The sequence below is a fragment of the Orbicella franksi genome, chromosome 5 (genome assembly GCF_964199315.1).
Source record: "Orbicella franksi chromosome 5, jaOrbFran1.1, whole genome shotgun sequence".
NCBI classification, from domain to species: Eukaryota; Metazoa; Cnidaria; class Anthozoa; order Scleractinia; family Merulinidae; genus Orbicella; species Orbicella franksi.
The window spans coordinates 5,651,489-5,933,375 of record NC_138149.1 but is presented as its reverse complement, the minus strand read 5'-3'; the positions used below and the strand labels follow the sequence as shown (position 1 = coordinate 5,933,375).

The window sequence follows — 281,887 nt, the reverse complement described above, 5'->3', positions numbered from 1 at the left end:
TCACAGGATTTTAACAGATTTTTTCAAGAGCCAAAATTGACATTTGTGTGGCAAGAAACCTAAAACGTGCGGTCCATTTTTTTTTTATGAACAATTGCTGTATTAGAGCACTGAAACTGTTAACAAGAGTCTTTGGCTGCGGATGGCTAGAATGCAAACGGAGTGCAGGTTTGAGAAAGAAATTAAGGCTGGACTTTTCAGGTTGTTTCCCCGCGTCTTCAAAAACATCAATATTCATCGAGGAAGTTTGATTTCAATCCGCAAATCGAAGTTAAGCCTTCCTTAAGCCGTTCAAAGAGAATGTTTGTGATGAATTGATTTGCCTAGCACTAATTTCAGAACAGCTTATTGCAAAAATCGGAGAAGTCGCGGAGAAGTTGTCACCTTGAATCTGTTTGCGACAAAACATGCGAGCAACAGAAAAGTTCAATTGAAGACATAACAGTAAAAGTGAAGTACTCACAAAGAATGCGTTCCTCGGCTTTGCTGTAGGTACTGGTTGCGACCTGTTGGCCATGTCTCTCCAACGCATGAGGCCGGGTGAAAAATGACCTCGCCTCCTTGAGAAATTGCGTGAGTTGACCTGGGAGATCTTGCATTCGAAGCGTGTAAGACTTCCTGGAGGGAGCGGGGACAGGCTGGACTTCTTCCTCTTCAGAGGAGCTGGCAATGCTCACGACTTGGACTGCTGTTGGCTTCGTTTCTGGCTCGCTTTCCGGCTCGCTCGGGCCTGGCAAGGCATGGCAGGTGAGGTCAAACAGACTTGGTCTTTTGCTGGCTGGCTGATGTTGCTTTGACTTGACGCATCACTGGTGTCTTCCTCATAGCTCTCGGGACATATTGCTGGCAGCTTAGTCGCGGAACAGTAAATGTAGCTCTGATCTGGCTGAAGTTCGTCCTCGCTGGAAGTTAGATCGTATTCAGCGATAGTAGCGCGCCTCTGCTAGTCGCCCTCCAAGGTTTGCGGGTATTCCATTGCTAGAGTCTGAGCAAGCCGCGTCTGATGCGAATCTGAAATGATGCCACGCGAAGCCGGGAAGCCGCTCAAAGGTACTTCCGACGAGGTGTGACCTGTTGCAAACAATGGCGCATCCCTTGGGAACTACAGTGGAAGCTAGACTTGCAGGTAGCTACCTAGGACAGTCTTTTTACTTATTTACTTTTTCATTTATTTAGTTATTCATTGATTTTTTTTTTGTCCCGGCGAAAGGGCTATATCTTTTCCCATAATGAAACTCCGTTAATAGGGCTAAGCGGCCACGTTCTGAAATGCCAACCTGTATAATCCTTCATAATTCTACCGCATTGTTACGGCCACATGAACAAATTACCATCAATAGTAAGAAATGTTGAAACAATAACTCCGAGTCCCAATTGAAATTATTTTTTTCAACTTACTATTAACTTGCAATATAAATGTACCTATTCAAAATTTATTTGAGCAAAAAGATCTTGCACTACATGTACATTTAATTCAAATTTTTACTAATGACTACTGACTATGATTTTCTGTGAATCGTCAAAAATACGTAAATAGGTGTCAATGGCTTTGTGGCAGTTGCATCACAGAAGTTCCTTCTGGGTAGAGGAGGTGGGAGAAACCGAAATCTTAAATCTCTGTAGTAATAATAGTTGAATATTTACCCAGGATAACCCTTAAGTACAAAGTACTGTTATCAATGGGGTCCAGCTGACTAAGAATTAAAAACTAATAAATAGGAATTATTAAGATGTACATGTATAGAATAAGATACATATTAACTAAAGGCAAAAATACACCAAGTTAACAACTGCATCGCAAAATGGAGGCTGGGTGCCTGTGATATCCAGGAGTTTCCACTATTGGCAGCCAGCTCCTACATGGAGACTGCTCCCATGGCTGGCAAATCCTGGCAAGCCAGCCATGAGCCCCCACGCAGAAGGGAGAGCAGGCACCCGTCACACTGTGTGAACAGTGGAAAAGAGGGAGGGAAATGGGGGGGAGGGAGGAAGCCTTGAAGATGAGGTCCCATGAACTGCCACGCAAATAACACGCTAGTGCCTGTAACGCTAAACACACTTCAGTCAAAGAGCACATGGGATCTGGCGCATGCCCATGTATGAAACGCCGCTGACTCCAGACAACACTGGCGCTCTTTGTTGTTAACTCCGTTAAATTGCATTTAACTGCATTTAACAACTGCATCGCAAAATGGAGGCTGGGTGCCTGTGATATCCAGGAGCTTCCACTATTGGCAGCCAGCTCCTAGATGGAGAGTGCTCCCATGGCTGGCAAATCCTGGCAAGCCAGCCATGAGCCCCCACGCCAAGCCAGAGGACCTCCGAGCAGCGCGCTAGCCAGCTCGGAGAAGAGAGGGGCTCATGGATGGGGAGGCCAGAGGCCCGAGAAAAATGCCCAAATCCGTAGGCACCCAGTAACTGGCAAATTAGTGACAAAAACCATACCTGTTAGGCAAGTTGTTCAGCTACTGAAAGGATGGTTTCCACAGGTGTGCGCACATATAACAAGTAAGCATCACTCGACCAGCGACCCATTGTCTTAATGAGATGATCAGGAACACCTCTCTGGGCAGCAGTTGTAGCGGCTCCAATTCTAAAACTATGACCCGAGAACTTTCCAGGAATACCTGCTGCCTGTAGAGTGGTTTGAAGAAACGAGGAAAGCCGAGATCTAGAAAGAGGAGAGCCATCTTGGTGAATAAAGAGAGATCCGGTGCCTGGCCCACGAAGATGAAGGTAGTTTGTTAATGCAGTCACAGGACAGAGAGGAAGGGAACCACGGCCAAGATAGATGAAACAACCCTGCCTGAAAGGATCAGTCTTTGCACACTTGATTAACACTCGAAAGCTTTGGGGATTGGTGGAGGAATCTACTTGAAGATCTGCCGCGGTCAAATGAACAGATGGATCAAAGGTACCATTTGCTGTAAATTCACCAGCTCTAAGAAACCCAAAGAAGCCAAGACAGCAGGCTGCCCATAGCATGACACTGTCAGGGTTGATAAAATCTAAAGACTTGTGCAAAACAGACATAAGGTCGGCTGTCACTGGTTGGCGCTGAGGGAGATTTGGGCCCTGATGACGTTTGATCCCTCGTAAGAGACGCTGAAGTTGAAGACGGTTGACAATTGGGTCTGGGAAGCCATAGTCAATGTGTAAAGAACGGACTGCAGACAAATATACTTTAATGGAAGAATGGTGAAGACGATCTGCTAAATGGGTACAGAAGCGCATCAGAGTTTGTTCACTGGCTGGTAAAAGAGGCTGACTTGGCTCGAAGGGAGTATCCTGACTACAAAAATCTAAGAACTGACGTTGAGCCGAAGCATAAACTTGGCGAGTAGAAGGTGCAAGGCCATTGGTCAAATAGAACTGGCATTTATCTGCCAAATTACGGGCAGCTGAGCCAGCAGCGTTAACGGAATTGGAGTCGCCCCAGGAGCTGCATTAGGAGCAAGATGATGGAAACGCTGAAAATCAAAACGAGATGAGGCATCAGCAATCGAGTTGTCTTTACCCGGCGTATGAGAGGCAGTAAAGGCAAAGGAATGTCGGGCTGCCACAAGTGACAAGTGACGGAGAAGAACCATCATGTTCGGATCCTTCGTGGTGCCCGAACGCAAAACACTAACAACTGCCATGTTGTCAGAGCAGAACTCAACTCGTTTAGAAGCCCATCGGTGGCCCCATAGGGAAGCTGCAATAACCACCGGAAACAACTCTTTGTAGGCAATTGCCAAGGGATGCTGAACAGCTGACCATTCACCCACAAACCATTCATGATCACAAATTGCACCATAACCCTGAGCACCAGCAGCATCTGAGGAAACGTAAAATTCAGGCAAGGTCGCCCACTGTGGGGAAAGCAGGAAACTGAGACCACCCCAAGAATGGAAAAATTCTCGCCACCAACGGAGGTCTAAGCGAAAGTCTTGGTTAATCCTAATTGGGTGGCTATCACGTCGAAAGGCTGACAATAAATTGATCATGCGTCTCAAGAAGGTACGCCCCTGAGGAACTACTTTACATGCGTGTTGGAGATTGCCAATGAGAGATTCCAGCTCCTTCCGTGTGCAATGTTGTTTGAGGGACCAGGCTTCCAGAAGAACAGCAATACGATCAAACTTATCCTGCGGCAGACGGGCCTGAAGTGAGAGAGAATCGAGCTCAATACCGAGCACAGTTAAACAAGTGGATGGCCCCTCCAATTTGTTCGGGTGAAGAGGAATACCCCACTTTTTAAATAGCTTAACACAAGTATCAATATTGTTCTGGCAAACAGGTGAGTTAGGAGGGCCCAATGTATGGAAGTCATCCAGGTAGTGTAAAAGAAAATTCACATTATAATTGTGTTTGAGGATCCACTCGAGCATATCTGCAATGGACGAGAAGATGAAAGGAGCAGAGCGTAGTCCAAATGGAAGCGCCATATCAATAAAATATTTCCCACGCCACTTCATACCAAGTAGGTAACGATCATCAGAATGGACAGGGACATTACGGTAAGCACTTTCCACATCGAACTTTGCCAACAGCGTTCCTCTGCCGTGAAGCATGATCCCATCGATGATATCATCAACCTTCATGTACTGCACTGAAAAGGGTTCTTTTGGAATGCCATCATTGACACTATGGCCTAAAGGACTGGACAGATCCAAGATAAGCTGCCATTTTCCAGGCTGGTATTTCTTCGAGATAATTCCAAAGCGACTCACATGGAGGTTTGGGATAGGGGCTATAGCAAAGGGGCCAGCTACACGGCCTTTGTTGAGTTCCGTGAGGAGATACTGGTCGATGACTGAAGGCTGAAGGGATGCTGAAGGCATATTTTTATTCTCCGATTTTAAAGATACCGCCCGAGGGTCAAAACCCAGCTGAAAACCATTTGTGAGACCTGAAATCACGTACTCCACTTGCGTTTGGTTGGGGTAAGAACACAGTTCATGCCGAAGTTCCTCCGCGTCTATGGGGGTTACTCTGGATGGGGGGACCAGGTCTTGCTGCGGGGCGCCCAAAATGGACAAAGAACAAGAGGGCAAAGCATGGTGTGCCACTTCGGAGGGCATGTCATCACCAAAAGCATCTTGTGGTGCAGGAACAACAACATTAACAGGAACAGGAATCAAAAAATTTGAAAAGGAAACTGAACAAGATGAATGTACGCTATTTACATATGGTTTGGATCCCACTTCAACGCCGCAGACGTTTGCTTTGGGATGGGGGAGTTGACTGGGAGCGCCGGTAGGAAGAGGTTGAGGCCCGAAATGGACAGTTGACACGGGGATGATCACCTTAACATTTCTCACAGCGATGGAGGTACCGGCATTGACCAAACGTCCAGCGACAGGTGCCATCATTCCAAGATCGGCAAAAGGTGGATGAACCGGCTATCGAAATTGAAGCTGAAGACGAAGTGGTTGGCTGCTGGCTTGACTGGGGAAGAGGTGACGAAAGAGTATGGAAGTTATACAAATCATGGTTCATGTGAGACCAGTCCACCAAACCTGCAGCAGCTGCGTCCTTGTGGAATGCAACATCGTAATGGAGCCAAGCCTTCCCAGGGAACTGGCGCGACGTCTTGAGAATTAGCAGCTTGTATTGTGTCATGTCCTGCCATCTGGAAGAATGAGCACAGCAGAAGATCCACGAGTACACAGTGAATGCTTCAACCCATGTCACGATATCAGTGATCTCTTGCACCCTTTTCTTGGAAGAACTCACGAGAAGTTTGCCATCAAGGTAGGTTTGGGGCTCTGTCTCCTGGGCTTTCAAGTTCTCTGCTAGCAAGTCAGCAAGATCCACAAATTGGCCAGACCTAATTTTTGTCACCAGCTTCTCCGGGATAGGGGAATAACCGGGGCCAACAACAAACGGCCTATTCAGGGATGTTGAGGTAGAGGCGATGGAGGAATTAGAACCAAAGGAGACCAATGGCGTGAAAGACTGGTTGGAAGATGGCAATCCATTTGTAGCACCACGAGAACCAAACAACGATGGCGAAGATAAAGAAGAATTGCCTAACGTGCAGTATGTTGAAATAAAGGGAGGAACGACCAAATTACCTGAGGACTGGCCTGCAGAAGAAGGCAGTGGTTGGTTAATGACAACAGAACCGGATGACGTCGTGCCCCACCGCGTTTCCCGCTGTCGAAGAACTCGATGAGTGACTTTGCAAAGCCGCCAAAATGCAAGGTAACGTATCCCCCAAGGCTTGTGAAAACGCTTGACTGAGGTCCTGTTGAGAGAGGACGAAGGAGGGCGGAGTGGACACCAGAGTCGAAGAAATGGGAGGACGTACGACCGAAGAGGGAGAATCGGCTGAAGAAGAAGGCTGACTTGAATCCAACATGGCGGCCACACTGTTGTTTGTTGCACGACGATGTGCCATACCAAACGAAAGAAACAACGGCAAGATTCGAAAAACGATGAACGAAGAACAAATAATGCACACGCTACTCAGGGAGGAAGCCTTGAAGATGAGGTCCCATGAACTGCCACGCAAATAACACGCTAGCGCCTGTAACGCTAAACACACTTCAGTCAAAGAGCACATGGGATCTGGCGCATGCCCATGTATGAAACGCCGCTGACTCCAGACAACACTGGCGCTCTTTGTTGTTAACTCCGTTAAATTGCATTTAACTGCATTTAAAAACCCTTAAAAATACAATGAAAATTACAAGTAATAATCGTCCAAGGCTTTCCTAAATAAAACTCTAGAAGTAATGATTCTCTGTGACTTTGTCTGGAGCAAACCTGCTGAAGAAATCTTCCCAATCAATGTATGGAAAGTCAGTTTACTTTTAATGCTGTGGAAGAATCAGAAATTGTTCAAGAGTTAAAAAATCTAAAGCGGACAAAAGTGTCTGGACTGGATAATTTCTCTCTGGGACTGCTCAAAGGCGTTGCTTTTGTTTTAACTAAGCCTTTGACATTTATCATCAATTTATCTCTTGTAACTGGAGTTGTGCCTAGTGAGTGGAAAGTGGCAAAGGTGATCCCCCTCTCTGGCGGAGATCGACAATTACAGGCCTATTTCAATTCTCCCTACTTTGTCAAAGATCTTGGAGAAATTAGTCTACAAGCAGCTGATGGGTCATTCGGGGTGTCAGTCTACTATTTGAGTACCAGTTTGGTTTCCATCTGAACCAAATCTTACCAGGCTTCTCAGTGTTTAGGGGAAGCTTGCCCTGGACTCCCCTAACACCTGTATCCTTCTAGCTCTCTCCTCCGCAGAGGCTCTGACAGGTTTTAGGTGGGGAGAGTCCGCTGTACGTAGTGAGTGCAGGCATAATAAAATGGCGAGAGCGGCCGCGAGAGCCTCTGCCAGATGTCACGTCCAATATGGCCGCCATCTGGGGGAGGTAACTTTTCATCAGTATTCATCACCGGGGTATGCCGCACATGTTTGTCGGTCAGCAAAATGGCGGCCAGATTGGAATGTCCTGTTCTGCGGTTACGTGATGTTCAAGTACAAAAAACGTATTTGGATGTGTGGAAAGCTGGAAAACTTTGTTGTTCTCATAAAGACTGTTTGTCTGAAAGTATTTTGCTATGTAGCGATGGCTTAAAGCATCACTTCAGAATTCGACATTCGCGAGACCAGCCATGTGGCGATCAAGAAATTAAAGAAGGAAAGAATATGTTAAGGAAACGTTTGGCAGATGAAACTCTGAACAACTTATTGATTCTGTCTCGAAAGAGAAGAGAACAAGTAAGGTTTCTTTGAAGTGTTGTTAAATTCATTGATTATCGAGTACGAAATTTCCTTGCAGTGCTGCTAAACTTAAGCTTATTAGTTATATTTTTCCTCGACCAAATAAATGCTTTTCATGTGTATTTTGAAATGTACTCAATCAAATCGCTGATATATTTCCTGTAAGAAAAATATTGCTGTAAAAAGGAGCTTTCTGTTCAGCAGTATAATCAAATTCGATAAATTTAAGCTTCAGTTGAAAGACTTTTCGTTAATAAACAACCATCCGTACCAAAATATTCTTTTAAAAGCAGCACAAAAATACCACATGTAAGATATGTATTAAATTTCCTGTTTTCTTGTTTTAAATAAAGCTCAGGAATGGTTGATTCGTTGATGTGTCAGTCTTGTAAATAGTCTTTATTTGCTGGAAATCCCCTTGAAAACTTATAAATTATTCCATTTATTATTTTATTGCACAAACACCAAAAATACTTAACAGTCAAAATAACTTCAACTAAATACATACAGTTGCAGTTAATTTTCATCTTTAACGTTGCATAATTATTTATTAAACTCGCTGATCACCTGTCTTCTATAACAATCCAGAATTCAGCTCATTATGAATCATTCACCATTGAATTCAATGATGAATGTTTTGCCTTAGTGGCAACACACGAGAAAGAGGCAGCAAAGCTGTTTGGCCTTTACCTTTGGCATAAAGGAGTATTGAACTGGCTGGAGGCTGGAAATAAACCTGTAACAGTTGCCGTGAAGAACAAGTGGTTGGAGTCAACATTTGCCTTGTGGCGAAATAAGGAAAAAATCTATGCAGAAGCCACGTTTCATAAAAAGGTAGCTAGAAAGATAAATGGGGTAATTGTCTTTGTCCCACTCCAAATTTAATTGTGGATGAAAATATGAAAGACATACCATAGAATAAAACAATGCATTCTGTTTGTTGTTGGATGTTTTAAATTTTTATTCTTTCATTTTAACTTTTAACTAAATTAACATACACAGAGTAGAATTTTGAGACTTTCAGAACTGCACCTAAAACATACAATTTTTACCCATAAAGACAAGATTATTTTCTGACTCCTCTGGGTGAGTGCTGTAAAATTCTATCCTAACACTAGTATTTAAAATTAAGTACTTTTAAAGAAATTAAAAAACACCATTTCACAAATTATCCTTACTGGTCTCAAACATTTTCATGAGTACTAGTTGGGAGAACTTGTATACACATCAAGACATAAGTAAATATTCATCATTGGAGATCATTTCTTTAATTCTCATTACCTATGTGTTACAATTCACTGATAACAGGAGAACATTGACCAGCAAATTAATTAAAATTAACCTCTGTTTGCCCAGATATATTCTATTCTTTTTGGCCAATTTTCTTGTTGAAATCAGCCACTGCCATGCCCCCCCCCCCCTAAAAATACCTTCACCATCTTCAAAAGAACTGCTTCATGTGGCAAACATAATCTTTTGTCTGCTATTTAAATTGTAGTTTCAGGCAAGTCCACTACCTACTCCTGCACCTGAAACCCAGCCAGTTCATGCTGGAATTATGCAAGGGGTTCCAGATGCCGTGTCTAAAGAAGATGAACCTCTCCATGTCATGAAGACAGTTTTCGGATATGATTCCTTCCGTGAGGGACAACAACAGGCCATCCAAGCCATAGTTGAGGGCAAAGACTGTGTAATATTGATGCCCACTGGGGGAGGCAAAAGCTTAATTTTTACTATTGCTTCCATAATTAAGCAAGGTCTAACTGTCATTATTGGACCTCTAAAATTTTTAATGGAAGAGCAGGTTGCTGCTCTGAGGGAAAAAGGTGTGTCTGCCTTTTACTTTAACTCTCCACTCACAGACACAGAGATGGATTTTGTAGTTCACAGTCTTACTCGGTTTAGGTCCCAATATGTTATGCTTTTTACTAGTCCAGAATGTATTTTTAATGTAAGACTTCAAAATGTCTTATCTAACTGGAAAGGCAATAGCGGGCTGGCCTTCATTGCCATTGATGAAGTTCATTGCATCGATTCCTGGGGAGTTGGCTTCAGACCAGATTTCACAAGACTAGGAGAACTAAAAAAGTTTGGAACTGCAATGGCAGCTTTTACTGGAACAGTAACACCCCATACTTTGCAGGTAGTTATTGACAGCTTAAAACTCCAGCAGTGTACTGTAATCAAGACATCTTTTATGAGAGAGAACCTGTTTATTGAAGTGCAAGAGAAGAAAGACAATGCAAAGAAACAAGTGGCCACAATACTACAGGAGAAATTTCAGAATAGTTGTGGAATTGTTTACTGTGCAAGGCGTCAGGATGCAATGGACATGGCTCAAGAGCTAAAGAAACACAACATAAGTGTCACATATGTCCATGGCACCCTAAGTGATACTGACAGAAAGAAACATGAAGAACTGTGGAGCAATGGCAATGCCAAAGTTATGTGTGCAACAAAGTGCTTTGGAATGGGAATCAATAAAGAAGATGTACGATTTGTCGTTCACCTAACATTCCCAGAATGCCTTGAAGACTATTACCAGGAAATTGGAAGGGCTGGGAGAGACAGAAATCCTGCAACATGCATTGCTTTGTTCAAATTTGAAAACCGGTCTTTTCATCTGCATAACATCAGTAAAATTCAAGATGAAGGTAACAGAAATGAAAGGTACAATAAACTCAATCAATCCAGCTATTTCTTTTACAACTCTAATGTGTGTAGGCATGTGGGTCTACTATCATATTTTGGGGAAGATGATTCAATCCCTTGTGAGGAAACATGTGATGTGTGCACAAGAGGACCTGTAGCAGAGGAAATACAAAGTGACAAGACAGAACTTGCCAAAATTGTCATCCACTGTCTGATAGAAATGCAGCCACTTGGCCATGGAAAAGTGACTGTTACTTTGCTTTCTCAAGTTTTAATGGGATCTGCATCAGCTGAGATCTTAACTAATCGTTTGGATAAACTTACCAGTTATTGCAAGGCTAAGGAATTTTTACCAGGAAGAAATGGAAGAAAGCTGTTGGTAAAATTCATATACTGCCTTATTCTTAAAGGTTTCCTCAAAGAGAAAATTGATGGAGCATCTTCCAACATTCTCTTAACTGTTGGTGATGTAAATGGCATACTATCAGGATCAGACATGTTGACCTGAACTAAAACATAATTAGCCTCAGTAAGAGCTTAACCCTTTAAACCCCATAATCAACATACAAATTCTCCTTGATCTCTGCACTTTTAATTTGCTGTTTCTGCAGTTATGAGAAATTTTTGTTTCAGTTTGAAGGTAAATTCTCTTTGGTGATTGACTTAATATTGATATTGCAAGGAGAAATTTGAAGTTGATCACACTAGGGCCTTAAAGGGTTAATGCAGCACAAAAAATCCTGAACTTGTATCCATGACTGTTTTAATGATCCCCCTGGGGTCATGCAAACAGTTGACAATAATTTCATGTAAATACTCAAAAGACCAAAAAAGTACATCCTGAGTGATTAACTGGGTTTGCTGTTGTCAGCTTTAAATAACTAAGTTTTCTTTGGTCCAAGGTTATTGACTACTGGTACACAATTCTTCTTTATTTGCACCTTCCCAACAATCTGACTATCATTAGAGCACCTAGGAATAGCTTCTACATGTAAAATGATAGAATTAACCTTCAAAAAATTTGAGGGAAACTTAAGAAATAATTATTATAAATTGTGTGACTTCCTGACTTGCAATTGGCTCTATTTATTGTGTTGTTCCAGAAAACATCCATACCCCTCCTGCAGGAGGTTTTTTATCCCCTCAAATTTGTAATGACCTTCTGTGAGGTGGGTATATGAATATTTTCTTGAACTGCACATTTTCTGTCTGTAAAAGACACTTGGCAATTAAGTACTTCATGTTACACTTTGTTAGCCTTTTAAGCAGTGGATAAATACTTTCATAATTGTAAAACTTCACACTGCAAATTTCAAACTTAATTTGTCAAAAGGTCAAAGTGTAGGTCAGGAAAGGATTCATACAGCTTATCCTTGAATTTCTCTGCAACCTTTTTGGTGCCCTTCTCATTGACATCCAAATGACATTTTTGAACTTTACCACTTGGTTTGCCACTGCCTTCAAGAGTATACACATCAGGGGGGTCATCCGATTGAACTCCATTGAAGAATCCATTTTTAAAGCAAAACCACGTGCCTTTAAGCTGGTCTAGGAAAGAGTTTGGAACAGAATGTCTTTGGGTGGTGTGCTCATCAAAACCTTGTTTGGAGGAATATGCTTTCCTGACAGCTTTAAACAGATCAATACTAGACATTATCCTTTCACACATCTTCACTGAGGTATGTCCTAGAACGGAAAATTACAGACATATTACATAAGTGAGGGTTTTTTTTCATATTTATAATAATTTCTATATTATGACAATGTTCTGACAACTACTTAAAGACTAGACATTTTAAGTGATAGAATTTTTTTTTTTGATATTTCATGTTCAATAGGTGTCCACAACATTAAAAGAGAGAGTGCCTTGCTTGGCCATCTTTACACAAAAATAAAGTTTGATCAAATGAATTCATTTTTGTAAGGTATTTGATTGGTGATGATAACGATAGTTATTTATAACATAGCTAGCAGAGGCTTGCAATCAAATACCTCCATTGTGCTCACTAAAGCATGAACCAGTTGTTAACTGGCAAATATATATGATTATTTAATTCATTCACAACTTATCTTTAGACCTGTGAGCTATATGAAATTTACAAAAGTTGACATGACAAAAATTGTTACAAAGCTGAAATTTTCCCCCAAGAACACATGCTCTTAAGTTCGCATGACATGTATCAATAAAACTGTTTCCTGCTATACATTGTAGTCTGGGCAACATTACAAAATCCATGACGTCAGAGGGTAACAGTACACCTTTGCCTGCAAATGTTGAGGGCCATCCTTATGTATTAATTATGAATTACAACAAATCACTTACTCCCTTAGGAAATCAATTAGTTAACTTTGTTTTCCTTGAACAAAATTAACTGTTTTCCCTCAGGACCAGTCATTTAGTATCAAGTGTATTCAACTGAGTGTCAAATTTGAATTAATTTCATCACTCAGACAATTTTCCCATATGATTAGGGCACTATTGTGCTGGTTGGTCAGGACCACCTGTCATATCATTACAACTGAACTGCTCTTACCTGACACTTAGATCTTGAGTGGCTGAACTATTTCAGCTTCCACAAATGCATCCAATTCCATGGCTCCCCCTTTCTTTCCAGAAAGGTTAACTGCGCAATTCTTTTGAAGCAATTTGCGGAATGCCAAAGGCCATTTTCCAAGAAAATTGACAACATGAGCAAATGTTTCTGTGAAATAGTTCTTGAAATTCAAATGAGCATAAGTGGGCAACTACAGAATATAGCAAACCTCTCTTGCTTGGCCTAAAACATGTGATGTGGAGATGTCAAACAGTTCAAGGAGAGGCCCATAGTACAGGAACATTCTTGAATAGTACCTGAAAGCAACATTCCTTTCACTTGATTGCTCTATCCATTTAATGAATGCATCATATAGCACATCATTGTGGTTCCCTGACTTTCTGAGGCTAGCTGACCTATCTCTCGGACCTGGATAACAGTCACTTTTAGCAAATTCAATTACAGCAGCTATTCCATATGACCTAGCACAGTCTTGTACTGCTTCTTTTATTTGATCTTGATTTCCTGTCTCAAACTTTTTCTTCTTGAAAACATCAGAAATGAGCTTTGGTCTCTTCATTACCTTGTTGGCAATGTAGTGGAATCCACCAGGTCCTTGTTCTTTAAAACAGGCTTCACAAAGGTATCCTTTTGTATGCAGATCACCTGGTATTATCCCTGCCCACTCGTAAGCTGAAGCTCTCCCCATCACTCCCCTGATAGTTTTGCAGGTGCCTTGATCTCCTACTAAGCCTGTAACAAATCCTTCCGAGTTACGATCCACCTGTGATACTGGTTCATCAGATCCATCCCTGATCAAAATATCTGTTCTCTTGAAGGAGTCATCATAACCTGATATGTCATCATCCTCATTATCTGACGTTTGTGGGTTCAGTACTTCATATATTTCAGCTAGTTGCATTTGTTCTGCAATTTTAAGTGGGCATGGAATATTTGTGAACAAAGGCCCTCTCACACAAGCTCTGTGATTAACCAGAAGTTCACAGACCTGTTTGTTTTTCTTTATCACTGCTATTACAAGAGGTGTTGCACCACACATTTCTTTTGCATTTGGGTTGCAGCCAGCTTGCATAAGACAACAAGCAAGGCCATAGTTTCCTTGTTCCACAGCCATATGTAACAAGGTACGGCCAAGATGGTCTCTAACATCCTGCAGGTTAATGTTGCTCAGGTCTTGAATAACACGTTCCACTGAATCACTTTGTTTAGATTCCCACACCTTATCTGCAATGTTATTATACAGCTCAGTGAAAACTTGATCACACTTTGCAAAGCGACTCTTAGCTTGCTGAATAGTTGTTCTATTTTCATCATCAGAATCACCTGCAAGCTCATCATCACCATCATCATTTGTGGTTAACTCTTGAGAACTGTCAAACTCTTTTTCTGTTGCCTCCAAGGTTTTTAATAAGTCAGCCATTTCATCTCTGTGTTCATACAACATGATTAAAAACTCAACATGTTCCCTGGCTTTTTTAAGGCTGAAATTCCTGTTCCTTTTGTCAAATGGCAATGTTTCCAGTTTGTCCACTTTATTGCAAAGGCCAAATTCCTCAGCAAACTGATCTAGAATCACACTTGTTCCTGTAAGGGTTGCATTATTTTCTAATGACAGAGGTAATATGTGAACATCAGTCTTCACTGTGGACATACTTGTGTCAAAAATGTTTTCAATGCTGGGAATGCTCAGTTTCACATTCTGTTGGGTACAACCATCAGCATTTGACAACCACTGGTTACATTGTTTTTCATTCATTTCACAAATGGGTTTTTCATGTGGTGGAATCTTGTTCAATCCATCATAAAGCAACTGGAGAATGTAACTTTTACTGAACTTCTGCCAAATTAAAAAATGTTCATTACAGTTTTCCAATTGTATATTGTTAGCATTCCACCCTACCACATTGTCCTGGCTCTGCAGTGAAGTGTCAGGTGTACTCAACAAATCTTCAATGCCAGTGATGTCTGGGTTTAGTAATCCTCTAACAGTGAAGTTCCACATGTTCACCTTTGGCACCTTAAACAACCTATGGTGTCTTTGATATCCCCTATGAATGTTCACATTGTCCAATAGCAAAAACAAGGGTTTCTCTGCTGGTATATTAGAGTGCAGTTTGTCAAACTTTTTCCTGTTGTACCTGTCCAGGAATGACATAAGAGTGTCCCAGTGAAGAGTTAATCCAACTTTATTCAGCATATTGACCATTCATGTACCAGCTCCATAAGCAACCAGAAGAATTGTAAAAACTAATGTTACATCATTTTGGCACTGATTGTTTCTCAGGCTCATTAATAGGCTTAGAGAGTGAACTGCTCCTTTCTCCTTTCTCCTGTCGTCACTTGGAAAGAGAGTCTTAACAATGTCAAAGAGAAAGGGAAACTTCTCTGCAACATTGTTTACAAGATCTGTAAAAATCTCCTCATTGATAAAGACTTCCTCACCACTTCTCAATCCAAAACTTAATGTTTTTGATAACAAGTCTACCTCCTCTGTAAGTTTTGTTTTCTCTGACTGAGAAAGTGTGGATGACTGATCAGTTCTCATTAAAAATTGAATTTCACGCTCATAGATCTTGTCAAGTAATTCTGATTTAGCAGTTAACAATTCAGTTTCCGTTTTGTAAGCCAACAAAAGTGCTTGCAAGGCATTAGTCTCTCCAGCAGTTACCTTGGCAATAATATCCTCCAGAAGATCATTTCCTCTTTTTCTTGACTCAGCAATAAGGGCTTGTACATTAGCTATTTCACTATCCACAGTAACTGTTCCTGATTTATCATCTTCACAGTTAAAAGAAACTGCTTTTCTGATGTTAGTATAAACCCCTTTTCTTTTATTTAATTTGGAAGAGGGGAATGTTTCTGTTACAGCACGTGTGGCCAGCCCTTTCTCTTCTTTGTTTAACTGTAAAGCACTGAGAATGGATTCTTGTGTGGCTTGTTTCCCTGGACTTTCCACAAACCTTTCTTGGAGAACAGAAGAAAACGTTTCTTTCCTGTCCTTGTAAAATCGTCCACTTAAATTCTGTCGAGACCGTTTACTGGTGGGCTCAACCTTCGATGGTGTTAACTGTCTTTTCTGTGGGTCATCTAAAAAACCAAAGGAGGTTGTGAGGTTTTCGTTTAAAGGATTTACACATGGCAAAATGGCCACCAAAAGCACATAAAGCACTTAAAATAGAGCATTTCAATAACACAGCATATATATACAAAAGGAGATACGGCCGGATGTAGAAAAAAATTAAATAAGATTGAAACGGATTGCGATACCGATTTTTTGAAAAACTAGTAGACGGAACAGTTTTCAAAGTTTAAATCGTTTGTTTGTAACTTTTTATATGCTTAATTGTTACTTCCGAGAGACAGATTTGTTTGTAACGAAGCTATGGCTTTGTAAAGTTAGTGAACTAAAGGCCGAAATTTAATAAACGAAATGCAGCTAGTAGGGATAAAAGACAAAAAGAAGACATAGAAGAGGAATATTTACCTTCAAGAGACATCTCTTGGAAGGAAATGTCAAGCGCTTCCTCTCTTGCTTCCGCCATTTTGACATTTGACCTCCAAAAAACAACGTACTTGTCACTACTCCCCATAGTTTCAGCCAGGTTCCAGGGGGGGCTTCGGAGAACAATATTTTTGCTGTTTTTTGCGAAAATATGTAACGTTGTCTGGAAAATAACGATTGCTAATTGTAGTAGCATACCTAGCGCTGATTTTTGCCAAGTTTCAAGCTCGCAAAGTCCGCGAGGGCTGAGAAATTGATCAATGTACCAGAAAACGACAAGGATGTACCAGAAAACGACAAGCTTCTGGCAGAGGTTCCCCGCTCAGTGGATCCCGTTCTTTTGCGCCTGCACCCACCTTGCCCAGCGGATTTTTACAACGAAAGCCCCATTGGGAACCTCTGCGGAGGAGAGAGTCCTTCTAGTTCATGGAGCCTGAATATATGGCGTAGCAGTTGCACTGCAAAGTCCCTCTATGACGTTGACTGCAATCGTAGATGGAGTATGGTGTCATCATCAGGAGACTGAGGAGAAAATGGCTACTCTAGGGGAGATGCAGTTGGAGGATCTGGTACAGAAGACAACAACGGTACTGGTGGAATTGGAGGAACTGATATAGAGGAAGTAGGGAGGACTGGTGTTGGGGACAATTTGCAGAGAGCTTTTTTGGCGCATAGTTGTAGAACACAATGCTTTAATCCAGGTCATCTTGTGATTGTATACAACTTTCAAATGACAGACATTTCCACCATTATTTTTGTAGTCTTGAATTGATCTATGCCTAGGGTAAAAACTGAACAAAGAAAACCTAAATTGACAACACTTTGGGGTAAAAGGAAATTGCAAACCTCATACTTACATATTCTGTGCGATAAACGGTGGGAAAAGTACGAAAACTGTAACAAACGAACATAGCAATCGCAGTCCCTGTCACGAAACTACTTTTAAGACAAAAAACCATGTGCTACTGAGCACCGTGACCTAATCAATATCAGTTTGTTCATTCGGCTGCTAGTCGGTCGCAACAACTGGCACATGGTTGAATGGTTCGGGGTACCCGCAAAGGATTGCGATTAAGGGGTCCAGACCTTGTTGTGTCTGCTGCTGCTGTTCGGCAAGCTGTTTCTGCTGTTCGGCCAGCTGTTTGCTGCTTGCATATCTGTTTCAAATATCCCAGGACATCTGGTTGTTTGTCTGGTTATGTGCCGTGGAACAAACTGTGTTGCAGTGGTCTGACAGGGGACACTAAGTCTAGTCGCTGCAAAGGACTTTGTGCCAGAGTCTTAGGACGTGGAGTTGGTCTAACTGTGGGCTGCTGAGAAGCCGGGTGAACCAGCACCTTTGGAGGTGAATCTTGTTCGACAGCTATCAGCTGTGGCAGATTATCCGGGGGTGGTTTGTAAAGGGAAACAACAGTGGTCTGTAAATGCAATAGAAGAAAAATGTCATTCTCAGGCCCCTTGTCATTGTGGCTCAATCGATGACTCGTTCCAGCTTCCATGAACATCCAAACAGTCTGGATTAACTTAATCCCACAGTGGGCTAGTTTGAAGGAACGCTTCCTGAAATAAAATCATAAGACAAAGTGATATCTGGGTGGCAAGGGTTTGTCATGGTTTCGAAAAAAAGGGGCCTAACTCCAACAAATTTCCAGCCAAGCAAAGTTTAAAATAAGTCTGTTCATCCAGTAATATTTCTCTTCCCAGTCATTGCACTTATATTGGAGTACTTGAAATAAAACCCTCCACTGAATAGTAAATGAGGTCAACAGTCCAAGGGGATCAAAATTTGGCCGAAATCTTCAGCCATGATTGCGTTGTGGTTGGAAGCAACTTTGCTTGCTTGTAGGATTTCATTTGATACAAGGACCAAGTAATGGTGAAGAAGTGGCTCCTGTTGGTTTGGTATGCCTGTTGCAGAGTGGAAAGGGCTTAGTTATGGTTGTGGCTCATTCAATGAAGACAGCTGTTAAAACTTGCAAACATAGCTTTATTCTGTCCTGAGCCTTTTTCTGCCTTTGATTGGGGTCTAAACCCAGTGCACACCTTGACTCTTTCATGGCCAGGAAAAAATGGAGCCCATCCTCCACTGTACAGTGTACTAAAAATGAAGGGGGTTTCATGTAATTGATCCACCAAGTAATATATTTTTTTGCTTACTGCTCGTAAGAGGCTGTCTGCCTCAAGGTGCCTTTCCTAAGGTGATTCTTGTTTGAAGATATATTGGATATGTTAAGCTTGGAAACAAATTAAAAAGGAAACAAATTAAGCAAACAATGCCTCCACATCTAAAAGATGTCATTACAATGCAATACAACACAAATTTTTATTGTCAACTCCCCATGGCGGCTTTTCAGAGACAATGATAAGGATAATTAAAAAAAACACTCAAAGATTATCAATAAACAATCATTGAAAAACTATTTACATATAAAATTTGACATTGAAAATTGATTTAAGAGGAAGGCTTTCATTAAAATATAATATGTCATAAGTTTACAGGTAAAGATAATAAAGGGGCAATGAAGGTCATGAAAAGTAACAGTTATGTGGAAAATATACTAATGAAACATGGGAACATAAAGGAAAGTTTCGGTATAAATTAGTTCTTGTCTAAAGCTGTCATATAGAAGCATCAATTACACTGGCAGTGTTGGAGTGAAACAAGTCCAAATTCAGCAGAATGTATGTATCATTTAAAGGTTCAAAAGATGCTACTGCCTACTGCTGCCTGTAGGACCTCTTACTGCCGTCTGTTTGGATTTCATTAATGTAAATTAAAATGATATTAATAAAAAAAAGCAAATACAACAACAACAATGACTACTGAAATTTTTAAATGCTACAAAAACGCGGGCAAAACAGACCCAAGGCCAAAAAACTGAAGCGCACGTGATAATTTCAACGTCCAGCGGTACACTGAAAAACTGAAGCCTCGATATCATGACGAAGCAACATGGCGTCTAGAAAACGCAAGCGGAACGCAAGAAATTGTTTGCTTATTTTTATGATAAGTTCAGTGCTAATTTTTTATCGTGATTATCTTATTTTTTAATACGAGTTTAGAGTAATTTTTAACTAGGTATACAATCATACACTGACACACTAAGGTGGCTTATATTAAGGAATCTTGTATTCTGTTTTAAGCTGTCTTCAAATTCATTGGATTGACTGGTTCAATGTAATGTAATTTGGAATTTTTATTAAAGATTAAAGATTAAAGCAACGATACGACGGACATTAATATTAACGCGTTTAAGCGGTTTTTCAAGGACTCTGGGACAAACTCTCACGGGAACCAGTCTTCATCAACCATTTCTTTGGACTGATTACCTGCCTAAGTGGATATCAAGTGTCACTGAGAGATATCTGCCTTGAAAGGTGTTCAAAATGCGCACCTCTTTGCATCAAAAAATTAATAGTTTGTCGAAAAAAAATCCTGCTTTGTGGTCCATAAAAATTCCCATCAACAGCACGCTTTTTGATGCCCAGAACGCTGGAAATCGCATTTCTGAGTGAGCTTCTAGATTTCAAATTTTTCTCGGGGAGGCTGTCCCCAGACCCCCCCTCCCCCCCCTAGGGGATAGGGGCCTTACGGCCCCTTTAGTGGTCACAGCCGCCTATTACACCTTCAGTGGCTGCTTCTAACTAATGTTATTGAAACCCCTGCTGAGATGTCATCTGTGAGATAAAAGAAAAACGATGGTGAATCTTAAATGGAAGTTAGTCGCTTGGATCTAATTCTACAGGCCAATACTGTTAAACTGAAGTTTTATGCACGAAAAGCAAATCGAAGTGTTTATGTATGCGAGATATTGCCACATATGCGCGTCCCTTTGGGACTTTTTCACAATCTAGCCAGAGAATGATTTTTCTCATGTTTTGACCTCGACCTTTGGAGAGGGAAAGGTTGTTCAAATTGATGAGAGTAAATTTAGAAAACGCAAGTATCATCGTGGACATCATGTTGAAGGGCAGTGAATCATATGCAATAAAACATGGCGATAAAATATTATTTCATGATCTCATTTTTGTGGATACAATGTTTAAAAAAAGTCACGCATGATTTCCGAGAATTGACACTGTTGCTAAAGGTATAATTATGAAGGACAGCTCATTTTACAACGGAGGTCTAACGCAGCCCGGTTATTTGGATACTGTAGTAACGCAACACGCATCACCGATCAAAATAACGACTACTTAAGAGACTAACTGTACTGTAGGTCTACTGTTATGAAAGGTTTAATGGGTCAAGGATGAAGTATCCGTATCCTTTGTAAATAGTTAATGGAGGCTCGTGGATTATAGAACGAGGTATATTCATGCCTAGCGCACTTGTTTTGGCTCATGGATTAGAGAACGAAGTAGATACATGAGTAGTGCGGTAGTAGAATACCTTGGGTGTTTGAAAAAGTGTTTGCAATCATATGATTCACAAAAGTAGGATATCCGGCACGACAGATTAAAGAGAGGGTACAAGTAGTGCATTTTGTTTTTTTGTTGTTGTCGTTGTAACAAACGAGGCATCGATGCGCTTGATATAGCAACCGAGTTGTTATTCATTTTGGCGACTGCGGGACTGGGGAAGCAGCATTGCAACTTGACTGATTATCATTACAACGACTGATGACTATGGGGCTGCAGGACTGCGGGCGCAGCATTACAACACGACTGTGGCACTGCGGGAGCAGTTTTTTAAGTTAGATGTTTTGTAAGCCGGGTATTCTGCAAGCTAGCCACAAGTTGCCAGTTTATCTGTGGTCTCTCTGTAGGATTGACTGGATATTTGAACAACCCATGTATGGTGTCAGCGGAAAATGTGTCTTCTGTGAATTTCCCATGGTAGGTTGAAGCTAGAAATCCAGTAGGAGCAGCAACACTGACGTACTCTTTTTGTAATGCGGCACTTATTGCTTTGCAAAATTAATAGTGTGTGTTGCCTGTATATTCCCAGTTTTCCATTGATCAAGGTAAACTTCTTCCAGTCTTCTCCTTGGGATCCGATGCGTTGCTTCCTTGTTGTTGTGCATCTTCGTCTAGTATTTCATCGCATGTCTCTGAGTCCTGAGAATCTTCTTCTTGTCTTTCAGGAACATTTTCGTAGTACTGTTTGCGATCTTTCATTGCTTGCCTTGTCATTGCCCCAGTAACAAAGAAAAGCATTTTGTAACTCAAAATCGTTGTGACGTGAAAGAATACTTTGTACCTTCTTTACCATGGCATGGCAATGAAGGCCTCCAACGAGTTCCAGTTTCGCTCCTTTTTATAATGGCTTTATCATTTGTCACGTCTTCTTTGGTTACATTGGCTATTGCCAACCATGGCTCTCCATTATGAATTATGGCAGGGTTTGATGCCACGCTTCAACTGATGTCTTCCACTTTCTTCCCGTCAAGGTCCCTGTCTAGCCACTTTGCAGGGCATTTGTGCAAAGTATCCAGTTTGATATTTAACTTACATATGATATGACAAAAAAATTTAATCATTCCCTGACCTTCAACGGATTTATGACTATTATTGCAGATGAGTAACATAATCACCCCTCCCATTTGTGTAACACAGGGTCAAAAATCAAAATCATCAAGAAATTGGTCTTTACTGCCTTTTTCCAATGTATTTGTCTTGGATGACAATATCAATTTATATTTTCAATTAATTGTAATTCGAGAAGCTATAAAATGCAAATTTCAACTACCCATAATGCCTTGTGGGCGTGGCAGATTACACAAATTTACAGGTTTTTGACAAAACCCATGATTTTTTTTACCCATGATCAACAAATATACACAAAATTTTCATTGATCCAATGATTTCTTCATGCTGCTGCATGGAAAGCTTATAGATGGGGTTATTTCAATATTTTTTCTTCACAGAAAGATCTGTGCATACAGCTCGTACTGTCCCTGCGTAAACTGCAGCTAAAAGTTTGGTGTCGAGAGTTTATGTCATGAAGATTTTCTCTTAAAAAGAAGTGGCCTTTGAGGACAGCACTGCCACTAGGGTAATGGCAGGAATAGTCATCAGTCAGTGGCTCCTCTACCTCTTCCACACCATCTGAAGTGACTTTTAAAAGGTGGAAATCATAGACGGGATCCTCAAAAGCTGCTATGTGAGAGAGGTATCATTGTCCAGAGCTGAGTTGGGAGTATGCACAGGTTAGGAAAGACGACCTGAGTATGTTGATTGACACCTGACGGCCAGTCAGTCGCTCAAAGAGTCTCTGGATACGCTTTGTAAAGGAAGCACTGGAGTACGGCTCGCCATTTGTATTCTGAAATAACAGACTCAAGATCAGCGTTTGCTTCAAATTATTTCTCTCATGGTTGTAGTCGTTTTCTAGAGAAGTACTTAATTTGGCATGCAGATTTCATGTAAGGAATAGGCTGAGTGCTCTTAGATAATCATGATAATCAACTTTATTTATTGAGGTAGCACACAACAGTAATCAGTGAAAAACCAGTGGCCCTCGTAGAAATATTTGCAGAAAAAAAAAGACGACGTGTTCAAAACGAAAAATGTAGAAATGCGACCATCTTTTTTTTTGTTTGTTTTTCTTTCCCCTTCAGGAAATGAATTGAGAACCTAAATGGTTGTTGATTTTGTGCTAATTACCGTCGATGCGAAAACCTGGCCGGGCTAATGTTTACTTGCAGGTTTTCACTGGATACGCTTGTGTTTTACTAGGTTGCTTTTAACTCAGATACCCACCACAAACAGGTATTCATTGTTCTGTCCAGGGCAAAGATCTGCTCTGAAAACTGCGACAAACTGCTTGAAAAGCCTGTGGAGTTCGCTGTCCGCCTGCAGGGAGGGAGAGAGAGGCCATCATTAACCACTTGAAGGAAAATACTCTGTCTTCATCTTGACAACTTTCCCAAACATTGACTTAATGTTGAGGTTTTTCTCCGAGTTTGTCTGTCCCCGGTCACTGATCATATGAAGGGTCCGAAAGAAAGGGGGAGGGAAGGGGGAGAAAGGAATGGTGACAGTTTGGACTTCCCCGCTGCAGGGAAGGTGGTTAGTTATTCTATAACGAGTGCCGGGAAGTACCGACGTACCTCTACTACGATGGTGTCCTTCCAGCGCTCTGGTAGGTCTTGTATTTTTTGCACGTGTATAGTAAGCCCGCCATCTTTCTGCAAGAGAGCAATATTTCTATTGTGGAATCGGGCTACCGTGAAGGGCTCTGGAAGTTCTCCATCGTGGACGACCTCCAGCGTCCTTAATTCCAGACCCCGGCCCAGCGGAATATGGCAATAGAGCAATAGTAAGAGAAGATCGCATGCTTTTCGCGCCCTCTCTCTTTTGCCTCTGGCCATCTCAAACCGGGACCTCTGTAGAGACCTTGCCTCGAGTACTTCGTCCCTTAAAAGGAAGAAGGCAAAGGAAAAATATGTGTAAACGAATGAGTAGATCGGTAACACGTGCATACCCGCATAAACTACAAGAGTAGCTATGATACAAGCAAATTTTTCCCAGAGAAAAATAACAAGAGAAACCAACATATACAGCAACATACAAACTACAATTCTGTACAATATTTACCATGAAGGGCTAAAATGAAGTAAATCTGTAGACTGAATATTTTAAAATACTATATTAAGAAGAAATTTCCTTTCATTTCACCTCCAAAATGTCCCAAATTTAGACTAGGTTAAGGCTAGCTAATACTGTTTTAAAGTCATTGAGGTTCAAAGTTGGAACATTAACGACATGATAAGAAAATTAGCGAAGGCCATATAAGTAGTAGTTTTAGGTACAGGTAGTGTCGGAATGTGCTCCTCGAACATATTCCTTACGTGGATGGGATACTTTAAAATGTCATTAAAGAAGCTAACGAAAACTCGGGATCTCTGTTTTGTTGTTGTTTTAAAACGTTTGTATCCTTGTCACCTGGTATGACGGTAAAATAATGTTGCAGAGCATGGTGATTTGGTTTAGTTTTGCTTCCCGCCTTAAGTCCGGACCCGTCTACATGCATTAATCGGGATGAATTGGAAAAACGCACCCATTTCAGGGCCTTAATCTGCAACCAGTATACTCACCAATCCAGCCATTTATTTAGAGCCCGCAGGTCTTCTCGCATAGAGGTCCTCTCCAAGTCCCCTTGTTTTTGAAGGACTGTAGCCATCTTCCGCAGTTGCGATATTATGGGCACCTCTGCAAACCTGGGAGCATTATCCCGATGGTAGTATTTGAGAGCGTAGAAAAGGCTGCTTGCGTGATTGCTTATTGTAGCCGCACTAAGCCATCTGTCCTCCTGAAATAGAGTGGATGGACCAAAAAATTACACGAAGAGGTCGTCAAATAATGGCCTTTTACCGAACTTCATTCATTTAAACTGGTTGGTAATTCGGAGTTCCACCTGTTTTAACTGGTTCGTAATTGATAATAATAATAGTAATAGTAATAGTAATAATAATAATAATAATAATAATAATAATAATAATAATACGTTTTCATAGCGCATTCAAACGGGCTTGACATATCATGATAAAAGTAGAAACATTTACATTGCAATTCAAACATAAAATATGCTATCACGAGGCCAAAGAAGAAAAAAAAAACAGGTGAAATTTCAAAATAGACACCGAACGTTCAATTTCGCTTCAGGATCAAGCGCAACACGACACGTTTGTACCAAAAGAAAGGCGTGAGAGGGATTCACACTTTGCGCCTGTCAGAATGAATATTAAAAGCAAGTCCACCCCCGCTCGGAATTGCGGTGCATGTGCTTTTGGACAAACTAAAAGTAACGAACCTACCTTGAGAAAGTCCAGATAAGCTTCTATGAGGTGTGAGCTGTTGAAGACTTCTGGTGACAGTGGCTTTTCGGCACGAACGCGTCTTACGTGACCCAGGAAACCTAAGGAGTCAGAGAGGTCTTTCATGAAAAGGTTTTGTTTGTTTGGGCGGTGCCACACTTTAATCCGGATAAATTGTCCAGCGAAAACCGAGCTTTTCTAAAACGCTCTTCAAAGTTCTGAATTGATTTGAAAGCGCCAGGTTAACGCTGAAAGTGTTTGCATGGAAAACGGAACTTTTGGAAAACGCCCTTGTAAGCGGGTATCCGTTTTGAACCAAAATACGCGCGTTTTCAAACTTATGCGGGCTGGTGTGGACGGAAAATATTTTATGCGGCGTTTTAAAATCTCTGCGTTTTTCGAAGTTATCCATTTTCGTTCGTTCCTCGTTGACGGTAAACTTCAAAAACCTTGTCACAGGATTTTAACAGATTTTTTCAAGAGCCAAAATTGACATTTGTGTGGCAAGAAACCTAAAACGTGCGGTCCACTTTTTTTTATGAACAATTGCTGTATTAGAGCACTGAAACTGTTAACAAGAGTCTTTGGCTGCGGATGGCTAGAATGCAAACGGAGTGCAGGTTTGAGAAAGAAATCAAGGCTGGACTTTTCAGGTTGTTTCACCGTGTCTTCAAAAACATCAATATTCATTGAGGAAGTTTGATTTCAATCCGCAAATCGAGGTTAAGCCTTCCTTGAGCCGTTCAAAGAGAATGTTTGTCATGAATTGAGTTGCCTAGCACTAATTTCAGAACAGCTTAATGCAAAAATCGGAGAAGTCGCGGAGAAGTTGTCACCTGGAATCTGTTTGCGACAAAACATGTGAGCAACAGAACAGTTTAATTGAAGACAAAAGTAAAAGTGAAGTACTCACAAAGAATGCGTTCCTCGGCTTCAGCTTTGCTGTAGGTACTGGTTGCGACCTGTTGGCCATGTCTCTCCAGCGCATGAGGCCGGATGAAAAATGACCTCGCTTCCTTGAGAAATTGCGTGAGTTGACCCGGGAGATGTTGCATTCGAAGCGCGTAAGACTTCCTGGAGGGAGCGGGGACAGGCTGAACTTCTTCCTCTTAAGAGGAGCTGGCAATGCTCACGACTTGGACTGCTGCGGGCTTCGTTTCTGGCTCGCTTTCCGGCTCGCTCGGGCCTGGCGAGGCATGGCAGGTGAGGTCAAACAGACTTGGTCTTTTGCTGGCTGGCTGATGTTCATCGTCACTGCTTTGACTTGACGCATCGCTGGTGTCTTCCTCATAGCCCAAGGGACATAGCGCTGGCAGCTTAGTCGCGGAACAGTAAATGTAGCTCTGATCTGGCTGAAGTTCGTCCTCGCTGGAAGTTAGATCGTATTCAGCGATAGTAGCGCGCCTCTGCTAGTCGCCCTCCAAGGTTTGCGGGTATTCCATTGCTAGAGTCTGAGCAAGCCGCGTCTGATGCGAATCTGAAATAACGCCACGCGAAGCCGGGAAGCCGCTCAAAGTGACTTCCGACGAGGTGTGACCTGTTGGAAACAATGGCGCATCCCTTGGGAACTACAGTGGAAGCTAGACCTGCAGCTAGCTGCTTAGGACAGTCTTTTTACGTATTTACTTTTTCATTTATTTAGTTATTCACTGATATTTTTTTGTCCCGGCGAAAGGGCTATATCTTTTCCCATAATGAAACTCCGTTAATAGGGCTAAACGGGCCACGTTCTGCAATGCCAACCTGTATAATCCTTCATAATTCTACCGCATTGTTACGGCCACATGAACAAATTACCATCAATAGTTGACCAATCAAAACAACTCGGACAGCACTTGAGAAACAATGTTGAATGATCCATTGTCGTTAGCGTGGGTATCCGCTGAGCTGAATTAAAAGGCGATTAAGACGAAATCCACAAGAAGTTCGAGTAACAAGTGGACAAAAACCTAGAACCAAGATTATTGACATCGTATTGCAAGCTTCTGTGCGACTGTTTGAAACATCTCAAAAAAATAAAAAAATAATTTCTAGCCACACCAAACGTGGAAAACGAATGTTGAACTTCGTACGAAACACTTGAAAGTTTTGCCTGTGTTTGCACAAGTTCTCTTAACTTTTAAATTTAGTTTCTCTCGTTTTCGTGGGAAATTGTTTTCGGTTTTATTTCAGGCTATCATTTATGTATTTAGCTTTAAGAAAATGTAAAAATGACTGTAAAATATACTTAGAATTATTTTGGTACCAGATTTTTGTCCACTAAAACCTGAACATGCTCGATTTTCTATCGGATTTCGTCTTATATTGTTGTGCGCGCTTAGCAAAAAAAGGCAATGATTAGCAAAGTTTTCAACACGGCTTGCTTTTTTTTCTTGGCGCTTGCTGCGGTCTATAATCCTGACTTTTTTTTTTTGCCTGGCTCACAAGAGCTCTCGGAAGTTAAGAAAGGCCAGGTTGGCTGCTAAGTTTGATAAGATGATATTTAAGCTTTTGGCCGAACGCATAGCCGACTTCCTCTGTTGTGGGTTAAATTTATCTTTGGTTTAGAAATTTTCAAACCACTTGGATGTTTTATAGTTGCTTTTAACTTCAAGAAATGTTGAAGTCAATTTAGCCGTTTTAGATTTTTTTTTTTTCTTCCCGCCATTTTATTCTTTTATTCTTTGTATTTTTTTTACTTATTTCTTTTTTTGTCTCCTTAGTATTCATGTTATATTTGCCATTAAATTGTAATAAATAAATTGTTACAATGAATAAATGACCAAAGAAAAAGCAAAATCAAACCGGTTTGCAAAATTTGAAATCAGACACATTTAAGCCGTAACATCTACATAACGCTGATAAGCTGCGCATGGTACAGGGAAACCGGCCTCTCAAACCCTCAAACATTCTTCCATGACCCACCCGCGCGTCGGCTGCTTACGGTTAGCTATAGTCTGTTGTGCGGGTCAGCGACTATTATATTAATTTCGTAAATGTAAACAAAGTGAAATAAAATTCTTGCTTACCTGTCGCGTCTCTCCGCGTTATTTTCCCCTTGATTTCCTTCCTCAACTTCCGTCCCATGCGATGAAGCTGTGTATTTTGTTTTTTTCCTCCATGAAGTGGCGATCGGATCACGAACAGCGCATACAATGGTACGAGGAACAATTTACCCATCTTTGCGTACTTCACATAAGTCGGCGATATGGTTGATAATGTTGCCAAAAGGATCATCTCCATAGTGCTTACGCCACATCCATTCCTGCAGGTAGCTTTCGAAGAGATCTTTAGATGTTCCTGTATGAGGCATACTTTGTTTGACTCCCCACCATGTATTTTCAATGCACTGGGTGTGCGCACCTGTGTCTGGGTCTACGAAGTTTAGGCTGTGGTTAACTGTGATATGTCTATAGTCCTCGTCTTTTAGGCAATCGTAAGCTTTCCACATGTCGCTCATCACGCGTGTCCCCGGCAATATGTGAGCAGTAATGGACGCTTATATGAGCGGTAACCAATCAGGAGCCGAGAAAGACAATAGGCTATTGTTTGGAGAACAATGGATGCTATTGTTCTCCAAATCTAAGATGGCGCTATTTTTAGCCAATCCGGAGCCGAATTAAGAATTCAAGATGGCGGCGCCCACAATAGTCGGCCATGTTGGAAAACAGCCCACCAGCCTCGAAGGAGGACTGGGATCGGTCTCACGGATTTCCATGGCGACACAAACTACGTCAGGGTCACGCCAAAAAATGTCATGCAACTTCAAAATCGATACTTACAGTGTCGTGTGGTCCTAAACGACAGAGGTCCGTCTGGCAAGCGGCCAGAATGAGAGACTTGGGTCCGAGTCTAGGCTATATAGGGTGGTGCAAAGCATCATAGGACGATGACATCATCGGGAACCAATCAGAATCTAAAATAGCTTACTCTACGAATTTTGCGTGTTTTTTACAATTGGAACGTTCTCAAAGGAAGACGATAACCATCTTGAATGACCCACAACATAAATTTTGGGGCCCCTATATATAGAAAATTACCAGAAATTCATATTTTGCGAAGACTACCGTTAACTTACAAAATAACTGGGCCGGTTGGAACTTCAAGCTACTTCAGGGACTTCATGCTAAAAATTCTTTGTATTACCTCAATAATTCGGAGTCGTTACCACCAACACTTCGATGCGCTATCATTGAATCCTTCTGCTCCGGGCTTAGTAGTCTTGACGCTGCTAGAATGCTGGACTGTGGGGTGAAAGCTTTCAGGCTAGCTCTGCGGGAGTTTTTGGACCAGTGTCCTGAAGCAATGATTGTCGCCTGCAGCATATTCTGGATGGCCTGTAAACAAAAATGAAATTACATACACACACACACAGACACACACACAAAAAGATACACACGATCTTAAACTTGGAAGACGTGTTTCGGATACTCCGTTTTCATCACCAGTTTAGGATACGAACAAGTGAGAAACACTAGATATATAGGCAAAATTACTCAATACAATAAAGTTGCTAATTACAAACAAATATGTGAAATAGATTACATAATACCTAAGGGAAATGACACATACATAATTTTAGACTAAAGACAAAAAAAAGAAGAGAGAAAAAAATTAAAGTTGTAAATTAACGTAAAAGCGTTAAATCACATGCTTAAGCTGTTGATTGAGCGAGGGTTAATGAGGTTACGAAAATGGAAAATGAGGTTACGAAAGTGCCCTACGTCGTGATAAGCGTGTTTTTAAAAGCTTTCCACTTCTTTTCTTGGTTAGGTTGTAGCTATTGTCTTGTTATTTATACGTCTCTTGATTCTCTCGATTACCAAGGTCTTTTAAATTGGAGATATTGCGCCTCAGAAAAATCTGCCTTTAACCTATATGACTTTTCAGTAAAAGAATCACGAATCGAAAAACGCCCTTTTTGCATCGTGAATTTGAAAAGACAATTGCACCAATAGGAATCAATCAAACTTCACAGCATTTTGCCAGGTGTTAAAACAATCCTTTTGCAATCTAACAAAAAAATCGAGGAGTGAATTGGATGTTTAAAAAATATTTAGTGCCGATTTAAAGTTACCAATGTCTCAGAATCGCCTACGTTACGAAAGTTCCCGGTTTGCTTCCGCATGATTTCTTGAGAGATACAAACTTCAAAACAATCAAATGAAGCATTGCAGCAATAAGTGACCAAAAATTGAAGTTTGTCCTTAAATAGAAAGACGAATTAGAAAGGGGAAAAGATGTTAAGGAAAGTATTAAACCAAACATCACACAATGTCAAATGTCACGAACTTTAATATCAAAACTTTTGCGCTAACATTACAAGATATGACGTCATTGCATTGTTGATCGAGTAAAAAGACCAGTTTCTATCGTCATCACACAATTTTTCAAATGAACTTTAATGTCCAAATTGTTAGTGCTAAAATTACAGAAAGCTGGTCATTGTGTCTCAAATAAGATAACACTATTAAAAAATGGAACAGAAATAATTTTATCTAGCGTAAATGCAATCCTTGACGAGTAACGAATAATAAGCGAAAACAAAAATATATAGGGTAAAAGGTGAGAAGAAAAATAAGATACAATTGAAATACTTCAAGTGGAAATGAATTGCTAATGGCAGTTTGCAATAAAATCTAAACTCCTTGATCTCGACTGTTCCCTTGAGAAAAGCATCATTCAAATCCATACACTATTTACAAACAAGGTGTATGCGTGTTGACGAAGGGGAGAGAGTGTGTCATGTTAGATGAATGTTATTTTCTCAGTATAAAATAATGTTATCATTGATCGTTGCTTTTAGGACATGTGGTGGCTCCTAAAGGAGCCGTTTTTCTTTCGATGTTTTACTTACTGCTCCAGAAGTAAGTCTAACGCATTCATGAGGAGTGCGATTGTCTCTTCCTGTTCCGCAACTCTTTTACGAAGAAGCAACTCCTTAGAGTGCCTGATATGTTTAGGAGCCACCACATGTCCTAAAAGCAATGATCAATGATAACAATTTTTTATTCTAAGACCGTAACAAATCTGGTGTATGGTCGGTGGATTCTTTTCCGACTCTTTAAATTCCCTGGCTATTGGCAGTCACATTGATGTCAGTAAAGAATATCCTCCTCCTCCACATTTCCCAAAATTTTTACAGGGTTTATTTTACTGCCTTCGAGAACATCAAAGTGCTCTAGATTTTGAAGCTTGGTTCTATTTTACCTAAACGTTTAATAGATGCTTTTTTAGCTTTAAAGCTGAACTTGTTGGTTTATTTTTCACAAATTTTAAGTTTTTTCGGCTGTTCCGATATTTGTAAAGGAACGTTCCTCTGGGATCGAGTGTTCCTCATTTTTGTGTTCCTATTAACCTTAAGAGGACCAGCTTTTTACAGAGTAGGAACATAGCGTTCACTGTAAGGTAAGACAAGAACATTTTGTTCCGAGTTGTCAACTGCAAGTGGAACAAATTGTTCCCAAATGAGTGATTTAGGACTGTTTTGTTCCGAGTTCCTTTTTGTACATGGAACACATTGTTCCTAACTTGATAAATTGGGTCTGTTTTGTTCCGAGTTCCTATTTGTGCATGGAACACATTGTTCCTAACTTGATAAATTAGGACTGTTTTGTTCCGAGTTCCTATTTGTGCATGGAACACATTGTTCCTAACTTGATAAATTGGGTCTGTTTTGTTCCGAGTTCCTATTTGTGCATGAAACACATTGTTCCTAACTTGATAAATTGGGTCTGTATTGTTCCGAGTTCCTATTTGTGCATGGAACACATTGTTCCTAACTTGATAAATTAGGTCTGTTTTGTTCCGAGTTCCTATTTGTGCGTGGAACACATTGTTCCGAAATTAATAAAGAAAGACTGTGTTATTCCGATTTTGCTATCTGTGAATGGAATATATTGTTCCGAAATTGGTCATTAGGAACAAGTTTTGGACTTTATTGTTCCGATTTATCGATCCGTTAACTATGTATTGTGTCACTAAATAGGCGTGTACAGACCTGCCTGGGCAAGTTTGGGTTGTATCTCACTGTCATGAATTTTACACAATAGTAATGAGTGTGGGCAAGCAAGGGCATGTTTTGGCAAGTTGAAACGTCCTTTTGTTTCGGCTAAGATTTAAAGGCGATTGTGCTAGCCACATGTTGTTTAAAGGGAAAAAATGAGCAAGAAGTGCAAAGTCAATTGGTCAGATGTCCAAGGAGCATCACCCAAACCAAAGCGGCTTCACTTGGAAAAGGATGAAGCAGACAGCTTTTACCATTGCCCGATACAAGAGTGTGAACATGATGGATTTCAAAGTCAGAGAGGCTGTAGAAAACACGTTAGCACTAAACACAGTTGGTTCTTTTATTTTGACGAAAGGCCCGATTCTAAACAAGTAACAAAGTCGCTGACGATTGGAAGAAATGAAGATGAGACAAGCGAGACCACAAAGCACAACGTGAAGTTACTTTCTTCATTTCCATTATCATGTAACATTGGCGAAGTATTCACGAAATGGTTGACAGGAAGTGCTGGCGGTTGTAAGAAAGATCGTGCCGCTCAACAGATAGTGACAAGGTGCTTCAAGTTTCTTAGATTTTGCTGTGAAGATGAAGAGGAGTTAACGTTTGAAGTGGTCGACTTTAGTTTGTGTTCTCCAAATCTGTTGTTTAAATTTATCGACTACTTACAAGATGAATGTAAGCTCGGTCATGGTGGGCGTTTGGGCTACATAGATGCTATTTCTGAATTGATCGACTTCAGAAAACTTCATGGCGCATCAGAAGCAGTTCTAAGAAAGTTCTCTACGACAGAGTTGTACCTCAAGAGAGCCCGAAAAACAGTTGCAAAGATGATGAGATTGCAGTGGACACAAGATTTAGACATCGAGACTCTGGAAGCAAGAGGGCACTGGGCAACAATGGAGGAGTTATTGGAGGTGGTGAAATTTCATCTGCCGCGTTACGAAAATACCGTGAAAATGTGCAAAACCAGTCCAGCCCAAGTGCACCCCTCAGACCTAACATTTGCCACAAAATTTGTAGCCATGTATCTGTTCATCAAGGTGAAGGGATCGCGGCCCATGACGTACCAATATTTGACGGTGGACATGATTGCCACAGCTAAGGAAAACGGTGGATTTATCGATCAGAAAACGTTCAAGACGGCTGGAAAATATGGCTTCGATTCTTTGATTCTGACCGACGCAAACATGCACGTTCTTAACGGCTACATCTCGAACGTTAGACCGTTGCTTAAGCCCCAGTGTGATTTCGTTCTCGTCACCAGAAATGGAGGTCAGCATGGCAAACTGGGCGAAACTATGAGCAAACTGGTTTTTGATGCAATTGGAAAATACATTCATCCCACACGTTATCGCCAAATCGTCGAAACGCAAAGCCTCAATCAGCTCACTAGCGAAGAGCAAAGGTTTTTGTCTGAGGACCAGAAACACAGTTCTGCGGTTGCTAAAGTTCACTATCAAAAGCAGCGATCGCGAGAAGTTGCCCTGAAGGGTCACGAGTGTCTTCAAAAACTTCAAGGTACCCAGGGTTCCGAGGTAGACGATGACGTACACGCAAGACTTGGCGGTTCAACGTCCAGCTCCGGGCCTTCAGTTGAGACAGCTCAGAATAAAAACAGCTCGACCCCCATAAAGGATACCCTGCCTAAGAGAAACTTGCACCTTCAGAGGAAAACTCGTCATGTTTTAAAATTCACGAAAGAAGAGGATGATTTTCTGAAGGACGGGATAACTAAGCACGGGTTTGGACAGTGGACAGCTATTTTGAGAGATTCCGATTTCGCATTTCAAGACGGAAGAACGGCGGACTCTCTAAAGAAAAGGGCCGGAATGAAAATGTCGCTAGTTTGATAAAGAGACTGGAAAAGTGTGGACACTGACTTTCAATGCAAAGCTGATGGGTGTAAGCAGAGTTTGTTGTACACAAAACAGACAAAAATCAATTGCTTTATTGTAAATGCATCTTCCTGTCTCCAGATGACAGCAAACTCAACAAACATGTTATATTCTTTTGGAACTGGCCTATCGCCACTGTCAATATCACTGTAGCATAACGACTGTCTAGTTCACAGTGCTTTCAAGAACTATAATCTCTTAATGTAACTAATAGCCATAATATTTTTCCTTTAATTCACATCGTGTGCAAAATAGTCAAACGTAGCATAAGCGCAACGTGGTATTCCTTAACAATGCACACACTAATACATGTGCAAATATGAACATAGAAAGAATAAGTCGCACGCAAGCTGTCTTATTACAAGCCCATGAAACTACCAATCTACGGTTGCGTACTAGTCTGCATAAAACGAGTCAGGGTCATTTGCTTCTTGGATGGATGCGCCTGGCTTTGAAAGTGTGGCCTCTTCACTGACGTAGCTGCTACAGGGTTGTGAGCTCGAGCAATGCCTGGGGACGGTGGACAGATAGCTTCCACGTCGTCATTCGGAATGTACATTGGTGTCTTTGGTGCCGCCGACCAACATTCTTCGTCGTCTTCGTCTGAGCTCCTGCTTCTGGCAGGCAGATTTGCTGGACGCTGGCTGGGTGGGAAGACTCTCACTGGCAGCGGAGAGAACAGGTCTCGTATGAAATTCACGCAAGAACGGTCTACCAGCTCGTTGCTAAGGCAGAGCCTCTTGCGTTCTGCCAGGGCAGCCGGTAGTTTCAGCGTTCCATGACGCTCGTGATAACAGCGCAGTTTTTCGCAATTGATTTCCAGGAGACTTTGCATCACTCTTCGTTCTTCTTCGTCTCTTGGATCTTCCATTCTTTCGCTTTGCTCAGCCATTTCCTTCTCCATAGCTAAAAGTCACGGCTTCCCAAATGCTGTTCTGATCCTTTCCTGTTCCTGATCTTCTTGAAAGGCAGCGAGGTCCCTTCGAATCGGTGTGGGCAGCGGCTCGTTATGGTCGTGCGGGAGCAACGACACGTGCTCCACCGACACTCCCCTCGTTTGTAAGAAGTGTTGCCTCTTCTTATAGCACCTTTCTTCAACCCTTTTCAGCCTTTCCTTTTCAGCGAGATGACTTTCTAACATGTGGCTCAGTTGGCGGTGACGTAGAGAGCCAGGTGAGCATTGTGCCAGCCTAGCTTTCAAGGTCGTCAGGGTCTCGTCTTCATCGGAATCGCCGACATCTTCAATGGCGTCCTCTTCAGAGCTTTCTTCTCGGGATTGCGGTTCTGTCAGAAGGCCGCAACTCTGTTCTCGTCTACAATCGCCCTGGGCGGTTTCGTCGACTTCTTCGTCTATTAAAGAAACGCTCAAAATGTTGCGCAACTCCTCCTCAGGCATACCACTTTCGTGCACAGTGGGCATTGTACTGGCCTGACTGCTCGGGCTGTCTCCTACGATATTGTGCGCCCACACAATGCAATCCATAGCATGTTTCCTCAGCCACTTGTTTGCTTCAGGTTCGACACGAGGAAGACTCTTGAAGTGGTACTTGCGCAGGCGTTTGTCCATAGCTTGATTGTGAGCTGCACCAAAATCCATTTCCACCTGGCAAGTTATGTACATGGTCGAAGTGCAATGGAAACCTTGAGCCTTTTTCCACTTCGCGTCGTGCGACGTGAAGCCCCCTTGACATATGATTTTCCAGTCATCTATGTCGAGCAGGGTGGCATATGCCTCGTCTAGGAAGATAACCTCTGTCAGGTTGTCGATCATAGCCTTGTTGAAACTCTTTTGTTTCGTGACGCGAGCAATTCGGCTTAGGGGAATGATCTGAAAAACAGGTGAGAAGAGGCTGGTCTTTCCGCTGTCAGCTGAGCCAATAGCACACAGCACAGGCTGTTTGTGTTCTTTGGGACGGAACAACGCCAGGAAATCTGCACAAAACTGCCGAATTTCATCTTCTGTTAGGCTGTTCCTTAGGATTGCCTCAAAATATCTTGGCTCCGGGTCCTTGAGTCGGTCGTAGTCCACAAACGCGCGTGGAGTTGTGAGACCCTTCTGTTGAAAAGAGCCAAAACAAAAGCACATCAGACAGTGCTACAGATCGTAAAGATTGGGTTTGAAAATTTGATTGTATCTTCTTATTTAAATGTTAAAACAGTCCAGTGTATTCTTCTCACCTGAGATTCTGAGATAATCCCTTGGACGAACGACCCAGAGGAAAAGCTCCAAAACCACCCGTCTTGTACTTCGATCAGGTCTCTGTCAATCTTAATTTGGCGTATGAAAGGGCTTTCTGGCTCGCTTAGTATGGGCAGAACACGTTGAATATGCTGGACCAGACGGTCTTTGAACGCTTCGTTTCCCATTAGGCTGTGGAGGAACGTTTTCATGGTACACAGATACTGGAACGTGAACTGCGATTTGGCCGCCAGTTTGTACACCTCGCCGCGATACACAGCATACTGCAGCTTTTTCATCACAATTTGTATATCGTTGCACAGGACTGTTACTGGACAGGATAGGGGTTTGTGCGGCGGATCTGGTAGTGCTGTCTGCGATGTACTTTGCAGGTTGTTATCAAATCCAAAGGTGTCTAACACGAGACCAGCTCGGCGTAATTCCGAAACGGATGCTGCCATCATCGCTTGAAAACTCTCAAGAACGACACGAAGGCGAACGACATTTTCCGTCGGCGCTGACTCTTGGGATTCTTCGTGGAAGTCACCATGAAGCTCCTCTTGCAGAGCCCTGCCAATCAAAACAAAAGGTTTTGCTTACGTAAGGCAATGCAATATCTCCCTGGTATTACTTTGTGAAAGTGAACTGCTGAAATCAAACTCGCGATGTTTTGAAAATGAGAAGATAAAAATTGATCAATTATCGATAATCGAATAACAGTCTCTTTTCACCGGGCAATGAAGCATGATTACTTTGATTTTTCAATGATGAATAGCATTTTTTACCTTTCTGACTATTTATGTTTGTTTATTATATATTTACTTTCATTAGCGTGCAATTTAACAGAAATTCAAAGAATATAAATTGGTCAAATTAATCTACTCACCCGAGGCAATGCTGGTACGATGACTCCACTAGTTGCATTAAGCAGAGGTTTTTGTGGTCCTTAAACACTTGACACAGCTGATTCAGGTTATGACAGCAGTTTTTCTTTCGTGACGCCCTTGATGCATAATATTCCAAACCGCAACTTGCGACAGCTCTTTGGATTCTAAGTGCATTAATGACCGAGCCATTGTTTGTTTGGCAAGCCACCCAGTAAGATATGGCTGGGAATGTTTGCTTTCCCGGCGATGAAAGCTGGGACGCATTGACGGGCGATTCGTCATTCGATTCGTCACTCTCTCTGGTCTCCTGCAATTGTGGCCTTTTTCGCTTCTTGCTGTCCAATGTTGACGTACTTATCGCCGAAAAAAAGAAGCAAATTTCCGCCAATTTTGACAAGGTTAAATCGCATTCGTCGCGTTTCTCGCATATCCAGTTCCATGCTCTTTCTATTTCGGCGTCGCTAACCCGCCAAACGCACTTAAAAGCAACAACCGAACACAGCTTTTCAACCCTCGCAACTATCTCGCACTCCGCCTTATCTCTTATTGCCTTGCTATTTAACTGAGAGCAAGGTTTGCTCATCTTGCCACATGAACATGAGCATGAACTGAGCCGTTTGAAGTTCTGACTACCCTTAAATACTGTTCCGTCACAAACATGAACAAATTTTCATTCTCAAACCCGCCGGAGAGAATAGCAGAGCAAATCACAGGTGAAAGATTGAGAACTCCATTTGATCACCACCAATAGCTTTGCAATATTCTTTTTCTCTAAATTCTTTCGTTGAGCTCAAAAACAAATAATGGCTTTCACCTAAACACTCCACAATACAAATCTCCAAAACAAGTTAATGCTTTAATACATTTGATGAAGAAAAGATTACATAAGCGTTATGTAACCTATCAATAACTTTGATATTTCTGACAAATTTCTTGTGGTTAGTTCCTTTTGAAAATAATAACGGAAAAAAGCTGATAAAGTTAAACAAATGTATTCATGCGTATGTGATGTGATGAACAATAATAAGTTGATGAGGTGAATCTACTACTACTACTACTACTACTACTACTACTACTACTAATAAATAAAATTAATTATTATTATTATTATTAGTAGTAGTAGTAGTTGATGTTAATTAATTCATCTCATATACGCTTTATACGCTAAACCCGATAAACACGCCATGTACAGAGTGAAATGTGCCTACTGCATGCTAATGAGTTGTTGCAATGATCTTTCATTGTTGTTGGCGTATATACCGGTTTAAGCGTATATAGCGGGTTTGAGTAAATTTGTTAATCAACTCTGGCCATATCCGTAGTATACGCCATACTCAGTATACACGCCAACAACAGAGTAAGATTCACTTCATCAACTTACCTTTCATTTTTACTGTAAGTATTTTGATACTTACAGATCAAAACGTGATAGGGAACAGAAATTTTGGGAAACGATCCTTTACATTTCCCAAAAATTTATCATGGCGTGTTTCGCTGCCTTTGAGCGAAACAAACTTCACCAGTTTTTAAAGATTGTTTCCTTTTCACCTAAGCGCTCGATTTACGCTTTTTTGAGTTTTTCTTTAGTCTTTGCCTCGTTTTTTCGCTGATTTTAAGTTTTGTTGGCTGTTCCCATATTCCAAAAGGAACGTTCCTCAAGTATCGACTGTTCCTCGTTTTTGTGTTCCTATTGACTATAAGAGGACCAGATTTTTTGCATGGTAGGAACAAAACGTTCACTCTAGTGTAAAAGAGGAACATTTCGTTCCGAGTTCCCAACTGTAAATGGAACATATTGTTCTCAAACTGATAAATTAAGACTGTTTTGTTCCGAGTTCCTTTCTGTGCATGGAACACATTGTTCCGAAATTGATAAACTAGGACTGTTTTGTTCCGAGGTCCCCTCTGTAAATGGAACACATTATTCCCAAATTGGTCATTTAGGACTGTTTTGTTCCGAGTTGCTATCAGTTGATGGAACACATTGTTCCCAAATTGGTCATTTAGGACTGTTTTGTTCCGAGTTCCTATCTGTAAATGGAACACATTGTTCCCAAATCGGTCATTTAGGACTGTTTTGTTCCGCGTTCCTATCTGTTAATGGAACACATTGTTCCCAAATTGGTCATTTAGGACTGTTTTGTTCCGAGTTCCTATCTGTAAATGGAACACATTGTTCCCAAATCGGTCATTTAGGACTGTTTTGTTCCGAGTTTCTATCTGTAAATGGAACACATTGTTCCCAAATCGGTCATTTAGGACTGTTTTGTTCCGCGTTCCTATCTGTAAATGGAACACATTGTTCCCAAATCGGTCATTTAGGACTGTTTTGTTCCGAATTCTCATCTGCCAATGGAACATACCGTTCCCAAATTGATATTTTTGTTCCGAATTCCCATCTGTGAATGGAACAGTTCGTTCCCAAATTGGCCACTTATTACGAAATATAGCACTGTTTTGTTCCGAGTTCCTATCTGTAAATGGAACATATTGTTCCCAAATTGATAATTTAGGACCTTTTCTTCCGAGTTCCTCTCTGTGAATGGAACACATTGTTCCCAAATTGGTCATTTGGGACCAGATTTCGGACCATTTCTCTGCGCATTCCTATTTTGTTCCCAAATGGAGGTGTACTTTGTAAGGCAAACAATAGGGCGCGCTCAGACCTGCTTGGGCAAGTTTGGTTGCATGTCACTGTCATGAATTTTGCACAATAGTAATGAGGGCGGGCAAGTAAGGGCATGACTTGGCAAATACAAACATATATGCAGTTCCTTTGCTTGTCATCGGCTCCTTGGTTATGGGTCAGATTTAAAGGAGATCGTGTTGGCCAAATGCTCTTCAAAAGGCAAAAATGAGCAAGAAGTGCAAGGTCAATTGGTCGGATATCGATGGAGCATCACCCAAACCAAAACGGCTTCACTTGGAAAAGGATGAAACCGACAGCTTGTATCACTGCCCAATACAAGAGTGTGACCATGGTGGATTTCAAAGTCAAAGAGGGTGCAGAAAACACGTTAATACCAAGCACAGTTGGTTCTTTTATTTCGATGAAAAGCCCAATTCGAAAGAAATCACAGATTCGCTAAAGGTAGCAAGAAATGTTCCAATGGTGAACACAATTCAAGATCAAACAAGTGAGACTACAAAACATGCCAGAAAGTTACTTCCCTCATTTTCATTGTCGTGTGACATTGGCGAAGTATTCACGAGATGGTTGACTGGAAGTGGTGGCGGTTGCAAGAAAGATCGCGCAGCTCAACAAATAGTGACAAGATGCTTTAAGTTTCTTAGATTTTGTTGTGAAGACGAGGAAGAGTTGACTTTTGACGTGGTGGACTTTAGTCTGTGTTCTCCAAATTTGTTGTTCAAGTTTATCGACTACTTACAAGACGAATGCAAGCTTGGACATGGTGGACGTTTAGGCTACATAGATGCCATTTCTGAAATGATCGACTTCAGAAAGCTGCATGGCGCATCAGAGGCAGTCTTTCGAAAGTTCTCTGCAACAGAGCTGTACCTCAAAAGAGCGCGAAAGACGGTTGCTAAGATGATGAGATTGCAGTGAACACAAGATTTAGACATCGAAACACTAGAAGCGAGAGGCCATTGGGCAACAATGGAGGAGTTGTTGGAGGTGGTGAAATTCCATCTGCCGCGCTACGAGAATACCGTGAAGATTTGCAAATCGAGTCCAACTCAAGTTAACCCTTCAGACTTGACATTTGCCACGAAATTCGTTGCCATGTATCTGTTCATCAAAGTGAAGGGGTCGCGTCCCATGACTTATCAATATTTGACGGTGGACATGATTGCTACAGCTAAGGAAAAGGGTGGATTCATTGATCAGAAAACGTTCAAGACTGCTGGAAAGTATGGATTTGATTCTTTGATTCTGACCGATGCAAACATGCAAGTTCTCAATGGCTACATCTCGAACGTCAGACCTTTGCTTAAACCCCAGTGCGATTTCGTTCTCGTCAACAGAAATGGGGGCCAACATGGTAAATTGGGGGAGATCATGAGCAAACTGGTGTTCGATGCAATTGGAAAGTACATCCATCCCACGCGTTATCGCCAAATTGTTGAAACGCAGAGCCTCAATGAGCTCACTAGCGAGGAGCAGAGGATTTTGTCGGAAGACCAAAAACACAGCTCTGCTGTTGCCAAAGTTCACTATCAAAAGCAACGATCCCGTGAAGTTGCTTTGAAGGGTCACGAGTGCCTGCAAAAACTTCAAGGTGCCAAGGGTTCAGAGGTGGACGAGGACGTCCACGCAAGACTCGGAGATTCAACTTCCGACGCCGGGCCTTCAGTTGGAAGAGTGCAAAATATCAACTCCTCCCCCAATAGGGACGCCCTGCCTAAAAGAATCTTGCGCTCTCAGAGGAACATTCGTCGTGTTTTGAAATTCACAAAAGAAGAGGACGATTTTCTAAAGGAAGGGATAACTAAGCACGGGTTTGGACAGTGGACTGCTATTTTGAGAGATGACGATTTCCAATTTCAAGACGGAAGAACAGCGGACTCTCTAAAGAAAAGGGCTGGAATGAAGATGCCACTCGGTTAGCAATTCAACTAGCAAAAAACAACAAATGCACACCAACTAAAATGCAGAGGAAACTGGACCATTTAATTATCGCAATTCGACAAACAGCTAGCCTGTTAACACATCTACGGAACGCGTTTTATAAATGATAAAGTGTAATAAACTCTATTTTCTTGGACACAAAAGTCTATTCTTGTAACGAGTTATCGTAGGTACATGTAGCGTTCTGAGTGCCTAATTCTATCCTATCTATTATTAATTCTAATTCTATCCTAATTATCAAACTACTGAAAAAGACCACCCTACGGCCTATCTTACGAGGAAAAAAACACCGCTTTTACTTTTGACTAGTAAAGTATCGAGTTAGAACGTTCTGGGATTTTTTGACTGCTCGTTGACTGCTGGATTGCCTCTTTCGCTTCTTTTTGTTAGAAGTACTAGCTCGAAGTAGTTCAGCAGAGACTGCACAGTCGTCGAAGCTTGAATGAGGCACAGACGCACCACTTGTGCTCGGAAGAGGAGTGATGAAAATACTCTGTACCTCTTCCGTCTCATCCACTCCATTACACTGCTGCGTGATGAAAATACTCTGCTCGTCATCCGTCTCATGTGCATGTTGCTGTACTCCCTCGGTTTCTGAACTGAGGACAGGCAACACAGGCAGCCTTTCAGCAACGCTTGTGACTAGGTGGTGCTGCTCTTTTCTCAGCAGTCCAAGAGCGGTGCACACTTTGATTCGTTCTTGGACAGCCTCGGCAGTGTTGAAAGTGCCCAAGGACTCGTGATACATTTTTAACTTGTCGCACAGGACCTTCATCCAATCTTTGACGTTCAAGCGAACCGTGGGATCGCTACTGCGTTGATATTCGTCGCAGCAGGTCTTTAGCTCGACCTCAGTGGTTCTTATCCAGGTGCCTTCGAACGCTCGACGGGCTTTCTCGCGTCTTTCTTGCTCTTGGTGCGCTTCTTGTTCGTCGCAGTGCTCCTGCAGTTGTCTTTGAATTTGACTTGGCATCGCTTCGTCGGGGTCTTCTGGCAACAGTTCGGCAATCTCGCTGCTGACACCCCTCTTTCTCAGGAAAGATCTTCTTGCTTCATGTAGTTCATGTTTCCGCCGATTCTCTTCTTCCTTCTCTCTGACGCGCGTGTGCAAGATGCTGGCAATTTGTCTATGTCTCAGGGAGCCTGTGGAAGATAGAGCAAGTGCTGTCCTCAAGTTACGAATGGGCTGGTCGTCATCCGAGTCCACTTTATCGTCACTGGCAGCGTCAGCTGTTGTGGCTGGCTCGCCCGTCTCTTCAAGAGCGTCAGTCCAGACGTCTGCGAGAGGCAACGCTCGTAAAGCGTCCTTCTCCTCGTCTTTAAGAACGCCGTCACCGATTTGCTCTTCTTCCAAGCTGCTGTCGGAGCTTTCTTCTTGGTCTGTCGTCGGACGCGCTTTCGTCGAGGCCCACACAACACAATCCATGGAGTGCTTTCTGAGCCACTCTGCAGCTTTCTTCCTTGGGTTAGGCAGACTCTTGAAGACATAGTTCCTTAGCCTACGGTCCATTGCTGGTTGATCTTCTGGTCCGAATTCAAGTTTCTGTTGTGCTGTTAAAAGCATCGGGCAACGGTTAATGAATGACTTAGCTGTTTGATACTTGATGTCACAGGCCGTGTAGCCTCCCTGCGTTAGGATTTTCCAGTCATCTATATCTAGTGTGGAAGGATTCGCTTCGTCCACGAAGATTACTTCTGTGAAGTGATTGATCATGGCCTTATTGAAGACGCGCTGTTTAGTGATAGTCGCTATGTTGCCATGATGTACCAGGCCTAGAATTGGTTGAAATAAACTCGTCTTTCCACTATTAGCAGCGCCAATTAGGCAAGGAACTTTGTCTTTGTGTCTCTTTTGATTGTGATTCAAGAGCCTCAAGAAATCTTCGCAAAATTCTTCAATTTCAGCTTCTGTGAGGCTGTTTTCCAAAATTTCTTTGAAATACTTCGGTTCTGGCTCTCTTGTTGGATCGTACGGGGAAAACGCTCGCGGTGTAACATGATCAATGTCCTTGTCCGCGATCACATTCTCCAGGAAGCGACGCTCCTTGATTGACCAGCACTTGCCATCGTTAACCTCAATCAAATTATAATCTACGCGAAGTGGTCGAATGACCTCGCAGTGCGGGTTGGCTAGGATATCGATGACTTTCTTCATGTCCTTTAGAAGTCGCGCCTTGAAGGATTCGTTAGCCGCCAAACTATTAACGAACACCTCCACCTCGCACTTGTAGGAATAGGTGTACTTTGCCTTGTCGCATTTCTTGTACACTTTTCCACCGTACAAAGCGTAGCCCAGCCTCTTCATGGCGATACCGATGTCATTGACAAGCACTGTGAGTTTATCGGACAATCTTGCCTGTTCGTAGACGATCTCATTCTCTCTTGGAACAGCCGAGCCGTCTAATTGGAAGCCGAACTGGTCGATGACCAGTTTTACATCTTGAAGTTTCCTCAAAGCCCACGAAAGACTGGAATAAAACGAGGGATCGACGAGACAAATTCGGACTACGTTCTCCGTGCCGCATTCGTCGAGATCCACTGAATCAGCGTCCCCCACGAAACTTTCAAATTCATCCCGAAAGCAATACTGGTAAGACGAATTCACCAAATCCTCCATAAACGGGTTCTTGTGGTCTTTAAGGACTTTAAACAGCTCTTTCATCGCTCCGGTTTCTTTACCCTCGTGACAGGGGACCTAAGATTGAGAAATACTTAAGAGGTTGATTCCGGTTCTTTCATAATAACCAGCATTCGCCTGGTCAACAAGTGATCAGTGATTTTCAGTACCGAGGAAATTCATCGTTAGTGTACTTTGAAATTCCAGGCTAAATAAAAGTTGTTGAATCTAACCGTTGGAATTATCTTGGGCACTTATACGTTTGATGTAAAGCCTGACTTTCGCTATTTTTTATTTATTAATATTATTTTTTTTTTTCATGCCTTGTAATAAGCCGGTAAAAGAGTTGTTACACTTTATCACTGATTAGTGTTACTTATGTCAATTTTACGATTGGAATAAAGTTGTTACCTGAGTTGCGAAGACATCCACGCTGCACTCCAGGAGGGCACGGTGGATAACAAGAGGACTACACGGCGCACCATTTGGCGTGGTCAGAGCGATCCAGTAACTCACACATGGGCACAACTTCTGATTTATGATTGTGGAGTGACTTGCAACCCATTCTTGGCTTGTTGAATTTCCCAATTGACTCGAATCTGGAAATTCGTCTGCATCATCGCTCCCCTCTTCCTCGACATGTGCTTTTTTCCTGCTTTGTTCTTTCTTTAGACTTTGCGTGCTAATGGCGCTGAAAAAGAATGCGACATTCTTTATGCCTGCAAAATAGACGAAACAAGATATTATTCACTGAATCTGCATCAATTTATTCCACCAAAACAACGACAGAAAAGCTCGACATTTCAAACAACACACATATAAACAAACCTTGCAGAGCTTTATCACAGGCATCTCTAGTGCGACACACGCCATTCCACGCATTTTCAAAACCTTCCTCCTGAACTTTGCAAGCACATTTTGCACTGATAAGACTACATTTTCCCAGAACTACCGGGCTCAAGTAGCACAACGCAGCGCTTTTTATCGTCCTGCTGTTTAGTTGACGGCATGGATAACGAGCCCTCTGCATCTTGAACGACGATGTAAGCCTTGAAACGTGTTTCGCTTTTATAGAGAGAAGACTTGTGAATTTCCCGGGCATAATTATACCACACAAATGCAATCAACAGAAGACGTAATTATTTGTTTTAAATGGCCAATTGTGACACGCTATCAGTTCGCAGATGCTTTCCAGTGAGTTTTCTAGACGACTTTTCTCGCCACTTAATTTTCATGTCGATGCCATTTTTTGTCGCACTGGTCAGCAATCAACAGTTATTTTACACCAAACAATAAACTCGATTAACAAGCCACAGTGACGGTAAATTCGTGTGAGAGGAATTTAGGAAATGATGTCTACTCATGGTCCCAGTAGGGGCTATCAACAACATCAACCAGAACTAATGAGGCAAGCGAAAAGAGTTGAGAAAACATTATCTACAGCGGCGTGTTTTCACCGTGTATCACACAATTATTACGACTCATGTTAAAAACACGAACAAGAATAAATAAACTGAGACAGTTCTCATCTTGATGTTGGGGAAGGTAGGAAAGCGACGTATCAGTGTCACTGGCTTTTGAAGAAAGATGTAACATTTTCTATGTCACCGCAAATGTGGGATGTGGTTCAATAAAAACAGTTGAAACAGAATATAGAAACCAGAGATAAGTAAAATCTTGTATTTTAAAGGCCAAAGGATAAAAGCGCAAAATGTTATGCTTTAGTTTTACAAAGAGATATTAAAACAAATCTGAACATTTTCGCAAAATCCGTGAAATCCGTCCTTTCCGCCGTGATTACAAGAAAGTTTCATCCAACTGCCTCCCAGTACTGGAAGTTTCCACCGAGGGTTTTTCCTATTAATGGCGGAAAGGACGGATTTTACGGATTTTGCGGATTTTTTAATTTAATTTAAATCTTCTCTTTAAAACTGTAAGTATAATATAAATAATATATTATAATATATCATTAATAATATTTTACTTACAGTTTTAAAGAGAAGAATTAAATAAAACCAATTAAAAAATCCGCGAAATCCGTGAAATCCGTCCTTTCCGCCGTGGTTACAAGAAAGTTTCATCCAACTGCCTCCCAGTACTGGAAGTTTCCACCGAAGGTTTTTCCTATTAATGGCGGAAAGGACGGATTTTACGGATTTTGCGGATTTTTTAATTTAATTTAAATCTTCTCTTTAAAACTGTAAGTATAATATAAATAATATATTATAATATATCATTAATAATATTTTACTTACAGTTTTAAAGAGAAGAATTAAATAAAACCAATTAAAAAATCCGCGAAATCCGTGAAATCCGTCCTTTCCGCCGTGGTTACAAGAAAGTTTCATCCAACTGCCTCCCAGTACTGGAAGTTTCCACCGAAGGTTTTTCCTATTAATGGCGGAAAGGACGGATTTTACGGATTTTGCGGATTTTTTAATTTAATTTAAATCTTCTCTTTAAAACTGTAAGTATAATATAAATAATATATTATAATATATCGTTAATAATATTTTACTTACAGTTTTAAAGAGAAGAATTAAATAAAATCAATTGAAAAAATCCGCGAAATCCGCGAAATCCGTCCTTTCCGCCATTAATAGGAAAAACCTTCGGTGGAAACTTCCAGTACTGGGAGGCAGTTAAGTGAAACTTTTTACTAAACACGGCGGAAAAGACGGATTTCACGGATTTTGAAACATTGATAGATTTAACTTAGTCATTCCCTTCCATGTCTCAGTCAAGTGTCTCCTTGTGAGAGAACAGTTTGGACCGTTTACCTTTAATTTTTCAACTTTGTTTCAAAATCCAACAACGTTGCTGTTTTTCAATTTTATATTGACTGGGAAATTGCAGTTCAACTTCTAAATGCTTTTACGCCATGGAGCGACAATGAAATGATATAATATCTCAGACTTAACAGATTTAACGAAAAGTAGCAAAAGGAACGAGGACATTTGGGAAACGATCCTCCACCTCCACCTCCACTTCTTCCACTTCCTCCTCCTTCTCTTCCTCCTCCTCCACCTCCTCCCCTCCTCCTCCTCCACCAACTCCTCCTTCTCCTCCTCCACCTCCTCTTCCTCCTCCTTCTCCTCCTCTTCACCTCCTCCTCCTCCACCACCAACTCCTCCTTCTCTCCCACCTCCTCCTCCTCTTCCTACTTCTCCTCTTCTTCCTCCACCTCCTCCTCCTCGTTCTTTTCCTCCTCACCTCCTCCTCTTCCTCCTCCTCCCCCTCCTGCTCCTCCTTCTTCTCCTCCTCCTCCACCTCCTGCTTCTCCACCTCCTCCTGCTCCTCTTCCACCTCTTCCTCTTCCTTCTCCTCCTCCTTTTCTTCCTCCACCTCCTCCTCTTTCACGTCTTCCTCTTCCTCCTCCACCTCCACCTCCTCCTCCTTTTCCTCCTTCACCTCCTCCTCCTCCCCCCACCTCCTGCTTCTCTCGGACTTGAGTAATAAACTTGATCACAAACTACAGCCGGTGTTCAGAAGCCGTAAAATTGGCGATGATCTCAAAGTACAAGAGCCAAAACCACCTTTGATCAATCAACAGTGCGTTGTTTATAACTATATATGTGATCTGTGTGATGCAGAATACGTCGGTTACACTAGCCGTCATCTTTACAAGCGCATTGAGGAACACCGATTTACCGCCATCGGAAAACACCTTCAAAATGAACACCGAGTTGATACAGTTGGTGACCTGACTAACAACTTTAAGATCCTAAAGAAATGTCAGGGAAAGTTCGATTGCTTGATCCACGAAATGTTGTGGATTCGCAAGAAGAAACCGAGCCTTAACACACAGTCAGACTCCATTCGCGCAAAAGTATTTGTTTAGGCTTTGAACAGACACTGAACTCATTACCAGTGTTTGACACCTCATTGGAATGAACATGAACATTGAACAGCTATCTTAATCTTAATTTATTCAATTTCGCACCTCTACCATTGGTATAAATTAGTTTACTTTTCGCACAAATATTTTTTAACTTGAAAATGGTGCCAGGATGACACCGAAACGTCGTTGCTCAGTTTTTTCGCTAATCTTTATTGTTAACTATATTTATATAAACCATTGATATCAAACCTCAACTAAAAATACTCATATCGCGTGTTGCGTGAGATTCGTAACGAATGTTCGAACGTAAGTTCTTCTTTATTTATCTGATCTTCGCCAATAAATCATTTATATATATGTGCGAATGTTCAGTTGAAACTAATTGCGATAACGTACCTTCCTCCACACGGCTTGCGTCCGGTGGAAAACGCATCCCTGAGTGGACACAGCTGGCAGGATCGTTCTTAATGCCGCCCACAGCGCCTTTTCAAAGTATTGGGTAACTTGTTTGACGGTTGGCTAGCATGTAAGCAGTTCGATGATCATCTTTAGTTCTGGGAAAATAATGTGACAAGACGCTGAGTTACATGAAACTTCATAATAATGCTCAATTTTTCCCTAAAATTCTTTCTTCCCAGGAGTCGCACAAATGCTGGGATATTGATTAGTATACAAACACTTTGCGCGTAATCAAACAAAGATATTTCGACTCAATGGCTCTTTAACTTCGCAAATGACTAATAACAAGATTTTACAGGCGGTTTATACTCTACTCTAATCTGGATGGGTTATAAAGTTTTCAAGCACGGTCGGCCTACGATCGATCAATGGTTTTTGTTGTTGTTGTTTTGTTTTGTTTTGTTTTGGTTTTTTTATTTTTTATTTTTATAATTATATTACATTCATTTCATTACATTTAAAAAACAGGAACTTTTACACACGCACTGTAAAGTACTTACTTACATTACATACTACTTGACTCTACACCTACATTGTATATTACACTACTACACACTACTACACTACTTAGTAAGTTACTTAATTACTTTACACACCACCTGACTCTACTTTACATCCACATTGTATACACACCACTACACACTAATACACTACTTATATTTAACACCCGAAAAGGAAATAAATAAATAAATAAATAAGGTTTACAAGGCTTACAATACTACTTACGTTTTCTAATAATACAGAAAAATAATACAATAAAAAATACACAAATAAGTGTCTCTAATTAATGAGAGGCTTCCACTTTCCGTCGTGGATTTTAAGTCGCTTGTTCGTCATGGCTATAGATCTTTCAATTGATTCTATGTGATCTAATTCTATTATGAGATAACGCAATGATGGTAAAATTATTCTTCAGACGTCTGTGGTAGATGACTAGTTTTCCAGCGAGGATAATATGATTTAATTAAAAGCAACCAATGAGACCTTTTTTGCGTGCCCTCAAAATTTTCCCATGCATTAACCCGTGTAAAGAACATTAACTTAATTTGTCCATCGCCTTTCCTTAAGTCAATCACAATTGACAGCGAAGTACCGGATCTTTGACCGCGTACAAATCGTGTCTCAACCAAGACAACGGGTATATTAACAAGTTCTGCATCATTAATATGCAATGTAATAAAGATAGCGGATAATCTTTCTAATCTTTCATATTTTTGAGAAATGGTCCAGAAACTAAACAAGTGAATTAGCCATTAACCATAATATATAGATTTAGGCCAGCCTAAAAGCGTAGCTCCTGGGCTGGGTTGTTCAGAGCCTAATTAAGCTAACCCAGGGAAAGGTAGAATTTTGATTTGAGTTTTGTGACTTTGCAGTGAGGTTTTCCGTATATTGTTAATCCTGAGTTAGCGTTAACCGGTTTCGGAACAATCCTGCCCTGTTTTCAACAAGTTAACCTGACATAAGCCCGCGATTCAATCGAAAACCAGCACTCGGTCAGCGGTCAACCTCAAAAAATCACGTGACCTCGATTAGCCGTAAACTTGAGCCCGCGATACGGTCACTTGATACTGGTCAGCAGATACCTTGTTTTGACAGGTGTCAATTGATCGTTACATGGATGTCCAATATCAAAGAAGTACACGGTAAACCAAGGCTGCATGTCTCTTGTAGGCTTTGGTAGATTGTGCCCGAAAAGAAATTTATGTTATTTGGCGGCTGGGAGGTCCGTACGGTGAAAAACTGTGACCTCGGTCACAGTTTTTCACCATACAGACCGACCGTAAGCCGGCCAATAACATGTTTATTTTTTTTTTCCTGCAGTAAATTGGTTTTACAGATTACAAATGGGTTTGTTTACGCAACTCTTGTCATTGAATCGGTTTGCGCGCCGTCTACTAACGATTTGTAAAAAATCTCGGCAACGAGCGAGTAACTCAGATAGTAGGCAAAGAAAGATGTATTAAAAAACAGATTTTTTTCGAACTACGTTGTGTTAGTTGCATTTATTTCACCAGTTAAGTTCTCCAAAATTGTTTTTGCGGTGTGAAATTTCGTGCGAAGTTTGAAGTTTTACTACAAAAACAATTTCTGTCAGTGGTTGCTTTTAAAATCACTTCGTCACTTTTCTACCGTAAATTGAATAGCAGAAAGCGAGGAAATTCGTTAAGTGTATTACACAGAAATTCTTCTAAATACAGCAACGATCAGAGAGGTAAACTCGACTGAAATTGACTCAAATTTTACGGCGAGAGAAACACAGGATTACGCGCCATTACAGCGCCAAGCTACAAACTCTCACAACTTCTAAACACTCAATTGAATTTACTTACAGTGACTTTCCTTGCCATTTTAAAGTGAGCAGAGATAAACTTGCGTTGACTAATCGTCGATGGATGTGTAAAAAAGGCAAAAGATTGACGATTACCGCTAACTTTTAGGAGCGAAATTTAGGCAGTGGGAAAAAAATCCGGCCCGTGGGCCGTATCGTAAAAAGCTGGACCGGTCACGTGCGTATGATTAGCCAATCAAATTCGAGGATTTAGGATTCCGGCCCGCTCAGATGCTTGAGAAAAAAATAAAGCATATTATGCTTTTAGCAGTGCTCATATTTTTTAGAAATTATGCCAAAATTATGCTACTTTCTGAAAATTATGCTCTCTGTCACCGAAATTATGCTACTTAGATTTTAAGGAAAATAAAGATCACCAGTAGCTTAACAGCCTGCAGCCTCTTTTTAGAGCTCAGTATCTCCTTACACCCATTGCAAAACAGTATTCCACCTCGAAGACACAAATTTTCCCCTAGAAATTCTTCTATTCGATCACGAGGACTCATGTTCTTTGGATCTGAGTTACCTCTTTCCTTGTACTTTCCGGTAATGCTTTTAGGAACACGTTCTCTAGAGATTGAAGCTCTCGGTACGGCACTGGAAGTGCTGAAAGGGCTGGAAATGCTGGAAGTGGATGTACTCGAGGACGACGCCATCTTTGATCTGAGGCCTGAGGGGCCGAGCCGCCGAGCCATAAGCGTGGTGGCCTGAGGAAAGTCTCAGTCTCTCAGATATGCACAGGGTTACCTGGAGTCTGCCGGACCATATTTGACCATGGGCCTTAGCACAGACCTCAATATTTTCCAAAAACAATACAGAAATAAAATACAAAGTGAATTATTCGAGAACTATGATGGGTGTTTTTTTTTGTTGTTTTGTTTTGTTTTGTTTTTTCAACGCATAAAAGCTCGGATTATGTTAGCAGTGCTAAACTGAAATAAAAGCTTAAAATAATGCTCGTTTTGCTAAATTATTCTTAAAATTATGCTAGCACAATCTACCAAAGCTTAGTCTCTTGCCGTGTTTTCACGAGAGAGGTTTACTACGGTTACCGTGCTTACCGAGGTTTTGTAACTAATACTTGAGGAGCTGTTTACACGAAACTAATTAAGTAAAGTAGGCCGCATACAACGGACGATTTGAGGTTTTCTCGGAAAGCAAGTGCTGCAATGTTCCTATTGGAAAATTATAAAATTTGACTTTACTCCAATGCCAAAGGCAGATCGTTGTCAATTTGCTTTCTGTGATGTCGAGCCAAACTCTCCTTAAATGTAAAGCTTTGTAGATGAATAGTGGAAAGGAAATTTTGATATTTCGCTGAGCCTCTTCCCGCAAAAAACCTGAGACGGCATCTGCCACGAAGCCCGGGCTACGTAAATGTTTACCGGTACTTCTTCTTAATTTCGGGGCAGCTTTAAATTCAAACATTTGCTTTTCTTCTCCATTGACCTCAATTATGATTTTTTTTTCTCTCTCTATTTCTGGTAGGTCTTCTTCTAGTTGCGCCTGCCTGTACACTCTTACTGAGCTACATGTACTGAGCTTCTAACAGTAAGGAAACGCTTACGGCACTTGACGATGAACGGGAAACAGCAGTCCGGGATTCCTTTGCCTAAACATGAGTTTATTTAGCTTTTTTGCCCGTTGACTTGAAACCTACTTACATTAGGAGGAATCTTCGTGCATTTTTCCCTTCTTTACGCGCGCTGCACGCGTAAACACTTCTTGCCAAGATATCGCGACAACGTCTGCTTTTCCTCGGTTACCGTCGGTTACTGAGCTAAACCATGCCTGATGAGGCGTTCAACTGTCGACAAACCTAGGTTGGCTTACTTTTGATTCTGCCGCCATTAACCGAGGTTTGCTGCTGTGTTTACACGATTAAAAATTTCACTTCAGTAAAGTTAAAACAAAACAAAGGTAAACATCTCTCGTGAAAACACGGGCTCTGTCAACCTATTATTTGGAGTATGGCTGCCATGTTGCGCGACTCCGTCGTCGTCGCCGTCGTGCGTACGCGCCCACGAGCAATACCAATTAATTTCCTAATATCGATTTCACTGATCCTTTCCGGCGTTCAAATATACTGCACCTGGCTAACCACATCAAATAGTATATTTGTCAAATAAAGCATGACGTTATGGTTATTTGACCGGTATCCACAACAACTAATTATCACAAGACGACGAGAGTTACTTTGTAATTAGCTGAAAGGCTTTTCCGTAGCTTTCATAACTTTTTCTCGGCGATAGGATCTTCTGTGTAGACCGTTACCCAATCATTTTGAGTTTCCTCGACTATCATTTGAAAAAAAAACCTTTTACTTCCGTGCTTTTTTAAGCTATTACAGGTGGGAAAAACACACAGCAAACGGATCCTAAAGGGCCTACATTTTCCAAGTCATGAAATGAGAAAAAGTAAATTTGTTGCGGTTGTGTTTAACTATGGGAAATTTCGGTGCAGATCAGACATTTTAAATCGAGGATGCAAGATTACTTAAATATTTCAGGGAATCTTGGCATCTCTAAAGTTTGTTAACGTAGTATTTTAAATAGGTATAAATTCCTCTGATATTTTATTTTTTGTGTCCACGTTTAGTGGTTTCCGTACTGCTTATTTCAGTTTGTCATTTAAATGGATGACAATTTTCAACGTTGATTTCTCATTTCATATGAAAAATTGCTATGTTGCTATGGCAATTAGTGTTGGGTTGATAATTTACGGTTCCACGGTTATCATCGCCTGGGGTTGGTAATGAGGATAAGCTCTCATACATTGAGCAAGTCAAAAATCCACGTTTGTGAGCTTAACTTTGTGACCATGGTATTAAACTGGTTACAGGCTCGGACAATTATATATTAGAATTTTGAGAGAACGCGCGTGAAGTTATTTCTCGATTTCACTCGTCACCATTTCATTACCCATACATATTTCAGACAACTTTTTAGACGTTGTGGAGCTGATTTCAGAGATGGGGCCACACAGCTCCGCCAAGTATGCAGTCTCACCCCCCCCCCCCCCCCCCGCCCCCCTCTCCCTCAACCCGCCACACAGACAAACGAGCTTTGCCTCAAGAGTCTCTTGGTTTTTATTTTGACAAATCATTTCACCATACACTGGGTCTACATCTGCAACAATATAAGTCACGGTAAAGTTTAGAGTCCCATACATTTAACTTAAGTTTATAGGAAGTACGACTTGGCGGGCTTGAAACCTAAATACAAACTTTCTCATTTCCTTCTGTCGCCAGCAGTAGATCAGTGGGTTAAGAAGCGAATTGAGTATGCCAAAGGTACGAATCCACGGAGTGTAGGCATAAAATAATTTTAATTTCGTGGGGTTTACACCTGGCGGAAGCGAAACTATCCATAAAGGATAAAACGCCATTGGGAGAAGGCAAAACACGACGGCGCCGACTATATACACAGTAGTCTTGAGCGCTTTGCTCTCTTTAGCGAATCTTTCCACCTCTTCTTGCGGCAGCTGTTGGGTTTTGATTTTCTTACGCTGGCGAAGCGTTTCACGATACAAAATCACATAAGAACATGTCATAAAAAGGACACATGAAATCAGAATGATAGCTAATGGAAAGTTCATATAAAATATAGTTCCTTTACTGTAGACTTGTGCCAACATCTCAGTTGTCCCCCAAATGACAGCTAAGATCCAAAGCACGGTTACAGCATGCTTTATGTTCTGCTTCGTAACAACATAAGGATAACGCGTGAAGAACTTGATAGCTATTAGCCTCTCGCCCGTAACCAGCATCAGATGAAGCGAGGAAAACGCGAAGGCGGTGCGTAGACATGAATTGTGAAAACGGGTTGCGTCCGTGGTTTCCTGGCTCGTCTTCCCAAGTAACTGGAGGATTTTCCACAAAATGAACGATGGCTGGACCAGAAGACCTGTTAACACCGCGTCAGTCGCCGCTAAACAGCCCAGCAAGATATTGGTGTTAGTCTGGAGTCTTGGTCTTCTCTTGACGGCCAATATCACCAGCACATTGAGCAAAACTGTCAAGGGACAAGAGATTCCGTTAATGATAACAGTACTAATCAAGCTAACTAGCACTGGAACATTTTGTGTGTCGCCTTCCGTAGCCATTTCTATAGCGCTTGCAAAATTTGATCCGGAGAAGTTGATTGATATCAAGTCGAAAGCGTAATGGAACTGAAGTGCTCCAGGTTGTTATTTTCTTGTCCTAGTTGCTCTGATATACCGCCACTGTAGTGTTTCCACTCCAAATTTTCTCATGCATTAACCTAATTATATATCTTAACCTAAAAAGAAGATGAACTTAATTTCTTCGTTACCTTCCCTTACGTGAATTACGAGTTGAGTGTGAAACGATTTTTGAGGTGTTCCATTATCCTGGAAGTTTTTGATGTGCCGATAAATTTACGTGAAGTATATTTCATGTACAAATCATGTGTCTCGGGGAGGCAATGTAATTATCCAACTTGACTTAAGGCCGGCAGCGGAAACCTTAAAAAGAGAGGCCATTAGTCAGAAAATTGTGTTGGCAACTTACCAACTGTTCATGACATATCTCTCCCATGTTTCAATTATTTTTATTTGTAACACTTGGCTGATTCAATTTGCCGCTTATTTTGAAGACCGTGGTACAGGTGTATAATTTCTCTTCAGTGAATATCAACCGTACCACTTTCCCCTTCCACCTCGAGAAATAATTTCTATTGATTATTAATTGAAAATCTCTTTCTTACAGGCAGACGGCAAAACTTTTAAAACCAATGTAGCTCAATGTTGAACTAACTGCTTACAAAAATTTTTGCCGATGATAATTTTGAAATGGCTCTGGAGAGGACAACGCAGATTGACAGTCAAAGTAGGCTAGACGAATAATTTTATAACGATGGATCAAACGCATAAAAAAGGAAGAATGAAATTGAAACCCGGCAATGCAACAAACTTGGATAACCGGAGCACATGATTTTTAGAAATGCGCCGCTCAGCCGAGCGATCTGCAACAGGACGAATTTTGTCCTGAATCTGGATACTTTTTTTGAATTATTTTTTCCAAGAAATAACAAATGGCATACCTCAGTTTGAAATGGCAACTTACTGGAATATTTTGATGGTAAAAACTAAATAGATCATTAGATTGCCAAGTGAACCCCCAAACAATTTTCAAGATCTAGAGGAAGTGAGTGTATAACAATGTCCTGATGTATTTTGTTTCTTTAATTTCCACGTCAATGTCTCGTTCGAACTGAGAGAAAAGTACTACGACCCGGGTACTATTGTTACACACTGATGTATCTTTCCGTTGGTTAATTAAAGCTATTTAATTATTCAGTAATTTTCAAGCTGTATTTAAACTTTATGTTTCCAAGATTTACTCGAGCAGGAAATTATCAGATGGGGAAATACATGTCTATGAGTATCACAAGGTACACGGAAATTTCCATTTACCTTTTGTTATGTGCCGCAATAAACGTACATGGAAATTTCAATGTACTTTTTCTTATGTTTGGCCATAAGGTACATGGAAATTTCCATGTACTTTGTCTTATGTGTAACCATTAGGTACATGGAAATTTCCATGTCCTTTTTCTTATGTGTAACCATTGGGTACATGGAAATTTCCATGTCCTTTTTCTTATGTGTAACCATTAGGTACATGAAAATTTCCATGTGCTTTTTCTTATGTGTGTAGCCATAAGGTACATGGACAATTCGTGTACCTTTATTGGGTGTGTGGACGAGTTACTCTGAAATTGTCATGTACTTTTGTAACCGTGAGAATTTTTGGAAACATTTCTTGTGATGACCACTAACTTTGCCAGTTCTTTCCTAACTTCGCAAAGAAAAGAACATTTTCGGTGTTTAGGTACCATTAAAAGAGATAAGAAACATTTTTTTGGCAAATAATCAACTCTAATCATGAGTTCTTGCCAGTTTTGATTACCCCATAGCAGAAAGCTGGGTTATCGCACTAATTCTTACCAGTAGGTTTTGGTAAATATATTGACAATTTAGTAAATTTGTGTCATAACTTTTCTTAAAGCTTCGCTTCTGGCAAATTTCTTAGGGATTCGCTGTATTTTTACCAGTTGACGTTTTCCCCTAGTTTGGCCATATTTATGCCTTTAAGGCTAACTTGCGCCAAACTTTTTACCAGCCTGGCAAAATAATGGTCCAAAACATCCTTTTCTGGCAGATAAGTCATTTTTTTTATGGCAAAATTAACGCCCAATAGCCAAATTCTTGCAAGAAATTGTATTTTAGAATATCCCATTTTTTTTAGAACGTGTTAATGTTCTTATTTGATTTTGTATCGTGAAACGCTTCGCCAACGTAAGAAGATCAAAACTCAAAAGCTAGAAGAGGTGAAAAGATTCGCGTAAAAGAGCAAAGCGCTCAATACTACTGTGTACACAGTCGGTGCTGGTGCGTTTTGCCTTCTACCAGGCGCGTTTTTTCTTTTATGGGTAGTTTCGCTTCCGCCGGGTGTAAAACTCACGAAGCTAAAATTTATTTATGCCTTTTCACCATGAATTTTCACCTTTGGCATATTCAACTCGCTTCTTAATCATAATCCACTGATCTACTGCTGGCGGCGGAAAGAAATGAGAAGTTAGCATTTAGATTTCAAGCCTGCCAAGCCGTACTTGCCGTAAAGTTAAATATATGCGACACTAAAGTTTACTGTGATTTATATCGTTGCAGGTGTAGACCCAGAGTATGACAAAATGATTTGTGAAAAATTAAAATTGGGAAACTAATCAAGACATTGCTAATTTTCATAAATTGTATCAAATTTGGAAATCGAAAATGGTAAATTTTAAGCTTAGTCCTCGACACTAGCGACATAACGACATGAACATAACAACATAAGACGGACGTGATGCCGTTATGTTTTCAGTGTGAACATTCTGACATAATGACATAATAGCAACATAACAGTTTGAACATAACGACATAAGGGAAAATAGCCTGGTTCACACTAGCGACAAAGCGACATAAGGAAAAGATCAGTTTTATCTTTATTTCGTTATGTTCATGATGTTATGTCGTTAATATGTCATTATGTCTACATGTTCACACTACAAACATAATGTCTTTTTTAGGTCGAGATAATGTCCTTTTTATGTCGTTCGTGACGATATCGTTATGTCGCTAGTGTGAACCAGGCTTTAACTGATTTTTCTTCATGTCTTTATGTCGATGTTGATATTACCAACATAAGCGATAATGTCGTTCTGTTATTTTTGTGGTTCTGTCGTAACCAAACATTACAGAGCTCATCTTGAAACAAAGGTCGTGATGTATTTGCGTGGCGGGCGAGGGAGGAGAGGGTGGGGCGAGATACTTTCCGGAACTTTAGTGAGAATCCAATTATATTCTTAACATCCTATTACCCAATCTCTAAAATCGGCCGATTCTAAAAAGCACTGGAGAATTTTTCGCGTCGCTTTCTGTTGCCTTTTCTGTAGCGTTTAATTAGTAAACTTTATGAAGACATGATTGAGGGTGAACTTTGGTACGAATAAGTTAGTTGGTATCGAGTCTAGAGCGTAATGGGGCTGTAGTACTGATGTTATTTCCTTGTCCTAGTTGTTCTGATGTACCGCCACTTTCGTGTGCAATATGTTTGCCCTCCAAATTTTCCCATGCATTAACCTATAAAGACTTACTTAATTTCTTTATGGCCTTTCCTTACGTCAATCAATATTGACAGCGAAGTGACGGATCTTTGACCGCGTGCTAATCACGTGTCTCAACGAAGACAACGAGTAAAATAACAAGTACTGCACCATTGATAAGCAATTTAATAAAGATAGCGGATAATCTTTCCAATCTTCCATTATGAGAAATGGTCCAGAAACTCTAAATAAAGGCAAGTGAATAAGCCATAAACCATATTTAATTGCCTGTATTTGTTGTCCTACTTGACATCAAACCAATTAATTTCCTAATATTTTACTGGTCCTTTCCGACGTTCTAATATATTTCACCCTGGCTAACCAGATAGTAAATTGGTCAATGGTTATTTGACCTTCATCCACTACAACTGATCACAAGACGACGAAAGTTACTTTGTAATTACCTAAGAGGCTTTCCTGAGTATAGTTTTCATAACTTATTCTCGGAGTAGGAATTCGTTGCTATAATGTTATGTGTACATTTTGCGTTTTGTCGATTATCACTTGAAAAAATATACACCTTTGGCTCCCGTGCCTTTAAAACTTTTCCCAAGATTTAAAACGAGACAAACAAGTTTGTTGCGGTTGTGTTAAACTGGTTTAACTATGGGAAATTTCGGTGCAAATCAAACATATTAAAACGAGGATGCAAGATTACTCAAATATTTCAGGGAATCTTAGGAGCTAGAAAGGTTGTTGGCGTAGTAGTTTTAGTTAGGTTTAAATTCCTCTCATATTTTATTTTTTGTCTCCGTTTAGTAGTTCCCGCACTGCCTATTTCAGCTTGACATTTAAATGGATGACAAATTTCAACGTTGATTTCTAATTTCATGTCAAAAATTACAATATTGTTATGGCAATCAGTGTTGGGTCGATAGAATAATTTATGGTTCCACGGTTGTCATCGCCTGGGGTTGGTAATGAGGATAAGCTCCCATTCAATAATGGCAAGTCAAAAATCCACGTTTGTGAACTTAACTTTGTGACCATGGTATTAAACTGGTAGAAGGCTCGGACAATTATATATTAGAATTTTGACAGAAAGCAGGTGAAATTATTTCTTGATTTCACTCGTCACCATTTCATTACCCATACATATTTCAGATACCTTTTTAGACGTTATGGAGCTGATTTCAGGGAAGGGACCACAAAGTTCCGTCAAGGATACAGTCTCACCCCCTTCTCCCTCAACCCGCCACACAGACACACGAGCTTTGCCTCAAGTGAGTCTCTTGATTTTTAATTTGACAAATCATTTCACCATACACTGGGTCTACATCTGCAACAAGATAAATCGCTGTAAAGTTTAGAGTCCCATACCCCATACTTTTAATTTAAGTTTACAGGAAGTACGACTTGGCGGGCTTGAAATCTAAATACAAACTTTCTCATTTCTTTCTGCCGCCAGCAGTAGATCAGTGGATTAAGAAGCGAGTTGAGCATGCCAAAGGTGCGAATCCACGGTGTAACGGCATAAAAGAACTTTAATTTCGTGGGGTTTACACCCGGCGGAAGCGAAACTACCCACAAAAGAAAAAACGCTGCCGGTAGAAGGCAAAACACAACTGCACCGACTATATACACGGTAGTCTTAAGGGCTTTGTTCTCTTTAACGAATCTTTCCACCGCTTCTTGCGGTAGCTGTTGGGTTTTGATTTTCTTACGCTGGCGAAACGTTTCACGATACAAAGACACATAAGAACATGTAATGAAGAGAACACACGAAATCAAAATGATAGCTAATGCAAAATTCAAGTAAGATAAAAGACTGTCACTATAAATTTGTGCCAACATGTCAGTTATCCCCCAAGTGATAGCTAAGATCCAAAACACGATCACTGCGTGCTTTATGTTCTGCTTTGTGACAACATAAGGGTAACGCGTGAAGAACTTGATAGCTATAAGCCTCTCGCCCGTAACCAGCATCAGATGAAGCGAGGAACACATGAAGGCGGTGCGTAGAGAAGAATTGTGAAAACGGGTTGCGTCCGTGGTTTCCTGGCTCGTCTTCCCAAGTAACTGGAGGATTTTCCACAAAATGAACGATGGCTGGACCAGAAGACCTGTTAACACCGCGTCAGTCGCCGCTAGACAGGCCAGCAGGATATTGGTGTTAGTCTGGAGTCTTGGTCTTCTTTTCACGGCCATTATCACCAGCACGTTGAGCAGAACTGTTAAGGGACCAGAGATTCCGTTAATGATAACAGTACTAATTAAAGTAACTAGCACTGGAACATTTTGTGTGTCGCCTTCCGTGGCCATTTCTATAGCGCTTGCAAAATTTGATCCGGAGAAGTTGAGTTGATATCAAGTCGAAAGCGTAATGGAACTGAAGGGCTCCAGGTTGTTATTTTCTCGTCCTGGTTGCTCTAATGTACTGCCTCTGAAGTGTTTGCACTCCAAATTTTCCCATCCATTAACCTAATTGACCTAACAAGAGGATTAACTTAATTCCTTCGTTGCCTCCCCTTGCGTCAATTCAACGAGTTGAGAGTGAAAAGAGTTTCGAGGTATTCCATTATCCTGCAAGTTTTTGGTCTGCCGATAAATTATGAGAAATATATTTCATGTACAAATCAGGTATCCGCAACTTGACTTAACGCCGGCAAAACAGCGGAAACCTTAAAAAGTAAGGCCATTGGTCAGAGAATTGTATTTGGGCAACCGACCAGCTGTTCATGACTTATCTCTCCCATGTTTCAATTGTTTCTATTTAATACTGACTTGCCGGGCTAAGTGAATTTGCTGTTATTATTGAAGACCGCAGTACAGGTGTATAATTACTCCGTTATTTTCTGTTCAGTGAATTTCAACCGCTTTCCCCTACCACCTCGAGAAACGATTTTCATTGATTATTAATTGAAAATTTAATTTTTTTTTAATTTGTCGATGATAACTGTGAAATGGAGAGGACAATGCAGATTCAACATTCAAAGTAATACACGAAAATGGGATCATTTTGATTCTTGAGCTTCCTGATATAATTAAAAAATGTTATCTGAAATATTTTTCCATGTTCCGTTTTTCCCGTCCCGAACAGCGGCTACTAATCGACCCTCGTTGCTTTCTGTCCTAATTAGAATCTAAATGTTTTTCTGATCTTTCCCTTCGTTTCTTCATACGTCTCACCTGTTCAACTAGATCAATCAACAGCATTAACCTTATGTACCTGACAACTCGGTTATTTAACAGGCATTCATGACAACAAATTAAGGAACGGAAAACATTTTTCGTCTTTTTTGTGGAGTCACAGAAACGAGAGTGGAAATTTTTGACAACGAGAAATGCTGTTGGAATTCAAGCCACAGGCGAGTGTTTCCACAACTTTTTCGAGTTCTCCAAAAATTTTACTGGGGTATCTATAACTCGATCGAAACAGACAAAATGTTTTTTTTATTTCTTTTAGAAGACACGGCGAGAAAACGACTTAGGAGGAAATCACTTGTCGATCACCAAAACGTAAATTCTCTTCATAACCGCCATCACTACGTCAACAGCTCGACCCAGTTCTCTCCAGCTCATGCCAGTTATGTGTTTCTTTCGGGTTACATAGAAGTATTGTCTCAAGTATGTATCTGTTATAGTTATTTTGTGTAAAAGTTTCTGATTTACCGCTACGATAAGTGGCAACATGTTTCCACTGGATTTTTCCCATACATTAACACAGATAACAGGTCAACTTGATTTCATTATAATAGTTTTTTGCTGTGCTTCTTTTTCCTCGAGTCAGTAAGCAGTTGACAGTGAAGTTGCTTTTGAGGTGATCCATGGTAACTCTCAATTTTTGGTTTTGCTGATAAATTTTTGTGAACTATTTTAAGAAAACCATGCGGTACCACATAACAAATCATGAGTCTCAGGAAGGTAATTATGCAACTTAACTTGACGCCGCCCAAACAGTGGAAACCTTAAGTGGAGTGAAGCCATTAGTCAGAGAATTGTATATGTAACTGGCCAACTGTTTGGCGTCGATATGTCTCATGTTCCACTTCTTCATATCATTATTTACACTTAATTAATGGTTCTAATTTGAAACTCTGTTTTCTCGCGGGCATATCCTGCCTGATTCATGCGTTTTACCGATTGCTGTTTATGTAGTTGTTTAAATTTTTTCAATGAGTAATTTTGGAAACGATGGATCCAATGCAACAAACTTGGATAACCGAAAAACATGATTCCTAGAAATGCGACGCTTAGACGAGGGAACTGCAAGAGGACGAATTTTGTTCTGCAGCTAGATACTCTTCTGAAATATTTTTTTTACCAAGAAACTACAAATGCAGATTATGGTCAACAAAAAACCAGAAAATATCAAAATATTGAGGTCCTCTAAGAATAAAGTTGTTGTTTTGTCTTCATGATCGCATACACAAGCCAGTAACGTAATTCTTGCATTCAAGACTCAAAACGCTCCGTCGAACTGATTTGAAAGGTATTTTTTGCAAATAACAATTTCTCGAAGCTCTCTCTCATCAGTGTTCTGTTCGTGGCTGGCTAAACGGCCTGCGAACAAGGAAATCTCAACACCCGACTTCACTACATTTTCTACACAGCCAGTCGCCACTGCGCTTCCCCCAGCTTTGCAAAAGTCTCTCGCGCTCAAAGATAAGGTTGCACAGGTCTAATTCTAGCGCAAGTTGAAGGCTTGTTTTCTGAGGTTTGACCTGGCGAATAAAACTATCCGAGTACAAAAGCATCCTCGAGCCTAAGGCGGATGGGATGAAGCAGTTTGAGAAGACTTTGAGCCACTTAACTGAGCCAGTTATAGAAACATGAGAAAACATCAGCACAAAACATATGCACTCTGTGGTTGGTAGAAGTCTATAGTTTAGATTTCGACAATGTTCACATGACAGTAGCATTGTTCTCAATTTCTAACAAAGTTACAGAAACGAAACAGCTCCTTCCGTCAAAGCGTAAAACCAATTTTTCCGCAAATTGCTTTTAAGGAATGATTCGGTGCATCACTGAGTGATATTCTTGCGCTTCTGATGTATCTGCAGACAAAACCATGAACAAAATTGAAAGGCAGCAAGAAAAATCAGTTTACAACTAACTTCCAAAAAACCTGGCCTAATTGATCGAAAAATAGCCGATTTACAAAGTCGGAAACAATTAACCCGCGGATAAATTATCGGAAAACACTTGCAATCGAAAGTAACGGCACAACGAGACCGCAAATAAGAAGATTACCGAAGAAGTTCACTTGATTACGCTTTCGTCTCGACAAGGCAAACCTCTCCCGCGTTACAAAGATAATATGACCATGCAAGGCGACACACGAAATGCTCTGCCTGATGTTAGTTACGTCATCACTAGCATCATTAACGGAATCTCTTGTCCCTTGACAGTTCTGCTCAACGTGCTGGTGATAATGGCCATGAAGAAAAGACCAAGACTCCAGACTAACACCAACATCTTGCTGGCTTGTTTATCGGCGACTGATGTCTTAACTGGTCTCCTAGTGCAGCCGTCGTTTGTCTTGTGGAAAACGTTCCAGTTACTTGGTGCGGACTACACTGACACGATTTTTGAATTGCACGATTCGTCTCTTTGCACAGTGATAATATCTTCAGCTCTTCATCTGATCTTTGTAACTTTCGAAAGACTTGTAGCCATAAAATTTACTATGCACTATCCTTCCATTCTCGAAAAGAGAAACATCAAGGTAGCGGTTATAGCGTTTTGGATTACTGCTTCTATTTGTGGGCTATTTAGACTGACACTAACGAATTTAAAAGTTTTGTACACTTTTGTGGCTCTCGTTCTGATGTCGTGTATCCTTTTTATTGCATGTTCTTATGTTATTTTGTATCTTGAAACGCTTCGCCACCAAAAGATGATCAAAACCCAGCAGACGCCCCAAGAAGAAGTAGAAAGATTCGCCAAGGAGAGACAACCGTGTTTGTAGTCGGCGCTGTTATATTTTCATTTCTACCGTCGGCATTCTTTCTCGTCGTGACAGCTTCAGGGTTGCAAACATGGTCACCAAGTGCATTTCTTGCATTTACATCGTGGCTTACCAACTTTAGCATGTTAAACTCGCTTCTTAAGCCGCTGATTTATTGCTGGCGACAGAAGGACATGAGAAAGGCGGTATTTAGATTTTCGCATGAACATGTGCATCCCGCAAATGCTAACTAAAAGAGTTGACAAGGTAACTGTGTAAATAAAGTTTGGCAAAGTGTGGCCTACTATTTACTTTCGATAGATTGCGTAGCCTGTCCACTTAGCGTCCATTTTTCCTCTGCCGTCTGCTTCGCGATCACTGTCGCACTCCGCGCTCACTGTCGCGCGCGATTCGATTGTGCAGTCGCCAGAAAAAAATGTGGACAGACTAAATTACTTTAAATACTGCAAGTAGAGTCTTAATAACTGGGTTTGCGGAAATACACGGATTTGACCAAAAAATTCGTGGTCCGATGCCTTGCCTTAAAGTGACCATTTTGACTTCCGAATTTGGAGCTTCTTCATAACAGCGCATTCATAACAGCGCATGCCTGTCTAGTTGTATGTTGAGTTCAGGCTTTTTTTTTTTTTTTTTTCACCCACCTAATTTGAATTCGGAGAGAGAAATGATTTGTGGATTTGGACTTAACAAAAATTGTTCGCAGATAAACTGATTCGGCCACATTCAATTTGGCTGAGAGAAGCGGCTTGGAGCATTGACATCACAAGTGCAGTACACAGTACTAAGTGTTCAGTTTGACCGAAATGAAATCGTCATAATAGCCGTACTTACACCGGGCTTTTTGGGAAAGAAGCCAGCGCTAGTAGACCGTTCTTGAAAGAGCGGCGGAATTGAGCCTAAAAACAGAAATGAGAGCGTTTTTTTATTATTGTTTATTCGAGCGCACCCTAAACGATACCCTGACAGCTTAAATTAGTGGCTTTTCGTCCTGAACACCCAAAGTGAGACCAGAATTCTTGATTTATACCCCTAAGCGAGACGACGAGGACCCCCAACCTTTTCATATGGATCCGGAGTCCCCCTTCTCCCTTTCCTGGGCTTCAGCCCCACTACATTTTGCACACTAAAGTGGCGGTACATCAGTGCAGCGGCAAGCACAAGAGTATAACAGAGTATAACATACAGAAGCGCTTCAGTTCCATCGCGTTTTTGACTCGATATAAGCTGACTTATTCAGATCAAAGTTTACAAATTAAACGTTACAGAAATGGCCTTAGAAGGTGACGGCAAAAATGTTCCAGTGCTAGTTAGAATTGAGCCGATTTCAGAGATTGGGTAACTGGGTGTTAAGAAATGAGGCTACAGGAATGAGGCCGGCAAGTTCTCTCTAAGGCCTCGTCTAAACGAAGCGGGAGAAATTTAAAAACGCTGCTATATTCCTTCGGTGAGGCCTACCGTCCACACTAATCAGTCACGAAAACGGAGCTTTTTGAAAACGCTCTTCAAGCCGGAGGAATTTGAAAACGCTGACTTTGCGTTTTTAAGGTGCGCACGAAAAATGGGTTTTTGAAAACAGAGTTAATTTTGCGTGACGATGACGTTACAATAATCGTGTAATTTTCCTGCCCTAGTTTTCCTCAAACACAAATCCAACAATAATCGGTGATTGTCGCGTTTTCTAATTTCTCCAGCGTAGTGTAGACGGGACCGAAAGTTCCGAAAAGTATCTTGCCCCACCCTCTCCTCCCCCGACAGCCACGCAAATACGTGTACGACCTCGCAAGATGATTCCAAAAGTGTTAAAACTATGTTCTATCTCAGCAATTTCAAACGTAAGTTTCCACAATTCTCCTAGCTCTTTCCTTTAGTAATCCGACCTTCTACTCCCATGTTTTTTTTTACGTTCACTCAAACGAGATGGAGGCTACCTCGATAACCTCGCGGTTCTATTTGCCTCCATGCACAAACTATATGCCATTGTCACCTTTAATTGGCGGTTGTATATGTATCTTTTTTTCTTTTTTGATGCTAATATTGTAATTTCAAAATGTAAGTGCAAAATAAAGTGAAGTTGAAGTTGAAGTTGAGCGCTTTAAGATACATTGACATTTGCCACATTTTCGATTTCCTAATTTGTTACAACTTATGCAAACTAAACAATGTCTCGATGAGTCTCTCAATTTTAATTTTTTGTCGTACTCTGAGTCTACATCTGCAGAGACATAAGTCAAAGTAAAGTTTAGAGTCTCGACAGTTAAGTTTACAGGAAGTACGACTTGGCGGGCTTGAAATCTAAACACAAACTTTCTCATTTCTTTCTGTCGCCAGTAGTAGATCAGTGGATTAAGAAGCGAGTTGAGCATGCCGAAAGTGAAAATCCAGGGTGTAAAGGCATAAAAGAATTTCGAATCCGTGGGATTTACAACCGGCGGAAGCGAAACTACCCATAAAAGTGAAAACGCTACCGGTAGAAGGCAAAATACAACAGCACCGACTATATACACAGTCGTCTTAGGGACTTTGTTCTCCTTCGCGAATCTTTCCACCGCTTCTTGCGGTAGTTGTTGGGTTTTTATTTTCTTACGCTGGCGAAGCGTTTCACGGTACAAAATCACATAAGAACATGTAATGAAAAGAACACACGAAATCAGAATGATAGCTAATACAAAATTCAAGTAAAATAAAAGGCTGTCGGTATAGATTTGCGCCAAAATGTCAGTTATCCCCCAAATGACAGCTAAGATTCAAAACACGATCACTGCGTGCTTTATGTTCTGCTTTGTGACAACATAAGGGTAACGCGTGAAGAACTTGATAGCTATAAGCCTCTCGCCCGTGACCAGCATCAGATGAAGCGAGGAACACATGAAGGCGGTGCGTAGAGACGAATTGTAAAAACGGGCTTCGTCCGTGGCTTCTTGGCTCATCTTTCCAAGTAACTTAAGCGTTGCTCACAGAATGAACGATGGCTGGACAAGAACACCTGCTAACACCGCGTCAGTCGCCGCTAAATAGGCCAGCAAGATGTGGGTGTTAGTCTGGAGTCTTGGTCTACTCTTGACGGCCATTATCACTAGCACATTGAGCAAAACTGTCAAGGGACAAGAGAGTCCGTTAATGATAACAGTACTAATCAAACTAACTAGCACTGGAACATTTTGTGTGTCGCCTTCCGTGGCCATTTCTATAACGTTTGCAAAATTTGATCCGGAGAAGTTAGTTGATATCAAGTCAAAAGCACGATGGAACTGAAGCGCTCCATTGCACTGATGAACCGCCACTATAGTGTGCGAAATGTTTTCACGCAAAAATTTTCCTACGCATTAACCTATAAAGAGGATTAACTTGATTTGCTAATAGCTTTCCCTTGCGCCCATGACGACTGAAAGTCGAGAGCCTGATTTTTGAGGTAATTTATCATCCCTCAAGTTTTTGTTCTGCTGATAAATTTATGTGAATGTATTTTAAAAGAAAACCATGCGCTACTGCGTACAAGTCAGGTGTCCCCGGGAGGTAATTCACCAGAGACCAACGCATATTTTGTAAAGTTCTGTACCATTAAAATCAATGTAATAATGATAGCGGATAATTAACAATTATTGAACGAGGTTTAGCAAAACAACGTCCTTCGGCATCGGCAAATAATTGATCTTTAAGACACTGACAAATCACGATATTTTTTGATAACCGAGTTCAATAATCGTTTTGCCATTCGATCACCACGTTTGTTTTCATATTTAGATCATTCTCTGACAGCTCACTACCTTTTTTCACCCAAGTGCGTGGTTACAATTACGCATGAGCAAAATATCATTTGCAGCCAAGCTCAATAAAAAAGACGGTATTACTCATGAGAGAACCATTATTTAAAAGCAGTTATTTGTAGGTCACGTAGTGGGCTCTCGGCCAATGAAAAGGGAGAAAAAATACATCGAATGATACACGTAACATATCTAATCCTTCATTTTATTAAATAATCCATTAATCACATCAACTTAACAGTACATTTTTTTTATCCTTCTTGACATCAAACCAATTTAACATTTACTCATATTTATGTGAAATTGCTAACTCAGGCCGTGAACTAAAACTTCGGGCTGATAATATAATATGTACGCATTGCTGGCCTACGTTTATTAATCGAGCCCGCGATACGCCCCTCAGGACATGCGCCCTCTCGTCAAAACAAAATGGTGGACGTAAAGGAACTTTGTGATGATGGCTACAGATTAGCGATACAAGCAGTAGATTTAGACAAGATTGGCAGCGGAAATGCAGCTGCTTTTTTCTACATCGAGGCTGCAGAAGCTCTGATAAAAGCGCTGTCGTACGATCCCACTCTAGACGTGAAGGATAAAGCTTCGCAGTACATCAGGAGAGCGGAAGAGCTTCGTGCACAAGAGCAAGGTAGCGTTTTCTTCCTCATTGGATCCATGACGGTTCTGATGGAGTGACATGACACTGTAGATTGTTTCATGCAATTGATGATGTTGCAACAGATCAGCTGTTCAATATTAAGCTTACTGTAATATATTGAGCTTACATTTACACGTAAGTATCAAACATCTATCAGCTGATAAGCTTATACATGTAGTATAGGAATTAGCATTAACTGCTTAAACTTTTGAGCTTTGATTTTTTTCCAGGTTCAACAAGACCACCCTCTTCTTTTAAGTCTTCACAGCAGGTAATCCAGCTATTTCCATAAATAAGAATTTATCAAATTACTCATTCGACTTATCAGTCCTTTAATATTAGAATGTTGTCTTTTCAATGACAACTTGTGCTTTTTTGCTGTTGCAGAATGGCGTAGAAAGAGCAGAATTTCTTCTGAAGCAAGCACTTTATGAAGATGAAAGGGGCAGACCTAATGATGCACTGCCACTGTATACTGATGCAGCAGCACTCTGCATCAAAACAGTGAGTTGTTTGCATTTATGTCCTGGGCTTAATTGAATGGGGCACCATTATTATTATTGCTCAAACTTTGCTTGTACCCTGGGCAAGTCATAGTTTACCTTTTTTTTTAATTTAGTTGGCAGGCAGTTTGCCTGAGCCTTGCCCAGTGGGTAAATGAGAAATATGAATTTTCTTACCTGCCAGGAAAATCTAATTATCCCAGAAGACCAGATGGTATTTTCTTCAAACCCTGGATTTCCACATTTTATTACCAAATGAGACCAAAGAAATAAATATATTGAATGAAAAGATTCTGCAGAGAAGAATGGTGTTTCTTTCCTTTCTCGTGCAAGATCTAAAAACAGGTTCAGTTAATAACAAGCTTCTGGTCCTTTAGTTTATAATTTCTTTCCTGTTATAGAGCAGTGGCCTATCAGATGATGATGACTTAAAGAAAAAACTTCATCATCTAGCTAAACAGGCAATAGAAAGGTACATGCAACTGTTACATGTGGATGTTAAAGAAAACAGCCAGACTGTACCGGTTTAATACAGATTACCAAGCTACATAAATGCATGGCTCCACTAGCTCAGTGGTTTGAGCATCTGACTAATGTGTGGAAGGTCATTGTTTACATAGAGGATGTTACCTGGCAGCACGAAGATATCAATTGTATTTCTGAGTGGTAAAATATTGTTTTTAACACGAGAAAATAAAATTCACTTCTTCATATCTTTTTACATACAAACTGACTGTTTGCACAAACAACTGTGAAAAAGCAGGAAACGGCATCATCAATATCTTCACTAGTGAGGATATGGCAAAATACACCACTCAAGTCCCAGATGTAGTTTCATATGAATTTTACAAGTGTGGCATTTTCCAGTAAAACACTCTATATCTTTCTAATGTTTCTGAAGTGTTTTTTGTTTTTTGTTTTTTTGTACAATTTTATATTGTAATGTGGGGTAATGCTACATTCTCTCTTGTCATGCACCTAAATGGTCCTTACATCTACTTGCACATTCTTCCTGGCTGCTCTTTTGGAATTGGGTGGCTTTACATTTTGAATGTCAAAGTTCTTAAAGAACACTTAATAATATTATACACAAATTATGCAAATTATGAATCAATGTGCTGCGTGTACATTTGTAAGTAGAGAAACATTTGAAGAAATGATAGCATGACTGTTACAATCATTTCTTCTCAGAGCTGAAGCAATAAAAGGAATTTTGAACAAACCTGGAACCTCAACATCAGGGTCAGCATCAGTAACCAAAGGTGTCAAAGACCTCTCTTTGAGGTCCTCTGGAGAGTCCACCCCTGGGGGTAGTACTGGGGACAAAAGACCTCATCTTACTGCGAAGGAGCTGGATGTCTTAAAGTAAGAACCTACAATGTCTATACAGAACTTTATAAAATAATTGAGCTACATTACCGCGCGCACTCTCGTTGGTTGATAGGTGTGTTTGGATAAGAGTATGTTAACACGGTTGTGATGTTTTAGATTTGCGCGTATTTCTGACAATTACTTTATAAGAGCAATAGTTAAGAGCACTTTTTCCATGTTTACGTGGCCTCATCGTAACACTTGGGGGCTGGGAGAATTCTCGAAAGTTAGGCAAACCCTCGACTATATCCTTGGGTTTGTATAACTTCTTGAATTCTCCCAACTCTCCTCGTGTTTAAATAAGGCTATGTACAGTAAACATGGAAAAAGTGCTCTATTGCTTAAGTAGTGTAAGCTTTTCTAATTTTACCATGAGTTTCCTAGATGATCCAAACAAAACGAAAGATTTCAAAGGATCCTCCAAAGATTTCTAAAGACATTTCAGGCATTTGCAAAGACATTCAGAAGATTTCCAAAGATGTTTCAGACATTTCCCAGTTTCAGTTTCAAGATGAGTTTCTCCAAAACCAATGCTGTTAATTGCAAGTACTTTAATTGGAGAATTAAAGCTTATCATCATTTACAAGAATTTTTCTTTTCTTTCACTGGTGCAAATTTGAGTTTCTAAGTATACACATGTATGGTGTAATGCTGAAGACTAGAGGAATGTTTTCCTGTTTTTACAGTTTCCTTGTTTTGATACAGTGCACCATGATTTTGTTTTTTTCATTATTATTATTTAAACATATCTGTCAGATTGCTTTCCCCAAAAGCACCTATGTCAATCAAACTTGACAGTTCAACTGAATAATGCATTAATACATGCACCTGTCATCCATTTGATATAATATTTTCAATAAAGTTATTAATTTTTTCAGTTATTTTTTAATTTACAATGCAAACATTCAAAAATACATATCCCCCTGACAGGGGTTGTTATGTTGTATTCTTGTGCAAGAGAAGTTACTCTCACAGTGCCTCCAATCATGTGTCAAAATGCTGCTTGGTTATTTGCGATATTGGACTAACATCCCATCCAGCTGAGGAGGAGTTGTAGCTGCAATGCTTCTAAAAGTTGGAGTTACGTATTTGTCAGATTGTCAATAGGCAACATTGATTTTTTTACGTGTTACTAATTTTCAGGAAAACATCCTACATAAATGGCAAGCTGTTCCCCCCATGGCTGGATATTGATCTGAAGGAAAGATTTGCTTATCCCGATTATTACAGGTAACAATTAGACCTATCCAAATTTTATTGCTTTGAGACTAGTAAGAGCAGAGTTTTTTTATCATTTCTTTTTCCATGAAAATTTAGCGGGTTTCAAAAACAACAATGATGAATGATTGATCTCATTATTTTAGTGACAAAGATGGACAGCTTGCTCTTTCACAAAAGCAAAAAGCTCGTTTTTCCAAGTGGTTAAGGTGAGCTATTATTGTCCTATGTGTCAGTGAGTTTTAATACAGTCAATCCTCCATTAACTGCCACCTCTCCTCAATGGCCACTATTTTTGGTCCCAGCAGATGGTCCATATATTCACTCCTATTTTAACTTCTCTACAACAGCCACCTCCCCACAATGGCAATGGCCACTGAAACATGTCCCGACGGCCAAAATAACTTCTTGACAACAGCCAGTTAATCAGTGACTGTTAAACGGTGTATAGAAAAGAACATTGTTTTTATTGTAAAAGGTCACCAAACTTGATCTGTCTGTGCATAGTTGGTCTCTGTTTCTGTTTAGTTTCTGTTTTATTGTTTTATTTTGATTGTGTTGTGTACAGTATATATGCTAAAATAAGCTTTTGTTAAAAAAAAAAAAAAGAAGAAATGTTGCAGCCCCGAAAAAAAGGTGTTGAGTTAAAATCCTACCTCCCCATAATCGCCACCTCTCTACAACAACCACTTTCCTCTGTCCCTGAGGTGGCTGTTGTAGAGAGGTTTGACTGTATCATGTGCCAGAATGTAGGAGTTGCAAAAAGTAAGTTAAAATATGTCAAGTAATGATTTTTAACTCTCGACTAGACCAACAGAACTATGTGAAAACCCAGAGATGATTTATGCCATATCCAGCTTCAGCATCAAACAGGTATAAATACAGTCACACTAAGTCTTTTAATTAGTATACTGACAGCAGCATTCAGTGACATGGGGACTCTCCTAAATTACCAGTTGGATTTTTCTCTGCTGTTCATCAAGTAACAGTTATTGACTTCAGTGGGTTTAGAAGTTTATTTGCCATTGCGATTATGATTGGCCAGCAAAAACGCAATAATTAATTGTTTGTTAGGTTTTGAACGTCAGAGTTTGTGTGTTATTGAAAGGCACACTGACAGCAGAATTTAATCACATCAACTAAACTACATTTCTGTTGGATAAAGTATTCTAAACTTGTGGAATGCTTTCTTTTCTTTTTGTCACTTGGCAGACTATTGTTTCAGATTGCTCCTTTCTAGCTTCACTAGCCATCAGTGCTGCATATGAGAGAAACTTTAAAAAGAGTCTTATCACAAGGTAAATTTATTTTGAAGGTAGATGTTCTACAGTAAAATTAATAATTAACAATTAATAATGGTTATAGGACTGAGTGGAGTCCAAATCGGTCTGTAATCAGACGAGTGATTAACAAAATCGGACGACCACGAAGCGGGAGTCCGATTTGTTAATCGGACTCAAATTGGGCTGCTGATAGCCAATCATGTTCGAGAATTTTGTTATAGTTTTGATTAGACCTGTAATAGCCCATGAGGCGAAGCTGAATACACTGTTAACTCAATTAACACCCAACTAGTCGGACAGAAAAGGCAATAATAAATTTAGCAAATGCAAGTTGAAGAAGTATTTATTTAGGAATCGAATGAAAGAAAGCATCACGCTCGATTGTGCCAATTTCGCTACTCGAGGACTATTACTGGTAGTCCTCTAGTAGCATAGCCAATTAAAATGTAGGATTTAAATTAGTCCACTGGTTGGGTCATACTAATTGATAATAATTCTACAAGCTTGTGTTGGGTATGAGATGATAGATGACCCACAAGGCACATAGCCTGTTCCCATACCAGGTACATACCCTAAATAATTGTGTAATGTGTATTTAGAATACAATGATAGTGATTCATTGCGAATCTAGCATTAAGGATGAAACATTGCTTAGTAACGGTCTTAAAGATAATTGTGAGTCGTAAATCGACTGATCGTGAAGCACTTCTTGCCCAAACAGCATAATCTATCCACAAAATCGTGCAGGGAAACCAGTCATCAACCCATCTGGAAAGTACATGATCAAACTGCGGGTTAATGGAGTGTCTAGAAAGGTATGTACAACCCCAGAAATGCACACTCTACATGTATAAACATCTTATTCTAGCTCATTTTCACAGAATTTGCGCATAAAAAAAAAATTCACGAGCCAGGACATAACTACTCACAGTGATTATTTTTAGAGTTACCCTGAATTTAGATTTAGTTTTGGTCTTATCTTTTTGTAGTTTTGTACATGTATGCCCTTCATTGCCCTTCACTGCCCTTCATTTCCCTCCTCTAGCTGTTCTTTTGTTAATTGAGTTAACAGTGTATAAATGTTGTTGTTATGATGTCCTTACAGGTGATTATTGATGATACATTACCAGTGGGAAGAGATGGAGAACTGTTATGTTCCTACTCAAACAATCGCAATGAAATGTGGGTCAGCTTAATTGAAAAGGCTTATCTGAAGGTACGAACGTTTTGCTGGCGGCAGGTCATGCTATCATTTTAGTTTCTAGGCATGATTTTCTTTTCTTTTTTTTTTTTTCCTTTTTCTTTCTTTTTTCTCCCAGACCCGGTTGTTTTTCCTTCACTGGTCCGCTCATTTTGATCCTCCCACTGACCAAGATCCTATAACAGGCTGTCTAGTGTCATAAAACCAAAACCACACAAAGGATCAGAGCAGTTTTGAAATGAGTGTCATAAAACCAAAACCAAATCAATTACCTACCAATTAGACGACTACTCAGCCAATCTCAAACCGAAGTGAAACCGAAACCAAAGTAACAAAGTAACTGCCTGATTACTTTCGACACTCAATTGAAAACAGCTCTAACAACAAGAGAACCAAAGAAGACTCAAAACAAACGCCAGTTTTTTCAATCAATCAATCAAATAATCAATCAATCAGTCAGTCAGTCAGTCAGTCAATCAATCAATCAATCAGTCAATCAATCAGTCAGTCAGTCAATCAATCAATCAATCAAGGAGTGTAGCAAAGCAAAAGCAGAGCTACATGTATTCTGGATTGGTTTGGACACTTGTTGAAAATCGGTCTAGAGTGGGTTTTTTTACATGCGTTTTCCCGCGCTTAATACCAGCGCTATGTATTTGCATCGAGCTTTGATTGGTCCTCTGGAGTTTCTGTACTCCATGTGATTGGCCAGATTGATTACTTTGGTTTTGGTTTTACAAAATTCAGTTGATAATCGCTCTAATCCAGTCTTGTGAGAAGCCAAACTAATGGTTGTCGTTTATCATTGCTTCATAGGTGATGGGAGGGTATGATTTTCCTGGTTCAAATTCTGTAAGTAGACCAACAATGTGTTAATTTTATTTTACTAGTTTTCGAAAGCCGGCAAAGTACATATAATAAACTACTGACTAGCCTTAATAGCTTGCTCAAGCAGTACTGGGGAACATCGGCCCTCGGTCGTTCTTCTACGGACTGCGCTGCGCTCGGTCGTACGTGCTCCAGCGACCTCCAACCGATGTTTCTCAACACAGCCCCGGCGCTCGGTTGGTAAGAGGTTATTCTTGCTCGGTGACCCACAATTTCGCGCAGTATTGAATTTTCCGTGTTTGTTTTTGTATATTAATTATTTCCTGTTCCCATTTCAGAGTATTGATCTTCACGCTCTCACTGGCTGGATTCCAGAGCGGACGTCCATCAAGCGAAACAGTCCAGCATTCAATGAGAGTATGCATTTTGATCGGCTCTTGAACGGAGTCAGAAAAGGTAACAAGCTTCGTAATATTTCCCACAGACATAAAGATCTAGTTCTTCCTGTATCAAAACCCATGTCTGGTCTCTTGTAGGTTCTCTTTTCTCTTGTGACGCTAAGGTCCCGTCCACATTAGGCCAGAGGAATTTGAAAACGAAGGTTTCACTCTGAAAATGCATCAAATGTTTTCCGTCCACACTACGCTGGGGAAATTTGAAATCGAAGGTTTCACTCTGAAAATGCATCCAATGTTTTCCGTCTACACTACGCAGGAGGAATTTAAAAACTAACAATTACCGGTCATTTTGGATTTGTGTCTGAGGAAACCTCGGTCAGGGAAATCACAGGATTGTCGTGACCCCATCGTTTTCGGAAAGCTCCGTTTTCAAAATGTTTTCCGTCCCCACGAAAAAGAAAATCCGGCGTTTTAAAATTCCTCCGTATGGAACAGCGTTTTCCAAAAGCCCCGTTTTCGTGACGGCGGATTAGCGTAGACGGTAGGCCAAACCGTAGAAATAAAGCTACGTTTTCAAATTTCCCCGGCGTAGTGTGAACGCTGCCTAATACATGTACGTTCTTCTCGTTTTGGTTTCTTGTACTGTCTTTTCCCATGGCGGAAATGCTTTGTCCCCCCTTGTGAGCACCAACTCCACCCACAACCCGCGTATTCGCACCAATTCACCACGGCAGTAAACTTCTTTTAGCCGCGCAGTGGAAACTAATCTTCTTATTTATTTGTTTCAACTGATGAAAGGCGACTGCCTCATCACCGTAGCAACAGGTCCAATGAGTGAAAGTGATGCTGACCGAGCAGGGCTGGTACCTACTCACGCTTACGCCTTGTTGGATATCAGAAAAGTCCTGGTAAGTCTTGTGGGCAGTTGTAGCTTTATGCGGAGTTTTCGTTGCTTCTCTGTGTTGGATGTACTTCTTAAGCAGCTCGCAGTGAAAAATGATACGGAGTTGCTGTACTCAAGGGACTAAAAAGTTTTCTACACTAATGAAATTACATAAGGTATCAACAATAATCATTTTGTAACAGGCCTGATTTTTTACCTCAGCTTGCTATAAACGTTTTTCATTAAGACATTGTTGACGTGTATTTCAACATGTTTTCCTTGTTTCTTCAGGGACATCGTCTACTTCAACTCAAAAACCCTTGGAGTCATTTAAGATGGAAGGTATGCAGTCGATTTGTCCCTTTTTCTGTATTTATAGTTCCCAGCTTTTGATTTGTGATTTTGTTCAGCCCCGTCCGTGGGTATGTAATTAGGTAACGGGTAGCTTATATTTCAGCAAAAATTGTACAACATCTGTAATTCTACGAAAGTTCGAGACTTTAAAACACTTTCATTATCACACTGAAGTTCTTTCCAACCGTTCCCCAAGAACAAAAGAAAAACCGAACCATTAATTTGACAGGTGTAGGAAGAACATGCCACATGCATCTGCTTAGACGTGATTTGCTGAGAGAACAACGTCTTAACTCTGGCGCGTTAAAACAAATTTTAGAGCTCAAAAGGCGCGGAAAACGTTTCAGTGAAAACCATACGTTAATAGAACCTCTTTGTTTGCTTACGACAGGGAAAATTCTCCGAAATGGACTCTGTTAGCTGGACACCTGAACTTCAAAGAGCACTCAACTACGACAGAAAGAGTGCTCTTCAAATTGACAACGGTAAAACTCCAGAATGATTTCTAACTTACTTTATTTACTGATTTTGGTTTCTCGGTTTGTCGGGTTTGTTGCGTTCCCTGTGGCCTTGGTGTACGTTTAAATTGATGCAAAAAGTCCTTTATTATTGGATTTCTAAGCAGCGGATTGTTTCGACTTCTGTTGAATTTAAAACTAAATTATTTTCTTCTTTGGCAGGAGTTTTTTGGATCAGCTGGGAATGTGTCATGCAATTTTTCGACGTGATTTACATGAACTGGAATCCAAAACTCTTCAAATACCGTTACGCTCTTCACTCGTGAGTATTTTCTTCTGCTCGAATTTGTCTTCACTTTGTCTTACCATGATGACTCTAGCCTGCAAATAATTTCCTCCGCTCTAAGCTGGTCATTTGTCGGGGAAGATACGGTGTTGACGGAGCAAGAATCAGTCTGATCCGTCACATAGATTTTCCCCCGTACTTTATGTTGTCTTGAGAAGGATTTCAAATCACATTTACATGTATGTAACTGGCTAGAGATCATCCCTGGTCAATAGCCCATTTCTGAGTTGTCTCAAGCCTCTCTATCAAAGCGAGGCCTGGTGCACAATCATTTATATGAAAATTAGTTTAATTTGCATGTGAATGAAATACATTTTCATATGAAAGAACAGGCGCCAAGACTTGCTTTGAGAGAGAGGCTAAAGGTAATGGCCTATTTGCCAGGCTGCCGGTCAAAATGGCAAATTTATTAGACGGGCGGCCATATTCGTATTCTTGAGACTGAATTGGACCTAGCTTGCAATGGAAAGCATTGAGAGGGAATATTGTTTTTTAAAGACAACTTCTTCTCATACCTTTATAGGAGAATCTTTGTTTACAATATTTGCCTCATTACCATAAGCGATACAGTTTCTGATGGAGCTACAAAGAGATTAATACTGAATATTGAAAGGGCACAGCACGATTAACTGTCCCAAGGAATTTGAGCGCGATGTATTGAATACTTTTTGTGCGACGTGGGTTTAAAATCTCAAAATTTTACAAAGAATGTATGAACTCATTAGCGCTTCTGCCACACAGAGATTTTGATGCTTTTGAAAGCCAATTTCTCCTCGAATATTACACCCAAGGAGCCAAAACTTTCACCACTTACTAAGTTTCACAAGCTCTTTAAGTTTTTCTAGTAAAATTGTGTCTAGCATAACGCCTTCTATGCGCAAAGTCGTATGTTAATGAGGAAAAATGTAAACAATGACGTCAGCAAAGATTCGCCTATATGCCCCCACATCAGTCTCCTTTGCAAGCTTATTCCCATTTAATCCTGAGAAGACGAAAATGGCCTATTATCTCATGACAAACTGTTTATGCAGGATTGACAACTCGTTTTCGGCATAAAGTAACTTAAGGACTGGACCAGTGGACTCTTGGATCATTGGACTGTTGGACTATAAAAAATAACAAGTAAAAAAATAGTCCTGCAGTCCAATGGTCCACAAGGCCACTGGCACCAATGCACAAATTACCCTATTCCTATTTCTTTTAGACAGATTGATTTTCATTGCACGACGACTCATGCACTCTAAAGTAGTTCAGTTTATAATATTCCATTATTCAGAATATTTCGTCGGTGATAATTCAGAATGACTTAAATATATTAAATTGTTTGATAGGACTTGGACAGCTGCTGAAGGTCCGAAAAAAGACGTTTATAATATTGGTAAGTTGTTCTGTGTTTTCAAGGCTTATGTTGTATCGCACTTTGATTTGGATCACTTTAGAGGTCAACGATCGGTCGTTTTTTTTAGTATTTTCTCTAATTTAATTGCGCTGTGTTTGGTGAGCAATAAAATGCGCATTTATAGCGAGTTAGAAAAAGAAAACCTACGTTATGCGAAACAAAATCACCAAATTTTGCGTATTACTCAAAACGTGAGACAAGACATCAAGGCGCCGGATTTTTCCTTTTTGTCTGTAAGATTTGCGACTCGAACAACGTGCTGTAAATATGATATTATAGTCGTCTTCTCAGTATACATGTATGCCCGGCCGTATAAGCATAGTTGTTGTTGATAGTCAAGTGCGGTCGTGATCTTCATTGCTATATCCAGTGTTTACACTTGTGCCGGATTTCCATTGCCAAATGAGTGTCGCCAAGTGTATTTAGAGAAGTATGTGTATTGGTCAAATCGAACATTTGGAAACTCTATCAAGGGTCATCATGTTGTGTATTTGATTTCATGTTAGAACCGAACGTAAACAAACATTGTGATAGACAGAGCAGTGGCTTTGAACATGCTTTACATTGTATTTCTCAAACTCATCAATAATTCATCAAGTTTAAACAAAGGAAATCATGACCGCGACGGTGTTTGGATATCTGATCTTAATTAGCATAGATTTTTACGATTTTACTTCTCCATTTTCTCCTTAGTTTTGGTTTCGATTGAGAAGATATATCAAACACTCAAGACAGTGTTTGACGATATTTCCAAACACCTCGAAGTTCGTCAAAAATACTCCGCTGCGCGTCGTATTTCCAACTGTCGTCTCGGTGTTTGGAAATGTGGTCAAAGTCGGTCTTTCGTGTTTGATATATTATATACCTTGGCACATTTTATTGTTGTCTTTCGCGAAACATCAACGTGAATTGATGATAAACGTCTGTATTTTATGCAAAACGCGAACCCTGGCGGTGAATTTCCTTTTGGAATTAAACGGTATCCCTGTTTAGTTATTGCACAGTTGTTCAGACCTTAGTGAGTACAAATTCACCAAAAACCGTTTGATATTCAAGGTAAACTTGTCTTGGTTTTACCTAAGACGGTACACAGACAGCGTCCTATATAACTACTGTTTCTATGAGACAATACATGTCGTTAATGATATAGGTGAGCAATACAGTCTATTGCCCAAGCTAGAATCGTAGTCATTACTCATTCCTAAAACAATTGAAGTGCTTATTAAGGTGTATTTATATTAGGTAAAGGCTTTACTGGATATTGATTGTTTTCAGTTAAGGTTAGAAGTCAAGGGTTCGACTTGTGCAAAGTCGTCGTGTTGTCAGGTGTTCTTGAGAAAGACAATTTAGCTTCGAATGCCTCTTAACCTCGCACTGGAATTTTTTCCTCTTTTCATTTAATCTACTGAAATGAGACCTGCCTCCGGCGATCTTGGTTAGTCCGGATATCACAAAAATGAATCCAGTATTTTTTTTTCTTATACGTCATTTCAATGAAAATAACGTATTGCGCGGAGCACAACCCAGACATGTTTGTATCGTTCACGAGAATGCCCAGACACTGTCCATTCATTGCGCGCAATGACGTCTTCTTGAAATCATCCATTACGCGCACACGTGACATGAAATATTCACTAATAACTTATTCTCTATATTGGATGCAATCCTCGTGGAATAAACCGCTGTGTTGTTGTTCTGGGTCCGGGACGTACTAGAGTAAATACGGCTGGCAGATTATTCCGTTGATGTCCCTTGCGCTAATTTCAAGAATTAACTGTGGACTCTTAGATAAAGATCGTGAGAAAAGAGATATTGACTACAATGCGCTGTGATAATGCTTCCTATGAGTGGAGTATACGTGAAGGAATAGAGTTCAGTGATGCATGCATGAGCCTTACTGTATGGCTTGTGTTGCGGACAATCTCATGTGAAGCAGGGTGGTTTTCACTTGACTGTCGAAAGTTATTCGCTTTTTCTTTGTTTTGTTTTGTTTTGTTTTGTTTTTTTTTATTACTACACCGAACGATTGGCTCAAAAATCCAGTCAGAAGTAAAACCAATACTTATGGTGACTCTCTCGAACGCGTTTTCTCTCGTTTCGCGTCGGCTACATAATTTCGCGACGGGTTTTGTGTGATTCACTGGATTGTTTGTGTCGTTTTTGATAGATCAGAGTGATTATTTTGGCGCTGCTTTTACGACACTCGATTGAAAATCACTCTAAGATTACAGTCTCCTGACGTTTTTCTCCTTGAAACTGCAAAGTTTGCAATGCCTTGACTTCTCCTGCTGCTTTGCTTTGCTTTCTTTTGTTTAATCCCATTACGTTTATGGGTTCTGATTTATACAGTAATTTAGAAATGTGTTGTTCCATTTTCACTGGAAAACCTTACAGTTAAATCTGATAAAATGTACCTGTATGAATAGAAATACAGTATTATTTTCCGTCATTTGTTCTCAACTCCCGATAACTCGAAACTTTTTCAATTTCTCTTGATGGTTCGAGTTATCGGGAGTTGATTGTACTTCTAATATATTATCATGCACGTGATTCACAGGAGACAATCCGCAATACAAACTGGAGTTGTCATCTGACAGTGATGCTGTTGTTTGGATTCTGCTCACTCGACATATTACACGAAAGGTGTGCTCTTCACGTTAATATTTTCCTGTGGTTACTGCTGTGAAATGTAGTATACGTTGATCCAGAATTTTTCTGAAACTCATTACAGAATGGCTGTTCCAAACAGGGCCACCTAACTAAATTCTTTTCAAATTAACCAAAGACGTTTGTATTTTTTTATATACATATAATAGTAAAAAATTTTTTTTTCCCATGGTGTGTAATTTTATTGGACCAATAATTTGTCTGCAAGCGACGATTTATGTTGGAAGGTCCCTGACCCTGTACATCTTTTGTTTTATGCTCAAAGACTGTGCATGAATTACATAATCGCAATGCTTCTATTGGTTAGTTGTATGAGCACACATAACCAACTTTTGTATTTTTGCCAGGTTTTGTGCAGGGTCAACCCCCAAAATAGCCAACAAAAACATACAACAAAGAACTTTGCCAGGTTTCAAAACCATTTCCCTCTATTAACTATGCTTTGGTACATTGTTTCAGTCTGATGCCTAAAGTTCTTTAGTTAATGGAGTGTTCCCGATCTGGTTTTAAAATCTTATTTTTGATTTGGCTGAATAGAAAGAGGAACTTAGGAGTTACCTGCAGTAAACACCACTTTTTCATAGGACATCACACTACAATCACAAACTGATGTTTATCCTCCATGTCACAGGATGATTTCGCCGAGAACAAAGAGTTCATCACAGTTCACGTGTACAAAACAGATGGCGGCAGAGTTTTTTACCCGGGTTAGTTAACGGCGTTGTGTTGTTTAAAGGCCACCATCATCGCTTCTTTGTGGTAAAGAAGCGATGATCTTTGAGGTGGCAAGACTAGAAAGAGAAGAAAAATGCATTGCTGGACATGGCTCTTTTACTTTGCTCTATTTTAATTGTTGTTTTTCCGCTTATCCCTTTGAAAATCTGCAATAAAGAGATGTCGTGTTTTAAAACACAAACTGAAGAACAAAAACTTGTTAAGTTCTTTATCGTTGGGAGGCTAATCGGTTAGCTATGCAAAAGCTGTAGAAATAAATTAGTCTGGTCGAAGAGTTTAAGGCAGGACCTTCCATATCTTATCGCCTCCTACGGGTTAGCTAGAATGAAGGATTTGAGCCAGGGACGTCTTAGAGTTGAAAACCCCCATACTTGTGTGTGGTGTCCCCAAAACTACTTCAGTAGTATTCTGGAGGAATGAAGCTTGTCTTTCCGTCTTATTCTTAGTTTGTTTTTGTTTTTGTTTTTGTTTTTTTTGTGTGTGTGTTTCAGACAACCCGTTCTTGGAAGGAACAAAAATTAACAGTCCTTTCTACTTGGCCAAACTGAATGCTCCCAAAGGAACAAACCGATTCACGCTAGTGGTCTCTCAGTACGAGAAAACCAATACCATTCACTACACTATCAAGGCATGTGCCTTACTAGTTGTATTTGGTTTTCTTGTTTTGATTTTGTCTACATTGATTTACATAAGTATTAAGTGTTTACTTTGAGTTTTGGTTTACTGAACTTGGTTGAATAGCTGACGTACTCTAACCAATCACACTGACGCTATTCTCTTTTTAGCCAATAAGGTGTAAACGCCGAACCATCGGCAGATATTCCCGCGCTCTCCACAGCTTTCATGTTTCCCGCGCTAACAATGCCTACATATTTTCCCGCGCTTACATGCTTTTCTACGATTGCTACTTTTTGCATTTTTGACGCTTTTCCATCGGTTGAAGGGGTTTTCCTATGTCGTTCCTACATGTAGTCGTCTACTGCCGTAATTTCCTGCAATATCAAGTCACTGACTTGATGTCACCACATGTTTGCTCGACTTTGAGAACAGTCAATACCAAATTGTACCTTTGTGCTAGGCTCCGGCGCCACATCAGGCTCGTTTGATCGCGTCTTTGTTATTTCCAATCAATACGAACCATGGATCGACCAAATTCGCCTGATATGTTGGTTAATTTAACGGATAACATTTTATTCTTACACGCAGGTATTTTCCTCCACTGAATTCCGTTTATCGCCCGTTCCTGTTCCATACACAGTTGAAAAGCAGGTTAGAGATAACATAAAGAACAACCACAAATTTACCCAAATCTTGATGTAGCGTAATTGATAAACTTCCTGTACTTAAACTGAAAACATGGAACGGCTGTCTTATTTGACTGTTGAATGTTATGGTTAGTGCGCTAGTCTCCGGATCGAGCGGTCCGGGTTCGAGCCCTGGCCGGGGACACTGTGTTGTGTTCTTAAACAAGACACTACTCTCACAGTGTCTCGCCCTACCCAGGTGTATAAATGAGTACCAGCGAATTGTTTGGGCGACCTGACGGAATGCTTAGGACGAACCTGCGATGGACTAGCATCCCATCCAGGGGGGAGCAGCCATACTCTTAGCCGCTTTATGCCTACGCGTAAAGAGCTGACACGCGACTATGGAGAACGTTTCTTTCCGTGTACCGTATTTCCGAGTTGGCATAACGCGTGTTCTGTTTTTGTATTCAGGTCAGTGGTGAATGGCGTGGCAGCTTAGCCGGTGGATGCCCAAATTACTCCACACATTCTAATAATCCAGTCTATCGCCTGAAGCTAGAGACTTCCTCGCCTTCAAAAACTGCTGAAGTTCTCTTAAAACTACGTGGACCCAAGTAAGTTTATTTCTGTTAATTTTCTTGTCGCTTTTACTTTGCAGTCGCAGAAACGATTGATAGTTTGAACAAATCCTCAGCAGAATCTTGCATTTTGAATCCGAAATAAATGAGCTCAGTCGCAGTATTTTGAGTAATGTTGGCCATGTGCAAAATTACTTTTTAATTGAAGGAAACGTTAACCTGAAAATAGTAATTTACAAAAATAGAAAAACAGGAGAGATAGCAATAAACCATAAACCATTGGTAAAGGATGGATAAGATTAACACGGATTACAAACGACGAAAAAAACCAGAGCAAAAGCAGGGGCTGGTTTCCCTGTTTATTTACCTACCTCTTTCATTAGTTAGAGGAAATCGTGTCACGTGATTTCTGCTTAACCAATCAGAAATCAGTCGTCACTTGGTTCACGTCACTTTTCCTGCGCTTTTCACCGATCGCCTGCTGGTGCTTCATGATTGGTCAATTTTAGTAATTATGATGCCAATGTTGGTGGTTTTCTCATTGTTTCAGGTTTTAGATGTACGATTACCATTACACGAGTAACAAGATGTCATGGTTGTTTGTTTTTCTTGCAATTTAGGCAATTTTCAGTTGGAGCCATATTTCGCTCAGTTGACCGAGCCTCTGACGGAAAGCCTGTGTACGAGGCCTACTCTGAAACTTACAGGTAAACGACCCGAAATCTGTCGAATGTTTTCGAAGCAACTAAGGCCTTCCGAAGACTTCCGAGAATGTCCGAAAAAGTGATCAGAAGATTTCGCTCGCTATACGAGCTACGATTTGGAGATAGATGCTAGATGATCGGGAAGTTAAGGATGAAACGATTCTTCTAATCTTGGTGTAGACTGAAAGTAAAATGAAAATAGGATATGTTTAGAGAGACTAGACGAGAGAGACGATTAGGCGAGCGAAGCGAGGATGTGCTAATTCTTAGCTCGGGACGTCTTGTGCAATCACAACGAGCGTCCCTAAAATTGCAATGCCTTCTTCACTTTCAGGCCTGGCTTTTACGTTCAGCAGCTGACCAGGGTGCCCGAAGGAACGTATGACGTGATTCCTTCCACGTTTTACCCCGGACAAGAAGGGCCATTTATATTGACGATAGCAGCAAGTTGTAGGATTGCACTGGCAAGGAAGTAGACAGCACGACAGAAAAGAAAGTCAAGCGAGTCTGTCGTGTACACGTTTCTTAGCTGGCGGCAACCTCCTTCCCGGGGTCTTCTCGGTTTTGCTTTCCAGTGAAGATCACTGCTACAGATGAACGAGGAGCACTGGGACGAGTTCAAAATTACTGAGTAGGGGAGGGAAAGGTGGAAAAAGGGTGGAGGGACAATACAATATGGCTCACCAGCCTCTAAATGAGCACATTCAGAATTCAAACCTGAACAAATGAACTGTTCTTGAAAAGAACGAGAATATATTAGAGTACAATGCTAAGTTAACTGAGTAGCTTTCCCGGAAATGCCTTCTTGGAATTAACCTTTTGTAACTGTTCATGTTGAAGAGAAAGGACTTCTCGACGAGTCATAGTTCTTCAAATTTCACGGCAGCTAACTTGACTAGTAATTTGTGGATATTTGACTTTTGTAAAAAAATACAGTCCAAACGAAGAAAACATTTTGTAAACGCCCACTTTTCTCAACGAAACAGTCGTTAAGCCGACAATGGGATCGTGTAAAATACCAGCTGCTTAAAACTTTTATTCTTAGTAGAAGACAATAACGTCCATAATTACAATGTTAAGATAATATTGCCTATGAAATAGAGATGAAATAGTTTTAAGTGAAGAAATATAATTAATTTTCTGTCCGCGGCAAAAGAAGATCTATTGTATGCAAATATTTCTCATTTCTTGTGAGTCCAGTATGGCCGTCGCGAAAAGTCTTTGTAGTTCAAAGTTGAAATGGAGATGAACAACGAAGGACATTTTCCACGCATCGAGGTAAATTAAACACCCTCTGCTGCTCAAGAGCATTGCTCGGTGTATGCCGGCGAAGATCCATTGCAAATTAAGGTATCTGCTGTCCAAACGATAAATCTGCGATGAGACTTCGCAAGCGGTAGTGTATGATTTGCCAATCAGAGCATGAGAAAAAAAATTTCTACTAGTCTGGTGTGTACTAAAAATTTAATGAACCTTAGCAATGCGGAGCGCAAACACATTTATATAACTTGGTGCCATTTGTATGTAGAGTAAGTATTTCCCGTAAATTGATGTTTTCTAGTTGTTTGCGCCAGATTATAAATATATGGATGAAGGTGCTATGGATAATAAAGTAATAATATAATGGCAAAGGAGTGGAAAATTAGAAAAACACAGTTTGTCATGAATGTAAACGGAGTTACTCGGAAGGTTCCGAGACGTTTTAAAATACCCACGCTAGTTTATAGTACTCTTGTAGTTACAAAAAAATTCCGAAAATTTCGGTTGGAAATTTCTGTTCGGGAAGAATTGAGGTTAATATGACGCAACTGCCATCGTTAGGCTTCACTGTTTTACTTGAACTGATGATACAAAATGGTAAATGGAAAACGGGACTACCTTTTCATAAGTTCCTTTTCCGCACAGAACATTTTTTAGCGGACTGAAATGTAAAGTTATGTTCCGTTTATTCTCAACTGGTCTTTTAAAACAACTTCCGTAAAATGGCAAGCAATGATTGTTGCTGTTCTTCTGGCGTAAAACAGTCCAAGTAGACGAAGCTTTTTTTTTTTTCTTTTTTTGATGGGGGAGGGGAAGGGGCAAGTCTTATTTTAAAATCCCAGTTCACGCTTAGTTTTTCTCATTTGCATTACAATGTAATCCAAAGTGGATGCGAGGCAATTTCGGGTTAAAAAAACAAAATAGCCCGAGTTAAATTGCCTCACGCACATGCGAGATTATATTTTAAAGCAAATGATAAAGGTTAACTGTGAAACGGGATATTGACGTTACTTTCAAAAGCAATTTTATGCTTGTAACATTAAACTGAAACAGGCAAAGCCCGAAACGTCAAGTGTTGATTTTGTTAAAAAAGAAAAAATTCAAATACTACTCGTATATTCAAATTTGCGGCATTCGTCTATTTGCCGGATAATTGTTGAAGTAGTCAACAGGTTAAGATGAATTGTAATTGTGTCATTACATCTGTTTGCCAACATGCCCTGGCAAATGGCAAGCGCAAACGTTTGACGCTTGCTCAATGAACAAATAAATACAAAAAATCCGCGTTTGTTAAACTGAGCAATGAAGTTTGAAGTCTTTTTCACTAAAAACGCCTTGAGTTAAATACAAGTTATGAGATGAATTCCACATTTCGTCTTTAATTTAGTGTTTACTTCTCGTGGGATTTGAACATGTGAAAGAAATCTCACTGAAGCCAATCAAACATTGCCAAAACCATTTAATTGTTTTTCAAGTTATGAAGAGTGCTTAAGATTCGTATTCAGAATCGAGAACAGATTACCGAAGGCTTTCACCCGATTGTTTCTTTCACAACTGGATCAGTAAAATCGCTAATTGACAATAATTTGTACCTATGACTTGGCATCAATTTATTTACAAGTGTCTGAATAAATACGTTTATTAACATTTTGGCTTTGATATCTGGGAAAGTTTACACTTGGTTCAAGCGCGTATCGCTTCGACTTTAAACGCTTCTTCCGTTTGTGTACATTGCATGTCAAGCAATGATTTTCAAGAATATTGCGGGAATTGTAATCCGGTAAAAAATCTTGCAAGAAACGGTAAGTATTTTTTTTTTGTCTTTTATGAACATTGATTGTATTTTTTGCTATTTATCTTTTTTTTTTCATTTTTTACCACTGGCGTATGTTTACCGAAACTTTAAAACGCGTTATATTTCACAGAGAAACATTTTATAAGCCTATTTTAGCTCGGTGCAATATCCAGTTTTCAAAGCTTCAAGTCGATACCGAATTTGAAATACATGTAGTTCGAAATTCAGCAATATCTTAAGATTACTGTAGACCTTCAAGGGTGGCTTCCGGGAAAATCTTTTTGTTTGCACTACTTTAAGGAAAACCAAGGGAAAATATCTATCGTTGTATAGCTAATAAACTGCAAAATCCGAAAATATCATTTTTTTTCTGCCGTTGGTAGGCTCGGGAAAGCCTTTAAACGCAAAACTGGGCGTACCAGAATTATCACTCAGCGTTTCCGCTGACATCCCAGTAAACTGACTGGCCCCGGGTTGTTCAAAAGGTGGATAACGCTATCCACCGGATAAATCACTATCCAGCGGATATAAGCCCCTACATTTATAAGCCCATCCAAAACTCCTTACGAAGTTGTATAAACCCAGGACTTATAAGCGACATTTTACGGTATTGTCTTTTGCTTGTTGTGTGACACGAGTTCACAGTCTGAAGCGAGTTTCTTACATAGCTTTCAAGAGAACGCTGTCGGTTCCGAGAGATGAACGGAAGTTTCCTTATCGTTTTCATCGCATTCACAGAATTAACCTTTGGTAAGTTTTAGAATTGTTCGTTATGTGGTGTTTTTTCTACTGGCAACAACAATAAGAACGGCATCAGACTTTAATGCCCCGTCCACACACACTACGCCGGAGAGATTTGAAAACGGAGCTTTATTTCTGCGGTTAGGCCTACCGTCCACACTAATCCGTCACGATAATCATGTGATTTCCCTGCTGCCCGAGTTTTCCTCAACCACAAATCCAAAATGACCGGTGATTATTACGTTTTGAAATATCTCCCGTGCAGTCGAGTCGACGAGTCATAGTTCTTCAAATTTCACGGCAGCTAACTTGACTAGTAATTTGTGGATATTTGACTTTTGTAAAAAAATACAGTCCAAACGAAGAAAACATTTTGTAAACGCCCACTTTTCTCAACGAAACAGTCGTTAAGCCGACAATGGGATCGTGTAAAATACCAGCTGCTTAAAACTTTTATTCTTAGTAGAAGACAATAACGTCCATAATTACAATGTTAAGATAATATTGCCTATGAAATAGAGATGAAATAGTTTTAAGTGAAGAAATATAATTAATTTTCTGTCCGCGGCAAAAGAAGATCTATTGTATGCAAATATTTCTCATTTCTTGTGAGTCCAGTATGGCCGTCGCGAAAAGTCTTTGTAGTTCAAAGTTGAAATGGAGATGAACAACGAAGGACATTTTCCACGCATCGAGGTAAATTAAACACCCTCTGCTGCTCAAGAGCATTGCTCGGTGTATGCCGGCGAAGATCCATTGCAAATTAAGGTATCTGCTGTCCAAACGATAAATCTGCGATGAGACTTCGCAAGCGGTAGTGTATGATTTGCCAATCAGAGCATGAGAAAAAAAATTTCTACTAGTCTGGTGTGTACTAAAAATTTAATGAACCTTAGCAATGCGGAGCGCAAACACATTTATATAACTTGGTGCCATTTGTATGTAGAGTAAGTATTTCCCGTAAATTGATGTTTTCTAGTTGTTTGCGCCAGATTATAAATATATGGATGAAGGTGCTATGGATAATAAAGTAATAATATAATGGCAAAGGAGTGGAAAATTAGAAAAACACAGTTTGTCATGAATGTAAACGGAGTTACTCGGAAGGTTCCGAGACGTTTTAAAATACCCACGCTAGTTTATAGTACTCTTGTAGTTACAAAAAAATTCCGAAAATTTCGGTTGGAAATTTCTGTTCGGGAAGAATTGAGGTTAATATGACGCAACTGCCATCGTTAGGCTTCACTGTTTTACTTGAACTGATGATACAAAATGGTAAATGGAAAACGGGACTACCTTTTCATAAGTTCCTTTTCCGCACAGAACATTTTTTAGCGGACTGAAATGTAAAGTTATGTTCCGTTTATTCTCAACTGGTCTTTTAAAACAACTTCCGTAAAATGGCAAGCAATGATTGTTGCTGTTCTTCTGGCGTAAAACAGTCCAAGTAGACGAAGCTTTTTTTTTTTTCTTTTTTTGATGGGGGAGGGGAAGGGGCAAGTCTTATTTTAAAATCCCAGTTCACGCTTAGTTTTTCTCATTTGCATTACAATGTAATCCAAAGTGGATGCGAGGCAATTTCGGGTTAAAAAAACAAAATAGCCCGAGTTAAATTGCCTCACGCACATGCGAGATTATATTTTAAAGCAAATGATAAAGGTTAACTGTGAAACGGGATATTGACGTTACTTTCAAAAGCAATTTTATGCTTGTAACATTAAACTGAAACAGGCAAAGCCCGAAACGTCAAGTGTTGATTTTGTTAAAAAAGAAAAAATTCAAATACTACTCGTATATTCAAATTTGCGGCATTCGTCTATTTGCCGGATAATTGTTGAAGTAGTCAACAGGTTAAGATGAATTGTAATTGTGTCATTGCATCTGTTTGCCAACATGCCCTGGCAAATGGCAAGCGCAAACGTTTGACGCTTGCTCAATGAACAAATAAATACAAAAAATCCGCGTTTGTTAAACTGAGCAATGAAGTTTGAAGTCTTTTTCACTAAAAACGCCTTGAGTTAAATACAAGTTATGAGATGAATTCCACATTTCGTCTTTAATTTAGTGTTTACTTCTCGTGGGATTTGAACATGTGAAAGAAATCTCACTGAAGCCAATCAAACATTGCCAAAACCATTTAATTGTTTTTCAAGTTATGAAGAGTGCTTAAGATTCGTATTCAGAATCGAGAACAGATTACCGAAGGCTTTCACCCGATTGTTTCTTTCACAACTGGATCAGTAAAATCGCTAATTGACAATAATTTGTACCTATGACTTGGCATCAATTTATTTACAAGTGTCTGAATAAATACGTTTATTAACATTTTGGCTTTGATATCTGGGAAAGTTTACACTTGGTTCAAGCGCGTATCGCTTCGACTTTAAACGCTTCTTCCGTTTGTGTACATTGCATGTCAAGCAATGATTTTCAAGAATATTGCGGGAATTGTAATCCGGTAAAAAATCTTGCAAGAAACGGTAAGTATTTTTTTTTTGTCTTTTATGAACATTGATTGTATTTTTTGCTATTTATCTTTTTTTTTTCATTTTTTACCACTGGCGTATGTTTACCGAAACTTTAAAACGCGTTATATTTCACAGAGAAACATTTTATAAGCCTATTTTAGCTCGGTGCAATATCCAGTTTTCAAAGCTTCAAGTCGATACCGAATTTGAAATACATGTAGTTCGAAATTCAGCAATATCTTAAGATTACTGTAGACCTTCAAGGGTGGCTTCCGGGAAAATCTTTTTGTTTGCACTACTTTAAGGAAAACCAAGGGAAAATATCTATCGTTGTATAGCTAATAAACTGCAAAATCCGAAAATATCATTTTTTTTCTGCCGTTGGTAGGCTCGGGAAAGCCTTTAAACGCAAAACTGGGCGTACCAGAATTATCACTCAGCGTTTCCGCTGACATCCCAGTAAACTGACTGGCCCCGGGTTGTTCAAAAGGTGGATAACGCTATCCACCGGATAAATCACTATCCAGCGGATATAAGCCCCTACATTTATAAGCCCATCCAAAACTCCTTACGAAGTTGTATAAACCCAGGACTTATAAGCGACATTTTACGGTATTGTCTTTTGCTTGTTGTGTGACACGAGTTCACAGTCTGAAGCGAGTTTCTTACATAGCTTTCAAGAGAACGCTGTCGGTTCCGAGAGATGAACGGAAGTTTCCTTATCGTTTTCATCGCATTCACAGAATTAACCTTTGGTAAGTTTTAGAATTGTTCGTTATGTGGTGTTTTTTCTACTGGCAACAACAATAAGAACGGCATCAGACTTTAATGCCCCGTCCACACACACTACGCCGGAGAGATTTGAAAACGGAGCTTTATTTCTGCGGTTAGGCCTACCGTCCACACTAATCCGTCACGATAATCATGTGATTTCCCTGCTGCCCGAGTTTTCCTCAACCACAAATCCAAAATGACCGGTGATTATTACGTTTTGAAATATCTCCCGTGCAGTCGAGTCGACGAGTCATAGTTCTTCAAATTTCACGGCAGCTAACTTGACTAGTAATTTGTGGATATTTGACTTTTGTAAAAAAATACAGTCCAAACGAAGAAAACATTTTGTAAACGCCCACTTTTCTCAACGAAACAGTCGTTAAGCCGACAATGGGATCGTGTAAAATACCAGCTGCTTAAAACTTTTATTCTTAGTAGAAGACAATAACGTCCATAATTACAATGTTAAGATAATATTGCCTATGAAATAGAGATGAAATAGTTTTAAGTGAAGAAATATAATTAATTTTCTGTCCGCGGCAAAAGAAGATCTATTGTATGCAAATATTTCTCATTTCTTGTGAGTCCAGTATGGCCGTCGCGAAAAGTCTTTGTAGTTCAAAGTTGAAATGGAGATGAACAACGAAGGACATTTTCCACGCATCGAGGTAAATTAAACACCCTCTGCTGCTCAAGAGCATTGCTCGGTGTATGCCGGCGAAGATCCATTGCAAATTAAGGTATCTGCTGTCCAAACGATAAATCTGCGATGAGACTTCGCAAGCGGTAGTGTATGATTTGCCAATCAGAGCATGAGAAAAAAAATTTCTACTAGTCTGGTGTGTACTAAAAATTTAATGAACCTTAGCAATGCGGAGCGCAAACACATTTATATAACTTGGTGCCATTTGTATGTAGAGTAAGTATTTCCCGTAAATTGATGTTTTCTAGTTGTTTGCGCCAGATTATAAATATATGGATGAAGGTGCTATGGATAATAAAGTAATAATATAATGGCAAAGGAGTGGAAAATTAGAAAAACACAGTTTGTCATGAATGTAAACGGAGTTACTCGGAAGGTTCCGAGACGTTTTAAAATACCCACGCTAGTTTATAGTACTCTTGTAGTTACAAAAAAATTCCGAAAATTTCGGTTGGAAATTTCTGTTCGGGAAGAATTGAGGTTAATATGACGCAACTGCCATCGTTAGGCTTCACTGTTTTACTTGAACTGATGATACAAAATGGTAAATGGAAAACGGGACTACCTTTTCATAAGTTCCTTTTCCGCACAGAACATTTTTTAGCGGACTGAAATGTAAAGTTATGTTCCGTTTATTCTCAACTGGTCTTTTAAAACAACTTCCGTAAAATGGCAAGCAATGATTGTTGCTGTTCTTCTGGCGTAAAACAGTCCAAGTAGACGAAGCTTTTTTTTTTTTCTTTTTTTGATGGGGGAGGGGAAGGGGCAAGTCTTATTTTAAAATCCCAGTTCACGCTTAGTTTTTCTCATTTGCATTACAATGTAATCCAAAGTGGATGCGAGGCAATTTCGGGTTAAAAAAACAAAATAGCCCGAGTTAAATTGCCTCACGCACATGCGAGATTATATTTTAAAGCAAATGATAAAGGTTAACTGTGAAACGGGATATTGACGTTACTTTCAAAAGCAATTTTATGCTTGTAACATTAAACTGAAACAGGCAAAGCCCGAAACGTCAAGTGTTGATTTTGTTAAAAAAGAAAAAATTCAAATACTACTCGTATATTCAAATTTGCGGCATTCGTCTATTTGCCGGATAATTGTTGAAGTAGTCAACAGGTTAAGATGAATTGTAATTGTGTCATTGCATCTGTTTGCCAACATGCCCTGGCAAATGGCAAGCGCAAACGTTTGACGCTTGCTCAATGAACAAATAAATACAAAAAATCCGCGTTTGTTAAACTGAGCAATGAAGTTTGAAGTCTTTTTCACTAAAAACGCCTTGAGTTAAATACAAGTTATGAGATGAATTCCACATTTCGTCTTTAATTTAGTGTTTACTTCTCGTGGGATTTGAACATGTGAAAGAAATCTCACTGAAGCCAATCAAACATTGCCAAAACCATTTAATTGTTTTTCAAGTTATGAAGAGTGCTTAAGATTCGTATTCAGAATCGAGAACAGATTACCGAAGGCTTTCACCCGATTGTTTCTTTCACAACTGGATCAGTAAAATCGCTAATTGACAATAATTTGTACCTATGACTTGGCATCAATTTATTTACAAGTGTCTGAATAAATACGTTTATTAACATTTTGGCTTTGATATCTGGGAAAGTTTACACTTGGTTCAAGCGCGTATCGCTTCGACTTTAAACGCTTCTTCCGTTTGTGTACATTGCATGTCAAGCAATGATTTTCAAGAATATTGCGGGAATTGTAATCCGGTAAAAAATCTTGCAAGAAACGGTAAGTATTTTTTTTTTGTCTTTTATGAACATTGATTGTATTTTTTGCTATTTATCTTTTTTTTTTTCATTTTTTACCACTGGCGTATGTTTACCGAAACTTTAAAACGCGTTATATTTCACAGAGAAACATTTTATAAGCCTATTTTAGCTCGGTGCAATATCCAGTTTTCAAAGCTTCAAGTCGATACCGAATTTGAAATACATGTAGTTCGAAATTCAGCAATATCTTAAGATTACTGTAGACCTTCAAGGGTGGCTTCCGGGAAAATCTTTTTGTTTGCACTACTTTAAGGAAAACCAAGGGAAAATATCTATCGTTGTATAGCTAATAAACTGCAAAATCCGAAAATATCATTTTTTTTCTGCCGTTGGTAGGCTCGGGAAAGCCTTTAAACGCAAAACTGGGCGTACCAGAATTATCACTCAGCGTTTCCGCTGACATCCCAGTAAACTGACTGGCCCCGGGTTGTTCAAAAGGTGGATAACGCTATCCACCGGATAAATCACTATCCAGTGGATAGTGTGGTTTGTTTTGTTAACAGCTATCCAATGGATAGTGAAAAACCAATATATAAAAAACGTATTTCGATCAACAATGCTGTAGCTCATTTTGAAACGTTCTTTTTAATTCAGTCTGCTTATAAGCTCCCCCGGATATAAGCCCCTACATTTATAAGCCCATCCAAAACTCCTTACGAAGTTGTATAAACCCAGGACTTATAAGCGACATTTTACGGTATTGTCTTTTGCTTGTTGTGTGACACGAGTTCACAGTCTGAAGCGAGTTTCTTACATAGCTTTCAAGAGAACGCTGTCGGTTCCGAGAGATGAACGGAAGTTTCCTTATCGTTTTCATCGCATTCACAGAATTAACCTTTGGTAAGTTTTAGAATTGTTCGTTATGTGGTGTTTTTTCTACTGGCAACAACAATAAGAACGGCATCAGACTTTAATGCCCCGTCCACACACACTACGCCGGAGAGATTTGAAAACGGAGCTTTATTTCTGCGGTTAGGCCTACCGTCCACACTAATCCGTCACGATAATCATGTGATTTCCCTGCTGCCCGAGTTTTCCTCAACCACAAATCCAAAATGACCGGTGATTATTACGTTTTGAAATATCTCCCGTGCAGTGTGGACCGAAAACATTTGATGCCTTTTCAGAGTGAAAACCCCACTTAAAATTTCTACGGTGTAGTGTGGACGGGGCCTAAACTAAACAAAGACAGAAGTATTATTGTTCCAGATGAGGCAATGCAAGGTAAAACTATAAACTGAGAAATTACTCAAGAACTAGCTGTAATAATAACAACTTTTTTGTGGCATGCTGAGGCGAAGCAATTTACTGTTAACTTGATAGAAGCAGTATAACATTTAAAATAACTATCTTGTGCGCGAACGCCTTAATACTAATAAAATTTAACTGCAAATGGAAAGGCAAAGTGGTCAAAATAACGCGAAAATGTTTTACTAGTACTCGATAGACTTTCTTCAAACTTCTACTGGGGACAGATAAAGAATTACTTGTTTCAGAAATGAAAAAAAATGGGGGTCACGGACTTCGTTTCAGAGATAAAGCGTGTGGAAAACTAGTCTGAGTTGGAAAAATTGACGCGCGTAAACCAGCATGGTCTCCAGGGTTTTAGGCTTAAACTATCATAGATGAATCGACGGAGACAAACCATCCTAGTAATATTTTGTACAAGTGAATCCGTTGCGTTAATAATTCCAAATGTTGCTAAAGTTTTCACAAAACTTAACCCCTCAAGAGGCATTTGAAACCGCCGCGCAGATAAATGAAGAGCTAAAAGGAACGGAATTCGACGGTGCATTTTGCAAAAAATTCAAACTTACAATCGATAGATAAGGTAGAAAATCGGTAGAGAGAATGATCCATCAAAAGAAAAATAGGGGTCACCGAAAGTCCAAGATCGTTAATTAAATCCAGGCAATCTGTGCTCAGCTTGCGCTTATGCTTGCGTTTGCGCTGCAACAAGTGAAAATGAAATACCGCTCAGGCATAACACAAGCACAAGGATATTTACCACACTTGGTTAAGTTTGGCCAATGAAAACACTAGATCCAGATTACCTCTCGCCTAAACAGTTTGGAAGGTTCGCGTGCTTGTGCTTGTGTTTGCGTCGAATTTCGTTTTCACTTGGGTCATCCCTATTGCTAGCGCTTGTGCTTGCGCTTGTGCATGCGTCGATTGTGAAAACCAGGTTTTAAGTTCCCTATTATCTTTTAATCTTGCCGGTCACTTAGGAAAGCACAATTATAGGTACTTTAATTTGAAAGTCATTCTCTAGTAACGTGCGTGGTTTATACATATACTCTCAGGTTTTTCCTTTTATCAAGTTGAGTACTTGAGTTACAAATTGATGGTTTGAAGAATGACTGTATTTTTTTACGATACACAGTAATTTAACTAGTAATAAATTCATTTATATAACTTGCTAATGTTATGAATTTCACTTTGGATAGCAGTGGCGTCATTCGCAAATGACTGTCCGGAGAAATGCGACATAACTTACGACCCTCTGTGCGGAAGTAACGGCCGAACGTACAAGAACAGCTGCCACATGGCGCGCGACAACTGCTTTGCAAAAACCAAGGTGGTGGAGATTCACAAAGGAGAATGTTTAAAGAGTGAAGATGATAAAGCAGAAGAGATACAGTGAGTGCTGATTATGTCTTGGTGATCTCGCGCATATCTTAAATCGATAAATTGGTATAAGTATATTTTATATTTAGTATAAAAAATAATATTTTCAGTATCTTGGTATCAGTACAGTTAACTTTTCTTACTGTGCTTGTGTGCGCTTTTTTTCGCGGAGTTTTGGTCTTGCTTTCCTTTTGCGCATTTGCGCATTTGGCCTTGCTTAGCTATTCTTTATTTCATTTTGTATGCTGATAAAAGCATTTTTTTTCTTTTGTTAAGTCTTAGGTATCTTTAAGGTAGGCTTTTACATAAGCCTTACTGACTTTCCTGGGCTTCCTTGCCTTATAGATTGATTTTGAAAATATATTTATAAGGGCAAAAATAAGACCAACAAAAAAAACAAGAAATTATCGAATTTTATTACACTTAACTGAAGTTTATTTTAAAATCAACATTGCTATAAGAGCATGACTTGCTGACATTGTCGTTGATAAAAGATTATTTTTTTTTTTTTGCACCTCGTGATCATAAAACTGCAAGTAAATGGCGAATTTTACCAAAGAATCCCTCGTCAAAAAGCACCAGTAAGTTTCACTGCAACATAAAAGACACGACAGATTGGAACAGATTAGAAGCCGTTCCACCTTTCTCATCTCAGATGCCGAAAGACGGATCGCCAAGCATCAGATGAGGTAAACAGATGAACCAGAATTTCCAAAAAACCTTAGGCGGTAAAATTCACTCGGTTTAAAAAAAAAGATTCCGCAGTATTTCAACGCTACGGCTCGTGTCGCAAAATGTAACCATCAGGCAAAAAGATGTAGTAGCCGTATGTTGAACTTACGTTGAATTGGGTTGGGTGACCAAACGGTGAAAAACGTACGTCGACTTGGGTGCAAATTTGGTCTCGCCCAAGGTGAGCAAAAGTCATCACAAGTCAACGCAAGTGCACACAAGGCCTGGACCAACGGAGTCGCAAGTAGGCCCAAGGTTTCAACTCTTTTAACTGACTGTCTGCGGTGACATTCATTTCAAAATTTCTGTAAAGTAAAGCCTCATTTTATTTCCTCATTGGTATTAAACGACAGAATTAGACAAACCTTTATAGGAAATGGCGCAATAAGTGGTAGATTTATAGTGAGTCAATTTTGTCCTTTTCATCGGCAAACAGCCCTCTAGTAGTTATTCCTTTAGTTTAAGTGAACAGAAAGTGCTTCATGGTATTTTTCGAGACGTTTCGGGAAAAACCCCCATCATCAGTCGCAAATTTAACGCTTCATTCGCGACTGATGAAGGGTTTTTTTCCCGAAACGTCTCGAAAAATACCATTAAGCACTTTTTGTCCACTTTAACTAAAGCAATTCAATTCAAAGTACCACAAAGCAACAACTTGTTTTACCTCTAGTAGTTATGTCCACCTCTATGAGAATGGCAACAGTTGTTTTCCAAAGTTGTCGACGAGCGACTTGGGATTTCCACTAGACCAAACACACACCGGGTAATCGAACAATGAAAGGTCATGAAACAATCACTGAAGCAAATTGTCGCAAAATATCGCGGTTCTTCTTTCTTCTTCCGCCATATCTCACAGAACAGTTTATTTCAACGTTTGTCTTTAGTAGATATAGACTAATAATCCCTCCCCAATGACAAATATCGTGATTTTACTCAACATCGTACAATAATTTTTTATTATTTCTATAACCGTATATTCCAGTTGTTTTTCAATAAGTCAGCTTAGTATGCGTATTGTGGGAAGGCTTTCTGTAGCAACCGCACCCAAATTTGCAATTAACCAATCGGAAGCCGTGTCTATTGTCCTCATATGCTGCGAAATCCTGTGATATCTACTCACTGAAGTGACATGGTGCATGGTCGAATTTATAGACGAAATTGGGTCCTGTAAATACCTAATCGCGCCTTTCTGGTACGTTTCGGTGGCATATCAGGTCCGTTTAGTCTTGCCATGGGTATTTCAGCTTGACTGCGTCACATCAAGATACGAACCATGCATGCTTGACCAAAATCGCCTGCACGATCATGCTGATATGGCGCGGAATCACACCGTAAATGTACTATTACGGGTATAAGTACCAGGCAGGTGGTAAATCGATGTCTGCTCTTTTTACTCAACAGACCGTACAGCTGTCTGAGGGTCGGCCGTGGAAAGTATCTCAAGTGCTGAAACGAAATATCGCAGGAGCAGTTATTAAGGGGTTAATAGCACTGGCGGCCCTACAAAATTCTACTGAAGTATTCAATACTTGCGGCATGTCGCTATTTTGCCTACAAGAGATTTTACTTAAACACTACAATTAATGACGCAACTTCGGTTAAAATTTCTGGAATTTAAATAATTTAGACCTTGATGATGTAATCAATTGAAATGCATGTGAAAACGGTGATGGTAAAACTGAAAAAGACGCGACGAAAAGCTGACACGAAATATTTAAATTTCCTTGAATTTTCCCCAGGTACGTAGTGTTCCAGCGCTGAACTAAAAAAAAAAAATAGTTGCTTTGGTTGGTCTTCTTGCTAATTCCTAAGATTCCAAAGACTGTAAGAGATTATATCTGAAGAGGTGATAAGATAAATATATCATGATTTGTTTGAACTATTATTAACTTTGAGTGGAGACTTAACACTAAGTAGTCAGTACAAGATAACACGATATCGCACGGTGTATATACAAAAATTTCTGATCCACAATTAAAGAGCAAACTCAGTTAGGAAGGTTTTATATCACTCCAGACCATTTTCAATTAAAAAAAGAATAAGTATCAACATTTGGTCTCAATCACGCACTAAAGCTTCAGCCGGCACTTAAATATTGTCCTTTAATGGACTCATGACTGAATGTTCACATTGAGGACCTGCTAAAAGCTTAGTCATATGTCAAATGCACTTTCGTGACAACCTAAAGTGGCTTTTTTTTCTCTTGTAGAAGTGGGTATTGCAAACTCACGTTTCGCGATTTGCGCTCACAAGGAACTACATATCGAATATTGCATTCTGTTACCGAAGTTTTACGTCTAATGCCTGAATTAGAAAGTTCTGTGGTTATCTTCACAGACGTAAAAAGGCGTTTTCCTTTAATCACCGTTGCCTTCGTGCGTGCGGTCGCAACATCGCTCTCGTGCAAACACGAAAACCGGACGATTTGATTCAATTCTTTATGTTACAAGTCCTTGAAACTAAGTGCTCGAGATGAAAAATTCGCATGGGAAAATTATAATCGATTTATTAAGGTAGGCGTAAATCATGTTAAGTATTTAAGAAATCAGGAAAAGCTATTAAGGACCTTTCGCTAATTTAAGCGAAAAAGAGGAATTGAAATTCAGTTGGAACTTAATGAACTTTCATTGTACCGTAATGCCTTCTATGCACAACAGTGTGAACAAATTTGTTTGCTAAGTGTTTAAAAGTATTTTCCCTTGTGTAGACTGAAAACAAATAAAAGGAAATGGACGATTAACATCTGATTGGGTGTGCCTTTGTCCCCCCGCGTGCTTCAATGCCTCCCAGCATGGCACAATAGCAAAAAGTTGGCGAAAATTGTATCGAATATTGTTAAGAAAGATAAACGTTTCGGAAGCTATAGGCGAGCGTTGTTTGAGGGCCACGGTTGCACGGATAGCAAATTCTTTTTGAAATGTGAAAATGTCTGGTGTTCAAAATAAACGATGATTATGTAATTACTTTCGCGACGAAAAAGCGAAAGACAAATTTGATTTGAGCATTTCTTTTTATTTACGTGCTAAACTCTATATTCAAGCGACAAAGGTCAGGTAAAGTTCTTTGTACAACTGTTTTAATCTCAAATGAAACAATCAAATGTTTCTTTGAGTTGCTTTCCACATGCACCTACAAACGAAATGGTCGAACTATGCGAATGAAGACGGAAAAAGGCAGTTGAAATCTTCGGGCGACTCAGTTGAAACCCCGAGTTGAATCTCGCGTTGAAGTGATGATATCCCTTGTATGTTTATCGCATCACGACAATGTTCTCGTACGAACTCAATCTCGATATTAGATATTATAAATATTCAGTTATACCGACACTTGCCGTCGGTCGGCTTCATTTTCAATGTATTGCCGCGAATTCTGTTGTCGCAGTCGGCTGAGCGATATTGTTCCATATGCTTAACAGAGGAAACCAAAACCTACTCGGGAAGGATTATAGAAACTAAACTAAGTGCAAAACCCACGTATATACTTTGGCTGAAAAACGGCACTATGCCTATATAATACGGAATTTCATGAGCTGAAAGGTTCCATCTCTTCCGGCACAAAAATAAGCAAATTAAGTTTTGCATTTTAAAATGCCTGTCACTTTTGACCTGTTCTACACGATTTATGAATTTATTTCAGCATTATTTTTTGACAACGAAGCAGAGTTACAATAGCATTCCATAAATAGCCACAAGAAGTTAGACGCCTCCGAAGTACAATGAAAAGTGTTTCGCTTTCAGGTTCTGTGGAGACGCAAGTCTGTGCTTGCCAATGAATGGCGCGGAAATCCAGCAATTCTGTGAATTCTCTGCCCGTTTATGTACGTGCAGTGAATTTATTTGTAGAACAAGGAAATATCACACCAGGTTAGCTGAAGTCTTAGTGTGTTTCCTAGTAGGAGTGAACATAATCGAGCCTTAGCACGCCCGCTACAGTCTACTATTAACATATTAATTTTAAGAGCGTGAAGGACCTAAAAGAGATGTCTCATTTGTCTTTCACTAAGTTATAATTACTTATAAGCATAAATCAACATGGCTTGAAAAACCAATATAATTATTTAAGAAGCACCGATCGAAATATCGCTTCCAATCGAATACCCTAGTACTTTGCACAATGTAAGGTATCGTAAACAAAGTATTTCCGAAAACTTTGAAGAGAAAAAACCAACAAAGGTGTTTGTAGATCGCGCGAGGAATTGTGACAATTGTGTACTCTGTACACCACCGTCTTGTTTGCATGTTAATACTAACCTGTAAAAGTTGTCGCTCAATTGACTACCCCGAGCCATTCAAACTCAGTGACCCTTTCAAAATTGTCGTGATATTGTGATTATTCACAAGGCGCTTTTGTGCGACTTTTTTAACTTTGCAGAGCTAAGCACACGGCAGGCGACTGCGATTTGCTCGCCTTGCAAATTGGTGCAGTTATAAAACAACAAAAAACGTAGTTGATATGTTTTTATTTTTAAATTCCCAAAGGAACATGGTAATTTGGATCTTTTATTGATATAACTGAACTTTCGGAGAACAAACTCGTATTTACTGGCAGGAATGCGTAGGAAGATGCAAACAGAAATTTTTGGTAGATCATTTTTTTCTGTTTCTTTGTATTTATGGGTGGTTCTCAGAAGAAGGGTAAAAATTGCGAGATTCCCTACCGACATTCCTACTGAATGATAGCATGGCGGAAAATTCAATTACGTCATTCTGATGTCTTTGTTACATGGGTTGCCCGTTGCCCGGAAACGTCCAAGAATAATATAAGGGACACCTATGAGCTGTGAATATTATAAATAACGATATCTCGACACGCGAAGACCAGGTCCGTGGGTGAGTGTGAAAATCGAAGAAAAATTCCAACGGATTCACACCTCGAAGGAATAAGACAAGTTTACAACTCTGTGCTTCAAGACTTGCAGTTTGACTGGAAATATACATGAAGGAGCTTAAAATGGGGTTATTGCAGGTAAAATATCTAGTATTTTTTATGCTAAAAACCAAGAGAATTTTAACGATTGCTAGTATAAATTAAAAGTAGTTTAAAGTTACTTTGCGTTAATTTGAATATCGAAGTCGTTTTCCTAAATTCTGTCTAAGTACCGCAAAAACCACGTTGAAAGAAATTGAAAGAATGTGTTGTTATGATGAATTTTCACTTAGCTAAGAACCTACTCTTGCGTCTCGAAAGTTTCAATTGATAACACATTGCTCAGTTAAGGAGGGCGGTTATCTGTGGTATACAATCAATATTCAATTTAAAAAAACACATTCGTGTTAAGAAAGCTTCACAGGAGTTCAACAATATTTCGGTTCGAAGATTGGATACACGTGTTTCTTTCTTGCGCAGGAAATGAGCTTGTAATCGTTGTTTTAGGGAATCAGGGAAATTCCCTTGCAAGTATTGCAGGGAGACAATCATAAATTTAAAAATTGCTGAACTGACCATTTTTGAAGCACGTGGTGATGTAATTATGCAATGAACTGTTGCGAGCAGAAAATAAACTGGAACAATTTAACCGGGTTTTCTAGAGAGAAGGGAACATAGTTCACCGCTATTCTTAAGCAGGAAATTCCGGAAGTCAGGTAAATAGTGGCAAAATTTGGCCACTTAACCCTGTCAACCTCGAGGTGCCTTAAGATGGTCATCAGCTGTTTTTTTTTTTTTTTGCAATTTCACTTCACAGAGCTTGTTTTTACACCGTCAGAATAATATCATTAATAGTGTTGGGAGGAGAAATTTTAGGTCGATTCAAAAAAAATTTAAAGAACATTTCTCGTGGGTTGTGACCCGTGAAATAATTTAAGTAGCTGTCTTTGTGTTGTTTTATTGTTTCCAACACTAGATCCAAAAATATAATACAAACACACAAGAAAAGAATCACGAAATGTCTTTTGCTCGAGGCGAAAAAAATTATCATACTGATGACAAAGTGGTGCATATCTTCACGTAAGTACTCTTTTTGTTTCAGGTTATTTCGGTCGTCCTCTTTCTGTACTTGTTTGGCAACTCCGGAGCTGAGCCCTTCCAGAAACAACTCATGCGGAGAATTCAAAGAGAGAGAAGACATGTGAAGTTGACTACGGCTTCTTCGAAGCGCTGCAATCAAACGCTGCCCGGTTCTGGCTACACATCGACTTCGGATGTTTCTTTATTATACAAAAATGGCTGGTTTTTAGCTGTTTACACTGACGGCAATATCAACGGAACTTCAGATGCTCGGAGCCCGGACAGTAAGTAGACAAACAACCTTTTGTAGTCCCGTTGCAATCATATTTGCTGGATAGTTTTGAATGACAGAAATATCTCTGTTTCGAGTTCTATTACAATATAGAACATTAAACGCCGTATTTGTGACTGAAAGAGGTCTTTTGCGCATGCTAATAGCCTTGCTTGGACAATTAGCCTCCATCCTTAATCGACAATCAATACTGTTAAGAAGACAGCCGATTTTTTAAATTTTTAATTAGTTTCATTTCAGTTCTCCTCCTCTTTAATGAAAATAGCCACCAAAATAGCCGTTTGCTAATTTTAATGTCAACTGTTGTATTTTTTGCAGTTAAGCTTCAACTCCAGTCTGTTGGCACTAGTTTGGTTCGGATATTCAGCAAACAAACTTGTCTTTATGTTGCTATGGCGGCCAACGGAAAGGTGTACACAACGGTGAGTGGTTTAGTTTCATCCGGGAAAAAATAGAAACTTAGAAACCACCAAATCCACCGCAGATTACTTCTTTGTCAGTCACAAGCGGTTACAGTGTTATTTCAGATCACAATTGACGCAAATAATGAGGAGGGGCGACATCTTAATGAACTAATAAATAAATGCTTCCTTTATAAAACAAACGCGCGGATGTTCTTTATGTGGAAAAATGCTGAGCTAAATAGCGGCAAGCCCCAGATTTGAATGATAACCAGGCATAAGTGAAAAACTCGAGTGCTCTAAGTATGTCACTAAATTAACCTCTGCCTTAACGATGCCGCTGTTAATTGGTAACACCTAGTGGCGTATTGTACAGGGGCATTCTTTCTTTCGAAAAATAAATCGACTTTCCAAAGCGAAGAATAGTCATTTTTATCAGCTCGATCAGTTGTTGTTGCTGTTTCGGCGGGTTAAATGACGTTCCCTTTATCTCTGGATACTTAACTACGAACAAAAGTTCGGTGAACGCACTTGATTCCACTAAATATGTTTTTCACTGAGAGTACGTTCGTGTGTATGTGATGGTATTTCATGTCGGGCGAATATTTGCTTTAGGCCGGAGATTTTGATTTCCCACGTTTAATATCCTTGTGTTGTCACCTGGAACACCTTGTTCCCGTTTAATCAATCACCGCAGTGAGGCCAGAACTTTAATAAAAGCGTCAAAAGAAAATTAATTTTATTTATTGCAACCCGCATCTATTATAAGCTCAGAGCTGTGCAAAACATCGACCTATATTAATTCGCTACGCATTCCTTTAAGTTAAATTCGAAGAATCGATCTCGAAGAGAATTAACTAAGGTAGATGGTTGTTTACTAATATTTCTCACTTAACAAAGTGTTGTTTGTTTTTCTTATTTACAGGAAGAACCCACAGACGACACAGTGTTTCAGCAAACCCAGGAATCAAATGGCTTTGAAACTTTCGCTTCCAACAAGCATTATATTCCACTCTCAAGACACACACGAAAATTCCTTTTTCTATCCATGAGAAAAAATGGTCAAATGAAGAATGGCACCCATACGAGACGGAACAACAAGACGTCGCTGCTTTCTGTGATGCAAGCGAGAGAAACCAGTTAAAGACAGTAGATACTGACGACAAATAAATCTTTATTTATTTTGAATTTCATGTTTCGCCGCCGGTTTTGTTCTGAAAGCGGGTCTTCAGTATAGACATAAAGCCGAGATATATTTTGACAATTTAATATCTAGATATTTATTTTTAAAATTGTTAGATTCGTAAATCTATTTAATAGTTTCGCAAAAGCGAATTTAAGAATCGAAGGTAACAATATTTATGAATGTTTTGAAGTGCAAAGAGTTAAAAATAGTATTACAACTGACTGTCAAACAGTTTGTGGTTTCATTGAATAATTTCAAGAGAACAGCTTTAAGTTGTTATCTTCAGTTGAGAATCCTTCAGTCTTAAGAAGACTTTTTGTTGCCTAATATTAGGAAAACGGGCATCTCTTGATGAAAACTCACGCGACAAACGGAAATATGCGAATACGTGTATGAAATACGCTAGAGATACCTCTCATATAATCGAAAATAAATCGAAACTACAGTTTAAGTGTACACATAGTCTGAGAGTCGAATGAGTTAATCTTTCAGCCGCCCCGTGATTGCCATAAAATTTGCTGAAACTATCATTCGTCATCTGTTATTACTTCGTCAATTTTCGGTTAAGGAAATCAATATCAGATTTATCCTCTAGTAAAAACAGTATAGACCAGGAAATTCCCAACCCCTCTCCCCTTGTTCATTTCTCCTTCCCTACATAAAAGACCCTCTTATTTGATGGTATTCAGAATATGGAAGCGATATTTTTTATTCCGAGGGAATAGATAACGAAAGGCCAAAGCAGTGCGGATTTTTCCTCACTTATCGGTTTTCAGAAATAAACGTGTATAATTTACGTCTTGCTTATACTGCCGGAATGCTCTTTCTTTTATAATAGCGTAGTTTAGAATTAGTCATATTTCTACACTCTGAATTAGTAATTGAAGGTGAAAGTCTAAATGGAAAATAAGCTATTATTCATTTAACTTTAGTTAGGTTTTTCCAATTGAAATAAAACTCTATACTTGAAAAAAGATGTGGTTACGAATTCAATTCTTATACATTGACAAACGAACTAGGGACAGTACAGCAAACAAAACACGGCGTCGTTCTGCTAAGTCATCGAAGTGGAATTTAAGGCATATTGTTGATTAACTGTCTAAGATAATCGATAATCGCTAGTCGATAATCAATAATCTATAATTGATAACCATAATAACCATAACTATAACCGGTAGCCACTATCTGTAATTGCTAACTGTTAATTATCGAATTTCAGAAAACGTTGAAAAGCTATTTTTAAGGGGCGAAATGTTGGTGGGTGTTTACCTCCTCCCCCTCCCCCTCCGGCCATTATATGCTTCGTTTCCCATCGTCCGATCGGCCCAGTGTGTTGAAAATCTATAAAACACGTGTTTCTGATTCCTTGGCTGACCCCTGGGGGTGGACTCCCATATAAAAAAGACAGGGGTGCTAGTCGGGAATTTTGAAAAGAATCCCTAAGAGGTACTAAGATCCTGTTTTGTGGGCGTGGCTTGAAATTTTTTTCTCTCCTAAGAGGTACCAATTCTTACATAACACATTGTCTGCTGTCATATGTTTTCGGCTCAATACCCTAAATGGTACGCAAAGGCTCCCGCTGTGGACCTCTAGAGGCTGAACACTCGAAGAGCTACCAAGACCGCGTGTTTAATCCCTAAAAGGTATGACGAGCACCCCCGTCATTTTAATATGGGAGTCCCCCCCCCCTCCGGAGGCTGACCCCGTATTTTTCGGGTTTTCTTTATTCATGTAAATCTTTAAGTGAATCTGACATCTAAATTAGCCATCATAACGATTCCTTCTGACAGCTTGCATAATGGGAATAACAATTCAATACCGCATATAAGAACCTAGGATTACCTTGTAGGTGATATAGCAGGCGTTATGTCGTAAACAGTCTAATGAACGTGAGAACTAAACTAAGCAAGCAAGTAAGTAAGCCAGTCTCATCACATTGAGTGTTTTCACACACGATGTACTCGAAATTTTACCTCGATCCGTATCAGTAAAACGTAATCGAATTCGAATCTAGCTCACGCAAGAAAGTTTTTAAGTCGCTTGCATGTATCTTTAAATTTTTTTCATGCCTTAGTCAACAGGCATGCGCTAGAGCCATTAAAAACTTTCAAAACTATAAAAGGGCATAATATCTAAAAAGTATTTGAAAAATTGCAACCTTTGAGACAGTGTTTGAAAAGAAAACTAATTCTTCGCTACTCTTGAAAATGTTGTCAACTCTATGAGGTAAGCCACTTAATGTGCTTACTACGATATTCTCAGAGTTTTTTTTACTGAAGTTTTCGAAAATAACAAAGGAACGCGTTTAAAACTCGTTAGTTGTAATTGAAGAACTTGGGTGGCTGAAGTGAATAAGTCTTTTAGTCCAACATTAACTTTTGGATTTAATGGAGTTAAAAATTAGTATGAGAGGTGGAATTTAAAAGGTTTCCTGATGGCTGTCACTCACGTGGCACAGTGCAACGAATTAACCAAATAGAACTCCTATAAAAAAAAGAAAAGCATGCAAGCGCGTTGCAATTAAGCGCGGGAAAATGTAGCTTGCGCAAAGACTGGCTTTAGTTCGCGTCTGATCTGCATAAATAGTAAAATGATTGGTCATAAAGCTGTATGTTCAAAACCGAGTAAACACAGAAACTCTGAGTGTGATTGATATTAATTCTCCACGTCAAAATGTTGTGACCACCCGTGGGGTGGTCACGTTGACCGGTCTCAGAACAAAGGCTTTTCATTGTTGTTAATCACACGTCACCAATTAAAACGTTAGAAATTTGTTCAAAGTACACATGAGGCTGTTAAGTGATATTCATTTGCCTTCGAGGAGGCCTTAAGTGTCATCCCACCATAGTATAATGTTTTCAATTTTGGCATCGGTACATTGTCACTGGCAGATGACAAGAATACTTGAATGATACACCTTCACCATCATATTTTTCAAATTAACATTTAAGGAAAAACATAGCACGGAATAACGGGGAAAAGTCGTTTGAGAACGGAATTTCATGGAAGGTACAAAAGTAAACTACATTTGTGGTTTCTGTTAATAGATCATTTTTTTTTTTTTTTTTTTTTTTTTTTACCATTTTTAAGCACAGATAAATAAGAGTTACTGGAGTGGAGTGGTGGATTCCATGAATTAGTTGGTAATTTACAAAATATATGCAGCCGACATACAATATAACTAGAAACATCCTGACTTTCATTGCAGTAAACACCCACCTACCGGCAGAAATTTGCCAAATATAAGAACCTGTTTAGCCAAGCAAGAACAAGCAGGTTCTTATGTGTTGGTTACAGTTTAATTATGATAAACATTTTCACCAAGGAGTGCACGTGTGACTTTGAGACTGCAAATTTACATTACAAGAAAATACATCGAACACAGACGATTTATTGTATATTCAGGGACCAAACCCAAGTTTGTCTATTTTTCTGGTAATCAGCAACTATATCTCCTTCATAGAAATTAAGAATCTATTTACTGTACTTAGCCCAAATAACTACCCGAAAATACAAGAACCAGACTTCAAAAAATGTACTTCTTACTTGCGGGTTAACCACAAGTGCAGTAAAGCGCTGATATATTTACCTATTTTTCAGATTTTTCTTGGCATTTGCCTTTATGAACCCACCAATGTTTCACAATGGAAAGTTTCCACTTTCTAATACAACCTACCCTTTAGTCCACAATACGAATTGATCTTATAACTGTAATCTTATCTCTGCTGGCAGTGAGATTTTGTGCGGCGTAACCTTGCCATCGATCAGTTTTCCCTTGAGCGAGACATTGGCTGAACAATACATTTTACGATCAAGAATGGAGGAGTAACCGGGATTGCAAATGATCTTGTGTAAGAGCGTTCTCTGGTTAAGAATTTTTAAAAAGTCGTAGGACTTTTGGCTTGTAGTCTAAAGCCTTTGAAAACTAAAATTTGGAGACTGGGAGACTGGAAGTCAAACGTTCAAAGAAGGTTAAAAAATTCCGCTCAAGGAGCTCAGAAAACGGCATTTTGAGTTATTTTGGCCATGTGTAAAATAACCTGGAATTGAAGGTAAACTGAAAATAGTAGTTTACTAAGATAGAAAAACTACAAAGAGGTAATAATAAACCATTAAGGAACAAGGAAGGTTAAAGATGAAGAGGATTGACACGGATTACAAAAGACGAAATTGATCATGAAAAAGTTAGGCTTAACTTTTCAAGATGGGCAAACCCTGACGTAGCTTCTTTAACCAGAGAACGCCTTTACACGAGATGAATACATCAATGTCTCACTCGTGCCTCTCTTTTCTTGTCTCTTCCTCAACATACTGAGTTCAAAGAAGCGGCGTGGAGAAGGAAAACGAACCCGGGAGAAGTATGAAAATGGAAGGGGATTGAGGCGAGTTGAATTGCCTCTGGCCGGAGGTGAGCTGTGTTTTCTCTTACATTACCGTGATCAAGGCAAGTGGCGCAAAGGAAGGCCAAAGACCAACTGGAGGAGAATTGAGACAGCAAACCTTAAACAGCTGGGCTTGTGCTTGTTGGAGGCTGAAAAGATTGCCAGGGATCGCGAAAAGTGGAGAGGCCGGGACGAAGAGGATGAGGGAGTGAGTGATGTGATTAGTACACATTAATACATTATTGTCATCAAGCTCAGGGAAATAATTTATTTCTAAAGATAACTCAAGATGGCTACAACAGTTTTTAAAATCATATACCCTAGTTTGGACAGTAGATAATAAATAATCTTCCTTAATATATATATATATATTTTCCATTTAACCATTTTCAGTTATTTTGTTTATTTGTTTTCAAACACAAGGTCTGCGTTTTTAAACCGCAATCCTTTCCACAACTATTACTTTCATTCATGTATAACATTGCTACATACAATAACAATAAATATTAGTTTTCTCTGATAAATAATGCCTTCAATGTCTGGTTAAATTCATGGTAACCAGTATGGAGAACTAGTTGATTGTTAAATGATCAAAAACTGAGATCCCTTGTGAAGCCGACATGTTTTGTTTCCTTTCCTCGGCAGTCCGTCCTTTTTGAGCGCTATATACATGTCGTGGGGCGTGTCCCTGTAGTATTTATGCGAGGAAAATGTATGGAAGCCATTGACCCCGGTCACGTGCTTGAAAATTGTGCTGTCTGTCTTGTTTTTCTGCAAGAAAAAAAAAGCACAGACAAATTTAGATCCTTAATTCAGGGAAGGTGAGTAAAATTAATACTGTACAGTTCTTATAATGAGCCTTATTTTATAAGCTATAATAAGCTTATATTTTCAAAAGGCTTTACGGTAGGTTTATTTTTTCGGGCGGGCTTGTTATCCGAAGAAATTTTAAGCTGGAAAAATTGTCGGCTGATATTTAGAAGAAACTTGACGTGTGAAAAATTTAGGTGCATATTAGAATCCTGCGTGTTAAAACTGTTGAAACATAACGATGTGAAACACAAAAGAAGTCAGTCTACAATATGTCTGAAATATTATAATGAGTCGAGACGCAGGACAAACAGAAAGGGCGTTATAATCGGAAAAAAAGATTTGTTATCCTGATATATAGAGCTAAAATTAATGTTCATGGTCTGATATTCAGGAGGCCTTGCAATTTGAAGTATTGCTATCTAAAATTTATGGAGCTTTGAGTAAGCTTCTTTTCGGGGGAGCATCAGAATTTCACGCATCATATTTGTAAGTGTTCAAACGAATTGACAGCAGAAAAATCCCATTTTCACTGACAGCTAGAAACCCGAAGGACTGGGTCTCGTGGAACTCCTTCACATGCAAACGTCACGTGATTATCACATGTAACCAATTCCTTAAAACATGTCATCAAAGTCTTTCTCGATTCACATACTAGCTTCACTGCCTCATTAGAATTAAACTTAATCTGCGAAATTATCCTTGTTACAATTTCTTTTTGTTATTTTTTTTTTCGACAAATGCGCGACAAATATTCACGTTGATCATTGGTTCTGCATGATATCAATGTAACCCAGGTTTCTAATTCGACAACTGGGTGACAAACACAAGTATAGATAATGACTGTGAATAAAAATAAATTGCAAGGCTATAGAGCGTAAACAACAGGTGGATATTTCATAACTGGTTGGTATCACAGTCATATTGTAACTGTTTGGATATAAATAAATTCCACATAAGAGAAGTCTCATTGTTTTTGTAGATTAATAGAGCGCTCTTTTAAACCATCTAATCTTGAAAGTTGGATAAGTAACTTAAATGGGCGTTATAATCTGGAGTAACTCTCTAAATTTGTACCACGGTTTATTTAAATCATTTTATCAGACGTCGAGGGGTCTCGTTATGATTCAGGGCCACTCCTGGTGACCCTAGATGTAAATTTCGTAATACATATACCTATAAATTCTGACAATACAGACTTGGCGCCAGTCTTGAGCAAACCTTGCATAAAATCTGACACCCAGTTGCAAGTTAACAATTTAATAAGCACTGACTTTTCAAACGTGATTCCTCCAAAAATCTCTTTGAGTGCTTTTTTAGTTTTTATTAGTTATCTTTCCAGGTATGCAACGTGTTCAACTATTGATTACGTAATATACATTTTATGAGCCATGTTTGATTGTTTTTCAAGCTCTAAAAAGCAGTTGTTGTGGGTTATTAATAAAGACGTCAGGTTAATGTCGGCGTCTTTGAGCTGCTCTTGTGATAGTTTTTGGTCCTAGATGTTTACAGTAACAGTTTTAATTTTGGCAAAAGTCCTTGACGTAGTGTTAGGCCTCATACTTATATTGCCAAATTCACGTGTTTGAAAACATATCAGACTTCGTCTATCATTGCGGGAATCTTTGGACAAATATATTGCTTCCTATTTTTGGCACCAGAAACAAAAAATATATATATGGCTCACTCAGTGAAAACAAGAGTCAATATCACTGCTTAAGACGACCGGTAATACCAATATTTGTCAGCATGGTAGAAGTACGATAAAGTACATGTGATTGATCCACGTATTCGATAAGAAAAATCGATGAAAGTGGAAAATTCTAGAAATAAGGCATTAAAACCTACTTTTTAATTCTTATTTCTCATACTACTAGATGTATTATATATATCGTGATTGATTCAGGTTTGGTAATCATGATTCCGTTATATGCAGTGAGCAAGTCAAGATTTCGTGACCGAGTTTTAAGTATGAATTGCGGCAGAATATAAGATTTCTTAAAAAGAAAAGCTGGTTGGCGCGAAATGATTTGAATGTTATCGCATGTTTGGAGAAATTTGCATTTCAGCTTAAACTGTCTAAACTCTTCGAAAACGTGTGTCGGAACATGTTTTGAACTCTCGGCCTGGTAATTACGGTCGATATCCAAGGAGGCCAGTGGCATTAGATCAATCGACTTCTTTGTGGTTGGATTGACTTAAAATATCTCTAAGGAAAAATAACAATTTTTATTAATCGAATAAGAAAGGCTGGTGGCATACCACATAACATGGTTTATTTGACCTTAGACTCAACACTAAACGATTGACTTCCCTCCTGGTATTACGTGTTACTTCCCAAGCAGAATTTCATGGAATGGAATGTTATGAAAGGGGGTCATGAAAACCGCTTATATCAAATCTTTACATTACCATAAAAAGTCCATTCTTATACGTATACATACGACCTTACTTTTGAGATTAAATATTCCACTTTATGCAATGTGTCTTTTTAGAATATGGTGTGAATTTTCTTTTCTAACCGAACACCAAGATGTAAAACAAGTCGAATAATAAAAACAAATAAAAATAAATGAGAACGATTCTTTAGCAGATCCAAAATAATAATTGGCTCTTCTATGCTAATATAAAAAGCCAACAGCTAAAAATACAACGTGTTTACAATAAAAGACAATAGAAATAAAATTTAAAATTATACGAGCTAAAAGATTTTAGAAGAATTAAGAACCAAAAATAAAGTTCTTTGCATTGAGCTGACTGGCCTGCGATTATTCAGCTGAATACACAAATTTGGCTACTGAAAGTTTTCAACGCTTTCTTGGAAAGAAAAAATATTTTCCACCGTTTTGAATCGAAATGGTTGTTTTGGTGTTCTTCTGAAGAACACAATCACATAAATTTACATCAGAGCAGTTGAACAGCAAGTTAAGGCCAAAAGCATATTCGACTTTGTTTTAGGGCGTCATCTTGTTCTGATGGTGTTCGCACTACCCACGAGCATTCTACGATTTTAAGTTACTAAAAAATTCTAATGAAAGAAAAGGTTCTGTTCATCTACTGATCGGCACAGTACAACCGAGAATTTCAACCACAAAAACACATAACTTCGATCGATTGAGTGCAACTCTCGGTGCCAAATTTCTAACCTGAGAACGCCATGCCAAGACAGCAGTCACTGCCTTCTCTTATACATTACCGCATTAGTTTTGCATCTTTTCTAATTGTATGGTGTTAGCGATGCATGTTCTCAGTTTTGCTGTACCATAACAGGTTAGATTTATCAGAATTATTCTGTTAGAATGCTTCCAAACAAGCTAAGTTTTATTTGTAGATACTGAGGCGTCCAAACACTTCAGTCAAGCTATTGATTGTTCCGGTTCTCAAACAACTGCTCTGCATACAAGAGAAAATTGAACAGATATATCCATCTATGGCTTGGTGTTGATGACATTATTATATATCGTCTATCGATTTGTCCACATTAGATCACTCCGTGAATGATATGGCTTCTACTAAATCAGTGAATTTAGACATGATGGAAAACACAAGTTTAGTCGAAGGTACAGATTTAGTGAGAGCGCGCAAACGGGTGAATTTAGATCGTTCATAGCCATTTAGTTAACTTCTATTTGCGGATTTATCTTGCAAACAGTGCGTGCCCATACCTTTTATAAAGTTCTTCTGGAAAAGAACTAAGAGTACTTCGAGAAATCTTTACTGGGAGAAGGCCTAGCAGAAGGCCCCTACTACCTTGAGCGAATCGCAGCACTCTGCTCACTGTTATACTCAGACGATTTAATCAAAATTTACTAAACACAGTATAAATCGATTGTCATGATTTAAGTGAAGTACTACTGGTGATTTAAGCAACGAGCAACCGACGGAGATATTAAGCTTACCGTGGAAAACAGCCGCCCATTGCTGTCCATTGCGAGATACCGCTTCACTTCGGGACCATAAATGTGAACTAATCCTTTCCCGATCGACTGTAACTGCAGGTTGACTGCAAGCAAAGCAACAATATGAACAACAAGATTAAAATACCACACTAAAGAATAGATTTGCTGAAAGACAGCGGGGTATTTTTAGACAATGCTGTAAGGCCGGAACTGCCAAAGATTTGAGTTGCACGCATTCACTTTATTCTCAGCCAGGAATTCCACAACAGTTGCGTAAAACCAATCAGGGTCTTTTTTATTTGTCAAAGCTGTTAGCTTCAATAAGAAGCACCGACCTTCTCAAAGCTCGGTCGTTAAGCCTATAAACACAATAGTAGCATTTACTTCATCATTTTCGAATTTTTCCACATAGTCATCCATTTTGTATTGAATAACTGTAAGCTTCCATAACGTTCGATAGGCAGTCGACTGTTTTTCATTCTTCAGTATATTAGGAACTTCATCACGACTTCCACGGCAATTTTAGTTGACCAGTCCTTGTTAATCCGTGCAATTAACCTGATTTCAGTTAGTTTCGTGTAGACACTTAATATATTCGATTTTAACTGGCAAGTTGGCCTCCGTGAAGAGCTCAATGGCGCAGCCATGCCAGTTTGACAGTTTGTCGTGACTGTTGTGATAACCACGAGAAGAAATATTTGCAAAAGAATGAATAGAGAGCGATCTACACGTATTCCAGCTTTAACTAGCCAGGTCTCCACTGGATCTCGTTGCCACTGCGTTGCATTTCAATTTCGTCCTAAGCATTCCTGTAGAAGCAGGGAGTTGTATGCCCATAACTTCGACTCCGTTAAACCTCTATTCTGATCCTTTGTCCGATGAAGACAAAAAATTTATCGAGGTCAACACTAATCAAGTGCGATGACAGGTAAATGAATGGTGAATGGATTTGCCTTTCCTTCGATATCTTAAAGCTTCTAAAATGTGAACCTCTGGAAAACTTTAGTAGACAACTGACGCTGATGGAATATAAGCTTTCTAGAATTTTTGAATGTGCTATGTTTATACTGACCGCAGGTCATAAACTGAATTAGCTTTTAGTATTAGATATCTTCTTCGTTGTATTAAAATCTCCATATATATATGCAGTGGAATCCCGGTTTCTCGAAACCTCATTTTTTCGAATCTCCCGATAACTCGAACCAAAAGTAGTTTCCCTCTCCCCAGTCGAACACCTGTAATTTTACCCCCGATTTCTCGAACTCTCCGATTTTTCGAACCAATTTCCGTTTCCCTTGGAGGTTTGAAAAATCGGGACTCACTGTATATCTATATTCCTTGTCGCGCCAGCTTAATTGACATTACCTTCCGCTAATGCATGACGCGTCAGCAAAAACTTTAATCAGTGGCTTTTAAATAATCTAAAATCTTTTTGTTTCAATTCTATGTAGTATACAACAAAATCAACACTGATTCTGTGACCGTCGAACTCACCACCGAAAAAAAAAAATTACTGTGGGAAAGAAGTCTTAAAGTTATCATTTTCTTTGACTGAAATAAGGGAAACTTTAATCGAAGAATTTCCGGCCAATTCATTAGGAATAGAGGCTGTACACAGCAGTGATATCGTTTCTGTCTAAAGCTACGCGCATGCTCACAATGGTGTATAATTTTCCATCTTGACTACCAGTAACTCAAAAAAATGTCTTTTCGCGGTCGCGATGAGCCTTTTTAGTTCTATTCCAGTGATAGAGGAGTCAGAAAGCGGTTTCTTTTATTTCGAATACATTTCCTTTCACTCAGTGGATTAATTTTCGCCCATTGGTCCGTGTGATAATAATTTAGGAAATTCCAGGTAACATTAAAAATAAGCGGAAGAATGGGTACTATATATAAACATAATTTGACGAGGATTATTATGGGGGATTAACTCTATTCAGCTCTTCACCTTCTCTTGCAGTTCTCTGTGGTAATCTACAGTATTTCTAAATCGTCGATTCAAGAATCATTTAGTTTGGGAAAACTCTGTATACCCCTTAATTTTTATGCTGTTTTTGGCAGCTGGCTTCTCTATGTGATGATGAGATTTTTCACCTTAGTAAAATCCATCTAAGAAGGTTTTCATGAACAAGAAAATCTGATTTCTAACCTAACGTGAGTTATCCATTCCAGTCAGTGGCGTTACATATGTGCAGATGGTATCACACATGTCTGAATATTGAACAAACAATTCAACGCAACCTATTTCCCATATTGCAGGAAGAAGTAAACATAGGATTTGTCTCAGGGACAATTTTTAACACAATTTTCCGCGTCCTTTCTATCCTGTTTCAGTTCCTGCGGAACGTTAAGGAACTATGTGCTTGTGATAACTACCTGACCACTTTTGCCAAAGATTTCCTGAAGGTAAATTCCCTCATGTTTAACCGAATTTAAAAAGGCTTATCTTAAACAGGGAACCTTTAGAGGAACATATAGGACTCAATACATTTAAAATAACCAGTTTTCATATTCACTAGGTTTTTTTTTTTTTTTAATTTTTCATTCACTTTGACAAGAAATCGATCTCAAAACTCTTGGGGTGTCTGGTAAATATTGTTTCTCCTGCTGGAATGATATCGACTGGCGCGATAATGTTAATCTTATGTATTCCGTTATTACTTCCCGTAAAGCTGATTGTCAATGAGGACGTGGCAAGGAAAGCGGAATGAATCAGTCCTAAAGCAGATATTCTATCATTAAGACCGTCTGCTTGCCTTGTTAACTGAAAAGAGTGCCAGTTTGAATAACACGTTTATAATTTTCTAACAATGATCATTCTCTTTCCACTCAAGGTCCCGGCTTTCGTTGTCTCGTCTCATAAAACAATATGAAGTAATCACTTTTATCTTTAAAACATGAACATCAAATGGTAAAAATATTAAATACTACCCTTACGAACCTAGATATATCGCGGTTTTCTATGGACAAAAGATATTGAATACTCGTCTGATAAAGTTTACGTCCAATGCCTTATTTTCACCTATTATCTTTTAGAAGTTAAAATTATGCAACGTTATATCTTGGTTCTATTTAACTGAGTTGAGTTTCAGTCTAGTTACCTTGACATTTTTCGGTTTTCATTATCATGCAGAAATGATGAGGAACTAAGTTTGTTTAACTCGGGTAAAAAGCGTCTAGAATATCGCATAAAAGTTAGAAGACTCACTAGCTAGACTGCGAAAGGGTTTTACACAGTCTTCAAATCAAATCGTGGTTAACGATGCATGCATTTCACACGTCCATGCAAAATAAAATATTAATTCATTTTGCTTTACCTTCAACGTTGCCTTGTTCACGAGTTCCTGTGACGTTGCCATCATCTTGCAAGCGAAGGAACCAATGATTCTTACCAAACAGCTTCACACTTGTAACCGTGTTTTCAGCCTCATCCGTAGCACCAGTGTCCTTCAGCGAGAAGATGTTCAGGTTGATCTTGGCTGCGGACCATTGAACAGTCCTCGACTGAAGTAACGCTGATTTTGTTAACACCCAGTCTCTCGTCTTGGTGCAGCGCGCCGTGATTTCAACATCAGACCGCCTATTCATCTGCGTCTTGAAATACTTGGTTTCCATTTCAAAAACTCTCGACACAGCTCTACCCCAGCTTTATCTGCTAAGAGAGAAAATTTCATCACTTAAGCGAGTAGATTTGCTTTTAACCGGAAAGGTACGTGCGCAAAGTGTTGCGACACTTTGCGATGACGTTGATGAAGACATGGCTGAGTAACAGGCACTCAGAAATACAATAAAACTGTCGACACTTTCAACTACCTTTTTCATTAATCTGCATTTAAAAGCTTGCATATATGAGCAGGTCAAAATGATAATTTCTTTTCAAGGTCACAAGTTGCATTGCTCCTGATCTACATTAGAAAATCCAAGTAATAGCTAAAATCTTCGAAAACCTTGTCTCAATCGTCGAATATCAAATTATGACTGTATCAGCTGCATATCCTTGAGCGCTAGTCCAAACACACTATCAGTAGCTGAATGTGTAATGAAAATCTTAGTCTAGCCCAAAATAACGACGTTTTTTAATGAATACAAACATTCAGCCAGCGACTTGTAGAAATAATCCGTGACTCTGGCCATGTTTCACTTAAATTTTGTTTATTAAAATCGAACAAATAAAATGTAAGAGTCGCTGACAATCTTCTGGCGTTGTCATCGCTCAGTAATTGCAATATACATCCGATGACAGAGAAATGCATAGATAACTACAAAACACATTTCACTATAATAACTTGTATATTGCACGCGCTCAAGCAATCACAGAAAATGATTTGCTTTCGCCAAACTCTTTTCACTGCATGGCCTTTCCTGTTAGCGCTACGTGACTGAATACCTTGAAGACAATAATTAATTGAGTTCTTCGATGACTGTTCTGACGACACTACTCGAGAGCTCAAGAGCAAGAAAGCATTAGTTTCTTGTACTTCTAAATTGTTGATCAATTTTAAGAAATTGTATTTTAATGTTGAATGGAAGCTACAAGAGGTTGAGCAGAGTTATGCTCAAAGAAAAAGGTCATGTTTTAAATAAAAATTATAACTTTTACAATGCAAATTGCAACGGCAACTGATCCTTTGGCCAAAATAATGGCACACAACAATTAACGCCTTGTCGAGAAATTATTTCGTTTCTGAGGTTCGATATGGCGACTCAGTCCAATGAAAAGTCTGAAAGAAAGTTAATTTCGGTGAATAATTATTTGAATTTCGTTCGCCAATGTTATTCGCGGTCAATGACAGACAAACACAAACTTTTTTTAGTCCCCTAACTTTCTTAAATCAGCCCGGTGCTTGATATCGGAGACAAACTCGATTAAAAAAAAACAAAATACAAAGTATCTTAAGACTGAAATTATACTCTCAAGGAAATGTTTTTCTCACGGTTCTCTTGACGTCACACTGAACTTAAGAACCTCATCGGCAGTAAAATCTAAACTTTTTTTATGTCTGTAGTTACACACGTAATTTTAAAACTTATTCTTGAGATTCTGTCATTAATATTGACGTGTTAAAGAGCTTTCGGATTTCACCAAGTGACAAGAAACTTGCTAGTTATTTTTTCAGTTTTCATAGAAAAATCTAATTTTTACATGTTGCCATGACAATATTAATTGTTAAATTCCTGGTAATATTTCGACTTCAACATTTCAGAATCGGGGCTACATTGAGGAATTTGACTGTGTTCTACCGAATTTTGAATAACATCCATATTATTCAACTCAAATACATTTTCCAATGGATTTAGATCTCTTAGCATTTATTTTTTAAGTCTGTTGATACCTAAACCAGCAAGTTCCATCATTTTCAACCACCGCACTCAGTCATTTAGACACCACTTCTATCATTGTCTGAAAATTTCAATTAAGAGATACGGAAAAAGCCTGTTATATGCCCAGGGCTAAAATTAAGTTTGTTCAAAAGGCACTTTTGATGGGTTTACATTTTTGGTGCACATGTTCTCGGAAGAAAGTTTGTTTTTTTTTCCAAAATGTTTGGGCTTATGCTTCGAAGAAATGTTATGTCTGAAAATTCTGGGCCAATACTACGAGGTAAAATTCTTTAAACGCGATGACATATAAAACATAAAACAAGTTCCACAGTCGTAAATGAGCACGGCAAGTCTTTGAATGATAAAAAACGACGTATCCAAAAAAGAGGCTTATAACGAAATAATTCGTATGGATACATATTCAGAATAGCTCGTCATCATGAAAGTACTGTTGCGTCTATTTTGTTTGTTTTTTTTCGGGGGGGGGGGGTAGCTTATTATTGAAGTTTTGCAATTTGTGTGGCCGTAAACGTCCGTCATTCAAGCTTGCGAGATATAATTCATTGATATGTAGGGCGCTTGCTATCGATTACCAGACATCAAAGCTCCGCGGGTCCACAGTGGAGCCAGATTATGCTATTCTGTTCACTCTGTGTGCTATCAAAAGTTTTTATTGAACGGTACGTCTTCCATTAAAGGGGAATTTAATCTCAGCGTCCAATATAACAGCTGTTAGATTTTTTATGAATTAGAATAGATAAGAACAACTCAAATAGATAAGATCAAATACTTCAATTTCTCGCCGACCAATTGTGACATGACATCAATTGATGGCTAAAAATGTTTTTTAGATGATTCAAAAGCCGAATGAAATTCTAAGCTTAATTAATTTTTTTACTGCTTTCATCAAAAGGAGTCTTAAAAGCGAAATGGCACCTAGCTCGAATTGACGTTCCTATGCAATTCCATCCTTAATCGGCTCTCAAGAATTGTGCAAAAGGTTCATGTAAATATAGTTTGCTGAGTAAATGCCTACAAAAACATATTATCATAAAATCTTCAAAAATCGAGTGTTGCATTTTGCTTTGCCCATTTGTGTTCATTTAGTATTTCGCAAAAATGAAATACATTTTTTCTCAAATACGATCAAGTTTTATACACCGTTTGTATTTCAATGCGTTAAGCTGTTCCTTGGCTAGCTAATGTACTCATAGAATCAAACTGCACCCTTTGCTTCTAGGCGTAAACAATCTTATTCACGTTTTACACAGAGCTGATGAAAAATTGGCTACGATACCAACTGAATGTAGTTAAAAGAGTAAGTAAGTGAGTACACTTATATGTACCAACAGCGTTGCATTTCTTATGCAGGAAACTAAAACAAATACATATTTATTTGAAAAGGTTCAATGCAGATTTTCTCACCTTTGATTTAGGACTAATATCGGCTCCTGCTGTCTACAGACGAACCGCCTGATTCCAGGCCGCCAGACAAACTAGAGAAGAGCCACTTGGAGTGAAATGCTTGAGGGAGTACTTTTCTGTGCCGGCCTGAAAATAACAACAGGATCAGTTGTTGTGTTACGGCCAAGCTGCCACCCTCGGAGCTGAAGAAATCAACAGATGACGGATTTAAAACATGTCAATTGTTTGGAGCTATTTTTCAAAGTGCCTTGATGTGTTTTGACTCAAAGCTTTTCTTAATTGAAGCGGAACACCCAAACAAAGCCTGCAGCCATTGGCTGGTCGTAATAGCTTAAGTCCGCTCGTGAATTTTTCCTGACATTTGCCCCAAAACAAATTAATTTCTGATCGCTTTTACTGAAATTGGTGGGGTAATGCCGCATTGTTTATGAAGTTTTTTGATTGCTTTTGCCAAAAGACCATATAATGAGAAAATTCCTTCATTGCTTCGATTCACGTTAAAGTTGAGTTTGTAACGCTCCACACGAAATCTTTAGAGCAACCAAAAAGCTGTGTAGACAGAAACTAAGTTTATGTTTTTTAATAGCATTTCCGCGTTGCACATTTTGTTTTCTTTATTTCGTTTATTTTTATTTTCATTTCTTTTTTTACCGCGTTGCACATGAAATGCACTGACTTTGCATCCGATCCGATTAATTTAGCTTCTACAAACCTTGAAGACTAATGCAAAATAGCAAAAATAGCACTCAGCGTGTTTTAGAGTAATTGAAATTTAATCAACAATCCTGGCTGGAGACCTAAATCACACTTTCTCAAATAATTTCATTTGTTAAAGCGCATTTTTTCCTGTTCGTTGTTCTCATTTATAAACTGGTCATTTGTTCAGTTCGATGTTTGCTAACCACGTGGGGCTTCGCATAACAATATACAGTCACGGAGCTCCAACGGACAGTCAATGTAAACATTTATTATAGTTTAAACGAAACGAGCGATAAAGCGGAAATGAAAACTAAGGCAAGAGAGAGGAAAAAATTATCTGTAGAGAATGTTTCTCTGTTGATACTAAAAGAGCTCGATGTGCTCAGATGGACAAAAGTCCGAAATATTTCTAACATCTAAACTATCCAAAAATAGCTAACTGAAATTTATAAGGAGCCAGTTCTAAGACCCGTTGTGTCGTGTTGGTTTCAAGCCAATAAGGAACTTGTATAGACCGATGCCAACGGCAACAGCTGTTAAAGTCGCAACGAATTTTCGTCTTTATTTGATTGGTTAACAAGACGGCGCTCAAGGCTCTGATTGGTCCAGGGCAAAGTTCAACGCTCGAGAGTCTTGAGCCAGAGCGATCACCAGTTACTTTTTAAGGCAAATTGTTCTATCCAGAAAACAACACCAGATTTAGTCACGTGTGTTATTAGAAAACGTAACTGATAGCTGAGTAGAGTAATCGTTTCATGATCATGATCACTGGGCAAATGATCAGAAATTCAACTCGAGTTGGACCATAGTACACGTATAATCTAACCCAGAGGCATTAGCATGTTTTCAAAAAAGATGGCAAATTCCCTTGGATGGGGGACAAATAAGTGACTCTAATTCCCCCAGGGTGAGAGCAAACTGGAAGGACCAAAACCACAAGGGTGCCAAATATTCTGGAGTTGTCCAAGGGGGAGGCAAATTTCCGTCCCCGGGGCAATAATAAAATTTCAAATGCCCCATTCCCGAGATTAAGACGTCAACAAATGCCCGGCTGTTGCCCGGAGGAGGTGGGCACAACTTCAATTGACTGATGAATTAGCCCTATATACTCCCAAAATTAACTGAATCGCTAATACCGAAGACAATACTACTGAAGTCATTTCTTTTAAATAGTAGCTTTTATTCTTGGCACTCAAGCATTACTTTACAAAATGTACACACGTTAACATTTGCATTTAGTTTACATCTGTACACACACAGCCGACGCTGACATTCCAGCATTTCAAATAATACTGGTACACATCAATGGCATTAATACATCCTTAATAATAAGGCACCAAAATTAATACTTTAGATGTAAAGTAAAACAATCACCATTTTACAAATGGCGCTATTAACTAAGCCTTCAAAATGTTTTAGCTCTTTACAGAAAAACTTATTAATTTACATATTTTGAAGATGAAAAGACTATATGAATTTTGCAAGCATTTTTATGCATAAGTATTCCCTTTTAAATTCTAAATTTGTTTGGCTATGCGTTATTACAAAAAAAGTCTAAAATAGAACTAATTTTGCTTCCCATTTGATGGGAATAAAACAATGAACAAATAGTCTTGATAGTGCGATTAAGAAAATCAAATTATATTACGTTGCTAGGCAACATGAGAGTATTCACGGGTGCTCCCTAGCAGCTGTCAGCTGTGAGGATCAAGAATTTGACTTTATTTTGCGCGCTTGTGGTATATTTTCCGTTTCGTGCTTTGCCATTTCGTCCAAGCGATATAAACGTGTCATATAGAGTCGTTCTGTAGAACTTCGCCGAGGCAAATGTGTGGAATGAAGTGCTTTGCATTGTCTCTCTGAAAACGGTTTCGTCACTAGTTGAATTCTGTGAAAAATGAAAAAGATAACGATGAAGAAAAACTACGTATATTTATCTCCATTTAAACTACCCCGCTACAAGAAACAGGCTTAAACTGTAAGAAAGAAGCATTTCAAATAAATATAACAGGCTTAAAACTCCCAACTTGCGGAAGGTAGGCCAGTTGACTATTTACAAGCATGATCGAGGAGTTGAACTAGGGTCTACCAACAAACAACTCCAGCTTAGTGGTCAGAACGGGACTTGAACCCGCTACCTCCGGATTTCAAGTTCGGCGCCCTAACCACTCGACCAAGCTGCCTCCAATTTAAATTGTTGAAATACCGTACAAGTGCTCACGTCAATTGTTACTTATGACTGACATAATGTTTTTTTTTTTCTTCAATGTCTGCAAAATTTGAACTTACTGTGGAATATAAATTGCCTTCGCTGTTCATCGCAACATAAAGACCAGTATGAATTCCTTTAATACGCTGGAGTCCTCCTCCCATTGACTGCAGCTCAAGTTTGGCTGAAATGGAAAGAAAATGCAGTGAGTAAAGATAGGTAACAAACAGTTTAATGCTCTTGACAAAAAGTAAGGTTGTGGTTTATGACAACCGAAATGTCTTTCTCATTTTACCAAGAACCTTCGCTGGCCACGATGAACTTAAGCGTAAAGAGTAAACAGCTAAAAAGTGCCTTGGGAAAGAACAGGAAACATATATAAATAAACACTAATTTCAACAGTTTCCAATCCCCCCCTCCCCCTTTCCCCACTATCGAGTCTTTTTCTCGATCGCACTGAAGGGTACTGTAGTGTTATTGTCCGAATCTTGCGTCCGTTTAACTGCCCAGGAGTTATTAAATAACGGCAATTTGATAAAACTGCAGTATTCATTCAAAAAAAACGACTAGTCTCTCTTACCGTATTTACTTGCACAGCGCGAGGTTCCGTTAATTGTCCCATCAGCAGCGATTTGAAGAAAACTCTGTGTCTTGCCAAACAGTCGAACAGCCATTTTAAACGAAGGTTCGCCGGCCGCAATACTGCTTATCTTTGGGTTGACTGTGAAAAGAGAACGACGCTGTCGTGCGGAGAGGACATCGGCTAGTCTCCAGGCCACAACGGGGTCAACTGATGTTGTTGAATGTTTTGTTGATTTAAGAACCGCTGAACGACTCACGCCCAAAGTGAAGATTACTAGAAGAACTGTATTCTGTAGAGAGAAAAAAATGAACTGTAAGTTAATAAGTGTAAAAGTATTAGGCAAGAAGGATAGAAGGCGGAAGGAAGCGAGAAATTGAAAAAAGGAAATAAGAAACAAAGAAAGAAAATAATGAACCCACAAACCAACAACCAATGAAGCCTCAAAGAAGTAGAGTTAAACGGTTATTTAATCTAAAATGCGTGTGTTTTTTTCACTAGATTACGATGATGTTCACCTTAGGCAGGAAGAAAACTTAAGTTCGTTACACATAGCTCGCAATCATCATATCATGAGCCGTGTTTCGACTTATTGACTGTAACCCTAGTTATTGACTGTTTTTGCCCAGTAGTGCAAGGCAGTAAGTCATTGTTTATACTTTATGTAGACTCTCTGTAAACCTCAATTTGAAAACGTCACGGCTGCAAGCAATTACGATTTTCTATTTTGATCTTGATTCTAAGCAAAGAGAACATCAATCTTGTTTCTCTCTGTACGAGGTACATGTTGACAAACCAAAAAAAAATATGATTGTACTAAGTCAAGAAATAACAATGAATTGGTCATCTTATGTTACATAGGTAAATACAGAAACTTTGCTGCCAAATAATTTAGAAATGAACTTCTGTGTTCCAGCAGGTGGAGTGACTTTGGGAAGCGTTTCTAAAAAGCACATTGTGGTGAAAGTATAGTAGCTTTAAATCCTGCATTAATTCTGTAGGCCTCTGTAGTAATTCTGCACACACAAAAAAACTTACCATGGTTATCCTGAGCATTATGGAAGAAAATAGTCTGAAAAGTTCTATTTAGAATTTTTTCTTCGTTATCTGGTTGCTTGCTTGCTTGTCCAAATGTCTGCATTGCTTCCAACCTGCAGCTGCAAGCCTTTTTATAGGTGAATTTGATACCGCTCTCGTGGGCTAGAATAGATACAAAATAGCAGGCCATTTTAACGTGATGTTCTAACTCCTAAAGTATGTCGTATGTGGGAGTTGTCTGATTATCACCAAACCCAGCTTTCAAGGAGAGCTCTTTCTATTTAATTAAATTCAAATCTAGATTTTAACCAAGCTCACTCAATCATGTAATTTGGCATCAGCGGAAGCGGCTTTGTCATGCGTGCATTGAAAAATGTTTCGAATATGTCAGTGTATGGACCTTAGCTTGCATGCAACAAAGTTAACTTTTGACAAAAGGCGGGGTTTAGGGTAAGTTCTAAAGACAGGTAAGTGAAATTTAGAAATCTGATATCAAAATTCGTAGTTAGCAGGACTTTTTCTTTTTTGTAAACTTGTTGAACACATCAATTATGATAGATTTCCTGTACGTAGTTCTTTGCACGCGACTTGTGACAATGCAATTTACATGTTAATTGGTTGTTTGGAACAGGATCTAAAAATAGCAGTTTACGTCCTGCTGAAAGAATAACTTGGTTATCTACCTCCGGAAGAGGCAATATATCTCTTTCTGTTTAAAAAGCCAGTTAAATTACATTTTATTGTCTTGCAGCACGTTCCGACTGTTAGCAAAAATAAGCAAAGTTGTGACCTCAACGAAAAAAATAAACTTCTAAAAACATTTTTGCAAAATAGCTTTGAAGAATCTTGTTACTTTCTCTTTTAAAGTCGAAGTCATGAAAAGAGTAGCGTCTAAAATAGCAACCCGGCAGAGGAAGTTAAGCTATATTTCCCAGTCGTGAACATCATATGACTTGGTTGTCACAAAAACGGTATGCTTTGTATGCAATACGGCGTTCGCCGGAAATGGCCAACCCGCAAGCAGAACGAAAGGAAGTTAACGGGTTGACTTCCGGCAGCATCCACGTGTTTTCAAGTTAGCTCACACGACGGTCTAGATTTATGGGAGAGGTAAAGGGGAAAAAATTCTTTCCCTGTCGAAGACTATTTATATTTCATGTGGAAGTTATTGCTGTTCCTTTTAAGAAAGAACATCAAATCATTTTTAAAGCACTAAAGTGAAGTTTACAACACCTGAAAAATAAGTTCGTGTACAGGTGAAAGATATTGTGCAAAGATTAAACGGCCTGTCCACACTACGCCGAAGAAATTTGAAAACGTAGCTTTATTTCTACGCTTGGGCAAATCGTCCACACTTATCCGTCAGGAACTTTTCGAAAACGCTCTTCAAACAGGAGGAATCTGAAAACGCCGACTTTGCGTTTTGGTGTAGACGGAAAACATTTTGAAAACGGAGATTGAAAACATTTTGAAAACGGAAGTTGAAAACATTTACATAACGGAGATTGAAAACATTTTGAAAACAGGCATCGCGATTTTCCTGCCCGAGTTTTCCTCAAAACAAAAATGCGAAGTGACCGGTGATTGTTGTGTTTTCAAATTTCTACGGCGTAGTGCGAACGGGGCCTGATAACATGTTGCAAACTATCTCCGTTTGAAACTGTGTGATGAAGACGAGAATATTCTACGTAGCTGTGAAGGGACAATGGAGGATACATGAACTTCTCCATGTACCTGTTAGTAGACCCACGCGTGCCGTGCATGTTTGAATAATAGTGAATCACCGCAATTCATTATCCGACCTAGTTATATTGGACCGACATTTTTGAATACCACACACATGTTGTGGTTTATGGAAGATAAAGATATTGTTGCTAACGGTGTGTAAACCCCTGCTCTGCCTTGAAGAAACGCAGTATGTTGTGGATTAAAACTAATAATAGAAGATCGCGGAGATTTTCCAAGCACATGTCCTGCGAAATACGAGGAAAATCAGCTTTCCGTGGATTCTATTTACATTTTCTCGCTTCACGAAAGAAATCTCTTCAGAAAATTGGAGCCTCAGAACATACAATCCCCGGCGACGAAAGCTATGAAACCTGGAGAACTTGAACATGTTAGATCGATTTTTTTCACTCAACTTATATTCGCGTTATCGAGTTCATGTAACTTCAGTAGTTTTACAAGACTACGCCAGTTCAGTAAATTTCCAATGTGATGCCCCAGATAATTATAAAAGCGCACTGGCAAGTAAAAACAAAGCGTGGGTATCTCTCAAAGTATGAATTTTCACCAAAGTGCTGATCTTTAAATAATTCTTCATTTTTTTTACTTACAAATTATTCGAGATTAGTCAAGGCAATTCTATCATGTATGAAAGGACTCTTTCAATTCAAAACCCCATACAATGAATTCATACTTAATTCAGACACGAATTTAATTTGACTATAATCACTTTCAATCAGCAGGTGTTTTAAATTTTTCTACGGTACTCATTTAGCTTCATTTGACTTATCTCAATGTTTTGCTTGAATTTGGACAGAATCATTCTACATGAACGAATATTATTCCAGGTGGAATATTTTGCAATCCGTTCTTCTGATTGGTTCTCCAAGTGTAGACTATTCACTGATAGAGCACGGTAGCAATTGCGATGCTATTGAAAGGGAAACTTGATTTTTTTGCTGCAAATACATGAAATGTAGTTTTCAGTGGAATGCTAGCCTTCAGAATGTGTTTTGAAACAATTACGTTAGTCGCCTACGCTTTTATCAGTATTATATTATATTCGCTCACGGAAAACTTGGGCTCATTCAGTGTAAAATAATTCTTGGTGTTCGTGTCGTCGCGTGAATATCTCCCAATATAAAAGGGAGATACAGTATATACATTTTTTACAAAAGCGTCACTTACCACGCATTTCTTTAATCTACGGGCTCTTAGAATCTTGGATGACCACTTGAAAAGCTTGCAAATCGCAAACCGAGGGTTTTTCCACTGATCCATTGCGAGTGAATTATTTAATCGATATAGCATACCAGACCTTTCTTTCCCATTCCGGGAGATAGGTCAGTAAGTGCATTAAAAGCAGTCAGTGAAAAACTCAGAAAAGTTCATCTGTTTCGAGACATTTAGGAGTAAATCTTTGCCAGGGTGGGGACCTTTGTCGACTACTCGTCTCTTGGTCGTCACTTACACTGTAATCACACTCCTTAAGTAGAGTGTGAGTAGACTGATCAAACATTACTGCTCTTACATATACGCCGGAAATGTGCGCTGAATTCTTTCGTTCGCCAGCACTAGATAGCCAATATGGCCTCTGACAAGGCACACCTAGTGAGAGAAACGTATGACGCGTGGTGCAGCCTAAGATAATAAGAGTTTTATTTAACCATGAGACCATGATTAAGAGTTGAGTGACTCATTTGACTAGTTTGTCATTTTTTTCAGCTTACTTCTCATCTTCTTTGGCTTCTCCTTCTCTTTCTGAAGATTCAGTTTGCTGTTTATTGCTTAATGTTATACAATCCCTTGCAGCGATGGTGAAATTTAAACAGACATTGAAAGGTAATGGAATCCAGCTAGCAAGGCGTCGGCCCAACTTCATCTTTGCACACAAGAGGAAGCAATATCATTCCAAGTTGTTTATTTATGTGTGGGCATTATAAGAGGCCCTTGTATGTGGCTTACCTTGAAAACATACCGTGATACACATCACGATAAACAACATCAGAGAAAATTTGAAATTAGGACCTTTCCACCAGTGGTTTTCATGACATGATTTTCAACTCGCAAAGATAGTCCCTCCGTCTGCCCCATATAGACATTTAGTCTGAAGGGTGTGTGACGTTGAGAAAGTGTCATTTACGAATAATGGAAAGCTTCAGAAAAGTTATTTCGTTAATGTATGTATTTAAGGAAAATTAATTAAAGTACCGTATTGAATCATCGTCCGGTATTCTTTGCCTTTTTTTCACACGCCGATTTATAAAGAGGCCTCGGAAACAACTGGGTAGTTCGGTTTCACCGCGGGTGGTCTATTTTTGACGGACAAAACAAGACCCATATAAACCGCGGATGGTCTTACAAGGGTTTGTAAACGTCTTCTTCCGTTTCCTGATGGAATTTCGACGTCTCGTCACGTAAGGGTCAAATATATCAAAGATTTCATCTCACAACACTGTTTCATTTTCTTAGGTATTTTAATTTTCTGTTTCGTCTCGTTTCGTTTTCTTTCATTTCATTTAGTTTCATTTTACATCTTGTTTTTCTTTTTCTTGTCTGGTCTCTCAACTCGAGCATCTTCCAGCAGGACAGGCGGCTCCGCCGACATAGCGGTTGAATGTTCGATGCATGCGCAGTTCCCACCAAAAGCCAATACCACATTGTCCTAATTTTATCAAACACTAATATCAAAAAAAATTCACACGCGTTCAATTTCGAACAAAAATTATCCATGAACATTACGTAGCCTTAGATTGAGTAGTGTGGATGAAAATGCTCGATGCAAATTATCAGGGACGGACCATTATTTTTTGAGAGAAGAGGGAGGGGTTGGATAATTTGCAGGGGCGTGAAATTTTTTTTTTTTTTTTCTCACCTTTGAGCTGTACATTACAGTCGAACTTCCACTAACGACCACCTGCCTGCAACGGCCATCTCTCTACAATGGCCACCTCTGTACAACGGCCCCTTTTTTTCGTCCCGACGGATGGTCCATACATTTACTCTTATTTTAACTTCTCTACAACGACAACGGCCACTAAAACGCGTCCCAACTGCCAAAATAACTTTGACTATTTTAAATCGCAATTTGTAGAGTTAAATACGTTCATTTTTAAGGTCCGGTAATACGGGCAACATTTCTCTTCAACTTGTCTCGCAACATTGTTGCATTGTAAGTTGAAACACATTGTTGCGCGTATTACCACGTTTGTGACCAGCTTGTCTCGCAGCAAAATACAGTGTTGCAAGCTTGCAGAATTCTAATATTTGGTTAATCGTGTGTAAATAAAGATGGCGCCTTCTTTAATATAATTTAGCATTTCGACGAAGTTCCACTTCGACTTCTGGCCGTCATTTTCTTCATAATTTTCCGTGCCGGCGAAGTTCTCTCAGTATGAAGCTCAGTGTCGTTTCAGGTAGCTAGGCGAAAAGTTATATTTTTGCGACAGTTCTTCCAAGCCTTTTGCCTTTTTTCCTCCTTGTTTTGAAGGGACAAACGAGGCGTCCCAAAGACTGTGATAGCCCTCGAGGTCTTTGTACAAGGCAAATTTATGACTTTACGAGAGTTACTGGTCTACTTCGAATTCAGGCTCGTGTTCACCGTCCGTCATGTTTTTCTTTTATTTGCCTCGTTGCCACGCTTCGCGACAGCCAATCACAAGCGTAGAATTCAAATTTGTTGCGAGATAAGTTGTAGTTTCAGTGGTAATACGAGCAGCAAAACTAAAATTTGTTGCAGAAAGTAGAACTCGAGTCTACTTTGCGCAACATGTTGCCTCAACTTGCAACGCTGTATTTTGCTGCGAGACAAGTTGGTCACAAACGTGGCATACGTGCAACAATGTGTTTCAACTTGCAGTGCAACAATGTTGCGAGACAAGTTGCAGAAAAATGTTGCCCGTATTACTGGACCTTAATTCAAATTAAAGTAAAGACATTTAGCTAAAAGTTACACTCTTTTTTGTACTGCAACTATGAATCGAATGGCCTTTACGAGTATTCGCGAGCATGCGAGCAGTGCGTTTATTTCTGCGAGCATGAGCTGTGATCAAATTTGTCTTGCGAGCAGCGAGCACTTTAGAAAATACAGATGGCGAGCAACGAGCAGTTCGTAAATTTTCCGCTGGACGGAATTTCTCTCTTATCAAAAGGAAACATTTTGCACCAAGTAATCTGGCTGACACCGTTCAAACAATGCTAGCAGCGTACAGCCAACTGCTCTGTTGAATGCCAAATTACGTCACTTCGCTTCACGTGAGCTTCAGTAAAATAAAATAAATAAATAAATAAATAAATAAATATATTAGCTTTGTTTAACGAGGGTAACACACAACAGTCTTACGACTGACAAACCCGTGACCCTCGAATTCCCGATCAAATTGGTGCGTTACACTAGGTGGACGCTCAAGGAGATCTAAAGCTTTCTAATCTGACGTTGAGAACACTACTCGAGAAGAAGCTAAATTTTACCAGACTTTGAAGTTTGCAACATGGAAGGTTTTTTTGGTTATATTATTCCCAGGAAATGCCGAGTAAACAACGTGGCATTTAGTCTAACAAGCATTTCGAGTTTCGGTTTCGATTATCGGCAAACTGGTTTTCAACTGAGTTACTAAAAAGATTTAAAGCAACGGAAGCTTTATTTGGAGGCTTCAAGGACTAACCGATTGAGCTCTGACAAGCTCTGAAGGTCGAATAGTAATAGTAATACTCTACATGTTCTCATGTCTCTAGATTACTTTCTACCTTTGGGGATGCCTTTCGCGAAGAATTTACGCGCGTCAGTTTCAATAAAACGTCACCAAAACGAGGAAGCATAACGTGTGCATGCTTCTCCCATGTTTCCCAGTTTTACCATACGGTAATTAAGCACATTTTAACGAGAATCCGAGCATGCGAGCAGTGGCAAAAATTTTGCGAACTCGAGCGAGCGAGCACTCATGTAATTTTTGCGAGCAATTCAAGCAAAGGCCAAATTTTGCGAGCACTTTAAAATTGAACGGGACTATTCTATACCCCTTATAATGATTGCCATCCAATATCTTTACCATCACTTATTTCGGTTTGTTGTTTTAAAATTTCCTCTGTAGTACCCAGGTCCTGGACGAGTCTTTTTTCTCAATAAAATAGTAAAAATGATCGATAAAATATTTCGCTGTTGTGTCCTCGAATCTGTTGTAGAACCAATAGAAATGAATTTGCTCTTTTGATGTATTTTTTGCTCTTCGATGCAATTTTTCATATCAATCATCTTCAACGGAATAAAGAACAACAGCGGAGCCTATTTCTACCGTTCAGTGTAATGTTAAATTCAAAAACAAGTGTGTGGGTTTCTTAAGGCTGCAGGAATTGACCGGGGGAATTGACCAGCCTACATACAGGGTCTATAAAAGCAGGACAAAGTCGAGGACCGTTTGAAAGGAGGTTGTTTGCGCAGGTCACTCACAATCATGATAACACTTGAGCACCAAGGAAACACTCGTAATTTAATACCTATGATATCAAACACAGACATCACAGACTGTGTTGTTTAGGCAACAAAATTAATTGACTAGCAAAACGAGATGCAAGACCAATAAACTAAGAGGTCAAGGGTGGTGTGGGCGGGTAAGCGATGACTAGGTCGAAAGTGGTTGAACTTTGAAACGATCTGAAAGAATGACTACTAGATAAGGGGCGTATTCTCTCTGGTAATTATCATTCACCACCTACAGTGATCCTTGCAGCACCTCTAAGAATACGGACCAACAACAACAACAACAACAACAACAAACAAGACAAACAATAAAACATTGACAACATTTAACTTCTGTTACGTCGTAGATGAGAGTAGCTGAGACTGAGGTTTGTTTTCTCTTTCTTACGTGACTGCTCTGCTCTACCTGTCACGAAAATTGTTACCGTTGCATTATTTTTTTTGGATCTCGTGACCAGGACATGACATTAAGTTACAGCAAGAGATTATTCTCTTGGTTACAGCGATGTCTACTTTGATTTTCTTTTCAGCCTTGATTTGGCTTGGTTCAGGCTTTGAATGCAACCTCAAAGATTCAACAAGGTCGGAAGAAGATAAATTACAGATCCATCTTGTTCCCCACACTCATAATGACGTTGGCTGGTTGAAAACTGTCGACGAGTATTTTTATGGCGCAAATAATTCCATTCAGCACGCTGGAGTGCAGTACATTTTGGACTCGGTTATCCCTCAGTTGAGTGCAGACCGGACAAAGCGATTTATTTACGTGGAAATTGCGTTCTTCGAGCGCTGGTGGAACGAGCAACACGAAGCCTCGCGTATGGAAGTGAAGAAACTGGTTCAAGAGAAAAGGCTGGAGTTTATTAACGCTGGATGGTGTATGAACGACGAGGCGGCAACACATTACAATGCGATCATTGATCAAATGACTTATGGACTGAATTTCGTGCAGGAGACATTTGGATCGGATGCAAGACCTCGCGTAGCTTGGCACATCGATCCATTTGGTCACTCGTCCGAACAAGCATCACTCTTTGCTCAAATGTCATTCGATGCTTTCTTCCTGGGTAGAATCGACTATGCAGATAAAAAGCTTCGCCTCGAGCAACAGAGAATGGAGTTGGTCTGGAGAGGGAGCAGAAATCTTGGACAAGATTCTGATATTTTTGCAGGGGTGCTCTATAACGTCTATGCCCCTCCGCGTGGATTTTGTTACGACCAATCATGCAACGATACCCCGGTACAAGACGATCCGAGACTCTTTGATCTCAACGTCAAAGAAACTGTAGAAAGATTTGTGAATGTAACATGCAAACAAGCATCGCAGTATAAAACAAACCACATCATATTGACCATGGGTGAGGATTTCCAGTACGAGAATGCCAACACGTGGTACAAAAATTTGGACAAGCTCATCAGATATCTGAAAGAAGTAAGTATAATGCACAGAATGAGAGTTTGACGTAAGCATTTTTTTTTGCCCTGGTTCGAGCGATTCCTGGCTCCCAGGCTCCTTTCATTGCTGCTTAATGGTGACTAACTTGTCACGTAACGAAAAGAGTTTTAGCATGCTTGTTTTTCTATAGCCTGCGTAGCAGACGTTTCATATTCATTTTCCAGGCAAGGAGAACGAGAAAGCGAGGAAGCAAACGAGTGCGCCTTGGACTGAACATAAAATGGGGAGAAGTGGGGAGGGGGTGAGAAAAAAAAAAGGAGGAGAAGGGGAACGGGGCGGTGGTGCAGTGCATTTGGGGAGGAAAGTAGACCTTAATTTTTTGCCCCAATCTCCTCCCCCTGCGCCTTATTTTTCCCTACTCGCTCGCAGTTTCGTTACCTTCGCGTGCTTTTGGAAATGAACGAATGAATGAATTTTCTAGATCTACCGCAACATTTTCTACAGCCTCTATCCGTATCCACACGTGAAAACCGATCTCCTGTCCATTTCATGTAGTTTCCCTTGTGACCCGGGATAGCAAGCCTTTCATGTGATCCGGACTAACTTGTCATATACCAGGGCGCTGACCGGGGAGAAAATCTCTCCGTAGCCGCTATAACCTGTCATATACAAAGGGGCTGACCGGAGAGGAAAGCTCTCGGTAGCCGCTATATCATTAAATGTTAACTCTTTATACTACGGAGTCATCATTCCAAGAAACGGTGCGTCAGTCCTACTTTTCAGTTAAGGTTACCCATGTCTCCAGGCTAAAGGAGTTAAGGAGTTTGGATTTCAAGGTAGATACTGCAATCTCGTATAACAGTTAAAGGTTATAAAATTATCCACAGTAGAGTGGTTTCAGTTTCTTTCTATTTGGAGCATTCCGTACTATTCCATGACCCAATTAAATGAGTTATCTAATGTGAAGTTTATATGAAATAATTCATATATGAACTGCGGTAGTAGATGAAAGTGAAGAATGATCATCGCAGCAGATTTTCGAATTTGGGGAATGTGTGGCTTCATAGCTCAGTTGGTAGAGCATCGCACCGGTATCGCGGAGGTCACGGGTTCGAATCCCGTTGAAGCGCTGATTTTTTCAGGCTTCTTCTTTCCAATTGCTTAAATTCGAAAATCTGCTGCGATGATCATTCTTCACTTTGAGTTATCTAAGTAAGCGTCTTTTTCTCTAAGAGCTCTAACTCGAAGCGATTAATTTAAGCGAGAAAACCTGATTATTTCTAAAAAAAAGTCGCCCTGTTTGAGTATCTCGATTAGTTTAAAGTTCGTAAAATATTGCCATTGAGCAACAAAGCCTGAGTGAAGTCTTGCTTTGAGCATTTTGAAGTCCTAATACGGTTCTTGTTCCGGGATTGTTTGTCCGTGTTCAAGATCATTCCAACAAAATCCTTGTGAATATAAGCCTGATAAGCTCTTCAAAAGATCGCTGTTGGTTCAACAAGAATTTCGAGGAAACAACCCACAGAATCAATAAAATCTTCAATACCATAACCTTTCGTCAATGGTGACTCGATTTCAAGATGGTTTTCTTTAAAAGTTTGTCATGTAAACTTGACATTTGAGCGAAAATAGATCAAGTTTGGCTTTTGAAGACACTTCCTTGAGCTTACTTGGTATTCACGTGAGGAGGAAATCGAAAATGGCAAAGTTTCGCAAACTACAGACAATCTACTGCAGCCGAACAACCGAGAGGTCGAACCTGTGGTGACTTACTGGAGCTGGTCCTTTACGAGAGGTCAGCCTGCATGTAGGGAGTGTAACTTTTAATTGCGACCGCTAATCGCGCGTTATTATTATTATTATTATTATTATTATTATTGTTATTGTTATTGTTGTTGTTGTTTTTATTGTTATTGTTATTGTTATTGTTATTGTTGTTGTTGTTATTGTTATTGTTGTTGTTGTTGTTGTTATTGTTATTGTTATTGTTATTGTTATTTTGTGCAAATGAGCCAGTAAAACCAAAACCGTATTATTTAAGAAAACAACTAGTCATTTGAAGAGACTGCAGTGCGTCCACGGTGAAAGTACTGCTTTGCGCGACAACATCGGATGTGGGAAGAAGCTATTTGTTGTAATTTCTAGGGTTTTAAGGCTTCTCGTTACCTAATTTTTGTCCGAAGTAGTCGCTACCCTAACCAGTGGTTACAGGTAGTTACAGTCCTGAAAGTGGTCGCAGCTGTTGCGGCAGACAGGCAATATTGTTTTGTTCAAAACTGGATCTTAAAGACTGTTTTCATTGGCTTAGCCAATATGCCGCAGTTATACCATGCTCTACAAATACGGTAAGCGTTCGCGTGAGCTTTTGGAGCGCTTTTATTTTAGTTTTCTACATTTTGAGGGCGTTTTTGATAAAACAATTATTCCATTTGCGCTTGTTGAATGTGAGATGAATATAAATTTAAGTAACTTGTCGGTCGAATTTTGGTAGGATCGCGGGCGCACCGCAACACCCTCGGCTGGAAAAGAGTCTCAGACTTTTGAAGACAAACAACAATAGACTTCATACATTTTTTTGACCGATCAGATCTCTTGTAGAACTTACGTTGGCAGCGTTTATCGCATGCAGTCCCTTGCAGTTTCTGATTTCTCAGACTTTTGGCTGCATTTGTCGTTCTCTCTGTTACAGTCAAACTTCCCTTGGCGAACATCTCTTCTAGCGATCACCTCCAGTTTGTCTCCAAACTACGGAAATTTTGGTCAAACCACTGTTGTGATCGGAGTCTCTGGTAAACCATCTCTCATGGAGGCGACCGCTTGCGACCGCGTGGCGTTGACCTCGCGGAATACTGGACACTAGTAGTTCCAGGCTCTCTCTAGATCTGAGTAGTCGCCTGTAATGTCGCCTGTAACAAATTTGGCAAAAATATCTCGTGACTTTATCGTGACAGACGACAGCACAGCGGAGCCGAAGCGACAACTTTTATTCAGGAAAGTGAAACGAACGTAGTGGCTTCCTTTCTTTTCAGCAGAAAATGGCTACTTTGTTCTTTTTTGTGACCTTTCTCTGCCTGAGTGCAGTCTTTGAGAGCAAGTTTGGAGAAGCAGTGAAAGATGAAGATAAATTACAGGTCCATCTTGTAGCCCACACTCATGATGACGTTGGCTGGTTGAAAACTGTCGACGAGTATTTTTATGGCGCAAATAATTCCATTCAGCACGCTGGAGTGCAGTACATTTTAGACTCTGTTATCCCTCAGTTGAGTGCAGACCCGAAAAAGCGATTTATTTACGTGGAAATTGCGTTCTTCGAGCGCTGGTGGAACGAGCAAAACGAAGCCATGCGTACGGAAGTGAAGGAACTGGTTAAAGAGAAAAGGCTGGAGTTTATAAACGCTGGATGGTGTATGAACGACGAGGCGGCAACACATTACAATGCGATCATTGATCAAATGACTTATGGACTGAATTTCGTACAGGAGACATTTGGATCGGATGCAAGACCTCGCATAGCCTGGCACATCGATCCATTTGGTCACTCGTCCGAACAAGCATCTCTATTTGCTCAGATGTCATTCGATGGATTTTTCTTCGGTCGTATTGATTACGCGGACAAAAGTCTTCGCCTCCAGCAAAAGAGAATGGAGTTGGTCTGGAGAGGGAGCAGAAATCTTGGGCAAGCCTCTGACATTTTCACCGGTGTGCTTTACAATGGTTACAATCCCCCCAAGGGATTTTGCTTCGATCAGTTTTGTACAGACCCCCCAATACAAGACGACCCAAGGCTTTTTGATGTCAATGTTCAGGAAACCGTGGATAAGTTCGTGGCAATAACAAACGCGCAAGCCTTGCATTACAAAACTAAGCACATCCTCTTGACGATGGGTTCTGATTTCATGTATGAGAATGCTAACCTGTGGTACAAAAATTTGGATAAACTTATTAAATATGTAAATGCCGTAAGTACAGGTTGCTCTTTTGTTATTTGTTTATTGTTTACTTGTTTGTTGTTTTTTCCTCTATTAATCTGATATATATGTAAATATTTGATTGTTACTGCTCACTTTGTACGTGCCAAATGTTTTATGGGATAAACATGCCCTACTTACAAGCATTTTTTGGTGAAACCACCTCAAGTGTGAACTCTAGAAATGGAATTTGAACTGGTCATGGAATTTCAGTGTTACAAAAATTATCCCAGAAAATTATGATAAGTTGTGTTAAGAAATGGAAAATGAGGTCTTGACACAAGCAAAATGAAACTTATATAATCTTAATTCCCTAAGCTCTTTACAGCAAAAGGATTTGTCTTGTATTGTGACCTTTTTATAGCGAAGAGGGCCATGGATTTTATTTCATATGGTCTAAAAACATGTAAGTCTACTAACCCTTGTAAAAATATCTTGAAAAATGTGTAAAAATTCTATTTTGATGTTCACTGATACTAATATTCTCATCTGGACTAGTTTACCATTGGTTCATTGCAGGCCGTTACCTGTCTCCCACTTGTATTGATGTTTATGCACCTATTTTACTCAAGGTTACTTTTTACTTTTTGAAGGTTAGGTTTGATGCTATTTAATTCATATATTTTTTGGTAGGATGGCCGAGTGAATGCATTCTACTCCACACCTACCATGTACTTAGATGCTCTACACAAGGCTAACCAGACATGGGAAGTGAAGACTGATGACTTCTTTCCATATGCAGATTGTCCTCACTGTTATTGGACTGGCTATTTCACCAGCCGGCCAGCACTCAAGCGATATGTCAGATATAACAACAATTTGCTTCAGGTAATCCTTAAGTAGGTGTAAGTATTGTTTGGGGACAAAACTGAAAGCCATACAGCTGTGGGCGTACGAGCTGGGGAGGCGAGGGGGGCTGTAGCCCCCCCCCCCCCCCCCAGCTACAGAAATTATGTGATTTGCGGGCAAAACCCTAATGATTCAGGCATTGGCACTTGAGATAAAACATTACGAACTAATGCTGTTGGCGTGATTCCCAAAACTCGAAAATAAAGTTTCTAGTTAGTTTTTTTTTGAAACTTTTTCTTTTGGTAAGTTTTAGATTTAACCCGTATTTAGGCTGTTGATAGAATATGATTGATTGATTGAGTATGCAAGCTTTGAATGTAACTATTTTCAGAAATATAATTGCAGTTTCGTTAGATGTGGGAATTTTGAACGTTTTTGTTTTACGTACAATTTGAGTGCATTTGCATCCTGATTAAAACAATCTCACATTCAGGCATTGTGTAAATTTTTCGGGTAAGAAGGTCACTGCCCTCCCCTCCCCAAAGTCCAAAGATGCCTGCATGCCTATGCTAAAAGTTGAAAGTGAAAGAGTTATTTGCAGATGATGGAAATTCCCTGTTGAGGTCAGAAAAAGAAAACATTGTGTTTCTTCTAGTTGGTCTATGGTTAACACCTGTGCTAGCCATAAGTGGATGTGGCAAGCATTGGCCTTTGTTCCACTTCAGATGTCATCACCTTTGAACAAAATATTTGCATCACTTATACTCAAGTTCTGCAGGAAGGAAAGATCTTTCCAGTGATTCCCAGATTAGAGTGATTGGGTCAATTGAGCCTGAAATATGCACAAAAATGCTCACAGTTAGAGTGAAAAACTGTCATAAAACACAATACTAGTGGAAAGAAGGGCATGCTGTCATGTTAAAAATGCCCTTTTGAGTAGATTGGAGCTGCTTTGGCTCATATCCAGGCTGAAAATGTCCAAAATTGCCAATAAATGCATTTTTGCCAAAAAGTTTCAGCTGTCAATGGGTTAAACATAGGTTTGATTTACATGTAAATAATTTGCATTAAAAGCAATGAGATGTCATCTCAGGTTTAACCCCTTCTCTGACCCTTTGTAGGTCTGTAAGCAGCTGGAGGTGATAAGTGGTCCTGCAAAGAAGAATGGCCCAACTTCAGATACTCTACGCAGAGCAGTGGGTGTGGCCCAGCACCATGATGCAGTCACTGGTACATCAAAGCAGCATGTGGCTTATGACTATGCTAAGCGACTTGCCATTGGTGCAACAGAATGCCAGGTAATCTTATACTCTTAGTAAAGATGCATATTCAATTGTGATCAAACAAGTATGAATTTTGAGCATGTGCATTTATTTCATTAAGGAAGTCATTTATCAACATGGAAAAACTAATGTCTAAAACATTATAGTCAAGTTCTCCCAACTAGTACTATTAGAAATGAATGGAGACCTGTGAGGAGAATTTGTACTACGATTATTAGTTGAGTAAGGTGTGACAAGAGTTTGGTGACCAGATTTTAATGGTTAACCTGTGTTGTTGTCATGGCAACTTGCTTTGTTTCCCAGTGGCAATTTGTTGACCTTTGACATCATTGGCAGCAAAGCATGGGAAATTGCAGGTAACAATATTGTTACCATTGGAATGAGGAAAGTTGCCCCTGGCAAAACCATAATTTAAGTGTGTTCTGTTGTGCCTTACTCAACTGATAATCATAGTATGTTTTGCATTAGAGCTTGAAAAGTTAAGATGGTCTGCTGAAAGTTCGAGCAATAAGTGCAAAAATTATTTACTAAAAATCCACTCAAAACACGGTAACTTTTGGATTGCTATTCCTATTGAAAACAACTCACTTTAGTTCATTTCTCTAAGTGACCCCGTGATTAAATTCTCAAGCATTCTCGAGAAAGTTAATGTTAAACCTCGTAAGAATGCTTAAAGCGCGTGTTATTGTGTTTTTAACTAATGCAAAACGTCTGTTTTAATTGAAATATGGATAACTACAAGTTCAGTTTTCCCTCACAGGGTCGGCTTCAGTAAGTCTTGATAAGTTCTTAACTGTATTCAAAATATTACAATACCATGAGGTTTTCTTGGTAACTTAATTTTTGCAATTATTACTCAAATGTTCTGCAGAAATCATCTTAATACCTCATCGATTCTATCAACTTGTATTAGAAATTGCTAATGATAGTCTGAGCAAGGAGAATTTAGATTTTAATAAATGAAATAAATGAGTAAGTTTTCTTTATTTTTCTTTCAGTGTTTTCTAAAGGAAGTAGAAAACATTTTTTCTGACTGTGTTTCTATTGAGATGTAGAATAACTTCTGAAAGATTAAGAGAACTAAAAAATGTAGGGATAAGGGAATAAAGATGGTGAATTTTAAGCTTGGTAATGAAATGTGAAAGGCTACTACTGGCTGGAGTGTTTTCTTTTTTACTCATAGTTAGTCGTAAACTGTCGTAAATTGTTGATTAAAGTAAGTTACACAGTAGCTCTCAGCGATTTCAGACAATGAAGCGTTTCAGTGTTAGAGAAATTTGCCTGTTAATTAGTTTTATCAACCTCAAAATTGGTGATAAAGTTCGCTTTCCACTTCCACTCTGAGAAATCAGTGAAGCTGCTTTAGAAACTAATGTTCCTAATCCTGCCGGTCTGTTAAGTTCTAATACTATAATACTGCACAACTGGGCGAGTGGCCTAACAAAACAGTTTTTTTTTTCAGGTGTTAATTGGTGATGTGCTCGGAAAATTAACGGCCAAAAACCCTGAAACCAAGCCTCCTGAACTGACATTTTGCGACCACCTCAACATAAGTGTCTGTACTCTGACTGAAGAGAACAAATCCTTTACTGTGACTGTCTACAATCCCCTTGCCCGAGACCTAACCCCGTATGTCCGCCTGCCAGTCGCGATGGCCTCAATGGCTGTGTTTGGTCCACAAGGTACTGCTGTTGAAACGCAAGTGCTCCCGCTTTCCGATGCTACGAAACAGCTGCGTAAAAATCAGAACCAGACACAAAGCAATTCATCTTTTGAGCTTGTTTTCATGGCCAAAGTCCCTGCTCTAGGGTTTGCCACCTACTTCGTGAACTCGACAAAGGCCAAGTCACCGTCCGCACTAAAGAAGTTCTTTCGGCCCGCTCCCAAGCCCGCTTACACAGACTCCGGTGAAGTCTCCATCGAAAACGAGCTTGTTAAACTTACGTTCTCTCAGGACACGGGCCATCTGACAAGCATGACTGATTTGACTTCCAAAGTCATCACCGCATTGAGCCAGGCATTTTACTGGTACAACGGCAGCATGGGAAACGACAGCAGCCATCAGCCGTCGGGCGCGTACATCTTCAGACCTAACAGTAGCCGCGTGAATCTCATCTCCAGTGGCAGCAAGATGGAGATCTTCAAGGGTCCCCTGGTACAGGAGGTACGTCAGGTGATCTCTCCGTACATCAGCCAGGTGATCAGGCTGTACGCTGGTCAGCGGCATGCTGAGTTTGAGTACACTGTGGGACCGATACCTGTGGGGGATGGGTGGGGCAAAGAAGTGATCACCCGATTTGACACAGATATCAAGTCCGACCAACTCTACTACACCGATGCTAACGGCAGAGAGATGCAACAGCGCAAGAGGAATTACCGACCGACCTGGAAACTCGACATCACCGAGCCAGTTGCTGGAAATTATTATCCAGTCAATAGTCGAATGTACATCAAGGACAGTGCTAAACAGCTGACAGTCCTGACTGACAGGTCCCTGGGAGGGTCCAGCATGAAAGACGGCTCCATGGAGATCATGTTGCACAGGCGGCTTCTCGTAGATGACAAGAGAGGGGTGGGTGAGCCGCTCAACGAGACGGGGATCCTCGGTAAAGGTTTGATTGTCCGCGGGAAGCTGTGCCTTACTCTAGCGCCACCCAAGTCATCTGGTGCCCTGCATCGCGAACTTGGCGAGAAGCTCCTTCTGGAACCCGTCATGGCATTTGCGCCTAATAGCCTCACTTTCAAGAAGTGGACGAGCCAGTTTAACTCGTTACACAGCGGTATGACCCGCCAGCTTCCCGCCAATGTTCATTTGCTGACTCTGGAGACGATGCAGGACACCGCGTTGGTCCGCGTGGAACATCAATACGAGGCTGGTGAAGATCCCAAGCTCTCGCAGCCTGTCAACATCTCACTCGCGGAACTCTTCACCGACTTTGACATCGAGTCCATGACTGAGATGAACTTGTCTGCCAATCAGCTACTGAAGGATAAAAAGCCCCTTCACTGGAATATCAAATCGAAGAAGAACGTGGAAGAAAACAAGACGAAGAAGAAGAGGGTGCATCGCGCCGCAACTGATATGAACGTGGAGCTCAGTCCAATGCAGATCCGTACCTTCAAGGCTATTATCAAACGTCACGGAATTTCCAGTTATACTAATATATACTAAGTACACCTCCACATAGCCTACTACGCAGCCGTTATTTGGGTTGACACACAACACGGGTAGCCTGCGAACGCAGACGTATTTCCGGCTGTCGGTTGTCTCCGCCGAAAAGAATGTCTGTGAACCCGAACCAGGAAACTATTTCTGTGACGTAATGGCTTTTGTTTCTCCTTGGTCAATCAGATTCCATGATAGAATGAAACTCGAGTGCTCCTCGAAGCGAACACCTCGCGCAGTAGTTCTGGGGCTACTTGAGCTAAACTGTGATTGGCTTAAAATTCCTACGTCACAGAAATCGTTTCCTGGCTCGGGTTTGCAGACTTTATTTTCGGCGGAGACAAGCGACAGCCGGAAATACGTCTGCGTTCGCGGGCTACAACACGGGCGGATGCAGGAATTTCTGAAAGCGGGTGCGGGGAGAGGGGGAGGGGAGGGGGAGGGGGAGGGGCGGGGTTGTGCACTTATATAACTTTCGACGTCATCGCTATCCCCTCAACCCCTCTCCTGGATCCGCCTCTGCAACAACCGTGATAATGAACAAGCGTTGTGTGACGGAACTAATAACGGCTGCGAAGAAGGCCAACCTGCAGATAGAAAAATAGCTTGAAAGCGTTAAAATGAAATCAGGTTGGTTGTTAAACAGGCGAACTCGTGAAGGCTAGGTCACCTTACTTCTGACACCTCTGCGACTGGTTTGAATAGAACGATTGTCAAAACTGACAGAAGTGGAAAAACGGCATGCAAAATTCATTCAGATCTATGAAATGTTGGTTAAGTGGCTGGGATGAATAGAAGTGTTTTGTAGAAGTTGGCCGAGATTTCATTTCTTTCTCAGTTTAGAACAGAGAATCGGAAAGAATTGTAACCTAGCCCGTTTGTGTTGCTAGGTAACACCTAACTTGTGTTTTGTTTTGTAGTTACTTTTTATTGGTTAATCACAAAGTTAATGTAAGCGCTCAGACCGCAAATTTTGTAATAAACTTTAGAACTTGAAGCCAAAGCTATAGAACTTTTCTCTCTTTAAGTCCTAGGACCACTGGGGCCCTGGGTAGCTTGGCTTTTCGTCCCTTTCTCCTAATTTTGTCAAATTATGCCAAAAGTTATGCCAAAGTTCACAATTTATGCCCCTAGACTCCAAAATGGTGCTTACAAATGACGTTTCTGTGTTTTTAACAGCGAAAAGAAGAAAACAAAGCTGAATTATGAAAAGAGGTTTCAAGGTTGGGTTTAGCCTGCCTAGCAAGCATTCCATTACGCATACCCTTTTCCACATTTCTCCGAGAGCAAAGGATCGACGATGTAGGGAGTGGTGCGGGAAAGCGTTCCTCTACTCGCCCCACCATTCCCTGCTTCGTCGATTGATTTGCTCTGGCTATAATTTTGCGCGCGGGCAAAATAACCGCTGTTCAAGAAAGGAGGCCGTGACTTTCTTCTCGGGGACGAATGTGGACTGGACTCGAGTGAGCGGCGGAAATCGAGCCTGGGCCCGAATGCGAAAAAAACGTCTTTCGGGAACACTTGCTACGCGGGCTAAAGAGTACATTCCCATTCGAGTACATTCCTAAACCGAAAACTGTCTAAATAATACAGCTTCCTCTTCATCCCGATTGACGTTTCATTAAGTAACCCCTTCGAAGATTATTTGGTGCTTTAACCCAATCGTTATAACCGAACACGACAGCGATTTCGAATTTGCGACCACTAATTAAAATCCATATCCAGTGGATAGTGCTTTATTCGGAGAAAAGCGTTTCCGCCATAACAACTTTCGCCTCGGTTGGAGAAATACAGCTCTTTTGAGACAGGTCAGTAGTCCTACAAAAACGTACTCAACAATGTCAAAAGGTATTATGGGTAATCGTGGTTTCAGTTGCTTTGAAGTTCGAGGTGCTTCAGTGGAAGGCAGCAGCACAAACACGTGTATTCATGCTTTCCTTCCTTCTTGCTGAAACACTGTGAACCTCAACCCAGCAACGAGAAACTATTACTACCCATGATCCTAATCGGCATTGTCGCGTACGCTTTAACGCATTTGTGGAACAAGTGTGTACATACAGCTGATTCCACAAAGGTGGTAACTGCACATTCCTAGGGAAAAGTAATAGTCCCTTGCCTGTCGGAATTACCATAAGGCTTGTAAAATTGTTACACTGTAACTATTCATTTTTTTAACGCCGTATTTGTCGATCGAGTAGAAGGCAAGCTGTACTGAACTCTAACCCCCCTCTAGCCTGTCCCAGGCTCTCGGTCAGTGGAGCGGGGAAGATCGAAAACGCGTGCAGGCTACGAGCGGGATTTGGGAGAAGAAGGGAAGGGCGCCCTATCATTTTCTCTCCCAGGCTCCGCTCGTAGCCTGTACGGTTTTTCGATCGTCCCCACTGACTGAGAGGCTGGGACAGGCTAACCCCTTTCCGAAATCAGCATTTACCGCGTGCATGCGGATAAGTCGGGTCCAGTGCTTGAGCTTAAACCCAACACTACAATTAGTGGTGCTGAAGAGTCTTCTTTATTAAAGAAATAAAAAAAGTATTTAAATGATCTGACAATAATAAATATCTGAGCCGAAAAATCAAGAAGTCATCCAATAAATTCGGACCACTTAGAATTGCTAAACTCACATTTTTATGAAAACTCTGAGGCGAAAATCGTAAATGACATATTGGACAAAAAATCTTTGTTATTTCTGGTCACGTGGTATCCGCAGAATGGTATTCCATATCACTATCCCTTGTTCTCCAGCCTCCGCCGGAGATATCATAAATTATCAACTGGTTATCAGCTCCGCCACTAAGCATAGACTGTGAAAATACAAATAATGGTACTTAACATTAACTGAAGGCAAACTAATCGAAGTATAAGTAAGAGAATTAATGGAGACCTCTCGTCAACTTACAGTTTGTAGAGCCCAGTTTACGCACATAACTTTATCCTGGTGTTGGGTCATTGTGAACAGCGGTGCACTTAAGCTGATGAAAGATAATAGAATCCTTTAGTTTGAGGTGACCTGAGAGAGCCAAAATAAAGCGCGGTTGTCTCCCCCCTGCTCCACCTAGCCCCTTACCACTCTTCAAGCTTTCTATCTTGGCCACCAAACCCTAAGTGGTACTTACCTCCGTGTGTCCCAGAGTTTAACTGTCGTGTCGTACGACCCAGAAATCAGTTCGAACTCGCTGCTTGGTGACCATGCTACTGAGGACACCCAGCCTTGATGTGACGTCAGCGTTGTTTTTACAATGGATCCGTCTGAAAGAACGAATGTTAGTGTTGAAACAATAAAGATGGAAATTAGCGGTACAAAATTATGTCTAGTTAAAGAAACAGGACACTTATGTTATGTTCTTGGACAAAAGACAGTTTTCTTTCCAAGAGTATGAATGGATGACAGCAAATTGTTGGTTAGTTCGTTATTTGTGTTGGGATGGGATTGTAATGACGTGTAGTAAAAAAAAATGTATACGTAATTGGCCACTCCCCATTGGGGCTTTTCAGGACCAATGTAAACAAACAATGATAAATAAGTATTCAAATAAACATAACTAGGTTAAGAATCCCAACTGGCGGGAGGCAGACCAGTTGGCTATTTACAAGCGCAGCCGAGAAGTTGAACTCGGGGCTACCAAGAACAACATCAGCTAACGGTCAGAACGGTCAGAACGGAATTGGAACGATCAGCTAACGGTCAGCTAACGGTTAGAACGGAATTTGAACCCGGGACCTACGGATTTCAAATCCGGCGCTCTAACCACTCGGCCACGCTGGCTCCAGTATGAAATGGACTGAGATTTAGCATTATATCCGGAGTGGGGAAAGTAGCAATGCCCCTAGTCAGTTACAAGCCAGTGAAACCGGACGTAGGTTCGGGTTCTTAAGCCCGTTGACTCTGAAAAGGCTTTGATTAACTTAACTGTTCTAAGGGAAGGCTGGGTGAAATACCCTCAAATACACAACGGCTTTCCTGTATTCTGATTGGCTGTATCTTCTATGGCATGGTATAAAGGTTAACAATAAGTTATCTTGTTGCTCTTGACTAACCAGTAGTTCTGGGGTCCCACAATCTAACATGTCTGTCAGCGCTGCCAGAAACTAGAAGTCTTGAGTGAGGAGAGAAAGAGACGTCGCAAAATACTTTGGAGCCACTCTGAATAGAAAGAAGAATGAAATCGTAGTTAGATATACAAAGCCTTGTTACACAGCTGACAGACGGAGTATCATTGTTTGGTAGAGTTTTGTATCATTTTCTGTAAAATAACTGAGATACTTCGCGCGCTCTCATCGGTATGATAAGTGTGTTTAGATGAAAGTATGTAAATACGGTTGTGACGTTTAGATTCGCGCGTATTTTCGGGAAAATTTTTAATAAAAACAATAGAGTACTTTTTCTGTGTTTACATAGCCTAATCTAAACACCAGGGAGGTTTGGATAATACTCGAATTCTCCGAACCCACCCCATGTTTAGATGAGGCTGTGTAAACGCGGAAAAAGTGCTCTATTGCTTAGGTGACTTGTCTAAAGCTAAGGTGTGCGAGCGTGTGGATAAAGGCGCACATTTCCAATCAGGAATCTTAATTACTAAGATCCTCAGTCTTATGTAATTTGATCTTTAGAAAGTCAAGAACTGTCACCACAGACACATACCAGCGTCTGTTTGTTGACTCCAGCCTGGACGTCCCAAATTCGAATGGTGTGATCCCAGCCTGCACTGCACACCGTGCTTTGATCCATCCACAGTACACTGGAGACAGCTTCTGCGTGACCAGATAGCGTCATGAGTGGGGTCTGGTGACGAATTACATGATCAACGTACGTGACAAGTAACGCAAATGCACCATGGGCTTAATCGTTCAGTAGACGCAGTAATGCCTTGTTCTGTAGCATCATTTGATGGAAAATGTTCCTAGTAAAAGAGCCAAGAGACGGATTCGACTAAAACAGTTTACGTCCCTTTTGCCACCCAATTCAGACCACGTGATGATTCATTTTGGAGGTTACAAATGTTCTGTTTGCACATACTCCCCTGCAATCAGTTGCAGGTGGCAAATTGCACAATTGTAACCTCCCAAATAAATCATCACAAGGTCTGAATTGGGTGGACACAAAGACGCAAACACGTTAGCCGAATCTGTCTATTATCATGTGCGTAAAAGAGGCGAACGCCCCCACCCCTCCCGACCTAAACAACAGCAACAGAAACAACAAAAACTGAAACGGCAGCCTAAGCAGGAAAATGTTACCCGTGTAGTTGCTTTTCTTTTGTCGGTCTTTTGCTTCTTCTTCACTTTCTCATTGTCGTCAGCTTCATCGGACGCCAAAGGGTCTGCAACTAAACATACGCCGTTTATCACACATGTACACAGTAAGAGAAAGCCGGAAATAATTTTCTCGAGAGAAAAGCAAGTATCATTTTCAACCAGCTTGACGACGCCACGCCACTAAACGTTGACATCAGGTTCGTCTAATAAGAAGAAATAATTCTAAGAAACGGCTACAGGCCAATAACAGTTCTCGTATTAACGACTATATAGCCTGCGTAGCAAGCGGTCCCGTACGGATGACGAGTTTTTTCCGCATTCTGACCGCGCGAAAATTGGGTCAAAAGCGAAGAAAAATGGACGATTTTTTGCTTTCGCCACAATTTCCGGGCGACAAGACTTGCTCGTGCGCCCTTACAACGGAATGATTGCCACGCAGTCTAGCGACTATACACATAACTTCACTCAGAAAGGAACTGAAGGATGACAAACTGTTAAGGGTAAATGTTTAGAGTTATCAGAAACAATCGGCAGAATGCAATGCAACTTACCAGCTGACCATACTTTTAAAGTTTTATCCCAAGAACCACTGCAAAACTAAACAGTAAAAAAAGTCAATACCGAGGGTCTAGATGGAGGTTCAACGGATAGCTGATGTATAAGGTGTTAAACTGATAACTGATAGAGATGATGCGTTTTGTAAGTGATATCTGAGATTTGCAAAACACTGATAACCAAAAAATGGGCTGAAATTTAACTGATACCCTGTCATTGAGATTACAGCACGTCCATTGAGAACCTCAATACGCTACTGGTAGGATCAGCTACAATGGAGAAAAAACGGCTAAAACATGCCATGGATGAAGCTTATAACCTCGAGCGCTTTTAACTTAAATGTCGATAGTGTTTCGCATTTACTTTCCCTTTGCATCACTACGCTAGACGATTGGCTGACAAATCTCGCGCCTCTTTTCCATCCAATCAGAAGTAAAATCAAAACCAATCGTAACGCTCGTGCATGTTTTCCCGCGCTTTGCGTCAGCTACACGAGCTTGCCTCTAGTTTTAATTAGTTCACTGGATTGTCTGTGTTCTTTGTGGTTGGCCAAAGTGATTAGTTTGGTTTTGGTTTTGGCTCGACATATTACAGTAAACACCCACACGTAAGAACCTATGACGTCGGGGTTCTTAAAATGTTCTTAAAATTTGTTTCAGAAATACAATACTTTATACATTACTAGAGGTGTAATTAAACATACAATGTTTTATTACTTAGAAATACACTAAAAATAAATTGCAAATAAAAAAATATGACATAAATATACTATTACTACATATAATACCGTTAGGTTATACTTTAATATGAATGCTTTCACCTTCTGGAATCCTTTTTCTTTTTTTAGTATGAATCTACTAGTGTTCTATCACGAATGCCGTTCTCTGATTTGCTTTGCCACTCACTATCTATTCTGTGATAGATAGTGAGTAGCGCAGCAGTGTGTCCTTGTCAAAAAAATGACCGTCGCCTCTTGGCGTTTTCGAAGTGTCTGTGAAGAGGATTTAGATAAAGTTTTGAACGACTAGCAGATTTATACTAAAACAATTAGATTATTCGCTCTCGATTTCTATGCGTGATAGTTGACGAGGGCGCATATCACGCGATAGAAATCTCGAGCTCATAATCTAATTGTTTACTATAAAAACTTGTTTCATTTATTAGGTTGAATTAGTTCTTAAGCATATGGTGCTATATTGGGCAACTTTCAGTCTGATGTTCTCAATCTACTTGTTCTTATATGTGGGTGTGCACTGTACTCAATTGAAAACTGCTACAACTTACCTTTGTCTTAGATGAATCCACAGCCACTGTATCAACACTCTGTGTGTGCCCTTTACAGATGTGGATACACTCTGCCTTCCCCTTATTACGTGACCACTAAACAAGGAAAGAAAATAAACAAAATCTTGTTTTCCTCACTGTCATTATCATGAATTCCAACCTTGGGGCTTAGGCTTTTTCCTGGAAACTGAGAAAAACGTACTGAATGAAAAGATAGTCATAAGGTGACAGGATACGATTGCAAATGGTTTTCTATTTGGTTATGCTCAGGGGGAAGGGGGGGGGGGGTCGTATTGCTGCACATGGTTAGGGAGAGGTGGCATGGCCTAGTGGTTAGGATGCAGAGGTCCCAAGTTCAAATCCTCCTTCCTGGCACTGGAAGGATTTGTGTTTTGTGGTCCCAACTCTTTGTAAATTATAGCCAACTGGTCAGCCTCCCATTGGTCTGGATTTTTAACAGTTTCTGTTCAATTTAAAATATTGGTAAGCTTATTTCAAACCACAATTAGCAAAGCAGTGCTAAACACTTCGTTTTTGACACTTATTTATTTATTCCCTGGTGTTGCCTTGTTGGAATGGAGGTATTGTGCTAAAGAAATAAGTTCTTCAGGCCAAGAAAGTGGTAGCAAAAATATATAAGGGAAGTTTTTATTTGAACAGAAAACAGTGGCCTGAGTGCGATCTGTAGAAAATCAGTGAAATAGTACCGTGACATTCCATTTGTAAGAACAAGTTAACACTAATCACCAGATGCTTTGTACAGTCAAGTTACTTTTAACGCCACTTTTAGAAAGAAGTGCTGGTACCTCACTCAGTCGAATGGATTGGTCTTGAGATGAGGTTAAAAACATACCAACATCATCATCTGCAAGAAAAAAAAAATGCAATTAAAAAAGAAAGGTGTCCAATGTGCTGACCAAAAAACACTGGCTTTATTATAGCAACAAAGCCCATAGCAAAGTATCAAGAGATGAATTGTGGTGTATGTGTGGGCTGGGCAAGCTGGAGAGGGGGTCGGGGGGGGGGGGGGTGGGTGGGAGGGCCGGAACAAGCTCTCTAATCGCTCTCTTTGCTTGTGATCAGTTTTTGTCCACTGCATGATCAGAATAAAAACAGTTTTTGCCTGCAGCACTATCTACGAAAATAGTGAGGCTGTAGTGAGAGTCTATAATTCAATTATGCGAGCACTAATTAAAAGCTTTTAGAATGGTTTTCAATTAAGTGTCATAAAACCAGAACCATACCAGTTACTTACCAATTAAACTACTCAGCCAATCTCAAACTGTAGTAAAACCAAAACCAAAATCAAAATCAAAGTAACTGCCTGATTACTTTCGACACTCAATTAAAAACCACTCTATTAGCTTTGGTGCAACTTACCCACATCTATCCACTGCACACTCTTCACAGGTGCCGTGTGTCCATCAAATGTCAAATGACATGTACCTGTCAATGGAAATGCACAAATCCTTGAACAGAAGTTTGATAAGTCTAAACCATTGCTAGTGACGGCAGGTGGATTTACATATAATTTACCAATACTAAATATTTCATGGGTCAGCACGGGATGCTGGCCAGACACTACTTATATTATCATATTATATTATCATATTATCAGTTAATATAATATAAATTATAATTATATATTAAGTATTAGTATCAGAGGGACAGTTCTAAGGTAAGTAGTTGCTCTTGTATATATTGATGTCCTGATGTTTGTTTTGTATGCCAATGTCCTCCTAGAGAGGAAATAATTTTGAAATAAATTTTACCGTAAACCAGGTTAAGCAATGCTGAATACTACACTGAATAAAATTTCTCCTCCACTCCAAGTTAAGTAAATTAATGGCAAGGTTTCTTATCTTATAACAACTACGTGAAATACAACAAGGAAAAAATTGATCTACAATCCCAGACAAAAGACTTGGGACATGAAGCAAGTTCTCCCCTCCCCCCACTTTCAATGTTGATAATCAGGTGATTTTTCCCTTTTTTGTTGGAGAAAACGCGATATTTTCCAACATTGATTAGGGGGGAAGGGGGATACGTGATACAGCTCAAGTGTCCCAACTACTTTTGGCCGGGATTGTAGCTGTGATTGTGCCAAAAAGTACATTTTACAACACATTTCAACACTTTCTAAACTTTAAGCAACAATCTAAAGTACCATTAAAATCCCACATGTATGCATTTCCATCATAGCTGCCACTCAGAATACTGGTAAAATAGCATAATAAAAAAATGGTCCAATTTATAATTTTTATCACATAAATTTTATATTTAATGCATGCATATAGTTTTAAATAATAATTCCTTAAAAATATGCAAACTGGTGTCTGGCAAGACTATTAAAGGCTGAGTTAAGGTCTTAGGTGTAAATCATGAAAAAGAGAAAATTGAGAGAATACAGAAAAAAGTAGCGTTAAGATGTAAGTTCTTGTCATTGAAGCATTGAAACAAGCCAGCAAGTCCATAGAAAACAATAAAATCAAATTGGATTGAATCCACTGATTAAATTTAACTGTTTGTTGTGTTAACATACCACTTCTTGCACACGGCTATGGAGCTGATCCAGTCATCATGAAGAAGACAGTTATCTGGTCGTGGTGTGGGATGTTTCTCAAGATACTCTATTTCAACAACACTCTCCTGCAAAGGTAGCGATTGCATTCATAAGGGGAAGCACTGTGTCAGTCTTGCCCAGTAACACAACAAAATGAACAGAACTCAAATCTACTCCTCTTGATAAAGAGTTTGGTATACTGGCCTGATGCCTCAATCATTAACAGCACACTGACACATGTTGAAAGTTTGAATTTTTAGCCATAGTATTCCAGATGTAATGGCCCTTCTTCATATCAAATTTACCAGCTTTTTCTTATCAACACATTAATTGAAGAAGGATGCTTCTGTATGGGGATCATTCTGTATGGGTATCATGTGGGTTGATCTAGCTCACTATGATCATATCAGTTATAAAAACATCCACATCCCAACATAAAATGCAGACAAAAACATATTCATTAATAATAAATAAAATTGCATTTACTTAATTTAAACCCAACAAAATAGAAGATGCTGATATCAAAAATGAATAATCAATTATATATTCTCTTCAATCTCCGTTTTTTCATATAGGAATTTTTCTTAACTTGACCTTGAGTTGACTGAGGTCACTCTTACAACCAACAAATGTTAATTGCTCTCACTTTCAAAGGTGTTTGGATGATTGTTCCTCTTTAGAACTTTACAGGCAGCAATTTTACCTTTGAATCTGAGCACATAGGAGAAATAAACTCACTGTTGAAATTTTGTAAAGTCTCATGTGTTTATCCAGTGTTTCTTGTAGGTAAATGCCATCAATGAGAAAATCAAACTGAAAATTCCTTTCATTTTCATCCTCAGATTCAGATACCTCTGATTCTGAAATCAAGCAAAAAAAATTTAAAACAAAATATCTCCCAAACTTTATTAGAAATGTGTTACTAATGCTTGAAAGCTGAAGAGGAGCAAGAAGGCAGGAGAGTCAGAAGTTCCCATGTTTTCCCTGTCCTTTCTTCCTCTAGTAGCTAATTCTTGTTCCCAGAGGTCATACTCCTTTCAGTCAGTGACAAGAATTGCGGGGCTCTCAGTAAGTTTTGAGTTACCTGTATCCTTGTTCTCTATGCCCGTAGCAAACTTGTTACTGTGTGGGCAAATTCTATCAACAACAGGCAATTTCACCTGTAGCACCAAGGAAAAATCAAGCATATTCAGCCACAACAGGTGTTATGGGTTATGGTCCCCTTAATGACAGTCCTAAATTATGACCTCTTGGAAGTTCTAACACTGAAGTCCTTGATGCATGAACTTCCAATCATATCTGACAAATCAAATTAGCTGTGAATACAAAATGAATACTCTACACATGCTCAGAAAACCAGGTCTAGCCAGAGGTCACAATGATTTGTGCTGACCAAAAGAAGCTTGCATGCCTCAGGGGACAAGAATGCTGGTAGCCTTATCATCCCCTTTTGAGGCCCTATTTCTAGGGGTTGCAAGATACAGGATATTTGGTTAAAAATTACCTGGATACAGAACATTTAAGAAAAATTAATAGGATATGGCGTAATAAATTGCACTGTTTTATTAGCTCAATGTTCGACCACATGTGCTAATGCCACATGTGTCGCAATCTATATATCTATCAAATCACAATGTCAATCACATGCCTCGGTCCATGACAAATATAGATATATTCATGACATATGGGTTACTAGGATCAGGTAAAACTGGATATCAAGTAGAAAAATCGTCGGTTTTTTTGCAACCGGAATTCACGGGATACGAGATATTTGTAAATGCCACACGTTAGCAAGATGTGGGATACCCAGGTTCCACTCCTACTCCCCAGTCCGTGCACACTTTAGTCCCAGGTTAACAGACAAAGAATTATACTTCAGTAGTGTCCCTTGATCATCTAGTTGGCGACAGAAAAGAATATCTATATGAACCCTGAGGACAATCTGAGTATTATATTAATTAAGCCTTTATGCATATTTACCATTTGACGACAGCAAGCTACTGATGAGTTCATTCAGCTCTTGAGACCCAAGTTTGACAGGCACAGAGAATGGCGTTTCTGGAACTGCATAACTGCAAATGAAATTTGTTGATTTTATCTTGTAACACTCCGAAGTAGAACCATTCCCAAAATGTCATTTGGTACATAACGTAAATGAATTGTATATGTATTTCTCAACAACTTGTACTATTATGTTTTTGTGTGACCTGATGAACTACTGAGCTTTAATTATAATCGTGCTTAAATAAAGGTTGTCTGTCTGTCAATCTGTCTGCCTGTCTATTTAATTTCTACCCAATTATTTAGCACTAGATCTTGCATAAATTTAGCAACATCAGAAAAGTTTTAGACATATCCTTGCCATTGATTTTGTCTGAACAATAATCATAACCACATATGCTATAAGAATTTCAGTGCATATACAGAAAGTATTGATGTATTCTAAGCTTATTTTACATTTTCAAGGTGACCATCTGGCGAATTTGCATTTCATAGCAGGATGCATGACGCATTCAGTTATATTCTGTCTTTACATGTTAGGTTCAAGTTCAAGTTCAAGTTCATTTCACATTCATACTCAGAAAATGTTCCTTTAATTCAATCAACAACGTAGCTACGTGGCTGCTGTGCTCTGGTACACTCCACGTGCCCCGAACAACAACAACAACTAATAAGAATGTCAATTATAAACCTCGTTTTACTTTCTGGAAATGACAACATGAAAGGCCTTCTGAAAAATACAATCAGGCATATTATTATATGGCATTTTGATTAAGGTTTCATTAACTTTTAAGTAGCTTAAGCCTAAGAACAAATTTGAGGTTATCACAGGTTTATATTGAGCTCGAGATATCAGGAAGATCTTGGATTAAATTAGCCTCAATTTCGAATATTAAACCACTCGCAAAGTCAGATTATGATGCTATATCAAGTGTCATGACCAATAGTTGCAAAATTCCGCCTTTACCGTTTTTGTTGCGTTGTAAAACGTGCTTGGACGTAACCACTCGCTTCGTCGGCCATTTTGATTCGGATTAGGTTCCAGATCTCCTGAGCTTACTTGCGTGACTTCGCGCGCGTAATCGCGATAGATACGTGTAGGAGATGCTACAAAAGCAATTTTTGAAATTTCCCCCATTTATTCATTGAAAGAAAATGCCGTCAATTGTCAAATATAATGCGGACTACGTGAACGGAATATTTTATAGAGGTGTTTAAGCGCCTCAGATTTAAATTTGCTGCTGTAATGATGCCCATAGGGTCCACCCATACCGTCATTTGAACCATAGTTATCTGACAGAACGCTTGGCTGTAGAAACAAATACCTCATCAGTAATAGTGCTTTAATATCTAACAAATCGCGTGGCTGGCACGGATCGCTTTGGAAAGAGGCTTCCAGACAAATTTACTGTAAATGAAATACACCAAGACGACTACATAAATTAGTATTTACTTACCAAACACTGTCTAGAATTTTAAAAAATGCGAATATAAATATTAAGTACGCTGCAGTTAAGACTGTCAGACTCTTTATCGTATTCAATATTTCGCTAATACGGTTGTAAGATCTTTTAGTCTTTTAATATGGCTGTACATCGATAACGGTGAAGAGCGGCATACACATCAGTCACGGCATGTCACAAGCAAGGATTGGTCCGCCTGATTCGGGAAACCGCTTTTGACCATGTATTATGAGGATTACGCTGAAATCATTTGTAAATAGGCAGGAAAAGACAGGGCAAATTGTACTCTCGTCGCGTTGTTTACTTAGGAGAAAAAGCAAACTGTCTTTAGTGTCACGAAACTTTTAAAGCAAGCGTTAATGTTAATGACTTTCACTTCTGATTGTACACTGGGCTTCATGTATTTATTCGGTCAAAGTCATGGATATTTCATTATGATAATTAAACGAAAAGAATAAGTATGATAATTTCATAGCGTGTTAAAATTGGGCGCTAGAGTGATTGTTCTGAGACACACATTTTATGTAGACCGGCCTTTGGAAAAACAATATCATAGCACTTCAAATCATCAACTCAGAAGGCGCCCAACATATTACCATAATCCCATCACAAATGCTGATATGAAATACTTTTGTCCTTCAAGTACCGTTACATTAAGTTTTTAATACTATATTCCGTATGAATGAACAAGCAATTAAAATATTTATTGCGAGTTTCACTGGGACCTCGCAGTAACAATGAAAAACTTTGAAATGGTCCTTTTGCCTATGTTTACATTCCAAGTACACAAATTTCGCGATAGCCAATCAGAAGGCGGCGATTTGGAACGAAATACATGTGCAAAACACATTTGCCTTCGAGCAGTAGTAGCGGACGATTTGGTGGGTATATTGTGGTTTTTCTGATCGCTATGCCCGTGAAAAGAGGCCTCGTGGCTCCTCAAAACATCTTTATTCAAACAATTATCAAGAAATTCGACGGATCACGTAAGTCTGTTAAATTATCATCTCATATCGATGGCTCAATTTTTTATTTTTAAAAAGCGTTCTGCTTCTACGACGCTGTACAATAGCAAGCTGCTATTTTTAATTCATAATGCTTTTATAGCGGACCGAAACTTTGTCCTGGGAAACGCTCAAGTGGCCGATCTTCCCATCATTTACTGCAACGATGGATTTTGCGAGTTAACTGGATACAGCCGGGCGGAGTTGGTACAAAAACATTGCAGTTGCGACTTCCTTTGCGGCGAAAACACGAACGAATTCTCGGCCAGGGAAGTGAAGGAAGCGCTAAGGGGACAGGAGGAAAAGCACGTGGAAATCCTCTACTACAGAAAGGATGGTAAGATCAAAAGCATAACGATCATTCTTGCGTTTTTAAATACAAAACCCGTCTGTAACGAACTCTGGACAACGCACATGAAACATGTGTGTTAGTCTTATGACAAGCCGCGCGCGCGAGCCGAATATGTGATAATTTCCGTTCTCTCTTTTCTGTTCGTCTGTTAATTAGGGTAAGAAAGAACTGAGGCCAAGCACTCCCAACAAAACATTGGTTTGGATAGTGTTGAATACGATAAATATTTTATAAACTTGGAGATGATCGCCTTCGAAGTGAGAAACACCCGCGGTGAAATGACAAATTTCAATTTGTATGTGCGAAGCCCACTCGGCGGGTATTTCGTTATAAGTAAGCTTGTACTGAATTAAGAGCCTACCTTACTCCGTAAGTATTTACCTTTTCAACGAAGCAGCTGCAGTCGCTCGTTTAGAGTTCGATTATTACATCTTTTGGGAAAATTTTAGTACGTTTAATAAAGAGATGGCATTTTAATTTATAAAGTATGCACTGACGAAAGCTTGTGGTGTCATTTTAATTTTCCAATAGGCAATACTGTTCTGGTTTCGTTACTTTCGTTTTAAAACAGCAACTGATAAATGTTGCTCATCCGCCAAAAATGTGCATATTTCAGGCGACAATGCGACGAGATGCTACGAACACGCGTTCCTGTCCATTTATGCTATTTTTTAATGCCTCAAGGCGTAGTACAGATAAAATTTGGCGAAACAGGCATGAAATTTAGGACGTGGTTAAGTATCTTTGAGTCCATGTTCTACTGATAATTCGGAGTAATTTTTTGCATGACAGAGCGCTGTAAAAATTGTAAGCTTTTACCCTGGCAACCCATACAGATTTTTCCATCGTAAGTGACACTTCAAATTGAGGGGGCTATCTCGTTAATAATATTATGCCCTGAAATTTTAGATGCATCAATTGCAGTTTGCAGACAATTTTGAAATGAAAGGCGTGTTTCCGGTAGAACGTTCCTGCAGTTAACTTTTTATTTTTCTGTGAAAATTGTCACCATTATTATCATCATCATTGCCATCATGGACATCGACAATAGGAATTTATTTATAATCATATAAAAGTTAATGGTTGATTACATGGAGTGTGTTTTAAAGGTAATAATGCCTGTTCTCTGAAGTTTGCAGAAATTATGCAATGAAGACAAATAATTGAAAATTCTGTAATTAAACCTTAAATAATTTAGAAAACGTAATTGTCCGTAAATAACTTGTTCGAAGGTGTGATAAAGACATAATCCATATCTTTGGAGGACCGCCCACCTTCAAACATGTGAAAATATTCAGAAGTTCTTGGGTGACATTCAAGAAAGTATTTGAAAAGATATTTTTGGGCATGGAGGACTTAAGGTCAATTCTTAGGAAATGGTATAACACTGCTGTATTCCAATATTGAAGTGGAGAAAAAAAAATACAATTCAATACAAAGGTTGGAAGTCCTTGGCTTAATAACTTAGTTTGGAAATATCTTCAGAGGTCCTCAGGTGATCTCACAAAAAAATGCCCTCTAAGCCTGACAAAACTGTAATCAGAAATTTTGTGTGTTGTCATGTATGCTATTTTATTAAGGGGAATATTGCCCGTATTTAATTTTCTGGAACAACACAATCTTTGGTGAACTCTCCTATAATAATCCAAGTTAGACTGGAATGTTAAATATACTTCTCAAGCGAATCAACTGATGGTTTTCTTTTGCAGCTGTTGCTTGTTCTACTTCAGCTTGACAATGTGCTGACATAGTCATATTAAAATATAAAATAATTTCTGGTACTCAGATAGTGCAAATGTAAAAATCTTTTTAAAAATGGAATATTTCATTCAGCTCAACCAAACTTCATCAGCCACAAAGCTTTTGTGGCTGATGCATTGTCATGTGGCTGACGAAGTTTGGTTGAGCCAAATGAAATATTTATTTTTAAAAAGATTTTTATTGCGCTCTGTGGAGTACCAGAAATGATTTCATATTTTAATCATGATTCCTGAGAACACTGGAACACAATATTTTTTATTAGACATAGTTATAGTTTCTTTGAAACATTACAATGAAATTAAAAACTGATAACCAGGCTGTTTATTGCGATAATGTTTTGCTAGTAATGACTACTGGTAACATCATTACTTAAAGTAAAAGAGAATAAAAATATTGTATACAAATATAAATATTAAAGTCTGAGAATTCCTAACAGAAATGAGTACTCAAATATTTTAAGCGCAATATTTTGTTGTGAAATTATTTAATAAATCTCTTACTGTATGTGTTTTTGTTTACAGTATTATGTTTATGGAGGAGGGAATAATAGGAGAAGATTAGTGGGGGCAGCAAATAATGAAAATTTAATGAAGGTTTAAGGGTGTTAAAATTTTAGTTAATTCTAATTGCTATTGAATCTAAATTAAGTCAGGTCCTTGTTAATCCAGCTCCGTCTTGATTCGTGTTAAGCATGTTCACTGTAGGTTGACGAGAATGAATTTTAGAACAAAATAGACAAGTAAAGGAATCAATGGCCTCAGTTCATGCCTGTTCTTGCAGCTGAAATGAAGCAAGAGTTGAGTGACATCTTTAATTAGTTACATAAATCCCCTTTTAAAGTGCTTTGACATACTCAGATGTTAAATTTTAGTCTCATCACATCAGCATAATTTTCACCATCTTAAAAACTTTTTATGAGGAGATTGGAATGTTACTTATTATTACAGAATAAAAAAGTGAATGAAAAATTTATATGTTTATTTTTTTTCTCAAGCTCACTTGCATATCTCTCAAACACATTGATTTTAATAATTATGATTAATATTGATGTTCATGTATTTATTTATTGTGTGTACAAAACTCAAAAGCTGGTAATGATATCTACTAACATTTTATGCAGTGAATCTATGCCAAAGTACCACAGAATTTTTGTCAAAAGCTTTTTTTTTTGGGGGGGGGGGGAAGTGGGATTATTTAGGAAGGAAGTGAGGGGGACTTATTTTGCATTTCAAACTTTGTAATGAAAAAATTGCCATATCCTGAAGCCCACTATATGAGATAAGGCTTTTAAATGTGTTGGGGGATTATTTTCAGCTGCCAGCCTTGTGGAAACAAAGTTTCTGCTTCAGATAGGTTTACAATGTAGTTCATGATACTAAGACAATCAGTGCTTTCCTTCATGACCAATGAATCCATTGAATATTAACATTGTTCACAAAATTACTGCACAGTCATAACCCCATTAATCCGGTCACCAATGGGCCACAAAAATATGGCAGTATTAACAGATGGTCGTATTAAAGGGTTTCTTTAAATAAGAAAATGACCGACTGAGCCGTTTTTTGGGGGGGGCCAGAATAAAGTGGCCGTAATAACAAGGTGGCCATATTAACAGGGTGGTCATAAGGCGGGGTTCCACTGTAGTTGGCATCATGTGGTACTAAAAATTTAAAGGTTTCACTTTAGGCTAGGGGAACTTTTAAAGAGAGGGGATGCTGCTGGGCCCCTCAAACCCACTCCCTGCATAAGGCCAGAAGCTGTTCTCAGAAATAGGCCGTGCACTACAGTAGCCATTCCAGAGAAAAAGGGACCCTTGGGAGATGAAGTAATCATTATTTGTCACTTCATTGTTTCAGGCATAAGTTAGGGGAGTACAGCTCTTGGCGCCCTCCCCTTCATCTCATCTGCACATTTGAGTCCTTCAGACCATTGGTGGCCCCGATACCATGGTTAATGGTGACCTATAAACTTTTTTTCTCCTACCTGTGTTAGAGATTTTTTACCCTGTAACCTCTCTCGACTTTGCATAATTTTTGAAGAATACTCAGTCTCTCGTACAAACTTCCAAATTGAAATTGCTATGTTTTTGCCATTTCTGTATGCTACTATTGTGTTTTATTTTGCAGGAACTTCATTCTTGTGTTCCGTTCTGATCGCACCTGTGAGGAATGAAGAAGGGACGGCTGTGATGTACATTATCAATCATGAGGACGTCACATGGTCACCCGATAGGGATGAAGTCACTTTACCAAGTATGACACAAATCTGATTGTAGCATTGATGGTGTTGGGGGTGGGGTAGGGTAGGGGTGGGGTACGGGTGGTGAGAGGGGGTAATGATATATTATGAGGTCCCATCTCCAAAAGTGGTAAACATATGAATAAAGTAGGAGAAATGTCCCTGAATCCCCTTGAAAAGGAGGCCTCTGTCTGTAATCTTGTAGCAGTTTGGTATATTTAGTCTCAGGAAATCTGGTAAATGTATGGAAAATGTTTTTTAACCGTTTTATTGTTTTTCTTACTGGTTACCCCATTCTAAAGAGGTTCCATGGCCGGGAAGAAGTGTGGAACTTTGTCCTAGCTGCAGCAAGTTTTTTTCATGTTATTTATTGAAGTCAGCTGTGTCGCAGTTTTCCTGTTCACCCAGCTTATCCTAGATTGTCCAGTAGAGTTCTACAATACAATACAATACTTTATTTAGACACATCTGTACAAGCTCGTTCAAAATATGTACGTGTATTCCCACCATATTCCTTGTATTCAATTTTCTTTTGTAATTTGTCATCGTTGTCATGGAAGTAGACTGTAAGAGTACTGTTTACTTGTCATTGTTGCTTGCAATTTCTCACAGAGCTGTTGTAGTACTTGTTGTACTCCTTAAATCAACTAAACGTCCTGCAAGCAACCAACAGGTTTCACAGTGTAACAAGAAGTTTCATATTTTCTCTAGACGGCTGGCAGCCTGTCTTTTCTGTCAGTGTCACTTACACGGGTGTTTAGCCATCGCGAACGCAAAAGGGCGGTATGGCCGAGTAAGGAATGAGGCGAGTCGAGAAAAAACCTCTTCTCGTGCGTGCCGCGCTCATGTCTCGTCCCATTCCCCTTTAGGCGAAAGCGTCTGGCCTCATATTTCGAGAGAAACACTGTGGTTACCAGAGGACACTCATCAATACCAGCTCGGCTGTGCTGATCAGATGGATCTAAACTGCTAAACATAAGCTTGCGCTTAAGCTTATTTTTCTCTATTTCAACTTATGGAAAACGGCTAGAGCTGGCGTACATGCAGACGTACTCAATTTGTTAAGTGTTTGAATGTAAAGGAAAAGAGTTCCTTGCCAGGAGGTGGGACACAACAACAACAAAGTAAGCTCAAGCTTGAATTTTCTTCATCGGAATCAAAGTGACACTTGCCTTCTTGGGCGATTGCAAGGTCCTTGAATGACTTTGATCGGCTTTGATTCCGGTCGGTGCGGTATTTTTTTCTTTTACTTTCAACGCTAGTGGGCGGATACCTCTGCTTTAGCACTCTCGCATATTTTTCCCGCCAAGGAGGTTCCGGCAAGGGGGACATTTGCCGCGACCCTGATGGGAAAAATCGAACCGTTTTTCTTGGTTCAGGAATTCGGATTTCGGAACACATTAGCGTGCGTTAAACTTAAGTATACCATTCGATTACCTACAAATTACGCCTACAATCATGGGCTTTTTACTTGTCAAACGTTGCCTTGGCAAAATTTCACAAGTGAAATCATAAATTAACACTGAAATTTCGCACCGAAATTACGGAGTAATTAACCGCCCATGAAATTTTCCGGTTTTCAACCTTGAACACAGCTTTGGCTGGACAACTAATCGAACAGATGCTATTCTTAATGTAGAGAAATGTGAATTGCGGGGATTTCAGCAAACTTCGTCGGAACTGGACAACGAATAATTTTATAACTATCAACCGATACACCTAGAAATGAAAAGAGATACATTGTTGTAATATTACCATCACAAGAGTAGTATCCAATGCCATAAAAGTAATTTAAAGTTTGGAAACACCGATAATTTCAACCGGTTTTACGTGACGTGGACGGTGTATCACATATTCAAAATCGTTTTCTCTGTTTCTCCCCAACCAATATGGCGTTAAAAACATTCACAGCCGTCTCTATTGCCAGCAGGCACGACAATTTGCATTTTGAAATTGTCATTTTAGTAAGACACATCGAGACTCGGCGCTTGATTTGGTCACGTACACCAGTGGAGACTCAAGGACTCCCAAGTCCCTCGTCTGTCTTCCAACAGATTAGACTCTATGAGTTCGGTACTCGCCTCGCGCCCACCTGGTGTACTATTCTTGCGCGTCTCGCGTTTCACCCTCGCATCACTTTGGAACTGCCCACCCATGCGTTTGCTCAGAGAGTTTAATTAAACTAGTGGTAACCACAGGTTAGAAAGTGCGGGCCTTGATGCAGTTAAGGGAAGGTACTGGAGAGGAAGTTTTTTTTTATATTGGAGAATGAAGTGAAGTTGAAGGTTTTGGGAAGTTTGCTATAAGGTGGCATAAGTGTGCTATTTGAGATTTATTATATAAACGACGGTTGTTTATTACGTGTTTGACGACGTATGGAAACAGTATCGTGATGTGTCCAAAAGTAGGGTATTTTTTTACGCGTATTTGATATCACCAATCTTATGTTGTCAAGTTTGCCTTGTTTCAATGTTAACGAGCCAATAAGCTGCGGTTGTTTATTAGGGGTTTGACCAGCGAGGAAAACAGTATCGCAACGCGTCGAAAATGACGATAATTTTTTTACGCGTGTTTGATATCACCAATGATATGTTGTCAAGTTTGTCATGTTTCAATAGTAATGATCCAAAGGTTATTGATCTTAAGTGGAAACATACCCAGATCTTCCCCGGCAATCTTCGTCAATCTTCGGGAAAGTTCGGAAATACCGTACGACATTTGGGCGATATTTATAAATCTTCGGAAATCTTCGGAAAATGGTCGGAAACTTTCGGAAAACCGTGAAAAATCCTCGTAATTGGTAGGTTTATAAAATGAAGAAAATAATTAGTGATTGACAAACTGTAGCGATTGACACATTTTTCGCATTCCGATCGTTCTTGGTGGAAGAAGAAAATTTTCAACTTCCGCTTTCTGTTCGCTCTTTATTAACGTGGCGCGCACGCGTAAAACGCAATCCGCTGGTCACTGTCAAGATTAGGGTTGCGGGCCTCTCTTGGGCCCGCAACAATCCTCTCCTTAACGGCACCTCCATAATATGGACACCATATACAGTCAACCCTCGCCTTGCGGACACCCCACTACTACGGACAGAAGCTACATTCCCGGCTGAAACTACAGAGAAATTTGTGGAAACAACTCCCGCTAATACGGACTAGCTCCCGTTATTACTTCAGATGGTCCCAAACTATTTTTTTCACTGTTTTTCTCTTGTTATAACGAAAAACTTGGACGTATTGAATGACATACGGAAATTATTCGGCAGTCTTGGGATGTTCGATAGTCTCTACAATATTTTGACTCATATTATATGATTATGAACTGAAGTAAATGTGTAATACAAATTAGTCTTAAGGCCTGGCTAAACAAGGAAACGTTGTTGCGGAGGCAAATGTTTCCCAGTTTAGCCACACGGGAAAGATATGTTGCGGAAACACATTTCGCAGCTAGGAAACAAGAAAATGTTTTTGCCTCAGGTCAAAACCATTTTTGCTCCCCGGACAAACATTTTGCTTCCGAAACATATGTTTCCCAGTTTAGCCTGAAAGAAATGTTGACTAGGTTCCCAGTGCTGCTATTTAAAAATGTTTACCAGCAACGGCGAGCGTACAACAATGGCTAACGGCGAAGTCGAAGATATAATAGCCACAAGCAGGTCATAGAAAAGGGAAGAGAAAGAACGAAAGGAATCGGAAGGACGAAGAGAGGGACTTACTCGTTGCCTTGTATGACTGTTTGTGTGATGAAGTTCATGAAGGCATGAAGGCTGCATGAATAGGGACAAAAAGGGAGTGGCTTACCGTCAAATCGGTGCACAGATGCCAGAGTAATATGATATCACAAGGGACAATTGCAAAAGCAGACGGAAAATTCTGAGATCAGAAATTATGCAGGAACAAGCCCTGGAACGGAAAAAGAAGTCTCCACGGACTTCTTCGGAAGTATTTTATTATAATGCGCATGCGTGAACCTTTGTTTTCTGAAACATTGTCTCCTCGTTTAACCACCGGGACAGCAAAACATTTTGTTTCCTTCTCGCTAATTTAACCATCCCAGAAAATTAATAAGAAACAATGTTTCCGCAACAATATTTCCTAGTTTGCATAGCAGTACGTAGTCTCCTCCGCAGCCGTTATTAGGGTCGTCACGCAACGCTTCTCCCCCAGAAGCGTTGCGTGACGACCCTAATAACGGCTGCTAAGGAGACTAAGCAGTACATGACCAAAAATTGGATCATTTTCATTGCACCCACCCCGCTATTGTGGACGAAATGACGGTCCCCAAGGTGTTCGACTGTATTATCGACTGATCATTTGGTTCAAACAGAATTTAGTTTTCTACCACTATAATTTGGACATCGAGAAACCGATGTGTTCGCTCAAAGAGAAAAAAAAAAACTTAGTCGTATAAACTCGAAACGATATAACCTGAGAAAGGTCTGTGACATCCGGGCTGCGACAGCAGCTGCATTTTGCACCTATGGTTACCTTAGTCTTTGCAAAATATTTTCTCTCTCTTTCAGCGAAGTGATTCCGAGGTTTTATATTCGGTTGTTGAATTTTTTCTCACTAATTTTTTTCATGCATTCAGATTTGTATTTGTGTATTCTCGCTTTGTCCTCGTCTAACTTTCTATGCTAGTTTGTCAGAAACCTATAATGAATGATCGATTTTTCTAAGAATATAGTATTTGTCTTTATTTATTTAATAAAAATAGATACCAAACGTTTTCGGGGGGTTCTTGAAAACCATTGATTGGCAGTGTACGCAGAAGTATATCCAGGTGAACTTGCGGTGAAAAGCGATAGAAGTTGTGTCTCTGCCATCTCGTGTCTTGCTAAGCCTTACCCCACTCACTCCCCCTTGTTCTTCTATTTGATTCGCCCCAATTCCTCTCGTACTTCTGCGGCCGATAAATGGATAGGGCTTGGGATAGGTTAGAAACAATGTCAAAGAAAATTGAAACAAAGGAAAAGGGAACGCAAGAAAATTAAAATTAACCGGAAAGGAATGACGCGGAAGAGAGGTTACCTTTTGTTTTGTTTTTGCGTGCTTTTGAAATTTATCCTGTTTTTAATTCTAGATTTTCCATAGTGTGTGTCTTGTTGCCTTTTATTATGTCTACTTTAAAGTTGACATTCTGAGGAAAACTCGCATTCGTCTTGAAATGCGTTTTTACAGGAAATGAAAAATGACAAGTTTTGAGACGACTTTTGCACTTTATTCTTAAATTTCAGCTTAAATTTCTGACTGACCATCAAGTCCAATGCAAATTTTTATCTATCAGGAAACACTCGCGAGGTTGATTCCAATATGTTTATTTTAATCGCTACAGCCGTCTTTATGATTTGCATACATCTGCATATTGTGGAGAGTTTTCCGGTTTTTCTAAGCTCAATATCTTGCCGTCGTCAACAGGAGATTTACTTATTTCTTCCTGTGTCATTTGCGGCTAAAGAGGTAAGAATGCATCTAAACGTCAGTTTGACTCGTTGCTTTTCAAAATGAGAAGGCAATTTGGCAAAGCGGGGTCCAACCGCAAATGAGATTAAGAGTCAATGCGATGCTTCTTCAAGGCGAAGCCGCGACAAATAATATATCGTCAGTTTCACCGACAGTGCGGGATCTTTCAAAACAAATGAAATCAAAAAATCGATATCGACCCCTTTTTCTGTCTTGAGCATTGTGATAGCTTTCTTGAATGTTTCGTTGGTTCGCTGGTGGGTCTTCGCAATGATTTTTAATAACCAAAGCCCTAGGTGTTTTAAGGCACTTTTGATTGCAATCTAGAGAAGTGTTTTTACCTGATAGCCAGGTGAAAAAGGCTTTTAAAACTGCAGTTGTCGATAGATGGACGATTTTGCAATGGCCTCATTGAAAAAGAAACCTCTTGGAGATGTCAACACTTCGTGGAAACTAAAGTCGCCGCGATCTGTCGGAGGTTTTTTCGTGTTTTTGTGAAAAATCGATGTTCATTTGTTGAGAGGAGAAGATAAAAGTTTCAAAATTCGTTTTGTTGTAAAACTGATCTCATTTGCTATGGGAGTTTTTTCTGTAGAAAGGTAAACGATGTTCTTTGCGCGGTTTGTTTCATATATTTTTTCATCAGCTTAAATTGAATGATTTTCGTTCTCGAGCTCGATTTGAAAACCCTTTCTTTCTTTTCAAGGGCTGAATTACAAGATTTCTACCATTTCTAGCACGAGTTTTGTACATTTTGATTAATGAAAGTCCTCAAAATAATATTAAAGTAAATTCAAATTTCTATGTTTGCTCAGCTGCGCATCTCCGGATTTCGCGGCAGCGTTCAGGTGGTGCATGAAGTTAAAGAAGCGATGTATCGTTTAGTACCGGGGTAATATACTAATGGTCGCCCGAGATCGAAAAGAAAAAAACATTGCTTGAATTCTAAAATGACATTGTTATCTAACATAAGATAGCAAAGACTTGCTTATACACTTTCCGACTTATAAATTCAAATGAGTGAAGTTCCCCCCCCCCCCCTCTCTCTCTCCGAATGTTCAACAGGGATAACTTAAAGTTTTTACATTGTCGACTCGACTTTTGAAATCTGTTCAACATATTATTTGTAAGCAGGCTTGTTTAGTTTCTGAAAACTTTGAGGGGTATTCCTCCGTCACCTCCTGAGTCCCTCCCCCCGGTTCGTCTCAAAACCACTCTAGTCCATCCAGTATAATTATCTTGACAAGGCCAGCTATAGTTTTATTACTTTCACTCTCCAAGAATTGTGGAGATTTAATGTATAATCAATGGAAGCCTTGTAGTGCGAACAACATTTTAATAGCGGATAGAGGTCATTTGTGGGCTGCGAGATGGTTTCGGGCGATGTCATTTAAGTTGGGCGATATTTTGATTTTTCCGCTGTAGGCAGTCAATTTATTAACTGCGATGTATCACCAGTTTTGACAGTCCTCCAAGCTGTGAACTCCACTTCTTCGGCTTTCAAATTGCTGTGTTTTTCAATTCAAAATATGTAGCATCTGGTTATTTTCTCACAGGCATTGCTCGGTGTGTGCAAATCAGCGAAATTGAAGATTTAACCGCATGGTGTAAAGACATAGACTCAAAATAGACATCAGAACTTTAATGAAAAAAGAAAACATGGTGGTATTTGAATTAATCTTTCAGAGGCTTTCCCATAAACAACAGCACGGAGCAGGCTGACTTTTCAAGCTGATACCATTTTGAGGTCGGGAGAAAACTTTTGAGACTTTAATTTCGCTGATTTTTCGTTTCGGTTCATTGGAAAAGTTTCATTTCAATGGTATCTTTTCGCAGTTTGTCTTAGTTTCCAATTTGCGTGTCTTTGCATTTTCCGTGCACTCCGCGAGTAGCGGTAAGGTTAATAGATATCAATCAATAGCTTGGGCTGGCTTTTAAAGCAGGTGGAATTCTTTTCTGACATCGATTAATCTCAGCGTTGATAACGAATTTAATCGTTCGTAGAACATTCAGATTTATGCGTTGCACTCGCTTTCACACAATCTCGCGAAAACCGATGTGTCAAGATCGCGACAGTTTCCGGCGACACTGTTTTTCGGCTCGATCGATCCTGTCAGCTGTCTGCGCTAAAAAGAATTGTCTTTTGAAACGACAGACCAATACCAAAACGAGAAAATCCGGTTATTGTTTGGTAAGGGAAATGAATTTACACCGGCAGTGTGCTTCGTTGGATTCTACTTTCGTTGGGGGAAAATCCCTCCGCTCGTATTAAACGCCTTCTGGACGGTTTTAAAAGCTCGAAATCCCCTGATTGAAAGGATTTGAGCGGAACTTTTATATCTAGGCGACCAGGGTAAGATTGTTAAATTTGTTTGCTTGTCTCTCCGTCCCATTATGTTTTTATTTATAAAGTATATTATCTCTTGTAAAGGAAACATTTTTGGATAAATTCTGGGGGATAAAACAGCATTCGAAAAGTTTACAGTTTTCTCGCAAATTATCTTTTGGTAGCAGTTTTGAAATATTTCTTGACCGTGGCAGTTTTTTTTTTTAAGAATTCGTCTTTCCTCTTTATTTACTAGCCTTATCCTTGCTAATGTCGCTCCGCACAAGGCCATTGTAATATTATTCGCAAACCAGGAAGGAACGCGCTGAAATGATAAAATGATTTGTTATGTTACGATACACTGCTTCGTAACTCCAAAAACTTTCTCGTGCAGATTTATCGTGCGTTTTTAGCCTCAGCGTAATGCGAATCAGTTTTCAAAGGTTAATAGAAGGGCACGTTGCATTAATTCACGAATGTGTCTCGCTCTGCAGAATGTGTTCTATAACACTTTCTTTGAATAAGGCATAAATTGGTAGTCGTCAAACATCGCAGTCATCACGCAAATACATTTTCCTTAGCAGACTTTCAAAGCGACCCTCTCAGTTGCTGTCTTGCAGTGGTCATTATTTCGAAGAACTTAGATTTCGGCTATTCACCAGGCTTTGGGTATGCGTTGCAACGTTTTAAGTCAGCTACAGTCTCTGTTAAATAAGGTTATCATTTTACTCAGTGATAGCGATTAAAAGGCAAAGAAATCGTTGCGTCCAAGCATGTTCATTTTAGGGTATGTCATGTTTCGTGCGAGATTGTTCAATTTATAAAAAGCACAGTTAAAGGGGTGATTTCTGTTTTTTTTTCCTTTCTATCGTGTATTTGGGAATGAAGGAAATAAGCGTAATTCCGGCTCTGGGTTCCGTGGAAGTTGTCAATGTCATGTTTTCTCTCTCATTTGCAGAATCCTGTTTCCAGTTTCCTTTGCAAGTGAACAGAATTCCCGCCGCCATCAGGCGAAAGAAAAAAGAATATAATGGTACCGCCACAGACGAAGACGACAATCAAAGCGCAAAAAGCAGCCGCGACCCCGAAACATTTTTCACATACACTTCCAGCGGAACCAGCGAAGTAGAGTCTCCTTCATTTATTCCAGTCATGAGTGTTCATCCCCCTACCCCCACTGGGTCAGTTCCAAGTCCGAGAGAGCACCCCTCCCCAGCGTCTTCCCCAGAACAGCAACCCTCGCGCAAGTCGCCTCTCCTAAAATCGTCGTCTTTGGATGACATGTCAAAGATTTCAAAGAACGCTAGAGGCGAGTCAGAATCGCTTATTAAACCCGTGGCATCGCCAGCTTCCAATCCAGGAAACATGCTGTATATTCCCGAACTAAAAGGTCGGCTGTCCGCCGCGGTTTCGGAGTCGTCGCTGTGGAATTCTCGAAACAAACCTTGGCTAGATGGAACAAATATGGATTTCCGAGGTTCCACGCTTATCGCCTCTCAGGGTCTGCAACAGCTCGTACACCCACGAAAAACGGAAAAAGTCGCTCAGGTATCGCTTCGTATTTTATTTTTGGAGATGTGTATCGTTTAAATTTGATTTCACGATTGGCCAGGCCATGGCTGTCATGGCTTATGGAAATTCAAAGGATAAACTCGAATGTATTTGAATTTTTCCCAGACTTACATAACAACTCGTTCTCAAATCCAAACCTAACTAAACTTGGTGCATTACACATGGTTACGGTAGCATACTGAAGAGGGCCCATGTAGGAGTAAGGGCATTTATTACAAACAGGAAGCTCATCGAAAGATTGGGTGTTGAGTTTAAACGCCCACGTGGTAAAAGATTACACCGTATTTCTCGGTGAGAAAGAAGACAAAATGAACAGCGAATTAGTCAAGGAAATTTACTCCACAGGGTTTATACAGATCTTTGGTTGTTTGTTTTATTATATTTTTGTTTTCTTTTGTTTCCTTTCTTTCTGTTTTGGATATTTTCCGTAATGTTCCCATTAAGCGTCCTCCTTCCAGTTCTTGGTTCACATAGAAGCAAAAACCTGTCTCTTTGCTCAAGGACAATTCAGCAAGATTCAGAGACTCGTTTCTCTCAGAATCGCACGTTAAAGTTATTTAGATGGAGGGACAAGAAATGCGGGATACTCAAGAACCCATTGTTTCTCTCAACATACAGTTAGTTTATCCTCGTCAATATTACTTTTTTGTCCTATAGTCCCTAGTGTTCAAGGACTTTCCATCAAAAATTGAGGAGTGCCGGTAAAATTTCAAGGCCTTTTCAGGGAGAAAATCAAAATTTTCATTTTCAAGGACTTTTCCAAGGTCTGCATATGCGATCCATAGAGTACAGCGGCCTTCAATTGAACGCCCCTGCTTCCACGACATCAAGGAAGGCTCGATTACCAGCCGCTGTTCGGGAAACGAGCCCGCGCTCAGCCCAGAACGGCGGAAAATCAGATCGAGCCTAAATGATAGTTGAACCTAACCTTAGTGACCTGTGTCTTGTCTCTAGGTTATGTCCCTGGGTGCTGATGTGCTTCCAGAGTACAAGCTCCAAGCCCCTAAAATCCACCCGTGGACAATACTTCACTACTCACCCTTCAAGGCATTCTGGGACTGGCTGGTGTTGTTCCTGGTTATTTACACGGCGATAGTGACGCCTTACGTGGCTTCCTTCATCTTGACGCGGGACAAACAACAGGAGGAACGCAACAAGGACCCGGAAACAAGGCGGAACACGGGGCCGGTGAATATATACTCCGACCCCCTGGTCATAGTGGATTACATCGTGGATGTGATGTTTATCGTAGACATATTTATCAACTTCCGGACGACTTTCGTGGACGCTAATGACGAGGTTGTCAGTCACCCTTGCCGTATCGCCGTGCATTACTGTAAGACGTGGTTTGTTATTGACTTGGTGGCGGCGATACCGTTTGAACTACTCATCATGATCGGCAATACTGATCAGGTACGCTAGAGCCAGGGTCTGGACGAGACTTTACTAATAGCTGAGATTTCGTGAAAATTGTAACTGTTAGCTGAGTTATGAAGTAATCTTAAAATCATAGCTGAGACCCGAGATCTGTAAAATTTAGTGATAGATGAGCATTGGGCTGAAATGCTAAACTGATAACTGAGATTCCAGCCTCTCCCCGTTCCCCCCTTTCCCCTCCCCCTCCCCCACCCTTCAGTCTCCTTCGCAGCCGTTATTAGGGTCGTCACGCAACGCTTTTCCCCACTGCTGCGTGACGACCCTAATAACGGCTGCGAACGAGACTACCCCACATCTAGACCTGTGTAAGTTGTACATTCAGTGTTGGTTTCTTTGCTATCAATTGTTATTTTCCGCAGACAACAACGCTGATCGGGCTCCTGAAGACAGCTCGCCTCTTGAGACTCGTCCGGGTTGCTCGCAAATTGGATCACTACTCGGAGTACGGCATCTCGGTCTTGTTACTTCTGATGTGTTCGTTCGCGTTACTTGCACACTGGCTCGCCTGCATTTGGTACTTTATTGGAAATATTGAACATGAACTGGAAGACCCGAGCACTACGATAGGCTGGCTGGACTCACTGGCGACGCAGATAAATCAACCTTATAACAAGAGCGACTACACCAGTGGTCCGGACTTGCAGTCCAAATATATAACAGCTTTGTATTTCACGTTGAGTAGTTTGACGAGTGTTGGGTTTGGAAACGTTTCGCCGAACACCAACACCGAGAAAATCTTCTCTATCTGTGTTATGTTAATTGGATGTAAGTCGTTTCTTATTTTTAGCTGGCTGTTGATTTGCTTGTGCTGACCCCCCCCCCCCCCCCCACTTCCATACTACGAACCTGCCACCCTTTCCGAAAGCTCCCTAACCCACAGCCCTCCCCAAGTAACAGCCATCGAAGAAGAAATCCATTAAATTTCTCCCCAGAAGGGCGATAAGATTACGTCCAAATTTCAAATCCGTATAGTGGGGTACTGTGTGTTGCAAACAATTTGCATACCAGATTCGCGAAATATGTCCAATTTACTAATTCTCCCTGTTCAAACTGAGTCTCTGTCGTTAGAACAGGCCATTCCCGAGTTACCTTGTACCTCCGTTTCAAAACGAGTCTTCGTACAAAAACCTTTCAAATGAAAATGAGTTTGATTTGCATGAAAATAAACCTGTAATCGGAACACATTTTTATGAATAGTTTCGCACGAAGATCCGTTTTGGCACAGAGGCACAAAGTAACTTGGAAATGGCCTATTGCAGGTAAACATAAAATACCAATCTACCCTTTTTCTTTCAGCGTTATTTTACGCTGCCATATTTGGTAATGTTGCCGCCATTATAGCGAGGCTGTATTCGACAACATCTCGTTATCACGCGCAGATGCAGAAGGTGCGCGAGTTTATCCGGTTTTACCAGATACCCAGTCCTCTGCGGCAACGAGTCGAGGACTACGCCCATCACGTGTGGTCTTATACAAACGGTATTGACATGGAACAGGTCAGTAGATTTAAGAAGGAATCTACCACATGTTCGGGTAACAAGCGGTTAAAAACTTTGTACCGACGTTATTTACATTGTATTGCAAACTTGTGTGCAACTGCGTTTTAAATATCTTCTCAAGAGAAATCATTTCTAACAACACCAACTGTCGAAAACAAATTTTGAAGTTCATATGAAACACTTCAAAGCACTGGTGAAATGAAACTGATGATGAAATGTTACCTGTGTCTGCACAATTTCGCTGAACTTTCAAAATTTATTTTCTCGAGTTCCTATGGGAAATTGTTTTTGGTGTATTTCAGGCAACTATTTATATCTTTAGCTTTTAGAAAATGCAAAAAGGACGGTATGTACTTTAAGTTATTCTGGCACAAGTTTTTGGGAAGAAATGTTTTACACAAGTTTTACACAAATTGTTCGATTTCCTATCGGATTTCATCTTAAATATGATATTTATTAACTAAGAGTTACGATATCTGGCCTATTAGCTTACAATTTTTGTCATCGCAGGTTCTGAAACATTTCCCCGAGTGTCTTCAAGCAGATATTTGTCTCCATCTGAACGCCAGTCTGCTTCAGTCTTACCCAGCATTCACCTCGGCTCCCCTGGGTTGTTTACGTGCTTTCGCCCTGCGCATTAAAACCACTCACCTCCCCCCTGGGGATTACATCATCTACCAGGGTGATGAGGTGAATCATTTGTACTTTGTAATACGAGGCACAGTGGAAGTGCTGAGCAGTGACGTCATCATGGCAATTTTAGGTCAGTGTTGTATCTTTTACGACAAAGAGTTTGCTTGGCAATTCGTTATGTTTGGAGATAGAGCATTGTAATTCAAATATTCTAAAACGCTAAATCAGGGTGGGTTTCTTTCACTATACTTCCCTCATCATATCTTTAAAAGGTTATTTCCAAAAATTTTCACACCGACTAGAAAATCCTTTCCACCCCCCTCCCCCCCCACACACACACACACACACACACCTGGGCCCCCATATAACCTCCCCAGTTTTAAGCTAGACTACCTCAAACTCCTTACAAAGTTGTACATACCCAAGGCATGTACCCGGATTTTCAAGGTTAATAGGCAATAGTCTTGGCCGGAGCAAGGAAACGCAAACAAAAAGGAACCTACTCGAGAGAGAGGGGAGCTTAAGCACCCATGTGAAAGATACACGTTTGTTCGGGTTAATAAATTCGCTTTAATAATTCACTTTGGTCGTGTATGTCTCTTGTGTTGCCTTTTTTAATATATTTCTGATACCTGGTTGATGGGAGCGGTGTCCTTCACTCCCGCTCTGTTTCTGTTTTGTTTTCTCTAGGTAAAGGCGACTCGTTTGGTGAAAACTTCGCTATCGATCCCGACAGGCCTGTAGTCAACTCTAACGCCAGCATCCGGGCATTAACGTATTGTGAGCTGCGCCTTGTAACAAGAGAAGACGTGCTTCACATCTTAAAACAGTATCCGCTGTTCAAAGAGAACTTCATCAAGGATCTTGAAATCACCTACAACTTGCGTGGAGATGAAGCGGAAAAGGTCCGAGAGACTATTTACACTATTTCCATCTATTTTTAAAGTGTTTCGCCAGTACGACTGGTATGGTAAAGAGACCTCCATAACATGGCTGGGCGACGCAACGGCACATGCTTTAAAAAAAATCTTGCGGCGAAAAATTTATTCAGTTAAATTTCAGTTTGCGATTGATATTAAAAAGTTGTTCGTGAACAGCATTTTCCATTACATTCTTTAAAGGAAGTAATGGTCAGTTTCGTTTATCGCAGACTTTCACACCGTTCCGAGAGACCGCGATCTTTTCGGTCCTGCTCGAGTCTGACTGGCCGCCTATCGAAAATGAGTACTCTGCGCGTTCTTAGGAAAGATTGTTTTTCTTGTTGCGGACCAAAAGAATTATGGTCCCTAGGAGGAGCGTGTTCGCGAAGAGTTTCCTTATTCTTATTTCTGGTCAAAAGATTTCGTGCGCATTCCAAGTTGTCACATCAAGTTAAGGTTTCTGCGTGGAATCCATACGATTTTGAGAGGGTATCGATGGGGTGATGGCTTTTACGGCTAACGTTTGATTGTAATTGATTGCCACGAGACAAAACACAAAAAAGTCTTGACGAGAGATTTTGAGACTGTCACGTTCGTGGCTAAAATTGTTTTACGATTAATATTTTTTACGGCTTACGGTTAAAACTGAACAATTTTTACGTCTAACGGCTAAATTTTTGGCCCGTTTTACAGCTAACGGTTAACCCTATTGAGACCCTCGAGAGGTAGTACGAGTTTCCTGACTAACTATGAATGATTTGCGATTTTTCTTTTAAGGACTTCCTCGATACTAAGAAGGTCAACAACCATGTCGTTTGTGTTGACTCAGAGAAAGATAAGTCACCAATGTCTCCAAGGAACTCAAGTACAATGTGCAAGCGGCAAGCAGAATCAAATCTTAGAAATTCTTTGAACGGACCGATGGAATCGGGCACTAGCGGTATTCGACCAAGACCGACCAGTTTGGATCTGCCTTCAAATCATATTCAACGGAAAGAGGGAAGTGCTTCATCGAAATCTGGAAATTCTTCTCTAGAATCCTTTTTAATACCTTGCGTGGCCGAACATGAAAGACATTCGAATGATGGGAGCGAAGTTAGAACTTCCAAAAGTGGAAGAAGTGTAGCGAGGGAGGAAGCTGGTTTGCGTGGCAGTCCCTCTGAAGTAGAAACACAGCTGTGCGACCAGCCCGTATGCAGGGACTGTTGTAAATCGCTCAGTACAATGGAAAAAAGACTGGAGAAATTATGCTCCTGTTTAGAAAGACTTGAAAGTAAATTTTCAACTGATGTCGAAGCGATATTTGAGCTTCTTCGAGCTCACAGTGAAGCCATAAGAAATCGAAAGCAGGACTTTCATACACAGGTGTGAAAATAGAAAAGATGGCTGGACCACAAGAAGATTCTTATTATTATGCATCACTTAAGCGCAAGCGAGCTTGCCACCGGTCTTAGCCTCTTCCTGGCGCTCAGTTAGTTGTGTCGCAGCGCGAAGAAAAAAAACGACGGAGCGAAATAAAAGAGCGAAAAGCGAATGGCGTTCTCTCGTCTTCCCGCGCCGCGCTTCTCCCCTTTTGTCGTGCTTCGCCCTAAGTAACTGAATGCCTGGAAGAGGCCAGACGGATCCTCCGTCCTATATTGGTGGCAGTTGTAGTTGAAACTGGCTTACTGGTATTTGCTTTTTTGACAGCTTTTTGATAGCTTTTTGTTGGTTTTCCAACCTTTTCGACCAGTCAGTTTAGCTGTCCAATTGCACGTGCAATTTATCTGCGCGTGGGCACGTGATGGTCTCTCAGACTAACTTGGTTTTTAATTGGTTAGGCAGTGGGGAAACCATTAGAGCGGTTGTCAGTTGAGTGTCGTAAAACCAAAACCAAAGTAATCGCTCTAGTCAATCACAAAGGCCGTTAACATTACAGTGAGCCAATCAAAACTCAAAGTAATTACATGTAGCTGACGCAAAGCGCGGGAAAACGTGTGCGAACGAATTACGATTGGTTTTGGTTTTACTTCTGATTGGAAGAAAACTTGGCGCGAGTTTTTTAAGCCAGTCGTGTAGCTTAGTTAGTGAAAAACCAATTGCTTTTCGTCACTCAAATGAAAACCGCTCTATGAAGGTGAACAAGAAGTTAACAAAAAAAAAAAACTTTTACTGAGTTAGTCTCGCACCGTCTTGCGCAGACGCTCTTTTACGGTCGTCACGCAGTCTTGTATCTACGTGACGAGCCTTGCAAGGGACTAGTTAGGGCAGCGTTGTTAAGATTCTTTTCACACATGAGGGCTTAAATTTAATATATGCCTTTTCAGATCTTATATAAATAGGAAGAGATTATTAACCGAGTTAGATTTTATAACGGGAGTGTGGAATCGCGTACCTGCACACTGGCACATTAAAATATAAATAATATATTGAGTATATATTCCAACATCTCCGTCGATAGATCGACAACACAGAGTTGAAGTTTTAGTTTAAAGTAAATTTCTTAAATAGTGCCTTTTCCAGGTACAACTTTTTGATACTGCTGTTAATTCAGTACGAATCGAGTAATAAAGGTTTTAAATTACAAAACATTTTAATGACTGTGGCGTTTGCTACAGTGTAGCCACTACACTTAGTGGAATCTGGTTACAGTGTGAAAATATCGGATCACCTCAAGATTTCCAGGATAATACTCGATATCATAATTACTCGAATGACAATATCTCTCCCAGTGAACCAATCAGATTTTTGCAAACGAGACTCCTTATACTAACGTGTTTCGGACGAGTTTTGTTTCATTTAGATTTGAAGAGGAAGCGTTAAACCATTACAGAACGTAATAACAACAAATGAAGCGCCTACCACAAAACAATTCTTGCATGCGGCAGCTGCGCCCGGACGCAGCAATCAGTAGTAAAAGCCATCCTGTTCTGCTGGAGGGACACAACATAAGCAGTGTCTGCGAGTTTGTTTTAGAGCTTAGTGGAGCCGAACAGACCGGCGCTTATCTCATCTTTCCGTAACATGAAGCGACCAGGAGAATTTCTGCTGCCCCGCCCCCTGGATGGGACCATAGTCTATGGGCCACCCCAACATTAAATTCGTTGGTACCTATTTATACACCTAGGTGGAGAAAGGCACTGTGAGACTAAACCGTCTTCCCAAGAGCACAACACAATGAAACTATGCAGGCTAGAATGACCTATAAGGGGGATACATACATACATACTTTATTGTTACCTCCCCAATGGGGCTTTTCAGGAACAATTACTTAAATTACTAAGTTACTAATAACTACACAATCAAAATTAATCAAATTTAAAAAACATTTACAACATTATCTAAACTTTGTAGTCGCGAAAAATACTAAAAATAAATGAAGTTTAGGGAGTATTTACAAAATTGTCTAAAAGCTTATTCTTTAAGATACGTTCAAAAACTTGAACTGAACAGCTTGATTTTAAAAAGGGGTCTAAATTGTTCCAAAGTCCAATAGTTCTGTAATAAAATGTTCTTTGTCCTGAGACTGTTTTAAAAAAAGGTATATCAAGCTTTTGGCCACTCCTAGTTGTACGCTTGGTCACTTGCTCACGGGTAATGAATTGTGACGTCAGATATTTGGGGGCGTGTCCGGAAATGCATTTAAAAGCCATGGTAGCTTGGCGGTAGTATAGTTGGTCCTTAACGGGTAACCAAGACAAACTTTTTAAGTGGGGAGTTACATGATCGTACTTTCTCGCGCCACTAACGATTCGACATGCGTAGTTCTGCACAGCCTGCAATTTCCTTATATTTTTCTCTGTGGTATTTGCCCAGACGTTCGAGCAGTAGTACAACTTACTGAAAACCAAGGCATTTATCACGGTTAACAACGACGTTCTGTCAAGACAGTGTTTGACACGGCTAATTTGCGCGAGGCGTGCGATACATTCCGATACTGTGGTCTTAATATGATCATCAAATGTCAAGTTCGAATCCAAAATCACGCCGAGATCTTTGGCTGATTGTACTGGGGAGATGTCTTTTCCCAACAAAGACAAACGAAAATCATGGAGCTTCGAAGTCATCTGTCGGCTCCCGAAAACAATTAATTTCGTCTTGTCTGGATTTAGTAATAGCCGATTTCTGAAGCACCAGTTGCGCACACCGAGGAGGTCTTCGTTCATCTCCTCAACAATCCGTTGGGTGTCTTGTGAATGAAAAGAAACAAACAATTTTGTATCATCTACATAACATTCAGTAGAGCAATTCCGTGGAGCTTCCGGTAGATCATTAACGTATATACTAAATAATAAGGGGCCCAGGATGCTACCCTGAGGTACTCCATATTCAATTGGTATTGGATTGGAAACAGTGGAGTGAATTCGTACAACTTGATATCTATTTGTGAGATAGCTGTTAAACCATTGTAGCACACTAGTTGAGGCGCCAACGTCTTGTAGTTTTCGTAACAGTATTTGGTGGTCGACACTATCAAACGCTTTGCTCATATCTAGGAGAACACAGGCAGTTAATTTCTTTTTATCTATTCCTTTAAGAAATGCATCAGTCGTGCGAAGTAATGATGTTTCAGTAGAGTGCCATTTTTTGCTTCCATTTTGTTTTGTCGTCAGCCTCTTCTTTGTTGTCAAATAGCTGACAAACTGATTATAAGCGACTCTTTCACAGACCTTTGACAACACAGGTAGTAGCGAAATTGGTCTATTATTGTTAGGAAGTTCGTGATTGCCTTGTTTGGGAATAGGTGTGATTTCGGCTGTTTTCCAGATCCCTGGGAATGTTGAAGATGAAAGAGAAGCATTGATGATTGATGTAACAAAAGGGAGTATAATCGGCAGGCAGTCTTTAATGACTCGAGTTGGCACTTTATCAATCCCAGGAGCCTTATTAGAAGGCATTGCATTTATAATGTCCTCGACTTGTTTACATTCAACAGAATGTAAACAAGTGAGAATGAAATGTGTTACTGTGAGAATGAAATGTAAATTGCTCAGATGTCGGAAAAATTCTAGGAGTAAAGATGCTGTTATTCAAGTCGAAGTTGTTTTCTTCAGCCAAAGATTTTATTTTGGAATTGGTTGATTTTCCAACAGACGCAAAAAAATTATTGAAAGTATCCGCCACGATCTTGTCCTCTTTGCTGTAAACTTTAGGGGAGACTGATCTTTTAGGGATGCAGAGCCGGATTGCCTTCCAAATACAATTTGTGTTCCGTGGGTTGTTTTGAATCTGATCTTTGATGAATTCACTCTCCGCTGCTCTGATTGACTTCCTGACTTGGTGTTTAAGGTTTTTATAGGTAGACCGGGCATGTGGATCATTAGTTCTACGAGCTGTTTTGCGCCAGACATTCCTAGATTTCATAAGTTCACGTATCTCCTCCGTTATGCAGGGATTTGGTTTTCCACGAACTTTAATTGATCTAATCGGAGCGTGATGATAGAGAATTTCATTGAACAACAGATCAAATGCGTGTAATTTGTCATCAACGTCGTCAAATACTTCCACAACAGACCAGGGTGCACCGGACATATCAAACTGAAAAGCGTCTGGATTGTAGTTTTTTAAACTCCTAGTTGTAATATATGTGGTCTTAGGTCGGGATACTTTCAGATGTAGGACGGCAAAGACCATGTCATGGTCACTAATAAAGCTGTCCATGACACCAGCCTTGACAACTTGTTTGGTTTGCGAAGCGAGAATAACATCTAAAAGAGACCGCGACGATTCGGTCACTCTAGTAGGAGCAGCAATTAATTGCGATAAGTTAAACGACTCGTAAAAACTGGTTAAAGATTTCGATTCTCTACAATCGGTGCTGACATGAATACGTTGGCTAGCAAGGGCCCAAGGGGTGACCCCATCGCTACTCCGTCGATCTGTTCATACAGGGATCCACTAAATTGGAAAAGCTGCCCCTTGGTGGCCACACCCAAAAGATCAATAAGGTCTTGCTTTGAAATGTTCAAATCATACTCGGAATTAAACCAGTTGTTTCTAAAGGCTCTGTCTGCGAGAATCGTAATGGTTTCATCCAAAGGTACATTCGTGAACAAGGAGGACACATCATAGGACACCAGCAAGTCACCAGGTGTTATGTTGAGGTCTCGCGGTAGTTCGTTCACAAAATCGAAAATGTCCGTGACTGTGTACTGATTTAACGACAACGGTTTGAGCTTGTTGTCCAACCATTTCGCCAGAGCATAATTATACGTATTAGTCGCTGATAGGATTGGTCGCATGGCTAATTTCTCCTTGTGTGTTTTCGGCAACCCGTACAGGTGTGCCAGTCGTCTATTGAAGAGAAACTAGATGTTGAGGGCAAGCTGCCACCTTACTATCGTCGATATGTTGACGACACATTCACTGTGATGCCCGATTTGTCTACAGCTAGGGACTTTCTTAACACCCTCAACCACGCTCACCCCGCCATCAACTTCACTATGGAGGTCGAAAATGATAGAATGCTTCCCTTTCTCGGTACTCAACTCCTAAACAGAGCGCCTCGTATTGAAACTAAAGTGTTTGTGAAGCCAACAAACAGTGGTCTGCTTCTCCATTACCACAGTCATGTCGATAATAGGTACAAGCGCGGACTATTGACAACTATGCTCGATCGCGCACATCGCCTGTCTTCGTCATGGTCCTACTTCACTGAGGAGTGCGAACGACTGAAGTCTGTTTTCTCTAAACTGAAATATCCCAAGCACCTTGTTGACTCCACTGTCAAAACCTTCCTAAATTTAAAGGTCGCTGACCAGCCCTCATTACGGTCCAGATCTACGACAGAAAACACTACTCGGGTTGTCATACCCTTTAAAGACCAGGAGTCTGCTAATATCGTGAAGACACAGTTGAAAGATCTCAGTGTGAAGCTGCAGACCAGTGTTCAACCGGTGTTTACGAGCCGCAAGATTGCCCAGGAGTTCCCGACAAGCGAACCTAAGCCTCAGCTCATTGATCAACAATGCGTTGTGTATAACTTCAAGTGTGACCAGTGCGATGCTGGTTATGTCGGTTACACCCGTGGCCATCTGTTCGTACGCGTTGATGGACATAGAAGCAAGACCTCGTCAGTACGCAATCACTATGATAATAGACACGCAGGCAGGATTCCGGATGACCTTCGCAATTGTTTTAGCGTGTTGAAAAAATGCCACAACAAGTTTGATTGTCTCATTAATGAGATGTTACTCATTAAACAATTACGACCGTGTTTAAATGTACAATCAGACTCAGTTCGCGCTAAAGTCTTTGTCTAACTTATGCAAATTAGAAACTCTGAACTCTTAGTTACTCTTGAAATCGCATATTTAATTAGTTTCCCTTGACAATGGCGCCAAGATGTCGCCGAAACGTCGGATTTATCTATCGTTAGTTTTTGCCTGTATATGTTTATCTAAATCATTGTTGATTTAAATAATAATTGACTTTAAATTCCTGACCTGTATTTTCAACCAAAGCTGATGAAAACCGGTGGTTGAAATGTCAGAGATATCACCCATTAGTTCTGTACGATAGGTATTCAAGACGTATGCACAGATCCCGCCGCCAGTCTTGCTGCTTCGATCGACCCTGTAGATGTTATAACCAGGCACTTCAAGCACGCATCGAGGACACTGTTCTGTGTTTGTTCTGTTTAATAATATTTGTAAAGAAAATTGGAGGATAACTCCATAACAAATGATCACCACAGGATAATTGTTCTCCGGTCGATAAATTGTCATCGAATTGTAAAGATCGCGTCTTAATAGAGCGTAGGGGGCGGGAGGTTATTAAAGTTGTTTGGAATAGGAGGTCTTATGAGAGACGGTGAACCGAAAGATCTCTTACTCTTACTTTTCGAGATACTGTTAGGGAACTGGCACAAATCACACGTATCATTCTGTGTCGTCACATTGCCTCAAAATCTAACTCAAATATCTCTGAGTAACATCAAAAACAGACAATGAAGGGTGAGAGAGTTAATCCCCCATGTAGGCCTTCCCTCTCAGGTTATTTTTAGACATGGTACCCAGTCTTCCCGGGGATAATATTACCACGTGCGTTACGTGGATTTTCGCGGAGGAGGAAAATGCGTGTGAAGCCGCTTGGGCTGTCCACGTGATCAAAATCCCCGCCACGTGATTGGCTAATTCTAAACCCTCTGGAATTTTCGAAACCGGGAGTGATCTAAAAGTAACTTGCGAGGATTTACCTTGGAACTAAAGGCCTATATAGGGAATTAACTCTCACTCTTCATGCCCTCTTGACGCAGATTATTTTGTCTTACTACATTTTACCGCTAAATGGTTTTACAAGGGTTAATGTGAACTCTAAAAACTATTCGAAGACAACGAGAAAAGTCATTTTGGAACATCCTTCGCAAAACGCATCAAATGCGTTAAATATTTTGACAAAATACGGAGTATTGAACAAGTCCGAGATAAGTATATTACAAATTCACAGCTGTTCCAGGTCTAATGAAACAATCGCATTCAGGTCAGCTATCGCTCCTGTAAACGAGAAGAGAAAAAAAGCAGTATAAGCAAGTCATTCCCCGGGGTTGGCAGACCTACATAAAAGTCAACTCGAGCCTCTCTTCTGCTCAAAGTCATCATCGCTAGGCACAGAACTATAAAATGGATTGTTTTCCTGCAATCCGAAACAGACGTTGAAAAGAAAGCCAGACGGAAGGGGATATAAGTAGCCACAACTTGGGCAACTTAATCTAGCACACACACCGCGGTTCACAATAAGCAACAGAGGTTTTGACAGTACTTGACTATTCAGTTTTAGGCCCCGTCCACAGCGCCGGAGAAATTTGAAAACGCAGCTTTATTTCTCCGATTAGGCCTACCGTCCACACTAATACGTCACGAAAACGGAGCTTTTCGTAAACGCTCTTCAAAGCGGAGGAATCTGAAAACGCCGGCTTTGAGTTTTAGTGTGGACGGAGACATTTTGTAAACGGAGCTTTTCGAAAACCATGACATCACGATAATAATATAATTTCACTGTCCGAATTTTCCTCAAACACAAATCTAAAATGGTCAGTAATGGTTCCGTTTTCAAATTTTCCGGCTTAGTGTGGACGGAAAACATTGGATGCGTTTTCAGAGAGAAAACACTGTTTTCAAATTTCTCCGGCGTAGTGTGGACGTGGCCTTAGAAGAAAGATAACATCCATACCTTCTATTCGTGCTATTTCATCCAAAGTTTTTAAAACATCAACTTCTTCATGCGCAGCGTTTATATGTACATGTTCTGTGCGAGGAAACGACTTCACTTCTTGTGCTCTGTGTGGTTCAAAAAAGACACAACGTTAATATGTTTAAAACCCAAAGGACATCAGTACACCAGTTCAAGAACAAGGCAAAATGTGTGATTTGTTTCTCCGATGGTGTGCGAATGAAGGTCTTAGTATATTTTGATTATGATTTAGTTGGCGGACGGCTTATCTGGGTCCTTGCCCATTGAGCAAGTGATAATGATGAGTAACTTGCCCCACAGAGAGGACTGAGAGTTGTGGGGCAGCCATGACATGGAGAGCTGTCTGGGGTCTTATACACGAGGGCTAGGGTTTTAGTAGACTACGAGGAGTCCCTCTTTCGCTTAGTCCGTCGAGCGAGACCGTAAATAAACTGCGAAGGAAAAAAGGCCGCGTGAAATCCTGGGTGCGCGCGCGTGCTTTTCGCCCCCAGGAGTTCGCGCGGCCATTTTTTCTCGCGGTTTTCTTTTGCGTCACACACGACGGATTAAGCGAAAGAGGGACTACTCGTAGTCTAGGCTTTTAGCCGTAAAAGGAATTCTCGTTTTACCTGCTTTTTGCGAGTCCGTCACTCTCTAAAAGTAGAACAACAAGTAAGATTAGTCAACACCTAGTAAACGTTGTTCTTTGTGTGAATGAAAGCACCCTCAGTATTCAGTACTGTTGTTAGTCTTGTACCGAACGCCTCAACGCGTTCAAAAAATATGATAACAGCTAGTGCTTGTTCTTATTACAAAAAATCTAGCACTCTCCACTGAAGTTATATTATTATTTTTTGCCATCAGATTGAGAGCTTTAATAGTAAACATAGAATCACGTCAAAACAATCAAAATAAACCTTTTTTAAATCTTTTAATCAGTCGTCACTTTCAAACCCGTATTTGTCATCGTTTTTTCCAAAACTGAAAGCCAAACTACGTGTATTAAATTTTGGGTGATCGCTTAATAGGGGTGAGAACAGACGAAAACCCTCATCGGAACGACCAAAAGGTGGCCGCAGCCCTTATTAATAGAGGTGGCTGGTTAATAGGGGTTTTTATTTACAGTATTTTACTGACAATAATTTCGGGAGGTGGCCGCTTAAGAAGGGTTCTACAGTACTTAAGTCGAAACTGACAAATTGAAACAGAGTTCGCGAAGTATTCATCGGAGCTATAAAGGAGCGCTCATAACCAAAGTTTAGTCGAGTCGGCGATGGAGTAAGGAGTCAACAAAAAGCTGTAATTTTTCAGAGGGTGGGGTGGGTGTACTGACCTGTCTGGGGGTAGAGTGAGGGTTCTAATGACAGCAGCAGTCTCTCCAGTTGTTGAAGTTCTTGCTCTGCCACGTCACAAGTGGAACTTGCGCTGTCGTCATCTGTTAATGAATTGTAAGTAATGACGGGTTTAGAGTAAATTATATTTAATTTACTGCTCTCAATACTATACTTATTTGAGTAGAGATCCTCTCCCCACAATTGCTCCGTTCGTATCTTGGACAGATATTGGTTGTTTACCATTTACACGGAGAAACCGGTTCGCCGACAATTTGCGCAATGGCAATTTATCATTTCCTCAAAAAAAACCCAATTTACTGAAAGAAACTACAATCATGGACAAAAGTCTTGGGACAAATTTTTTATTTTTGGTTCTTTTGCGCACACGCCAGACGCGAATACAACTTCACCTGCCTGACCTCGCCTCCTACCCCCCATGCAATGTTGAAAACTACTAGCTGCAATTTCTTCTGATTTTCAACATTGTATTGGGTGGGGAGGGGGAACAGTAACGCGTTTTTAAAAGGAAAGGAGCGCTTTTTTCAAACTTCAGTAGTAAAACACAGATGATTCGTTAAATTACATAAGTGTCCCAAGGACTTTTGTCCACGATTGTAGGACCACTTTGACCTGATCATAATTCCAAGATGGCGGTGAAGAATTGCAAATGGCATGGTAAGGACATTTTCCACTCGGAAATTTTGGACTACCTTTCAAGACGTTCCATTTCGAAAATTTCCCGGTAGATCGAGCCAAAATTGTCTTACCATTAACATTCTGACCAAAATTTTCGGAATTTTTGAGTAAAGGGTAAACAACCATTGTCACATGACGATCAATTAGTGTAGCAAAAGTTCTCCTTGTAGGGGTGGGGTTTGGGTTGTAAACGAGTACCTTACCGTCACTATCAAAGGAACAGCCATCGAATGACTGGTGAGGAGAGTCTGGGTTCGAGCTCGGCACTTGATCCCCCTCTCTGTTCTGTAGTGCGCATGTCTGGAACACTGAAATAAAAACAAGATGGATGACGCCGCAGAATTTGTAAAGTACGCTTGCAGTATTAGAAAACTCGATAATTTCATCTGTTGCGAATGGAATACGCGAGTCAACGAGAACAGAATGACGTTGTCACGTCTGTCACAAGGAATTGCTTAACAAAAACTTAGCCTTCCTCAAAACTGAACCAACATTTATATCGCGCGTGAACTGTGCCTGTACATCCTCGTTGCCGTTATGGCCATACAGCGGCATGAAGAATGTATAGATATTTATCACTGATTCTTCGAAGTGGCAGGGTTGGCACAGCATAAATTAGGTAAAAATATCTCAGTTTTAATATCTTACCGTCGTGGATATCTGTGGACCTGTCCATGTCGTTCGTTACATCTACGTTTTCTTGGTGAATTTCGCTGATTGTTTCTGGCACCGTCTGTTCACCTGAAGAAAGTAGCAAATACAAGTGTGATACAATACGCTTAAGACAAGTACAGAAATATAGCAGTGATAGAGCTAGCGTAGTATTGTTAGCCCAATTGGAAGGGAACGGATGGTAGTCCAATACAAGTTAGTCCTTGTTAATTCCCATCATCTCGAGAGGCACTGAAATGCCTTCACCTCGTACGTCGATCCTTCGATATTCTGGAACTAATGCACTAACGGTTGTCTGCCTCCATTCACTTTGAAATTAAAGTGGTATGGATATCGTCGTATGCGATATGAATCACATCAACGCTGGCCTCTCCATTGAGACTGCTGCAATGTTTGGCTTTTTGCTGGTCAAGGTAGAACACTAAACTAAATGACAAGTAAATACAGTCAAGCGAGGCAAAATTGTATAAGTCGAATCGCAATGAGCCACAAAATGAGATTTCAGCCTGATTGGTGGGGAAGAAAACAATCTCTTTACTGTGTTCGGCTCGGGCATGCGTGATGTGTTTTTACTACCTTTAAACCAATCATTATACTCAGCGAAAAGTCATCAGAAAAGTTTTCAATTTAGTGAAATAAGTGTTATTGATCTGCTGTCGCTTGGTCGGGTTATTATAACTTATTTAATTTACCTTCATCAGTGGTTGACGAGCTCGAAGTACTCTTCCGTTTCTTGCCTACCGGCCGCCCGGGTCGCCTTGGAATATCATCCGGAAGAATATGAATGTCTTGAGATATAAAGAAAAGAAAGACCATCAAGCCATGAACGAAAGGAAAACTTGCTCCTGTTATGTTAAAGCACGTCAAACTAGTAAAGGCATTGATAGCTTTGTTTGAACTCCATATACCATAGAATTCTGGTTATAAGCCCTAAACTTACAACGGATTTTGGGTTTGGTTATAACCGGGGAGGGGGGGGGGGAGGCGAAATTATACAGTACCCTAACCAGTGCCTATTGCGGAAAAACATTCAACCGGTTACCAATCAAGGGAGAACATGCAACAAGCTGCTAAGCGCAGGAAAACATGCAGCCGGCTGCCAAGCGCGGGAAAACATGCAACCAGCTGTCAAGCGCGGGAAAACATGCAACCAGCTGCAGAGCGCGGGAAAAAAAACGCAACCAGCTGCTAAGCGTGGGAAAACACGCAACCAGCTGCCAAGCGCGGGAAAACATGCAAGCAACTGCCAAACGCGGGAAAAGATGCAACCATCTGCTGAGCGCGCAAAAGAGAGATGACATCTTAATTTGTGGTGATTGGTAAGAGCACCTTGCGCTCGACAATCGCAAAACAAAAACAATCAGGTTGGGATCGGAACTACAAGGGACGTTTCTTTTAAGTTCCATTAAAAGCGATACAAAAAGGATGCTAAGCGCCCAAAAGATACAACTAGCCAAGATTTCCTAAAGTTTTCACTGCGTTCAAAACACAGCTGCTATACGTTCTAAATAATCACTTTCAAATGTGAAATAAGCCATAAATTCGAAAAAATTTAGGAAACAAAAGATTGTTCCAAAAAAGCAGCTAAAGTAAACTTGGCTTACCAATTTTCTTTTGACTTCTGAGATAATGCTCAAACGGCATCAGATATCTGCAAAGAAAAAAAAACCTTTGGGTCAACATCGCCATTATAACAAAAGCATACGTCACGGTTATTACGACTGAGTGTCATGCAGTTCTGTTTCATGCTATACAATACAAGCAGGGTACAAAGCCGTTGTTTTCCTCTTATTTGTCCGGTTTATAAGTCCGTTCGTCCAGTCATTCAGGTGCAATTTGTTAGTTCGCCCGGCTAATCCACTGGTTTTTCCCTCTTTTCAATCATGTTTTGTTCGTTCGTTCGTTCGTTCGTTCGTTCGTTCGTTCGTTCGTTCGTTCGTTCGTTCGTTCGTTCGTTCGTTCGTTCGTTCGTTCGTTCGTTCGATCAGTCGGTCGATCAGTCGGTCGATCAGTCGGTCGGTCAGTTAGTCGTTCTTTCGTTCGTTCGTATGTTCGTTCGGTCAGTCATTTGTTCGTTCGTTCATTCGGTTGGTCAGTCAGTCGGTCGGTCGGTCGATCGGTCGTCTTCCTTTCACTTACTTTTGATAGAAGACGCGGGCAACTGTACTCACTCCTCCATATATTACATTGGACTCTAGCAACTCGTTATACACTTTGTTCCAGAGTTTGCACTGACAGACCTGAAGGTTTTGACATGAAAATGAATCCACGAATCAGTACTTAACGTACAGGCTGAAGTAGTAACAGGGCGGAGGGGACACTCAGCTCAAGGTCTCTAGAGGGAAGTCTAACGCTTCTTGAGTGTTAATGGACAAATCAGACAGAGAGTCATCAAAAAGACGTCAAAAATGTTGTCGAGAGGCAACTTTTCAGAAAAAGCTCAGTTAAACACATTCTGGCCACTAGCCCGCACTGCCGAAGCTTAACCGTTATCCCTGGGAGTATCTTTAATTCCCCCTGTATGGGATGCTATTCCATGGCAGTTTAGCCCCAGGGATTTCGTTGGGCTGCCCTAAAAATTTGGCCGGTACCCATTTACACATCTGTGTAGAAAGAGGAACTGCGGGAGTAAAGTGTTTTGCCCAAGAACACGAAGCAAACACCCCAGCCAGGGCTTGAACCCAGACTGCTCGATCCAGACTCCAGCGCGCTAGTCATTAGTCCCCCGGCTCTCCTGTCGACTCCCTACATTACATTTTACTCACATTTTCAAATCCGCCATGTTGCTGTACTAAGTTGTAGAATCTGCAGATGTTGATTCGTTTCCCTCGCCACACTGGTTCTTTGGGTACAGTGACGCCTCTCTCCAACGAAAAAGATTGTAAATACTCTAGGAAATCCTTTTCCTGTTAACAGGAAACACAGAAAGAAAATCCTGCTCGTACAGTTAAGTTTTAGCATAAAGACTATTTTTCACTAGCACGTAAGTAACAGACGCACACATAGTGAGGTGCTGTTATGTAGCGCCATTTTGTTGAGACAATTTTCCATACAAAAGGCGCGAATTATCAACTTCTTAGTGCGAATGCGTATGTTGTTTTTTTTTCTTGGTCAACAAACCTGTAAAAAAGGCAGCAAAAACAAAAAAAAAAGCTGCGAACGTTTATAAGTATTCCAAGTGCATTGATTCGGAGATTTTAAGATTTGGACGATAACATGCACTTATTGGTGGCTCGAGGTCAGGCTTCTCTGATTACAACGCACATATCATTCATTATCTTTTTAGTCTTTTTTTTTTTAGCTTAACTGACGTAAGAAACGGGGTTATTAATAAACGCATTGTCTCTTAGTGCAATGGTCTCTTCGCGTTAAATACCTTGTTGTCAAGCTGTGACACGTTTCCTGTGTCATACACACGGTTTTTACTCGTCATAACTGGAATGGTTGGTGAATTCAAGGGCGTGTCTGTATTGCGGCGTGCAGGAATTCTCGCAGGTTCTTGTACACTTTCAACTGGAACTCGCTCGCTCCAAACTGCGGAATCTACCGGTTTCTCTTCCTCTGTGAAATACGAGATAGATACTCATTAGTGACGAAATCTCCTATTATAAGAAGAAATAAGACGTTTATCACAAGATCAACTCACCGTCGACATATTTGAAGTGGCACGTTTCCAGCCTCTGCTCCAAAGTCTTGTTTAACGAACTCTGCGCTTCTTTAAGCGCGAATTCGTAAGATTTCTTGAGTTCGATCAGTTGCCGCCCCTGAATCTTCCGGAACTGGGGCGCTTTTTCAGCCTCGTTCATGGAACGTAGCGGATGCACGCGGGCTGGCACTAGCCACGCACGAGAACGGGGCTGCCCGAAGAACTCCACGTGGTAATGCGTGATTTCATTCTCTTTGACCAGCGGTGCGTCGTAGTACTCGCCGCAAGTAGGATCACGGGTGAGTAAACCTGGCCAACTGCATTACAATCGATAGGGAGAAAAGAGTCAAACTATCTATTTTGGAAAAAAAAAGCGACAAGAATTTGCCAAGGGAGGCATTTACCACAAGAAGGGCGTGATCAACCTCTTAATTACTTGTAGCAGAGATGAGTTCCTAAAGTTCCCTTAGGATCAACGAGGGTTGAGGTGCCCTCAGACAATACAGGAAAAAGCAGGAAAAATTCGGAAGTAAGCGGGGAGGATTGTTATCAAATATATGGACTATCCACTATTTTTATTTCCCCCCAAAACCCCACCAATAAAAGGACGACCATGCAGAGGAAAAAAATATAACAACCAGAAACAAAACACTTCAACACTCACGGCGGATATCCTGACAATTTTGCCATGACCACATCCCCCAGGGGAAGAAGACTGTATATGAACTTCATGTGTTTAGGTTTCTTAGCTTTCTGTTCCACAGCAGAGCACGTGTTATAGCGAGGGTCACGATTGAGCCAGCAGTACCACGCGCTGTCCTCCAGACCCTTGGCCTCCTCGGTGGAGATTTGACGCCATTTTTGGCAGCTTTCGTTCTCGCATTGCACCCATATGGACACGCCCTCTTCCTCATCTCTTGGCTTCGCGACAGCGGTGGACGAGGAGACTCGGCTCGAATTGCAAGGTTGCTTCAACAATCCACGCTTTCGTTTCGGCATCACTCGAAAGATCGTCAACGGCTGTTGAACAATTTAAAGGGATAGTTCACATATTTTAAAATTAAGCACTAACTTCATGAGGAAAAACCTTGCAGGGTCCTCAAAGACCTCCCAGAGACCCTTTCAGATGGGGATCTTTCCATGAGGATACTTTAAGGAAGATCTTTTAGAAACCATTCATGTCCAGGATCTTAAGAAAAATTATTTCCAGAGATCCTTCAACACCCGAGACTGCGATTAGTCTCTTGTTTGCTCTAAATTTCCCCGGGGTAAACTGAGAGAAAGGCCCGCGATATTCGCGACTAACGGCTTCAACGCTCGCCGCTCGAGTATCGCGCTCGCTCGCTCGCTCAGTTTTTGTGTTCTCCTCCTCAGTCTAGAAAATCTGTAAGGACCGCTTGCAGACCCTCCCCATAGAACCCGAGTACTTTCCGGCTTTTCTCCAATCGTAAGAGCACCGTGCTATCAACCTCGTTCCCGGACAGGAAGGAAGAGAGAGGGCCCTGAGAACGAGGTTGCCTTATTGTTTTTTCGGCATGACGTCAAAACAATATGTTCTGCTTTGGCTGTCAATTTTGAAGCTCCATGGTCCGAACAGCATTAGCCAAACAACTGACAAGGTGTACTTGATCCGTTACTCAAGCCATAGTTAATAGAGGGAAATGGTTAAGAAGGCCGGTAAACACCATAGAAGCAAACAAACAGGCTAAGACCTATTTTGGAAGGTCCTTGACCCTGCACATCTTTAGTTTTATGCTCATTGACTATGCATGAATTGCATAATCGCAATCAATGCTTTTATTGGTTAGTTGCATGAACACACATGACCACCTTTTGTATTTTGCCAGGTTTTGTGAAGGGTCAAACCCCAAAATAGCCAACAAAAACATACAACAAAGAACTTTGCCAGGTTTCCTAACCATTTCCCTCTAGTAACTATGCTAAAACTGTCAAAAACATCTGAATACCAACCCAGAGAGACCACAACAGTTCTCCATACAATATAACTTTTTTTGAATACCGATAAAACTTTACACTTCCCTTTTGTCAGGCGTTGAAAAATTGCTCTCCAAAAATAACTTATTATGCACCCAAAATAAAGACAATGTTTACAAATAGTCAATAAAATACAAAAGTTCAAATTACCAAGTACTCATAAGTCCTGGCCAAACGGATACGCTACTAGACGCAAGTTGAAATTTTGGGTCTACTTGCGACTCCGCTTGGCCAGGCCTTGCGTGCACTTGGGTTGACTTGCGATGACTTGTGCTCCCTTTGGTCGAGATAAAATTTTGCTCGCAAGTCGACGCAGTTTCGCTACCCAACCCAAGTTGAGTGACGTTCAACCTGTTTGCCAATGAATTACAGGATATGTAGCCTTGAAAAGTTGTTGGTTTTTTTTTTTGCGACTTGCGTGAACTTGCGTGTACTTGCGAGGAAACTCAGTTGTGAGTCAGTTGTGGCTACTTGCGACAGCTTGCCAGTCGGTTTGGCCGGGGCTTTAAATTCAAAGCGAACGCTGACTAGAATTCAAAGGCATTATGTCAAGATTGGACGAAACATGTATTTTGACGCATGGATCGTCTAGTTTTGACAAGCGGAGCAAGCATAGCAAGGTATTTCAGTTAGATAAAAAGGAAGTTCTCATAATACCTTGCTCTATGTTTTGTTGTGTCAGCCTTCTGCAGGTTGATTGTATATCGTATGCGCAGCGCTCGCGGCTATCTGGCAATTTGTCCAATATTGAATCATGAATAATTACGAAATTTGCGAGCAGTTTGTGATTTTGTGGACAAAGAGTTTGATTCTATTGCTGTAGTTAACTTTTTTGCAGCTCAGAAATTTGGTCAATAAAACCTTCCACCGCGCATCTTAACTCTTTTACTTGTAATTTATTTAGCTGAGCTACGTGTATTAATTTATTATTTAACTTACATGTACTCTAAACTCCGCGGTTGATTTCATCAGCATTTTATTATTATTGTGCAGCACAGCTCGGGAGATTGCGCAGGCAGTCTTCGTGTTATTGACGTTAACATTTATTACTTACTTTACTCAATTAGTCACGGCGGTGGTCCAAAAACAAATTTCTAAGCAAATTGTTTCACATCGGATATTTACACAAGTAGTGCACTTTCGGCAATGTTTTGCACTCTTCTCAAATTTAACGGTAAAAATTAAAACACCAACTGGTCTACATTTCCGCATTGCGCAAGAAATTGTTTATAACTTAGAAATTTTTAAAAGGATGGAAGGGCGTTATAATATCAGAACTCCGAGGGCGTTTCGTATTGCTCAATCAGCACTGGAAGTTCCCTACGGGAAGTTTCAGTCTTGTAAAAACAGGAACTTGTAAGCGCGTTCCGTGTTGAGACAAGTTTGTGTTTCGAACCGGTAAATACATTTTTAGTCAGGCTGTTTTTCGTTCTATTTTTAACTCTTTTGGTTCCAAACTCGAAGTATGAATTCGCAAAACATTTTCCGCATATCAGTAATATCCTCGCCGGAACCAAAACGAGAATGGAGACACACTCTCAATGACATGAAATTAGCCAAATTTTTCTCAAGTCGCGATTATTTCGTTTGCCCATGCTTATAAGAGTCGCTGAGATTTCTCGTTCGGCCCGGATCGTATTTTTGTCGGGGTGTCTGAAGTAGTTTGAAAAACAAACAGTACCTCGTGAAAACACGGCACAGGAGCAATGCAAATAAATGAATGAGTGAATGAATGAATGATCGTAAGAGAGTTTCATTCAAAAACTCAAACTGAGAATCTTAAACTGAGTTAGATAACGATTTGACAGCATAGACGATGGTACCACATGCATCACATGAAAAAACTGCTCGATACCTTTCCTTTGAAGTCTTGCAAATACTTCGTTCCTGACCTTCAAGGTTTGAACTGTGTCAGTAAAGATTTAGCACTGGAAGGGTTTTTAAAATGATTCGTATGCTAACCATAATCTTGCTTCACAGTTCATTCTGCCATCTTCGCTTCAAACGGCAGACAAGTAGGTGTTGAATAGTTGACAGTTTACTTTATAATTTGGGTTCTTTGGCGGGAGCCTCGCTTGGAGACGTTGATCACGTAACAGACGAATGTCTGCGTAGAGAGTAGGCGATATTGTAGGAAGTAACATGAAGTTTAATACCTGTACTACACAGAAATAGCGGGCAGTGGCAGCTTGCAGAGCTAATTCACTCTGCTACAGATGCTGTAGCGACAGTGAAACACGTTTCATTGTCTGTGGCTGTTATCCCGCACCAGAAAATAAATCCCGCATTCACCCATTGCTCTGCTCACTATACCGAGACCAGCAGCTATTCTGTGCTCCCTAAGCTACTTACGTACATCAAAGAGAGCATATTACGTATTTCCGGTTGTGGAAATACGGACGTGTGGATATTGCATGCTATAAACATTGTAAAGATTTTTCCCGACTGAAATGCTTCTTTTAAATTCGCACAGCTAAAACGCTTTTAGACAATAATAGCAAAGATTCATGTGCTTTAATTTGAGAATTTAGAGAAGCTTCTTAATCAGAAAAGACCGGAAAATATTACTGAGGGAGATACGAATGCTAAAGTTATGAAAATACCGGTTATTAAAAAATTCATTTGTCATTACTCATTATTCTGCAACCTAACCATACAAGCTCCTTTATGCAGATAAGATTGAAAGAAATAATATTCTTCTAGTTTGTAAACGTGATGCGAAAGGCACTTTTGTTCCTATCGCTAAAAACCGGCGGCCGACAGGTTGGCAATAAGCTTCACTAGACTACGCAAATTAGGTTATCTTGACGGCGGAAGTGAACTGTATTTGAGACACCCTTTGGCCGTGTGACCATTTTCGAAGTTTACACCTGCCAAAATTGTTCATTCTTTGCCATAACTTTTCAGTAATTCATACAGTTAACCAAGCATTGTTTCTTTGGGATTTATGTTTTTCATTTCCCGTCACCGGAAACAACCAGGTTCCTCTTAGCTGTCTTAACGACGACAAAAGGATGGCCGCCGTAAAGGAAAAACGAAGCTCATATCAAGCTAGACAAGAGCCTCAAAATGGACAAAACACACCAAAAGGGATGCAAGGTGGCGAAAAACGAACGCTTATCAGAGCATCGCTCTGTTCATAAACAATAAAGTCATGTTTTGGTTAACTTTTGTCTCAACACGAGGTCCGTTGTTTGGTTAGAGCTTAGACAGGAAGCCACGGCAGACGAATTCGACGGAGTTTCCTCGCGGATTTTCCGAAGAAATCTAGAAAATAACAAGTTTGGTGTACTCACCTTACATTGTTAGCGACACTTTGGGAATTCTGTCTTCGAAAAAGGTGTGAAAACTATCCATGCGTCCCGCATGCAAATGTACAATGAGTGACAATCGTCACGTTATATCCTCTTGATTTTCCCGCTTACTGAGGTCACCCGCTGAACAGTTCATATTTATGAGCTCATCTCATGCACATGCTTTTCTGTGGGAGATCGCTGAAAAAATCTTTGTTTTGAATTTTGCGTGAATTTTGTGGATGTCTCGAATGAGGTGTCTGAAATGACCCGATCGCTTAATCTACGGCAGTGTCACCTAACACAGATCATAACTCTTTGAGCATGTTGCCAGTTCATACTCTGAACGATGGCCGACATATTCCAGCCATTGGACGTGAGTAAAAAGTTTGCTTGACATGAAACGGATATGCAATATTTAGTCGATATTTAACTGTATTTAAGCTTAAGCTTACGCTCAGGAAGGCTGGCAGCAGTTTCCAGCACTTTTTCAACAGCTATGCTTTGATGGATCAACTGACTACCACAGTTTATCAAGTGATGCTACAATATTGGTATCACATAAATGCCCAGCCTTAGGTGAACCAATAATGGTAATGCACTTATCATTGGCTTTCCCGGGGGGTCAACCCCCAGGACACCCCTTGGGAAACCCTGGCAACATGCAGGGAAATAGTGCATTTTTTAATAAAAATTTTCCCGATGGTAGGGACATTGTTCGGTTTTTGAACCAGACACACCAGATCCCCGGGATACACCAATCAGATATATTTGAGATTGGTCAGCTTTACTTCACTTTCAAAATACCAGATGAACATGTAGATGAGTGACCTTGCTGCCGTTTGTATGGCATTTCATGAAGGTCTTCAGTGTTTGTTGCATGTTTGTTCTTCATCGTGACGTTGTTCAAAGCCTGGGACATGGTACAAGGAAAAAAAAGTCTGTAATTCCCAATAGTTTCAAGGACTGAAGAAGAGAGAGAAAAAAAAAATCGACAAATTTGTCTTATTATTGTAAATGAAGGTGTTCTGTCTTCAATTTAGCCTCCAGGGTAGAGGAAATTGGTGTGAATTTTATACCCTATACCCCAGGGATTTAGGAGGTTTTTGTCTGATCCTGAAAACAAATCTCCAGGGATGTCCTAGGGGTCAATCCCCGGGAAGGACAATGATAAGTGCTTAATCTCTATGGCATAATAGCTTAATACCCTATAGCAACAGTACAACCGGTTAAAAACACCCTTAATTTTAGATTAAGTGCCTATAACTCAAAAACTAGTTCAGTCTGCCTATTTTTTATTATCGAATTCTTATAAGTATGATAAGATGCACCTTTTCACAAAAGTAAAAATAAATCTGTGTTTGGCGTTCAGAGCCACCATAAATTTCCAAAACTTTATTGAAAGATGTATTGATTTTTCTTGGACAATTGAAGGAGACTCTGCTTTCTAGGTTAAAGCCTGGTGAGGGGTTTTAATGCAGCACCCCTTAGCAATAATCATTGCTATTTTAATGTTTTAACTAGACAAGCAATACTTTTTTCACAGTTGGAACATTTCAAATGAGACAAGTAGCAGGAGATGATGTAATACACAGGACTCTTGATACTGCTATTCAGTGTGGTTACAGACTTGTAGGTGAGTTGCTAAAAGTATGGGGTGGAAAATAGTAGAAGGGATAGCATAGCAGTGAGAGCACTTGCAATCAACCAATGTGTAATGGCTTTGTTCTGTCCTGGTTGTGTGTTGAGTATGTTGTTGTTGGTTGTCTCCTTAATTTCAAGTTTTCTCTCTGAGTCAGTATAATTCAGTTTTTCCTGCTTCCTGAAAAAAACAACCAACATTTCTAAATTCAATTCCAATTAAACCAGGACCTGCATAAAAAAATGGCTTGGGCTTTCTGTCTTGGCCCCTCTATCTTAAGTTTATTATAGCTAGCTCTGTGAGTCGGCAAGATGGACCAAATCCTAAAGTGATTGACTACCTAAAAAACAAGATTGGGCATCTTGTGTGCCTGGAATTTGCCACAGTTTTCTAATAAATCTCTTAGTGACTTAAATCTTATTCAGTTAAGATAGCTGGATATTGGCCTCATTCTTTTTTAGTGATGATGGAACTTGACTGCATCTTGATAAGTAATCATGCGTAACCCAGCATGACGTAACCATTGGTGACTCAATAGTAAAAACCTTATATTGAAGGGAAGAAAGTTACTTTTATCATATATGTCAGTCACTGATAATGTTAATGTTTAACTTAATGTTTTTCATTAAATTATAGATACAGCTGCTGTATACCATAATGAAGCAGACATTGGACACTCACTGAAACAGATTTTGCCCAAGTATGGTCTGTCCAGGGCTGATATCTTCATAACGAGTAAACTGTGTGAGTGCTTTGAACATAAACTAACAATATATGGTAACTTAAGTCCAGTTCAGAAGCCAAACTTTTCATGAGCCAAACCTAATATGTTGAATTAAGTTCATGAAAAGTTCAGCTTCTGAATCAGTTACATTGTAAGAATGGCTATTTGAATTTGGATCAGCTCAGCAGTTCTTCTCACCTACAATAGCTCAGCCGGGAATTTCAGCTTTGGAACGGCTTTGATTCAGATGTCGAACTTCTCATATGCCAAACCCAATGCATAAATTGTTATTAACATATTCTACAAGCAGTTTACACTCTGCCTGAAAATTACTGACATTTCGATGTGATTTGGTTCAAACTAAATAAAGTTCAGCAAATCAAGTTTGTTGTCTGAATCAACAGGCATACTTTTGTATATACATAAACCTAAATGATCTATTATCCTCCTAGACTTTTCATGTTTCTAGTCTGAATTTATAAAAAAATAAGGCATTTAATATTTAATAACTAATTAAAATTATCTCTCTAGCTCCAAGAGACCATGGCTTTGATAGTGCAGAAAAGGCTTGTATGAAGTCTTTGCAGACTTTGGACTGTGAATACCTTGACCTGTATCTTATTCACTGGCCTGGTGTTCAGAAACTGAAGAGTGAAGATCCAAGGAACGCAGAACTCAGACAGGAAAGTTGGAAGGCTTTAGAGAAGCTCTGTAAAGCTGGTTAGCAATTTTGGTTTTCAACATTTAGAGGAATTTAATTTTAAAAAAAAATCTACAGCATGACATAATAAATTTCCATAAAATAATTATTAAGCATGTTTTGGTAAATCATTTTGTTTTTAAATAATTGCTTCTGAGCCTTGTTGTTGTTCTTTTTTAATTTTGTGTTTAAGATGGTCTTTTAGTACACTCTTGTTAAATAACAAGTGATGTAAATTGTTTTGTTCTTATTTACTCCAGAAAGCTGCTGGGTAGTCTTAGACATCTTTTGACAGCTCTTATATGGGGAAATAAAAACAATTTCCTGAGAAATCAGTCGGCCAACTAATTTTCCAGAGAAGCACCTATTAATAATTCATTTAACATTTATTGTTTTCCAGGTTTAATTAAGTCAATAGGAGTATCCAACTACACTATAGATCACCTGGAAGAACTTCTTGACTATGCCATGATCACTCCTGCTGTATTACAGGTACTAAAACTAAGGCCATAACCAGAAAAAAGTATGACTGAGACAATGCCCTTGGTCAAATTCTCTTCCTACAGGTATTTAGCACATGTTTTACTTTCCCCCATCAAAAACGAAAACATTACTGAGGAGAGTGACTCAGTTTGCCTCATATTGGCTACAGCCACCCTGGAACACTGGATCGTTTACCACTGCTCGTAGTAACATATTGTTGTCAGCGAAAATTGGAGATGGCAAATGTGTGGTTCTGGAAAATATCCCTACGCACCCCGGGGAAGGTTATTTCAAAAGCCAAAACTGGAATTTCCAGAGGGATGGGGGTTCAAACCAAAACCATCCACTGGAGGAGTATAGATATTTTCTGGAACAATACAATGGTGCCTAGAAAATTTAGAGTCTTTTGCACTTTTATCCAATCTCAAAATCATGTAATCCTTTGTGGTGAGTCACAAAGTGTTGCTTCTGGCATCTTTTCTTATTTTATTGTTATCAGTTAATCTGAGATTTTCAAACAAGGGTCTTGGTGTCCTATCAAATCTAGGATTTTGCCATTTGTCACCCCTACTATTCAATCAAAAATATTGTTTTCCTGCTCTGGAATCATAGTTTAAAAGATATAGAGGATAGACTGTACATGGCTGCACAAAGACACGCAATTTCTCTGTGAGTGTTGAAAAATATTTCATGAGTGTGCGCAGCAAATGAGTGAAATATTGTTCAACACGAGAGCGAAATTTTGCATCTCCAAGCAGCTATGTGACATTCTATTTATTATATAGGAAGATAGCAAAAGGTATATTTGAATGTATTACCATCCCCAAATTATGTTTCAGATTAGTTGTTAAGCCAATTGTGGCATGTGCAAAGTCTTTATCACTAGAAAAATCTCTTCACATGCATGTTTCATATACATGAATATTTGTGCAGGTAGAATTCCATCCAAGGCTTTACCAGAAAGAGTTGTTGGAATACTGCAAAAGAAAAGGAATTCAGCTGCAAGCATACACATCCTTGGGCCAAGGAAAGGTATGCCATTTAGCTTTATGGCCATTGGACATCCATTTTGTTTTGTGACCATGAATTTTGAAGGGGCCTGTTGTAAAGCAACAGCATGTATGTGCAACCTTGGTTGACATGAAAGATTCTATTGACTTTTAACATACCTGCAATGTACAAAAATGGTTTCACCAAGCAAACTGCAGCTCACTGTAGCCTTAAGAACATGCAAACTTGATTATTCTCCAGTTGTCACTTTTGAGAAAATTACACAATGGGGGTCATCATGCATGCATATGACAATTTTCTCTTTAGGGACAACCACAATTTGGGATTGAGGAAAATCTGTGAACTCCTCTTGGTGATTTTGACATAATTTCAAATTATAATGATTATTATTGAGATAATCGTTTTGTTCTCAAAGCTCCTAGATGAACCTACAGTATGCTCTATAGCTGCAAATTACAATAAGTCCACAGCTCAAGTGCTCCTAAAATGGGCTCTTCAACATGATGTTGGTGAGTAAGAAGTGCGTGGTTCAACAAGAGTGATAGATATCAATATCAACACAATGTGAAACAGTTTCTAAGAATTGTGGGCCTCCTAGGGGTTTGAGGAACAAGGAAATATCATAGTGATCATTTATTTCCAGGAAAGACAAAAATAAAACTCTCTGGATTAATCTCTGCCATTAACATAAACTTTGGAGAAGTATTTTAGGCTGTAACTAATGGTAGTCAGTGATAATAGTGAACAGGGGAGAAAATGTGATTTTTTGGGGGTGAATTAGAATTTGCAAGGATCCTCTCCAGGGTGGATGCTTTCTTATATTGGCTATGTATGTATGTGCAACTGCAAAGGATATGGTTTTTGTGGGACTTTGGTATGAAAAAGGTATAGTTTTCGGACATTTTGGTCTGCATCAACATTGGGAAATTTGTAGCCCTTCTCAAATGTTTATGCAAATGGAGCCAATAGCTGATTTGCACGCTGTCATCATTTGACTACAACTACCAGAATTCCTTTCGTTTTTTTCTGTTTTTTAAATTTTGAATTCCCAGTGGGGTTTAAATAACAATTGCCCTAATTAGCACAAGAAACAGAAAAAGTGAAGTTTTGTGGTAGTTGTAGTCAAATGACGCCATCATGCAAATCGCTCATTCTGGTTAGCTGCAGTCATACATATATTAGAGCCGTGCACTAATTTTAGAAGTCTACAATGGGGTATTGATTTTTCACTCAGGTCTGAAATAGGGTATGGGAAAACACCCATTTTGGTCTGAAACAGGGTAGAGGTTTCAAGGTTTGGGCTGCACACTCTTACCAAAAACACAAAACCATCTAAAAATAATATTCTTTTCCTTTACTTTTGCAACTTTAGGTCATACCTGTAAACTCTAAAAAACACTTGACCATGAACCTTTCACACTTGGCCTTTAGCAGTGCTACCTGTGGAACAGTGATCCACCCAGAAAGAGGCTGTACTGAGTTCTGGACTCACCCCCCCCCCCTCCCCTTCCCAATACTTTTTTACCAGTCCCTAAATGCTTAGGAGTATTTCATGGGACGCTAGTCCATTTTAGGGTTACCCTATCCCCACCATGCCTTAAATTGACCGGTTCACTTGGGTGGAGAGAGGCACTGGCTTGGGTGGTCCCTTGAAACACACATTATTTGGATGAACTGTTTAGTTCTAAAAACTGATAACAACACCAAAGGACAATTCAAATCAAACTTTGGACAAGAGTATACTATTGCACTATTGCAATGCTTCTATTTAACAATTAAGTATAAATCTACTAGTCACTGAAAACTTCAACCTTAATCCTCTTCACAGACGCCTGAAAATGCAAAGAAGCGGCCCCCAGTTTGTTAACAAGTGCACACGCTAAGCCACTCAATCACTATCTACAACAGAATAGATAGAGTAGCATAGCCAATCAGAGAATGGCATTTGTGATAGAATGCAAGTACATTTATACTAAAAACAATAACACAGGTCTGTTCTTTTCTAGGGGTCATTCCCAAATCTGTTCAAGATCAGCACATTGCAGAAAACATCAATCTGTCGGACTTTGAACTCTCAAGGCAAGACATGGATGCCCTGAACAGCTTGAACACTACCACTCATTTTTGCTGGGATCCAACAAGAGTGAAATGACTTGCAATGCAAAGATGACTAAAAGATTGAGTTGCGGTATCAGTTAGAGGTTTCTTAATTGCATCATACTTGAGCCACAAAAAATGAAACCTGGATTGATTCATGATGCTCAATGAACCATATTTGTCTTGGGGGTAAATTAACAACAACAGTTGATGGGCGTACTGGGTGCTGGAGATGGAAGAAAAGTGCAAGGTTTCCTTTGACAGCTAGCCCCTGACTTAAAATTGCAACATTACACACCTGTTTGTGTAGATTCTATCTATCTCCTTGAAAGGACATTAGGAGACGAATGCACCCGACATAGATGTAAACAGGGAGGGGAAGTGGTAGGAAAAGCAAAACATGCCCAGTCCCCACCCATCCCCGCCAACCCTCCTGACCTCCCTTATTTTACAGCTGCTATGCAGGCTTTATCTTACATGGTACAAGTGTTGAATGTGGAAAAGAAAGGAAAGTTGATAAAATATTATATGCATTATAATATCTTTATTTCTACTTCATGCATAGCAATACATTGCAACTCGGTTGTATCAAAGTTGCACATGGAGCCCTGAAACTTAAACTCTCAGTGGCCAATTCTGTTTTAATCACGACTACTAGGGAGCTTCAGCGATGAAGACGTCGACACCAATGACAACGCCTGGTTAAAAAAATTTTAAAAAAGAAAATAATTATTACCTTCGAATTTTGCAATTATTTAGATCTGTGCATGACACCAGGCAGTCTAAAAACTAGCACAAACTAATTAATATCTAATGCTAGCGATCAATTCCATAAAGAAATGGGTCAAATTAGCCCTCGTGGTTCACGTTCTCCAAAATATGCAGAACTTGGTCATTTCACGTTGTTGTCTTGGAGAAGATGGCTACTAATCTACAGAAATTTTATAATGCTGCACATGCATATACATTGTTCTGTTCATTAAACGTTTTGTTTCGTGTCGTTTTTGCTGCCATTGCTGTTGTGGTTTGCTTAAGCTCCCTAGTAACTGGGCGATCACCAGCTTTTAGCCCTGACATTAATACATTAACAAATAACTATTACATTAATACTGCACTACAGAAATGTATAATATAAACTTCACTACATAATAAAAGTAATGTAAAAAATCTAAGATAAAGAGCTACACAGGCTTGTTACAGAATGTGTTAAAACGTTTAAGTATGAGACACTTGGCGCCTTCTTAGTGCACTGGAATGTCTAAGGGACACTGGGCACCTTAGTGCGCTAGAATTTCTATGGGAGACTTGGCATCTTTTAGTGCGCTAAACTGTCTATGGGACGCTTGGCACCTTAGTGCGCTAGAATGTCTAGGGGACACTGGGCACTGGGCTGGAATCTTAGTGCGTTAGAATATCTATGGGAGACTTGGCACCTTAGTGCACTGGAATGTCTAGGAGACACTTGGCACCTTAGTGCGCTACACTCTTGACACCTTAGTACACTGGAATGTCTATGGGACACTTGGCACCTTAGTGCGCTGGAATATGTAGGGGACACCTGGCACCTTAGTGTGCTAGAATGTCTATGGGACACTAGGCACCTTTTAGTGCGCTAGAATGTCTATGGAACACTGGACACCTTAGGGCGCTAGAATGTCTCGGGGATACTTGGCACATTTTAGTGCGCTAGAATGTCTATGGGACACTTGACACCTTAGTGTGCTAGAATGTCTATGGGACACTTGGCACCTACTTAGTGCGCTGGAATGTCTAGGGGACACTTGGCACCATTTAGTGCACTAGAATGTCTATGGGAGACCTGGCACCTTCTTAGTGCGCGTTTGACTCTTGGCACCTTAGTGCGCTAGAATGTCTAGGGGACACCTGGCACCTTCTTAGTGCGCTACCACGCCTATGGGACACTTGGCACCTTCTTAGTGCACTGGAATGTCTAGGGGACACTTGGCAACTTTTAGTGCGCTAGAATGCCTATGGAACACCTGGCACCTTAGTGCGCTAGAATGTCTAGGGGACACCTGGCACCTTCTTAGTGCGCTACAATGTCTATGGGACACTTGGCACCTTCTTAGTGCGCTGGAATGTCTAGGGGACACTTGGCAACTTTTAGTGCGCTTGAATGTCCATGGAACACCTGGCACCTTCTTTGTGCGCATTTGACTCTTGGCACCTTAGTGCGCTAGAATGTCTAGGGGACACCTGGCACCTTCTTAGTGCGCTACAGTGTCTATGGGACACTTGGCACCTTCTTAGTGCGCTGGGATGTCTAGGGGACACTTGGCAACTTTTAGTGCGCTAGAATGTCTATGGAACACCTGGCACCTTCTTAGTGCGCATTTGACTCTTGGCACCTTAGTGCGCTAGAATGTCTAGGGGACACCTGGCACCTTCTTAGTGCGCGTTTGACCCTTGGCACCTTACTGCGCTAGAATGTCTAGGGGACACTGGGCACCTTCTCAGTGCGCTAGAATGTCTAGGAGATACTTGGCAACTTCATAGATTACCGCTAATTAATTTAACTACTCTCCGTCAGTTATAACAGCCTGACGATCCTCCTCCGCATCCACCCTTCTGAATGCCGCATTTGTCACCACAAACAGAACAATACCAGCTAGAACAACAAGCGTGATGCCCAGAGTATTCCCCACTTGTGCTGGAGCTGGTAATTTTGAATAAGGGTTGCTGCAAATTAAAGCGAAGAGTTTTCATTTCGGTTACATGTAGAAAAAGATACACGCATGTTAAAAGGTACATGTACAGTTTTAGACACCAGTTAGGTCAGTTAGGCAAAAGTCTCCCAGATAGCTGTAATTACGACTTCAAAATGAAAAGAAAGAAATATTGTATGGGCAGATACTGCAGAGTGCAATGTACAGCACTGACACGTAGCAGTAACACAGCTCCCAACCCTGCCAGATTTCCCTCTGGTCAGGTTTTGGCACATACGTTTTTTTTTTTTTTTTGGCATGTCTGACAATATCAGGAGTTAAAACTCTTTACGGGCCAAGACTTACTCAAGGTCTAAAAACTCGTGGAAAGAAAACGAGGCCAATATCCAGCCCTGTTGTCGGAACAAGCTTGCACTGGGTCAAGAAAAGATCTATTACATGGCATAAAGAGAACCACTTGCTTGCGGGAAACAGCGGTTAAATCGCCATCTTGCCCGCTCAACAATCGCATAGCAGGATTAAGTTCATCTTGCCCTCACGCAAAGCTAGCCATATAATAGCAAATGGTATTATATCTACTTACGAACTAGGAAGGAAGGAAAGTTCCTCAGTAATTCCCATGAGACAGGTTCCAATAGCCAATATGAAAATAAACACTCCAAAGAAAACATGAACTTTCAGATACACTGCACGGAGACCACCAGGTAACTTGGGAAACAGGAAGCTCACAAAACCAAACAAAACCTGAAAAGAAATAGGAAACCAAATTTATCAATGACAAAGTCAAACCTAGGTGAGGACAGAGGGTCATCCATTAGTAGGCGTTGCAATTCCCTGCATCTCTGACTTACGAAGTATAGATTGACTTATTGTATATATGTACAGTTAAACGCACAGCAAATATCACGGACTTCTCTCGGTATGAGTGCTAGAGCCAAAAATGCGGGTAATACCCGAAACCCAGGTCTGAAACCGGGTATGAAAATGACACATTTTGGTACATCAGCCAGGACAGTGCCCCTTATGATCGTGTTTTTTAATAAGTCTACCCAGGAGCTTGAAACTGTTTCAGCCGAACCTCTCTCCAACGGCCATTTTGGAGTGGCCGTTGTAAAGAGACTCCAGTTTTTGTTTTTGTTTTTTCTTTTCTTTTTTTTTTTGGTGGTGGGGGGGGGGGGACATATTTTTCAAGAAAATGCTTCTTTTAGCAAATACAGTGGAACCCCGCCTTACGGTCACCTCGTTATTACGGCCACCTTTTTTGTCTCCGCGAAACGCCCATACATTTTCTTATAAGAAAACCCCGTTAATGCGGCCACCCCGTTAATACGGCCAACGGTTACATTCTGAAATCCCAACCTGTTATACTCCTTGATAATTTTACCCCGTTTATACGGCCACTCAAACCAATTATGTTCATCGATCTTTCTGTTGTTAATAGACTTGATGTGTATGTACCGGTTGAAGTTTCGTTTCTTTTAAAAAATATACTTGCATTCCGAACTTTATTAAAGAAAAGCTGTTTAGCCGGAGTAATCCTAGAGAAACAAGCAGCTCCTTTAGGATCCACCGAGTCACTAAAAGAACCAAATGATGAACGTTAATCAACAAAAATGATAGAAGAATAATATGTAAATGCTGAGTCATTCTCTGTTCCGTCGCAAACAAATGAAGGGATTTTAAATCGCTTTCATATTTGTAGTCTGTGTAACAGGCGTAAAACGGGGAAAAGGGGAAGTTAGAGCGAGGATAGGAGGGGTGCGTTTCTCGCCTCCCCCCCCCCCCCCGGGCCTCCCCTCTCTGCCCCGTTTACGCCTGCAACCCAAACTTATTTTAGTAGGACTGTTTTGCTACCGTCACTCTTTCATGACTGGATCTCGGGCAAAATTCATAGGGGAGAGGAGTCGTTGAGAAGTCTAATTAACGGGGGCTCCGTAGAGGTTGGAGTAATCAAGCTATCAAATAAAGCGTAAGTGCGGAATGGGGGTGGTGGGGTGGAGTAAGGAGTAAAAGAACTGATAGGGAGGGAATGGTTAGAGAGAGGAACAGGCTGGCGGGAATTATAGGAAGCCAAGGAGGAAGTTAGGAGGGGAACTAGAGGAGGGTGAAGATGTCAGAGGGGGAACTGAACCGAAACTGTAAAAGAATAGAGTTGGAGATGGAAGATATAACAATAAATCGAAGCGCTGGTAAGAGTATATGTAAAATGGGAGAGAAAGCAAAGTAATTACAAGGTGAATGTGGAAATGGAAGTTAAGCCGAGAAATGAAAAACACGTTGGTTTGCATTTACAAAGAGCAATTTTGAAACTCTTGCATTATCAAATATTGAAATACTATATCATTAAAGTTTTTCGAGCCACTGACTTCCGTTTTGATTAGAAAATGAGCTTCCGGCTAGTGAGTTAAGACTGTAGCAGAAGATTTGTTTGAGTTACATGTTGGTGACTGTGATGGCTGACGCCAACAAAAATTACCGACACTTCAGAATGATAATAGGTCATACAACTTTCCGGGCCTCACCGTTTTCTCTAGGATATAGACGCCATCATGGCAGAAATAATGAATCAAAATTAAGGCAAAAACGTTCGCTGGCTGAAAAATTTTAAAAAAGAACGTGAGATTTCGGCTGTCAACCTAGAGCCTTCGACGGATAAAAAATGAATGCAAAATGATAAAGTATATGCAAGAAAAGGCGAGATAAAAATAACAAAAATAACAAAAGCAAAGTAAAAATGTGTAAATTAGGTGACTTGTTTAAAAAGAATACTATACTGGTTAGGAATCGGCTTAGAATTATTGTCAGCATGCTTGGTAGCAGAGGCGTGCCAAGCATCCAAAGTTTTTCTGATGCGAAAAAAGCCTTTGTCGATGACACTAGAATTATCAAAATCTATGCGATGGTCGAATGACCACGCATGTTTCGCAATGTTTGATCCATTAGTACATGCTTTGACATTCCTGATATGTTCTTTCTTACGAGTTTCAAAACACCGGCCAGTTTCGCCTACATAACACCAATCACAATCGGCACAGGGTATTTTATAAATCACGTTCGGTTGATGTTCAATAGATGGTCCTAATTTGGGAGAAGGAAATTCTTGTTGCAAAGTCTTGAAGGGCTTATTTACAACTTGTGAGTGTCGTGCCCTTGAAGAATTCTTGTCAGTGGTTGCGTGACACCATTGATGAAGGGAAGGACAGCAAAACTATTAGAATTCTCTTGAGGCGCAGCTCATTTTAAAAAAATGACAGCATTTTTTAGCCAGCGAACGTTTTTATCTTAATTTTGATCATGTCTCATTCTGGTTGCGCTTCAATCTTTAATAGAAATAATGAAGAGGCGAAAACCAAAGTAAGCGACAAGAGAACTATAAAGAATACTGAAAATGGTATAAGCAGATAAGTAATAACTAGCTGGAGTTTGTTAGAAATCAAACTGTATCGCTCATTGACTTTTGTATCATTTGGTGGCTCCTAAAGGAGCCGTTTGTTTTGGCGCGAAACCCACAAAGTGAGTTTACTTGCTGCTGGTGTACTTGGTCACAGCCTTGGTTCCTTCACTCACGGCGTGTTTAGCCAGTTCACCGGGCAGAAGCAGCCTGATGGCGGTCTGGATCTCGCGGGAGCTGATGGTTGATTTCTTGTTGTAGTGGGCAAGGCGGGAAGCTTCGGTGGCGATGCGCTCGAAGATGTCGTTGACGAACGAGTTCATGATGCCCATGGCTTTGCTGGAGATACCAGTGTCGGGGTGAACTTGCTTCAACACCTTGTAGATGTAGATAGCATAGCTTTCCTTTCTCTTTCCCCTTCTCTTCTTCTTTCCATCAGCCACGGCCTTTGCCTTACCGGCTTTCTTCTCGCCTTTCTTTCCTGCAACTTTGGGTGCCATGTCTGTAGATTAGAATGGATTTGAAATACCTGACAACTCGATCCAACTCTTATTTATACTAGAATGACTAAAAGATCGATTAACATACGGATCGAAATTTGCGATCACTGATTGGTCAGCCTGACAGCGTATACACTGTGCCAAACCTCGAGGTTACTACTATTTTGAATGCATGCAAATACAAAGGTCCTTTGAAATGCTATATCGATCAACAAAGATCTGATTGGTGCTTTTCGATCCTTCTTGCATAAAAATAAGCTATAAATATCACGATCTGAGACTATTTTTGCTAATCTTCCACAACGTTCGTGAAGGCAAATTCAAACCAAACATGTCTGGTCGCGGTAAAGGAAAGGCAAAGGGCACCAAGTCCAAGAGCCGCTCATCCCGAGCAGGGCTTCAGTTCCCAGTTGGTCGTATCCACCGTCTTCTCCGCAAAGGCAACTATGCTGAGCGTGTTGGCGCCGGTGCTCCAGTGTACTTGGCTGCCGTGCTCGAGTATTTGAGCGCCGAGATCCTCGAGTTGGCGGGAAACGCTGCTCGTGACAACAAGAAGACAAGAATCATCCCCCGTCACCTTCAGCTAGCTGTCCGTAATGACGAGGAGTTGAACAAACTGCTCGCCGGTGTTACCATCGCACAGGGAGGTGTTCTTCCCAACATCCAGGCTGTACTTTTGCCCAAGAAAACCGAGAAGAAAGCCAAAGCTTAAATAAGCTTTAAACCATCACCAAAACGGCTCCTTTAGGAGCCACCAAATGTTGCAAAAGTCACGATCAACAAAAATCTTTATTCCATTTCAGTGAACCTTATTTCCCTTAGGGATACAACTTTTACTCAGTTATACACAATGCTCAATGTTTTTGGTAAGAATTATTCTTTCTGTTTTGCGATCACTGAATGTTGCAGTGCCGAGATGAATCAAACCAATCAAATGTTTTTCCTTACGCGAGAGTGAAAACTGAAAATAACCCACCCCACCCTAAGTTACTGCCCTTTTTATCTTAGTTTTACCGCTCGCAAGACCGGACCTTTATTATGTTCTTTTCCGCCTCTGTAGCATACATGCCTTATTACCTATTCAGTCCTTTTGTCAACACATTCTCATCAAATGCAAACAGAAATTCAATTAGCTCGCCGATTCATTCTTTATCATGCTAATGTAGTTCAAGCGACTGTGCGCGCGTGTTCACGCTTGAGTAAAAAAGGCGCGTAATTGAAAATTTTTTTGTCAGTTAATAACGAACTTACTTAGCGAAAATTTTCTTAGGTAGCTTGAACTTTACAAATTTTGTTACGGCTTCAAGGCCTAAACATCTGTTTATGCCTTTTTCAGTAGTAACTAAACAATATAACAGCTTGCATTACTGAAAAATTCGTCCACTAAACTCATTTACAAACGTAAACACATCTTTTGCGCGCCGCAATGACACTCCAGTGTTCGAACTGTGACTACAACAAAACTGAGATAAGCTTGCGTCGTTAACGGAATTTATCCGGAACATGTCTGTATTCCACCTGGTTGAGTTTTCTACTTTTAAATAAACCTAAGACTAAATGACTGGTTCATTAGGTTGACAGACCTCTAACGTTTACAATTGACCTCTCTAGAAAAGAGCGTCGAAGGTTTGCCGTTCGGAACATCGCAACTGGTTTTAGTTTGAAGGAAAAACTGGAGTTTAGAGTCTACAAATGGTTCTATGTATTTGTTGTGTGCTCAGATCCTGGCGAAGTCTCAAATACATTAGGACGCGGGGAGTGAGGGAGTTTCTCTAAGAGATCTAAAATATTGTTGAAATTTCCATTATCTATGAGGCAGAAACAAAAATAAACTAGAGTAGAGCGTATTACTCCCTAGTACAGGGTTGATTTCTCTGTTTGGTTTTATGCAGTTGAAGTTACAAATATTAATATCTTATAGGACCAAAGAATTTGGAGAAAAATGTTTATTCAATCTTTACGGTCTGTTCACCAAGTTTGCTCATTAGCCCCGAGTTTGAAAATCACGTCTCAGGTATGTAGGTATACTCGAATTGTCCAGAAATCTTTAGGAGAAACACAGATTCTATTGGTCATGACTTTTGAGAGATTTGGTGGCTCCTAAAGGAGCCGTTTGTTTGTGTTGGTAGACTGTGTAGTCTAACCGCCAAATCCGTACAGGGTACGGCCTTGTCGTTTCAGAGCGTACACCACATCCATGGCTGTCACAGTCTTTCTTTTGGCGTGCTCGGTGTATGTCACAGCATCACGGATCACGTTCTCAAGGAAAACTTTGAGAACACCACGAGTCTCCTCGTAGATCAGGCCAGAGATTCGCTTGACACCGCCACGGCGAGCAAGACGACGGATGGCTGGCTTGGTGATGCCTTGGATGTTGTCACGAAGGATCTTTCGGTGACGCTTGGCGCCTCCTTTTCCTAGACCTTTGCCTCCTTTACCGCGACCAGACATGTTGATTGCTACTCGTGTAACTGAATTAAGGACCTTAACCGCCGTATGTGCTTTTTATAGACAGATGTAGGACCTCTCGGGAAACGTAGAAATATCAATTTCTATTGGTTGAATTAACAACAAAGAGCACATCATACATATTGCATTATTCTATTATTTTAAGCCGATCACAAAACACGAGCTCAGAGCCAAACGAACGGTTTGAGGCCTCTGCTCTGATCAAGGATTACGCGAAAAACACAAATTGCTCTTTCTTATAAGTCCTATAAGTAAACGTAATCACCACAAACTAAGATACTCGTGCAACATATCTCATAAGCAAGCCATCTGTGATTGTTTTACCAAAACATCAAAACTTGTATTTTTCGGATCGAACTATGAATGCCAATTTTGTATGGTATATTTGCCAGCCAATAGAATCGCTCCCTTTTCCACCAATCAGCGCTAAGCCCGCCAATGTATAAATAGTTTTATAAGCGTCGAACACTTAAACGGAAAATAGTTCTTGTTCTATATTCTCGTGAACTTCCAAATGGCTCGAACAAAGCAAACTGCTCGTAAATCAACTGGTGGAAAAGCTCCACGTAAACAGCTCGCCACAAAGGCAGCTCGTAAAAGCGCTCCTGCCACCGGTGGAGTCAAGAAACCTCATCGTTACAGGCCTGGTACAGTCGCTCTTCGTGAGATCCGTCGTTACCAGAAATCCACTGAGTTGCTGATCCGCAAGCTACCTTTCCAGCGTCTTGTGCGAGAAATCGCTCAGGATTTCAAGACCGATTTGCGTTTCCAGAGCTCCGCTGTGATGGCTCTTCAAGAAGCTAGCGAGGCTTACCTTGTTGGTCTGTTTGAAGACACCAACTTGTGCGCCATCCACGCCAAGCGCGTCACCATCATGCCCAAGGACATTCAGCTAGCCCGCCGAATCCGCGGAGAGCGAGCCTAAAGTGGATAACTCCTTCACAAAACAAACGGCTTCTTTAGGAGCCACCACGTAAATAAAAGCAATGACCAACATAAACCTGACATAAATCATGAAAATACATTTTCACAACCCTTATTCCCCGTTGTCGAAGAACGATAAAAGCTCAATCTTTCTATGATTGTAGCCAAAAGCGCATTTTAAAACATTTCCTTTCTGTAGAAATGCTTTTGCTGTTTACTCTTTCATGCTCACATTCTCGGACAAAGTTCTTTTTAGTTTACAAAATGAACAGGGTTTCTAGAAGTCTTTGTAACGAGCCGAGAAAGTTTTCTAATCAACACGTGTTCGCTATTTAGCCTAAGTAAATTCGGTCGGATTCGTACGCGCTTTCCTTAAATGATACTTTCTTTCCGCAACATTATATCTGTGAAACGCTATAATTGAACGTGCCTTTCTTTCAGTTGTAAAAAAATTAAGAAGTTAACCATTGATTCATTCTGTGCATGAGCTTCTGCACCTTTTCATTCTTTTCCCCTACTAGATCTAGATCTGAGAATCGTTTCTTCACGAATTTTGGCGCCATGCCGTTTAGTGATGGAAGATCAGGTTTCCGTAGACTGCTTTGCTATAAGCTCTCAAAGTCTACAGAACTCAGAAGAAGTTGGAGAAAGGAATGAAAAATACCGCATGCCGTTCTCTTCGTTCCGAGGCATTTCTAAGCTTATATCATAGCATACAAGTCGTATAACTCTTCGCCTGGTGATCAATAGCGTAACGAAGTTTGGCGCTTGATATATATGCAAATATACCTTTGCAACTTACAACACGAAGTCTCACATCACACCAATACATTGACTCCTTTCAAATCGAAGGTTTGAAAGTCGTACTACACTACATTATTGCGCTTTATTCTTAAGGAAATGTTTGATAGATAAATTTGCACGAGTCAGTATTGGTACTGAACGAAACAAATGGGTGACGATTTACATCGGTTCAGTGCTTCGTTCTCTTTACCAAAATCGTAGCATTGCAAACCTCAGCACAGAGCCGTTATTCTTTTTAAAGTAATCTGCATGCCTCTGAAATTATGTTTGATTTTCGCTCACTCAAAGAACTCAGAATTCAGACGTGATGTCCTGTTTTGTGTACGTTTGCTTAGGTCAAACTGAGTGATTTGCAAATGGCGGCCTCAGGAGTTTGTCCTTGTTATTTAAATAAACGCGAAGCTAAGCAACTGAAAATTAACTATAAAGACAAATTTTCTAAGCATAACTTAAGCAGTAGGAGTTCTTCTTTCTTCAGATACTACAAAATGCGATGATTAGCGAACTTAACAAGAGTTAATTCGCCACAAAGACAACGCGTTCTTTCGAATCTCACTGTTTTAGAAACTTTCAGGCTTCCAATTTGCCTCTTTGCCAGTCTTTGACCAAATATGTTTTGTATCTGCAACTAAGGAAAAACCACAGCAATAAATTTTAAGGTTCAGATCATAAAAGTATCAATACCGTGCCATTTTGTTGATGAAAACGAAAGGGAAACTAGCACAGAATTGGAGGACGCCATTTTCCGCGTTCTCGTTTCCTCGGTGGTCCGCACGAGACGTATATACTTTAGTCGCATCGTCCACTGAGCATTTCGAGTCTCCAGTTCCGAAGTGAAAACAAGGTTCTAAAATTGCAGCATGTCCGAAGCGGCGAAGAAGAAGCCTGCGGCGCCTAAAAAGCCTGCCGATCATCCACCTTATTTAGATATGATCAAGGCTGCCATTTTAGCGCTGAAGGAGCGAAGCGGTTCATCCCGCCAAGCCATCGAGAAATACATCAAAGCCAACTACAAGGTTGGTGAGGTTGGTTCGCACTTGAAAATGGCTTTGAAGAGAGGCGCCGCCAGCGGAAAGCTTGTGCACACCAAGGGAGTTGGTGCTTCAGGCTCCTTCAAGTTGCCCAAGGAGGAAAAGAAGGAGAAGAAACCAAAGAAGAAGCCTGCTGCAAAGAAGAAGCCAGCCGCCAAACCAAAGAAGCCCGCCGCCGAGAAGACAGCGAAGAAACCAGCGGCAAAGAAGGCTGCAAAGAAACCAGCGGCAAAGAAACCTGCAGCTAAGAAACCAGCAGCAAAGAAGCCCGCAGCTAAAAAACCCGCCAAGAAAGCGGCCAAGAAACCCGCGGCAAAGAAGCCCGCCAAGAAGCCTGCCGCCAAGAAAACGGCTAAGAAGTAAAGTGCGACGATTCTTCACTGAAAAAAACGGCTCCTTTAGGAGCCACCACATACGAAAAGTAATGAACAACAGAACAAACAGAATACTCTCGCCGTATATATATATATATATATATATTTTTTATTTCAGCTTAATTTTCAATGGTTAATGAATTCGTTAAATCTTTACAGGTTTTTTTTTGTTGACATTTCTAAGGTATGGCTACCCTCTAGTAAAAGCTCTATGTTTTCTTAACAACAGTTCAATAATCTCAATCTCAGTTTTATATTTCCCCTTCCCCGATAGGAAAACAGTAGCTCATTTTTGCGGCAATGCCGATCAGTAGAAAGCCCTCACTTGTTCTCGTTCCCAGTGTTTCGCGCTTTTTTCGTTCTTGTGAAACTCGTTGGAAGCCTTGGACATCTATAGGCAGATCAGCCATTTGCGCAAGCTGACGTTTCGAACTTTAATCAAAGGGTTAGGAAGCGAAAAATGAGCAGAAAAGTAATTGAGAATGGAGAAAATAAATCCAGATGGCCTTGATCTGCGACGGGAACTCCGGGGGTACTCTGTAAAACTTAGGGTAGGGGTGTGTCGTTGACACACTGACACCCTTACCCTTTGCTTGACCATAATCAGCTTGATTTTGCAACCCTATTCTAGGCAAGGCGCCAAAAACTCCTACCCTATCCTAGACTAGCTATTTTCCATGCAGAAACTTTATCACTATGGTAGTCCAACATACGCCAACTAAACCTATGTCGTTCAAAGCCCAGGCCCGTAACCAGGGGGAGTGCAAGTTAAGGAGTGCAGTCGGTTAAACTGAAGTCTAAAACTTAACAGTGATACTTAAACAAAATCAAAGAATGGAAAAAGCAGTAATGTGTTCACTGGGAAACTAAAAGTAGCTACTCTTTAGTAGCCCGAGCCATTCAGAACATTTCAATGAGCGCTCAGATGTCCGAGCTCATCTAAATGAATAATAAAATTAACGTGCGCACGCTTTGCTTGGGAGTTTAGACGAGCGAGCCAATGACAAGGGAGCGATCTCACGATTTTTGTTAGACACGTCTGCTAACGCGTCGGGTAGTATTCTCTATTTGTACGAGCGCATGAACGCCCGAAGATGCAAAATTAGTTTTTTGTGTAATACGTTATGGGTAGGAGAGAACAGGAAAATAGAAAGGGGAAGGCTGCAGCTAAATCTTGCCAGTCTCTCGATACATGGGTCAGTAAAGTACGCCGTCAAGAGCCATCAGACGCTGACAATGACACTAATGACGGTGCAGTCTGCGATGACAGCCCAGCTGAAACCACGACTTCAGATCTATCTCAGTTAACTACAGTTTTTCAGCGAGATATAGAAGGTAAATCATACTTATTTTCGCGATCTCCACCAGTCTTGATCCCATTATTATGCTCTGAGATTTAGTCGCTATTCCTCGATATGAAACAAACTCGCTTAATAGAAAGCCAGTGAGGAACACAGAGTAACAATTCGGAGAGGTACTGGGGGAGGGTTAATCTAAAGCAGCAATCCACAGGCATCCCAAACCATCAAAATAGAAGTTTTCCAGACACAAAGAAGGAAATACATTTTATGTTTCTCTTTGTCCCTTATCGTCATTTCCTGATGTCATGACAATATTCTATGAAAAGCCGATGTGTACTTTCTTAACAATTCAATTCAATTCGCAAGATATGCGCCACAATCCCTGCAACGAGCTGTGAATGTGAAAGAAGTGCGAGTTCTTTAAGGCGGCTGCATACATATAACAGGGCATGCATGGGCCAGGAAAGGCTGTCGTTCGTCGCACTAATGCACATACATTAGCAAGTTAAAATTGTTTTGGATGAGGTGGTAAATCTCTTTGCCACCAAACACCCACGAAGGCTGGAGCTCGGGACTATTCTGAGGGATTAGTTCCGCAGTATCTTGATGTATCATTTTACATCGTAAAATTAGTCCTTTATAACTTAGCTCAAACAGTTGTATTCGACAAATGTAATATTCAGTTCGTACCGTGTACTTTGCCGTTACAATTTCTCATGTGTTGCTACTTTCCTAAATAAACCGATCAGACAATAAAAAATACATTTCGGTAGTTTGATCCACTTTGGCCTCGTTAGCACCCCCGCACATAAAACCCTGGTTACGGGCCTGAAGCCACTTTCTAGTATAGAACCGTAGGTAAAGAAACCCGGCTGTAGACTAAATTATTTATATACTGGCCACTTTTCCGGTAAATTATACCCCATTCTATACCACAACTGTCTGATTTCTATATCCTATCTCAGACTAAACTGCCTGAAAACCATACCCTTCACAGCAGCGCACAGGAGTCGGAGAGAACAATTCTCCTTGACCTAATCTCCTAGTCATGCAAAAACGATTGAGGTAGCTTGGGAGCAAAGTTATCTGGATTTATACCGTAATACACATTGCCAGTTTACAATATTCTAAGTTACTTTGTTGTAGTTTTATTTTTATAGCAGGATAAAGGTGATCATCTGTTTTAAAACAGATCAGAAGTTATAATCTATCTAGTAACTTATTTAAGGAATCATTTTGACGAAGATAAGGCACATCTTGGTTAAAGAAAATTGATCAAAATTGAGGAACAGAATGTGACATAACTTGTATGTCGCACGTTGCATGTTTTCGTGATCTGAGACTTTTTCTGTTTTGATTTTTATTTTAGCTTATGTATTTTTATCCGATTTAGCGGTCACTCAATTTAGACCAATCATGAAATTTAACCCTACCCCGTTAATACGGTCACCCCGTTAATACGGTCACCCCGTTAATTCATGGCCCGTTGGTGAGCGTAACGGGGTTGCACTGTATAAATCAAAAAGTCTAAATGAAACAGAAACTTAACAGAAGTAGAGACCACCTTGGGGACAGAGGAAAGTGGCCGTTATGGGTCGTTATAGAGAGGTGGCCGTTATGAGGTAGGTGTGTAATATAACACCAGTTTTTTTTTCGGGGAAACATTTTTTTTGTTCACAAAAGTGCTTAGCAAACATAAATCAAAATGTATCAATAAAACAGAAACTTTTGGTGACAAACTGCAATAAAGAAAATTGGGTTTTGTATACATATGCATATTCAAGTGTCCCGGGAATGTATGGACTTTCCATCGGGACCAAAAAGAGAGGCCGTTGTACGTAGACGGAGGTGAGTGGCCGTTAGTGGAGGTTAGACTGTAATCTGCTTTCTCAACTTGCAATAAAAAAAAAATGATGAATAAAAAAAGCGATGAAAGCAAATATACTAACTGAAAAGAAAGATAATGACTAACAGATTCCAAATTTTACCAGAATGGTAATTTTGATTTCTGGATATCCTGTCGCAAAATCCAAGTCCACCTCCTCCTTTCTAGCTTGTAAACCAGTTCTTCTTCCCCCAAATACTTGTTGTATTTTGCTCTGCAGAATCACTTATCCAATCTTCTTTTATTATTATTTGGTGGCATTTGACAATATAATGTTAATATTATGAAAGAGAAGTTTTAATAATCAGCCGAGATATCGTCCCTATATAGGAATGGACTTAACACCCCCAGCTACAATTCCAGACCGTACCCTCTCCCCACGGGGAGTAACACTTAACAATAGAGACTAACCTGACAGCCAAAAAGAATAACTGTAGTCAGACCACACCAGCTATGCAGACTGTACAGGTTTGCATATTTCATGTGGTTGTGGAAACCAAACACTGCCTTCAAACCCCAAACTGCGATTGCAAAGGCTACCAGCTGAAGAACAAAGTGAACCAACTTGACGACGAATTTGTTCTCACGTCGGAACAGTCTGAACACAATCATGGCTAAAAAAAAGGAAAAAAGAGTTGACAGTTTGTATGTTTCTCAATATCACTGGTTTGCATGCCAGATTGGTGAAACTGTATAATTAATCAATAGAACACACGTTTTTATGGTTTATAGGCTGATAAACCACGCGGGATGTTGGAAGAACACGAGAAGAATTCGTAAATCACTCGCCTGCGGCTCGTGATTTACGAATTCTCCGACTGTTCTTCCAACATCCCAAGAGGTTTATCATGCCTCTAAACCATAGAAACTTGTGGTCTATTGCTTTTATATAATAATTTAGAAGACATGCGAAATTTCTATGAGTTTACTGGCACAATAAACCATAGCTGATTGACCGATCAGAGCGCGCGCATTCATTTAATTATTATATACTTAACAGTAACGCGTTTGTGTCGGTGGAGGTAGTAGATTCTGTTGGAGTAAAAAAGTTTCAACTATGAATTTTATGTAGTGCAGTTAAAACGTACGTGTAAGAACATACCATTTTGCTAAAAGCCCAAAGAGGTTAAACTTGCCATGAAATCAGCAGCTCTGACACATTCATAACACATGTCTATATCTCAGCTGGGTCTTTAAAGGAAATGGGGCGCGATTGCGGGGAAACACTGCATGGTCTCCAAGCCGGACTTACGATCAGTTTAACCCGCTCAGGTCGCAGCTGTCTGAGATCACCGACACGGATCATGTCGGCTAGACTCCTACGGCGCTTTACTACCTACAGCTAGCCAGCGGCAAATGTACAGTTGAACCCCCGGAGGGGGGGGGGGATCCCATATAAAAAGGGACGGCGGTGTTCGTCATACCTTTTCAGTAGGGGTTAAAAAAAGCGGTATTGGCACCTCTTAGGGTGCTCAGCCTCAAAAGGTCAACACCGGGAGCTTTTGCTGTACCTTTTAGAGTATTGAGCCGAAAAAAAAACCAAGAGATAATGTGTTGTTTTAGAATTGACAAGTAAAACAACACGCAGAGATGTAAAACAAGGGGCATTTTCCGTTTACAAAAAAATTCGGAAAATTTCTGTTGGGAATTTCCGTTTGGGAAAAGCGCGTTCCATTTGTCACAAGTCCCATTTAATTAATTAATAATTCGTTCATAGGCCCCGCTCTGTCGCTTCTCTGACTCTCCCGCGAATATTCAAAATGGAGGCTAATGTGGCACATCAGATGTTGTTTTTGTGCGAAATGTTAGAAGTCTCTATAGAGGAAGAAAGTTTGATTAATTCAGAAGATGATGCAGGAGATATCTTTTCAGCGGCCTCGACGTTCATGAGACGGAATTTGCAACGAACTGAAGGCTATCTACCCGAGCCAAAAAACGATTTCTGTGACGTAGGAATTCTAAGCCAATCACAGTTTAGCCCAAATAACACCAGAACTACTGCGCGAGGTGTTCGCTTCGAGGAGCACTCGAGTTTCATTCTATCATGGAATCTGATTGGCCAAGGAGAAACAAAAGTCATTACGTCACAGAAATCGTTCCCTGGCTCGGGTTCGGAGATGTTATTTTTCGGCGGAATCAAGTGACAGCCGGAAATACGTCTGCGTTCGCAGGCTACCTGATATACCGTTCATCGAATCTTCCCTGCTAAGTGCATGCACGTGACTGCTTAGATGCCGTGAGCAACCGCCCTGCTGCGGGAGCATTACCGGTCGACCCATAAAAATCTCGACGAGTTGCCGTTCGATCCACTTCGTTGAAACCAAAAAATATTTCTCTCTACCAGATATTGACCCAGTATCAAATGCAAACAAGTGGAATCAGACTGAGACATTGAAATCAGACAGTTGGACTTAATTAACCTAATCGATTTAGTCATTTACAAGGTTTAGCTTCTGCAAATCAAAATTTTCGAAAGCAGAGATGCCATCGTAGAAATATCGAAAACCGAAAGATCGCTGATTTTGCCTCTTCTCGACCCTAAAAAGCGTAATGCCAGGAGTACAAAACACCAAAGCGCGTCCAATATCCCCCTACCAACATTTCCCAATGAAAAGCACATGTCTGGATTAAGGCCAAAGTCGAAAATATTTAACCGGGAAGAACGCGAACGACTGAGCCGTTCACCGGCGTTCAAAATCAAAGTAACTGCAGTTCTTGATCTGCTTGATTGATTCGGACGCTGTAAGATAATTCACGATACCTGTTTCGGCTCATAAACAGGCCTATGAAGCGGGCCGTGACTGCCATAGCAGTCACGGCGTACATTCAATTTGCATGTTGTACTGGAACATTGGGAAAGAAGTAAAACGCTTACCTTCGCTGTACAGAAATACCAGACTTATCACCATACAGAGAGGATGGTAATCAAACTCGAGGCCTGTGCCGTCCCAACCGAATCCTCCCAAATAATGCTTCATCCATGTGCCAGTCAACGTCATCGCCGCTATACCGAGAATTTGAATGGCGAGCACACTTACGACGAACAAAACCGGTGAAGCTGTCTCTCGATCCAGATGGGAAATTGCCATGGCCAAAATACTTTGAGGCTAATAGCTTATATGGAAGCAATAAGATTTCCTTAGATATCAAATTCAACGGAATTTCAGCAGATCTGAAGCAGAACTGTTGGCGCTGCGAGGGAGCTGCGGGTCGTTCCAATCAAAGTTATCCCTTACGGGGAGGGCTCGGTAATTGGTGAGCTCAATCCTCGTTATTTTTCTCTCGATATAGTTCGAATTTTACTTATTTAGAATGAGTTAGATTCCAAATTTGAGCTTTCTGCTGGACTCTTATCTACTATGGCACAGGCACATTCTTCCCAACAATTTTCTTTCTTTTACTTGTACAAGAAAACTACTTACCCACTCCCACTCGGTACTTCTTTGGCACAAAGCGATCAAGGACCGGAAAAGGAGAACTATGATATTTAATACTTCTCACTTCACGTGACTCTGGTTAAAATATGCTAACCATGACTCAGAGTTTCCCAGAGATAAAAAAAAAAAAGTTTCTACCGACAGCAGACAACACAACTTGTTACATGATGGACCATGAATCTGACCCTCGCTATCAGATTCACGAAAGAAATTCATGCCGAGCTGCGTGACACAAAGGTCAACTGTCAGCTCCCTGCAAAACACGTCAGGAAATCAAAACGTTCACGAAATCTTTTCGTGTAAAGCCTATCGGAACGACCAGACTCGTTGAGCCGGCGAAAGGTCGGAAAAAGTACTCCGTCGAATTTGCTGTCGTCAAAAGCGATTTTACGCCTTTGATTGAGGCAAGAACGCCGGGTGCTCATCAAGCCTGCGAAAACAGCTGGTAAGAACAGCACAGAAAATGGTCACGCGATTGCAACCATCAACTACCCAGATTTATTTGACCTTCCGTCAGACGGTCGTCTCTGGGAAAGTGCATTTAGAGGAAGACAGCAGGATCTAACCATCAAGGAATCCCTAAAGCACTGAAACTGTAAGAAGAGCTGGATTCACTCAGTCATGTCAGAGAGCAAGGAATCGTGACATTGGGTCAGCAGTGTAGCCATCGCAGATTTTACTACATTGAAACAAGCTTTTAGAGGCCTTATGCCTGTCCAAGTGTTTTCCAGGAAGACATCTAGACGTTTTCAAGTCCACTTTGTGATGACTTAGTAAGAAAAGACAAAAAGCTGGGAGTCTCCAGCCAATTGGCAAAACGTTAGGGTTGGAAGGTTGCCAAAAGACTAGCAGGAAAATAGGAGACGTGTGCTCTTGACGTAGCCTGCAAAGCAGGCACCCCACCCGGGACAGGGGAGGGGGTGGGGACTCCTATATAAAAAAGATGGGGTTGCTAATCAGAAATTTCGAAAAGATACCAAGTTCCTGTTTTATGGGTGTGGCTTGAAATTGTTTTCTCCCCAAGAGGAACCAATTCTTGCATGACACATTATCTCCTGTCATATTTTTTCAGCTCAATACCTTAAAAGGTACCGCAAAATCTCCCGCTGTGGACCTTTCGAGGCTAAAAACCCCAAGAAGTACCAAAACCACGTTTTTAACCCATAAATAGAGGATATTACACGGTGGCTCGAAGATATGAATTTTATGTTCTCGTGGCAAGAACAATATCTCACTCGTTCGCTTCGCTCACTCGTGAGATATTGTTCTTGCCACGAGAACATAAAATTCATATCTTCGAGCCAACGTGTAATGTTCTTTTTATTATATGGAGAAACCAATTCAACAAAAGCAAAAGGCGGGAATCGTGACGTCATTGAACGATACGACACTCACAAAGGTGACATACGGAAAATACGCCACTCGGGTCCCGGATGAAGTGGCGTATGGAATCTACGAGTGGTTTAGTTCCCAGTAAAACACTCTTCTCCATATAATAAAAGGAACAACGAGCACCCCCGACAGTTTTATATCGGGCACCCCGGCCATCTCATGTAAATGGGGAAGAGGACGGGAAAAGGTTGTAGGAGAGGAAAAAGACTCCATTCCTTTACAGGCTACGCCTTACACAGTATTAAGGTTGAATGAGGAAAGAAAGTAAAGTTGATCAAATATTCTCATTATTCTATCTTTATTTCTACTTCATGCATGGCATCACATTGCAACTCCAAAGTGTCAAAGTTTGCATATCTGGCCATGAAACCTAACTTCTAATGGCTAGTCCATTTTCAAAGGGTGCTAGTGACCGAGCATTTACCACCTTCTAGCCCAGACATTAATGTATTAATGACAATGATGAATTTTTATTACATTAATACATTAAGGAATAACTACTTCATTGATACTGCATTACAGAAGCACAATTACAATATATATATACTTCTGTGCATAATAATACATGAACTTGGTTAAAAAAATAATTTAATATTCTGAGCAGCTACACTTACAAAGGCAATGCAGATTCATTTTGATGAATGTAATGTTAATGGTAAATAAATGTGGAGATTGGATAATTCTAATCATAGAATTTACTAATAAATAGGTTCAAGCCAGACACTAGTCACCTAAGCATGCTAGCAAGTCTGGAATGAACTGGGAACTACCTGATTCTGGGGGACTGGGCACTACCATTATAAGGTGTCTTGAGGTGACTGGACCCCATCTTAGCGTGCAAAGACATGACAGAGCTTTCATTCAAGGCCAGGGGCACGTTTCTTGAAATCCCCAGAAATTTTTCGGGCCCAGAGAGCCGTAGCAAAATCTTGAACCTTACAATTACACTGAGCTGTTTTATTCACATATTCTTAATATGAACAGACATTCCCTTCACTACAAGAAGTTTCAGGTGTATATACTTCTATGTTTTTAGATACAGATGGACTAAAAATGGCTTTACAGGCCCGAAAAGCTTCCAGGGCTTTCAAGAAACAGGCCACAGGCACAAGGCAAATTGATCAGCTGTGTGGATGATTTTGCCCGCCTGGTTTGACCATCTAGTGAAAGGTTTTTCTTATAAAAAAGTTCATTTCAAAATGATTTTACCGCCTGTGAAAATCAGTTGATCTCCTGCTGAAAACATTTATGAAACCCCTGAATGGAATTTCATGATTCTCCAACTTTGCCATTTAAAAGACTTTCCCCCTCCCTACCCCCAAAAAGTCCTTTGCGCCTCCTTTCAGTATTCCCCCTGGGTTGTTTGACATACATGTAATATTATTACCCGTCCAGTAACTACTTCACTGAGATATGATAATTCATATGTGAGGCAATTCAATTCAATTCAATTCATGTGTGACAATTCATTGTGTGACAATTGTGTGAAATTTGTATTTGCTCAGGTAGACAAACAAATTTAGCCAATTTTTATGTGATAAATATAATTATTGCTGAAAAGCTGGCATGTTAGCTTTTATGTGACAAGTAAAAGTTGTCACAGATGGAAAGTTGCTTGTGTGACATGACTCCTCACATAAAACATAGCAAATATGTTCGTAGGCCCCAATTTTTGGGGGGGTGTGACTTGGAGGCAAATGAGCAGCCCCGCCTTGTTTCTGCATATCTCAGCTGTCCAAAGCCATGACTGGTGCCCTAAACTTGAACTGTTGACAAATATTTGCCATACCATCTACACCATCAAATCAATTTGTCACATAAAAATTGCCCGCATAGACCTGGCTTTATGGACCTTTAACACTAAATATACACTCTCACAGGGCAAATTTGTCTCATGACCTTTCCTGCATTTAAGTTAAATAATATCAGAAGCAATCTCACAACCAAGTTTCTAAAATAATTTCAGAATGCATCTGCTGATAAATTAACACTAAATTATCTTCATTATTCTTTTTCATTTATCAAAGACACACGCTCCTCTTCCGAATCGACCCTTCTGAATGCCGCATTTGTCACCACAAACAAAACAATGCCAGCTAGAACAACGAGTAACAGGCCCAAAACATTCCCCAGTTGAGCTTGAGCTGGTAATGTTGAATAAGCGGGGCTGCAAATTAAAAAGATTTTATTTCAGTTACATGTAGAAAGAGATTTGCATACACATTTAGTATAATTTCCAGAGGTGAATATAATAATTGGACATTCTGACTGGTTGAAAAGCATGGCTTATAACTCTATATTCACTGTGCTAGGCGGAAAATATAACATTTCTGAGCTTGATTACTATGTAAGCTAAGCTTGCCCCTTTGCCATCTTGGCAGGTAAACATGGCAGACAGTTGCTGAATGGAATTCTCATTTATTTGAAAGACATCACTCCAAGTCCAGGATATTTGAAAGGATGGAGAATTTTCAAAATTACTGCTGTCACCCTTGGACCAAAAATTTTTTCCAAGAATTTGTACTCAAAGCATTTAAGAATCGTAACGCAGTGGTCACATTGATCACCAGCAGGTCGGATTGATTGACCGAAATTTATTTTTCTTCAAACTAAAGCTACTCATTTTTAAATGATGATGACAACTGTGAATGAAGTCAACAACGATAAAACAAAGGTACCAGATGAATTTATTTTTTGTAGTGTTCCACCTGTTTGTTTTATTGCCAAACTCAATGTGTAAATTGATTCACAATAATATTGATGTGCATGTAAGCTTTAATTATTGAACTATGGCTGCAAACAAACAATTTGCATCTGCATTTTTACAATCTAGTCCATTATTTTGTAGTTCTTCATATTCACCTCTGGAAATTATACTAAAACATTTGTCTCAGGCTCAGTGAACATTTGGTGAACATTCACCAATGTTCACTTCAACTTTGGCCGATGCCTTTAAGGTACAAATGATCTGATTAATCATTAAGCCAATCACTGTGGTCAAGCAAAATCAAAGCAAACGCAAACTACTTAATTCAACACTCACGTGAAATTTCTTCTATTAACAACTGGTATTACTTACGTTTTCATAAAGAAAAGTTTCTCAGTGATCCCCATGAGACAGGTGCCAATAGCCAACATGAAGATAAACACTCCAAAGAAAACATGAACTTTCAGATACACTGCACGGAGACCATCAGGTAACTTGGGAAACAGAAAGCTCACAAAACCAAACAAAAGCTGAAGACAAAAAGCAAAATTAACCCAGTCAAACCTGCTTCAATGCACCATATTTGTATTCTCAGCAAATTGGATGGGAACAAGCTTGCAACTGGGGCTAATGCACAGAATCTTTTCAAATGTAAATGACAAATTTATTTTTAATGAAATTTCCCTCCACGAGCCTCCAATGCTGCGAACACAAATATAGCCTATTTAGAGGAGTGTAGCTGAGAATAGAACTTCATCCATACAGAGCTGCTGTCCTCTTCATCTTTTCTATCTCTGGGATACAACACATTCACTTACTGTACAGTTACACTTAAAACCACATCATGTACATCAATTACATGTAAATGGAATGCTAGAGCTAAAAATGCAGGTAAAACTCAACCTCATGTCTGAATTTGGGCATGAAAAAGATGTAGTTGGGTTATCAATAGGTCAGGGTTAAAAGGGATAGTGTCCCAGCTGATACTGTAAATCACATTTTAAAAAGTATAGTTGGGAGCTGAAAAATACAATCTGACTTTCTTGGGGATGGAAAATTGACTTCTGAGAGGGGTGTGGGTGATATGGTACTGACACAAATATTTTTTTAAACCCTTTCATGCACTAGGAAATTTTTTTCTTGGGACATCCAATTGCGTCCAATTTCATTTCCGTGTAACATGATTTTTCCAGCTCACTGAACATGTGGAATGTTTTTTTTCAGCTGCATTTGTGTGCATGTGTTCATACTCCCTTATATGTGCAGCCCCACGAGTAGGGTTTGTCAGCCATTTTGGTCAATGATAAATAGGGCACTGATTTTGGCCATCTTGGTCAGAAATAGGGTATGGCTTTTGCACTCTGGTCTAGAATTGGGTATGTTGTTTAGAAGACGCTACTTTTTCATCATCATCATGGATAAGACCATCAACAAAAGCCCTTAATAAATTATTTTTAGAGGAACTGTGCCAGCCACAATGGCCATAAATAGGGTATCGAATTTTTGGTCAGGGCCGTACACTCCCACCAAATTTTTCTGGGAGTATCCACCCCCACCCCCCTTCCTGCGTTCTAGGCTTCCTCAATCTTACCAAATTGAATATGGCAGTTAGAACAACTCAATTCCAAGAACATTTGGTACTCGCTCGCCAAAAAACACACCTGAGGCTGTCATATTTTTAGCTCTGTTTTGGCCAAAAATGGTGTGGGAGGCACGGTGGCCTCAAGGATAGCATGCTCATCTCCAGATCGAGCAGTCTGGGTTCCAGCCCTGGCCAGGGACATTGTGTTGTGTTCTTGGGCAAGATGCTTTACTCTCACAGTACCTCTCTCCACCCAGGTGTATAAATGGGTATCGGCGAATTTAATGCTTGGGGTAGCCCTGCAATGGACCAGCATCGCATCCAGGAGGGGAGTAGAAATACTTGTGGTCGCTTCATGCTACAGAAACCAGCGATAAGCGCTGGCCTGATGGGCCACTTGGCTTGTATGCAGACTTTATTTCAGACCAAAAATGCATGAGAATCACTGTGATAGTATCACTTTAACAATGCTGACTTACCTGTAAGCCAAAGAGAATAACTGTGGTCAGACCGCACCAGCTATGCAGACTGTACAGGTTCGGAATGTTGTTGTGGTTATGGAAATCAAACACTGCCTTTAATCCCCAAACTGCGATTGCAAATGCCACTAGCTGAAGACCAAAGTGAACCAACTTGACGAGGAACTTGTTCTCATGTCGGAACACTCTGTACACAATCATAGCTAAAAAAGGAAAAGAGTTCACACTCTCAGTGTCTCTTATTACTGGTCACTGGTTGTGAGCTTGTATGGTAACTATTATTATTAAGAGTGCTTGACATAGTGACATCGTAGATCACCTCATCATTAGCCTGTATAAGTAACATGGAAGTGCAATAGCTAAAAAAAATTATCAGTCTCAGCAAGCTTTTCTGACCTGTGCACCTCCAAATAATCTCAGATCTTAGTGAAATTTCAGTCAATGAAAGACTCTCTTTCAGCCAGAAATAAGGCAGTAGCTGGCTCTTAGTTATATCCAGGGAGCAGGCATGTCCTTGGGCCACATACATGAGTGGTGAAGCCTGCAGTGGATTGATCAGGCGAGCAAAGGGACTAGGTGAGACGCAGAGAAGTGAACCCTCCCTAACAGGGCTGTCATTAAGTTTTGAGTCACCGGGAGCCTTGTTCTCCACACCCGTAGCAAACTTTTTACTTTGTGGGTGAATTCTATCAACAACAGGCAATTTCACCTGTAGCTTCAAGGGAAAATCTAGCATACTCAGCCCTTAATGACAGCCCTGTCTGATATTTGCTAATATTTCTTTTCCACCCCACAAACTGCAGGAATTGATAAGCAAATAACAGTCAATTTAGTTAGAAGCATCTATAATTGTGATTTTATAATTAGATTTTTGCTTCTGTAGCCTGTGCATGCACAATAGGAAATTGAGGGGCTAAGAGCAGAGGTTCTCTCTTGTCTCCTGCTATTGTAGGGTATGTGTTAAGAGACTGTGGCATGACATGAGTACTATACTCATATGATCAGCCAGTTGTATGAACAGGAGATTTTGCAGAGTGAAAACCAAACTGGACACTAAAAGTTTTATATTGGAGTTTTCAGCCCATGGCTGGCATTTATAGTCATCACAACTCAACAGAGACAAGAGCAAATTCACTTGTTCATATCAGTCTTGTGGCCTTACAAGTCATGCATGACCCAAATATGAGCTTGCTTATGTGACCCGAAGTTTTACTATCAAAAGTACTCAAAAGAACATTTTGGAATTTCTGAAGGTAAGGGGGCATAAAATATTCATGCTACCATTGCATTTGCTAGGGAGTTATACTAGGAAAATTGTTTCACTCGCCCATTAACATTGTTCAATGAGAATAAATTTGAATAAGCTAAATTCATTTATAAGTTATCTTAAATAAAATTAACCAAAAATATTCATTCCTTTACTAGGAAATAAATTCTCGCTGCACTTTTGTAAAGCTTCAAGTTTACAAAACAACCTTAAACACCAAGCCAGTATCAAAACAAGTTGAAATGAGAAAAAAATTGGAAAATGTCTGTGTTTTACTAAATTATAATTATCTAGCCGTGCCTTGTGTAAATTTAAATCAAAATCGAAAAGTTGGCGCCAAGTAACAAGAAAATTCAGGCGCCAAACTTTTCATGAACCGAAAATCAATTTGCGGAGTTATTTGGTTCAAGACAGAAAAATGAAACATTAAGCTTATGTAAGACTTTCAGTTAGCTTAGCTTAAGTTATGTCATAGTAAACAATAGTTCGATAGCAGTCAAAATTAGACCAGCAAGAAGTTCAGAACCGTTCCAAAATGACATACGTGTTTTCAGTTGATTCTAACGCCCGCGTACCTACGATTCATTAATTCATGATAAGCTCTTACTCGGTTCGGCTCAAGAAAAGTTCGACGTATTAAATGGGCAACACTAAAGCGTGAAGAAACAATTATCTTACCTTCGCTGTACAGAAATACCATACTGATCACCATACAGAAAGGATGGTAGTTAAACTCAAGTCCTGAGCCGTCCCAAGCGAATCCACCTAGATATTTTCCCATCCATATGCCCGTCAAGATCATCGCCAAAATACCCAGAATTTGAATGGCGCCCACAGAAACGATGAACGTGACCGGTGAACCTACGTCTCGATCTAAATGGTTTGCCATGGCCGAAAAGTTTGAGGCCAATAGCTTATCTGGATCGAAGAATTCACGTTTTTTTGGCTATCAAATTCAAGGGAGCTTCAATTCAGTAGACCTGAAAGAAGACAATCTGTTGCCGCAGCGCGGGAGTTATCGTTCGTTCCCTCGTTGTTCTTCAAAATAAATATGCACCTGACTTGTTTCAGTCAAACTTATCCCTTATGGGGAGGGCTCGGTAACTGTTGCCATGGTCGGTCTTTGTTATTCCCAGGGGGGGCAAGCAGCGAGGCCTGGAACCGAGTTTCTATGATCGCCCCAGTTAAGAAATTTGGCCGAGCAAGACTAAGTACTAGTTTGTGGAAAACAAACATGGCGGACTTCCGTGAGCGCGATGCGTTTGTAAAGTTTTGTAAACGTCGTGCATATTTCACGTTCAAACATCTACGAAAAAGCTTCAGTTGCCCTGCATCTAAATCTTGGACATTTGATCGAGGCATCGGTGATAAATATTCCAACGTAAACCTGTGAGCCCTCGCGAGCGGGAACTCCACAGTGTGAGCCAGATTGCAGGCATGAATATTTCATTCGAGCATTTTTGGGTGTCCTATCAACGGGATAAACTGAAGTATTTCTCTATTTCCGGACTCCCTGATGGTAAGGGTTGCTTTTTCTTAACAGCTTCGTGACCCTTTTTGTTTGCACTTACTAAACTGACAGGGTTAAAGTAGGTTTCATAGTGAGTGCAGTGGGTACGGCGTTTTTCTGTCACGTTACTACAAGAGGTCTGTTTCAGTTTCAGGCGAAGCATCTGGCATTATTTATGAAAGCGAATACTGGATAGGTCCCTCGGCAGAATTGAGAATTCATCACCATCTCTTTGCTGTTACAACACAATAGTTGCGTCATTGATTGTTTTTGTTTCTTCATAATCCTTAGACTTTTGTTTTAATATTCTTGACTTAACGGCTTAAATAATGGGTCCACTCAAGTCGTTGACATGGGGAGTGTGCAGGAAGTTTGACTTTACCACCTCATTTTGTTGCTCTTTCTGGACTAATTTTTTATGTCACCTCTCAATCAGTTTTCAAAGGGTTCATGCTCCTCTCTTGCACTAAGAATTGTCATTTGAGACAAGTACTATTAAAGACTTCTTCATCTGACTTTATATTAGTCTGCCTTATTGTCTTATTTAGCTATCCTTCCACTACAGGAACAAGCCACTGATAATCAACACGTTGGGCCAAATCATGAGTTGATATATTAACATCCTTACTCATCTTTTTGCCTTAGAGGAATAAAACAAATCCTTTGGTTACCGGTCATTTGATTAGCCCCTAGCCAGTTAGCCCCCAACCACAAGCCGATTAGCCCCTTACTCATGCTTAAGGAAAAAAATATATACAGTTTTTTTATTTCTGGTAGGGGGCTTATTGACTTCTGGTTGGAGTTTAAATGTTTAGGGGCTAATAGACTTGGGGGCTAAATGACTGTTACAGATCCCTGTGCTCGACGTCTTTTCTTGTTATTTTCGAAAGCCTTAAAGCCAAGTCTCAAAATTGGCCTATTTCAATTGTTGTGGAGGTTCTTTTGACTCAGGTTTACCCAAGTTAAAGTTAGTAATTAATAATCTGGATGAATGTCCATTTTACCTGCTTACCTCATTACTACCACTCAACTACAGGTAACATGGCCTCATTTTCCTTCCCTGGGTCTATTTCATAAATTATCTCCCTCAGCAGATGAGTATATGGCAGCCCTATTTTGATATCCAGAAGTATTACAGAGCTTTCTCCCACCACACAAATAAAACTGATGCTTATCACCAGTACAAATTATGCCAAAGCATGTGAGCAGAAGCTGCTTTCTTTATTTTCACGGGTAAATAACTTGTAAATGAAATACCTCAACCCAGTAAAGGTTCACATTGAGTCTGTGTCTAGCAAACAGTCCATTTTGGACATTCCCATATGCAGAAGCGGAAAAATGATTTCAAATTTGCGAGTTCACATTGGTACTGAACAGTAAGGGATGGAGGTTTCAAAACATCCATAATTTATCACTGCATTATCGAGACACGCAAACTGGTAGCTATTTTCAATGTTGTTGACTGATCTGCAACTGCCTTCAAGTTTCATGATTAAATTAAATTACTCGAAAGAAAGTCTTCAGACTCAACACACTACAGGAAAATCATACAGTAAATGCAGTCTTTCATGAGAAAGTAAGTTACGACGGAAAAAACTTTAGACAGAAAAGCTTGTTTAATGAAGTCAATGTAAGCTCAAGTTTAAATGTACAACTCTGAACAGTTGAGAAATATATTAAGACTTACGTTCGGAGGCTTCGCGATATATAATGCCAGACATGAAACAGTTCGACATCGGTATTTTCCATAGAAATTTGGGAAGAATAATTGCTCGGTGTGAAGATGGAAAGTAATGAACCTTGAAATTTTCACAGCAAAATAAAAACTTCAGCTTCGTTTTCTTCCTGAGACGGAGAAACCTCTCCAGGCAACCAAGAATGCAACCACGCTCGCCAGGAAAATAGCCCAAAGCTGGTCCTGGATTCCCTTAGTCCTGATTGCCTCAGAGCTGTCGTTAAAAATTGCTAACAGCGAATAAAAAGTTATCGAATCGAAGGCAAACCCTGAACAAAAATGGCGGCGAAACATGTTTCGGTTACCTCGTGTTATTTTCGCGTTGTGCGCATGCTCGTTACGGTTCTCGAATGATTGACAGATTTCTTTACTGGGGCGATCATAGAAACCAGAAAAGCGGAGAGATCAAAGGTAGCTGCCAGCCCCCCCTGGTTATTCCTATCTTGATAAAAGTTAGAACTTTACTTTTTTGGAATGAAGTAAATTCAAAATTTAAACTTTTTACCACTCTCCTTTCTACCAGGGCATATCTTTTTAAACAAATGTTCACACCTGTACAAGAAAACTAATTACCCACTCCCACTCAGGACCTAGTTTGCATACATCCCATCTCATTGGCAAATCCCCAGTGAATTACCCCGGAGTGTTTCCGATTGTCATTGGCCAATGAAAAATATCGTACAGTACCCCCGACAATCGTGTCGGATTTTTGTCGAGCCGACGTGTTAGAGGACATTCACTTTCGAAGTGCGCAATTTGCATCTACGATACGACGCTGGCTGTTGTTTAGATCCTTGAATGGTCTTCAATAATTGGCGTATATATAATAATTCCCCAAGCTGATCAACATGACTCCAGTTCTGATAATTGCGATCAGTCTTTTGGGAACAATAATGATGGCATCGCTTCTCGCCTTGTTGCTGCTCCTTTGCACCAAGCGGAGATGTCGGAAGGCGCAATTAGCCCGAACACAGTACCAGTAAGTTAAAATAATATGCAGCAATTTAAATTATACATACAGGCTTAATTGTTTATAAGTGCCCTATTCAAGGCATAGCGTGGTCAGCACCTAGCTACAAACTGCACAATATAACTCATAAAATTTAAATTGAAGTCCCTGAAAGTTTCTTACGACTTTGAGGAAGTAAAATCTCAATGAAATTTTAGAACGCTGAGCTATTGGGTTAACCGCGTAAAGTACAATTTTATAAGCGATTCACGGTCTCACTAGTTACATTTTTAGTAATTTTAATAAATATTTATTAAAGTTAATTTTATTTGCAAAGTTTCCTCGTGAATATCGTCCTCTGCTAGCTAACTATAAGACTCAATTACCTACAAAACTTTTGGGGACCTTGGGTCATACGAATTCACCCCTTCCATCAATAATTTCAAACAGTAACGCCTTCTTTAGGGACAAGAAAACTTAAAGAAGGTCTTTATTCACGAGTGATTTCACTGCATCGTGAGCTAAAATGTCAGGCGTCATTGAGAATGCTGACCAATGTTTTGTCTTGAAAAAAATTGTGAAAATGTGGGTCATATAAAGAAGACTTGTCACTCTTATTTCTTAGGAATTCCTTTATCTTCTGACATGTCATCAATGAAACCCGACTAACTGACAGTACTTAGTATTTTTCTAGGGGGGTTTTGGACACAAAATGGCAAAATGATGAAATGGCACCATGGGAAAGAGTCAGTGAGGAATACATGTGTCTGTTAATTAAGAAATAGAAAACTGTGTACTGTGTTTCTATTGAGTTCTAGTATAAATCTACTAATGTTCTATCATGAATGCCGTTCGCTGATTGGCTATGCTACTCTCTATCTAGTCTGTGATAGATAGTGAGTAGCATAGCAGTGTGCGCTTGTTAACAAAATAACGGCCGTTTCTTGGCATTTCCAAAGTGTCTTTGAAGAGGATTTAGATAAATTTTTGAACAACTAGTAGAATTTTATACTAAAACAATTAGATTATTCGCTCTTGATTCCTAAGCATGATAGTTGACTCGGGCTGCGATAGAAATCTTGAGCTCATAATCTAATTGTTTAATAGAAACACGAGCGGAAGTTTGGAAGAAAGAGAACTAGTTTGAGTTCTCCCAGACTTTCATGAATGTTTCTATAAGTCAATAGAAACACGGAGAACATGTTTTCTATTTCTTTTAGAAAACAATGCAATGAAAAAAGTAAAACAACTTGTTAACTTTGATTTTCAAAATGTAAATTATCTTTGCCCACGCCATCATTACATCAACAGCTCGTGCTAGTTCTGTGTTTCTATTAAGTTATAGAAACACCATTTTTAACCAATCAGCACGCGTATTTTCTTAGGACTGTTTTCTAAACCCATATAATTATTTAATATATACAGACCATACTGTATGTAGCTTCCTTGTTGGGGTTACTGTTTGAAATCACTGAAGGGGCTGTGACCTGATCAATGACCCAAAATCATCAGAATCCTGAACAGTCTCAGACCAAAATATGTCATTTTCCAAACCTTCTTCCAGGGGATTACACATTATTGCCAGTTATAGTCTTCCTTTTGTTTTATTGTGTGCAGGGAACAGGATGCAGAAATGGTCAAAGCAACATGGAATAAGTCCCATGGTGAACTGGGACTTGGTGGATACTCCCCTGAGGACGATCTGGTAATCAAACAGCGTTACAAACAATGTGACCAACATTGTAAACTGTAAACAGTGAACTGTTTTTTCTTTGATGTCATAGTATTCACAATGTTGCCCACTCATGGCATTTGGCGGAAAACAGTTTCATTGTAAGATGTCATGTGACCATGAACTAGCCAATGAATGGGAAAAACACCAGCTATATAACAATGGTGATTGTAAATGGAGCCTGCATGCACATGTAAGGACTGTGTCGTGTGCAACACTCTAAATATTGATCTCTAAGATCACAACACTTCCAATAATAAATGATTGCTAGCCGTTATTTCAGTTAACATTTTGATTGGTAAATAATTTCTTCTAAGGGATAACGAGCCCCATTTTCCAGTTAGGGAAGGACATGATAATGATGACGATGCTGATGGTAACGGGCTGCTTGACAAGTTGTTGTATTGTTATAGTCACTTTCTTTTCATATTCTTTGTTAGCCTGAGATGTTTCTGGACCCAGACTGGAATGGTGATGCAGAGTAAGTAACTTCTTCCTTCGGCATGTATCTGTTGTCAGAGATTATCTTTTTAATGTGGATACTAAATGGTAGCTTGCATCTAGGAGTATTCAGACAGTTAGTCTATATTCATGTTATCAACAGGACAAGGGTAGTTCTGAAAATCACAGTGCTATTAGTTGAAGGGCATGGAATAAGGTCCTATGTGACTTTTGGAACACTTTGAGGTAACCAGCATTGAAATATGTCGCAGCAATTGTTTCAGTTAAGTTTACTTTTGTCTTCAGTATTGTCTAACAAGAACTGTCTAGTAATTATACTAATTAACTGGTACTGTTTAGACTTTAATTAAAACCAGAGCAAACTGTGAAAATTGTTGGTAGGAATTTCAATCCAGGCTGCCTCAAAATTTTTCAAAAGTCACTTTATTCCACGCACCCCTTTAGTTGGTGACTGACATGAGTGGAAGTCATCTTTCAATTCAGGTGGAAAGTTGTTTTTAACACATATGTACACTGTAGAAACAAGTTCCCCTCAGGTGTTGAAATGTTGAAGTGTGTAACAATGTTGAAGTCAGTAACAATCAACAATATTGTACTACTACTGAAAACAATAATTATTGTCACTAATTTTATGGCTGGAGGTCACAGATTTTTTCAGCTGAGATTTGAACAAACTTCTAGAAATCTTTAAATTAATTTACACCAGTCCAGAGTTTTCCTAGGAAAACTTGGAGATTTCCAGCCTTTGATGGGAGTTCATGAGAAAACTGAAAAACAGAGAGTCTGCAGGCAGAACGTTACAGGATTTGTAGGTTGCAAAAATGTGTTTATTACCCATTTTTGTAACTAAAGATAAAAATACTTGTAACTATGCTGGTGTAAATGACATATGGGTTATTGGCCAAGCGTGAGGTCAGGATGGCTGGATATATTGGCCAAGTTCTTTTTTTTTTTTTTTTTGCGTGTTTATGGACTGAGACGGAGTAGAGGTCCGTAAACTCACAAAAGAATGGAACAAGGCCAGTATCCAGCCATCTTGACTTGACTAGCGTGGTCAATAAAGGGTTTGTTATGTGGCTTTCAGGAAATTTTTTTACGGGACACTTAAAGTAGTCCCAAGTAGCAGGGGTTTCAATAACATTAGTTATAAGTGACCACTGAAGGTGTAATAGGCGGCTGTGACCACTAAAGGGGCCGTAAGGCCCCTTTCCCCTAGGGGGGTCTGGGGGCATGGCCCCCCCCCCCCCCCCCAGAAAAATTTGGAATCTAGAAGTTCGGAAATGCGATATTAATATCATTTTTATTTTCAGTAATGAAATCCAAACAGACGGTGGTAAGAGGTCCTACAGGTGGCAATAGACTGCTGGTAACCGGCTTTTATTGAAACCCCTGCCAAGTAGGCAAGATAGCTCCATCTTGCCTGCTCGGGTAGCCAATCACAGCGCAGAATTTGGTTAATCTTGCCCACTCACAGCGCTAGCCACATGATAATGATTATAGATGAAGGCTAGCACTTTGGACCTTGAATCACCCCCAGGCTAATAACACGTAGTTAATTCTCTCACATACATACAGAAACGTGATATCAGACTGTATCGAGTTGTTAAAGTCCTGTCATCTACTTACGGAACAACTTGTTGCTTATACTATGGAAAGCAGTGGTATGATCAAATCACCAACGGAAGTCGATAACATTGTGGCTGCGGCCAAGAATATTAGGCCAAGGTAATATCTGGATATTTATGTTATTTTTAAGATAATGTTTTGTTATTGATTTTACATGTAAATATGTGTCAATATATATTTAACAAAAATAGTCCTCAGAACATTTATGTTTCACTACATATTATGTTTATTGTAGTGTGATAGAAATAATTAAATGCTATACATGTGCATGTACCAAAGACTAAATGTAGTTACTTTCATAAATATTTGCAATGTTATCCCTAGGCATGTTCTGCACAGTGGTCTGGGTGCACCTACGGGAAAATATGAAGTAATTAAATAATCTTCAGATATCTTTGGAGATCACTGCAACCACAGGATTTAAATCATGGCAACTAGTTGACTGAAAAAAAAAATTGGCAGGTAAACTTACTATTTTTCCTCAGGGTTGATGAGCTAGTCAAAGCAATGTACACACCTTCAGACTCAAAGCAAATTGAGGAAAAGTAAGTAATCTGCAAGATGTCACTGTCTAACTTAATTTTTGGTTTGACATCTCAGTCACAACAGAGAGAGTATTGTAGGTCACAGATGGCATTGAAAGACCTTTAAATCATTGTGTAATATTTCTTCCCTTAGGATAGTTTTAAGTCTTTGTCAGTCCAGTAGGTATGTTTTAATAATGCAAATAGGTTAGATATTTTGGCCCCGTCTACACTAAGCTAAATAATTTCATTTCATATACACATAACTGTTTTTGTTGGTTTTAAGTCTCATTATATGTCTTTCTGGAAAAACATCTCCAGGGCTCAATGCTAGACATTTTTTCTGAAGGTTCATTTAGAAATTGTACTTTATTGATGTACCATGAATAATTTTCTCAATGCAAACTTAAAGCAAATCATTTCTTAGTACTAAGATGAATTTTAACTTTCTTAGGTTGGATCTGAAAAGCACTATGAATAATTTTCTCAACGCAAACTTAACGCAAATCATTTCTTACTACTAAGAAGAATTTTAACTTTCTTAGGTTGGATCTGAAAAGCACTTTTTGATCAAACTGAACTCTGGGTGGATTAAATCATTGATAATATTAATTTTGTATCTTACAGGTCAACAGCACTGTACAAATCAGTCTGCAAGTTACTTCAGGTATACTATGAAACATTACTTTTACAGTCCTCTTGATAAAGGTGTATGCTTCATCTGTGAACAATTTAAAGAAAATATGGGAATAAAAAAATTGAGAGACTTAATGAGGCCTGTGATCACTTAAAACAGGTAACTTGTGTACTTTATATGAGATCCTCTAAGTCCAGGTTTTATTGTAACATAGGTGCAGAATGGGTGCAAAGAACTTTAGTGCATAAATAAGAGTGCAGCAGGTTAAAGCTATAATACCATTTGGCACCAAATTTTCATGATGATCCACCCAAAAAAAGTTCTCGCAAAAATAATTCCCTCAAAAATATTCTCCGCAAAAATTTACTCCACTGGCAGAATTATACATACAAACATCACAAGTAGATTCTTGTTGCTGCCATATATTTAAAATAATATCTCTTTTGTTCAGAAACAAAACCATGAAATGAGAAACATAACTTTCAGAATAAAAAAAAAACTTAAGGTTTACAGGAAAGGATCGAAGAAACCAGTGTTTAACAACCACAAAAATTGGTTCACCAAAATACAAAAAATCGCCAATTTGCAAAAATAAACTCCTGCAATAATTTAGTGATACATGGTATATCCCTATCTACACATATTACATATATGTAAATCCCGTTATATAACTTCCCGTAACTTAAAATTGTTCTGTCCCCATCACAGGTTGTTCAAGGTGCCTCCAACAAGCCAGACACCCTTGACTGGGCAAACAAAATCATTCTTGCGATAGAGAAGCACATGGAGGCCATGCAGTCAGGATGTCAGTCAATATGTTCCTCTTGCTCGTCCATACAGAGTTCAGCCAGTTCAGTGTCGTGTCTCTGCCGACAGCCAGTGGTAGTGGTCACAAACCAGGCTTACTGCTATTCACTCAACACTCCTGTACGCTGACTCTTCAACTTATACTCACGCTGCAGTTAAATGTTCAAACCACTGGATTGGTTTTGTGCTAGCCTAGAATAGCCATTATTTGAGATTCCCCTGCAGACAAAATCTAACTTAAAGTTATTCAAACTTTGACTGCCCTGTCTAGTCTGAAAATCTCTAAAAATAAAAAAATATATGTATATATATACAACCTTTTTTACCCTCGGCAGTGTTTATAGCACAAAGGCTAGTAGGGCCAAGCAAACAACTGAAACAAGTGATTCAGAATGAACAATTAGCATTATTAAGAATCCCAACTGGCCAGAGGCAAACCTGTGGCTATTTACAAGCGGGGCTGAGGATTTGAACTTAGGGCTATCGTGAAACAAATCCAGGAAGTGGTGAGAGTGGGACTCGTACCCGGAACCGCTGGATTGTAAGTTCGATTTGCTCACCACTTGGCCACGCTGCCTCCTTTTACCCTCAGTCTGCTCTCTTGCACACTCAGTCTGCTGTGTGTTCAAATTGAGTTTGCACTAGCTTCGTACAGAGACCTTACTGTACTGGCTTGTTCTTCCTTCATGAGGTATGCGTGAAGCATGACTGAAAAAGAATGCCGATGTCTTTAGAAATGGAAGTCTTCTCAAAATTTACAATTTGAAGTTATTTGGAAGGGTTTTGTGTATACCAGCCAAAGTTTTGATCAGGATATGAATTAGACTAAGAGTGAAATAAACTTTGAAGTATTAGTAATCGTATGAATGCGAGACTGTGCAATTAAGGACTTACCCTACCAGTGATATATGAAAATTCTCTCAAAATTGCACGAGCCTTTAGGAGAGTGCAATTTGAAAGAGTTTTCAAATATCATGAGTAGTGTAAATTCTTAATTACTGTCTTGAGCTTTCATACAATTAGTCATTTATTATATGACTGACAAATTATGAAAGCATGCATGTTAATTTACACTGCAGTGCAATTGAAAATTAATTATAAATTAGCCTGGCCTATGCTAATCACAACAAAGTAATTTTCTCAGTCATATAATAAATTAAGTAATTTGCATAACACAAATTATGCTTTTGAAAGTGCGATGTGATCCGATATATTCAGAGTGACCATTAATGGCTATGTACCATTATGGAAAACTATATTTAGGAAGAAAGTATATAATTTCGGATTTCTATTAGTCTTGTATCAAAATAATTTTAGGTTTTAAATAATTATAAATGAGACACGAAATTTTGTAAATATAGATACGTGAAACTAACATTCTCTATTCCTTTTGCATCATATTAAATTAAGATTTTAAATAATTAGAAGCAATATTTTTGCCACAAATGTGTACAGAAAATGAATTTAACTTTAACTAATTTAAGATTTAATTTTCAATAAGGCCAAAAAAATTATAAATAGAAAATGAGTGGATTTTTTTGAATGAAAGGTTTATATCTGCTTTGGACCGGTTGTCATTGCTACTTACAAGGAGAAAGATAGCATGTATGTTTCAGGCTAGGGATAAGACAGGGAATCATTGTCTTGTGAGGAAAATGTCTTGTCAGGGGATTTTATTTAAAGTCATTCCACTTTCCTGTTCACATGACTGTACAGGCCATCACTGACTGTGCTGGGTTACTGGGAAATTTCCCTTTCAATGCCCAGGATGGGGTAGGGCATAAGACAGGGGTGATCGTCACGCAATATTTGTGAATTCGAGCCATTGTTTGTATAAATCACATGTGGGTGACAACCTCCCCCTGCCGGGAAAAAAAAAAAAAGAATTGTTAAAAAAAATCATAAGGCTGGGAGTTTGTTTTTCACGGGATCCGTGATGAGCGCGAATTCGTTGCGTGACGGGAGGCGATGAACAGCGCCACATGCACAGTGCCCGTCGACTAAACCGCCATTTTGAATAAGTTGTTGAAGAAAAGGACGTTTTGTTTTTTCAAAAATGCTCCCCTCGCATTTTTCTGTCGCCGATTTCGGTGTCTTTGCCGTTGCTTTGGTTCTTGGATTGATCGTTGTCCTTCTATTCATGTTTGACTTCGTAAGTACTAGTAATGTTTTTCAAACGCACATGATCCGTTTAATTTGTTGTGGCTGCAGATAATTTAGGGAGATCGATTAGCGTCATAAGCAGAGAGATCACCCGGAGAGATCAGCGTCGAGTTGGGATTTTGGGGGTTAATGAACGTCTCAGTATTTAAGGGTTAGCTTAGTTTCTCAGGGTTTAGAGCTTAGGGGTTGGGGTTAACCTTAAGAATTGCTCGTCGCGTCTGCTACCGTGATGGTTGGTGGTTATCCATGGCCAGTCGTTTAACTCCCAAAGTCGATTGACCCCCAACCGTTTAGCTCCCAACCAGAGGTCGGTCGATCTCGTTCGTGGAGCGTGAATAGGGCTAATCGACTTCTGGTTGGGGGCTAATCGACTTGAAGGCTAAACGACTTACTTACCCTTGTATCGGGTGCTTACCACTGAAGCTTGCATTGTTGTACGTGTACAAGAAGTACGTTCCGAGAAATTGTGCAAGTCAGCTAAATGAACGATGTAGCCACGGTCCTGCGCTATGAAAAACAAAATAGCCATTAACTTCTGGGGTTTTTTACCTGTATCATTTGTTTTTTTTTTTAATTACGACAATAACAAATTATTTTACTGCAATTGCTACTAATCTCGCAATCTGATTGGCTAATTCGCCGTTGTCAATAAGAGTCCAGACAACGCTGCTCACGTCAGTGTGTCACGCAATGCCTTTTTCAGCTCACGCTCTAAAGCAAACATTTTCTTTGAAGTTGATATTGTGGTAAAAAACAAATCAAATGTGGTTTAGTGTGGTCTGTACTCTTGTCGACGACAATACGCGTCATCACAGTGGTCAAAATGTTGTGGACTCACAAGGCACAGCTGAGTGAGTCCACAACAAATTCTGACCACTGTGATGACGCATATCGTTGTCGATAAGGGTACAGACCACACTTAAAACCACATTCAATTTGTTAATTAGCCTATGTAAGGGAACACCCCCCCTCCCCCACGCGATCACACAGCACTCAAAATGGATGCTGGATAAAATATCCAATAGTGCAAAGTTGCAGCTAATTAGTTCTACAGCCCACAACTGGCAACAAATTCTGTAGAATATGTCATTTTGAAAACTTTCTCTCTTTAATTTTGAAAGTATCCTGTGCAAATGCATCAAGTAACAATTTTTCTCTCATCGAGGTCCCCACCCCTCCCCTCTATGTACTCTGCATATAGGCACGCAGGCATAAAATTTACTAGACTAATATATTATAGATTTAGCCAAACCTAAAAGCGGAGCTTCTGGGCCAGGTTTTTTAAGCCTGATCAAGCTAACCCAGGATAAGCAAGGATTTTGATTTGAGTTTTGTAACTTTGTGGTGAGGTTTTCTGTTTATATTGTTTGGCTTTCTGTTTTGAGTTTCAACGATCTCAAACTACACAAAACAAAAGCAGTGAAAAACATTTGTACACCTTCTGAACAACCCAGCCCAGATTAACAAGTTATCCTGACTTGAGCCTGCAATCCAGTTGAAAACCATTACTTGGTCAGCGGTCGACATGTCACACCGATGAGCTCTAAACCCAAACCCGCGATATGGTCATGTGATACTGGTCAGGGGATACATGTACCTTGTTTTGACAGGTGTCAATTGATCATAACATGGATGTCCAATATCAACTATGTTTGCTGTAAACTAAGGCTGCATGCCTCAGTTGACCTATTAACTGGAGTATGGCCGCCATGTTGTGCAACGTTGTCGTCGTGGGGTGCACACGCCTGCGATCCATGCCGCTAGCCATGTTGACCACAAAAAGAGGGTTGCATGGTTTTCTATTTCTAATTGCATGCATGTGGTTCTGTTCCTATAGTTGTGGGGCTCTGCTTGGTGGCCTTTTGGGCTGCCAGCGCTTCATTATGAAGAACAAATAGCCCTTTTTGCAGTTAGAATTTCTCATTTGCTTTTACAAATTTAATCCAACCTGTATGCAAGGGCAGAAACTACATAATTGCCCAAAATTTCCTCATGTACCTACATTTAGTTATTAAATATAAATGAAAATAGTTAACCCTGAAAGTTGTATTTGTATAATTTGTTTTACTAAAATGTTGCATTCCTTTCTCTTTCAGAGGGGCTCATCCAAGGGTCCACAGATACCTGGAGTTGCACCTTCAGATCCAGTGTCGGTACAATGTATATAATTTAAGTAAACAGTTTGATTTTTATCTACCCGGCCAAATTTTATTAAAAGCTAGTGTGACTGGAACTTGTTATTTCATGAAAGGTGCTTTTTATGGCCCAGTACATATATAATTCTATGGTTTCACATCCAATTTTGTTCCTGAGATGGTCTGCAGGTCCTTAATTCTGAGCAGTGATATCAAAAGAAGAAAAAAAAAATACTAACAAATATGCGATTGGAACTAATTTGTCTAAAATTTCTTTTTGTTCCTTTGGCACTTTTTTCCTCTAAAATTTAATTTAATCTGGTAAAATTACTTATTAATTGTTTCTTTTGTTTGGCAAATAATTATCAGAAGATAAATAAATAAATAAATAAATAAATAACCAAACAAATTAATGTGTTGTTCCAGAAAATATCCATACCCCTCCCATGGAAGGTTTTTTGGTTAGAACCCTCCCACTCCTCCCAAAAATTTTCACTTTTGAAGCCCCCCCCCCCCCCCCTCCCCTTCAGAATTTCCAATAGCCTTCCTTGGGGTGGGTATGGATATTTTCTGAAACTGCACAATTAATTAATAATGTGGTATTCTCTTTTTTAGGAGTGGGAACTTAGGGGACATGGCTAAGGCTGGGAGTGTTCATGAGTACTTGATAGAGTTACATGAGAAGTATGGCAACATAGCTGGATTCTGGTGGGGAAAAGAGTATGCTGTCAGTCTGTCGTCAGTTGAATATTGGAAAGAAATACAACAACTCTTTGACAAGCCATGTAAGCTGATGTTCATGCTGTTAAATTTATGTTGCTAAATAGTTATAAGTGCAAATAATAGCTCACACATAGCCGATGGATGAATGGACATTGATTTACTGTTTTTCTAGATCTGGCATGATCAGATGGTCAGATAAAACAATGTTTTGCTTTACCTTTGAAAGGTATTTTTATTATGATTTGTGCTGTTTCCTTCAGATGAACAATTTAAGTTCTTTGAGCCTCTGTTTGGAATAAAGAGTCTGACATATAAGAATGGACCAGAGGCACGCAAGAAAAGGCAACTGGTTGACCGGAGTTTTAGCCATGAAGCAGTGACACACTATTATGATCACTTTACTAAGGTATTTGTTACTCTTGCCATGTTCTGTTCTGTTCTTATTTTATGGTAAACCATGATACTATCAGGCTGGCAGGCACTTCTGTAGCATGAAAGAATCAGAGTTGGTTATTACTCTGTTTTAGAAAGGAGTCAAGTCCATCATAGTATTGTCTTGCACTTCCAGCATTTAATTGACACCAGTACCCAGTGATACACCTGGTTCTGGTTGTTTGAAGGGTGGAGATCACTTTCCATTGCCAGGATAACTGTTGTCAAAATGGACAATGTTGCCAAAAAGGATAATAGATGTTATCCACTCTTTAGAGTTCACTATGTTCAAACTTTTGACAAAAAGCTTCAAGTAACTATATTGAAGTGGTAAGTAAGTAAGTAAGTAGAAGTAATGGAAACACATACAACCAATCTCTGACAAGCCAGCTAAGATGTTCAGTTACTACACTGTAGATTACGTATTTATAAGTGAAAGCCTCTGGTGAAAGATGTGGTTAGCAGTAATCTCCAATGAATTGGCATGCAAACAGGACTGATTAATAATACTACTACTACTACTACTACTACTTAGCTTCTTTGTGCCTCATGGCACATAAGGCCTCCACAGAATGCCTCCAATTTTCTCTGTTGGCTGCAGCAGCTCTTGCCTCATCCCATGTACGCCATCCTGCGCTGTTCCTCTCTCTCTCAACTGTTCTTCGCCAGGTGGTCTGAGGCCTTCCTCTCTTCCTTTTTCCTTCAGGTGTCCATGATAGGGCTATGTTGGTATGGCTGTTTCTGTTTTGTCGTAGGACATGCCCTATCATCTTCCATCTTCTCCTCTTAACCTCTTCACTAAGGAACTTCGTCTCTAGTGGTAACGTGATCTTGCCATTTTATTTTGAGAATCCTCCTGAGGCATTTGTTGTGAAACACATCTATTCGTTGGTCATCTCCCATGTTCATCTTCCATGTCTCACATCCATACAGTAGCACCGGTACAACTAAGGTTTTAAACAGTCTAAGCTTGGTCCTCTTCATGATGTTCCTTGAGTTCCATATTCTTTTGAGTCTGGCAAATGTGCCTCTCGCCTTGGACAGCCTGTTTTTCAGATCTTTCATTCCTCCTCCCTCCTTACAAATGGTAGCCCCCAGATAATTAAACTCCTCAATTTCGCCGATATCTTGCCCATCTACTGCAACCTTCTCCTGACTCTTCCCGTTGATCCTCATCACCTTTGTCTTTCCTTTGTTGATTTTCAGCCCGACCCGTCTTGCTTCCTCATTCATTTTAGTAGTCTTGTTCTGTATATGCTGTTTAGTAGAAGACAAAAGTGCCACATCATCAGCAAAATCTAGATCATCGAGTTTAGATGTAAAGTTCCACCTGATTCCGTTTTCTCCTTTTCCTACAGTCCTTCTCATAATCCAATCCATAGCTATCAAGAATAGAAATCCAGACATATTACATCCTTGCTTGACGCCTGTTTTGATGTTGAACCACTCACATGCTTCTGCCTGATCTTCTACAGCACAATTGAAGTCTTCATAGAACACTTTTACCATCCTTACTATCTTGTTCGGGATTCCATATTTCCGCATAATTAACCATAGACTTTCACGGTGGATGGAATCAAATGCTTTTTCAAAGTCTATGAAGTTAATATATAAGCTTGCCTGCCACTCGTTTGCTTGTTCAATGATGTTCCTTAATATGAAAATCTGTTCTGTTGTTCCCCTGCCTTTTCTATACCCTGCTTGCTCGTTCCTCAGTCTGATATCAACTCCATTCTGTATTCGATCAATCACAATCCGTCCAAGTATTTTGCCGACTACTGAAAGTAGAGTAATTCCCCTCCAGTTCTTACATTCTTTGAGGTTTCCCTTCTTTGGCAATTTGATGATCAACCCTCTTTTCCATTTGTCCGGGATCTTTTCATGTTTCCATACTTTCTCCAGTAGCTGATGCACTTTCGTTGCCGAGAATTCCTTGTGCGCCTTTAACAATTCAGCCGTGATGGAGTCGACGCCTGAAGATTTCCCATTCTTTAAACGCTCAATTGCTACTTTTACTTCGCCGATTGTTGGTTCAGTGATCGCGATTTCTTCAATCAATTCGCCTAGCTCGAACTCACATTCATCTTCCATTGTTATAGGATCTGTTGGTTCTTCTCTGTTCAGTACTTCTCTAAAATGCTCTGTCCATCTTGCCCGCATTTCTTTCTTTCCGCTCACGAGATTACCGCTCTTATCAAGGATGGCTGTGCTGCTCTTAGGTCTTTCATTGCAAAGCACTTTTGTCAATCCGTATAATTTTCTCATTTTTTGTTTTCTTGCAGCATCCTCTGCCTCACTTGCGATGCCATCCATCCACTTCCTTTTATCACTCCTTATGCTCTTCATAACTTCTTTACTCTTTTCCTTGTATTCTGTTCTTAGTCGTTTCTTGATCCTCTCTGAACAAGTACTTAGAATCTTCTTGTTTATCTCTTTTCTTTGGTCAACAAGCACCCATGATTCTTCTGTTATCCATGGCTTTCTTTTCTTCCTAGGACGGCCTAATACTTCATCTGCTGTCTTCGTGTATGCTTCTTCCATTATATGAAACTCCTTTTCTATCTCGTCGTCCTCCTCTCCATCCGGTGACTCCTCTTCCAATGCCTGATATCTATTCTGCAAAGTGATCATAAAGGTTTCCAGAACATTCTTTTCTTTCAACTTGTTGGTGTCATACCTTGCCCTTATACTTCCCTGTTCTTTGGGTTGTTGTTTTCTTAGTCTTAGCTTCACTTTCGTGCATACAAGATGGTGATCGCTTCCAATGTCTGCTGATCTATAGACTCTGGTGTCAATTACTGAGTTACGGAACTTCTTGTTTATCAGCACATGGTCTATTTGATTTCTCGTTTTTCCATCCGGCGATACCCAGGTGGCTTTGTGAATATCTCTATGTGGAAACCACGTTCCTGTTATTATCAGTTCATTCATATCACAAAATTCGCAAAGTCTTTCTCCATTGTCGTTCATTCTCCCAATGCCTTGTCTACCCATGATTCTCTCATAACCTCGGTTGTCTTCACCGACCTTTGCGTTCATATCACCTGTGATTACCAGCATATCATGTTCTTTTTTGTTATTCAACACATCCTGTAGTCTCTCGTAGAATTCGTCCTTTACAGACTCTTCTGCATCCTCTATTGGTGCATATACATGTACAATTGTCATCTTAACATGCTTGGAATAGAACCTAGCTGTAATTATCCTTTCGCTTATTGGTGTCCAATCTATGAGTGATCTTGCTGCAAATCTGGTCATCAGTATTCCTACTCCGCCTCTGTGGTTGTCATCTTCTCTGCCAGAGTATATGATAGTGTCTCCCCCCTCCAGTACTGCTTTTCCTTGTCCTGTCCAATGTGTCTCACTAATTCCCATGATTTCAATACCTCTCTTCTTCATCTCTCTTGATGCCTGTGCTATGTTTCCACTCTGGTATAGCGTTCTCACGTTCCAGTTTCCTATCTTCATGATGTTCTTTGGGTGGACTGGTGATCTCATCTGCCCAAGGGCCTCCGTTTGGCTTTCACCCCCATGCGTCATCGATCCTCTCATGGTGTGAGGAGTGACCACGACGTCCCCCAGATCATTTGAAATTATTCTGCTTCTGGTTTCGGTAATAATATGTTTTTTACAGGAGCGGGTTATCAGCCCGCAGCCCAACCCCCAACCTGGAGGACCAGGGAGCCTCTTCGTCTGACCCCTACCCTTTGACCTGTTCGGCATGGGTGACCCTACCAGGTGCACATGGCACCCGCCAACATAGCTCTAGGGGTCACTGGGGCACGCAAACCACTCCACCACGATCAGGTGATGACTCCATGGAGTGGCTGATTAATAATAGTCATATCAATTTTATTAATTGCTTCATGCTACAAAAACTGAATCAATTGAAGCACTGGCGAGATCGAACCCCTGAGCTCGCACAAGCTCTTGCTAATCTTTTATCTCACATCTGTTGCCCATTGCTCACAGTCTTTAGTTAGTAAAAGCCTTTTGCATTAATTAAATTATTTTTAGATCGCAAAAGAGACAGCGGACAAGTTTGCTACATACTCTCAGACTCAGGAACATATTCCGTTAGGGAAATCCATGCTAGCCATGACAATCAAAGCCATATCTGTGGCAGGAATGGGTCGCTTCTTTATGGACAAGAAGGAAATTGACAAAATGGCAATAGCATATGAAGATGTAAGTAAGAGTTTTGCAGCATTTACTTTAGGCTCAATTTCCAGCCAAACTTCCAAAATGGCTGGAAATCGAGCCTACATTCCCCCTTTATGCGTAGAAAATGTAACACTCAGGCTTCAGTTTCAGTAGATATTTACTTGTTGATCACTAAATATTTGACATCCATTTTGTAACCAACGGACACTTTTTTATGTGACTGAAGTTCTATTATCAGCATCTTAACTGCTGCTCTTTAAAAGACTTCCTTTCATCAATATTGCTGAAAAAACATTATGTTTAGGCTTCAAGTCACCTGTGAAATTTTTAGTATACAGCTAGTAAATAACCTGCTTTCATGCTATTGATTCAGTTACAGCCTAGGTGGCCCTTTAAATGTTCTTTTGCATCAAACCATTTGACATACATTGTGTGCCTATGAGACTGCATGTGCTGGCTTGCATTATAGGTCTGTCTGACCATTTAGAGCTCCATGTAATGCACTGTCTGAGAAAAAAATAATAATCAGTGCTTTTATGATTGTACAAGTCCACAATACAATCCCATTCTATCAAATTGAATTTAGTGTTGGAATGAGATGGAGGCTCGGCTTGCTGGTCCTTGTCCTGCACCTGACAGTGAGAGGGAGAAAAAATTTCAGAAAGGTAATAAATCAGTAGTTTGTATATGCTGCTGTATAAAGTCTGCATAAGTGGTCCATCAGGCTAGTGTTTATCTGTGGTTTTGGTAGCATGAAGCAACTAGGAGTATTTCTACTCCCCTTGGATGAGATGCTAGTCCACGGCAGGGTTACCTCAGTATAAAATTTGCCAGTACTAAATTTATACACCTGGGTGGAGAGAGGCACTGTGACAGGAAAATGTCTTGCCCAAGAACACAACACAATTATATCCCGGTAGCCAGGGCTCGAACCAGTGGACTGCTAAATCCAGGGACAAGCACACTAACCATGAGGCTTAAACCGCACCTCTTAGTTGAGTAAGATCTGGTTGTAAAATGAGTCCTATTTTAAGTTGGACATGAGATATATGTATTTGTCTATCACAGTGCCATCTCCACTCTGTGCTGGTGAACTGTTAACAAAAACTATCATAAGTTCAAATCTAGGGGCAGTGTTAAGCTGTGATGACCCAGCATCCCTTCCAAAGGGAGTGGCAGTTTTCCTAGTCACTTCATGCAACAGAGACAGGGATAAACGCCTTCAGTGTAACTCGCATGATCATGCTTACTTACCATGACAACAGAAAATGAAAACTAAAATATACGAGAACCCTTCTAATTAAGTGTGTTTCAAAACCATAAAAGGGTGTTGAACTCATAGCTAGCTAGAAAGTAAGGACATTCAGGAGGGTGTTTTTGATCTTCAAAACTTTATTTAAGAACTACACTTTTGTAGTATTTAGACTATCATCTGCCTTAAAGTTTGGCCCATATTTTTTACATGGAACTCAAATTGGTGTTATATAATGCTAAGTAATTAACAATATACTGTACCCACTCAGGTTCTGTTTGTTTCTGCTTTTACAAATTTAAAGCTAACTGTATTATTTCCAACTTCATTCTTTTTCTCATCTGCAGCAAAAACTTACATGAAAGATACAGTCAAGAACCTGCTGAATAAGAGAAAGCAAGAAAAGAATAAAGAGGAAATGCTGTTCATTGATTCCATTTTGGATTGTGATCTTATGGATGAAGAAGAGGTAGCTTGACGGAGTTAAATTTTCTGTTCCAAATGTATTTTGTTAATGAATATGTCTTCCTTTGTCTCAGATAGAAAGAAAGTAAATTTAACCTAGTTAACTTTATAAATGGTGTGGTGTAGTGTGATGTCACTCACGAGTGTTTTGTCTCTCTGTTGGAGCCGCATATGCTTGGGGCGAGCCCATGAGGAAAATTCCAACTTGACTACCACCCCGTTTAAGAGGCCCCGTTGCTAAAACATAAAACTTGCGCACAAAATTCTGACAGCTATGTAGCAGGTTAATTAAACTTCTATTACAGTTGTAATTATGGGTTACCAGTTGTTCTATAACCACATTCAATTTTTCTAAGAGCATGTTTTAGCTTACTCATCAAGTGAGCACTAGGTACATCTTTTTTCTTGTTCTTTGTAGATGAGCGATAATGTGATAACATTCCTAGTTGGAGGCTTCCACACCACAGGGTTCAGTAAGTACTGTTTAAACAATAAAATAGTATCAAAAGTACCCTAATAAGGTGTATTAGAGAGTCAATTGCCACAAAGGCACCTTGAAAAAGTGCAGTGTTTAATTCTAAAATAGTATCAAAAATGCCTCACATATATGAGGTGTATTAGAGACAAATTTGGGACAAAGAGGCAGCTTGAAAAAGTGCAGTGCATATTGTGTATTGTGCGTTTTGCTGCTCTGTCTTGAGGCTAAACTTATCTGTTAGATTAGATCTGTTTAGCAGCTTAACATCCACTGGAACATGGAAAACATGGAAAATTTCCTGTTGTTTTTCATGTTCTCGAGAAGATGCAGAATTAGGCGATTTCAACAAGTATATGTCTTGAAAAGGTGACTATAATGCACACACAAAATCATTAATTAAAAGCAATACCCCACCCTTTCTGTAAACAAGTGCAGAAAGCATTTTTAATGTGACTGTATCATGACATTACCTTTTAATGATCTTTGTATTTCATTTTATCAGTGATGACCTGGTGTTTGTACTATCTGACAAAACATCCTGAGGTTGAAGAAAAAGTTTTTGCCGAACTAGACAAAGTTTTGGGAGATGAAGACATCAAACCACAAGTAGCCTCGGAACTGAAGTGAGTGCACTTTACAAAACCTAATTTCCTACTGGAGGCGGTGTGGCTGAGTAGTTTAGGGCACTGGATTTGAAATCTGGTGATCATGAGTTCAAATCCTCCCTGCTGCCAGGGTTTGTGTTTGGTGGTCCCAAATTGAACTCTTCCGTGTCTTGTTAATACCGTAGCCTGGACTTACCAGCCTTAATCAATTGACATTTTTAACAAGTTTTTCAACTCAGTTTACAATATTTGTTTCTACATTTACAAGTGTCCCCAGCTGGCACAGCAGGGCTAAATACCATGGGACTTAAATAGAGTGATCTATCTACTGACCCACAGGGACTTCCATTTGAAAAGGCCGGGAATGCTTGTCTTTCTGCTTAAGGATGTAAAGCAAGGATTTTGGTCTCACTTAAAATCTTCAGGACATACTACACTCTTTATAGCTGGCAAAGTATATTTTTGGGTGCACTCAGAGAAATTTAAATGAAAAAACAGTTTCACTTCTGTTTTTAGACTGGATTTTTGCCACTCTCTGGAGTTTAGTCAACTAACATAAGTTCCTTTCTCAAACAGCAGCTGGCAATCACTAGCCTAGTTGGTTCTAAGTAGTATCTTTTACTGAGGGGTCAAATAAAACTCAAGACATGCCCAGAATGGTCTCCTTTAGGGACTTAAATAAAAAAATTTATGTCAAGCATCCCTGACCTTTTCATATGGGAGTCCCTGATTCTGTTGAACTGTTCACAATGCGGCATGGTTTCCATTCATTTAGGTACACTCGTCAGGTGCTTGATGAGACCATGCGTGCCTCGGTACTGGCTCCTTGGGGTGCACGAATCCATGAGTTTGATCTCCAAGTTGGGGAGTTTGTCATTCCTAAAGAGGTAATCATATGACATAATGAAATAAACATGTGTTTTACTCCATGCTTAATTCATCCAATGAGAAAGAGATTTCTATAAATCTACCAAAAAAGCCGTACATTTACATGGATCTTTGCTGTGATTGGTTGCTGCCAGGCAACAATTTTTCATGTATAAGCTAAACAACCAATCAGAGCAGAACTGAGTAATGTCATTGTAAGGAAATTAAAGTAACTGCCACTCCATGCTGCCGAAAAAAAAATGTTACCCTTTACTAAATATATTGAAAATATTTTCAGCTGGAACATCTCAATTTTTGCATGCCCAAAATGTGTTAATGCCCTCTCCCCAAACTATAAACGATAATTGAATTCAGTGTTTTTTATGATATCTACAATAGCATCTGTGGAAAGACTACAGCCTTTCCTTCACTTTCGATTTTTTTTTTTTTTCACTTTTGATGCCAATTTTGTTTTATTTTATTTTTCAGACACCAATACTTCTGCCATTTGGCATTGTCCTACAGGATCCAAATTTGTGGCCAGAACCTAACAGGTAAAGTAAAGGCCACTGAACTCTGAAAACAAGCTTGGGGAAATTCAAATAAACTTTCCATCTCATCCAGACAGCACTTTCACATTTTTTGGTCAAATTCCTGTTTTAGGTTTGATCCTGATCGTTTCAACCCTGAGAACATCAAACAGCTTCCAAGCCTTGCTTACCAGCCATTTGGCTTTGCCGGGAAACGAAAGTGTCCTGCATGGCGATTCTCAATTGCTGAGGGACTGGTGTTTTTGTCCGTTCTCATTAGACGATTTAAGTTTCATCTTGTAGAGGGACAGGAAGTGAAACCTGTCCATCGGCTGGTGACATCACCGGCAGAGGAGATCTGGGTCACAGTCACTGAGAGATAAGCACGAAAAGAACTGAACCAGTCAAACATTGTTCCTTTATGTTAAGCCTTGACTGCAGTGAACAGCAGCTTTGACTGTAATGACTAATTTCTTTGTACCGCAAATCCTTGTGTTAGGAAGGGGAGGCTTAACTGGCTTAATAGAGTAAGGGGGACTTATTTAATTTATCTTCATTGGGACAGTAAGAATACAATAAGGTAATACAGTTTGTTGCTAAGAAATAGAGAGAAGGGATGAGGGCTTTAAGAAGAGGGAGTTTAATAAATTTGCTTCAGAAATGAGGGCTATTAGGGAGGGGGACTTACCTTAGTAGAGAGGACAACTTTTTTGAGAGAGAGATTATTGGAGTGGAGGACATATTGTGAAGGGGCTTACTAGTTATTACAGAAGCAGGCTTGATATATAGATTTAGGCCAGCCTAAAAGTATAGCTCCTGGGCCGGGTTGTTCAAAGCCCAATTAAGCTAATCCAGGAAAAGGTAGAATTTTGAGGTTTTCTGTATATTGTTTGGCCTTCTGTTTTGAGTTTTAATAATTATCATATACACAAAACAAAGCAGCAAAAAACATTTGTATAAGAGAAAAAGTTATAATTTGGTTAACTTTTAATCCTAGGTTTGAACAGGCTTCCAAACAATCCTGCCCTGTTTTCAACAAGTTAACCTGACATGAACCCGCAATCCAATCGAAAACCAGCAGTTGGTCAGTCACACGTGACCTTGATGAGCTGTAAACTTGAGCCTGCGATATGGTCACGTGATACTGGTCAGCAGATACCTTGTTTTGACAGGTGTCAATTGATCATAACATGTTTGTCCAATATCAAAGAAGTACATGGTAAACCAAGGCTGCATGTCTCTGTCAACCTATTATTTGGAGTATGGCCGCCATGTTGCGCGACTCCGTCGTTGCCGTCGTCGTGCACACGCGCCCACGAGCAATACCGCTAGCCCTGATAATCATAAGAAAATCAACTCATTGGTTTCCTTTTCTTCCCTATATGAGTATGGGGCTCCGCTTGAGCTCCGCTATTAAGAAGGGACTTAATAGAGAGGATATTTTCTTGAGAAGGGTTTTCTAGGGAACGGGTTTATTTGAGAGGGGGCTTATAAGAGAAGGGGCTTATTTGAGAGGAGACTATTTTGAGAGGGGCTTACTCACAGGGGCTTACTAGAGAGAGGGAGTTTATTTGAGAGGGGGGTTTATTTGAGAGTGGGCTCATTAGAGAAGGAGATTAAGGGGGCTTGCATGAGAGAGGACAAGATAGAGGATTTATGGTAATTTTCACACAACATCCTAAAACAGGTTGGAGATAAATGTTGTAGGTGATATCAGCCTTTCTTTTTCAATTCTTACATAAAAACATACGTAATATTTCAATATTAGTATACTTATAAGAAATCAACAGATAGCTAACAAATCAGTGAATTAGTAAATAACACAATGCTTGAAATAAGCAAATAAATTATTTTGATAAGCGTTTAGAGTATAATAAATAGACTATTAATAAATAAACGAGTTTAAATCAAACTCTTCAATTTTCAGTGTTTTCTCTGTTTTCTGTCAGTTTCTCGTAATTGCTCGAAAGATTGATAAAGCAAGAAACAGCCTTCTATTTTTCCGTGACGTTATGTGGAGCCACCCTCCACCTCCAGCCCTTATAATACATGGGTTATTGGCATCAGACAAGACTGGGAACTAGTACAATGGGACACGCAGGGAGTCGTGGGAAAAGAAAAAAGAAAAATAGACTATTGTATCCAATCTTCTCTCGCCCCAAAACCACACAAATTGCTGCTTGGTACGAGTCAGGACTCGCTGACACTTCACAGAATCTGGCGAAAGCTGCCACCCCAGTGAGACAGCGGGACTAACCGAGGAAAATGGAACGACATTTTCCAATCAAACTAGGCCAACCCGAATTCCCTACGTAAGCAGGAATCCTGGGCTCCTGACATTGGTGAAATATACTGAAGAGAAGTAGAGCAATGAACTGTTTTGTCAAAATGGAACACCAAATTCCTGTCCGAACGGTCAAAGTGGCCCACCTGCAGAGGGGGAACCGAATATTCCGGTAGGACCGAACCAAAACAGACCTTTCCATTTGACTTTCGACCGAAACTACAGGAGTGAGGCTGGCAAAGGTGGGGTACCAATCACGCATCACGTTGAATTTTTCTACTAAATCACGCATTACGGAGAATTTTTTTCAACAATTATGCGTCACGTGAAAAGAAGTAAGTACAACGCTAATTTTACTTTCTCGACCCTAAAAGCGTCGTTAAAAGAAGAACTCTGCCGATTCAACCAAAAAAATGCATCGGCAAATATGTGACCTCTCACGCAAAAACTGTTTTTTACGGTGTCCGTTCGAACGGCTGAACGCACGGCAAGTGAACGGATAAATTGAATAACGAACTGATAACCACTGATAATAATGAGTAATGACTCTAGAAACGATTTAATGAAATGCAAACTGAGATGTGGGCTGTGTAGGTGTAGATGTATGTAGGGGATAAATGAGACTGAAAAACGATTTGATGGTAAATGTGAGGGATTCATGAGACGTGGGCTGTGTACGTATATGTTGGGAATTAATACGATGAAAGCTATGTAGGTATATGTGGGGGATAAATGAGATGTAGGCTGTGTAGGTATATGTAGGGGATTAATGTATGTATATGTGGGGGATTAATGAGAGGTATATGTAGGGGATCAATGAGATGTAGGCTGTAGGTAGGCTGTCGGTATATGTAGGGGATTAGTGAAATGCAGGCTGTGAGGGGATATTGGGTGGATATTTAGAGGATGGTTGAGGAACAATACTTGATTATATATCCAGGAGGTATTGTTTTAAGAGAGATCAAGAGAAATGTGTATATTGCGGTGGAGTTAACTAGCCGCCCAACCATCCGGGTGGTGTCGCACTTATAAAGCGAAAGAACTAAAGGCTTGGTTGTGAGCCAATGAGAAAGCACTGACGTCATAGCCAAACCGGACAAACGAGTTTCTGACAACGGCTGGATTTGATTATTCAAAATGGCGGACATACCTTAATTTAAGGCTATAATATGCTAATTTGCCAAACATTCTTTACATGCACGCTCTGATATTCTGTAACGGCTTTGTAATTTATGCTCTACATACAAATATATATTAAAATACGCGTTCACCTTGTGTATCTTGAGTTACAGTAGCCAGATTAAGCCTTGATTGATGACGTTCGTTTAATGTTCTCTCTGCCATCTAATATTACACGTTGCAGCGAAAGCGTAGTTCTAATTCGAGGACAGCGTCTATCGTCTACGAATGCCTACGAGTTAGCGAAAACTTCAGCTGCCTCGCCGCCTTAAGCAGCACAATTTTCAATGTTATTCCACCAGATATCATTGTCTCCGCAACATTTAGAGTTGAGGTCAATTAAGTGGCGACTGAAAGCTATGGAAAGAGAAATATTTGGTTTGGAGCGGGAAAGCCCCGAGTATTAACTCGCCATGTTCAAGGACGTTGTTGATGGCGATGGCCTTGAAGTCTTCAAAGCGATAAGCTATACTGAAGAAGATGCTAACGATTGCCGTGTAGTAATGAGGAAGACGAAAAGGTACTGCATCGGCGAAATAACGTAAACGAGATTGTTTCAGCAGGAGGGAAAAAGCTCGACAACTCAATCGCTGAATTAAAAAGAATCATGGCAAAGAGCTGCAATTTATGTGATTTTTTTTACGGTGTTTACACGATACTCTCATCCGCGCTCGATTGGTCTTGGGATAAAACATGAGCAAAGCACAAAGCAGCCACTAAGGATGACAGACCCCACGTTAAACAACTGTGCCGACGTTACATCATCCGAGATGCAAATATAGGGATCTTAACAATGACGACGGCGACGTCGAGGACAACGCCTTGTAAAATTGAATTTTTCCAGGATGCCTATGGCTCTAAAACCTCGCTCAGGCTAAATATGTAATGACGGCGTTCAATTGTAAATGGAAAAACGAAAAATTAGCAGTTCGACTCATCGTTCGCGTTCGCGGTCATTTTGCGTTGTTGTTTTGCAGAGTACAGCTATGAAATGTGCAAAGGTTTACTGAATACACTTGTACAGCCTTTCTTTTGCTCATTAAACCTTTGTTTGGTGGTGCTCATTGACGTCGTGGTTTGCTCCAGACTCCGTCCACACTACGTCGGAGGAATTTAAAAACCCATACAGTTTTATTTCTACGGTTAGGCGTACCGACCAAAGTAATCCGTCACGAAAAGGGAGCTTTTCGGCTCTTCAAACCGGAGGAATTTGAAAACGCCGGCTTTGAGTTTTCCTGTGGACTGAAAACATTTTAAAACGGACCTTTTCGAACACGATGGGATCAGGAAGAACCACGTGATTTCCCTGGCCGAGACTTCCTCAAACAAAATATAAAACGATCAGTGATTGTTACGTTATTAAACTGCTCCGGTGTAGTGTGGATGGCCGGGCCTAAGTTTCCTAGGTTCCTAATGAAGTCAATAATCAGACGGCGTTCTTCAATGAGTCCAAAGAGAAAAAAATCGGGGGAGGTCCCGCGCAAAGGAGAAATGCACTATAAATAAACACCGTAAACAAAACTATATATTTAGGAGTGGAACTCTACGGACCTCGATCAAGTTTACTATTCGTTAATTGTATGTTACTAGCATTATCACGAAGGCTAACCCGCTGGCTAAATAAAGTTTTACTTTACTTACTTTTACTGTCGGATTTATCAGAAGGAACCTGCGTCGTTGCCCCGAACACCTTTAAGAAAAACTCTTGTTATTTATTAGTAAGAGACCATCTGTGTGGGATTCACATACCCAAAAGGAAATTCATGACATTCAGATCTTGGGTAGATACTTCGGTATCGCTTAGAAACCAAGCTAACAGAGAGATTAAAAATTCAAAAAAAAAAAATGCTTCTGCAACGCTAAATTCTCTGAAAACTCAAGTAATCCCAAAGAAATTTGGAAAACAATTGATTCAATTGCAGGTAGATCACAAAAGGACTCTATTATCAACGAAATTAAAGTCGATGAAATACATTGTATCAACAATCAAGACGAAACTGCTGATTTCCTAAATTACCACTTCACGAATATCGGGCCTCATCTAGCCTCAAAACTTCCAAGCACTACCAAGGCTTTTAATCTTTTCATAACCCCAGCTTTATCCGCTTTCAATTAACCTGTATTAATCCGACTGATGTGTTGAATCTCCTCAAAATTGGTCACTAATAAATCTGTCGATCTCGATCGCATTCCAAACACATATCTCAGGGTTGTAGCGGATATTTTTGCCGAGCCCCTTTGTTTGCTTTTCAACAATTCTATCGCTAGTGGTTATATTCCTAGTGACTTGAAAATTGCGAAGGCTTTTCCACTCCACAAGGGCAACAGTAAAACAAATCCTAACAATCTTCGTCCAATTTCCATTCTATCTTCTATTTCTAAAATTATGGAAAGGCTTGTTTACAACCAACTCTGTTTAAGCCTTTCGGATAACAAATTACTAAACAAATAGCAATCAGGATTTCGATCCTTACATTCAACCGCCACAGCTTTGCTTGACGCTCGGCTGGCAATCAATGGTAGGTACTTCAACATCGACAATGGCCTTGTCACAACCGTTGTTTTTCTCGACTTAGCTCAAGCTTTTGACACCATTAATCATAATATTAATTATTCCAATAATTTTCCTACGAAAATAAAAGTGGTATAAACCCTAGCCTGCGAGCAGGCTCACTTGTTGTTTGGGTAACGTATCGCGGGCAAGGACGGCGGAGCCACAACCGCGAGCCGGCGAAGCTGACGAGAAGAATGGGGCCCCATTCTTCTCGGCGGGTTTGCCGGCTCGCGGTTGCGGCTCCGCCGCCCTTGCCCGCGATACGCTACCCAAACAACAAGTGAGCCTGCTCGCAGGCTATATAAACTCGTACGGGAGACCGGGAGATTCGGTCTGTATCCGGCCATGAGGCTCTTGGATAATCTGGGAGAGTTTTCACCGTCTGTAAGTGAACAGGCTCCCGACGAGCGCGAAAAAAAATAACATAGGGCGAGCGAAGCGAGTCTGGCGGGGTGGGATTTTCAGTGCATCTCCAGACCACTCTCGGCTTTCTCTGCCCGCCTGTTTTTTCCTTTCCCTATAACACAATCGGGAGCCTGTTCACAGGCTAAGTTGGCAGTGTCAAAGCTTAACACCTGCAAATCCTTTTCTGTGCGGCAACGTTGGTCTGTAAAGGATATAACGTGGCTTTTGAATTCTTTTGAAGTCTTTATGACGACCTTCATTAAGTGTCATACAAACGTTTTCCTTGTGTTAACTCTTCAGTTATACAAGTCAGCTGTACTACCTTACCTTACTTATTGTCACCTAGTGTGGCACTTTTGCAGAGCTAGCGATGCACGTAAACTTGAACGACTACAGGAAAGGGGCTTGAGGGCCGTTTACAAGGACAAGCATGCCAGCTATACTCAGCTACTGGAGAGAGCCAAGTTGCCAACTCCAGTGAACAGGCGTTTACAAGACATCTGTATTCTCATGTGTAAAGTTAAACGTAGACTATGTCCTAATAGCATCTGTAACATTTTTACTGAACGAGCATATTTCCGCATACAACCTAAGACAATCAGATTTTTCTACTCCTAGATACAACACTGTTACTTATGGGAAGCACTCTCTGCGTTATGTAGGACCCAAATTATGGGGCAAACTGTCTATGGTTGACAGATCAGCCAAGACACTGCAGGTTTTTACAAACTATATTCGCAAAAGGGATATAACTCGCTTAATGGACACCGGCGGTAAGGGCTGCATCCTATGCTGCACATAATGCCCTTCAAGTCATTTATTTTTTTATTGTATTAATATTAGTATTAGTATAGTTTTTTAGCAGTGTCCCCTAATTAGTATGTTGTATTATTTCCAGGCTATAAGATTATTTGACACTTAAATAAAGTTCTCACTCACTCACTCACTCACTCACTCACTCACTCACTTGTGTAGTCTCTCGTTGCTTACACAACTGTCTTCCCGAACGGTATAAAATGACACGAAGCTCCAACGTGTGCTATCGTTTCAGCCCTTTTGGACGAAATTCATTCAGACCTTTTATACGATAGTCAGATTCGGATATATGGTGGAATTTTTGGCGTAATGAAAGCATTACAGTTTGGCGGCTTTCTTGGGGTTGGGTCCAGATCCCGCGCAAAACGATCGCTCGACAAGTCTGGGGCAGAGGGTGTGGAGCAAAGCGTTTTGGAATCGATGAAAGAGAGTTGCTAACTTTGAGTAGATTGGTTCGAGAACAGAGAAGATGTTTCCTTCACATTTGTCTGTTAATGATCTGGGAGTGTTTGCGGTGGTGATGGTGTTTGGGCTGATAGTCGTGCTTCTGTTCATGTTTGACTTCGTAAGTGAGCTTTGATTAACAAATTTTGTGTTTTACGGGACGGTGTAGCGCGCATGCATGTAAGAATCGATCATCTTGATCAGGAAATACCGCGTTTTAATACCCATTAATTTACATATGAGATTTACAAAACTAGTTTCTTTTAAGACCTCGTCATTTGATCGCCATACGTTGTTAGGAATAAAAATATCTCGTCGTGTCATTGCTGCACAAATGATTCAACGTAACCTAGGAATTTTGCGAGGTTCCTACTAAATGTAGCTTAATTAACAAATCCATTATGACTAGTGTAAACGCGTCGCATGACCCAGTCGAAATTACCCATGGTTTTCCCAAGTGACCCGACCCAGTTCAGTTTTCAACATTTGTCTTTTACATTCGTACATGTATGATTGTCATCCCCAAGAATAGGACTGCAGTGGCAGATCTAGGGGAGGGGCTCGGGAGCCCGCCACCCTTATATTGGGTAAAAAAAAATCGCGGAAGGAAGAAAAGCTGGCAGGCGGGCAGGGCAAGCAAACACCCCCCTCCCCTCCCCCCTTATCTCAAGGTCTGGATCCGTCACTGGACTGGATGTTTTCAACAGACAAGCAAGCATTCGAAACGCCAGCAGGGCTTTGAAGCCTCAGTGTACTTTTGGCTTTTCCATAGTTATAAACCATCAAACATTTTTTATCACATGGGACCGGTATTGGTCTAAATGTGTCATGTGACAATCTCGTTCCCAGAGCCCACATGTCTTTTGGTCAGGTGCTGACCAAAAGACACGTGGGCTCTGGGAACGAGATTAGTCATGTGACTGAATATATATACCCCAGCTAAAACTGGGGAACATCCAAGTGATATTCCTCAGTTTTCAAAAGATTTTGTGTATTGCAAAAAAATAGTTGAAAGGTTATTAATGTCACAGTAGTACGTACTGTTCAAGGTTATGAGTGAGGGAAAATATCTAAGCTTATTTTTACAACAATTGTAAGTTATTGTTTAAATTATTGTCCTTATACATCATATCTTCCTCACAGTTCAAAGTTTCCACTGAGCTTCACTCTCAGAAAACAAGAATTGAATATTCCTGAATGAGCACGAGAGCATGCCTTTGTGCCATATTGGAGGTCTTTGTCTACATGTATATACCACTGAAATGCTGCCAACACCCAGTGCAGATTATACCCTGAACAATAATTATTATTATTAATTGTTATTCCGTCAGTCAGTCAAGAGAGCTGTGAGGCAATTTTTAGGAGGTGTAGCTGCTGGTCTTACTGTTCTAACTCTACATCAGGAAGAACGTTCATTGCAAATGCCATCTCAAATATTGTGGACAGCTCATGAGTTACTTTAAAATCAAATCAGTTCTCTTCATCTTTTATAGAGGGGTGTATCAAAAGGACCGTCAATCCCAGGAGAAGAACCATCAGATCCAGAGTAAGTCAGGCTTTGGTACTGAGCTTGGTGACTTTTTAGTGTTAGTGTTGTGTTCTGATTTCCATGCAGTATTGAAATGCTGCTCCCTAATTTACTCCTAAGTTTACCTATGGCACTAGTTTTGACAAAAAAAATTGAGAACTTTGCATACCAGAAATCCTTGAATTTGCCCCCCCCCCCCCCCTCGAGTAAGCACCCCTGTCAAATAAGCGCCCCTCCTATCAGCCAAAATTTAAAATAAGTGCCCCCCCGCAAATGAGCACCTCCCTCCCCTCCCCCGATTTTGTGGACAAGTAATAAGACAACAAAGGATGTAAAGTTTCGTTGTGTAGTATTAGATTTGTACATTTTTTCAGTTTGTGACCACGTTAGGTTTGTAAAAAAGTTACAAGTGCTAATGGTGCCACAATTAATATTTTAAACTTTAGGATCAGCTTTTTATGTTATTAAACAGCTTATGTTGCTGTTCATGTGCAGATGATGTATTAAAAAATGATCATGTCAGGCCACAATTTGGGAAAAATTTAACAAGCGCCCCCTCGATTGAACACCCCCCTTGAATAAGCACCCTCCATCTTCTCCTAATTTTGAAAGAAGCGCCTCGGGCATTTATTCGAGGATTGCAGGGCTGACACAGATCAAGAAATGGTCAGGGAAAGAAAAATTTGTCAAGGTCAGGGAAAAGTCAAGGAATGCTTTTTTGAGTCATGAAAATTGACATTTTGAAGAAAAGTCAGGGAAAAATTGAAATAAAAATTTAACACGGCTGATTTAATACCATTGAAGGTCGGAAGAAAACATTTTGGGTCATTGTGAGCTCCACGATATTTTTCCCTAAATGAAGAAGGAAAATTTGTTGAAAACATATCAGAGTGGAAAGGACAGTTCTAAGTTGAGACTAGAAGCTGCTACTTTATCTAAAATTTTGTATTTGTTTGGTCAGGGAAAATTGATTTTTACCACAATTGCTACTAATCTTGCAATCTGAATGGCTAATTTGCCGTTGCCAATAAGAGTCCAGACAACACTGCTCACGTCAATGTGTCATGCAATGCCTATTTCAGCTTGCACACTGAAAAAAACATTTTCTTTGATGTCAATATTGTGGTAAAAAACAAATCGAAATGTGGTTTAGCGTGGTCTGTACTCTTATTGACAACAATATGCGTCATCACAGTGGTCAAAATGTTGTGGACTCACGAGGTGCAGCACAACAAATTTTGACCACTGTGATGACGCGTATTATTGTCGAGAAGAGTACAGACCATGCTAAACCATATTCGATTTGTTAATTTTATCAGGGAGAAGTCAAGGAATTTTGAAAGGTAATGTCTGTGGCAACCATGCATTAGAAATTCTGAGGGCTTAGCCTAAGACTAAAGTAGAATTGCACGAGGTGTGGGGTATGATCCAAAAAACGTTGGTGATGATTTTTCGGAAACAACACAAATTAAAGCAGATTGTTTTAAACTTATCATTTCAGGATGGGAAATCTTGGTGACATGGGAAAAGCAGGAAGTCTCCATGAGTATTTGATGTTACTTCATGAGAAGTATGGGACCATAGCAGGTTTCTGGTGGGGCAAGAAATACGTTGTCAGTTTGGCATCACCAGAATATTGGAAAGAAGTACAACCTCTGTTTGATAGACCTCGTAAGTAAGAATTCAAAGCGAATTACCAAACTAAGCAGTCAAGCAACTCTATGAAGCGCAGGGGTTCATTAAGGCCTGGGCACCGGGCAAATTGACCAGCTGTCAGAGGATGATTTTGCCTACCTGGTTTAAACAGCTGGAGGAAAATTTGACCTTCCTATAAAGAAATTTGGTTTAAAACGTTTTGCTCACTGTGAAAACCAATTTCCCTCCTGCTGAAAATGTTAATGAACCCGTATTAGAAACGCGTTAATTAATTGTTGGTGGTCAACATTAAATATTTGGATAAATGAAAATTTTATACATGTTCTCAGTTTAACATATATGACTGAAATTAACTAGCATAATGTAAGAATTAAAAATAAAACACCCTTTATGATTTCCATGGCTTCAAAGTCTGTAAAATTGTAACAAAAATGTGCAAGACTTTGTAAAAACAAGAAAACTTGATAAACAGACTATTATGAAATCAAGTTAGTAATATTTTGATGCATAGCTTATCTCCAGTTTGATTATCTCAACTAATCTGGGTGCAAAGTGGGGGATTTTGAAAATTTGAGATGTTTACAAGAGGCAGTTTTAAGAGCTGCACGCACAGTACAATTTAGGTGTTTCATTTTATTAAATTATATATATTTGTAAAACTGGCTGCGGGCCTTTTTTAATGATCCAGTTACTTCAGGAAGCCAGGCCCCACTCTCTCTTATTTAAATATTGTAAATATCTGTAATATTGTAAATAGGGCCAGATGGGGGAAATCAAATTGCTTGTTGTTGTGGTTGTCAATCACATGTTTAAGAATTTAAGTACAGCTGGAATTTGTCAGATGGGTGACTTGTTGTTCAAATACTTTGCTGTCTACCTTTTGACAGCGGATTTGTTCAAACTGTTTGAGCCTCTTATCGGAAAGAAGAGCATTCAGTATGCCAATGGTCCAGAGGGAAGAAAGAGACGTCAGCTGATGGATAGAAGCTTTAGTCACGAGGCTGTGAAAGACTACTATGAACACTTTGTCAAGGTGAATGCATTGGAATGCACGATAAGTGCTGGTTATGAAGTACTCTGCGGGGGGCTGGGGGGGGGGGGGGGGGCGGAATTCCCATTTGATAGGTCGGGGATGCTGGTCCTCTCACTAATGGGTATAAATCACAGATTTTGGTCTCACGTAGGGTTTGCAGGATGAAAGGCCACTATTTTTAGCAATCAAAGTAGTTTTAGGTGCACTCTTTTAGGGTTCAAATAAAGCTTGAACCAGGCCCAAGTTGGTCTCCATTAGGGATTCAATTCAAATTTTCCAACCAGCATCCCTGACCTTTTCATATGGGGTCCCCCCACCACAGGATGAAGTACGACGGTCATGTCAGTCTTGAACATTAATTGTCAAGTTAACAATATTGAAAGTACATTTTTCAAAGAATGTCCCTTATAATCCACCTTTATGTACAATTTTTCAAATGCAATGTAACAGTTGTAACAACCCACACTTAACCTGGCATTTTGCCCAGTTCAAGGGGTACAGCATTTTTTTTTAGAAGGGGAGGGATGGAATCAATCAGACTTGATTTTAGGTAGCTGCAGTACTGCAACATTTCTTGAGACAAGACAAGACGATGCAGGGATACATACCTGTAGCACTCAGCACTTAGGATTTGAAAATGGTTTCTGGAAAGTACTCTTCCTCAGAGAAATGTAAGCATGTCATGATCTCTTTATTAGAGGGCAATCAGACTCCGTAGACTTAGACAAGGCACTCTCTTTGCAAGTGCACACCTGTCCCAATGTTTCTGTGCTTTGGTTGGGCTCTGGGAAAAATTTGAAACCTTTTACTTGAGGCCATTCTTCTGTCTTCTAAAAGTGCGCTACCAATGTAGGTGTGACTTTCATTATGAAATACCACTCCAGTGAGTAAACTTTAAATATTTCCAAGTAGTAAGTAGCATTCTTCCATTCTTGACTCTATAAACAGGTTGCCAAAGAAACAGCTGATAATTTTGCCAAGTGCAGTCCTGAAGAACATATTCCTCTCATGAAATCTATGATAACCATGGCAGTGAAAGCCATAGCAGTTGCAGGAATGGGGCGCATCTTTATGGATGAAAAAGAAATTGACAAGTTGTCAACAATGTATCATGAGGTAAGATTTCCAATAGATTGACTACCTTTTGTGTTGCAATAGAAAGATCTTTGCAGACATCGCATCGTTTACATTTTTCCTCATTAACATATGACTTCGCATAGAGAAGCTAAGGCATCTTAAACTAGGTATGAATTGACTTCAAGTATTTAAACAGCTTGCGAAACTTACTAATTATTGGTGAAATGTTTGCCTCTTTAGTTGTAGTATTCCTGGAGAAATAGGTTTTCAAAAACTGCAAAACGTTTGGGTGGCAAGAGCACTAATGGGCTCATACATTCTTTGTAAAATTTTGAGTTTTTAAACCCACCTTGGGCTTAATGCATTCAATGCATCGGGCTCAGATTCCTTAGGACAGTTAATCATGCTACGCCGTTTCAATATTGAGAACCAATGTTTTTGTAGCTCCATCAGAAACTGTATCGCTCATCCTAATGAGGCAAATATTGTAAACAAAGATTTGCCTATAAGAAAACCATACCCATCCCAATGAAAGGCCATTGCAAATTCCAAGGAGGTGGGATGTTTCAAAAGTTAAACATTTTAAAGGAAGTTGGGGTGATGAATAATGGTAAACCTCAAGACTTGCCAAGACACTAAGAACCTTGGTTGATAGTCTGAGACTACACATACTTTAAGACCCAAAGATGATTGAAACATAGAAATACAGTGGAACCTGTGTTAAGCAGACCCCATAGTGCATGGGGACATAGATGGACATGTTTCAGTATTTTTTGGTGATAATTTTCTAAATTCTCATGTAACATGGACAATTTATTTATTTTGTTTCTTTTTTTGTTTCTTATTTACTGACTGACTGACTGACTTACTTAGTAAGCGCAGACCCTCTGTTAAGTGGACACCAGATGGTCCCTAAATTTTCTTCCCATAGTTACTGTAAAATACATGTAAACCTGCACTCAGCAGACACCTCTGGATGCAGATACCACTATAAAGCATTTTGCTGCATAAAACATTCATTTGACAAAACCTGCAATAAGCAGGTACTTCAAAAGCCTGTTAATCCAAAATCAATCTTCTGTGCACTGAGGGCAAGAATTTGTTTTCAGTGGAACAACACGTTTTAAAATGTTTTACAATTTGATTATCTGGGATTATCAAAAAAATTATGATAATTTGATACATGTAGTTTCATAATCTGAGCCTCCAGTTTGGAGTTAAGCTAATTAAATTAAAAGATGAAGAAGCATCTGTAAAAAGTTAATCTCAATCTGTCAAAGTAAATAATTCACAAAACCAGTGAGAACATGAGCTATGCACAACTCTCATCTTACACTTTTATCAGCTCTGTCAGCACAGCTGATATTTTCTGAATATTTTACTTCACATTGGAAGTATAGATAGGTCTTAAGCTTTTTTTATTCAGCAGTCTTGGTTAAAATTTGGAAACTGGACTATTTGATTCAACTGAACTTTCACATTGGGTTGCTGTGGATACAGCTGTAAGTGTTCAGTTTTGATGTGTTTATTGTGCTGAGGCTTTTAAATATTTCTTTCCTCTTTAGGCTTGGGAGGAGATGGAAGCTCGACTGACTGGTCCCCCTCCTGAAGCAGATAGTGAAAGAGAAAAAAATTTCCAAAAAGGTACATATAATGGATTGTTAATCAAAACATGAATGGCCCATTTATACAAGACACAAGTTATCTGGTGCTGATTTAACAAGATTTGTCAGCCTCGGTGATGATTTATTAGACTTTAGCTCAGTGATGTATTCAATTTTACTCTGAAGACTTCATCTTTTAGAGAGTAAAGACTTTTACTACCTGATGGATTTGGCAGAAGCTTTTAAAATCTTTCAGCTTTGTTTTATTCATCAATTGTGCATGTTATCAATCATTTTAATATAGATAGGATCCTGCACCTGCTCTGATTGGTCAAAAACCCATGTTTTATCAGAGTGTAATACACGGGTAAGGCTTCTTTATTTGTTAAATAAATGAACTCAAAAATGAAAATCGGTCGGCATTTTACAGAATCGTTGGGTTTGCCAGCAAATGTATACTTGCTTGTGCCTCCCTCCCAACCCATTGATTTCTTTGTGTCCCCCCCCCCCCCCCCAATTCTGGCATGACCAGACTTAGGCTGACTGAGTTACTCAAAAGAGAATGTTTAATTTTTTCTTTTTAGCAAGAGCAGGTCTTCATGGTCTTGTCAAGGATCTAATCAAGCAGAGACGACAGGATGATGATAAAGCTGAAAAGCTGTTCATAGATTCCATATTAGATTGCGACTTCATGGATGAAGAGGAGGTTTGGTAGCACTTTTCTTGTCGTAAATGACATCTAAGTGACATCTTCAGCCATTAGGTTGCATTGGATTATCTATATTCCAGGACAAAACAGAATAAAATAATGAAATAATCCTACAATGTAGTGTTCATTTGATTGAATCACTACCGATATTCCAATTCCAGAATACCAGAAAGTATTCCACGCATTTTGTTATAGGAAGCAGAATACTTGGAATTATTATACATTGAACTCACTATCTCTTTTCTGATTGGCCAAAAGCATACAGTGAATTTTTGAAATTAGCGCCTGTGACATCATCTAGCTGCAGATTATACAATAATCATGTCAAGGACACTCGAAGTCATGGGTAATCATGTCATTGTATGACTGTGGGTCATCACGTCAAGTTTGCGCCCTTTGTATTGCTTACCATCAGTGAAGAAGCAAAAACATGACTTGTATAATAAGACAATTATTAGATTCAGTTTTTGTGATATCCAGAATAATCAAGGTCTCGGTAAGGGTTATCAGCCTTGGCCTTCGGCCTCTGCCGATAACCCCTACCTCGACTTGATTATTCTGGATATCACAAAAACCTCATCCAATAATTGTTTATAATTCAGAGTAATGACATCACTGTGCATTATCTCATTGCAAAGGAAACCGGTTTTCTACACAAATGTCCAAACTCCTGAAGTTGATGAGAGTATAGAAGAGGTGCTATTCTCTTGTCCTTCTACAAGCAAGTGAAGTAGCTGTTTACAAAACATAACTCAACAAATGCACAGCTTGGATTATTTACAAACCAAATAATCGTTTTACTGAACTGAGCAAAGAATGTCTATTCTGAATATTCCAGGACATATTTCTAGTCTGGAATGAGGTCAATCAAATGTACTCTTATCTAGGTTACATTGTGAGTTTTTTGTTAGGATGCTGTACATGTAGGACTCCTGGTCAGCAGTATAGGTTTGATTGGTTTAAATAGGTTTAAATGCAATTGAAATAAAGTGTGTTTGTAGGTGTGTGATTACATGCTGAAACCAGGATAAGCTCTTGGCTGATGGGCCACTTGGCTTGTATGCAGACTTAGCCTTTATTGGTAAAGTGCTTTTTTTTATTTAAATAGATTTGTGATGATGTCATATCTTTCCTTATTGGAGGGTTCCATACAACTGGAAACAGTGAGTGAATCTTTGCAAATGTTGTGTTGTAGAATTGATAAGTTTAGGAGTCCTTACTTTGGAACAAATCAAGTAATATAATTCTAGTTATAAAATTCAAGTCAGGAAGAGGAACTTTTATTTTATTTTCACTTCAAATTGTGTTCTTTTGTAACAATACTTTTGAACTTAATTTGTTTTTGGCATTCCTTAGTATTGCTGGGTTTTACAAACAGATCAGTCTTTTAATTGAATCATAGTGGAAGAACAAAATTTAATATGTGAGTCACAGTCAATCAGGAAACTGGCTGAAGTCATGCAGCAAATGTTTTAATAATGTGTGAATTGGAATGTTGCTTGCAGGCCAGCGGTTGGTTTGCACTTTAATGACCAGAACAAGAGTAAAATAGCTGACTATAATCTTGTGCAATGTATTAATTAAAATTATCTTAAGTTTTTAATTTCTTTCAGTGATGACATGGTGTTTGTACTACCTGACAAAACATCCTGAGGTTCAGGAGAAAGTTTTTGACGAACTGGACAAAGTTTTGGGAGATGAAGACATCAAACCACAAGTAGTCTCGGAACTCACGTGAGTCTACCTCATCATCATCATCATCATTATCATTCTCCTCCACCTCCTCCTGCTCTGCCCACCACATCATAAATATCATCTGCCATCGTCACTGTCGTCATTATCTTTATCAAATACAAAGTCTGTGGATGAAACTGTTTTATGAGGCCATCCAACAGAAAGATACTGAACATAACTTTGTCATGTGGCATTGTTTGTTTCTATCATCATTATTATGTGGATCTCTTTCTTTATTTTGAATTATTTTTCCAAGGGCTTATTTGAACTTGTGTCATATCCATTCAGGTACACTCGTCAAGTGATAAATGAGACATTACGTGCCTCAGTGGTGGCTCCATGGGGTGCACGAGTTTATGAGTATGACCTTCAGGTCGATGAATTTGTTATTCCTAAAGAGGTACGTTCAGTGTTCTACCCTGGTACACTCTTCAAACTGGTCACATGGACCATTGACTAGGAATGGGAAGTATTATAATCATTATTGTTCCTGAGTCCTGACCACTTATTTGAGGCAACAAAGAGAGCAATAATCCCAGGAAGACAAATGTACTGGGTCTGTTAGCAGCTCTCACGAGTCATAAGGTCTCACATGAATGACTTGATACCCTTTCTTGTGCACCAAATCTGATATCTGATAGCTTAGTTTGGTGCGACACAGTACTAGCTGTTTGTCTGCGCACATTGCAGTCCTATGATGGTGGACACAATCCACCATAGGGAAAAAGATGGTGGCTGTACATTTTACCACAATACCTTGCAACCCTAACACAGCCTATAAGTTACAAAGAAAGCCAAATTTTTACAATGTTTGTCCTTGTACTAGGGACATTGTGTATGCTAGGTTTGAAGATTCTATAGCTCTTCTGTGCGTTTTTATGAACGTTGTTAAGGTTTTCGTGCGCTAAGAACGATGGGTAAATGTACCAGTCGCCATCTTTTTTCCTACGGAGGATTGCTTAAAATCTATGGCAAGAGAGTTTTTGAGTACCTGTAGTCAGGAGATGACTTCGTAAGTTGGTAGTTTCTTCCTGACTGTATTTAAGATCATACTTCAAGTAATATCTTGAAAAACAGTCAGTGACAAACCCGCTAATTAACTTACAGTTTGGAAGGTTAGTAGATTTTATCTTCCCTCCCCCTCTGGGCTTCTAGCAACCTTTTTTGCACAAAATGGATGGCAGAGGGCTCCTGCATCAGTTTTTCTGACCTTCAAAATTCACTTTACAGCCTTTCCAACTAAGTTTGATTGGGTTGTGCCTTTCTTCGTGCATTGCAGGCTTATTGCTATGTCACAGTTTGCGCATCTTGAAAAGTTTAGCCTAAATTTTTCAAGTTCGTCATTTGGGATTATCTCTTTATTGGTTTTCTATCTAAGTAAACCACTGTAGACCTTTCCCGCTTTCCAACAGACAATGGCGCCAAGTCGAGGTCATCATTAAACCCTTTCGCTCCCAGTGGAGCATAGGTCCACGGAAACCATTGCTCGCCATCTTGGTCTGTTTTGGGCTATCCTTTCAAGCTGCCACCAGGTGTAGCCGAGGTCGAGGTCAGGGTGGACAAAAATACAGCAAATGTATGAAAATGTCCACCCCAACCTCGCTCTGGTGCCATTTTTCAAACGCACTGAAGTGGAATGCGGGAAAGGTCTATTTTCAGGTTTCCTTCAATTTAAAGTTGATTTTGGACTTGGCCAAAATAACTCAGAATGCCGTGACCGAGCTTCTTTAAAACTGAAACTCTGCCTGTTTAAAAACCAGAAAGCTATACAAACAGATTGACTGTCTTTCTATCCATTCAACATCGTCCCTGTTATGTAAGGTGACAGTGAAGTCATTTCCTGAGAGAACAGTTGTTATTACTGACCACTATGTATTGTATGTATTGTGTGTGGCCACTGCAAAGCTGCATGTCACCATAGCACTTTTAAACCGGGAAAACATCACGAAAATTTCTCGAATTTTTGGACTAAATGGAAAGTACTCACTGTTTCCCTAAATGTTTCGCTGTTTGCATGCACATGCAACGTTTGCCATAGGTAAGAACAGGAGCTCCTGGTAAGAAATGTGTCTTTTTGTGAGACTTTCTTCTATAGCATTTGCTTATTTCACAATGTAGTTTTGTTGTGAGGGGTAATAAGATATTTATAACTCTTATTTAGTGCTGAGCTGGAGTTTTCACCTTTCAACATTCTTTTTTTTTATTTTATAGACTCCAATTCTTTTGCCATTTGGAGTTGTTCTTCAGGACCCTAACTTGTGGCCAGAACCCAAGAGGTAACAGCGTCCTGGTAGATCATTTGTTGACTGACCGACTGTGGGAGGGGAGGGGAGGGGAGGGGCCCATATGACTTTGACGCGGGGAGATCACAGTACAACTTATTGTGTTTAAATCTAAAATAACCACTTTTTAATGAGGGACGGGCTATTTAATTTTCTGAAAAATTCCAGCACTGGAAAAATGGATGCAAAAATCATGCAGAACAAACCGAACGATAAATTCTCGATCTTGAAAACCTTTCTTCTTGTGGGATCTTGAAATGAAACTGTTTTTAAAGAAAATATTGTGTCATAAATTTGTGGTAAACCCTTGCCACAATTCAGGTGCAAAATCGTTTTTGCTGACAGAATTTTTTGGCATATATTTGAGTTTTGCGTAAATAGGGCCTAGAGATCTCTCGTGCTCTTTATAGACTTCTCACTTGCTAGCGCGTTGTAACTGATTCAAATTCCTGTTGTAGGTTTGATCCTGATCGTTTCAGCCCTGAGAACATGAAACAGCTTCCAAGCCTTGCTTACCAACCATTTGGCTTTGCCGGGAAGCGAAAGTGTCCTGCATGGCGATTCTCAATTGCTGAGGGACTGGTGTTCCTGTCCATTCTCATGAAACGATTCAAGTTTCATCTTGTAGAAGGACAGGAAGTGAAACCTGTCCATCGGCTGGTGACGTCACCAGCAGAGGAGATCTGGGTCACAGTGACTGAGAGATAAATGATCAGAGACGGACTTTGCAAGTGCCACTCGTTTAAATTGAAATGTCGTCGTCTTTACGCGCAGTCCACACTACGCTGGAGAAATTTGAAAACGGAGGTTTCGATCTGGTAACGCATCAAATGTTTTCCGTCCACACTACGCCGGAGAAATTAATAAAGGGAACAATTTCCGGTCATTTTGGATTTGTGTTTGATTAAAACTCAGGCAGAGAAATCATATGATTAGCGTGATGCCATCGTTTTCGAAAAGCTCCGTTTTTAAAATGTTTTCCCGCCACAATAAAGCGAAAACCCAACGTTAGCAATATCCTCCGGTTTGAAGATTTTCGAAAAGCTCCATTTTCGTAACGGATTAGTGTGGAAGCTAAGTTGTAACAGTAGAAATAAAGCTGCCTTCAACGTTTTCCGGCGTGGTGTGGACGCTGCTTAATAATTATCCAAAATAAGTTTTAGTTAGTGGTAAAGTTTAGAGTGCGTGTCACATCATATCTTGTCTATCTTCAGCTAGATGTGAAAAAACCTTTTCTATGCACCATTGTGTAATGAAAAGTTCCAAACAACCATTAAAGTCGACTTTGGCGACTCAAAATAACAAGACTATAAAAACCAAACTATGTAATCTTAAAATAATATATTGTCATAATGACTCAATTTGTCAATATCGCCGTAGTATTTCCAAAAAAATTGATTTAATGTTGAAAGATGTATGTGATTTACATGACGCGAGCAACCGGCGCTCAAAAAAAAAAATAGTTTTTCCGTCCAATCTGCTCTGTTATTTTAAAGTAAAACAATCCAAGCCTATAATTTTTATACTGGCTAGTAGGAATCTTGATGAGATAAAGTTTAATTTGCTTTAAAAATCTGATTTTAGTGCCAATTTAGAAGGTATTACTTAGCTGCTTGCGACACGAATTTTTTGGGGTAATTCTACTAATTGTAGGTTTGACTTACACAAAACTATTTATGATAAAAACTTGTCGTAGGCTTGTCGCTTGCGGTAAAGTTGCGTGGTCTAAATCAACCCGAAATTAAATTACAGTGCTCAATACAGCCTCTTAGTGGGTTTGGAATTATCTGAAATCTCGTGTCTAATACTCAGTATCATGCTAGTTATCGAATTGGTTTACAACCGCAACCTTTAGAATCTGATGACTTCAACAATACTGTGTAGCAGAACTGTAATGTTGCTTTTTTTACAAACCTGTAATCTGGAACAATTTAAACTTAATTTAGTGTTACAGTAGGTAGGATAGAATTTTAAATAAATGAATGCATCGATTATCCAGTTAAAAATGCATTGTTTTAATTATCTTGGTTTTTTTTTACTGCTCAATTTACAGTAAATAGCATATACGCAGGGTATCAGACCGTATGACCGTCCGCTGGTCAGGTGCTCAAACAACTAAGCTACATAGCACTCCTGGTGGGCCAGGTCATGTAAGTAGGCTCTACAGGGTCGAGCGTCGCGCTCAAATATCTCAGCTAAGGATCTTACGAGATCCGTATGACGGTCTGTTAACATACAGTCTGACGTGAATTCTATGAGTAAATACGCAAAATTTCTGCGCAAACTCGATCTATAGTCTTCTCGCTGTTTCTTCACACTCGTCTCTTTCAACTTCCTTATTTGTCTTCATCACCAGACGTATTTTGGATGCCTTCAAACACTATCGGCTCGTCTAAGAAAACCAGCAAAACATACATTAATAATATATACTGCGAGGACAAGGTGATCAAGAAAAAAACAATACACTAATAAACAAAAAAGTGTCTTTGCAACTGAAAACTGAAGCCGAAGACACTACAAGTTGAAGAAGAACGATGGTTGAATTACGCACCTGTTCCAGCCATGACCGTTGTACCCTCTGTGGGGAATTCGTACGGCTTCATGTCCCCACCCTGGAGAGTGAGAAGTACTAAGGGCAAAACACTTTCATAGCCCAGAGCAATACACTGACCATCCCCCACGGGATATACCGCTGTCACCTACGAAAAAGAAATAACGATTATCTCTGGTTTCGATTTCGAATTTCCGCCCGTCGCATTCGGATTGAAATGCCGCGGTTTTACTTGTAATACTTCAGAAGAAAATCGCTACTTGAAAAATACGTCCAGCGAGATAATATAGACCCCACTCTCAAAAATGAACCGATGGACTTATAAATTATTAGGATCCTGGAGGCAAGTTTACTCTTTCCATTATGAAGATCGAGTTGTTTTGTTATTTAATTCATTTCAGGATGCTCAGAGCCTTTTTTTAAATATGTTTAATAAGTTCCACCGCGCAGTACTCAGTTCTTTATTTTTCACAGCAAAATTACCTTGAAAATATAAGCCCGACCTCACATTCAATCCTATTGCCCAAAAATAAGCAGAGGCATCAGGGTAAAGCGACAAGATGTATTTCTTCCTACACCTCACCTGCCCTGAACAGGCCATTTCCAAGTTCGCTTATGATCTCTGTTTCAAAACGAGTCTTCGTGCAAAACCTTTTAGATGAAATGCGTTTAATTTGCATGAAAATGAACCTGTAGTGCGAACATATTTTCACATGAATTGTTCCGCACGATGACTCGCTTGACACATCATAGGGTTACCCAGCATTCATTTCGCCCGTACCCAAGGCCATTTATTCCTTGGCGCGCTTTGTTAAATAGAAACAAAAATTAATGCCACATCAGTTTAAGTCTTTGACCTTATCTGCCGTGAAGGTGGCTTTTTGAACGCCCGCTTTCATGTCCCACATGATCAGTGTCTTTTCCTCATACGACACCACCAAGTCCCCTTCTGACGCGATGACGTCAATTCGAAGATTGCTGAAATGGCTGCTGGGAAGGATATGAAGGGCGGTCCCTAAAAAGCGTGACAAAACATGAATAAGTTTGGTAAAAGAAACACATTACCGTGTCTAACCTTCAAAGATTGTCCGTGAGGGAGAACCAAGAAGACTCGTCTGATGTATTCGCCAAAAGGGGAACTTTCCGCGTTCCACACAGGCTGTCTGTTCGGAACCAAGGATTTAGCTAACAGCAAGCTATTAGTTAATTTCACAGGTTCAAGCAGAGCTCATCATCGGATGGAATTTCGATCAAAACAAAGGCTTGGGGTAACTTGTGATCATAGGCAGTCTATTTGCCCAGAGCTGGCCCTTGATAAAGCACTTCGTTACGTTTGGGATGATGATAGAGAAATGGGTAAAATTTAAAATTGACCCAAAATGCCAAGCTCTAGAAATCAAAATTTCAACGATTTTGGTGTTGCTCTGAACATAGATTTGCTATTTTAGCCCACGGCATTTTGGGACGATTTTGAATTTTCATCTCATCCCAACAACCCCATTTTACTACCATCATTGGGAAAGTAAAAACGGCGAACTTCTCAAACAGTACAGTTTTCAAACAGTACCATGGAAGGGGAACACGGTTTTGTTTTTCTATTCTGTCACTTTTTCTATTAAAGACTGCCTAATAGTTTATTGAAGAATCTTTCGTCGCCCTGTGTCACTTGGACCGAAGTCTAGTGCCATGCGTTAAGAATGAAACAGATTTAAATTTGTCCCTTTTAGTTGAGAACTTTCATAATGCAAAAGAAATCGAATGTTCTGGTCGTACCTTCTAAAATGTTCCAACAAACTATGTTTAGGTCCTTGTGGGCCGTCACCACGCGATTGTTGTTCATTACAGCCAAAGAAATGGCGTCCGTATCATTCGCATATCGCAAGTCATGCGCAAGCTTTCCTGAAACATAAAGACACAGGTTGTTTACACGGAGAAACCAGTTCGTCAACGGTTTGTGCAAATGGTAAGCAAAAATGCCTTATGGTAAGTCCCGTTCGGATTGTATATTTACCATTTACTCAAAAAACCTCAATTTACCAAAGAGACCAGGACGAGTTCGACCCGATCATAATTCCAAGATGGCGGTGAAGAATTGCAAATGGTAGGCACATTTTCCACTCGGATATTTCGGTTGGAAATTTTTGACTACCTTTCAAGACGTTTCGTTTATTTCGAAAATTGTCCGGTCGGTCGAGCCAAAATTGTCTCACCATTTACATTCTGACCGAAATTTTTTGGGGCAAATGGTTAACTACCGCATTCTCCTTACACGTCTCCATACACAACTTTAGTACTTTTTAAAGTACTCTTTAAGCTCTGATGTCAACACACAAATTGTCCTTACTAAAAGAATTTGATGAAATATTAACATTGTAAAACCTTATATCAACATTTAACCAATCTCTTTACATTTCGTACTGTACTAGTTGAGATAAATTGATAATGTATTATCCCTTGAAGTTCTGATGTCAAGTTCTCCTTACCGGTCTCAGTACATTTCGTACTGTACTGGATGGGAGAATTCACATGTTTCGCTTTCTTCCATCAAACAATAGTGTACTCACTGTTCTGCACATCCCACACGGTGGAGTGTCGGATCCAGTCGCTTTCCTTGGTCTTCCGTGTACTGGACACGAAATACTTGCCATCTGGGGTGAGTCCCGCATGAGACATAGTCAGCCTCTCATACCCCTCCCTTTCGATGACAAAACATTGTTCTCTCGTCACCAGGTCCCACACAAACACCTGGGAACACGGCTCGTCTGTCCAGACAGCAATCGTTCCTTGTGAGTTCACGATAAATGAACGAAGACTGTGTTGAGGTTGGCTTGACCCTACAACTGCTACCTGCTCTCCCGTTTCAATGTTGTAGAGCGTCAAATGTTTACGATCGTGAGAGTATGTTAGAACTTCTGTTCTTTTGTTGACGACGCAGATATCATCAATGCCTAAAAAGTCAAACGGTGGGATTTTTCCCTTGAGTACCGTTACAACTTTCCACGTTTGTAAGTCCACGATCGTCACGTTTTCTCCCACGCGAACAACAGCTCTTCTGCTGTCGATTATTTGAATGTAGCTTGTTGTAATACCGGTGACTTTGCGCACAGGTAAAACAGTGTACAAATCCCAAATGGTCACGCAGTGGTTGTCAATCCCCAGTCGGCCGACTGTCACCAGGTGTCGAGAGTCGCCTGGGATGGAATAAATGTTCACCAAAATCTCGGGCTTTTCTACTTGTCGGTGAACATCTTGTTGGGTTAGATCCCAGACCCTCACGATATTGTCGCCACCGGAAGTAATAATCGCATCCCGGCCCACGGCAAAGGTCCTAGAAACGTAATTAGGATGTGGTAGAACATCTTTTCTCTCGCCACTTTCAAGATCAATTAGAGCAACTTTGTCGCGTTTTGGGAACACCAAGATGTTCTGAGTGGGGTCCAGGGAAGAGTGTCGAATCCAGTCGTCGATTTTGCACTTGTATGTCCGTAAAAGTTCGCCTTTACCGATGGAGTAAAGGTCGATTTTCATCTTTTTCGCAACAAGAACCTCATTCTCTGATTTCATTACTATTTGAGTGAGGTGAAGGAATTCTTCCTCGTCTTTCTCTTCAAAAACTACAAATGAATGAAGTATTTTGAAGTCGCTTAAGTCAATCACTTTCAAGGAATTTTCGTCTTCTTTTGAGTTACAGAGTACAATGTCGTTCCAGGAGGTTAGCAAGCTGTTCTGCCCTGCTCCACCGACCGGTTTGATGCTTGTTAAGCTGTGCAAAGATTTCCCAGAGGCGGTTAACATCACATTCAAACTCTTTTCTTTGAGGAAGACCAGTTTGGATCCTTTGTTGCCGGCTAGCGTCAGTGGAGGATAGCTCTCAAAATACTTGGTTTCTACCCTGTGGTACGAAAACAAAATCAAAACAAATGAATATAAAACAACATGCAGACATACCATGTGAAGTCTACCTGAGACTATGGTAAAAAGGACATGCTCTGTACTCAAGTTTCAGAGGGATATAAGAAAATCAGAAGTTAAAATCAAATCAGAAAACTATGTATTCTTTTAACATAAATTAACCTCCAAGCATCAAAACACAGACCTCAACTTCAAGAAAGTAACTTCTCCACCCAATTTCTTGAAATGTCGGGCGAAAAAACGAGCGAAATTCGAACGCGTCCAAAAGTTTGAGGTTTTTTAAATGTAGTACACTTTTGATGGCCTTTGGGCTCAAAACGAAAAGACTGTGTACGTTTCTCAAGCGGCATTAAGTTCCGTGAGTCCCTCATACGACTGTCGAACAATAAAAGACGACGACATCAAAAGCCCCCAAAAATATAAAGCGAGAGAAATAGCACAATACAAAAAATCCCGACAATTACACTGAATGCATCTTACCTGTGAAGTATTTCACCAGTTTCAAATGAAATCACCACTATGCCTCGTTTAGACGAAGCCACGATGACCTCATCGTCACAACAACACATGATCATGCCAATCTCTTCCCCAGCTTCCGGCACGGTCAGCAATAAGGAGCCATCGCTCATGTCCCAGACTTTCACCACACCGTCCTCTGCGCCTATAACAAAATGGTCGCAGTCAGGAGTCGACGCTCAATTCATCCATCAGACACGAGAGAATTTTGGCGCGCAAATCGCGGCCAGTCAGAGACTGCACGGATCTCTGAAGAACTACGTCATCAAAAATTTTTCAGGTCGAATCGACCGGACGAAGATTTGAGGGAGGAAGAGTTACGGCTGTTTCAACTCTGTTTAAGGGGGAATCTTTGTTTACAATATTTGCCTCATTAGCATAAGCGAACAGTTTCTGATGGAGTTACAAAAACATTAGTTCTGAATATTGAAAGGGCACAGCACGATTTACTGTCCCTGCCGATGTATTCACTACTTCTTGTGCGACGCATATTTAAAAAATGTATGAGCCCATTAGCCCTTTTGCCATCCAGAAATTCTGCAGTTTTTGAAAGCCAACTTCTCCTAAAATATTACACCCAGAGCCAATAATTTCACCAATTACTAGTTAATGTTCACAAGCTCTTTAAATGTTTGTAGTCGATTCGTGTCTATTGCGATGCCTTCTCTGCGCAAAGTCTTATGTTAATGAGGAAAAATGTAAACAGTGGCGCCAGAAAAGTTTTTCGCCTATTCAGATCAATGAAAAAACATAGCAGCAACAGCTTTTAAACTGTAACAGTGTTATCTAAACATTACCTGTAACAACGTATCTACCGTCACTGGTGGCAGCGAGTCCATGGACTGTGCTGGCCGAGTGTCCAACTAACGTCTGTATTAACTGTCCGCCAGGAGGGGTTAAAAAAGCTCTGGATGGGATCAGTGTGGGCTCTGGTGGGCTGCGAGAATCCTGGACAAGCTTGGAAAGTACCTGAAGTTAGAAAAGGTGACAGTTAGGCCAGGATTGCAGCACACTTGGCGACCACCAGTGAGAAAAGCGTTCACGACCGCCCATGTAACAGTTGGATAGCAGTAATTGGTTCATATCTTCATGTAAGGTGCTCCCAGGGAAGTGTTGTCTTCATATTCCGACAAGAATCCGTGTTTGCAGTCTGTGACTTTTCCCGCGCTTGTCACAGGTTAAACGATTTCCCGCGCTTTTCGCGGGTTACAATTTTCCCGCGCTTTCCACAGGTTACATGCTTTCTAACGTTTGCTACCCGTAGAAGGGTTTCCCGCGCTTGCTGCAAGTGCTGAAAATTTCATTCCTCGTAAAACCGATACCAAATTATCAATGACGTTACTCTTGTTAATCTCAACAAACGAAATGTAATGAACTGACTAGTATCAAAACGCAAAGCAAAATCGCCCAACCGGAACCAAGCGAGGAAGACGCGACACCAGTTTGAATTTGTTTCAACAACGCATATATATATACTTACTGGTGATAGGCTGGATGAAATAACGTGATAGGCATTCTTAACCTTACACTGTCAAAAAGAAAGTACAACAAAAATAAACAGTTTTAAGATTAAAACCAGTAACAGTACTAACAGAACACCAAGTCAAATGTTACGTTTTCGGCGATTTAAAGAATATTGTTGTCACAAGTTTCAACTTTAATCCTGAATTAACCAAATCTTACTTTGAAAAGCTGGGTCGAGGCATTTTAACAATGCCGTACAAGAAATAAGGGGGCAAAACCTGACTAAGGGAACAGAAAAAACATCAAAATGGTGCGAA

The 281,887-nt window shown here is 40.0% G+C and overlaps 27 protein-coding genes, 1 long non-coding RNA gene and 2 pseudogenes across 36 annotated transcripts in view; 17 read left to right on the top strand and 13 right to left on the bottom strand.

Annotated features, from left to right (window-relative positions):
- The first annotated feature begins 6,144 nt into the window (after nucleotides 1-6,144).
- Nucleotides 6,145-10,877, top strand: LOC145486734 (ATP-dependent DNA helicase RecQ-like). The gene is made up of 3 exons (XM_081465446.1): nucleotides 6,145-7,714; nucleotides 8,306-8,551; nucleotides 9,216-10,877. Exons 1-3 carry the CDS (start codon nucleotides 7,331-7,333, stop codon nucleotides 10,875-10,877), a joined length of 2,292 nt encoding a protein of 763 aa, XP_081321572.1. The 5' UTR covers nucleotides 6,145-7,330.
- A 21,281-nt stretch (nucleotides 10,878-32,158) lies between these two features.
- LOC145486733 (uncharacterized) lies at nucleotides 32,159-34,026 on the top strand. The gene has a single exon (XM_081465445.1). The coding sequence runs from the start codon at nucleotides 32,329-32,331 to the stop codon at nucleotides 34,024-34,026; it is 1,698 nt and encodes a 565-aa protein (XP_081321571.1). The 5' UTR covers nucleotides 32,159-32,328.
- A 958-nt stretch (nucleotides 34,027-34,984) lies between these two features.
- On the bottom strand, nucleotides 34,985-38,173 carry LOC145486732 (uncharacterized). The gene is made up of 4 exons (XM_081465444.1): nucleotides 37,137-38,173; nucleotides 36,982-37,001; nucleotides 36,250-36,845; nucleotides 34,985-36,127 (listed from the first exon to the last, which is right to left on the bottom strand). Exons 1-4 carry the CDS (start codon nucleotides 37,718-37,720, stop codon nucleotides 34,985-34,987), a joined length of 2,343 nt encoding a protein of 780 aa, XP_081321570.1. The 5' UTR covers nucleotides 37,721-38,173.
- Nucleotides 38,174-40,713: 2,540 nt separating this feature from the next.
- Nucleotides 40,714-42,464, top strand: LOC145487615 (uncharacterized). Its single transcript, XM_081466433.1, has one exon. It carries the CDS (start codon nucleotides 40,757-40,759, stop codon nucleotides 41,705-41,707), a length of 951 nt encoding a protein of 316 aa, XP_081322559.1. The 5' UTR covers nucleotides 40,714-40,756; the 3' UTR covers nucleotides 41,708-42,464.
- On the bottom strand, nucleotides 42,024-47,390 carry LOC145486730 (uncharacterized). Its single transcript, XM_081465443.1, has 2 exons — nucleotides 44,757-47,390; nucleotides 42,024-44,423 (listed from the first exon to the last, which is right to left on the bottom strand). Exon 2 carries the CDS (start codon nucleotides 44,388-44,390, stop codon nucleotides 42,024-42,026), a length of 2,367 nt encoding a protein of 788 aa, XP_081321569.1. The 5' UTR covers nucleotides 44,391-44,423; nucleotides 44,757-47,390.
- Nucleotides 47,391-54,022: 6,632 nt separating this feature from the next.
- Nucleotides 54,023-55,209, bottom strand: LOC145488609 (trace amine-associated receptor 13c-like). The gene has a single exon (XM_081467497.1). It carries the CDS (start codon nucleotides 55,079-55,081, stop codon nucleotides 54,149-54,151), a length of 933 nt encoding a protein of 310 aa, XP_081323623.1. The 5' UTR covers nucleotides 55,082-55,209; the 3' UTR covers nucleotides 54,023-54,148.
- A 4,709-nt stretch (nucleotides 55,210-59,918) lies between these two features.
- Nucleotides 59,919-61,350, bottom strand: LOC145488481 (adenosine receptor A2a-like). The gene has a single exon (XM_081467360.1). It carries the CDS (start codon nucleotides 60,907-60,909, stop codon nucleotides 59,977-59,979), a length of 933 nt encoding a protein of 310 aa, XP_081323486.1. The 5' UTR covers nucleotides 60,910-61,350; the 3' UTR covers nucleotides 59,919-59,976.
- Nucleotides 61,351-63,686: 2,336 nt separating this feature from the next.
- Nucleotides 63,687-64,863, top strand: LOC145486541 (melanocortin receptor 3-like; annotated as a pseudogene).
- A 3,880-nt stretch (nucleotides 64,864-68,743) lies between these two features.
- On the top strand, nucleotides 68,744-86,852 carry LOC145486628 (calpain-7-like). Its single transcript, XM_081465325.1, has 25 exons — nucleotides 68,744-68,965; nucleotides 69,205-69,245; nucleotides 69,362-69,478; nucleotides 69,879-69,949; nucleotides 70,669-70,842; nucleotides 71,992-72,078; nucleotides 72,213-72,275; nucleotides 72,876-72,939; nucleotides 73,279-73,364; nucleotides 74,071-74,164; nucleotides 74,455-74,565; nucleotides 75,367-75,402; nucleotides 75,717-75,834; nucleotides 76,575-76,684; nucleotides 76,951-77,001; nucleotides 77,405-77,498; nucleotides 77,694-77,793; nucleotides 79,149-79,195; nucleotides 81,774-81,859; nucleotides 82,515-82,590; nucleotides 83,110-83,246; nucleotides 83,825-83,887; nucleotides 84,337-84,479; nucleotides 85,064-85,150; nucleotides 85,482-86,852. Exons 1-25 carry the CDS (start codon nucleotides 68,749-68,751, stop codon nucleotides 85,621-85,623), a joined length of 2,415 nt encoding a protein of 804 aa, XP_081321451.1. The 5' UTR covers nucleotides 68,744-68,748; the 3' UTR covers nucleotides 85,624-86,852.
- An 8,541-nt stretch (nucleotides 86,853-95,393) lies between these two features.
- LOC145487422 (uncharacterized) lies at nucleotides 95,394-100,492 on the top strand. The gene is made up of 3 exons (XM_081466200.1): nucleotides 95,394-95,518; nucleotides 97,126-97,318; nucleotides 99,440-100,492. Exons 1-3 carry the CDS (start codon nucleotides 95,467-95,469, stop codon nucleotides 99,486-99,488), a joined length of 294 nt encoding a protein of 97 aa, XP_081322326.1. The 5' UTR covers nucleotides 95,394-95,466; the 3' UTR covers nucleotides 99,489-100,492.
- Nucleotides 100,493-102,853: 2,361 nt separating this feature from the next.
- Nucleotides 102,854-105,985, top strand: LOC145487428 (fibroblast growth factor 1-like). Its single transcript, XM_081466205.1, has 4 exons — nucleotides 102,854-103,003; nucleotides 104,007-104,268; nucleotides 104,595-104,698; nucleotides 105,603-105,985. Exons 1-4 carry the CDS (start codon nucleotides 102,974-102,976, stop codon nucleotides 105,819-105,821), a joined length of 615 nt encoding a protein of 204 aa, XP_081322331.1. The 5' UTR covers nucleotides 102,854-102,973; the 3' UTR covers nucleotides 105,822-105,985.
- Nucleotides 105,986-109,891: 3,906 nt separating this feature from the next.
- LOC145487262 (fibroblast growth factor 2-like) lies at nucleotides 109,892-121,897 on the bottom strand. Of its 3 annotated transcripts, none has more exons than XM_081466001.1 (4): nucleotides 121,702-121,897; nucleotides 118,272-118,609; nucleotides 114,955-115,058; nucleotides 109,892-111,016 (listed from the first exon to the last, which is right to left on the bottom strand). In XM_081466001.1, the coding sequence occupies exons 2-4, from the start codon at nucleotides 118,567-118,569 to the stop codon at nucleotides 110,828-110,830; spliced, it is 591 nt and encodes a 196-aa protein (XP_081322127.1). In that variant the 5' UTR covers nucleotides 118,570-118,609; nucleotides 121,702-121,897; the 3' UTR covers nucleotides 109,892-110,827. The 3 variants fall into 3 exon arrangements, with proteins under 3 accessions (XP_081322127.1, XP_081322128.1, XP_081322129.1); XM_081466002.1 differs by having other exon boundaries at nucleotides 118,272-118,606; XM_081466003.1 differs by lacking the exon at nucleotides 121,702-121,897 and adding an exon at nucleotides 118,768-119,083.
- A 2,187-nt stretch (nucleotides 121,898-124,084) lies between these two features.
- On the bottom strand, nucleotides 124,085-126,367 carry LOC145488598 (fibroblast growth factor 1-like). Its single transcript, XM_081467484.1, has 4 exons — nucleotides 126,228-126,367; nucleotides 125,190-125,481; nucleotides 124,690-124,793; nucleotides 124,085-124,288 (listed from the first exon to the last, which is right to left on the bottom strand). Exons 1-4 carry the CDS (start codon nucleotides 126,243-126,245, stop codon nucleotides 124,085-124,087), a joined length of 618 nt encoding a protein of 205 aa, XP_081323610.1. The 5' UTR covers nucleotides 126,246-126,367.
- Nucleotides 126,368-133,800: 7,433 nt separating this feature from the next.
- LOC145486898 (lysosomal alpha-mannosidase-like) lies at nucleotides 133,801-144,464 on the top strand. Of its 2 annotated transcripts, none has more exons than XM_081465605.1 (4): nucleotides 133,801-134,860; nucleotides 139,426-139,620; nucleotides 140,703-140,879; nucleotides 142,327-144,464. In XM_081465605.1, the coding sequence occupies exons 1-4, from the start codon at nucleotides 133,934-133,936 to the stop codon at nucleotides 144,034-144,036; spliced, it is 3,009 nt and encodes a 1,002-aa protein (XP_081321731.1). In that variant the 5' UTR covers nucleotides 133,801-133,933; the 3' UTR covers nucleotides 144,037-144,464. The 2 variants fall into 2 exon arrangements, with proteins under 2 accessions (XP_081321731.1, XP_081321732.1); XM_081465606.1 differs by lacking the exon at nucleotides 133,801-134,860 and adding an exon at nucleotides 136,200-138,783.
- Nucleotides 144,465-146,516: 2,052 nt separating this feature from the next.
- LOC145486904 (ribosome biogenesis protein WDR12 homolog) lies at nucleotides 146,517-156,715 on the bottom strand. The gene is made up of 15 exons (XM_081465615.1): nucleotides 156,654-156,715; nucleotides 155,666-155,757; nucleotides 154,424-154,545; nucleotides 153,665-153,771; nucleotides 153,290-153,339; nucleotides 152,503-152,568; nucleotides 151,929-151,987; nucleotides 151,123-151,218; nucleotides 149,835-149,880; nucleotides 149,266-149,354; nucleotides 148,670-148,810; nucleotides 148,066-148,171; nucleotides 147,144-147,276; nucleotides 146,927-146,999; nucleotides 146,517-146,831 (listed from the first exon to the last, which is right to left on the bottom strand). The coding sequence occupies exons 1-15, from the start codon at nucleotides 156,707-156,709 to the stop codon at nucleotides 146,721-146,723; spliced, it is 1,347 nt and encodes a 448-aa protein (XP_081321741.1). The 5' UTR covers nucleotides 156,710-156,715; the 3' UTR covers nucleotides 146,517-146,720.
- On the top strand, nucleotides 155,751-255,734 carry LOC145486908 (uncharacterized). Its single transcript, XR_014049339.1, has 2 exons — nucleotides 155,751-156,364; nucleotides 254,612-255,734. It is a non-coding gene; the product is annotated as an uncharacterized LOC145486908 (long non-coding RNA).
- LOC145486424 (voltage-gated inwardly rectifying potassium channel KCNH6-like) lies at nucleotides 157,842-179,851 on the top strand. Its single transcript, XM_081465086.1, has 10 exons — nucleotides 157,842-158,135; nucleotides 158,257-158,490; nucleotides 162,393-162,518; nucleotides 171,251-171,840; nucleotides 172,819-173,277; nucleotides 173,661-174,066; nucleotides 174,598-174,797; nucleotides 175,311-175,563; nucleotides 176,124-176,338; nucleotides 177,131-179,851. The coding sequence occupies exons 1-10, from the start codon at nucleotides 157,985-157,987 to the stop codon at nucleotides 177,722-177,724; spliced, it is 3,228 nt and encodes a 1,075-aa protein (XP_081321212.1). The 5' UTR covers nucleotides 157,842-157,984; the 3' UTR covers nucleotides 177,725-179,851.
- LOC145487473 (uncharacterized) lies at nucleotides 183,878-197,237 on the bottom strand. 5 transcript variants are annotated; one of them, XM_081466262.1, is made up of 14 exons: nucleotides 197,143-197,232; nucleotides 192,516-192,871; nucleotides 191,852-192,168; nucleotides 191,582-191,766; nucleotides 190,971-191,111; nucleotides 190,345-190,445; nucleotides 189,810-189,856; nucleotides 188,898-188,993; nucleotides 188,182-188,274; nucleotides 187,737-187,841; nucleotides 186,837-186,938; nucleotides 186,133-186,157; nucleotides 185,504-185,610; nucleotides 183,878-184,827 (listed from the first exon to the last, which is right to left on the bottom strand). In XM_081466262.1, exons 2-14 carry the CDS (start codon nucleotides 192,848-192,850, stop codon nucleotides 184,775-184,777), a joined length of 1,707 nt encoding a protein of 568 aa, XP_081322388.1. In that variant the 5' UTR covers nucleotides 192,851-192,871; nucleotides 197,143-197,232; the 3' UTR covers nucleotides 183,878-184,774. The 5 variants fall into 5 exon arrangements, with proteins under 5 accessions (XP_081322388.1, XP_081322387.1, XP_081322386.1 ...); XM_081466261.1 differs by having other exon boundaries at nucleotides 183,878-185,610; XM_081466260.1 differs by lacking the exons at nucleotides 183,878-184,827; nucleotides 185,504-185,610; nucleotides 186,133-186,157; nucleotides 186,837-186,938 and having other exon boundaries at nucleotides 187,084-187,841; nucleotides 197,148-197,237.
- On the top strand, nucleotides 197,441-206,331 carry LOC145487475 (putative oxidoreductase YtbE). Of its 2 annotated transcripts, none has more exons than XM_081466263.1 (8): nucleotides 197,441-197,515; nucleotides 198,686-198,775; nucleotides 199,418-199,525; nucleotides 200,037-200,225; nucleotides 200,606-200,697; nucleotides 201,622-201,720; nucleotides 202,115-202,208; nucleotides 203,706-206,330. In XM_081466263.1, the coding sequence occupies exons 1-8, from the start codon at nucleotides 197,464-197,466 to the stop codon at nucleotides 203,849-203,851; spliced, it is 870 nt and encodes a 289-aa protein (XP_081322389.1). In that variant the 5' UTR covers nucleotides 197,441-197,463; the 3' UTR covers nucleotides 203,852-206,330. The 2 variants fall into 2 exon arrangements, with proteins under 2 accessions (XP_081322389.1, XP_081322390.1); XM_081466264.1 differs by lacking the exon at nucleotides 197,441-197,515 and adding an exon at nucleotides 197,659-197,693 and having other exon boundaries at nucleotides 203,706-206,331.
- LOC145487476 (ferric reductase SjCytb561-like) lies at nucleotides 206,333-222,842 on the bottom strand. Its single transcript, XM_081466265.1, has 4 exons — nucleotides 222,038-222,842; nucleotides 219,574-219,776; nucleotides 207,067-207,227; nucleotides 206,333-206,496 (listed from the first exon to the last, which is right to left on the bottom strand). The coding sequence occupies exons 1-4, from the start codon at nucleotides 222,249-222,251 to the stop codon at nucleotides 206,334-206,336; spliced, it is 741 nt and encodes a 246-aa protein (XP_081322391.1). The 5' UTR covers nucleotides 222,252-222,842; the 3' UTR covers nucleotide 206,333.
- On the bottom strand, nucleotides 209,883-210,450 carry LOC145487481 (histone H2B.1). The gene has a single exon (XM_081466269.1). It carries the CDS (start codon nucleotides 210,372-210,374, stop codon nucleotides 210,003-210,005), a length of 372 nt encoding a protein of 123 aa, XP_081322395.1. The 5' UTR covers nucleotides 210,375-210,450; the 3' UTR covers nucleotides 209,883-210,002.
- Nucleotides 210,668-211,576, top strand: LOC145487483 (histone H2A pseudogene; annotated as a pseudogene).
- LOC145487482 (histone H4) lies at nucleotides 212,237-212,829 on the bottom strand. Its single transcript, XM_081466270.1, has one exon. It carries the CDS (start codon nucleotides 212,823-212,825, stop codon nucleotides 212,514-212,516), a length of 312 nt encoding a protein of 103 aa, XP_081322396.1. The 5' UTR covers nucleotides 212,826-212,829; the 3' UTR covers nucleotides 212,237-212,513.
- LOC145487480 (histone H3) lies at nucleotides 213,358-214,822 on the top strand. The gene has a single exon (XM_081466268.1). The coding sequence runs from the start codon at nucleotides 213,358-213,360 to the stop codon at nucleotides 213,766-213,768; it is 411 nt and encodes a 136-aa protein (XP_081322394.1). The 3' UTR covers nucleotides 213,769-214,822.
- On the top strand, nucleotides 214,832-216,085 carry LOC145487479 (histone H1.0-like). The gene has a single exon (XM_081466267.1). It carries the CDS (start codon nucleotides 215,432-215,434, stop codon nucleotides 215,963-215,965), a length of 534 nt encoding a protein of 177 aa, XP_081322393.1. The 5' UTR covers nucleotides 214,832-215,431; the 3' UTR covers nucleotides 215,966-216,085.
- Nucleotides 224,266-231,138, bottom strand: LOC145487477 (ferric reductase SjCytb561-like). Its single transcript, XM_081466266.1, has 4 exons — nucleotides 230,705-231,138; nucleotides 228,760-228,962; nucleotides 227,071-227,228; nucleotides 224,266-226,158 (listed from the first exon to the last, which is right to left on the bottom strand). Exons 1-4 carry the CDS (start codon nucleotides 230,913-230,915, stop codon nucleotides 225,996-225,998), a joined length of 735 nt encoding a protein of 244 aa, XP_081322392.1. The 5' UTR covers nucleotides 230,916-231,138; the 3' UTR covers nucleotides 224,266-225,995.
- LOC145486905 (transmembrane protein 98-like) lies at nucleotides 234,020-241,458 on the top strand. The gene is made up of 7 exons (XM_081465616.1): nucleotides 234,020-234,250; nucleotides 235,838-235,925; nucleotides 236,393-236,433; nucleotides 237,990-238,139; nucleotides 238,526-238,585; nucleotides 239,192-239,231; nucleotides 239,910-241,458. The coding sequence occupies exons 1-7, from the start codon at nucleotides 234,120-234,122 to the stop codon at nucleotides 240,135-240,137; spliced, it is 738 nt and encodes a 245-aa protein (XP_081321742.1). The 5' UTR covers nucleotides 234,020-234,119; the 3' UTR covers nucleotides 240,138-241,458.
- On the top strand, nucleotides 242,036-255,734 carry LOC145486902 (cytochrome P450 20A1-like). The gene is made up of 12 exons (XM_081465613.1): nucleotides 242,036-242,160; nucleotides 244,268-244,320; nucleotides 244,922-245,091; nucleotides 245,290-245,435; nucleotides 249,479-249,649; nucleotides 250,212-250,290; nucleotides 251,225-251,346; nucleotides 251,761-251,815; nucleotides 252,323-252,443; nucleotides 253,201-253,312; nucleotides 253,782-253,846; nucleotides 253,956-255,734. The coding sequence occupies exons 1-12, from the start codon at nucleotides 242,065-242,067 to the stop codon at nucleotides 254,203-254,205; spliced, it is 1,440 nt and encodes a 479-aa protein (XP_081321739.1). The 5' UTR covers nucleotides 242,036-242,064; the 3' UTR covers nucleotides 254,206-255,734.
- A 5,638-nt stretch (nucleotides 255,735-261,372) lies between these two features.
- LOC145488680 (cytochrome P450 20A1-like) lies at nucleotides 261,373-275,470 on the top strand. The gene is made up of 12 exons (XM_081467602.1): nucleotides 261,373-261,625; nucleotides 262,998-263,050; nucleotides 264,534-264,703; nucleotides 265,576-265,721; nucleotides 266,670-266,837; nucleotides 268,364-268,442; nucleotides 268,987-269,108; nucleotides 270,220-270,274; nucleotides 270,725-270,845; nucleotides 271,134-271,245; nucleotides 273,057-273,121; nucleotides 273,586-275,470. The coding sequence occupies exons 1-12, from the start codon at nucleotides 261,530-261,532 to the stop codon at nucleotides 273,833-273,835; spliced, it is 1,437 nt and encodes a 478-aa protein (XP_081323728.1). The 5' UTR covers nucleotides 261,373-261,529; the 3' UTR covers nucleotides 273,836-275,470.
- LOC145488679 (NACHT and WD repeat domain-containing protein 2-like) overlaps nucleotides 275,431-281,887 on the bottom strand; it is a 26,951-nt gene continuing 20,494 nt past the window's right edge. The window contains exons 17-24 of the mRNA XM_081467601.1: nucleotides 281,587-281,634; nucleotides 280,904-281,075; nucleotides 280,071-280,251; nucleotides 278,243-279,570; nucleotides 277,452-277,577; nucleotides 276,536-276,693; nucleotides 275,679-275,826; nucleotides 275,431-275,519 (exon numbers count right to left, since the gene is read on the bottom strand). Of these exons, the coding sequence (XP_081323727.1) occupies nucleotides 275,464-275,519; nucleotides 275,679-275,826; nucleotides 276,536-276,693; nucleotides 277,452-277,577; nucleotides 278,243-279,570; nucleotides 280,071-280,251; nucleotides 280,904-281,075; nucleotides 281,587-281,634 (2,217 nt within the window). The 3' untranslated portion in view covers nucleotides 275,431-275,463. The remainder of the gene's footprint in view (nucleotides 275,520-275,678; nucleotides 275,827-276,535; nucleotides 276,694-277,451; nucleotides 277,578-278,242; nucleotides 279,571-280,070; nucleotides 280,252-280,903; nucleotides 281,076-281,586; nucleotides 281,635-281,887) is intronic.

Excerpts from the sequence above, each read along its gene's own strand:
- LOC145486734 (XM_081465446.1), top strand. The coding sequence starts at position 7,331 with ATGTCACGTCCAATATGGCCGCCATCTGGGGGAGGTAACTTTTCATCA. Across the intron at positions 7,715-8,305 it reads CTCGAAAGAGAAGAGAACAA|AATTCAGCTCATTATGAATC; the intron begins GTAAGGTTTCTT and ends ATAACAATCCAG. Across the intron at positions 8,552-9,215 it reads AAGCCACGTTTCATAAAAAG|TTTCAGGCAAGTCCACTACC; the intron begins GTAGCTAGAAAG and ends TTTAAATTGTAG.
- LOC145486733 (XM_081465445.1), top strand. The coding sequence starts at position 32,329 with ATGAGCAAGAAGTGCAAAGTCAATTGGTCAGATGTCCAAGGAGCATCA.
- LOC145486732 (XM_081465444.1), bottom strand. The coding sequence starts at position 37,720 with ATGAGCAAACCTTGCTCTCAGTTAAATAGCAAGGCAATAAGAGATAAG. Across the intron at positions 37,002-37,136 it reads TCGTACCAGCATTGCCTCGG|TAATCATGCTTCATTGCCCG; the intron begins GTGAGTAGATTA and ends GAAAAATCAAAG. Across the intron at positions 36,128-36,249 it reads GGATTATCTCAGAATCTCAG|AAGGGTCTCACAACTCCACG; the intron begins GTGAGAAGAATA and ends TCTTTTCAACAG.
- LOC145487615 (XM_081466433.1), top strand. The coding sequence starts at position 40,757 with ATGGAGGAGTTGTTGGAGGTGGTGAAATTCCATCTGCCGCGCTACGAG.
- LOC145486730 (XM_081465443.1), bottom strand. The coding sequence starts at position 44,390 with ATGAAAGAGCTGTTTAAAGTCCTTAAAGACCACAAGAACCCGTTTATG.
- LOC145488609 (XM_081467497.1), bottom strand. The coding sequence starts at position 55,081 with ATGGCTACGGAAGGCGACACACAAAATGTTCCAGTGCTAGTTAGCTTG.
- LOC145488481 (XM_081467360.1), bottom strand. The coding sequence starts at position 60,909 with ATGGCCACGGAAGGCGACACACAAAATGTTCCAGTGCTAGTTACTTTA.
- LOC145486628 (XM_081465325.1), top strand. The coding sequence starts at position 68,749 with ATGGTGGACGTAAAGGAACTTTGTGATGATGGCTACAGATTAGCGATA. Across the intron at positions 72,079-72,212 it reads GCTTATCCCGATTATTACAG|TGACAAAGATGGACAGCTTG; the intron begins GTAACAATTAGA and ends TCATTATTTTAG. Across the intron at positions 77,499-77,693 it reads TGCTCTTCAAATTGACAACG|GAGTTTTTTGGATCAGCTGG; the intron begins GTAAAACTCCAG and ends CTTCTTTGGCAG.
- LOC145487422 (XM_081466200.1), top strand. The coding sequence starts at position 95,467 with ATGAACGGAAGTTTCCTTATCGTTTTCATCGCATTCACAGAATTAACC. Across the intron at positions 95,519-97,125 it reads ATTCACAGAATTAACCTTTG|CAGTGGCGTCATTCGCAAAT; the intron begins GTAAGTTTTAGA and ends CACTTTGGATAG. Across the intron at positions 97,319-99,439 it reads GATAAAGCAGAAGAGATACA|ACCGTACAGCTGTCTGAGGG; the intron begins GTGAGTGCTGAT and ends TTTACTCAACAG.
- LOC145487428 (XM_081466205.1), top strand. The coding sequence starts at position 102,974 with ATGAAGGAGCTTAAAATGGGGTTATTGCAG. Across the intron at positions 103,004-104,006 it reads TTAAAATGGGGTTATTGCAG|GTTATTTCGGTCGTCCTCTT; the intron begins GTAAAATATCTA and ends TTTTTGTTTCAG. Across the intron at positions 104,699-105,602 it reads ACGGAAAGGTGTACACAACG|GAAGAACCCACAGACGACAC; the intron begins GTGAGTGGTTTA and ends TCTTATTTACAG.
- LOC145487262 (XM_081466001.1), bottom strand. The coding sequence starts at position 118,569 with ATGGAAACCAAGTATTTCAAGACGCAGATGAATAGGCGGTCTGATGTT. Across the intron at positions 115,059-118,271 it reads TGAACAAGGCAACGTTGAAG|TCAACCTGCAGTTACAGTCG; the intron begins GTAAAGCAAAAT and ends CTTTGCTTGCAG. Across the intron at positions 111,017-114,954 it reads ATGGGCGGCTGTTTTCCACG|AAAAACAAGACAGACAGCAC; the intron begins GTAAGCTTAATA and ends TTTTTCTTGCAG.
- LOC145488598 (XM_081467484.1), bottom strand. Across the intron at positions 124,794-125,189 it reads GCGCTGTGCAAGTAAATACG|CCAAACTTGAGCTGCAGTCA; the intron begins GTAAGAGAGACT and ends TTTCCATTTCAG. Across the intron at positions 124,289-124,689 it reads AAGGCAATTTATATTCCACA|AATTCAACTAGTGACGAAAC; the intron begins GTAAGTTCAAAT and ends CATTTTTCACAG.
- LOC145486898 (XM_081465605.1), top strand. The coding sequence starts at position 133,934 with ATGTCTACTTTGATTTTCTTTTCAGCCTTGATTTGGCTTGGTTCAGGC. Across the intron at positions 134,861-139,425 it reads TCATCAGATATCTGAAAGAA|GATGGCCGAGTGAATGCATT; the intron begins GTAAGTATAATG and ends ATTTTTTGGTAG. Across the intron at positions 139,621-140,702 it reads ATAACAACAATTTGCTTCAG|GTCTGTAAGCAGCTGGAGGT; the intron begins GTAATCCTTAAG and ends GACCCTTTGTAG.
- LOC145486904 (XM_081465615.1), bottom strand. The coding sequence starts at position 156,709 with ATGGCCGACGAAGCGAGTGGTTACGTCCAAGCACGTTTTACAACGCAA. Across the intron at positions 153,772-154,423 it reads GACTTTACAAAATTTCAACA|GAGAGTGTTGTTGAAATAGA; the intron begins GTGAGTTTATTT and ends CTACCTTTGCAG. Across the intron at positions 152,569-153,289 it reads ATACATGTGGGATTTTAATG|GTACATGTCATTTGACATTT; the intron begins GTACTTTAGATT and ends TTCCATTGACAG.
- LOC145486424 (XM_081465086.1), top strand. The coding sequence starts at position 157,985 with ATGTGCAAAACACATTTGCCTTCGAGCAGTAGTAGCGGACGATTTGGT. Across the intron at positions 158,136-158,256 it reads CAAGAAATTCGACGGATCAC|CGGACCGAAACTTTGTCCTG; the intron begins GTAAGTCTGTTA and ends ATGCTTTTATAG. Across the intron at positions 173,278-173,660 it reads TGATCGGCAATACTGATCAG|ACAACAACGCTGATCGGGCT; the intron begins GTACGCTAGAGC and ends TATTTTCCGCAG.
- LOC145487473 (XM_081466260.1), bottom strand. The coding sequence starts at position 192,850 with ATGCCGAAACGAAAGCGTGGATTGTTGAAGCAACCTTGCAATTCGAGC. Across the intron at positions 191,767-191,851 it reads CCACTTCAAATATGTCGACG|AGGAAGAGAAACCGGTAGAT; the intron begins GTGAGTTGATCT and ends CGTATTTCACAG. Across the intron at positions 190,446-190,970 it reads AACATGGCGGATTTGAAAAT|GTCTGTCAGTGCAAACTCTG; the intron begins GTGAGTAAAATG and ends CAAAACCTTCAG.
- LOC145487475 (XM_081466263.1), top strand. The coding sequence starts at position 197,464 with ATGTTGCCAGTTCATACTCTGAACGATGGCCGACATATTCCAGCCATT. Across the intron at positions 200,226-200,605 it reads AGAGAAGCTCTGTAAAGCTG|GTTTAATTAAGTCAATAGGA; the intron begins GTTAGCAATTTT and ends ATTGTTTTCCAG. Across the intron at positions 200,698-201,621 it reads TCACTCCTGCTGTATTACAG|GTAGAATTCCATCCAAGGCT; the intron begins GTACTAAAACTA and ends ATATTTGTGCAG.
- LOC145487481 (XM_081466269.1), bottom strand. The coding sequence starts at position 210,374 with ATGGCACCCAAAGTTGCAGGAAAGAAAGGCGAGAAGAAAGCCGGTAAG.
- LOC145487482 (XM_081466270.1), bottom strand. The coding sequence starts at position 212,825 with ATGTCTGGTCGCGGTAAAGGAGGCAAAGGTCTAGGAAAAGGAGGCGCC.
- LOC145487480 (XM_081466268.1), top strand. The coding sequence starts at position 213,358 with ATGGCTCGAACAAAGCAAACTGCTCGTAAATCAACTGGTGGAAAAGCT.
- LOC145487479 (XM_081466267.1), top strand. The coding sequence starts at position 215,432 with ATGTCCGAAGCGGCGAAGAAGAAGCCTGCGGCGCCTAAAAAGCCTGCC.
- LOC145487476 (XM_081466265.1), bottom strand. The coding sequence starts at position 222,251 with ATGGCAATTTCCCATCTGGATCGAGAGACAGCTTCACCGGTTTTGTTC. Across the intron at positions 219,777-222,037 it reads GGTATTTCTGTACAGCGAAG|CCATGATTGTGTTCAGACTG; the intron begins GTAAGCGTTTTA and ends CCTTTTTTTTAG. Across the intron at positions 207,228-219,573 it reads TTATTCTTTTTGGCTGTCAG|GTTTTGTTTGGTTTTGTGAG; the intron begins GTTAGTCTCTAT and ends ATTTCTTTTCAG.
- LOC145487477 (XM_081466266.1), bottom strand. The coding sequence starts at position 230,915 with ATGGCAAACCATTTAGATCGAGACGTAGGTTCACCGGTCACGTTCATC. Across the intron at positions 228,963-230,704 it reads GGTATTTCTGTACAGCGAAG|CTATGATTGTGTACAGAGTG; the intron begins GTAAGATAATTG and ends TTCCTTTTTTAG. Across the intron at positions 226,159-227,070 it reads AAACTTTTCTTTATGAAAAC|CCCCGCTTATTCAACATTAC; the intron begins GTAAGTAATACC and ends TTTAATTTGCAG.
- LOC145486905 (XM_081465616.1), top strand. The coding sequence starts at position 234,120 with ATGACTCCAGTTCTGATAATTGCGATCAGTCTTTTGGGAACAATAATG. Across the intron at positions 235,926-236,392 it reads ACTCCCCTGAGGACGATCTG|CCTGAGATGTTTCTGGACCC; the intron begins GTAATCAAACAG and ends ATTCTTTGTTAG. Across the intron at positions 238,586-239,191 it reads TCAAAGCAAATTGAGGAAAA|GTCAACAGCACTGTACAAAT; the intron begins GTAAGTAATCTG and ends TGTATCTTACAG.
- LOC145486902 (XM_081465613.1), top strand. The coding sequence starts at position 242,065 with ATGCTCCCCTCGCATTTTTCTGTCGCCGATTTCGGTGTCTTTGCCGTT. Across the intron at positions 242,161-244,267 it reads TTCTATTCATGTTTGACTTC|AGGGGCTCATCCAAGGGTCC; the intron begins GTAAGTACTAGT and ends TTTCTCTTTCAG. Across the intron at positions 245,436-249,478 it reads ATTATGATCACTTTACTAAG|ATCGCAAAAGAGACAGCGGA; the intron begins GTATTTGTTACT and ends AATTATTTTTAG.
- LOC145488680 (XM_081467602.1), top strand. The coding sequence starts at position 261,530 with ATGTTTCCTTCACATTTGTCTGTTAATGATCTGGGAGTGTTTGCGGTG. Across the intron at positions 263,051-264,533 it reads GAAGAACCATCAGATCCAGA|GATGGGAAATCTTGGTGACA; the intron begins GTAAGTCAGGCT and ends TTATCATTTCAG. Across the intron at positions 265,722-266,669 it reads ACTATGAACACTTTGTCAAG|GTTGCCAAAGAAACAGCTGA; the intron begins GTGAATGCATTG and ends CTCTATAAACAG.